Genomic DNA, 270,542 nt, shown 5'->3' on the forward strand with positions numbered 1-270,542 from the left:
TTAAAATACCAGCCTCTACTATCCATCAGTTATGGAAAACTAGCAGAAAGTACTGTGTAATGAGTTGATATGCATTGTATTTTGTTTCTACAAGGTTCTCCTAACATTTGAGATTTTCAGAAATTTTCTCTAGATCATATCATAATTGCTAAAACTTTCCGCCAGGCTATTGGAAAAACTGGTTGTACTTTTGCTGCTTTGAACAGCAAATGAGTGTGTTCTTGTCCATTTGATTTTGTTTCATTTTCTATGTCTCATTGGGAAGACTGAGTTCTGCAATTGAGGATTGTCAGGAGCTTTGGGTGGTGACAACATCATGAGTGGTGGTCACTCCAAAAGCAGGCTCTGCAAAGGCTGTATGGGGCTCCTTGGGAGTGTCAGTGTAGTCCTGTGAAGAGGGAATTGCAAGCTGCTGCACAGGCTTTGAAACAAGGAGAATAGACTAAGGGGTCACAAATCCTCTGAGATGCCTCAGAGTGGCATTTACTACTGGGGACAACTAAGGAAAATTACTTGCAAGTCAGTCTTTGTGGTGTGAGTCTTAATACCAGCTGGCTTTTTCTCTGTGCTAGAAAGAAGCAAGTATTTTCTTGTGGAGGCCTTAAGCTATTCTCAGCATTTCTAAATGCTTCCCTTCCTTAACCACGTAGGTGTATAAACAGGTGCTTGCTTGGTCTCTCCCATCATAGCAGATATTTAAGATTCAGGAATCACCACATCTCTTTTTTAGTGTAATGTCCTCTGTGCTGCTCATACATAATTTATAGAATATTGAATTGTAGAACCATACAATCGTTAGGGTTGGAGAAGACCCTCAGGATCATTGAGTCCAACTGTTAGCTTAGCCCTGCCATGTTCACTGCTAAACCATGTCCTCAGATGCCACATTTAGACATTCTTTGAACACTTCCAGGATAGTGACTCCACCCTGGGCAGCCCATTCCAGTGCCTGACCCTTCCAGTGAAGAATTTTTCCTGATATAAACTCCCCTGGGAAAATGGCACTTGAGGTTCTTTCCTCTTGTCCTATCACTTGGGACCTGGGAGAAGAGACCAACCTACACCTTGCTACAAAGTCCTTTCAGGTTTCTGCAGAGAGCAATAAGATCTCCCCTGAGCCTCCTTTTCTCCAGGCTGAACTCCCCAGCCACTCCTCATCAGACTTGTGCTCCAGCCCTTCTCCTTCCTTGCCTGTCCCTTCTGAAGAGTTTATAGACACCCCTTGCAGCACATCAGTTGTGTGAGTCATCCCACCAATCTGAAGAGGTTCTTCCATTTGGGATCAGTACTTGCCCTTCTGACCTACTGAAAGAGAGTACTGGGCCTTTCTGTGAATGGACCTCAGAAATTACCACACACCTTCCCCCTCAGAAATCAATGCACAAAATCCATTCTGAATTCCAAGTTAACCCCTGTGGTGGAATTCTGGTTGACTTGATTGTGGAGGCAACAGTCCACTACAAACCTTACTTCTGCTGCTGCTGTAAGCAATCCAGGGTGAAGTTCTGCCGTGTGTGGTCAACAAATTCTGCATCTGAACAATGCAAAACAGCTGAGGGAATGTGCTGACACAGGATTTCTTACCAGCTAGGTACTCCATGCAGTTCTACAAAACATGTACAGGAAAAACAGGAAAATCCAGTCAGAGAAAAGGCTGGGAAAGAATTTGGGATTTCTTAGCTCAAGGCATGAACAAAGATTACAATAGAGCAATAGTAGAAACTATTGCTATGGGCAAGGACACGTTCCAAAGAGTTTCTGGATATCTGCAATGATCCCAAGGAGGCCTGGAGACAGACCATGGGGCAAGGACATAGGCTGCTGGACTGCACCAGTGTCAACCTCCTTCCCATCATGTATTCTTCAGAGGCAGCTGCACCTGGATCTACCAGCCTGATCTGGAGATGAGGAAGACTGATGGAAAGCAAAGGACAGCAAACGAGCACTGATCCTAAGTAACATTTTCAAGAGAAGGAATGAGAGCTGTGCATGGCTGTGGATGAGCTCAAACAAATCTCCCCAAAAGACAGAATCTGGAGCAAGAGATACTGAAGGGACCTGGAAAGACTGGGAGAAAGTTCTGGTTAGGAAACCACTGTGAAAAAAGTCTCTGGAGAGCATAAGGATATTCAAAGCAGCAGAGAAATAGAAAAGGGGCAGAGCCATCTCCTTTGAGATGGTACTTGAAGGGGGAAGGAAAGCCAAGGAGAGGTGAATTGAGGCAGAGCAAACACTGCAAGTTGCTGATAAAGGCAGCCTCTGGAAATGCAGAGGCCTGCTAGGAGGACAGCTTTCTGCTCCTCAGCACCGTGGGCTTCTTCATCTGCTTACCCAACTGTCTCCTCCTAGTTGAGAAAATTATGGAAAATTCAGATGGAAAGGACCGTGGAGCTATCCTTCCATGCTGAATGCATCCTTCCTGAAGGCAGGAGAATCCACATGCCCCCCCACCCCAAGCTGCTCCCAGCCCTCCACCTTGCAGTCCTGGGGCAGGGGCTGCCTTTGGGGCAAGACAGGACTGCTGCGTCTGGCACAGGAGCTGCTGCAGGCTGGTGGCATAACAAGGCTTGTAGCCCCAGAGCAGGGTGCATGAGATGACCTCAGGACTCCATGCATTTGCCAGGAAGAGGTCCCAGGGCTTCTCCCGCAGGATCTCAGTACATGCATAAGCATAGGATTGGCAGAAGCTCTGGCTCAGTGCTGCCTTGATGGGCGGCCCCTGATGTGGGGAGATCCCGAGGGACTCTCCACTGACATCCTGCAGTAACAACCTCCTGGAAAATCTGGAGATGAGATCTTCATGTTTCCCTCACTATCCAGGAAAATGTTTTCCAGGTTTAAGCCTCTACAGAGAAGAGGGCAGCATGTGCTGTGAGCAGGCAGGGGCAGATGGAAGATGTGGGGCAGGGAAGATCAGGAGTCAAGGAAAGGGCTGTGAGTAGATGAGGGGCCAGGGCGGGTAGAAGAGATTGGACTGGCAAGCACTGGTGTGGAGAGAGATTAGATAAGGGTGCAGTGGAGGCAAAGAAAGGCTTCCAGGAAGTCCTTCACTACCTGGGCTGGGGAACATGATTCCCCAGGCACCTGCTCTGGGATGCTCCCCGAGGGGGCCGGAGGAGATAAAAGCTGTCTCCATGCCTTGGTTCAGCGGGATGAGCCCTTCGGGATCCGTGGACGCAGGGGCTTGGCATGGGACAGCCCTGCCCCCCGCTGGCTCCCCTCTGCCTTGCACCCGCAGCCCCTTTGCCCACCGCTGCTCCCCCAACCCTTGTCCGTCCCCCACAAAGTGCCCACCACGGCTGCCATCCTCCTGAAGCTCCCAAAAGCTCCCTGCCCCTCGCCTCACAGTGTTCCCAATGCCCAGGACTCCTCCAAGCACTCCTTGCTCCTTTGAACCTAAAAAAGCCCCTGCCCCATTGAGCCATCGAGCAGCACTGCTGCCCGTGAAGCTCCCTGAAAGGGAGCTTCCCAAAGGGTGCTCCCGCTTCCCCCATAGCCCCTGATGCCCTGGGGACCCTCAGGTGCCCCCCTTGCCCTGTGGAACTTCATAATGCTCAGGGGCTCCTCTTGCTGCCCCCTGACAATTCCACCTTCTCACCCTGCCTGCATCCAGTGGGGCAGGAATTTCCCGAGGTTTTCCTCCAGTGCCTTCCTTTCGGAGATGACCTTGGTGGCCACCTTGTGGCACACAGTGTTAGACAGAAGTTAGGCCCTAACACCAGTCACTTGACACTGGGACAAGTCAGGGGCCAAAATCAAGTTTGGTGAAGCTGAGCTCCTCCAGGACCAAGGAAAGCCAATCCAGAATTCCATGTGACAGCTTATGACAAGGAATGGTGATAGCTACGAACTCTTCAAGCAAGTGGCTTTTACTTGCTCACACTGGCACAGTTCCCTGCTCACAAGCACCCAGATGGTTGTGCTGGTGCTGTGGCCAGGGTCACTTGTGCATGACACAGAGGAAGGACAACAGAAACCAGGACCTTGCTCTGCTCCTGGGGATCCTGTGGAGTGCCAATGGCTGTCAGGTCAATGAAGATGATAAGCATGCTCACAATAAGCACTGATCTTTCACAACACTCTTAGGGAATTTTTTTCCCCACGTGCCATGCCAAGTTAGTTAACCCAATGACTGAAAAGACTGCGCTCCTGCTGAAGCACCTTTGACACCGCCCACTCCCCTGCTTCTCTCCCTACTCCCGTGTCACATTCCACGAGATTCTTACCACTGGCTTGGCTAAAGTAAATGGGAGCTCTTGCATCTCTGGCAACAGGCCAGCAGACACCACCTTAAGGACAATGACAGTAAGGATTGACCTTAGACCTTCTAGATATGAGCCCTAACGAGGTGGCCCTTTGCCAGCAGGTCCTGCTTAGGTCCATGAATTCAAGGGCAGCTTGCTACCTGCTGGTTGCTTTTGCCTCACCTTGACCACCAGCTTGAAGGTGACACATGCAGGCTGTTGGATGTCATCCTCCCACTGTGAGGACACAGGACCACCTGCCAGTGAGCTGGTCGGGCTGCCCCATGCAAGCAAGGAAGTGTCCTGACCCCATGTCCCAGGAACAGCTTTCTCCAGCAGCCACAAAGCTCTACCTGTGCTGGGCCTCGCAGTGCTCACACGCACATTTCCATTCACCCTTGGATCCACCAGGCTCATTGACCCCCTTATTCCCAGCGGCAGCCTCCCCCAAGCCGTGTATCGGAGCACTAACAAGCACCCGCCCCGCAGAGGTGGGGTGCGGACCCTGGGGCCAACAGCTCAGGCTGCTGGGGCTCCTCCTCCTCGAGCGCTGCAGAGGAGACCCAGGCAGGACAAGGAGCCCAGTCACTCTTCCTCCCGCTCTGCAGGAGCCACCTGCACGCAGCGAGGCCCCGAGAGCCGTGGGCAGGCCCTGCCGCGTCCGAGGAGACCCGCACGCCCCGAGCCCCTCCCGCGGGAAGGAGCCGGAGCCGATCCCGAACCCGCGCCCGGGCCGCTGCCCCGGAAGAGCCGCTCTCCTCCAGCCCCGCCCCCAGGGGCGTGCCCGGCGCCCGCGCGCCCTTTGGCCAATCAGAAAAATCGGCCGCCCTGCGTCAGCGGCACGCGGCGGCGGCGGAGGCTGTTGCTAGGCAGGCCGGCGCGCCTGGCCCAATGGGAGCGGGGCGCTGCGGCCGGGCCCGGGCGCAGGAGGCGGCGGCGGCGGCGGCGGGCGCGGAGCGGTTGGGGGCCGGCGCTCACCATGCCCTACAAGCTGAAGAAGGAGAAGGTGCGGCCCTGGGGGCGGCGGCGGCGCCGGGGGAGCTCCCGCGCGCGGCGCGGCGACCGACGGCTCGCTCCCGCCGCCCCTCCCCGGCGCGGCCTTCCCTCGGCTCAGCCCTCGGGCGGGGGCGCGCGCGGGGCTGTGGCCGGCAGGGGGCGGGGGCGCGGGCGCGCGCCCGCGGCGGGCGGGTCGGGTGGCGCAGGAGGGCGACGGGGGCGCGCGCGGGCCCGGGGGAGGCGGGCGGGGAGGGCGGGAGGGTGCGAGGGGAGGCCGGCGGTGCCTCCGTGCGAGCCCGGCCCGGCCCGGCCCGCCCTGCGCGCTCCGCCGGCCGCGGGGATGCTCCCGGTGGGGGAGGTACGGCCGCACCCGCGTCCTGGTCCCGCTGCTCCCTCCGCCGGCGGGGTGAGGGCCCGGATCCGCTTTTGCCGCCGCCCGGGGCGGCCGGGCCGGCGCTGTGGATGCCCTGGCACCGCGTATCTCCGATGGGGCCGCGCCCCGGGGAAGGGCTGGGTGGGCACGGGGCCCTGTCACCCGCAGGTGCCTCGCCGCGGTCAGCCTGCGGTGACCGGGACGGGAGGTGCCAGCATCGCTCCTGGGCTTGGGTCCGTGGCCTCGCCCTGGGCGTTAGCTGCCGGGGGAGCCATTCAGGGTGCCCTTCTCAGGGAAAATGGGCTGGGAGTGGATGTCCGGAGCGGGGCGTGCTGCAGGAGTGGTCTGTGGCAGCACACACCTGAACTCTGCAGAGAGATGCTAAAATTCTGAACAAGGTAAAGTTTTCTCTGAATGTGTTCTCATCCTTTCAGGAGTCTCCAAAGTCTACCAAAAGCACCACAAAGCCTGGCAGCAGCAGCAGCAGTAGCGGGAAGGATGGTGGGGCAGAGAATTCAGAAGAGGTAAGGCTTTCACATTGGGTACAGCAGTGTGCATGTACAACTCACCTTTGGGGAGGACTTAAATCTTTCATTTTAGCTACTTCAAGCTGTTCCACCAGATAACACATGTCACCAGGATCTTAAGAAGTCAGAGAAGAAAAATTGGCCCAAAGGGAACAATGACTATGGATGAGACTGGATGAGTCTCATACCCTACAGACCTGCAAAAAGACATTTGGCATGAAGCTAAGGGCAAGTGCTGCTCACAGAGGTGGGCAGGGCATGGCAAAGTTGGCTGCAGAAAGGGACAAGCTATGATTATCAACGAGGTGGAAGCCTGACAGATGGGAGCAGCTTCCGTGCTCCTGTCAGAGCAAAGCGCAAGAAACTCTGTTGTCACTTTGTGTCAGAGTGGGAGAGTAGTGAGAAGCAATAGGAGAAGATCTGTTCTTCTGAGGCGTTTTCTGGAGGAGTGAGATTAGGAAGTAATGGATAGGAGCACCTGAAAGAATAAACTGCTAGAGATTAAGTGGTTCTCCTTTGGTATAACAGTCTTGTTGCTGAACACAGCATTCCTCACAAGAAGGCACGGTCTGTATTCCCAGATGTGCAGTCTCACTCTCAGTTTTGATGTTGCCAAGGTAGATACATTAGAATGGCCTCAGCAGAATATTATAGTATGATAAGCCATCCTTAGAATTAGTGCAAATTTGTGTTCAGTGGAACTTTTCTGGTAGTCCTGAGTTCGTCTGGCACTCAGACAGTGGTTGTGGAATTTGAGAATTGGCTCAGAAGAATGTTGTATGCATGTCTGAGGAAGCATGTATGTATGTGTGGTTTATTTTTTTTTAATACTGCAGTTTGGCAAACAAGCTGTGCCACTTCTACATCCATAGAAGCCTGTGTGCTTCTTTGTCTGGAACACGTTGCGCTTGTAATTTGGAGGGTTGGGCATGGGAGACGTGTAGGGCTAATGAAGACTAGGAAGAAATGTGTAGTTCAGTGGCACGGTTGTAGTCAATGTTATTTTAGAGTCTACTCCAAAGCACAGATCTGCATTGCAGAGCCTCAGAAGATAACCCTTTTACGAGCCACTCAGTTTTGTGCTCATGCCTAACCTGCCATGTGGCCAGCAAGGAATCAGTGTCTAACTCTGTGTGCCTTGGAGCAGGCAGCAGTTTTGTAGATCCTCCATCCTGGCCTTTGCCTCTGTCCATTTTATTGTGTGCATACAGCTGAAAACAGCTTGGTGGAGAGCTGTCTGTGGGCTCCAAGGAAGTGAGAGAACTCCTGCATTGGCATTATGGGGTCAGACTTACCTTTTATTTATGTGGCACTCTTTGCTGAGTTCACAGCTCTGGAAAGATGTAGGAAAGCCTGGGTCTTGCAATGGGTAGCCAACAAAGCAGGTCACTCTGATGTGCCCCTCCAAATCAGCAGTGGGCTGTGGCACTGCTCTCCTGGTTACAAGTGGTGCAGTAAGAAGGGAAGAATGTCACAGGCTACAAGCTTTCTTCTGTGACCTGAAATGGCATGTAATGTTTGCCTGGGTGCAGAAGAAACTTAGACGTGATGTGTCTAAACTTCCCTCACACAAAACATACCCAGCCACTTCCTCATACTCCAGACAAAATCCAGCCCTCTTTTAAGATGGAAAGCTGGGTCTCCTTTGATCATAAGAACAGAGAGCAGAGCAGAAAGGAGACACCTCTGCAGTGTGTACTTCCACAGGTCTCTTCTTCCTTTCTCTGTTGAGTCTGCAGTGAAGTTTGTTCCCTTTTGGTGCTTTTCTATCTCTGGAGTACTCTGCTGCAGAATGGAAGAGAGCTCTTTGCTTGATAAGAAGAAATGTATACCAGTTTGAATGCGATTTTCTTGCTCTTCAGGAAACACAGAAAGGTATTTTGACTTTCACATTGTGTGAGGAATTAGGTAATGTGTGCTGGGAGCAAAACTCCTTCCTTGTGTCAGAAGCAAGAGGTGGTTTGACTTGTGAAACGCTGGGAGTGGTATTGTCTGGTGGGGTTGATGTGCTGAGCCCAACCTGGATACCTTTGCTGCCATTGTGAGAGTTTCATGCCCTGTGAATTCCCCTGTGGAGTTACAGTTGGTTGGTTGCCTGCCTGTTCTAGGGTGGAAATTGGGTGCACTAAAGAGATCTATCCTTTTTCTTCATATCTCAATAGATGCTTAATGGGCTTGCAGCAGGGGAGCAGCATTTGGGCAGCCCTCTTCCAGTATGTGCTTTCCTCTCTCACACTGTGCTCCATGGAGCAGGGGCAGGAATCAACTTTAATTTATCCTGGTATCAGAAAGTTGTGACTTGTTTTGCAGGCAACTTGTCTGGCTGGTGGGATGAGTAAAGCTTGTTGCAGAGCAGCTCTGTTTTGATGGATCTGGCCAAATGCAGTGGATGAGGAGCTCCTATGGGGATCTCTGTGGAGGGAGATGAAGAGGGTAGGAGTCAGTCCAGAACCCCCTAAGCAAAGTGCTTTGCTCTCTGCAGCGAAGGAGCTTTTAGGGGAGCTGATCTTGAAAAGCAGGCACATCCACAAGGGAAGGCAAGTGTTGGATTTCCTCTTAAGTACAGGGGTACTGCAGCGCTCTTTTAGTTTTACTCCAAGATGAGCATCCATCTGATGTGAACAGCCAGCAGAGCTTGGCCAACCCCTGGCTTTGAGGGGCAGTTTGCTTAGGAAGAGGCAAGGAACAGTGGAGTAAAACATGAGAGCAGGGAGTGGGAAATGAAAGGTGTGTTTAGTTCAGTCCCCCTGGAACATGGTGAATATATGAATGCAGAGAATTTCTGTGTAAGCTGTTTAAGGAAAAAAGAGAAATAATGTCAGAGACCAAGGCAGCGTTGAATGAGAGGATGAGAAAGAGTTACTCCTCCTGGCCAGAAAGACTGGGAGAGGCAGCTGGGTGGGGAAGAGAGTTAATGACCTGGAAGTGGGAGCAGGCATTAGCAGCAGTAAAGAGGGGAGCTGCTCTGCATCCTCAAGGGCAGCTTGGAGCCTTGCTGATGAGATTTGCAGCTCTGGGAGAGGGTGCACCTTTTCAGTGAGCTGCTGTATTTTCATGTTTTGCACATGTCTCCATGGGGCTTGTTACTGCAGTACCTGGAGTTCATTATTCAGAGACAGGCATTACAGTGCATTCATGTTACTTCTGAGGCATAGAGCCTGATTTTAATAGGGTAGCTGTGTAACAGCAGACAAAGAGAGCAGGTACTGACTTGAGGGATGGGAAGGGAAGAGTCATCTGAGGAGGAGGAGCTGAGAGCAGATCTGGGCTGGGAAGCTTAGCAAGCAGGGGATGCTCAAGGGACCAGTGAGGCAGAAAGGGCTTCCTGAGTGGCGATGCACCCAGCTGCAGTAGGAGTGCCTGCAGAGGTGAGGTCATGCACGGGTAGGGGAGTGCAGGAGAAGCTAGCACAGCTCAGGATGGCTGGGGGAAGAGGATCTCTGTTCTCTGGGGTGAAGAGGAATGGCACAGAGCAAGCTCAGGGCCTGGGGCTCATTGACTTGTGCAGGCAAGTTCCTAACAAGGAGGAGAGGTGGTGGGAAGCACTGGGGAGGAAGTGCTCTGGAGCCAGGGAGCCTGTGTGCTCGGTTTCATTTGGGGCCAGCCCGTCCTGTTGGCACAAGGAGCTGCTCCACTGCAGTGGGGAAAGTGGGGCTGCCCCTCTGTGCTTGGTCAAACACCTTTGTGCTATTCTCTGGTCACTTCAGCACGTGCAGTAACAGCCACAGCAAACAGTGTTCCCCAAGCTATTGGCTTTGCCATGGTGTGTGAGCCCTGCTTGTCAGGAGGGGGCTGAGCCTGCTCAGATGGAGGGGTGCCTGCAGCCATCGAGCAGTTGGCTGGTGTTGGTGTCAGGGAAAGAGGCTGTGCATGGAGAAAAAAGCTTTCAGGTTCAGTAGTCTGCTGTGTTTTCAGGGATGGAAACTTCAGAGAAGAAAGTGTTAGGAAACTTAAAATAAGCCTCTTCTGATTCATGTGGCCAAGGTAGGAGGTGTTGAAGGCAGCAGGACAACAGGCCTGCCACAGGAAGTACCTTCTGAAAGCAGGGATTCAACTTGATACCAGAAAGTGCCTGTACAAGCAGTCCATCATAAACTCTCTGGGCACTGCAGCATATGAGTATATCTGACCTCCCCAGCCATCAGTTTTTGTCTAGCAGTCTTGGTTGTGTGACTTTTGCATGTGCATGACTGTTTCTTAAATAGCTGGCAGCTGAACCTGAAGCTATGTTTTGTCTCTCTTTGTGCAAGATGTTGAAGACTGTAGACTGTCGAAGCCTAGTGGCAAGGACTTTTCCAGCCCCCTGATGCAGCCTGTTCACATGCAGTAAACGTGCCATGCTCTGAGCATTTGCCCGTGGTGTTTCTGGATGGGTGAGGAGTGCACAAGCGTGTCCCATCAGCTCAGAGGGCCCATGTGTCCTGCTTCCTTCAGTGTTACCTGGAAGGCCACCAGTTTCTCTTTGTACCATCTTTTCTCTATGGTGGCTCAGCATTCAGATTTTTCCCTTCTTTCCTGTGGAAGGAGAATGATGCAGACCCAAGGACTCCCAAAGGCATCTGGACAACAAGGCTCACTTGCCTTGATACCAAGTATTCAGAATTAACTTCTCAGTCTTGGAAGCTGGCCAGCAAGGCTTTGTCCTGACTTAACTGAGCAGAGACCACTGTTTAGTATAAGTTGCCTCCAGTTTGTAGTCTGGGCCTGCTTTATTTGGCAGACACTGCTGTTTTTATCACAAGCTCATCTGGCTCCCTCCTCTCATCATGGGACAACGCTGCTCTGTGAAGGGAATCAAAACAAATGTAAACTGTAGAGAGTTCAAATCTTGTTGTCTCCCCCCACCTTGGCTTGGAGCTGAGGTTGAAACAGAACCACTCAGGATTTCCTTCAAACAGAGTCAGACCAGAACCAAAATCTTTCTGATTTCTCATTCAAAGTAATGACTTGACAAAAAAAAATGATGTTTTGTGTTGGGCCCTGTTTTCCCTGTTTTTCTTTGCACTTGCTCTATAGATCCCAATCGGTAGAGCACCATCTCCCTGTAGACAGCTTCTCCTGTTCCTTACCCTGCTGCCTTCCCACATGCTGCAGGTGCAGTAACTCTTGCTCTTGCACTGCTGTGCTGTGCTGCACCTCTTTGGAAACCAGTTCAGGGAAAGGACTGTGCAGAGTAGCTGCATCTCAGCTGGTCCTCACAGGAAGAGATTGGCCATCGGGAGGATGGAGAGCTCTGCTGAGCTCCTGCACTCCCTCAAAACGCTGCTGGTTGGTGTTCTGGTGAGGTGTGCATTTGTACCACTGTGCTCTATGTGGCAGCTGGGAATTATGGGGAAAGAAGGGGGTGATGTCCAAGGATTTCACTCACCTCTGCTGCCCATCCATTGTGCTATTCTTGTTGTATCCTAAACAGATTTATCCTGCAGCTCCTTGGCTTCATGTACCAACAGGAAGGAGGTGGCTCACGCAGCACAGCCAGGGTAGGCTGGGTGCTGTCTCCAGCTAATCCCTCTGCTTCCTGGCAGGATGTTGCCCTCTTTTGTGCTGAGTTTTCCATAGGTCTGGTCAGTGTGAAATTAAAGGATCAGTTATTGAGTCATTATGATCCAATTGGGACTTGAATGAGCAGAGCTTCAGCAAGGTTGGAAGAGAGCTGAGCTGAGCAAATACTGGCTTGAGTTTCTGGTCACATGCTAAACATGAGAAAGTGCCTCTGTTAGTGCAGTGTAACAAGAGTGCAGTGGGAGAGGAGAATGCAGGCAGAGAGTTTGTGTGGCTAGAAGGGGTGATGTGGGAAAAGCCCATCTACAGAAGTCCAGACAGCAGTGAGGCAGAGATGGAGAGAGCAGCCAGGATGCATTGGGAGAGCCCACAGCCTGGGACCTAAGGTTGCATATGTTTGTATGTATGGTCCATGCGGTTTGTAGATTAGATGCTCCTGGACCACAAATGCAGCAATGATTTTAGTAGTCTTCACTATTGCCTTTCCAAGGCCATTATGTCTGCTCTGTACTACACACTGCCTTTGTTTTTCCCAGGTGATTCCCTGCACAAGGACAAAGAAGCAAATTGCTGGTTTCTAAGCTTGCTTGTTGTGTTTTGTACATAGTGCTGCAATCAGAGACAGCAGCATGCTGAGATTTCTGTTTGGACCACAGAAAGTTCTTATTGCTGCTGCATGTAACGTGTTACAAGATGTGACTTCACTTTCCATATCCATGGCACTCACTGTGCTGAGAGGCTCTGGTGTCTTTGTGGTACCTCACAGACATGAGTAAAACTGATGTTTGCTTTGCAGATATGCAACAAATGCAACCAACAGCTGTAGAGCTGGCAGGAACACGTGAGATGCACTCAACTGCAAGTGCAACAGTGAAGAACCTGCCCAGTTTCTTCATTCCAAGAAAATGCTGATGTTCTCTCCTTATGAGGTTTGTAGGTAAAGCTTCTGAGTTGTTTTACTCTCTTCTCCCCCATCAGGCCCAGCAGCCGCAGCAGCAGCCGCAGCAGCAGCCGCAGCAGCAGCCACAGCAGCAGCAGCCGCAACAGCAGCCAACTTCAAATAAGCGGCCCAGTAACAGCGCTCCCCCCCCAACCCAGCTGAATAAAATCAAGTACTCAGGGGGACCCCAGATTGTGAAGAAGGAGCGCCGGCACAGCTCTTCCCGTTTCAATCTGAGCAAAAACCGGGAACTGCAAAAACTCCCAGCCCTTAAAGGTAAAGAGGCAGTGGGGTGGGAGCTGTATGACAAGCTGCAGTTTCTCCAGGCAGAGTGTGGTGGTGTTAGGGCTCTTCCCAAAGCAACCAAGTGTCCAGCTAGTTTTATGGGCAGCAAGGATGGTTCTGGGAAAGGTGCTCGGCTTGTTAGCAGGTAGAGAATTGATGGATGGCCTAAAATAATCAGAGTATTCTCAATGCAAACTTCATACTTACCTTCCTATTTGAGCTATTTAAACCCTTATGCTCTATGTACTGAGGGTTGCCTCAGATTCTTCAGCAGGTTGTGCAGGAAGGCGGTGAAGTGCAGAGACCTTGGTGCAGATTGTCCTTGGTTCCTACATCCATCCATTCCTGGGGAAGGACCAGGCCTTCTCCTCATTGTGTTTCCATTGCAAATTATGATAGCGGAATTGAACCTGTCCACGTTAGGGGAGCTTGGTATTAGCACTTAGTGTACATTATGTTGCAATTAAACATGAGTGTGGGCAAGGAGAAAGCATTTTCAGCAGTGACTGGGCCAGAGCCATTGCTGAGGTTGCTCACGGACACAGACAAGCTTTTGAGGAAGGGCACCTGCCTTGCAGCTCAGTAGCATTCTGCTAAGTTTGTGTCATTGGCCAAGGCAGTGTGTAGTTTCCAGTTGTATCAGAAAGAGAATCTGTTAATGTACAGCTCCTGCAACCCTGGCCCCTCTCTTCTGCCCTATTCTCTGGGAGGAGGGTCAGGCTACAGTGTGTGCTGCCCAGCTCCCTTTGTGTCTCTGTGGTGCAGGACGTGGCTGTCACTGGTCTGTGATGGGAGCTGGTTGAGTTCCTTTTTCCGTGTACTCTGTACAGGGAGGAAAGAGATCAGTGCTTATCAGGTTAGAAACTGCTACCATGTTTGAAATCCACTCATGGGATAGTTGCTTCAGAGGCCCTGCAGTCTCTCTGGCTCCTTTGTCCCATGTCCATTGCAGGGATAACACTGCCTCTCCCTCTTCACCACCAACAATTCAAGGGGAATGTGACGGGGGAGGGGGAAACCACAGGGAGCAAACCACAGTGATACCTGGGGAAACCAGGAGGATGTTCTGCCTGGCTCCAAGGACAGATGTCCCTGCTTTCTCTGACAGATGCTCCTCCACACGAACGAGAAGAGCTTTTCATCCAGAAGCTGCGGCAGTGCTGTGTTCTTTTTGACTTCATCTCTGACCCCCTCAGTGACCTGAAGTTCAAGGAGGTGAAGCGAGCAGGTCTCAATGAGATGGTGGAATACATCACACACAACCGTGATGTCGTCACCGAGGCCATCTATCCTGAAGCTGTTATCATGGTAGGGCATGGAGCCAGTGTTTGTGTGGCTTGTGTGCCAAAGAAATAGGGAAGTGTGGGAGGAGGAGGGGATAGGGATTTGTCAGAGAGGAGTGTGACCCCAGTCCTACCCGTTCCTTGTCTACCCACCTCCAGAAAGAGAAGTGTGTGTAGAGGTGGTGGTAGTGACAGTGCCTGCTGTGGGGAGAGGTGGAAGCTCTTGTCTCCGGCAGAGATGGCACTTGGGGAAGGAAGTCCTGTGCAGACTGTAACCCTACAGCCTGCAGGAAGGGATCAGTGTGTGGGCACAGCTGTGACAAATCACAATGTGTTGCACTGCAGTGAAGGATTTGCTATGTGGAGGACCATCATGAGGTGTCAGAATGTCATTCATGCACTCTGTCACTCACTTCAGTTTTCAGTGAACCTCTTCCGGACACTCCCACCATCGTCCAATCCCACAGGAGCAGAGTTTGACCCTGAAGAAGATGAGCCTACATTAGAGGCTGCCTGGCCACACCTTCAGGTGAGGAGGGGTGGGGAATATAGGTCTGGTGAATTTATCTCCAGGAAGTCGAGAGTCCATGTGGAGCTGGAGCCTGCCAGCCCTGCCACTGCTGCTTCACCAGCCTGCGAGGGTTCCTGCGGAAAGACCAGGCCTGCCACCCAGGGGTCAGAGGTGGCTCTTAGGCAGTGCAGGAAGCAAGGGTGTCCTGGGAACTGGCTGATGCCTGTGTGCAACATTCACTTGCAGATGGCCTTAAGACAGACTGGGTGAAAAGGGTTAGGAAAGTGACAGTGAGCATGGTTTAGCAGAGCTCAGCAGTACAAGTCAGGAGGAAAGCTCCAGGCACTTGCACAGGGATGTGTTGTCAAGCAGACAAAGGCAGAAAACGGGGCAGGTACTGCAGAATGAAGCAGAAAATACAGAGAAGAAATAAGGTGTCATTCTGCAGCACTGGTTAATCACTTCTCACTGCTGCAGTTGACATAGGCATGCGAGTGTTGATAGAAACACCGTGTCCTCAGCACCAGAGTGCTATGAATGCTAGGCAGCATTTGTTTCTAAGAATTGAGTCAGCAGCCAGCATGGATTTGTGGCAACTGAATGCTGAGCTTTTTGTTCAGCACCTCAGGTTTTTTTTACTGCTGTCCTTGGCAGGTAGGCCCTACCTGTGGGTGCACGGTCCTATCATTCCTTCAATCCCAAAGTCAGGCCTTTCAAATGCATCAATCTTGTTTGGCCTAGTGGCCCCTCAGAACCACTAGGTGGGATGGATGAGAGTGGACTCATCCCTCTCAGAGAACAGCAGGACCAGAAGTTGATGTTTCAGCACTGACAGCCTTCTTAAAGCAAGCTGCCCTTTGTTTTCCAAGTGGGACACAGCATGCAGTTCTCCTGGCCTGGTGAGGCCAAGCCAACCTTGAGTCAGTACCCAGGAGGCAGAGGACACTGCATGTTTCCTGGGGTCCGTTTCATTTCTCTGCTCTTCTGTTGTTCCTTGGCGTGTCTCAAGGGCATCCAGTGAGTCTGAGCCTTTGCCATCTCTGGAGGTTTCTGTTCTCTGTAGAGATATGTGCTGAAGATGTGAGAAGAGTTTCCCAGGCCTATTGTCTTAATCTGAGTAGGTGGGTATTATCTTTGGAGGGACCTGAGGTGATGAGGTCTCATGCAGATTTGGATAGTTACGTGCCACCAGAGACCCCTGCCCATTAAAGCAAGGGCAGCTGAGTTGATCTGGGTAAGGAAACACTGGGGTTTTTGCTCCTGTTCAGGCTTCCCAGCCTTTCCCTGAATCCTTAAGGAGAAGGAAAACATAAAATCTGAAGTAAACACTGGTGAGAGGACAGGGGGATTTCTAAGTAATCTCTCCTTTTTCCCCCACAGCTGGTGTATGAGTTCTTCCTCAGGTTCCTGGAATCACCTGACTTTCAACCAAATGTAGCCAAGAAATACATTGACCAGAAGTTTGTGCTCTCTGTAAGTAATTGCTGCCCCTGCCACTGTGCACCACCTTTGTGAAGGACATGCAGCAGATTTTGGTGCTTGATGATGTGACTTCTCTGTATTTGTTTTGAATGAGCAGACAGAATTTTCTGTGCAGGGCAAGACTGCGTGCGAGCTGTAGTCACTGGAACTCGTAACTCATTGTATAGGTGGAGAGGGGCACAGGGGCCTTGCAGGGGAAATCTGGGGATATGCAGCTTTGTAGAAAGTGCAGGCCATTACTGTGTTTCTGAAGGTGAGAGAAGTGATGATGGTTCCAGCTTGTGACTAGGAGGTCACGTGTTTCAGGGAAATGACCACTGTGCTCAGGGTGCTGAAGGCATCACTTGACTGAAAGAGCTGTTTTTGCCAAGCATGAGCAGTGCCTGGTGTTGGTGGTAGCTTTGCTCAGACAGGCAGTATGCAGGCACTGACTGAATTTCTCTCCTCACAGCTGCTGGATCTCTTTGACAGTGAAGACCCCAGAGAACGAGACTTCCTAAAGACTATTCTGCACAGGATCTATGGGAAGTTCTTGGGTCTGAGAGCATATGTGAGGAGGCAGATCAATAACATATTTTACAGGTGAGGTCTTTCTTAGTACCATTTAGACTCCCTGTCTCCAGCATTTTTCCTTCATCTTGCTTATCAAACTGTATCCAGCATTTGGCAATGACCTCTCATCCTTCTCTTTAGGTTTATCTATGAAACAGAACACCACAATGGGATTGCAGAGCTACTGGAGATCCTGGGAAGGTAAGGCCACTTTTGCAAGTCCCAGAGGACCCATAATGAGTGAGGCCTCCCAGCCCAGTGTGCTGTGTGAACAGGCAGTGCCTTCCTTCAGCAGTCCTTGCAGGAGGCACCTCTTCCAGAGAATCTCAGTCTGACAGAGCATAAACTAAAGTACTCTCCAGCCTGCTGATAAATACAGTGGTAGCCTTCTCCTCCCCAGATCTATCTCCTGTTCTTTTGAGTTTGAGTCCAGTCACACTTGCTATCTTGCCTCAGCAGGCAGTAAAAGAGAAGAGCTCCTCACAGCTCTGAGAAGCCTTAGCAATGGGCAGCCTTCTCCTGGGTTTCAGCTTCCCTTCTGTTTGTGGCCTTGTTATTCTGCCACCCTCCTCTTTTGTAAAGCAAAATACTCAAGCAATGAGCTGCTTCAGTGCTGGCCTTCCCCAGAGGTTGTGCCTAAGTGTGTGTGGGCTCAGCCTGGCACAGGACAGAGCAGAGTCCAGGCTCCATCAGAGGCTTTTCCCTGTGGTGTCTGCCAAGAACACTCTCGCTGAGCACGTTGTGCAGGCTGGGCTGCAGCAACCATGCTTTTGGGGGATGCTTCCTCAAGGGGCTGGTGAGAGCTAGTATGTGTTGTGAGGTGAGAGACACTGTATTTCTCCTGGGTAAAAACTTTAACAAGATTCTTGTTTCTTCTCAGCATAATCAATGGATTTGCTTTGCCTCTGAAGGAAGAGCACAAGATGTTTCTCATCAGAGTCTTGTTACCACTGCACAAAGTGAAGTCTCTCAGTGTGTACCATCCACAGGTGAGAAGTGCTTCAAGTTCCCAGGGCAGATTGGGATTTTGCAAAAGCTTATAGCTATTATAAGCTCTATATATTTATATTAGTTTCTAAGCTAATTGTTTATAGCTATTCACCAGGCCACATTACTGCATTTTACAGAGTTCTTGCTGTGAGGTGTTCTGGGCTCTGCACTAGTCCCATACTGTAGTGGTTGTCCTATTCTTGTGGTGTCTGGGCCTGTGCCACTGGATGATAGGAGGGTATCCTGACATTTCCCCCTGTCGTAATGCTGTGGCTTGCTTTGTCTTTCTGTGCTGGAAGCTTGTGAAATATTGGGGGCCTGCTGAAATCAGAGAGGGAAATTTCCTAGCTGCAGTCATCAGCTTGTGCATGTGGTGTATCAGCTGTTAGTCACCACTGAGATATGTGGAGAAGTTGGTGTGCTAGTCTGCTAGATTGGTTTAGAGATTAATTTCTTCCAATTTTGAGTACATAACAGAAGACTAAAGAAGATCACAACTTGGGATAGGAAGTGAAAAAATATGGGTACTCAGTAGAGATGTCTGTTCTCTCAGCCCTGTTTCTATGGGGCAGGGCTTAGTGTCAGTCAGGTTTGTTCCTCCCCATTGCGTGCAGCTGTGCTTGCATCTGAATGTATCGGCTGTGGACTGCTCTGGGTGACTGAAGTTTTATCCTTTAAATTGCACAAATGTCCCGAGCTCAGGCCCTGCCTGCTTGGTCTTAAAGCCTTCACTTGCCATCAGAAAACTGGATTTGTTTAGAGCTGCAACATAATGGGCATGATGTTACTTCCAGTCTAGTGGATGGGGCACTTTAATCTCAGGTACACTTGAGGAAGCTCTAATCTTGCCATGTGTTTTTCCTGCAGCTGGCGTACTGTGTTGTACAGTTCTTGGAGAAAGACAGCAGCTTGACAGAGCCAGTGAGTAACCTTGCTTCACTTCTGTGTGATAGTCAAGTCCCAAAACGCTTCACAGCTTCCTTAGAACAGCCTTTTTTCACCCTTTCTGTAAAGAGGCTGGGAATCAGTGGTATTGTTTACTGGGTTTGCCTGGCTCCCTGTGGACAGAAGGGGCTGTACTGCTCATGTGCAAGCCTTTAGCATGCTCTCCTGGAAGCTTCAGGAAGGTGGACTGTAGTCTTCCTTTGTGCTTCAGATCTTGGTGTAGCAGAAGGAACAGGATACCAAGCTGTTCTTCCAGGGCAGAGCTTCTGGCTAATGAGAGGTGCTGCAGAGACAAAATACATGACCATCTGGTAGAACCAGAGCTTGTGGGAGCCTTGAAATAGTAAGAGTCCCCTCCACACTGCTGGAGTTGGCTGCAGAATTGTAGGGATGAGGTTAGGAACCTGGGACACGAGGTCTTAAGCGTGCTGCTGTTCCTTCATGAAAGTATTCTCCTTCCAGCCTTAGCATCAGTTTGCTACCTTCATAGAGATAAGTCACATTGTAGACACATTTGCCTTCAGGATATAGTGCTGGGGAACAGCAGATTCTAAGATGTGAGCAGTGTCGATGGAGACCTCACATATTTTAGTTACTGGCTGCACGGACCTGCGGTGTTAACCAGGCTAAGTGCCAGCTTGGCAGAGGGTGCAAGAAGGAGACAAGTGTTTCTCCACCCACTGCAGGCCAGGAAATGTCTTCTACAGAGCTGAGCTTCACAGGCTCAAAACAGCAGATGGGCAGAGAACACATACTTCTGTCACTGTAGCAGGGAGCACCAAAAGTGTGAGTGTTTTAATGAGTAATGCTGGCTGAGGTCGTTCTGTTCTCTGGCTGAAATGTGTGTGCTCATGGTGAGCCTGCCTGTGCTGGGTAGAAGCTGGTCAGCTGTTGTCAGCATTCTGGCTCCACAGCTCTGACATCAGCAGTGCTGAAGCAGACCTCCTAGTTTTCCTTTAAATATGGGTCCTCCATTTCCTTTGTTCCCAAAAGCCTGCTCTGAAACAAGCTGCATAAAGTAGCTTCCTGGTAATGTTGAGTGCTTCCTGTGGCGGACATCCAGTCCAACAGCCTCCTGCCAAAGCACCTCCTAGGGTGAGGGAGAAGAAAGAAATAGAAATCTGTCAATATTTCCAGGATTCACTTTGCATTATCTTATTCAGATAATAAAGCTCCACAGCTCATCACTGTTTCCTGGATAACAGTTTAGTGGCCCCTGGATTACAGACCCAGGTCTGGTTTGGTGCTTGTAGAAAGCAGTGGAATGACCCAATTTCATTACCTTCAGTGGGTGTTGTGTCTCAACCAGACATACCAAGGCCATATTGCCACACCTTGTGTTCTGTTGAAGCACCTTGCTTGTGAAGGTTTTGAATAGACCCCCAAGATGACTGGTGTTACTGAAGTGTGGAAGAATTACAGGGTTTGTGCATCAGCAAGAGTCTGAATGCACCGGGACATGTTACCAGCAGTGCTGGAAGGAGGCCAGATTACTCCCTGGGTCCACACTTGCCTCAAATGGGCCTTCCAGCAGCTTGCTCAGCAAGGCTTGACGTGGTAGCTCTTGCCTTAACAGCAGTCTGAAAGACTGCCAGGTGAGCAAGGCCTCAGATGTGCTCAGTATTAGCAAACACAGACTCCACACACCTCACACCACCTTAGTTGTAGGTGAAATTGCTTCTGAGTCACTGAAGCTAACTCTTACCTGAATGGCAGACATGAGTAATGACAAACACGGGGATAATGAACTGCTGGCTTCTCAAGCCTTGAGTTGGCAGAAACATAATGCTCAGATATCTCTAATCCTGCTGTTGCATTGCCCACTACTGTCCCTCTGCTGCTCTGAACTTCCTCTCAAGTGCTGGCTTTAGGATCAGGTAGATGAAATACAGAGGTTTGAAAGGGCAGCCCCTATGGCCAGCTGTGTGTAACTCTAGTGTCCACAGAGTAAACATTTCTTCTTCCAACAGAGTGAAGATCTGCAGCATCTTGAATCCTGCCTTTGCAGTGTCTAGAAGCAGATGGGTAGGACAGGAAGCAGTATTAAAAATTAATAAATGAAATCTAGTGAGATATAGCCCTTCTCTATCTTGTAAGCAGGATTTTACTCAGCCAGAAGTTGCATCTGTGTTGTGGTATTTAATTATAACTATTAGATGTCAACTCCATAAACTTGTCTGCTCCATTCTGGAGTCTGTTTGGACTTCAAGTCTCCATAAAGTCTTGCAAGAATGAGTTCCATGATCCAGCTGCTTCTATGTAAAGTAAAATTTCCTTTCTTTGTCCCAAACCCATCCGTTGCATTATTTTTTCGGTGCTCCCCAGTATTCAAGCTCTGTAGTCTTTTGAATAATAACTCTGCAGAGACCTTCTCCATAGCATTTCCAATTTTATTAGTTGATCTTCCATGGTTACTTTGCACTGTCTGCCAGCTGCTGTCCAGTCCAGTTTCACCCTTCTGTGTTAAGCTGTGTTTGGGGATATAAAGTGATTCTAAGCTTTGTGCTTGTAATATGAAATCATAGCAGCCTAGGTAGAGCTGTTGCCATGAGTGTAACTTGGCAGAGTTTGGGCTTTTGTCTTCTTTCTTCCCTGGTCACCCACCCTGGCTTTCTGAGAAAATCTGTTGCGTTACTTCCTCCCCTCTGCTGTTGTGACTAGACACTTAAAAATGTATTTTGCAGCTGGTGTTAACTTTGAGCTTCTAACACTGTCTCTGTACTCTTCCCACTCAGGTGATTGTGGGCTTGCTGAAGTTCTGGCCAAAAACTCACAGTCCCAAAGAGGTGATGTTTTTAAATGAGCTGGAGGAGATCCTGGACGTGATTGAGCCATCAGAGTTTGTGAAAGTTATGGAGCCCTTGTTCAGGCAGTTGGCCAAATGTGTTTCCAGCCCACACTTCCAGGTAAATTACAGCTCAGGGAGGGGATAGAGCATTGACTTGTGATCCACTTGGCATGTGAGGGTAACACTTCAGTTTTTGGGCTTGTACTTGGCACGTGGAGGTGTGACCAGGGTGAGTATTGGGGTGACATGTGGTGGGAAGCAGTGAGAATCGTCACCACAACCACAGGGTGAGCTCATCCAAAGAGAAAACAGAGTGGATCAGCACAGCCTCTTCTGCTGCTCTGTGCTGTTCAGCACCAGGTATTGCAGCAGGCTGGGGCTGGAGCACAGGTGCTTTGCCACCTCCTGTTTTGGCTAGCAAGGACAGAGGAGATCCATCCAGGGTCACCCTGTTGAAGTAAAACCAAACACTCTGCAGTGTTGGAGGGAGGCCAACCAAAGAGACTGTGCAGGAAAGGTCCTTTGTTTTATTCTGGCATAGGTAGTAAAGAGTGATGTATACTGGAGAAGTGCTGGAGTCTGCTTCTTCCTTGTTTTCACTGAAGGGAAACTGGTTGTAGTAGCTAGCTAATATAATCTCTGTGGATGGTAGTCTTAAGGATTAAAATGTACAGGGTGGTAGGACCTGCTAGTAGCTCCTAGCAAGTGTTCTTGCCTCACTGTTTTAGAGTGCCCAGGAAGAAGACAGCTTGCTGGGGAAACACATGGTTGACCCAGGTATAGGTGGAGTGTTAAAGAAGAAGTGACACAGCCATCTCCCAAGTGAGAGTGACTGCACAGTGAGGCAGGCTGGCTTCAGTCCATCTTTTAGTATAGAGAGGTACAAAGTCGTGTGTTTACAAGCCAAAAATAAGGTCAGTCTAGGTCACACATGTATGTAAAAAATCAGTTTCCTTTAAAGGACTAGAGGAGCATGATGGAAACCAGCTGGACATGGATTACTGGTGTGGTGATGGGAACCAAAGGACTAATGTGACCTTTGGGTGTGGAGGGAACTACCAGAGGGAGCTAAGGAGCTTGAATAAAGTAGGGTAAAGGCTGGAGGAGACACATCCTGTACTTGATAGCAGCCCTCATCAGCTGCCAAACTCTGAAGAACAATACGGAGAAACCCGGAGAAGCTGCAAACACTTTACAGCCTAAGAAAATTAATTCCAAAGGTGTCCCATATGGTCAGGCTGAACAGTCTACAGCTTGTCTGAAGAGCAAAATTAGGAATCGACTTCTTGGTGAGTCTGAGCACCTTGGTGGGAATGAGTTTCCTCTGAGTGGATTGTGTGTTAATCTAGCAGAAAAAGGCTTAACCAGATCTTGAAAACCAAAAGCTAGGTAAGCGAAAACAAAGTGAGTTTCATTTCATTTACTTGTGTGGAACAATATGTTAAGGGGATATAGCAAATTCTGCACTACCTGAAATATAAAACTGAGTCTCTTTTCCTAGGTTTTTAAGCCATTCTCAAGCCAGCACTAAATGCAGAAATTAGCCTGCATTATCTGTCACTGTGTGCAAACCTCTTAGACTTGTTTGTCTTGTTAGAGCAGGATGGCTGCCCCAAGATTTTCCATATTTTCACCCTTACTAAATCAAGGGCTTGAATTGTGGGACTGGTGACTGAAGCATGATTCAAAGCCCTGAGAGACTCTGTTGTGGGAAAGCCAGGGAGGAATGGAACTTCAGAGAGGACAGTCTGAGGAAAGGCTTGGAGCTAATCTGAATTGGGACCTGGAGTAGATGACATTACTGTTGTCAAGTGCTGTGTAAAGGGTGTTGGAGTCATCCCTATACTGACAGTAGGCTTGTCCATTCAAGACCATGGGGTTTTTCTCAGAAAAGTGTGAAGTGTCTAGCAGAGGCTAAGGCAAAGAAGGCTGGGCAGGAGGGATGAATGGCCTCATAGAAGTTCATGAAGGTCACCCCTGTGCTATGGGGAAGCATGTGGGCTCCTTGGCTGGGTGGTGGCTTCCTTGTGCACCACAGGTGTTACGGGAAGGAGCCTCTTCAAGGATGGCTTTCTCTCCTGCTGCAGGTGGCAGAGCGAGCGCTGTACTATTGGAACAATGAATATATCATGAGCCTGATCAGCGATAATGCAGCCAAAATCCTCCCAATCATGTTTCCAGCACTCTACAAGAACTCCAAGAGTCACTGGAACAAGTAGGTCTTCCCCCATGCTCTGACACTTGCTGGATTTTTTGACCCACTGGCAATCTTGAAGCACGCTGCTGCAGTGCAACAATGCGTGGTGCTTGGTGGCACCAGTTGCTGAGACGGGGGTTGGTGGTGGTATCAGGGTGTATCATGGAAAAGGGAGATTTCCTCAACCCTCGGAGTTTAATTTGTCTATCAGCACCCCAGGAGCACCAAGACCCTCGTGCCCAACCAGTCTGCCAGTGTCCCATTAAGGGGACCCTTCACTGAACAGTCCTACTGGGTCAGTTCAACTGACTTATTCAGGGAAGTATGCCAACGGCATAAGAGACACCTCTCAGCAGGTCTTCGAGTTTATTTGATTATGTTCCCTGCTGCTGGTGACTGCCAGTGTCTGGGAAGGACTCACACTGACAGTTTGTGGAATAACACTCCTTATTTACAGAAAACTGTGACAGGTTAAGGTTCGAGGACTGCCAGTCATAGTATCTGACTGCAAAAATGTATTCAGAGCAATTCACAGAGAAGCTCTAATTCCCAGTAGAAGTATCCAATGTGTACGGAGTGTTTCTTACCCATGGGGGAAGAAGATGGGTTCAGCCTGTTCAGTGATCCCAGTAGTTAGGATGGAGTCTTCCCTAGCTTACCCCTATTCTCAGTTTACTTTTATGCTATGTCTTTATGTTTAGGTGGAGCTTGAGTGACTCTTAGTCATACATGCCTTTATTACTGATTGGTGTAACATTCTCTCAACTTTGCTCTCAGAGGTGCAGTCAATAAACTACAGAGTGCATGCCCCATGAGGGGTGGTCATACCCTGGGGTGGGTGACTTTGGAAAGGGGATGTGTGTTAATACAATTGTGTTACAACGAACCACATTTATCGGAGGAGGGTGATTTCGCCACAGTTCCTGGCTCAGCCACCAGACTCCTCCTATCTCCCTCGGCTGACAGGCCCTGTGCAGTTTATCAGCTGCAAAGCTCCATCGAGTTCCCCTCCCTGCCACGACTTCAAGGGAACTTGGCCGTGGTGTTTCCACTCTGCTCCACCCTCCATTCCATCCCACTCTGCAGGGGCTCTGGCTGCAGGCTGTGTGTGTGGGGAACCATCCTGGAGGAGGCTTTGAGCATGCCAGCAGCATTCCATCCAGGGACCAGCAGCTGCATTTTACCCTACAATTCCTGTACTGTTACTGTTTCTGTTTGGAGGTGAATGTAACTTCTCAGTGTCCTCTAGTTTTACCCCCAGCCATCTCTCCACAGCATGGAAAAGGGCCACAGCAGACCAGAGTGGCTTGCTTCTGCAAGGGTTGAGGCACTTGCAATTGCCAGCCTTGGGGCCATTGAGTCTACACAGAGTTTGATACCTGCCTGACAGTAATGTTGTCAGTCTCTCAGAAGTGTGCAGTAGATGTTCCATCTGACTTCTGGCTCCTTGTTAACTAATGTCCCACCCTTATGTTCTCCGTGACCAGAGAACTTGGCTAATGCAGTGCCCAACTCCTTGAGTACAGGAAAAACAGAGAAAGCAGAACTAACTGGGCAGCTGTCCATGTCAAATATTGTCCCCTGTGTCTGATTCCTAGATACTTCTTTGTTTTATGGTTCTCTTATCAACTTCCTTCCTTCTGACTTCTTCTCCATTTAATTCCTTACCTGGTTAATTCAAATTTAATTAATTTAATTGAACACACTTCCTTTAATGAATTAGCTAAAAATTAATTCTAGGGAGACTGGACAAGTCCAGAGCTCAGAAAAGGACTTTATGTTCTTGTCTGAAACCCCTCACCAGTTCTGTGTCCTTACAGCAGCCAAGATTCATGATTCTGCTGTTTCTGTCTTTCCTGGTCTGCTGCCCAGTGGTATCACAGAAGAAGTCCTGAAAGTGTTTTCCTCTTATTTCTGCTTGTCTTTGTTTTGGCAATAGCCACATCTTCTCAGGGCAGGTTGAGTACCTCAGATTCTCCTCTTCCTTCCCATAGTTCATCTACCTGGTCAGACAGCCTGCTTAAGTCCAGCAGGGTTGCCTCTCTCTTCCATAGTCCATTTGTAGAGCTGGTAGAGACACAGAGCTTAGTCTGCTGAGTCTCATCTTTTGCCTGTGGGTCAGGTATTTCAGAGACAGCTTCAACACTTGTTTTTATTCCCCAGGAGATTCTTTGTCCCAAAGGGGACTCACACGCAGTGCAACCTGTCCATAAATCACTGGCACAGAGTCGACTTGTCTTTTGTGATATTCTGTGTGCTGGTTTCCATCTCTTTGGGGCTGCTGCCTGTCTGTGTTTTGGGCAGCTCAGCAATAAAGCTCATGACCAAATACTGGCAGCTCAAAAAAGTCGTTGTGTATATGTGGTGTGAACAGTGGGAGGCACTAAAGCCCCCTTGAAAACAGCCCTGAACAGGCCCCTAGCATCCCCTAGCATCCTTCATTTTCCACTTCTATCTACAAGAAATGAACACATGAATGTGTAGTTTTGCACTCATTAATCTGACCACAGGAGACCTGTCCCAGGGTCTTTTCTTTCTTCTCCATCTGTTTCTCCCTGTTGTATAGTTCCTGCTCTGTTTGTTGAAGGGGTTTTGCCTTGGTAAGAGCTGGGATTGTGTGAGAATATTTTGTCACATCACCATAGAATGAGTTGCTGCTGCTGTCACCTTTTGTCTGTGCTGTTGGTGCCAACTTGGGTCTAAAACCTGCCCACCGTGACTTGTCCTCCTTTCCTCATTTCTTTGCAGGACAATTCATGGGCTGATCTACAATGCACTGAAGCTCTTCATGGAGATGAACCAAAAGCTTTTTGATGACTGCACACAGCAATACAAGGCAGAGAAGCAGAAGTGAGTAAGAGGTTTTTGCCAAGTAACTCGAGCTCATCCTAAAGTCTCCTTGGGGTACAGTAACAGATGGTAGATGCCAATAGGCAGAAGGGAAATGGAAAGGTGGTAAGTAATTCTGTCAAAAAGTAGGCTTCCTTAGCCATAGCTATGAGTAGGGATGAGGTGTGCCCTGATAAAAACCCTTTCAGTCCTGCTGAAGCAGGTAGCCTAGAAAAGAGTGACTGAGTTTGCTGAGTCATGAGGAAACAGATTGCCATGTAGAGGATACTGAGCTTTGCTCTGTCTTGGAAATATTTACCAGTTCATAAATGTTGTAGTGATGTCAGTAGAATCCTATTGCTTTAGAAAGAGTGAAGAGTTTTGCAGTGGGCGTAATGCATCTTTCATGCCACAGGATGCTTTCAATTTTCCAGTGATAAAGATGGAATAATTCCTGCAATTTCAAAGAGCGAATGGTGGGGATAAAATCTGAGCTCAGCAAGTACCTGTGCCATGATGCTGTAAAGAGGAAAGAACTCCACTTTTTCTGCTGCCTTGTGCTGATTTTGGTGCTTCTATGGCTTGCCTTGGTGAGCTGAGTCTAAGCTAGTAGGAAAGCTACTAGCTAGCCAGTAAGCTAGAAGGAAACTTCTTTTTTTTTTTTTTTGGTCTATTTTCTGCTGACTTAGTGACATAAAATAGTGCTCCTCATTCCTGGATGAGCCAGGGCTGCCGGGGAGAGCAGAGCTAATCCTTGCTGGGAGCGGGGAACTCTGGGGTACATTCTGTTGTTTTGTGGAGAAGAAGTAAATAACTTGATAATAAGTAATAAGTTGATACATGAATGAGAACAGATGGGTAACCTGCTTATGGAGAAATTAAGGTTTTTTTAGGATCTGAAATGGGAGCAAGCAAGATTTCTTTTTTTCCCATTCTAGGGCGTTTGTGAAGCCCACAAATATCTTCACATGTATTTTAAGTCACAGTGACAGCACATTTCCTACAAGATCTACCTAGTGTTTCCATCAGGAGCTTTCTCTCCCTGTTTAGCTGCTGACCTGCTGAAGATGACTCTTCCCAGCACTGGTGTGTGACTGATGGAGAATTGTTCTGAAAAAGCTCAACAAAACAGCTCAGAGCTGTTCAATAAAAGGATGGGTAGTGCTGCAGTTTTCTGCTCTGTTCTGCCTCTGTGCCTAATTAGGCTTCAGAAAACCTTGTGCTGTGAACTAGAAAACAGCATGTATGGGAAGGATTGCAAACAAACTCAGCAAATAGGAAATGGGGCAAAGGAGAGAGCTTGTACTGTTAGGCTGCAGCCAGATGTTGAGAGGCTTGAGTATGGCTTAGCCTGATTTTTAATTAGTTAACATGCCTACAAGTGACATGCCAGCTCAGGCCTGTCACTGCTGCACCCCCAGCTGTGCAGCCACAGCCAGGGTGGTCATGAGGGACAGACTCTGCAGGGACATGTGGCAAGGCTGTCTCTCTGCTGTTCAGTGCAAATGGACTGACTGCACCTTTCTCATCTCCCCAGACATCTTGAAACTGTTTGGTTTATCAGAATCGTTTAGAAAAGCAGTGAGAAAGTTGGGGCAGATAGTGTCTTGTCCTGAATGGGTTATTCATTTGGGGCATTTTGGGGTTGGTTTGTTGGAGGTTTTTTTGTGACCCAGTGTTTTCTGGTGGAGTAATCTGCTGCTTGAAACCTTGGCAGCTTCATTCTCATTCTTGGCCTACATGACTTTCAAGAGTGTGATGTGATTACAGAGTATAAGAACTTCCTTAATATGGATAGATAGGGCACTGGAAAGACCAGTAGCTGGGATGAAAGTCATGTAGTTAAAATAATAGAAATAAAGCAGAGATTTTGGTGCAGATGTTCAAAATGTAGAAGAGAATAACAAGGGATGGTGAGTGCTCATCTCTGTTTGCAAGGAACATTCACTGTCCTGGGATTTATAAGTGGCCCTGCTGAATGGTCACTTCAGATGTGTGCCAAAATTTGTGCCAAGTTCAAGAGCTGTGCCTGGGGTGTTTGGGCAGCTCTTTGGTGTGTTATGGTTAGAGAGAGAAGGAACAGTGGGCAGCAGAACCCCAGCTCTATTGGACATGACAGTTTGTCCCTCTGCATCTGTGGGGCACCAGGAGAATGTGTGTTTGAAGTCCAGACTGGTTTCATGGCTTTACCCCAGAAACCAGACACTCTGCTCTACTCCTGGAAGCACAAAGCCAGGGCAGAAGTACCTGTGCAGCCCACTGTTGCCAGCCTGTGCTCTGAGGTGAGCGAGGAGCATGTCTGCCTACCCTCTGCTAGTTGCAGTGTGTCCCCTCTTCTTGCTTTATCTCACCTGTAGATTTAGAATTAGATGGAATTAGGGGTCTCCGAATGACAGGGCAGCTCTTCCCCTTGCCTGCACTTCTCTGCTGTCTCTTGCTTTTGTCATCCTGTGAATGAAAGCTGCGCTTTCCCCAGCAGTTCACACTTGGTCTTGCTCTCTCTCTCTGCAGGGGAAGGTTCAGGATGAAGGAACGAGAAGAAATGTGGCAGAAAATAGAGGAGCTGGCTCGGCTGAACCCCCAGGTGAGTGACAACAGGACCTAGGATGAATGAGGCAAGAGTGTGCTGGGGGTCTTGACCTGCTTCCTCAGCCCACAAGAGCAGGCTTTAGCACTTAATCTCAGTCCTGCAGGCACTGCTGCAGCAGTGGTCTGTCTCTCCCAAAAAACAATGTCCTGGGTCCTGGGAATGTTGGCAGTGTTTTATCATCCTGTCCCTCTGTAGAACTGACCTCTAAATACTGCCTTACAGAGAGCATGTACGTGTTTATGGACCATGCTCTCAACTGCAGCTGCACATGCAGCATGCCATGAATCAGAGGGCACAGGGGACGAGAGGATACTCCTTCCCTGCCTGTGTCCCTGCTGCTGCCGCCTTTGCGGGGGCCAGAGAGGGCAGCTGGAAGAACTGTGCCATGCTGTGTTAGCGTGCTGGGGGAGAAGACTTGGTGTTGGATGGAGTGCTGACTCTGGAGCTGTCTGTGTTGTCTGCAGTACCCCATGTATTATGCACCTCTACCCTTGCCTTCTGTGTGCTGTATGGAAACGGAGACCCCGACTGCAGAGGACATACAGCTACTGAAGAAAACAGTGGAGACTGAGGCTGTGCAGGTACGTAGGTGACTCAAGTCCTTCACAGTTGCTCCCAGTCCAGCCAGAACATCAGCATAGCCAGAAATGGCTCTTTCCAGATGTTCTGAAGGTAAATGCCACTACTCTCATCCCTGATCATTAAGAGATCAACCTGTAGTCTGAAGAGTGGAGTTTATCTAACCTTCTCACTCTGGAAAAAGTACCAGTGTGACTTTCTTGTGTCCTTTTGGTCTGTGTGTGGCTCTCAGCCTGTTCTGGAGCATGCTGCAGTGCCACCCAGCATATCCTAGAGCAATTGGAGTCAGAGGCTGAAGGCATGAAGGGGTTTGCTACTGATTCCTGACTCCTTTGATTTGTTTGTAGATGCTGAAAGACATTAAGAAGGACAAAGTCTTGCTGCGCCGGAAATCTGAGCTTCCACAGGATGTCTACACTATAAAAGCCTTGGAGGCCCACAAGAGAGCAGAAGAGTTTCTCACCTCAAGCCAGGAGGCTCTCTGACGGGCTCAGGAGCTGGCCCAGGAAGCTCTGCCCCATCCCTTTCCTCCAGGGGTCATGGAAATGCACTCAGTTCTCATGTATAAGTAAGGAATGAACATGGTGAGCTGTGCCTGTCCTCCACTCCATCTGCATACCTCCAGGGTAGATCTGGTTTTATGTTATTAACTTGTATCTCACCACTGTCGTGTCCTCCTGCTTCTTCTCCGTCCTCCTGCTTTTCCACCTTGGCTGTGCGGGCATGAAGGGAGCCCGCCTCACCTCTGCTTGTATCAGTCCAGGCAGGACTCACTTCACTGTGAGCTGCCACCTGATTCTTACTCTGCCAGGAGTAAGAGACTGCCATGCGTGGCTCGGTGTGCTGCTCCAAACTCCAAGTGCCCATCTCCGCCACACCTGCCCCTGTGCTGCCTGTGCAGCTGATCCCTGACATGGTCAGAGGCCAGGCTGAGCTTGGGGCAGAAGCAGTTTGTGAAGGCTCTGCTGCCTCTCCACCCTGCCTTAGGGTGCAGCTCCACAGCTGAAGGGTCTTATGTACAGCGGAGGAAATGTTTACTTCCACCTTTCTTTTGCTACAAGCCCGTTGTTCTGTTCCCCTGTCACTGGAGTGGGGGTTCAGTGCTTTGCCACCCCCAGTAAAGCTGGGTGCAAGCACTACATACTATTGCAGTCCTCCCTTTAGAGCATCCTTAGAAGCTCTCTTGTGAGAAAGTGAATTCCTTCTGCTGTTTGTGTTGGTCCGTGCTGACTCATCTCCTTCCCGATGTCTCGGGTTAATTGTGGGCCCAGAATTAACTTCCCGCTTTGTAGCCGATGTCAGCCACTGACTTCTACTTTCTTCCTCTACCTGCTCAATTAAAATATTCCTGCAGCTCTCCCTTTGTCTCTGTATCCCATCCTTAGCTCTTCAGAGCCAGGGTTTCTAGGAAGCTTGTGCTGCTAGTCATTTCCACAAGCTAGTGGAAGCAATGGATACACCTTGTGGGGCGTGGCTGAGTGTTCAGTTGTCTCCTCATTATTATCAATGGCTAAGCACTACTGCTGAACTGCTCCTGTGGGTGCTCTGAGCACAGTCCACCTCTCCTGTGATGTTGGCATCCGCTGTGGCCCGAGGCCCTCGTTACTTATCACATGGTGCATCAGGGACTCGTGCTAACTTAGCATTTAGAGACACTTGCTGATAGCTTGTGCAGCACTTGGGTGCTACTGTGATCCAGCTTTCACCCCCGTTGTTTGTGGTGCAGATTTAGTGCCAGGCCAAGGTGCCACCACAGAGGCTGGTTTGTCATAGGGAAGGGAGTCCTTGCTTCCTACCTGCTGCACCTGCTTTCTTGGCACATAAGCTGAAGTGGGTTTGCAGTAGTGCAGGGAGCTTATGGGGTTGGTGCTAGCCTGACATTGCTTTGCAGCAGCATGGGATGTTGTAGAAGGTTCTGCTGTATCTGCTTGTCCTCACCAGTAAACCATTCCCAGGTCAGAGGATCACCCCCTCTAATCTTTCTGCTGGTGTGCAGCACATCTTTCCTCCAACCCCAAAGAGGCTGTTTTGACCTGTGTATCCTGCATCCCTGCCCCATGTAGCTCTCTCCAGGCTCAGCCCTCACCAGGAATGCCACCATCTCTTGGGAGGAGCTGGCGAGCGCATGTGTGAGATCCCCCCAGTCACGCAGGACCCCACCTCCCCTCCGCCTCGTGCAACGGGCCAGTTCATCAGGAGACTTCAGAAACACCTCAGGGAGGTTATTGCTTATTTTGAACATTAGTCTGAGCTCATGATCAGCTGCCAATAAATTACCTCACACCTGGCACAGCATGTGGACATGCACCGGGTGGTGCCGAAGGCGCCAGAGCAGTGCAGCGGAAAGAGGGCTGCCAGGCTCAGGCTGGGCAGGAGGCTCCTTCCTGTTTCAGTACAGGCTCTCCAACCGGCTGCGTAGCATTGTGCTCTAAGCCAAGACCTCATTTTTAGATTGCTGCAGCATGGTGTGCCCTCACTTGAGCCTGCTTGCTGCTGAGCAGTGGCTGCCTTTCGCTGCTGTGGGCTGCTCTGCCTGTGGAGGGAACAGAATCTTGTGGTGTGCAGAGGCTGGCACTGTCCTGCAGATGATCCGTCTCTGCTGGCAGCCCCTGACCCTGGCCAGAGGAATGGTGCTGGGGTTGTGCTGTGTGCAGGGGCAGGATTGTAACACATGATTACGTGCTGTACAGCTTTGATGTTCCCATAGCTTTTTGTGTCTTGTTTTGGGTCAGGGAACTTAGGCTTAGTACCTTAACATCATCCTTTGTTTGCTGCCTATTCATTCCAGTGTCCTGGACACCTCAGAAGGGGACCATGTGAGACAGGGGGGAGTGTGCTCACCCTCTCACCACATGTACTGCTCAAAGGCAGACCTGTGTCTGCCACGCTACAGCTGCCCCTTGCTCAGTACTTGGTTTTTAGCATTAGTGCTGCTCATTTCTGCCTACGCCTTTCCCCACGTCAGCCAAATGGACAGAACTGGAGCTGCCTCTTCCACTCCACCTGGCTTGCTCCTCCCGAGGGAAAAAGCAAAACTACTGCATTCACACCCTGGACACAAGTATTAAGCTGCTTACAGTTCATATGTACATATGGTGTACTTTATTTTCAGTAGAGCATTACATAGTATGAAAGTGTTGGATTTTGTACAGATGTCCCTGTATGTACAGAACTAAATAAAACCAATCTCTTGGAATGACACATCTTGCTCCACCTCTTGTATTCCAACACACAGGCCCTATCCTGACAGGAGGGGCCCTAGCCTGGAGAGTGACATCTCTGGTACTGTCAGCATGGGGACAAGTCCAGTGTTTGTCCTGAGGGAATCTGGGCAAAGCCAGCCAAGCCCCATCGCCCCACATGCATGGAAACTAATCTACCTTCTCAGAGGTAGAGGAAGCCAACACCGGGTCATCACATTGACTTACGCACCAGCCAGAACCAAGAAAAAGGAGGGGGAAGGAAAATCAGACAATGTCAGTGGGACAAACGGGAAGGTTGATACTGGCAAGTCCTGTCAGCACCTGGCTCGGAGGCAGTGGGTGCTTCCAGGGTGGAGGGAGGGCTGGGGTTTGCAGCCTCTGTGCTGCAGCTTAGCCCTCAATTCCACTGAGGCCGGGGGCCGCCGAGGCTCTGCCGGGCCTGCAGCGTGCGCTGCACCACGTCCTTCCACTGCTCCTCCGAGATCTGGCTGGCCCAGGCAGGGATGCCCAGGGTGGGCAGCTTCACGCTGGCCATCGTCCTCTTCACCAGCTCCACATGCTCTGGGAACAGAGAGGCCGTGAGACCGCGGCAGAGCCCCGGGAGGGTGCTGCCGGAGACGCGGTTACCTGCATCCATGGGGATGGAGCTGTGGCTGCTCTGAGCCGTGGCGCCTTCCGCTGCCTCCTCCTCATTCTCCTCCTCGCTGTCCACCGGCGGGTCGGGCAGGTGCAGCCTCAGCATCTGCGGAGAAAGGCGGGCAGCGGGGGTCGGGGCCGCGGGCGCCCATAACCCCGGCCCGGCGGGAGGCGCTGGGCGGTACCTGCAGCCTCTCCTGCAGGCCGGGGCCCGCGTCGCCCAGGCCCTGCTCCGGTTCCTGGCTCAGCGGCTGATACAAGTACCCGCCGCCTTCCTCCTCTTCCTCCTCCTCCTCCTCCTCATCGCCGCTCCACCCCGCCGCGCCGTCAGGGCCCTCCGGCGGCCCGGGCTCCCGGGGACATACGCGCTCGGGGCCCATGCTCCGCACCACCGCCATGCACCGGGCGCGGCGCCGAGGAGGTGCCGCCGCCGCCGCCCGGAACCGCCGCGGCCGCCGCGGGGCACTGTGGGTGTTGTAGTCCCGAAGCGGGACCCGGGCGCGGCTGGCGCTGCCGCCGGCACGCGCCGCCGGTGCCATCGAGTGTCGCCATCGAGTGTCGCCATCTCGGTCTGGGCCGGGGCTGGAGCAGCGCGCCGGGGCCGGGCCCGAGCGGGGCGGGGAACTCAGGGAGCCGCCCCTGAGGAGGGCCGGGGCCCGGCACCCGCGGAAGGGCCTGTCGGGGCCGCGCCGCTCCGGCGCGAGGGGCGCCCGCGGAGCCGGGCGGGGCCGCGCCGCACTACAAGTCCCAGGGAGCGGCGGGAGCTCCTGTCGGAGCGAGGCTGTCGGAGCTCCTTGTACGGGTACAGGTACGGGGCTGGGGCCGCGGGGGAGGGGGGAGCCGGCCGGGCCATGCCGTGGCTGGGGAAGGGTGAGGCCGGGAGGCACCGCCGAGCCCCTCCGTGAGGGCCGGGGGCGCGGGGCCGCCGCCCTGCCCGGGTGCCCTCGGCCGGGCCCGCGGGTGGGGGCGCGGGGCGGCACAGAGGGGCTTGGGCGAGGAGGGGCGGCCAACGGTGCTGGAGCGTGTCCAGAGTTGGGCAAAGGAGCTGCTGAAGGGTCCAGAGTGTAAGTCCTATGAGGAGCAGCTGAGAGAGCTGGGGGTGTTCAGCGTGGAGAAAGGAAAGCTCAGGGGAGACCTTATCGCTCTCTACAACTGCCTGGAGGGAGATTGTTGCCAGGTAGGGGTCAGTCTCTTCTCCCAGGTAACAACTGACAGACAGGTCAAGAGGAAATGGCTTCAAGCTGCACCAGGGAAGGCTTAGATTGGATATTAGGAAAAAATTCTTCACGAAGAGGGTAGTCAGGCATTGGAACAGGCTCCCAGGGAAATGGTAGAATCACCATGCCTGGAAGTGTTAAAAAAACCTGTAGATGTGGTGCTTTCAGGACACGGGTTGTTGGTGGGCCTGGCAGTGTTGGCTTAATGGCTGGACTCAGCGATATTGGTGGTCTTCTCCATCCTTAAAGGATTCTGTGACCCCACGCATCCCTATCCTCCCCTGACAGGTCTGTGTCAGGGAGGCTGCCCTCTTGATCCTTGCCCTGCCATGACCTCTGCTGCACCTTCTCTCTCCATCCTTGTGGGCTCGTGTGGTTTCAGACCATTTATTGTCCCACCCAGTCGTGGCCAGTGTGGGGCTGCATGCCTGGTCCTCCCCAGCCCCATGTGCCAGGCAGAGGGAAGGCTGGCACCTGTGAGCCTGCCCTGTGTGTGGCCAAGCCCAGCAGATCACTCTGCCTGGGGATCGGTGTCAGTGCAACAGAGGGGCAGAGGAAAAAACTGATGTAAAGCAAGAAATGCCCCACTGGCTGTCAGCTCGGCTTTCCTGAGCCTGCTTCCTCCCAGGGACTGCCCTTGGCGTGGCAGAAACAGCTTCACAGGCTGAGACAAATTCCTGGTGGGGAAGAGGGGGTCAAGCAGTATCTCTGAAGCTTGGGCACGCTCCGTAGAGAAGGTGGGGTTTGGGAGGCAAGGTGAAGAATAGAACCCAGCTCAGGAGGTGCAGAATGTCAGCTAGGCTTTAGGCAAAAGTAAGCCAGCAGTGGGCAAAATATCTGGTGGAAAATAAGGAGATGGCGAGGCTGGCTGCAGGGGGGGGCAGTGGGATAAATTTGTGCCTGAGTGGTGTGGTCTGTGATTCCCATGGCTAACAGGAGCTTCCAGAGCAGGCTCGGTTCACGAGCTCAAGGGCTGTTCTAGCACCGTCTAGTTTACCGGGGCTGGAATTGCATTGTGAGTGTCGGAGCTGTTGAATGTGCAAGCTTGCAGTTTCACACTACCTTAGCACAAATACTCCAAGCATTAGATAAATGTCAAGCACAAGTGAAGAAAGCGGGTTGTTCTCATGTTATCTCTAACAGTATGTTGGATGTGCTTGAAATAGAACTGTCTGTATGGACTGCTGTGAACTGGCTGGGCTATTTTAAGAGTTACTAAACCTTGTGGCTGGTGTCTTTTGGGAGACGGGACGGAGGCAGCCACACGGTAGGGTTTGCTCTCTGGAGCAGCTTTGCAGGGTAGGCTGCTCTTCTTGGGCGCTGCTGTAATTCTGGGGGTGACAGAACGAGTCCTTGAAAATCCAGGCCACTTGCTGCTGGGTTTCTCCACCTTGCTTTGGGAATTGGATGCAGCAGGGCTAATCTGAGCAGCTTTTGGAAATGGCTCTAGGTTTCCTTTTGTGTCCATAAAGGAGGGAGAGAGCCCAGGGAACTCCCTTTGAGTAAAGAAGTGGATCCAAGGTGTTGCCAGCATGATTTTTGCTTTTATATTTCCTTCAGATATATTTGTAGCTTGGCAGCTTATTATTGTATTTGTAGCCTAGCTCCAGTACTTTTCCTTATTCTACCCAATAGGCTGAAAGACAGAATACGTTCCAAAAGGTTCCAGGCTGGGGGTCCAAGGCTCCTATCCTATCTTGCTTCTTCATGGCAACCAAGGTTGAGACCAGCTCTTTGAGACATATTTTTATAAATGAAGTTTAGTTCCCATCTGAGGGGGGAAGATTTAGAAGGGGCTTAAACTGGGGAGGAATTACTTCACCACTTATGTCTCTAACTGGTGATTTTGGTCAGTTATGCTACTTTGCTAAACTTATAAAACTGTATTCACCCCATTGGGGGGTGGGCATTTTGTGGACATTTTCCTTATCTGCCTCTGGAAGCCTCCAATAAAGACCAGCCTTTATATTACCTCCTATACTAATATTATCTCAAAAGTGTGTTGTTTTGTTTTTAGGTTCTTTAAGGCATCAAAGGATATATGGGTTTGTTTTAAGATTATTGCCTGGATACTGTACTTGGAGATGCTCAGTAGCTTTCTATCTTGAACGAAGTATTTTCATAACTAATTGTAGGATTGAAAATAGTAAATATAAAGCCAATAGAACAAACAGGTGAAAAATCTGACTAAAACCTAGCATTACTGGCTTGGGGTTTTATTGTTGTTTTGGGGGTTTTTTTTCTATCTATGCCACTGTGCTCAAGTCACCACAACAGTTCTGGAAGATATGCTAGTGAGAGATTATTGAGTGATATTTTTGTTGATCTCAGATGTCTATATGCTGTATTGTTAGGCTCTTGTTAAGTGTAAGCTGGAGCAGTGGGGATGAAAGTTGTTTCAGGCATTAAGTGCATCTTCAGGCAACAGCACAAGCAGAGATACAGAAGTGCTGTCTGTAGGTGCTGTATTCGAAGAATGCAGAGCTGAATTTAATCTGATTGTTCCCTGGCTTAGCAGTGAATTGCTCCAGGTGCTTTGTGGCAGACGAACGACTCACTGCTGTGCTCACTTAATCTCCAGCATCAGCAGCATCAGGTACTTCAAGAGTAAGTGAAGCATATCCTGATTTTTAGAAATGTTCTTATTCCTGGCATTCCTGGTTAATGACAGGATGTACCAGGGTTTCAAAATTTCTCTTCATCCTCTGTGCTTTACTATATCTCTTGGTAGATCATGGCAGACAGGGAAGTAGGGAGTTGTGAAGATTGCATGGTTGGAAGTAAGAGTTCTGTTAGTTTTTGGAGAGAGAAGCGAGGAGCTAACATGAGTCAGTGGAAGCAAGCAGTGGCTTGAACAGGAGCTGTGATTCCATGATTCTGTGTGTCACATCCTGCAGTGCTCTCCTAGTTCTCTAATACAATTTGCCTCTGTCTTACCAATATTTTTGTGTTTTATAGCCTACATCACTGTTGTGGGTGTCCTAAATGAGAAACCACAGAATGTATTTTGCATAATCTAATATTGTACAGTTGGGGGAAATTGTTAGTAAATTGTTTCTTATCAGTTTTGCCGTTTTTCTCTCTCCTTGGCTGTGTCCTGTGTGATCTTTAAAGAAATCTAAGGCGTAGCTTAATGTCAAGTGCACTTCTCCTACTAAGAAATCCTCATAGGAATGAGGTTGAAAAGTAGTTTATTTATGTCCTCATTTATACAACATAAATTGTCATTGGAAATCAAACTTGAAATGGAACTTAACAGTGTCCATAGGCGTAGAACAGAAAATAGGATTTTCTCAAAATATGTGTCTAACTCATATTTGCAGATAGTGCACAGAGGGAGCTTGGAGGAGGAAAAAGCTTTGGGATAGAAGACTGGTCTAAAGAAACGATTGTAAATAAGGCAGGAGAGGAGAATCTGGAGCTGGGCACAGAAAGCATGGGGAGGAGTAGGGGAGGCATCCTGGGGAGACAGGGCTGTGCAGGGAGGAGAGGAGACCAGGCCTGTGTGTGGCTGAGAAGGGGCAAAACAAATGCTTGGTGATGGCAGGCAGATGTGGTAGTTTCAGGGTAGGCTTGTGGCAGAAGAGGAAGATGGGAGTTTGCATGGGTGCTTTCATTACAGTGTAGAGAAGAGCACTTGGGTTTGGGAAAACCCTGACAGCTTATTAAATCCTGTGTTTTCCCATGGCTTTTAAAATATGACCCTATAAAGATTACTTCACACTTCGGGTCATTCTCTCTTCATGCAGTGTTCAGATGAGTGTTTGCTTTTCTTGGCTCTGAGGAGGGGCAGCAGGAGGCTGTGCTGGCAGAGCTCTGTGTTTGCTCTAAAGGGGTATCCCCGGACAGAGCCAAGGCGAAGCACAGCCTACTTCCATCCCATTGCCCTCGCCACCACTCCACACCTGCCAGTCACCTGGGAAGCACTCATTTGGGGAAAAACTTTCCCAGTAATTGTAGGAAACAACATTTCAACATTGTTGCTTCAACCTCTACATCCTTCTTGCAGTGCCAGGAGTTGGCCCTGGAGCTGCTGGTTCTCGGTGGACCAGGTTAATCTCTTGGGATGAGCTGCCTTCTGACCGGAATGGCGGAACTGCTGGGGAAGGTTAGCCAGCTCCTGCGGCGGTGACAGGACCAGCGTCCTTGCACCTGGCTCAAGTGAGCTGCCAAGGGTGAGGAAGAGTTTTCCAAGTCTTTTCAACAAGAAAGGCCGGGGCCTTGGTACAATGCCTGTCTGCCATGCCAAGCAGCTGTGCTCTTCTACCTCAGGAGGAACCAAGCAGAGAACTTGGAAATAAGATTCATCCTCTTGGTTCTCTTGGATTGGGCTCAGTCTGAAGGGTGTTGAAAATACTGATGCTGGTGGTAAAGACCAGTTAAGCTCCTTGAGGAGTCTTTTACAGAATCACTTAAGCGAGAAGAGATTATGAGGAAAACATTGGTTAGATTTTTCAGGAATAACTTGTGACTGAGGCAGGAAACAGATTTAGATATGCGAAGTCTTCAAAATAGCTTGGAAGGTGGCTTTGGTGGGTTCCATGGAAACTCATCTGTTCTGTAGCTTTGCAGAGGACTTACACAAGAGTGCTGCCTGGCTTAAAAAAAAAATAGCTTCTTAAGAAAAAACCCTCAAACCTGCTAGATTTGAAATTGAAGCATGGCCTGTAAAAGATGGGGGGTGTTCCTGGGCCCTTCTGGAGCACCCCTGCTGGAGCAAATCTTGCTGTGACTTTCTGGGTTGCTGACTGCTGTTTGGGTTAGGGTGGTTGCTGCAGGAACAAGCAGATTTGCAGGAGGAACTCCTGTTATAATAAGGCTGCAGGATGGTCTCTGTTTGGGTTTTGCACGTGTCCTGTCGCTGTAACTTTCACATACAGAGCATGAAAACAACTCAAAAAAGAAATAACTTTAAAAAGACGCTATTCAAATTTTAATGACATTTGGGAGTTCTGGAATGAGATGACTGGTTACTGAATGGTTTTGAACTGTCTATGGAGGCAGTGGATGAAGCTGGAAGCCTAAGCTCTGCTTCATGCCAGGAGCTCCCTGTTGGTGACATCTCTTACTCTTCGTGCAGGAGGGGATAAAACAGGAGTGTGTGGGTGGACTGGGCACTGGGGTGGTCAGGCTGCTGATGGGCCTGGTTGTGAGCGGTGATTCCATTTGACTGAAGGGCTGGGGGTGGCCAACTGGAGCAGAGCAGCATGGCACTGCCCCTCTTGCTGCCCTCCAGCTACTTCAGAAACCTGAAACAGGAGGGAAGTCCTCCTTGCCAAAACTCAGTACTTCCCAAAAAGAAAAGGGACAGAGTGTAGGAGTTTTATGTGTAGGAATTTAGTCCTTGTTCAAAGGCATCCCCGAATTTCTTTGGATTCTGCAAATGCTAAAACTGATTGTGGGGTGGGAGCATGCTGACTGAATCTTTCAGTAACCTAGAACCAAGAAATAAAAGAAGACAAATTTATTTACGCTGTCTGAAACGCTGACATCTCTTCTAAAGGCTGTTTTTCAGCTGGGAGCAAACTGTTAAAAATCAAACTGACCTGCTGTTTCAGAAGCATCCAGGCAGGACTGTGCTCTAGATGCTTAGATCCAAAGGAGAATCTCTGCAAGAATGAGCTGTGGTGACTTTTCTAAGATATGATCTAAGCCATCTGTTTGAGGAAAGAAGAATATCAGTTGCTTAACAAGCTATGATGCTACGGAATTTTCATAGTTATGCTTGGATTTGCTGTGGGAGGAAAAGACCTTTTCTTAGCATTAGCAAAGAGCTTTCTACCTAGATTAGGGGGTTTCTGCTCTCTTATGGCTAATTAAATTGAACCCTAGTGCTCAAATCAGTGAGTCCAAATGCTAATGTTGTTACCCACCCCCATAATGGCAAGTTGGTTACTTTATGTAGGGGTGGTTCTTTGGAGGTTTTTTGTTGGGTATTTTGTTTTAATATTTTGCTCTGCTGTTTCTCAGAACTGATCCAAAGAGCACGCTCTTCCCTCTGGGTCTGTTCTTTTCACCTTCACCGCTGGCTCTCGCTGTGTGTTTTCATTCATGCACACAAATGGTTGTGACATGTACACGATACGTTCGTGCCTTTGTGGCCAGGGCACGGCCGGGTGCTCGACCTCGGCTGCCTTCGCCTAAGGCCTTTGGCTGGGGCTGCCTGTGCAGCTGCCCTGAGGGGTTTTGTATTCAAGGGCATCTCTGCTCGCTCCTCTGAGCCCTGCCCTGTGTCCCCTTCCCAAGAGGAATGTTTCCAATTGGGAGGCAGCTGAATGAGGATACAGCAAGGTAACCTTTGTAGCTGGCATTCAAGGAAGGTAGGAAGACCTGCAAGATGGATCATGTTTTTTCGGCATTGTGTCTGTGTTGCAGAGCCAGGTGACATTGCGGTGGCCTCGGAAGCATGTGGCTGTGGCACTGGGGGCCCTGAAGACCACCTGGCTTGCAGGGAGGAATGCTACGGTGGGCAGTGCACTTGGAAGGTGGGCCACGGAGGGTGAACCACGCGGCCGTGGCTGTCGGGCACAAGGTCTATTCCTTTGGGGGGTACTGCTCTGGAGAGGACTATGAGACGCTGCGGCAGATCGACGTCCACGTTTTCAACGCAGGTAAACACGTCCTTGTGGGGCACAAAGCACTTGGCTTGCTGGGCTCAGTTACTGCTTTTCTTGCCTGCTGCTGCCTGACATGTGATACCCTGTAACGTGCTGTCCGACTCTTTAATTTCCAGAAAAAGTTATCAGAGTAGATGGGAGCCTCTTTCTTTGTGCAGCCTTGCATTTTCAGCTTCAGGGGCAGGACACAGAGTGGCTGTAGTTCATCAGACTGCTAGGGTAAGGACTCACTGAAGTAGGCACATAGCCAATGACTTGGTTTGTCCTTGTTCTCTGGGAACACTAACTCAACCAGGTGCAAAGAGGTGATATCGAGCTGGCTCAGGTCCCCCCCTTCAGTTTGCAGCATGTCCATGCTCACTGCCCATAGCATGGAAGGAGTAGGCTGGGAGCCAGGGCACTCAGTTGACTCCAGGTGTAGACATCTGAGCTGTTTCCCTATGGGGGCATCTGACAACTGTTGCAGCATGGAGTCAGTAGGGGCATGTGGCTAGGAGGGACGCCTTCCCATTTTGGTAACAACTGTCATGAAGATTCACAACATAGCTTAGAAAAGCATCTGCAACTGGAGCCATTTGTGTAGGGTAGCCAGTACCTGTCATGAGACTGAGTTGGAGCCATGGTTGTGCTGGCAGAGGCTGTATTTCTTGATTGAGTGCTCTTTGAACTAAAGAGGTTACTGAGCTGGTCCATGAAGTATTTCCTTGTAATTAGGCAGGTGGTTGAAAAACTGCACAGATGCTTGGGTGGGTCCAGTGAAAAAGAGCCAGCAATAGAGAACCAATGACCAGTTTTGGAGACCAGGCAGCGTGCTGAATGCTCTGCTAACACCCACAGGTAGATGAACCTGGTTTGTCTGTAAGATGCAGTGAATTCACTCCTTTAAGGCTGATATGCAGCAGGGATAAAAGCATTGGTTACAGAGGGCTGCCTAGGTGACGTGCTCCCAGTGTGGAGGAGGTTGTAGCTCAGGGTCCTGTGAACACTGACATTCACCTCTGTCCAGAGGGACTGGACCTTCACACTCAACACAGCTGAATGTTGTAGAACGTGCCAAGTAGAGCACCACTCTTCTGGGGAAGTATAATGACTGTGCCCAAAGGAATGCTCTTGTGTTGTCTTTCGTTCTTGCCACTCCCAAATATTAAAGTGTCAGAATGCTGCAGCCACCACATGGGAAGTGACAGTGGCTTCTCAAGCCCTTGCTCAGCTAGCATTGTCAGGTGCCAGTGCTAAAGCCAAGATACCAGATTTTGAATGATCTCTTTTCAGTCTTCCAAAGATGAAGACTGTGTTTTAGGTAGGAAGCATCCAGTCTAGCTTGACTTTAGCATTGGATGTGCTTCCTCAGTGCCCTTTCTGCCTGTGGGGTAGGTGCTCACCTTTTGAGATGCCTGACTTTTCCCTTTTCCTAGGTTAGTATTTCAGAGGAACTGCAGACTGTTTTTTGCTATATTTTATATCAGCCCCATGTAGAAAACAAACCTGGAGGCTGTATGTGAGGCAGAGGGAGGGTGACTGGTCCAGTTATGTAATGGGTGGGTAATGCTTGCTGCGGCTCTTGCACTGTCATTAAACCCTGTAATACCTATTGACTCTTCTGGCTGCTGCTGGACGTGACACACAGGCTGCCAGGAAGGGGAACCTGTAATCACAAGGAACTCCTATTAGTAATACAAGGTTAGCAGAGAGAACTTGAGTACAGATGGGGGTAAAGGAGACAGAGAGCCACCTCATCTATAGCTTGAAAAACAAAACAAAAGCAAACAAAGCTCCTATAAAGCTGCTGGGTTGCTTTACTTAAACTGTGCTTCTGCAAGTCCAAGTGATGCCTTCAGGTGTTCCCTTGCATGTTACTGCAGTGAATTATTCCTGTACTGCCCATTCTTCCAGCTTTGAATATCCTCAGCAATCTCTCTAGCTTGAAGTAGTGTCTGCATTCTTGGTCGCCTCGGTACTTTTTCTTTTCTCTTTCCCTATTTTTTTGTTTGTGTGCTGTATCTTCACTCACGGTCTAGGATGAGCCAGAGTGGAAACTTTTTCAGTGAATTGTTGTAGAACAGAGCCTGTTTTTGTCCTCTGGGCCTCCAGAGGACTTCCTTCTGTATTTCTTAACTAGCTTCTACGCGGGGTCAGACACAGCTTTCTCTTGTTTAGTCGACTGCTTCTGCACCTTGTCACGGGGTAAAAAGCACCGCGCAGGATGGGTTATGAACTGTGAGCAATTTAGCAGGCTTAGCATTTGACATGGGCTCAAACTTGTGTTTCCAGTGTCTCTGCGCTGGATCAAGTTGCCTCCAGTGTGGACAAACAGCCGAGACCACGTGAGGGAGGTGCCCTACATGAGGTATGGGCACTCAGCAGTGCTCATCGACGACACCGTCTACATTTGGGGTGGTCGCAACGACACAGAGGGAGCCTGCAATGTTCTCTATGCTTTTGATGTCAGTAAGTTCCAGCTTCTCACTCTTCCTTGTCACAACTGTTCTTGATCAGACCTTCTCTCTACCCCCCACCTCTGCTCCCCAATTTGTTTTCTTGTCCCTCAGTGACAGTCTGGAGGAAACTGTGTCACTGTGTTTCAGCAGTTATAGAAGTGGAGCAGGGTGGCCATTGTGTCTGCATGTTTGAAACTCTGTAAAAGCCTTTGAACAGAGATTGCTGATCTTGTCTAATAATCAAAATGGTTTTAATTTTTCTATCAGCTTTGTATGCTCTCTCTGATAGTAACTACAACTGAAGTGTTCTCTCTGTGTGATGTAGTATTCCTTAATTGTGGCTGAAGGTTGAAGCAAGAAGGGGCTGGGCTCTTGAGGATTGTGGTTCCTCTCCAGTGTGGTCCTTCTTTCTGAAACTATGAAAGAGAGTGAGGAAAAAGCACAGAAGTAGTCAGGGACAGGATGGCAAAATCAAGGAAGAGATGAGTCAAGTTAGATAAACCTGAAATATAAACTCCTTGAGCCTTTTGGTTGGCTTCTTCATAGCACTGCTGGAGCACCTCTGGAGAAAAGGCACCATCAGGAGCTGCATGGACACAAGTGTCAGGAAAGAAAAGGAGTATATCTGGATTCTGGAGGCAAGTCCATCTAAATACTGGCCAGTAACTGTATTGCTGGACTTGCAAGGAAACCGCTTGCTCTGGTGCTTGGTCAGGGTGTCTCTTCTTTATTAGGAAATATCTTACAGCTTGGGGTGTAGGGTTTCCCCCTTCCTTCCCCTGACACATGAGAAGCCACTAGTAAGCCTCTGCTTACACAGAGGCATTGTAGTGGGACCTGCCTAGTCTCCCTGGCAGCTCCAGCACTCCAGCATTAAGTGAAAATTAACAGAAAGTCCTGCTCCAAACCCTCTGCAGCTGTCTGTACACACAGGCCTGCCATTCCTGGAAAGTAAGGCTGCCAGTCGCAGTCCCGTGTCTGCAGTGTAAGTTCCACTGTAGGAGTCACGTGAGGCAAAATAAAGTCCTGTCTGAGTGCAGTTTTGTCCCTGGGGTGCTGAGCTGATCCCAAATTGAGGTATTTTCCATCTCTAATTTATGTTGCACTTGGGTGAGCTGTTGCTGATACAGTGTGACTGAGTTTGGAAGGAGCTCCAGGAAGAAAAGGAACCCGATAGCCCTGAGCTGTCTCTCACTAGAGGCTCCCCAGGGATTCTGCTGACCTTGCAAGAGCCTTTGTGTGGTGCCAGATGGAGCATAGGGGGACAGTTGTGTCCGCAGGCCAAGTTCAGAGAAGTCATCCTCATGCTTTGGCTCCAGTGTTACGACTTTCTGAAATAAGGACTGCTTTTGGCAGCCAGCAGCAGTCAGGGAGGGTGGGGGAATGTCTCCTCCAGCCTTGAGGCTTATCTGTGCCTCTGTGAGCTCTTGGGGCAGGTGCCTGCTTGTGCTTGGCAGTGAGTCGCTGGCTTGGCTCTGTGTTGCCCTGGCATGGAGAACAGCTCTGGCTAGATTTTAAGTCATCTTCTAAATCAAGCCAACCCATGGAGTGTGCAGGCTAAGGGGCTGAATCTGGCTGGTGCAGGCTCACAGGGAGCACTGTGAAGGGTGGAAAGTGAGGAAGAGGGGATGAGAATGTAACAAGTGGAGCAGATAAGGGAGAGCTGCACTGCAGAGATGGGGATGTGCAAGACAGTTAAGGAGAGCTTGTGGTTAAGTGACTTCTATCTGGGTTTGAGAGCTGTTTTTCCTCAGTCACGCTCAGTTACTGAGCATCTCCACACCATGAGATCAGTTGAGCCACGTAGCATTATTGCTTCATTGTAATAGAAACTGTGAATGCAGAGTTGATAAGTGACTCACAAGTACACTTTGCAAGAGATTCAGTAAAAATAACCTTGCTCAAGCAGTGCTGTACTACTCACACTTAAAATGTGAGCTCTTTGGTCAGGCAGTCGGTGGCTGTGCCCAGAGGCTAAGACTTCCTATCACTGTGTCCCTCTGTGGAGGCTCAGGCAGGTAGCCTTGCCCAAAGAAGCTTGCAGCCTCTCTGGCAGAGCAGGTGCTGTGTGAGAAAGAGAGAATGATTTCTGCCTTAGAAATTAAGAACAGCAGTAATAGAGCTATCCCACCCCAACACCTACTGCGTTTTCTCAGCATTGCCTCTTGTTTTGTTTCAGACACGCACAAGTGGTTCACGCCGAAGGTGTCTGGAATGGTCCCAGGGGCAAGAGATGGGCACTCAGCTTGTGTCCTGGCAAAGAGCATGTTTATCTTTGGAGGCTATGAACAGCTGGTGAGTAGTCTCTGTAACTGTTAATTGGTGAAAGAGGGTGTTGATACCCAGGACACTGATAGAGGCAGGACATGGGGGCGTATTTGTATTCATAGTCACTGTCATTTTGTAACTTAGGAAAGTTATGGCATTAGTACCCAGGCTATGCTAATTGTTTTGTGGAGAAGATGGTTGGAAAAGTAAGTCCAAAAAAGTGGTGGATTTTATTTTAACTTTCACAAAACATATTTACCATAAAGATGTAAAAATATAAATTTTTTTTATATAATTTTTTTCTGGCTCATTTCTCAGCCAAATGCAGATAAATAAATACACAACATTTTTAATAAGTATATATTAATCTACATTTATTTTAATTTGGCTCAGAAATGAGCCAGAAAATGAGGTTTTGTTCTAGTCTGGTGCATGTTCCCTGTAGTCTCTACCTGCTCTGACATCTTCCTGATCCATTTCAGCAAACACTTGGTTGCCTTCCCATTAAGAATACCTTGAGCCAAAGTTCATCCTGCAATAGCTGTCAGTGTGCCTAATGCTCTTTTGAGCAAATACTTATGATCTCATCTTAAGAAGTGAGTAAATATAATTTCAGCCTATCACCAAGCTCCAGAAAAGCTGTGCAAAGTCACGTCTGCTTGTTTGGAAGAAAGCTGGGGCTCTGTTACAGCAGTCTGGGTTATTCCCTCTTTTCTGAGGACAATAGTATGCCAAATCCATGATATTGTTTACAGCACCAGGAGCAGTTCAGATGTGTCTTGTTTTTAAACAAGACCAAATAAACCTCTGGCTGTCTTGCTGCTCTCTACCTCGCCTGGAAGAGCAGGAGTCCACAGTGTCTGTGGGAATGCAATCTCTTCCAGGCAGCCAGCTGCAGATGGGTTATGTGGGACCTCAGAACCTGGAGTGTATTTGCTCCTGGATGTTTCCCAGAAGTAATCTTAGCTTCTGCATATCGTCAGGTGGCCTTAGCAAAGCCAGGAGCCAGTTTGACTGTCCTGCTAATGCCTCTTTCTTCTCCTGCTACATGGAGAGGAGGCAGCTCCTGCCATGAATGTATTGTGTGCAGGACAGTCTTTGGGGGAGGAACTGAGCACCAAATAAATGGGAAAGCTTCAGGAAGAGATAGGACACCTTTGAGAAGAAACAGGCTTTTCCTTCCTCTTGTTAAGTGATAAGTGCTGCCTGAGCAAGCACCTTGTCTTTTAGGAAGTAGACCCCCAAAGGGATGCTCCAGGTCTGTAGGGCAGCATCCTTGCTGGGGCTGGATGAGACCAGGCTTCTCAGTCCCTTTGTGACCAAGCTGCTTGTCTGTCTTCCAGGCTGACTGCTTTTCAAATGATATCCATAAATTGGACACCACAAACATGACGTGGACCTTAATCTCTGCCAAGGTCAGTGTCTGCTTTGCGCTCTGGTTTGTGGAGGAAGTTTTGTATCTGCTATTCTCTGGGGTAGCTGCCCACACTTGTCTCACAGCTTCTGGCTGGTGTGGCTGGGATCTGCAGGATGGGAAGTTCTCCAGGAGAAGGCGGACACCCAACCTCCCCATCAAGATGTGTTATTTCTCTGGGTAATCTGCATTCTTTCTTTTGTCTTTGTGTTTTACTCTGTCCTTCAGGGTACCCCAGCTCGCTGGAGAGACTTTCATTCAGCTACCATCATTGGAACAAAGATGTACGTGTTTGGTGGCAGAGCTGATCGTTTTGGGCCGTTTCACTCCAACAATGAGATCTACTGTAACCGCATTAAAGTGTTTGATACAGAAACCAACTCCTGGCTGGACTCCCCTCCCACTCCCGTGCTCCCGGAGGGCCGGCGGAGCCATTCAGCCTGTGAGTGTGGGTCTGCTGAGGGTGGAGGATGGTGGAAGGAAATTTCTGCCTGCCTTAGAAGGGATGTCTGCTCTGCTGGGTGGGGCTGTGGGTTAGCAAGGGGTGCACAAAGCCCAATTTCTGTGGAAAGCTGCTGCCCACCGAAAAGCCTTGGCACACCACGCTGCACATGAAGGTGATGTAAGCAGAGGTGGACAACCAGCACCACTTTGCTTTATGTTTGATGTTGGGTCGGGGAGCTGCTGGATGGCCCTCTGATGTCTGTGCTTACTCCCTACAGTCAGCTACAACGGTGAACTATATGTATTTGGTGGCTACAATGCACGCCTGAACAGACACTTCCATGACCTCTGGAAATTCAATCCAGGTATTTATGCTTTTAACTTGATGCAGTGATAGTGCTCCACGCCCTCAGGCATGTGAGTGCTCAGAGGAACATAGTATCCAAGGAGTACTGCTTGGGGGGCATGGCTCTTGGCTCCTCTGACAGCAACTTGCTACCCTGCCTCCTCGGGATGTTTCCAAATCTCAGTTAGAAAGTGGAAAAAGAGGTATTGCTGAAAGACATATTTAATTGGAAAAACTTTGTCTTGTTCTTAAATATGCAATACTCTCTTTGGCAGAAGAGGATATATGGAGAAGCAATGGGGTTAGAGTAGGGAGAGACTACAGCTGGGGAAACCATTCAACTTGAACTGCAGGATCACCACCTCTTGGTACCAGCTCAAACTGTGCAGCAGAAGGGGTGGTTCTTCAGCTGGTACCCTGAATATCAGTCAGCTGTGAGCTGTTTTGGGGTCCTCAGGCACATTTCACTGTCTAGACTAATTTTGTTTGCTAATTGCTTTTCATGCTGAAGTTACCTGAGAGCAGCCAACCTGCTGCTCCCCAAGCTGATCTGTGAGCTGGTGTCAGAGCTCCTGCACGTTTCAATCCTGTGCTTTGTCGCCCCCCAGCATCCTTGCCACAGAGAGCAGCAAGAACAAAGGCTGCTGTCTCCACCTTGTTCAGGTCTCCATGCCCTCCTCCCGCAGCCAAGCTGTCCCAGCAGCTGATGCACCTCTGCCAGGGTGCTCTGCGACCACAGTCTGCCAGCAGATGGAGCTGGTTCCTGGATCTCCTTCCTCCAGATCCCGACCGCAGCAGGTTCTGGGGAAGGGAGGCTGCCTGCCTGCTCCTGCAGCTCTGCCCTGTGCCGCTCCCTGTGATGTCAGACCCGCTGCCATGGCAGTCCGTGGGTCCTGGTGCTCAGGCTTTACAAGTGAAAGGCCTTGATGGGGCTTTGAGCAACCTGGTTTAGTGCAAGGTGTCCCTGCCCATGGCGGGGGTTGTAACAAGATGGTCTTTAAGGTCCCCCCAACCCAAACCATTCTATGAAATGACCCACAAATCCTGTCTCAGCAGGCAGAGCTCCAGGACTGTGACCAGCCTCTAAGTGGCACTTCAGTAACAACCTCCTAGAAATGCATCATTTAGCCACTGGTGAGGAGGTCGGGGGCAGGGTGGATATTGGCTAGTTGGTGTCTGTGAGGTAGTGGGCCTCTGGTTTTCCTGTGATCTGTTTAAATTCATAACCTGCTTATAGCTGGTCTTGGCCAGGCTCTTGTGACAAGCTGGTGCACTCTTTTCCTCCCCTTAGTTTCTCTTTCTTGGAGGAAGATTGAACCCAAGGGGAAAGGGCCATGTCCTCGCCGCCGGCAGTGCTGCTGCAGAGTGGGGGACAAAATCATCCTCTTTGGAGGTACCAGGTGAGTTGTATGAAGTGGCTCCTTGAGAGGCTTTGCCACTCCCTTCAGCACAGTGTCCCTTCACTCTCTGTCCCACGCTGTATCAGATGGACTTCAGAGGCACATGGCAAGTGTCAGTCTATCTGACAAGTGTAAGTAATCATGTACACCAGGGCTCCTCTGAAAAAGGCCATGGAAGAGACTGAAGGTGTCATGTAGGCTTGTAAAGCATCTGGTGACAAGCCATCTCGTACATGTAGAGACAGAAGGGTGTAACAGGCTGCTCAGGAGGGGTTGTGCAGTGCTCAAGCTTTCTGTGAAAGAGGTGGTGGGGATGAGGGAGGAGATCCTGCTGTCAGGAGGACACGTATCTCAGTCTGCTGTGCCAGAGCAGACCTCAGACTGACTTATCTTCACCTACGTGCTGCCCTGCTTCTCCCACCAGAGCTTTCTCCCATTGGCAAGTGTGGGTTCTGCTGCCAAGCTGCAGTGGGATGTCAGCTCAGCTGGGAGCTGTTTGAGGAGCCTACACACATGACAAGACAATGTTGCCTTCTGTGCCAGTGTTCCTTAGCAATATTTCCATTCACAACTGGGACCTGGTGTTAGGGATTTAGCTGTCAAAACACTGGGAGTGATACTGCCAGGGTGCGGGGCAGCTGGATGTGGCCAAGAGTCTTAACAGCTGCTAAAAGAAAGGAAGTGGCCTATCACCAGGACACACTCTATGCTATCTGGAGTGACAAATTGCAGCTCGGGAGCACAGTCCAGCTTGCAGAGACATCTTAAATGCTTTCAGCTCTCTACATGGTTTAGAAAGCTTTGGGGCTCTCCGTGGGATCCTGCTAGTGGCTTTTTGGGGATGCTTCTGAAGCCAGCTTGGGGCAGTGGACCAAGCAGGACAGATTCTGCTGATGGCTTGACCATACCAGTGTGTCATGGGGTAAAGTGCCTTCAGGTTCCAGGAGTTCAGGGGGCGTGTGCTTAGCTGTAGGACAGCTGTGTGGCTGTGAGGGAGTGCTTTGTGCAGGTGAGGTATCCAGAGGTGCTAAGTTTGTCCAGTCTCCTCTAATGATACTGGGTGGTGCTCAGTACAGCAGAAGGCTTGGTAGGGCTTTATGGGAGTTTTGGGTGGTCCCAGATGCTGTGCTCTGTAGATTTGTGTTACAGCAGCAGCTGAACTCTGATGTTAAGCCGTGGCACTCCTGGGAAATGCTAGCAAACCACAACAAATTTGACACCAGCTTTTTGGAGTTTGGTCCACTCTTGCCAGGCAATGCAGCAGTGCCTTGTCTTCTCCACTGAACCACTTCAGAATTCAGCTTGTTTCTTAAGTCAGGCTCGACGCCAATACGGGCACGTTCATCAGCACTAGTGTGGGCTAGGAAGAGCTGCTGGCAGCCAGGAATGCAGCCTGCTTGAACTGGAGGGAGGGTCTTGCAGGCTGGGGAAGTGGGAGGTGGGGGTGGGCCCGTGCTCGCTTCCTGTAACAGTTATCAGGTGTATTCTGGAGCTGCCTGGCGAGATAAGAAGTTTTCCAGGAAGTCGTTGTAATGGAGAACTCCCAGTGGTCTGCCTCCTGACCTGTGCTGCCCTGGCTGGGAAGGGGGAGGGGACACACAGCACGGGCTATCCAGCCGGGATTCTCAAGAGGATGAGCCGGCAGGCTCAGCTTTCTAGGGAGCGGCACTGGGGGATGGGCAGGCAAAACCCCTTTGTGTCCTGCCCACCCTTCCAGGATTCACACATCCTGTAGACTGCTGAAGAGGCACTTCTGCAGGCTGCTTGCTCCTGTGGCATCCAAAAGCTTTGTTTCTTTGCTAGTCCTGCCCAGAGCCTGGTCTTTTTGCCCCAGCTCTGGTTCCTCACTGTGGCCAGGAGCAATCCATCACTTGTGTCCTGTTTAAGGCACCAGGAAGCTTGGTGTTCCCATGGCACAGTTATGGCCCTGGTCTGGTTTCCCCCCAATTCCCACCAGTAATTCAGTGTGCAGAGACCATCCACAAGGAAGAAGGAGGGGGAGAAGGAATGCTATAAAACAGTTCTGGCTGAAGAGATGCTGATTCAGATTTGGCTTCAGACTGTGTTTTCCCTGACAAGGCTTAGAAATCCTGGCTCTGGTGAGGGAACAGAGGCTGTCACTGAATGCAGGGTGAGTTGTTTTGCAGCTGGAATGAGCAGTTTTGCTGGGCTCTGGCTGGCAAAGGCATGCCCTGCACCCTGCTGCCTGGGGGCTGCCTGATCTTGAACTCCAGGCTCACCCTGCTACTTGCCTTTTGGTGATTAAAACCGCAGACATGGTGCCTGCTGGCTTTCCTTTGATAGATAACGGATGGTCTGGGGTTTCCTGTGACGTGGATGTGAGATTAGATTGTGGTGTTGTAAGCACACGAGGTGAAATTAAAGGGGCTCTTGCCTGTATCCGGGCAGATGAGTCCCATCAGCAACAGGTCTTCTCTGCCAGCAGTGAGCTGTGCTCTGCAGTTTGGCCTGGGGTTGTGGGGACCTGGGGGGGCAGGCACTGCCTGATGTTCCATGAGGTGTGAAGCTTAGTGGCTCATAGGTGGGGAAACAAGTGACACTGGGGCGAGGAGTCACTGCATGAGGTCGGTCCCAGCTAAGAGGTGAGGGTACACTAAATTGGTTTGTCACAAACCAAAGCAGGACATAAAACACCTTTCCTTTCTTTCAAATTCTCCAAACGACCATCAGCCATGGGAGTGCCTTCCCCTGTTTCAGCACAGGCTGATCTCTCTGTGCAAGGAGATGTAGTGTCCAGTCTCTCAGGTGCTTTGGTTGTTCCATCAAGACCATTGTGGCAGGAAACCATAGGTGAGACTGTTCCCTAGAAATCCCTGATGTTGTAGTTCCTCATTAGCATTCCAGGACCAACATCAGATGGGAGTATCAGCAAATTGGAATTGGATTAAAATGACTGCTGCACTGCTCAGTGCTCAGTTACAGTCTTCTGAAATGCTGTCCCCATTTTGGCAGAACCACTCCAGCTGTGGCTGGAGTCCAGAGTGATTCCTGAGTTGGGCTGAGAAATGTCTGTGCTTGCCCTGTCATGCAGATGTTTTCTAGCTGCTTTCTCTACACTCCTCTTACAGCATCTCAGTGGCCAAGCTGAAATAATTGCAGTAGATCTTAACTACATGAGAACAGGAGTGATGGACAGGTCAGGTGAGGGGGAGGCTCATGGCTGGAATCATCATGGTCATCCATGAAAAGGAGGCAGATCCCTCATGCCCAGCAGAGGAAATGATGTGGGTTTCTGCTCCCTGGCTCTGTGCAGCTCTGCCTACTCTGCAAGGAGCTGGGAGAGTGATGACTTTGGGTGCTGCTTGGGGCATCAGAGGGGCAGGAGGGATCACAGGGCCCTTGCATGGGACAGACAGACCAGGAACATTCCTGGACTTGCTCAGCCGAGCTGGTGTATAACAATTTTGGCACTGACTGACACACTGTGCTTGGTTTCTGCAGTCCATCTCCAGAGGAGGGAATGGGTGATGAATTCGACCTGATGGATCACTCAGATCTCTACATCCTCGACTTCAGTACGTGAGCACTTCCTGCCCACCCTGTACCTCTTGCCACAAGGTGCCCTGTGAGCAGGCCCTGCTGTGAAGCACCCTACTGTGCCCTACATGGCTCCAGGTGCCATGTCCCAGAGCCAGACAGCTGTGTCTGACCAGTGTGCTTGGCCTAAGGCAGAGCAGCCAGAGGTGCAAACATGCTTCATGCACTCCTGCATGCAGACCTCTGTGGGAGCACAGAAGCCACCCCAGCCTGTCCCTGGTGTGCACTCTGCCTTGTCCCTCAGATAAGGCTCTGCCCTGTTTTCCTGTGGCACTGATTGCATGATGCTGGAGCCTCCATGGTGTCCAGTCAAGGCCTGCTGTAGCTGAATTGCCTTCTTTTCACAGGCCCCAGTCTGAAGACGCTGTGTAAGCTAGCAGTGATTCAGTACAGCCTGGACCAGTCCTGCCTTCCCCACGATATCAGGTATGCTGTGCCTTGCTGGCAGGTCACTCTCTGGGTGCTCCCTGACCTTGAGGTGCTCCAGCCTTGGCACTGTGCACCTCTGAGGCGGGCTGGGCTGGAGACTATAGCTGAGGCTGACTTGAAGCAAAGCTGCTCCAGCCCTGGGAACAGTGTTTGTGCTTTCTCTCAGTGTATCCTCTTGGTGTGTTACAGATGGGAGCTCTCGGCCATGACAACAAACAGCACCATCAGCCGCCCCATTGTCTCCAACCAGGGCTGAAGACAACTCGTCCTTCTTCCACCCTGCCCTCACCCCTCCACATACTGACCTCTTGCTCCACTGCCTGCATGAATTTTTAGCCCTTTCAAGCAAGGAATGTGTGAGCTCGGTTTGTCTTGCCCTAGCTAGGCCTGCCTCTGACCTTGACACGCTTTGGGCAGCACAAGTGGACAGGCAGAGCTGGCCACTGGGGGAAAAAACTGTCTGGCCCCAGCAGCACAGCTGTGACCCCTCTCCTTGCTGGTGGCTCTAGAGCTTCCTTCCCTTTGCCTGTGGAACTGCAGCTGTGCTGTCCGGTCCCCAGCCACTTTCCAAGGGCCTGAATCAACTCTTACCACCAGCCATGGCCCTGGGGTTGACGTCAGGGTCAACCTGAACTGTTCCTGCATTGCCTCAAGAGAGCAGGAACCTCTACACCTGCTCCTGCCAGCCCTGACAGCTTCCTGGCACTAAATGGCAGGCCCCACGTCCAAGCTGAGCCCAGTGTGGGGATCTGGGCCCAGCTGGACACTGCCCAGCTCCCATTGTAAAACAGCAACACGGGGGAGTTTTATAAATGGTGAGGCAGACGTGGTTTCTGTGTGTCCTAGCAGATGAACTGGGGGAGAAAAGGCGTGAGAGGGGTCAGAGTGAACCAGATGCCTTCCCCTGAAGCTGCAGGCCACTAGTGGCTTGTGGCAGCAGCAGGCAGTGGCTGATGTGAGCCACAGCCCTACCTGGGGTGGGGAAGGGATGCTGGGCCCCTCAGCAGCACTGCCCTGGGGTACCTGCCTGCTGCCCAGAGTTATGCTGTCCTGCAAGAGGACAGAAGGAAAATGGTGTATGTCTCCTGGGCTGTGCTGGTTCAGGTAGGTGGGTGCTCTGTAGCTTCCTGCTTCAGGGGTGGAGGTGGAGGGATGCCTGGGACAGCCTTCCTGGGTGGCACAGAGGACTGTGCTCAAGCCCCTTCCCACCAATGTGAGGCGTCTGATGTGGAGCTCTCGTGGCAACTGTAGTGGGGCTAATGCAGAGAAAGCTAGGGAAGCACTCAGGGTGTTTCCTGGGATGTAAAGTCACAGAGATGGTGGTAGCTGCCTGCCAGGAATGGGTTGGCAGAGGGCCCAGGCTGTCTCCCCTGCCCTGAGGGCTGGCACACAGCCAGGGTCAAGTGCTCAGCCAGCAGCACAAGGTTGCAGAGGTGCCTGGGCTCCTCAGCCTGCAGGAGGTGGCCAATGCAAGCACAATGGAGCAGTCTGGAGTGGCCTGAGAGCAGTGAAAACCCTGTGGCAAGAGAACAGAAGGCACCACAATTGCGACAAGAGCTGGTTCTTCACACGCTGGCAGCACCTCACCGTGATAGGTGCTGAGCATCATTGGCCTGGAGGGAAACAGGGTGTGCTGTGACAGCACATTTGGCTGAGGGAGAGCAGCCCCAGCCTGGGCTCGTCCTTTGTGGTCCTTGGCACCCACAGGTTACCCACAAGGACTTAGGTGAACATCTACCCTGTGTTGTCCAGCAGCTCTAACTCCCCTCCTCAATCAGCTGCCTTGGCCACAGGTGCGCTCTCAGTCTGTGAAATAAATGGTGGCGTTTTTTTGCTGTGCACTGAAGCACCAAGCTTACTCTCCTTGCAGGGTGCCAGGCACTAGGAAACACCTCCTGAGCACCAGAGTCCCTGGGCTGGGTCGTGCGGTGCTGAGCACAGAGGCTCCCCAATTCTCTCAATTCTGTCCATGAATGGCTGTCACTGGGAAGAATCACAATCTCTGGGGCATCGAGTGGACACAATAGGCCCCAGAAAGGCTCAGCACTCCCTGCCAGCTGCCTCTGGAGAGCAAACCTTTGGCAGGGAGAAGTCTTCTCTGGGAAGAAAATAAGGGGCTCATCAGCGAGAGGGGTCACTGATACCTCACTCCTCTTCAAGGGGCTCTCTTGGGTTCACGGGTGCTGTGGCCCTAACCTGCCTCTGCCAGGCTTGGGCATGGGACACTGCTCACCACCTTGGTCCAGGTGTCTCCAGTGCATTTTCTTGGCTTATCAGCTCCTTCTCCCAGCACCCAGCCCAGTCATCAGTGATGCTGGAGAGCACAGCTCCCAGGCAGGCAGACTAGACACAGGATGTTCTGCTGGGCTGGCAGGAGCTGGGCAGATGTGTGCCCCACAGGGGATCCCCCTGCTGTCTTTGTCACTGCCCCCTCCTGAGCGGCAGGTTTGCTTTAAAGACCCTGGCTTCCTTTTATTACTTCCCCTCTCAAATTGCAGCTGGCTGCAAGGGCTATTTTTAGCAGCCTGCCTTCTAAAAATAGCCCCGAGCTGTTTGGAGTTGCGTCACAAGAGGTAACTCTCTCCGTGAGTGGCTTGGCCTCTGCACTCCAGGAGGGTACAAAAGGAGGCCAGGAGCAGCAGGGTCAGCAGGTTCAGCCACAGCCAGAGGCGAAGGAGGCAGCGTTTCCCTGCCAGCTTCAGGCCATCCCAGTCCCGGCAGCATGACCATCTTCTGCAGCCACTGCCACCGGCCCCTGCAGGCGGAGATGAGCTGCCTGCCCAGGAGGGCCAAGCAGGCACCCAGCGCCTCGAGGCCGTTCAGGTGAGCTCCCTCCTGCCCTCCCTCAGGGCTGGGATGGCCTCCCAGAACCCCGGGACAGCTGGTGTAGGATCTAATGGCCCTTGCAAGATGCTGACACCAGCCTGGGACAGCGGGATTGCCAGCTGGTGCATGGGGAGGAGGTGCAGGAATTTGGAGGGGCAGAGGTATTTTAGGTGGTTTAAGAGGAAAGGCATATTGCACTCTGCTGGGGTGCACATTCCAGGTCTGGATGCAGTTTCCATCCTTGGGTTTGGTGGGGAGGTTGTGTCACATGGGCTCCCTACCAAAGCACATGTCAGTGTCCAACCTGGTGCCCAGCAGGAGAGGCAACAGCCATAGCAGCGGCGTGTGCCCCTGGGCAGGCCTGAGCACCTCTGCCTGTGCCCACAAGGTTTGCTCTCCTAGAGGCAGCAGCTGGCACGGGTGCTGAGCATCTCCATTCCATATCCCTGAGCTTGCAATTCTTCCCACAGTGACAGGCAGGGAATGCAGTCCCTTTCCCTCCCTGGACACGTGTCCCAGATGGCTGGCTGGCTTTGCAGGTCAACCAAGAGTGCCTCCAAGGCTCGCCGAGACCAGATCAATGCGGAGCTGCAGGCGCTGCGCTCCCTGCTGCCCATCTCCGCAGAGGAGAAGGAGCGGCTCTCCTACCTCCACACCATGGCCCTGGTGTGCCTCCGGCTGCGGGGGGCTCAGCTGTTCCCTCCAGGTACCCTCAGCACTGCTGTACTCCACGCTGGCTTGGCTCTGTGTGGGGCACTGCTCCTGCCCCATCCAAGACAGCACTTCACCCTCCTCCCCACGCAGGCTTGGCTCCTCCTGCGGGTCCGGCCCTCGGCACAGAACTACTCTCCCTGCTCCCGGGATTTCTGCTTGTGCTCTCAGCCGACAACAAGCTGGTCTACATCTCAGAGAACGTGGCTCAGGTGCTGGGCCTCTCCGTGGTAAGGCCTGCTCACTGAGCATTTGCAGTCACTGTCCCCATACCCATCCTGGTGCCTTTATTGCATGCACAGTACGCTGCCCCAGCAGATGCTGGGCTGTGGCTCCAGCAGGCTCTGCCCCCACGGTGCCAGCCAGGGCCCACTGAGAGGGGCACAGTCTCTGAGGGCAGCCCCCTCTTTATCAGGTGGAGCTGCTTGCCCAAGGGGACACGGTCTTTGACATCCTGGATGGGCGAGTGGGAGAGGATGTGCACAAGAAGCTCCTCCTTGCCCAGGAGGAGCCTGGCAGGGGTAAGGGAGGCCTCAGCTGGCATCTCATGGATCTTGCCACCCTGCTCTGGCCTTTGGCTGTGATTAGAGAGCCAGGGCCAGCCCTGCTGGGAGCAGAGTGAGGGAGCCCCTGACCCTCTGAACGGTGTGTTTCCCTGCAGAAGTCACTTTTGTCAGCGAGATGCGTACATCCAAGGCCTTCCGGCTGCAGCATGGGGGGAATCGGGTCGTGGCAGTGTGTGGGCGCTTTGTGGCCCTGCGCTGGCCACCGTCCCCCTCCACCACAGCCTTCCTGGCCCTCTGCACACCCGTTGTGCAGTCGCCCACAGATGGCGAAGCTGCTTCCCAGGATGACATATTCCAGAGCATGCATCTCCTGGACATGACGTTTATTGATGTCACGGAGAGGTGAGGGCTGCCTGCGTGCACCACAGCTCCAGCTGTACATCTCAGGCAGCAAGAATCATTTCTCTTCACCAAGCCTGTGTATGGGATGCAGGCTAGACCCTGCATGAGCACTGAGACTCTCACAAACACTTCCCAAACCTCTTCCCTCATTTACAACTCATTTCTGTACCTCTGCTGTTTCATTCTTCGTCATGCAGCAGCTGCTCCTTGCTGACACAGTGCAGGCTCTGTACAACACTCAGTCCCCACTCCCCTTGTCTTTCCCAGTGTCACCTACCACCTCGGCTACCACAGGGAGGAGCTGGTCGGTCAGTCGTGGTACAGCCTCCTGCACCCTGAGGATGCTGACTTGGCAGCTGCCCAGCACAGGGCCGTGGGTGAGTGTCAGGCCTGGGAACATGCGTGCTGTCCCCTGGCTCCCTGGTCTGGTTATGCCTGAAACGTGGCTATCCAGGACAGCAGCGACAAAGCGAATTCAGTCCTCCTTGTTGTGACTCCCTGCTCCAAAAAGGATGAGGCAGGGAAGTGGTTACACACCCCATACACTGTCTACAAGGTCACAGGCAGTTTCTAACCTGGAGGTGGGCATCCTGCTTTGCCACAGTATACAGAGGAGAGGCAAGCCCATTTGAGCCCCATGTCTTTGCGAGGGCAGGACTGCTGCGGACTTGACTCTGCTCTGTGTGGCTTCTGTCCCGCTGGGGCCAGACTAGTGACCGACGGCAGAGCTCATCGGGGCAGCCTGCGGGCTGTACAGGCAGCCTGGGGCCGTGCCCTACTGCCGGCTCACGCTGTCTCTTCCCTCGCCCGCAGCGCTGGGAGCCGGGGCTGGGCCCGCAGCAGGGACCGCCGTGCTGCGAGTGCTGCGCAAGGACCGCGCCTGGACCTGGCTGCGCGTGTGGGCGCGGCGGGACGGCGGCTGCATCACCTGCACCTGCCGCTGCCTCAGGTGAGCGGGGTCCCGGGGAGGGGCGGCGGCTGCATCACCTGCACCTGCCGCTGCCTCAGGTGAGCGGGGTCCCGGGGAGGGGCGGCGGCTGCATCACCTGCACCTGCCGCTGCCTCAGGTGAGCGGGGTCCCGGGGAGGGGCGGCGGCTGCATCACCTGCACCTGCCGCTGCCTCAGGTGAGCGGGGTCCCGGGGAGGGGCGGCGGCTGCATCACCTGCACCTGCCGCTGCCTCAGGTGAGCGCGGCCCCCAGGCTGTCCCTGACCCCGTGTCCGCCGCAGGGAGGAGGAGGCGGCCCACCTGCGCGCCCGGCAGCCCCGCGCCGCCGCCCCGCCCGCGGGCCGGGACCTCGGGCGCCTGGCCGAGCAGCTCCGCGCCCTGGCCGACAGCCTCTCGCCGCCCGCGCCGCGCCGCTGGCCCCGTCCCGAGGAAACCGAGGACGATGCCTCTGTCTGCCTTGGGAACTCTCTGCTGGACCCTCCCCAGTTCCTTCGCTTTCCTTTTGAACAGAAAATAGGATGCAACATTCCAAGTGTGCTCTCACAGGTGTCAAGTCTACAGAGATGCTGACATCGCTTGGTCTGCTGGCTGTACCTTTCCTAATGCAGGCCACTATGAGTATCCCCATCTCCTTTCAGCCTCTTGGTCACTTCTAACAGCTGCAGCTGATCCGGTTGGAGGCAGTGGCAAACCCTCCTTTTATACACTTATTACTCGTATTAGAAACTTTGTCTAGGCTGAGATAAATTCAGCATCAGGACGGCTCAGTCTAGCAGTGCAGAGGGATCCAGATATTGCACATAAACACTTATTGACTGCTTAGATGGGTATCGCTAGGGTCTTTGCGTACGTCACCCATACCTCAGAAAGGAACGCTTTTTGCCTAAAAAAAAAAAAGGAAAAAAAAAAAAAAAAAAGGACGACAATAAAGGCCGCTCCCCCACGTGACCGCCTCTGCCTGCGCGTGCTGCTTCCGGTTCCGCCGGTGCCGCTCCGGGGCCGCGGGGGCGATGGGGCCGCGCCGGGAGCCGCCGGGACGGGGCCGGGGCCGGGGCCGGGGCCGGGGCCGGGGCCGGGGACGAGCCGCCGCTTCCACAGACAGCGAGGAGGAGGCGGCCGCGGAGCAGCCGCTCGGGAGGCTGGAGGCGGTGGAGGAGGGCTCTGGCGACAGCGACAGCAGCGACGACGGCGGGAGCGTGGCTGGGGCTGGCGGGAAAGGTGAGGGGGGCCCGGCGGGAGCGACTCCGGGACAGGCGGCGGCCTCAGCCCGGGGCACGGTCGGGGCGTCCCGGATGCCCGGTTAGGGGGAAACGAGCTGCCGCACGGCTCGGTGCCCTCTGGTACTCCAGCTCCTGCACCCCTCCCTCGCCTGCCCGGCTGAGCAGCTCGGGATCACCAGCAGGGTTTGCGCTGGAGCTGGGTGAGAGGGCCCTGCAACAAACACGTGTAGGGGCCTCTTTTCTCCCGTCTCCTTCCCAGTGCGTGAAAACACAGACCCATAAAATGGTTTGGGTTGGAAGGGACCTTAAAGATCACCCAGTTCCACCCGCCCTGCCGTGGGCGGGGACACACCTCGCACCAGGCCGGGTTGCTGTGGAAGATGTCACACATCTCGGGGACAATTCTCTGTGGCAGTTCAGATGTGCAGGAGCTCGAGAGGCCCTCCCAGGACAGGAGAGTGGAAGAAGCAGGCGATGCGTGGCTGTGGGCACAACGTGGGCTGAGGTTCAGGCGGGGGGTTGGTGGTTCTCATCCACAGCAGTGGACGCAGTTTGGTTTCCTCATCTCAGAACGATCCAGGTGAGAATGAAAACCTTACGAAAAATACGGCAAAAGTCCGTGAAGGAAATTGCGAGGGAGCGGACACTGGTGTCAAATACAGGGCACAACACAGCGTGTCACAGTTGTGAGGAGTCACTGGCTGCCTTGTGAAAGGGTCTCCAGGGTGTGGGGCCGTGGGGGAGGCACATCTCTAGACGTGAGCTTTTGGCAGTGGGATTCTCTGGTGGGCAAGGTGCCCCACCATCTGGTGTAGGCATTTTGTTTTCCTCTGGTGAGGAAATGGTGAGCAAAGCTCAGAGGGAGGATCACCGACAGGCACTCTTTCCTTCCCACAGCTGGATGGGAACAGGAGCAGCAGTTTTGCTTTTGCCATCTGTCAGGGCCCTCTGTGATCTTGTTTCTGGAGCAGCAGGAGTTCTGTTAGAGTCCAGCACTGATTTTGTCTCAGCAGGGAACGACTGGGCAGATATCAGGTATTTCGTTAGGCCATCTGTTCTTGCATCCTGGACACTCTGATGTGCTCTGCACATTGTACAGCTCCCTACAGGTTGAGCTGAGGAAGGCATAAGGTGTCCATGTGTCACAGGAGTCTGTGGGAGGAGAGCAAACACGAGGAGGCTGTGCTTGTGAGTAGGAAATGCCCCTGTTATCAGCAGGTAAAAGTAGCTTATCAAGAGGTGCAAAAAGGAGGAAACAATCCACAAAATAATGGATGAAGGGGAAAAATGGCAGGAGGGAAAATTAAATGGACTACAGAGGCAGGACAGAAAAGGTAAGTTATATTCTAAGGGGAAAAAAGGAAAGAAAAAAATAGGGAAGTTAAGTCCTCGAGAAAGAATGCAAGGAACAAGGAAAATAAGCTAATCCTGCCTTTTTAACCAGAACCTTTTCACACACACAGTTGACAAATCTGCTGCCCAGCAGTGAATGCCTGCTGGGACCATTCACTTCTGCCCCAAAACAGGCTTCTTTTTTTATAGTGATGTCCAGTGATGTTTTTATCACTGTGAGTGGTTAATTCAATCTCCTACAAATAGACAGTAGGATGTATTTTGTGGACTGATACTACTGTGTGGAAATCATTTTCTCCATTAGGTTTCAGGTAGTCAGGTTTGGTCTCCTGTACCAGTATTGAGATACTTTATCAGTGGAAACTCTGCACTCTGCATGCCTTTGCTTTGCCTGATTTATACCAAACCTCCTTTTAATCCTTTGCTAAATGGTGCATCTTTTTATGTGATGTCTCTGTCTCATTTTCATTGACATCCTGTAAGCCTTTGCTATTTAAACAGTATTGTTTTGGACTTGCAGCCAAATGGAATATTGGAGTGCAAGTGACGGTGCCTTGTCTTCATCAAGTGCCAAGAGTATCTTCCACATCGTTATTCCTTTCCTTTAATGCTTTCTTTGTCCTTTTGACTGTCCTTGTTCAGAATTCGGATGGGAGGGGTGTTTAGGGGAAGCAGTGCAATGAAATCATGCTGTATTCACATTTCCTTTGTCCCCTGTGCAGCAGACTGGATAGTCACTGTTCCCAGATCCCACCTCAGAGCACTAATGACCATCATCAGAGCAGCGTTCCTGAGCATTCAGAACAAGCAAAAAGAAAACGTTTATTGAGGCAGCTCTTGGCTGTGCCCATTATGTTTTCTGGATGATGGGAGTAGTTTCTGAAGCAGAAAGTCTTGGTTATTGCCAGGATGAGAGTGCCTGGGATGAGTCCGTGCTCTGAGCCAATGTGACTGACCTCATGTTGCTTCCTGAATTTGGCAAAGCACACACAAACCTTACTCAGGGGGCAGTGTATCCTGTTTATGTGGCAAGGCTTTGGGAGTGAGTGGGCTACAAGAGCAGCTTGAGGGACACCTGGCATCCAGCCAAGGTATCACAGACAGGCTGTGATTGTCCCTGCTGGGCCACAGTTGGGGTGTCTTGTATTGCAAAGGCTCAGAAAGACCATGTGCCTGTCACTGCTCAGAGGTGCTGGGCAGGCAACCACCACCTAAGTCAGTTTGTCAAAGCTTTCCCTTCCACAAGGGACTCAGTGCAAACCCCTTCTTGCCCTTAAAAGAGAGCGGAATGAGCATATCCAAGTGCTGACTTGAAGAAATGCTTTCAGTTGTTGGTTCTGAACACCTAGAGGTATAAATCTAGGATGAAGAATAGTATGATGATAATAATTTTGCATTCTGGTTATAAGAAATGTTAAAGGTTACTGACACTAAGGGATATTAAGGAAAGGTTAAAGTGGGAAAGTCAGGACTGAGAGGTGACCCCTCAGAGTTTGCAATGCCCACTGTAGAACTCGTACTGCTCTTTGTACTGGTCTTGTGTGTGCTGTTGAGTGGAGAGAGAAGCAAAGACACTGGGAAGAGGGGAAGGCTGCTCTACTCCAGTGGTAAAGACTGAAGTGATTGATGGGAGAGGAATTGAAGGCTGAGGGATGCACTGGTTCCTTTCTGCCACGCAGTTGTACAGGGATGGCACTGCTATGCTCGTGTCACTGTCTCAAGCTCTGAGACATCCCTCTTGGTGGAGTTTGGGGGTGAGAAGTGCCTTGAGAAGCTGCTGAGTTCAGGTGTGCCCTGTGCTCTCTTCCAGATCAATCTGATATGTCTTTTGAAGAACTCCTGCGGGTGCAGAGTGAGGCAAGAACGAGAGTGAGCAAGAAGGTGCCTGGTGGGAAGAAAACTGCGAAGCCTACCAAAGCTACAGTGAAGCAGCAACAAGGCAAAAAGGGGTAAAGAGGCTCTTTTGTGATCAGAAAAATGTGAATGTGTGCTCTCTGCACTCCAGAAATTACACTGGGAGCCTCTCACAGCAATGGTGTTGCCTTGGAGCTGGCATAGATCTCCTTTAGTACACTAGACAATAATGCCTGTCACTATAGTGTTTCATTTGGGAATGGTCTGGTGCTGTTTTCAGAGCTCTTAATATCCTGTCCTCCTCAAATCCCCAGCAGCCACCTGTCACTTGATAGTTAAATTGGCACTCAATACCTTTATATCCTCTATATTAAGGCACTTGTAACCCTTGGCATGATGTGCCTCTCAGGCTCTGTGATAGTGTCTACTGTGACCTGAAATAGTTGCCCTGCTGGTTCCTAAACCCCTTCCAGCTTATCAGTATCTTCTGCCTGGCTCTCACTGGCTGGAGTTACAGTCACAGACAATTGTTCTGGAATTCCATTCATCCTTCTGCTGCTGTCTCATCTGTGGCTTGTCTGTGGTCAGTTTCCTTTTTTTCCCTCTCCACAGTACTCACCATCACAGACTTTTTCCTGTATTCAACACACCAAAAGCTATCACACCTTTTTACAGTTCTCCACAGGCCCCCACTGGTAAGAGCAGTACCCTTACCCTTTATTTGTAGTATTTAGCTAGTTTTCAGTCCTCAGAGTGGCATCCAAGTGATTTGAATGGCTTTCCTCTGTTACACTGGCACTCCCTAACTCATTTCTGAATCTCTGCTCAATACACAAGCAGAGAACACAAAAACCATTTCTCCTGCCATAAAGAGTTGGTTAGGATGATGTTTCTGCTTTACTTTTTACCCAAGACTCTGGGGGATTTTGTGTAGTGCAACATCTTCTCACAGTGTCTCTATTTCTGCCACAGAGTTTGCATAATTCTGCTTTTGTTTAATTCCTCTGATCCTTTAAGTGATGTATTGCTGTAAATCCCACATGCTTTTTCTCTCATGTTTTTGTTACGGAAGTGAGCTTCTTAAAGAAAGGGCTTCAGGAAGATCCCTTGGCACTGAGCTGGCTTCAGCAGTGCTGTATAAAGCTGACTCCAGGGCACTGTGCAGGCTTGTAGCCACATCAGCAGATGTGAGAATACACTGAACGCTGCCCTAAGAGGGATTTGGAAAACCTGTGCCTGTGGGGTTGTGTTCTGGCCCAGTGTCACCGGTGGCTGGCTGTGGTGCTCTCAGCAGGTGGTTCACAGGTTTCTCACGTTTCTGGTAACTTGCCTGAGGTACTGACCAGTCACAGGATGCAGCACCCAAGTAATACTGGGGAGAGTAATACCCTGTTGTCCCACCTTATCCTGGCCCCCCTGTGTGCCTGAAACATCAAGCTGTGAAGGCCTGTGTTGCAAGGAGAACTTGTTCCTTTAATTGGTTGTCACTGTGATCCTCATGGTCCTGATTCATTGTGGAGTCCCTCTCAGGATATGTGCCATCTGCTGTGCAGCCTGTTCTCCTGGGGGCTGGTTCTTTCCTTACTGGTGTTAAACTGGGCTTTCTTGCTGAGCCTGGCCATAGTGGAATTGGCCTCTCTTTGTGACTACCAGGCCAGTGCAGAAATTCCCAGCTGTGACACCCATGAGTGCTGAGGGAGCTGGCAGATGTTATTGCTCAGCTGCTCTCCCTATCTTTGAAATCCACCTGAATACAAGTAAAAATTTCCTTAGTGTGAGGGTGACTGAGCACTGGAACAGGCTCACCAGTGAGGTTGTGAAGTCTCCTTCTCTGGAGATACTCAAAACCCACCTGGGTGCAATCCTGTGCAACCTGCTCTAGGTAACCCTGCTTTAGGAAAGGTTCCTTCCACCCCCAGCCATTCTGTGACTCCATGAGAGGAATAATCAGTACAGCACATTTATTGATGCAGGTGGTAGGTTTTCACTTGAGACAGTGGAGTTGTTTCAGGTTCTGTGTGGGCTGTTTTAACCACACATTGATACATCTGGTTCTTGTAGCCTTCTGTGGCTCTTGACTGAGTCACCTCTTTGCTTTCTCTAGGTATCATGGTGAGGATTGAGTTGGGAGAGTCTGTTGTGCAGTAATCTTCCTCTGAGGGTCCAAATAACCTCCCAGCATATTAGCCTGGGCCTCATTCTGATGTCTGCTCCTCTTAAATATACTTTTCTCATTTTCAGGCCACTGGAGATGTCTGCCAAGAAGCCTGTACCTTTCCTGCGACAAGTCGTCCCTGTTAGGAAGAAGGTGAGTGCTGCCCCTCCCCAGTTCATGACTTCCCTGAGCGCTGCTGACAGGGCACACACTTGGGAATGGGGCTACTGCAGATGGCCCAGGCTACTTCTGGAGAACAGGGCTGGACCACTGCCGAGTGCAGACAGTGACAGCGTTTCCCTGGGGAGAACAGTGGGTGGGTGCAGGAGCAGGTGCAGGTTAACTTGAGAGTTTGTGACCCAGGCCTTCCTAGAAGGCGCAGTGACTGCCACCAATGACAGTTTCACTGCAAACCATGGTCACTGTTCAGTACTAATCCTGGGACTCCAGATGTCCATCTACTTTCCATCTGAATGTAACTTTTCACTTACCGTTGCTGGATCATGTGAATATGGAAATTTCCACAGTTAGAGACTTCTTTTTGTCTCTCCCTTTTTGCATGACCTGACCCAGTTAATCTGTGAAAATCTAGATAGGTTTGAGCTCCCAAATCCATCACCTTGACAACACATATTCAGCCAGCTCTTGGTCTGGGAGTTGCAGGAGTTTGGAGGCAGCACTCCTGCTGCTGTTCCTGGATATTCCTGGGTGGCAGACTTGCATGTGGAGATGTCTGTTGCATGGGAAACTGGATGCAGGCATGACTTTGGGGATGCCACCTTGACCGTCGTACTTGATCTTTGCCAACTGGAGATGTTTCAGTGGTGGGAACATAACATTGCTGGGGAAAACAGTGGCTGATCCATGAAAGGAGAGCAAGCAGGCTGACACTGACTACAGCTCTTGCCTTTGCCTTCCCTGCTGTCAGGTCCAGAGAGACCCTCGATTTGATGACCTGTCTGGAGAATATAAGCCGGAAATATTTATGAAGACTTACAGCTTCTTGGACAGCATCAAGAAGCAGGAGAAGGAGGTGATGCTCTGTGCCCATCCTTGCCTGGAAGAACCTTGCTTGGCAGGGGCTACTTCTTCAAAGGTTTTTCACAGTGGAGGTGATAGGCAGGCAGTCATGCAGCTTTCTGCTCTCTTCTTCAGATGGTTCAGAAGCAGCTGAAGAAATGCCGGAACATGGAACAGAAGGAGAAACTTCAGCGGCTCCTGAACCGTATGGTGAGTTCAGTGCAGCATCTCCTCTCTGTGAGGCACTGGGAGAGAGGATGTGTGACCTGAGGTCTGCCTTGATGCTGACACAGGCCACCCTTTTTGTACAGACACAGCAGGAACAGGCACAGAAAAAACAGCAGAAGTTGAGAGAGAGGGAGCTGACTTTGAAAAGACAACAGAGGGAATTGGCCAAGCAGGGAAAGAAACCCTTCTTCCTAAAGAAATGTAAGTACTTGGTGTGAGCATGCTGCAGGAAGATCCAGAGGGAGTACTGCTGGCAGGAATTCAAGCACTGGAAGCAAAGTGTCCATACTATTCCACAGAGCTGTGGGGGGGATTGTTCTAGTGCTGGTACTCAAGGGACAAGCTAAGCCTGGACCAGGGAGGGAGAGGTGAGGAGGGGCTGCTCTGTAGAGATGTTTTGGGCTTCAGTATAAAACTTGACTTTACAGCTGAGAAGCGGAAATTGGAACTAGCTGAGAAGTATGCAGAGCTGAAGAGGAGTGGAAAGCTGGAGAGCTTCCTGAACAAGAAGAGGAAGAGGAATGCCATCAAAGACAAGCGCCATCTGCCCTCACAGAAGAACCTGTGACTGTTGGACAGTCCTGCTGTTGTCTGGCATTTGGGACTCATTCTGCCTTGGCCAGGCCTGGGAGATGGTTATCCCAATTCCCAGGATCTGCCTTCCACTGCACAGTGGTGCTGTAAGGCAGCAGAGCAGAGGCTGAGCTGAAGGAAATAGTGGGGTTTTTGTAGCTGAAGTACCTTCTTTGCTTGTGGTTTAGGTCATGCCTGGGTGGTGTGTTTTGCAGATGCTGATGGTGATGACAGCTGTCTTTGCCCTTGCACCTGCTCATTTCTAACTCTAGCAAGGAAAGCCTGAGTCGTGCCCTGCACTGCTGGCTCTACTCCAGATCTTTTCAGATTTCCACTGAGGCAGAAAAGGATGTGGGACAATGCCTGCTCAGAGCAGCAACCCTGACTTCAGATCAGGTTGCCCAGAGCTGCTTCGGTGGGGTCTGGTAATGTCCAAGGACAGATGCCCTCGCCTCTCTTGGCCTCTGCCCTACTGCTTCAGGTTCTCAAGACGGAACTTTTTGTCCCCTCATCCAGGAAACCTTCCTGGTGTTAGTGCACAATCACTGTCTTGTTCTCAGTAAAGTGCCTGGCTCTGTCTTCTCAGCAGCTTTGTCACAGCTCTGGGGGGTGGGTGGGAAAGGGGTGCTGTAAGGTCTCCCCAAAACCTCCTCTTCCTAAGGGTGAATAAATCCTGTTCCCTCAGCCTTTCCTAGCAGTGCTCTCGCCGCTGACAGCTTTCCCATACCCAACTGGAGTCAGCCCAGACAACCAACAGCTGTCTTTTTGTGGCCCAGCATGGGTCAGTGTCTGGATGTAGTCTCACAAGAGATGAGTAAGGGTGAGAGGACCACTCTGCTCCACATGGGCTGCTCCTGGTGATGCAGATCTAGGTGTGGCTGGCCTTCCTCATACATGGGGCATGCTGTGACTGCTCAGGTATTGCTGTTTGGGATCTCTCCTTCAGAGCAGCTTGGTTTCTCAGGGTCATCTCCACAGCGTTATTAATACTTCTAGGAAACTGATCCTGTATGAAATAAAGTACCTGTTATCCTCTATTCCCACTGTTAGTGCTGTTACAGTCAAAAGTGTTTGAACTCAGAGGAGTCAATGCCTCTCTCCAATATGTTTGAACACCAGCCCTCTTGCTTCTCCTTGCTCCGTTTGCCCATGTCTGCTGTGGCTGTGCTGACAAGGGGATGGCCCAGGTGACCCCAGTGTGACAGGTCAGGGTGTGCTGGGAGAGTGCCTGGCCACAGCTGTGCTGTGTGGGTGGCCACAGGTGTTTAGGGCCTGGGGACAGGCCTTGCTGGGAGCAAAACGTGGAACAAGGAGCAGGTCAGCCGGCCTGAGGGTGTTGCTGAAGCACCTGCCTCCACTGAAGTTCCTGTGGATGATGCAAGTCCTGCTCTGGTGACAAGTCGCAGTGGAACTGGGGGAAGGCAGTAGATATGGGATGTGCCAGCCTGTTGAGACCTGCTGCCAGGGCCTTGCTGAGGGATCCCATGGCACTCCTCAGCATCCCTGAGTCCACGTATCCCCAGCCCCTGCTGCTTGTAGGTCTGGTGCAGCAGGTGGCAAGGCTGGTGCACCCCCAAAGTGGTCGTGCTTTCCCCTCCTGCCCCTCTGGAGCTAAAGGTCTTCCTGCTGAGGCCAGTGCCTGTGTGCAGCAAGGACATCGTCACTGGGATGTCACCTGCTTCTGCTCAGCACGGTGGCAGTGAGCCCGGGGCCTGTGTGCCTGCCAGCTCCTGGGCCCAGCACCCTGCAGCAGGGCAAGCCCTGGGGCATTGCCCAGCTCAGCCAGGGGTGAGGTGACACTGGGTATTGGGCAGGCAGCAGCACGGCAGCACCAGCTCCAAGGGAAGGAGATGCTTCCAACATCTCCTGAGAGCTTCCTACTGCTGGAGAGCTGCTCTTGCCAGTAGCCTCCCAGCCTCAAGCAGTTGGCTTATTTTCCTTGTTTCTAAGGCGATTTGGGCAGACCTGCACTGGTGTCCCTCCGAGTGGAGTGTGGGGACTTGCTGTGGGTGTCCCTGGGCATGACTGGTCCCAGTTGATGTGACTGCACTGGTTGCACAGGCGGTGGTGGCTGACAAAGCTGCCAACACACACCCTGCCAGTGACACCCTCGGAGCCCACCAGACTCTCACAGGACCTGTGGACCAGGAGGAATGGCTCCAGACCCAGTGGCCTGGGATGCTCTCCCCAGAGCCTAGAGGCTCACTGAGTGAGCCTCTCCACACACTCTGCAGCTGGACACCCAATCACACAAGGGACAGGCTCCCACAGGAGCTGCTGCTGGCAGGGACACAGACATAGAAAGGCTGCAGGGCTCAGGTCTTTTATTGCAAAGAGGGAGATACAAAAAAGGACAGTCACCCCTTTTTGGGTCCCCCCAGGCCTGCAGCTGGCTGAGAGGGGTGACAGCAGGGGGAGGCCCAGGCCTTGCTCCCCCTGCATGGGGACCTCGGCTCACACAGTGGGGAGCAGGCTGCTTGCCAAGGACCACACTGGAGCCAGGGCCAACCACAACAGCAGAGTGGGTGACCCGCTGTGTCCCCGTGTGGCACCCTGGCTGGCCAGAGAGCAGTGCTGTACGGGGAGCACTGGCAGAGAGCCTGGCACAGGGTAGGGCTGCCTGGCCTCACCCAGACACAACTCACAGCAGGCGACCCTGGCTTCCTCCTCTGCTCTGCTGGTTTACCAGGTGGGGTGCTGAGGTTCCAAACTGCTCTGCAGCCTTACAGAGACTGCTGTGGGGGCCCTCGCCATGCGCCTCTCGGGGCCCTGAGCAGCTTTGCCCAGGGAAGGAGGGAGCAGGGCTGTTGCCCTCTGTCCAGGCAGGGAGCTCAGCGGCCTGCCCCGGGTTTGTAGGTACGGCCAGGCATGGGGATGCCCAGGCTGTAGCTCCTGCTGGCTCGTCACGTGTTGTCCTGGGCCAGCTCCTCGGGGCAGGCAGGTTGGTCCCGGGCCTTGCGCAGCCCCGTGGGCGGCTGGGCTGGAGCGCTGTGCTGTGGGTCCGGCCCCGGGGGCGTGTGGTGCTGGTGCCGCTGGTACTGCACAAACATACAGACCTTCATCCCAATGGCCAGCATGTTCTTGCCCATGAAGATGCTGGAGACCCGGGCATCCCTGAAGAAGACCATGTTGCTGCCTCGGATGAAGATGGTGGTGATGTTGACGGTGAGCATGCTCAGCATGGGGTACAGCATCATCCGGTGCGGCACGATGCTGATCCCCTGCATGCTGATCTCGCACAGGGACACGCACGGCAGGACCAGGAGCAAGATGTAGCAGTAGAAGAACATGATGCCCTCAGCCCAGAGCGGCAGCCCCTTCTTCTGAGGCTCCCAGAGGTTGGCCTGGATGTCCAGCACATCCAGCATGTCCACAATGACCCAGAAAAGGCGGTTGCGGAGATCTTCCTTCTTCTTGAATGTTCTGACGTACTCCATGTGCTCTGTGGCCACCAACAACACGTAGAGAGCTGGGATGCAGATGGAGAGCAGCAAGGTCAACGCTTTGCGGGCTATGAGATCCAAGCTTTTCCGGTCAGCTTTATAATTCTGGTATACAAAGTAGACTTTGATCTCCAGAACGAAGACATACAGGAACCAGAGGATCATGGCATATCCTCGCTTAGCTGTCTTTACCTCTGCCCCAACCCAGATAGCCACATAGCGGAGGACCAGCAGGAAGCATATGTCACCCACTGCCACCATGACACAGATGCCCAGCTTCCTGGAGCCCTGGCTCTGCTCCACCAGGTAGGCATCCATGAGGACGAGGCTGGTCATGATGAGCACAGTGGAGAGGCACACATGGGGCTTGCTGACAGGTGGTGGGGGAACCATCCTGCACAGAGGAACAGGCAGGGTCATCAGGGAGTTGCTGAGATTTCCTATCCCCACCCTTGGGCCCCCTTCTGCCGCCCTCTCCTCAACAGCTGTGGATGGCTGAAAGAAGGGGGGAGCCATTCATAGATTTCTCCCATCCTATGTGCCTGGTTTGTTGCAAACCTGCAGATTTCTGGCCAAAGAGCTCCTCAGGCTGACCAGGCCATCCTGGTGGCATGTGCTGGCTGAAACCCAGCTCCTAGGAAGCACATGGTGGGGCAGGCTGGACACTTCAAGCACTTGGGAGCCTACTGTCTCTTCTGGTAGCTCATCACACTGACTAGCCTCTGCCACCACAAAGGCATGTGCCTTATTTTCCATGGGATTTCCCAGCCAGTGGTACTGCTTGTATTTTCCCCCCACTAGGCACGTAAGACCAGACTTACGTGTTTAAGCCAAGCAGGCCCTTAATTGCTATGATCCAGGACCACTCTTTTTAGTCTCTTTATTTTCATGCACAGCACAAGAGGAAGCCTGGCTTTTTCAGCCTGGCTGTAATGTGGGGTGGCAGGGAAAAAATTGGCCCAATATTCGGTTTCCTTCAGGTTCACACTCCCCAAGAGCTTTGCCTAGAGCTATTTGCCCATGCCCACCCTGCCCCAACACCATAAACTGAAAGCAAGGAAAAGCAGCACGAGCCCACCCACAGCTCCAGGACACAAGGAGCTCTGCAACCGGCCCTGAATTTCTGTGGGATGCTCAGCTTTCCTGGGCTGGGGCAGAGCAAAGCACTGTCCCCAAAAGCACCCTGCCTGCCTTGGACCAGGGCTGTCAGACTCCCTCCCCCTGACCAAGCACAGCTGCAGGCAGCTGCCTTCGCAGGCAAAGAGGGAGGACAGAGCCGGGGCCTCGCCAGGCACAACTTGGCAGCTGCTCTGGAGGGGAGCCAGCCCCCCGGATGAAATGGAGGATGAAACTGGGCTGATGACTGTGTGGCACAGCGCTGCACGAAGGCTGCCCACGCAGAGCCCGCCTCTGCCACGCCTGGGCTGTGCGGGGGCCCTGGGACACCATCCTGGTCATCCAGGGGGCAGCGTGCAGCTGGCACTTGACCACGGAGCAAGTGCTTGGGAGCAGGATGGATGCCACACAGTTAATGGTCACCCTCGCACATGGATGCTCCTGAGGCTGAAATTGATGGCACAGGGCCCTGGGCACAAGCTACCTGAACTCCTGCTTTTTGGCTGAGGGAGCAGGCGTCCGGCGCAGTCGTGCATCCCTGGGCCCAGCAGCATCCTGGCACGTTGCGGGAGGCAGCGAAGCCTGAACCTGTCAGACACAGGTGCCTCTCAGGGGGAGGGATCAGAGGCTGGTGGGCATGGGGGAGCCCGTGGATGTGGCACATCTGGAGCACGCCACACGGCCGGGGGCTCACCCGCCTGGCCCCCCACGGCCTGGCCGAGCCTCCGCGGGGGCTGGGGGTCCCCCCGGCTCAGCGCGGCCCCGCCGGACGGACGCCCGTCCCGGGGCCCGAGCGGGGCCGCCCCGCCGCGCTCTGTCCCCGGGGAGCGCCGGGGCACCCCCGGCCCCGCCCGTCCGAGCCCCCTGCCCACATCGGCCGGGCCTTGCCGGGACAGGCGCTGCCCGCCGGCCGCGGGGGCCCGGCCTGCCGCCCCCCCCCCCGGGTCCCGCTTACCTCGGGCGGCTCCCCGGGGCGCAGGGCGGCGGCGGCGGCCCCGGGCCCGGCGCGGCATCGCCCGGCGCGGCCCGGCGGCGGCGGCGCTCCTGCGGCGGCGGCGTTCGGCCCCTCCCGGCGGGCGGCGGGCGGGGACTGCGGCGGCCCCCGCCTCACCCGCGGGCCCGGCGCCGCCTGCCGCTCCGCCGGTCCCGGTCCCTCCGCCCTGCCCCGGCCAGACCCAGACCCCGCAGGGCCGCAGCCGAGCAGAGGCCCCCGAAGAACCTGTAGCACCCTTGGAAGCCTGGGCTGACAAGGATGTCCGCCCTCCAGGAGGGACTGGGCCCGGGATCTCTCCTTGCTGGGTGGAGAAGGCAGGGGAACCTATGCACCTCCATGCCCTGACACCCAGCTGTGCCGGTCGGCAGCGTGCTGGAGAGCCCCAGCTCCATCTGGGCTTGGCACCACCAGGGGCTTGTGTGCAGATAAAGCAGGCCAGGGAAGGCAAAAGGTTTCCCTTACCCTGGTGGACATACCTCTCTGCAACTGCTCTTCTATCAGCCTGAGCAGCTTATTGCATTTAACTCCGAACTTTGCTCTGATGAGTGATCTAGGTCTTAGCTACACAGTGAAGGTTTTTCAGTGTATTTCCTCTCTGAGTTTGAAATGCTCATTGTAGATATATGTATTTTGGAAGACAGGGAAGCTCTAAGATCTCTGGAGACGGGCTAATAGCAAAACCAGGCATAGACCTGAGAGCAAGGACAAGTGCAAGTGACAGAATGCCAGCGGAATCGCAGCCCTCCTTGCATCCAGCTGCTGGCAGAGTGGCTGTAGGTCCCTGTTGGATCCAATGCCCTGGGGCATCTTGGCTGGCACCAGGAACATAAAAATCCCACCTCTGTTGTCCCTGGCAAATGGAGACACTGGACTAGCATCCAGGTTTAGCTCACATGTCCCACGGTGAGTGTGGACTCATTGATGCAGGCAGGTGACAGTCCTGTGTGAAGGGAGCAGAACTCTGGGTTAGACAGGTGCAACAAGGTAAGGAGTTTGGCTGTGGGAGCGTTCTCCTAACCCAGGAATAAACAGCAATCCCCAGAAGGGCTGAAAGGGCAGGGAAAAAAAGCAGCCAAAGCAACCTGCCTCCAAAAATGAAAGGAGACCTTGCAACTCAGGTGGAGAGCAATGTGAGGCACAAGAGGGCAAGCTGACACTGCAAAAACCTACTTCTTTCCTCTGGGACTCAGAAGCACTGGCTCTCACGTGCTATCCGAGCAGTCTCTTACAGGATGCAGGGAGGAGTAAAGGGTCTCTGTCCATGGAGGCACCCAGGGAGGGGACACCACAGAGGTACCCACGCGACAGAGGTGGGAAAGGGGTGCTGGAGGAAACGACCGAGCAATTCAGCTAAAGACAAGATGATTCATCTATGAGCTGGAATCATAAAACCCCTGAGACTCCACTAGAGACTAGGACAGGAGGTGACAACATTTGTGTGGGAAGCACTAAAGAGCTGCTTTAACAAGGCACATAAGGAGCCAGAGCAAGAACAGATACTTACATGCTTCTCTGAAACATGATGCTGGAACCAGGGTGCCAGAATAGGTATGTGGATGCATCTGTATCATGGAAAAAATGGAAGGAAACCAGAGAGGGTACACCAGGGTTCCCAGGCACATAGCTGCTCTCTGGCTGCTGCTGGCTCCAGACCTGGGTGGAAAAGCGTCTTCAGCTTAGCCCTGTTCTGCCTGTGACAGCTGCAACCCCACCACTGGCACCGAAAAGTCCCTTTGGAGAGTGACAGCAATGCACTCAAAGGCTGTTAGGAGAGAGATGGAGACATCCATCAGTCATGTTAACATCCTCAAAGGGGAACCGTGGGAAGCAGAGAAAGTTTGTCAGCAAGGAACAGCAAGCAGTGGCTGTAATGAGGAAAGGCTGGCAGTGGCCTGGGGACTGTGCTGAGAGCTTCAACTGCTCCAAAAGAGCTTTGTGGCCCCCACAGCCTGGCCACAGAGTGTGAGAAGTGGTTGGAACTGATGGACATCCCTCAGGAAGGCAACTAAAAAAAACCAAAACAACAAACTGGGAACATTTTCTGAGTGAAGAGTTTTTTAACATCACAAAAATGCCTAACGGGAGGTGACATCAGAATGGAGAAGCAAGACATTGGGTATGACAAGCAGGGAAACAAGGAATGAATATATGGAGTCAATGGAAGGAACCATTTGTCAAAAATACAGAACGGAGGGAATAGAGCTAAGCAATGGTGACAATGTTGTTTGGGGTGCAAGCTGGCCCTCTGAGAAGATGGTGTCTATTGAAAAACCTTCGCTTCAAACACAGGTACATGCGGCATCACGCACCTCGATGGGACAGAGAGTAGGTGTCGCTCTGCTGGAAGCAACTCACAGGAGGAATGAAAGGACCATCAGGGGAAAGCAGTACATTAAGGGGCACTTGTTGCAAAGCTGTGGCAGGGCACAAGCTGGACCACTGGGATGTACCTAGAAGGGAACAGAGTAGCTGCTAATGTCACTAACATATGCAGGCCTGGCAGCCTGGGCCCCAAAGGATTTTGAAAATTGAGGGGTTTAGCATTGAATCTGGAGCACACAAATCCTGGAGATCTTGCAAGGCAGGAGGCCACCCCAGCCCACCACGAGGCCAAGTACATGAGTGGCAGCAGCCCAGGTACCAGTGATGTGGCACTGTCCCCAGGGTCTGGAGACTGGGCTGGATGTGAGGCCAGCCTGGGCCTGGTGCCTGAGACCAGGACACCTTTCCCACCCCTCTGGGCTGGGGCTGCAGGTTGTGGTGATGAGGGAGAAAACATGGCTGTGCCAGAAAAGGTGCTCTCACAGCTAAAATCATGACAGCTTCAGAGGGATGTCTGTACTGAAGGGAAATGCTCTACTCCAGAGCAGCTGGCGTGTCTTGCTGCACCTCAGCCTTGTTTGGGGGACAAAGGCTAAGACAACACATGGCTCTTCCAGGAACAGTGTGGTTGAGAAAAGTGCTGGCCCAAAGGGATCAGGTGTCCTGCAGGGGCTTGACCAACATATAGGGACACACTGTGGTACCTTGTCTGCCCAGGACAAAGATGCTGGCTGCTGTGAGGTCTCTAAACAGTGTTGAAGTGCTGGGGAGGAGCTCATGGGCATGGTCCATTTGGGCAGCAGTGACACATAAAAGAAAATAAGTAAGAGGCTTTTCTGAAGGCACTTTTCAAATTGGTTTCCTGGATGCTGAAGAGCAAGGGTTCCTTGGACACTTTCCCTGATGTCCTCAAGGATCATATCCACAACAAAGCAAACCTCAGCTGGTGGCTGGCACCAAGAAAGGTCTCAGCATAAGAGGAGTTGGGAAAGCAGCTGAATGTGATGACCACTCTCTGTTTAAGCTGGAAGGTAACCAGGCTCTGGGACTTACAGTGAACAACACAGAAAAATTTTGACCCCAAAGAACGGGAAAAGCCACCATGTGTGGAAGAGCACAGCTGTGGGTAGCTCATGCTGTAGGCACGAAGTCAATATAACATGAAAGCAGGAAAAAACGAAGAGTGGGCTGTGCAGCCAACCTCCCAAATAAACAAAGCACATTGAAACAGCCTGAGAACAAATGCATAAATTCATCCATAAAAAAGCCAGAAGGCCAAAACCCACAAGTGAGCTGCAAGAAGTATTTGAAGGGAACTGGCTGGAGGGAAAGAGGCGGAGAAATCCACCTCAATCCCACTGAACATCCTTCCAGGGGAAACGCAGCAAAAAAGAGGAACCTCATCAGCCAGAAACTGCAAGTGGCAGCTGTGGTGGGCAAGGACCATTTATGACCTGGGGACCATGCCCTGAGCTCCAACAGCTCTGAAAAAGCATCAGAGATTGTAAACCATGACACAGCCACAGGGCAGAGCAGAGGTGGCTGGAAGTGACAGGCATCTTTCAGGAAGGTGGGGGAAAGGCAGCCCAGGGGAGCAGCAGGACTGCCAGCCCTTGGGAAGTGCCTGGAAGGCAGTCACTTCAGCAGGCTGCCCTGGGCTCAGCAGAGAGGTGCCTCTGGTCTCCTGGAAGTGAGAGAACATCACTTAAAACCTGGAGCACTCAATGCTGTTAAAGTACCACACAAATAGCCAGGAGTGGTGACTCAGACTAGAAATAAAATGGATGAAAGCAAACAGCTGTAGAGGGACTGGAATGGGTTTTCTCAGGATAAATCAAGACCCTAGATCTAGCAAGGTCCTCTGGAGCAGGCAGCTGCTTTTGGGGAAGGGCAATGGTGATACCCAGCTGAGGTCAAACAACGATGGGTGAAAATACTGAGATAAGGCCATGACCATTGTGTGACTCTCTCCCGCTGCAAAACCAAGGTTTCCACATTCATTAGCAGAATGCTATGAAAATGCAGCTCATCCTTGGTCCAGCTGGTCTTCCACAAAGGCCTCTGCTACAATCCCCTAGAAAGTGTTATTTGAGAACCAAGGCTGTCAAGGGTGAAAGCAAATGTCCTCTTGTGCATTAATGACTTACTTAAAGGAAAGCAAATGTATTAAAGCAGTAATCAAACTGTCTTGTGAGCAAGTCAGGAGGTCTGGGCAACTCTGTGCCATTTGTCAGATGCAGAAATGGGCTAGGAAGGTGGGCAGGAAACATGAAGTAAAAGTTTGATGATGGTTCAAATTATCCATCTAGTCAAACTGGAATCTGATGTGAATTACCAGCATGTTACTGAGCAACCTGAACCTCAACAGCAGAGGAAAGGTAGAAGTAACAAACACAAGTAAAAAGAAGAGGTGCAAGGGACAGACTACAAACTATACATCAGTATTCAGGAAGGTGCCCCTGAAACGTTCACTGGAAATGTTTTGAAAACACCAGTGCTGTACTCAAGATTGACAGTAGAAACCGTGGATGCTTTAGGCTGCTCCACAAGATTATGCTGCTGCCGCTTCTCCAGGTCTAATTCCTCCACTGGCATGAGCCACATTGTACAGTCTGCCTGGAATAACACTGCATCCATGGAAAACTCTGTCACTGCTAAATACATTGAGGAGCACAGGACCCTGCAGAAGCTGCTGGCTTTTCTTCATTTTCTGGTTTGCCCATTATTGACTTGGCTGTTACTTTCAGATAGTTTTCAATGAGGAGCACTGCAGCTCTCGGTCCATCTCTGCCTCTTTTCAGGAGCCCTAAACCAGTACCACCCTGCTCTGATGATTTGATTTCTCTGAGGTCCAATTTTTTCAAGAGGCAGAGCCATTTCAGACAGATACTCTGCTAAGGCCCTGCTGGAGGCCAGGTCCAGGAGGGGAACCTTCATGCTTGCTGCCAGAGCAGAGTGCACTTGTCTGGCTGCAGTGTCACAGCCTTGCCCCCAGCTCTGTCCCTAGGGATGCTCTGCCCTGCACAGGCTTTATAATCTGCGATGCTTTCTCAGCTGTTGAAGCTCAGGGCATGGTCTCCAGGTCACAAATGGCTTTTGCCCATCAAAGCCTCCACTTGCAGTTTCTGGCTAATGATGTTCTTCCTTTTGCTGGATTCCCTGGAGACCTTCAGTGGGAGTGAAGGGGATTTCTGTCTCTCTCCCTGCAGCGTGCTTGGAGTTCCCAGATGTTTCGAGGAAAGAGTCAGTCAGAGGTCTCGGCTTCCTTTTGGCTTTAACCCGCCGTGCCGCCGGTCCAGCTGCTCTGTTACCCCTTAGGCCCATCCGCTGCCCGGCTGCTCGCCCCGCTGAGGGCACCCTCTCCTCGCGGCGGTCCGCGGCTCGCCATCGCCCCACCCCCGGCACAGCAGCTCGTGCAGGGCCGAGGACGGACGGACGGACGGACGGACCAGCCCCGCCTGCGGGGCGCGCGCCCGACCGCGCCCCTGAGCACGCTCCCGCGGGCCGGGACCGATGCGCTTTAAAGGGAGCGACACCGCGCCCTCCTCCCCCCGCCCAGCCGGGGCAGCGGCGCTGCTCCCATTGGCTGGCCCCGCCCCGCCGGCCTCTCCGATTGGGCCCCGGCCGCCCCGCACGCGCCTCCCGCTCGGCTCCGATTGGCTGCTCGCCATTAGCCGCGGTCCTCGCCCTTTTCCCCGGCTCCGGTTGGTTTGTACCCGCGCCCCAGCCGCGCTCTGATTGGTCACGGGCCGCGAGGGAGCGGGCGCCCGCGCGCGCGCGCGCCGGGGTGGAGGCCGTCGCTGAGGCGAGGGGCTCGCGCCGCCCCCCAACGGCGGCGGGGTGGCGGCGATGGCGGCGGCGGCGGGGGCGGGCGGCGCGCTGGGCTCGGGCCCCGCCGCGGGGCCTCCGGCGGCGGCCGGCGGGGCCGTGGCGTCGGCGGCCGCGATGGCGGTGGGCGGCCCGGTGCCGGTACCAGTGCCCATGAACCTCTTCGCCACGTGGGAGATCGACCGCTCGGCGCCGAGCTGCGTGCCCAGGTGAGCCGCCCCGCCGCGGGGGCTGTGCCGAGCCCGGGCGCGACCGGGGCCGGGGAGGAGGCGGCTCCCGCAGCATCCTTGCCCCGCCGGGCCGCGCTCCTCGGTGGCGGGGAGGCCCGGCCCCAGGCAGGGGCTGATGCGCAGCGAGCCCCGGCCGCCGCCGTGTCACCGCTGCGCTTGCGGCGGGAGCGGCCCCGGGGACCGTCGGGGCAGGGGGGGACGAGCGTTGGAGCGCGGCTGCGGTGCCTCCATGTTGCAGCCTCTGGCGAGTGTGTGCCGCGATGGCCAGGGATCGCAGAACGGGGTGTATCATCGTGGCCGGGCTTTGGAAAGCTGTCTCTTCTCCCCCGAAGTGAACGGTGATGGCCCTACAGCCGCTTCCCCGAAGGCAGGCAGTGGCCACCAGGCATCCGTGGGTCTGTGTCACCTACACTTCAGACCGTAGGGAACAACAGGAAGGATTCACTGTGCTGCCAGCTGAACTCAGAGTTGTATCTCTGGCAGAGCTGGGAGACAAGCTGATTGGTGTAGATGTCATCGCTGTCTGTATGGTTAAAAGTATGGTCCAGGCTAGATGTGCTTGTGAACACCTCTCTTGGAGCCAGGAGGTGCCTGATGTGTTACCGAAGTCGGTGTCTTTTGGCCCACTGATCTTACCAGGTTCTGATCAGGTCTTCTCATGAGTTACAGGGCAGATTCAGGAAGTCACCCTGGTTCCTTGCATCTCTGGGCGGTGGTGTGTTGTCTGCAATGATGTATTCAAGTGTTTCACAAAAAGTAGAGATGTAAAATTCAAGAGGGGGGAAAAATAAATGTTCCTGTAGGGCAGCAGGATACCAGCCTTTGTGAAAGGGCTTTGCTAGATGGATATGTTTGTAGGGAGAAACTCAGTGACTGAGTGGCCAGATGGGCTGGAGTAGAAACGTTCCAAAATACTCCAAGCTACTAGAGAAAGCCTCCATGATTGTGGTGCCCAAGGGACCACTAGCTGCTGGACTAGGCAGGCAGCGAATGTGAAGGAGTTTGCAACGCGTCTGCTAAAAGCCTGTGCACCTTTTGATGACACATGCTGAGGCTGTTGTGTGGAGCAGGAAGCAAGTGATCATTTCATAGCTTTATAGTGACTTGAGGTGTTGTTCATTTGTGGGCAGGTTACTCCCGAGCTGGAATTTGGAGAGCAGGACAGAATTACCAGGTTGACTTCCTGTAGGAAAAATTTGCATATGCAGAGCACAGAACTTAGTGATGGGGAAGGATGTGCATGTACATAGGCTTCACAAATGGAAGTGCTTCAGGAGCTGGGGAGAGGAGAACTGCTTTGGGCAAACCATGCACAGAATGACTGAGAATAGTGAGACCGAGTGTAGAAGAGTGTAGCAGTGGGTTACATGGGTGCCAGGATGCCAGCGGATGAGAAGTGATGTGTAATCATTCTGAAAGTTGTTTGTAGAACTGGTTTTTGGCCCAGTGAGTCCTGTGTCTTTTCACAAGGACAGTTTCCATTAGCATTGTGTAGATGCTTCTTCTAGTGCACGAGCTTCTTTGTGTGCTGATAGCCCGGGGGGCAGGCATCTGACACAGCTGCTTTCAGGAAACTTCTGTAAAATTCATCTGAAATTTAGTCTCTGGAATATCTTCAAACACAGCATCTGCTAAGATGGGAAGAAGCTAATGATTCTTCCTTCAGATAAAGATTCTTCCTTCAGAGGCTGTGACTCTAACATGATGTGCTGTCATGTCTGTGGCTCTAACATGATGTGCTGTCGTGTCTGTAGAGTCAGCAGCTCTGGAGAAGTCCTGCCAGTGGTCACAGTCCACAGTGACCAGTGTGGGACTGGTGCTTCTGTGTTTTCCAGTCTTCAGTTAGCCCAAGCTTTCGTGAGTGAGTGGGTCACAGGTGGGCACCTGTCAGGCAGGTGTTTTAGTTCAGTGAAACTAGTAGTGGTGGCAAAGTAATTTGCATTCAAGGGCAATAATGCTTCTCCCTTGGGCTTCTCTGTCTCTTATGCATGTGTAGTCTTAATTTTTTCATACTTATGCCTATCTGGAGAAAGGAGAACTTTGCACTGGTTTTAATGCTATAGAACATGATTTCTTTTTCTAGAGTCTCTATTGCAAGTCTTGGCTGTCCCTGTGCTCCTTCTTAGGTGTTTCATTTTCTGCAGATGCAGCTCTGGCTGCTGCAGGAGGGGGACTGGGCTGGATCAACCTTTGTGGGGTTGCTCTATGCTCAGCTGTTAATGCAGGACAGTTAGGAAGTTTTCCAGGCCTTCAGGATACCTGAGGGAGTTTGGGCCAGAAAAAATGGGCACTGGGAAGTATAAGCTCCAGTGTATGGAATGGTTCAGTAGTATGACTGTAAGACTTTTGATGGCTTGTAGAAGGAGCTTGGCTTTCTAAGCTCAACTGTTGCCTGTAATGGAAGGTTTTTTCCCAGCTGAATCAGGCATGTGCCACTGAAGTAAGTCCACATTTATTTTTGGAAATTGCCTTGGTCTCTGAATGGAGGTATCATGCCTCTTGCTGGGGTCTTTCTCTTTTCAGGGCCAAGTTGATAGAGATCTGTGACCTCTTGATGACCTTCCTATGAACTGACTGAGCATAGCCTAGACCCAGCTGCCTTTGGCTTAAGTGGCTCCCAGGGGAGGCAGAGCTGAATTTTATGGGCAGTGGGCTATTATGCAGAGAGGCAGAAGGAAGTAAACACCTGGAAACTAAACAAAATGCTCTTTGCATCTTCAGTGGGGCTGCCCGTTGGCTCAGAATGATTGGGTTCCCATCACAGTGCCTTAGCAGGAAAGCAAGCCTGATTGATTCATGCTGCAGGGTGTGAAGCATGCTTTGGCTAAAATAGTCCATCAATTAGCCTTCTACTCATAGTTATCTTAGTAGAAGTCTTTATAGCAGTGTTCTGAGGTGGGAATGTCTTTATTGAGATGCCTTGCAAATAAGTCCCCTTAGGGGTAGTAGCAGGTTTTCACTGTGTACAGACTGCAAGAAACGAACTAGAGCTTTGCCAAGGTAAAATGTCCGTCTGCATCAAGGTAACGTCTTACTGTGTTTTCATTGTTTTGTGTGTTGGTCAGGCAGTACGTTTGAAAAAAATGTGTCAAAGGCCTTTGTGCAAACATGCTTGAGGTCTTGTTATTTCCACGTAGTGGTATTTTCCACCTCTTTTAATAGGACTGCTCTTTTTATTTTTTTCTTTTAACATCTGAGCATCCATAAATGCAAGTTCTTAATTAGGAAACAAGATAAGATTGTGTGATTGTGTTCACTTTTTCCATGACACAGCTACTGTGTTTAGTGTTATGTGGATGTTGTTTCAGTGATAAGTGGCCATATTTCTAGTTAGAGGTGAGAGGTACAAGTTGTGTTTTGGCTGCTGCGTCGGTATTGCTGAGGTCCGGCTGCAAAGACCGATTCTACCTGAACAGATTATGCTGTGAATGGCACTGCAAGGATTCAAATACATTTCATTTCATCCACAATACCTTGTATCTCAGGACAATGCATGAGGAAACATTCCAAGTCGTGCTGCCACCCACACAGTGTGCTCGAACACAGTGTCTCCTGCTTATGGTAGTTAGAAAAGCATTGATTGAGGGAAATGCATGTGTTTTGGGCTCACTTTGTGAGACTGTGTACTTGTACCTTCAGGACATTACATTCCAGAAGGTGCTCTGAATTCTCTATCATTATAACTTGCAAACTTTTGTTTTGGGAAGTTATAGCCTAATGAATGTCGTCTTGAAATGAGAGCAGTTGTTGCAAGTACAACTGGAAATATCCCAAAAGTGCCAGCTAGGGTGATCCTTTGAAGTTCTGTGAGGTGATTGCTCTTGTCTCTGCAACCCAATTTTCCTGTTTGGGCAGACAGTGTCCATTACCTGACAACTCATGGAGAGTAGGTTAACACTTTATTTGTGCAGGTGTGGTTGCATGCTTTCCATTGCCTGAGGTCCAGGAATCCTTTCAGTGACAGTTCCTACCATGTGGTGTGAAGGAACGTGCTCTCCTCTGGCACAGCTACATGAAGAGGCTGCTGTGGGCTCAGGAGTCTGTTTACTCTCAGCACAGAGCATTGCTTGTCTTTTCCTGCAACCCTTAAGTGTTTCGTGGCAATGAAGAGCCTCTGAACTGGGTGTTCCTTTAAGAAATGCTTATTCCAGCTGGAATAATATGTATTTATCTGCCTGAGATGTTCTTGAGTGGTTTCCTGGGTAAATCAGACATTTTCATGGTAAACTTCCAGCCTCAGCAAAATCTGTTCTGTTTGGATAAGCTACAGAGTTGCACCTCTGGGAGTGTTAAGTGATTCCAGATTGTTCCTTGAAAAGACGCTGTGGTGCCGTGACAAACCGGTGTAGCTTCAGACCCAGAGTGCTTGGGAGAGGCCACAGTTTCTTGTAGGGAAACAGTCTCTTGTAACTGGTGATATGCTGTGTTTGAATTATGATTTCCTTTTAGTCCTATATAGAAAGCAAAATGTTCTAAACAGCCATCAAATTGCTTATTATTCTTAATATTGTGGGCTTGGCTACAGTCCTGCAGCATAATATGTCTCATATGTTGTCCACTATCTGTAGCTCTCCGTGTCAGTGGAGAATGTTTGGGATTTCTTCTCTGGTAGTGTTTTGTTTTCCTTCTGTGCATACAATAATTGAGCAGAACTCAGGACAAATGTGCCCTGCTAATATGATTGATGGGGGGTGTGCTCCTTGCAAAATGTTAGTAGTGACTCCCTGAGGGTTTAATTTTATTTGAAGGACCTGTCATGCTGCACCCTAGCCTTGATTTCCGGTGCTTCTTTCATTAGCCAGGCTGTGTTGCAACAGTTCTCTGATGACTTATCAAAAATGTTGCATTCTTCTTACTCTGCTAGTACACCATGAGTGCACATTCCACTTCCTCTGGTGTCCTCAGTCACTTGTGGCTGATCATTAGCAGTCATGTAGTTTGTGTACAATGCACCCTTCTCTGGGATCAAGATCCCCAGACCTTTATTCTGTCAAAAGAATAATTTGCTGAGCAGCAGCAGCTTATGAGATTCCCCTAGCGACCCATTCTTTGGTTAAATCTCTGCTGATGCTTTTGTGTAATTGTTTGCAACGTGAAATGATTCTAGATTGAAAGCTGTGTCTCCTGTCAACTTTAAAAGTTGTTTCCAAAAAAGAGCCAGAGGTAAAAAACATACTGCATTTTATAGCATGCTGGGTGAGCATAAGGACAGAGCTATTTTCCAAGTACCTTGTGTTATTATCTGCTGCAAGCTTTCAGCATCCCAGCTGATGGGGAAGCTGTGCTTCTGTTTTGGTTTGTTTTGGGTGTTTTTAACTACATCAAAGCTGGTTACTGTTTTGGGAAACAAGAAGCGAGAGTGTCTTACTCCTCTGTGTGGGATGTGGCAGCAGGAACCTGTCTCTGCTTCTAGGAAGCAGACAGCTGAAGTGATACGGCTCTTGTAGCTAGAAGTCTCTTAGATAAATGAGGCTTTGTTTGGATACTTCAATATACTCATTACAGTGGACTGGGAGGAGAAATGCAATATTTCAGGTGCCTGAACACATTGGAGCTGTGGTTACAGAGACCACTCCCTGCTCTGCAGTGTGATTCAGCCTCAGTGCACACAGCCCAAAATTGCACTGGCATTTTCTGTTGGCCTGTTGCACTGCCCTCTCCTTTGTAGTGCTGCCCACTGCCATCTCTCATGCTCTGTTTCTCTGTATCATGCTCTAACTCAGTGAGCGGTTCTGTTTAGTAAATTAGAACTCTCACTGTCCTTTGTTCTGTTCTCCTTATTTACCTACTCATGCTGATTTTTAAACTTCCACTTCTTATAATGTTTCTTATTCTTCAGTGCAAACATATGTTAAGTAGCATGAGATCCAAAGCCAGTGCAGGTGGGACCGTCTCCTGGACAAAAAAATGTCCAGGTTCCATGCCCAGATATGTATTTTTAACTGTTTTTCTGCATATGTGATAAATAAATGCTCACCAGTATAGGCAGTTCAGAATGACAGCAGAACTCATGTCTTTAGTTCCATTTTCCAAAACTGAAAACCACTAACAATTAGGTGTTGGACTGTTGCAATAGTAGCAGGGTTAGAATAAGAGTAACTCCCTGGTAAAGGATTCTGCTACTCTTTTCCTGTTCTTTAGTACCTTTTCTCTAGTGGGGAGAAGATCCTGTTCATGCAAAGCCTGTCATCGATTCTTCTGCTGTTTCATTTTCAGTAACAATTCAGGTAGTGTCTCTGAATCCATATTATTTAGATAAGTATCACTTAGATTTACATTATTTATATACTTTTAGAAGAGCTCCTGTGTATTTAGCATTTCCCTCTGTGTTCCTTCAGCTGTCTTCTAGTAGTCTATTTTCTGCCTTACCAATACATTCACTTTTTTCTCGTTGCTTCTTTCCCTCAAAAGTCCTGCACATGCCTGCTGACACTTTTGACACTGTTCTCACGATTTTTTCCTTGGTTCTGTGTTGACTTGCATACCTGTAATTGAGCAATCTTTCAATCAGAGTCTTTATTTTTCCCTTCTCAAAGTAGTTTGATTTTTTCCTCATAATTTAAAGACTATTCCTTGTGAAGCTGTAACGACCACATCTTGTTCTTGTTTGGCTTGTATTTTTCAGTTGAACTATGTTCTTGACCTGCTTGGGTTGTTTTTTAATGGCTTTTGCATTTTTTCACTGTTAATGAATATCAGCTTTTTTCATCTTCTAGACTTTCTGAACTTTGTTTTATGTGCATCCCTGAAATACAGTCCCATAAGTCAACATTTCTTTCAGTTCTCTCATACCTTATGCTCAAGGCTGCTTGTTCCAGGTATTCCTTCCTTTCCTGTGTGCTCCTTTGTCAGAAGCAGACTCTGGATGTCCCATTTGGATTTCATGTGCTGTGTGTATGAATAATTTATTAATTTTTTTCCTTGATGTTTGTCAAGTCCCTTGATATTTCAAGCTTTTCTTCCCTGCCTCTTATGTTCCTTAACCTCCAGTCAGACAAAAGGACAACATTCCCATTGCTCTGCATTTGCACTGTGTTCATCTCATCTGTTTCTTGCTGAAATGTTAATATTATTTGGAGGTGATTTTATCGGTTCCCATACTGATTTGTGAAAGTATGGACAAGTCATCCTTGTTTCAGGCTCCTGCTCCACCCACAAGGATCTGAGCAGAGAACTGCATTGTACAGGCACCGGTTATTAACAGCTTGTGTTGATAAAAAGCCTAAACACGAATTGGCCAGCTTTGGTAAGAATCATTCTTTTGAGTGAAGAGTCTTAACTGTGCAACTCTTTAGAATTAAACTTTTTTAAATGTTATTTTTTCTTAATTTTATGAAGAAGCCTCAAAAATGGATGCCCATGCTGGTTTGACACTGTCTCTTTCATGGGCTTGTATCACTTCACTCCCTGCCCTGTACCGTTGTCCCAGGTGTAACTTAACACGGTACAAGTTCCCGAGCCTGCAGGGATTCAGATCTAAGGTGCTTGCCAGCTCAAGATAAAAGCAGAGGAAGTGGACGGGATGACAGTCTTGTGTCTGTGCTACTTCAGGAGTAGCAAGCTGTAATGAAATGTGAACTCTACATTAAGCATAAGTAGGAAAATTGTTGACTGTGCTTTAGGGAAGCTGCTGTATGGCACATGATTGCTTTTTGTCAGTGTGTGTGTAGATCCTTACCAGGACAGTCTGGATAATGGAAGGAGTTGGTGTGTTTCAGTGACCTAACCCTGACCTCATTTCACCACTTTTCCCAGCTTAGCTGCGTTGGCACAGCAGACTTGGAGGTGTATCCCAGCAAGCTCTCCCAGGTGATGAGTGTGAGAATGTGGTCTGTTCTGCATCCCCCTTAGCACTTTCTCACTTGGTTCAAAGGTACTTGTCACCGTGTCTTAAGCACTTGTGCTTTCCTTTCTGCAGAAAAGGCTGCAAGTGGTGTTTTTGTAATCACCGCTTTGTGGTGGTTACTTCATTAACACATTTTATTTTAGCCTGGAGACAGTGAGTGGGCCGCTTAGCAACAGGTACCTGACAGGCTGCTCCAGCTGAAGAGGCTCGAGCAGGTGCGGTGCATTTGCACCTTGCCATGCCATTGACTGCTGCTCTCCGCTAAACTGGCACTGCAGCGTCTTTTGTTAAAGCAGCCCTGACTTTGGGGACAGCTGGTGCAGCAATTCTGCTGCATATGGAGACAGAAAATTTCAAAATCTGTTACATTTGTGAAGAAAGCTCCGTGACATTAGCCATACTATTGCTGGTGCCTAATTTCAGCATGGCTAAAACGAGAGTAGATCAGTGTGCTGCTGCAGACTTTTTTCCTGTATGTCCTGAGGTGGCTTTTGGGTAGACCCTCTGTGAACAGCTGGAAGTTTTAACACAGTGATTTTAAGTAAAGCAATGACCAGGTACAGATGGGATGTTTCCCAAGTAATGTAATTACTCTTGCCTAGAAAAAATAATTTTAAAAGTTCACTGCAGCATTTTACCACTGCCTTGTGGACTGTTTAGTAAGCTCTTTTTAAGATTTCTAGGGAGGCTGTTACACATCAGCAATTAATTTGGTCATGTGCTTTTTGTTAAACAAATAAAAGTTTGAAAATATTGTTTGAAAATAAAGCAGAACGATGACCTCGTGGTTTGGACACTGAAGTGATGCTTAGATTCAGATCCAGGATCTGAAGTTGCTTGCTCTTTTTCTAGTTGAAATAGCCCTTTCCCTCCCTGAAGCCACAGCTATGACTCAAGTTCCTGATTGCCCTACTTTGTTCACAGCTGTTTCCATGCTGCAGTGTTGCCTTTTCCTTGCGTGTGATAGGGTGACTGTGGAGAGAAGCCACCTGAGAGCAAGGTCACTAACAGAGTTTGCCTTGCTGTCTAGTCTGCCAGATGGGAATCCCCTGGGAACTGGTGGAGTCCAGACTAAGGTTTGGGGAGCAGTGTGTGGAAATTATTTGGACTTTCTGCTGAGGCTTTAAGGGCTCTTTGTGCTGAGAAAAGACCTTGCTCCTCATCGAGGCAGTGAATATCTGCATGGCTTGCAGTGGAACATGAGAGAGGCTGATGGCTGCGTGACTGGGTAACATGCTGTGCCCAGACAGGCTGTTTGGGCAGATCCTAATGCTTCCTCAGGAGATGCTTCTTGACAGTGTCCTTATCTGGAATTCAGCTTGTGTGACAGGATGCGCCAGGAGGCTATGGCAGAGTCTCACATCCTGTTGTGGTAGATACTACATGATGTGCTGCAATGAAATGTTGCTTGTTTTGTAGGGGTTTTACTCCATGGTTTGGATAAACATGAGTGAGGGGGAAGCAGAGGTGAAGCGATTCATCCAACAATTAAAAAGTGGCAGTAACAGATTAAATCTTGTGTTTCTGCCTGAATCCAGATCTGAACTCTAAATTGCTTCATTCTAAGAGCAATAAAGTCTTGCTGCAGCAGGGCCCAGGAAATGTAGTTATGTCACTGCAAGTCTCCTGTGCACATGGTGGGGCAACAGTTGTTTGGTATGATTTGTCCTCAGTTAATTTTCCTTTTTATTTTTTGTCACTCCTTCCCAAATATTTGGATATTGTGAGCAGCACAGCCAATGAGTTGTAGGTTCACACAGGAAGCTGCTTAAAGAGAGTACACAATGTCTGTCCAGCTCCCTCAACTTCTGATCTGTTTGCCCAGTTTTGTACTGTCCTGTCAAGGGCAACTGCTGCAAAGAACCGTATTTCATAAAAATCAGTGGTTAAAGGGAGCTTGGAGGTCCTGTTGGGTCCCCTGTGATGAAGAACTTGGCAGTCTTCCGGTCCACTATTTGCTGGCTGGGTGTGCTGTGAAGGTAACTGTGTTGGGTTGACCCTGAGTTGATGGACAGTCTTTAAGACCAATTACGCTTCTCACAATTTACATATTTAAACCGCACGGAAAGGCGGGACTTCCCCTTTGGTCGGCGCTCGCCTGCTGGAAGGTGGGGGGGCTCCGAGCCTCCCGGCCCCGCTGGGCCGGGCCGGGCCCACTGCCCCTTTCCCCCTTTCCCATCGCTGCGGCACGGACCCTGGGTCACTGAGGGGGACTGTCCCAGAGCCGCAGGCAGCTAAAACCAGCCATGGACTGCTCACAGCTAAACCCATCCAGCGCGGCTTCTGGGGACAGGCGGGTCCCTCTCCTCTCCATGCGGAGCCGGCGGGAGCCGGCAGAGCCTCCTGTCTGCAGCCAGCACACTCCGTGCTGAACTGAAGAGGACACCACGCAGCCAGCAGCACAGAGGGAGCGAGGCTTTCCCCACCGTAAAGCCCGAACAAGAACACCCTTCAACATGGTGGCGTCAGAGTCAGAGAGAAAGCGAAGTGAGTCACGTGGGACGGAGCTGAGCATGGCGACAGGAGAAAAGAGGGCGGTGCCGCGATTCTGGCGCGCAGCTTAAAAGAAACCTTCTTGCATGCCGTGGTAAGAAACTGTAATACCACAAACTGTTTGTCTCTTTAATCCATTTGAAGAACATGGGGGGGGGGGGTGGAGAATCAACGTGTGCCTATGAAGTTTGTGAAGAGTGCCTATGCCAGGCTATATAGAAGCAGTGAGAGGCTGTTAGAGACTTGTGGCGAAGAAAAGCCTCTGTGTGCAGGCCAAAATAACTTATCCTTAAAAAGATGAATAACCCCATGTGATGGCCCATGTTCTGTAGTGTGAAAGAACTGTGAAATTCTTCATGGGAGAGATGTCTACACATAGCAGACTGTTTGTTTCCGGGCGGGTCTGCTATTGGTGGCAGTTTGGGAACCACGTGCAACTGAAGGAAAACCCTTTTTTCCTTAAGCATAAGAGAGAGACTTTTCAAGAACTGCAACACTGACTAACATCCCATGTTCTGTTATCCCTTGTGTGAGCTGGATAAAAGGAGAGAAGTGCTGGAAAGAGGGGGGGAATTTACTTTAATTTTGTTTTGTTTTCTCTTTACTTTTAATTCTGTTAGTAATAAAGCTCTTTCATTGTACTGCAGCTGTTTAAGGTTTGTGGCCTGCTTTGCTTTTCTCCTAATTCTTATCTCACAGAAGGAAAATAAGTAAATAATGAATATTTTGAATCAAAACCACTACATTTAATTGGTGTTTCCGCCCGGTTTCAAACTCAACCCGCTACATTTATGGTGGAGAATGCGGGCAATTAATGAGTGCTGTGAGATGAAGACTAATTAGGAGAAAATAATAAGCAAAGCAAGTAGAAAGTTATAAAATTAAGTAGAATAATAGAAGAAATTTGCTTTGTAGTAGTGGTAAAAATTCTAGGGGTGGAGGTTTATGTAATTTGTTTTCTTTTAGCTCTGGTTTTGCTATTTTAAGTAACTTTTGGATATGTAAATTTTAAGAAGCGAGGGGTGGAATGTGTTGGGTTGACCCTGAGTTGATGGACAGTCTTTAAGACCAATTACGCTTCTCACAATTTACATATTTAAACCGCACGGAAAGGCGGGACTTCCCCTTTGGTCGGCGCTCGCCTGCTGGAAGGTGGGGGGGCTCCGAGCCTCCCGGCCCCGCTGGGCCGGGCCGGGCCCACTGCCCCTTTCCCCCTTTCCCATCGCTGCGGCACGGACCCTGGGTCACTGAGGGGGACTGTCCCAGAGCCGCAGGCAGCTAAAACCAGCCATGGACTGCTCACAGCTAAACCCATCCAGCGCGGCTTCTGGGGACAGGCGGGTCCCTCTCCTCTCCATGCGGAGCCGGCGGGAGCCGGCAGAGCCTCCTGTCTGCAGCCAGCACACTCCGTGCTGAACTGAAGAGGACACCACGCAGCCAGCAGCACAGAGGGAGCGAGGCTTTCCCCACCGTAAAGCCCGAACAAGAACACCCTTCAACATGGTGGCGTCAGAGTCAGAGAGAAAGCGAAGTGAGTCACGTGGGACGGAGCTGAGCATGGCGACAGGAGAAAAGAGGGCGGTGCCGCGATTCTGGCGCGCAGCTTAAAAGAAACCTTCTTGCATGCCGTGGTAAGAAACTGTAATACCACAAACTGTTTGTCTCTTTAATCCATTTGAAGAACATGGGGGGGGGGGTGGAGAATCAACGTGTGCCTATGAAGTTTGTGAAGAGTGCCTATGCCAGGCTATATAGAAGCAGTGAGAGGCTGTTAGAGACTTGTGGCGAAGAAAAGCCTCTGTGTGCAGGCCAAAATAACTTATCCTTAAAAAGATGAATAACCCCATGTGATGGCCCATGTTCTGTAGTGTGAAAGAACTGTGAAATTCTTCATGGGAGAGATGTCTACACATAGCAGACTGTTTGTTTCCGGGCGGGTCTGCTATTGGTGGCAGTTTGGGAACCACGTGCAACTGAAGGAAAACCCTTTTTTCCTTAAGCATAAGAGAGAGACTTTTCAAGAACTGCAACACTGACTAACATCCCATGTTCTGTTATCCCTTGTGTGAGCTGGATAAAAGGAGAGAAGTGCTGGAAAGAGGGGGGGAATTTACTTTAATTTTGTTTTGTTTTCTCTTTACTTTTAATTCTGTTAGTAATAAAGCTCTTTCATTGTACTGCAGCTGTTTAAGGTTTGTGGCCTGCTTTGCTTTTCTCCTAATTCTTATCTCACAGAAGGAAAATAAGTAAATAATGAATATTTTGAATCAAAACCACTACATTTAATTGGTGTTTCCGCCCGGTTTCAAACTCAACCCGCTACAGTAACTGAACCAGGGTTTGCTGTCTTTTTCTAGTGGGGTGCTATTGAGAATCAGGAGGGGAAAAGGCAGCCTGGAAAAAGCCGATATAAGTGCAGGAAAGGAGGTGGGAGAGAACGATACATTTTCAGGCTAAGCCGTTTCAGCTGTGTTCTCTTCAGTGGTGCATCTGTTCAGGTTTGTGGTGTGAAAGGATGCAGGGTTGAGAGATTGGTTTCAAGGAGTCTGTTTCATTCATGGTTTGTGCAGCAAGATGCAGTTGCTCCCTGCATAGGTAAATGTGCCTTTAAACCGATGACTAGGAGGCAAAATTAACAACCCTAAACACCCCTCTTAAACAGTTGGAGTAGGAATGGTTTAACAGCCACCCACTTGCCTTGTAACTTCTGCCTAATGGCAGCCCAGCCAAGAGGAGGGAAAGGAAATCTCTTAACCTGATTATTGTTGGTGGCTACAGGAAGCAATCTGGTTACAGCAATACTTTGATCCTGACACTGTTGGATCCCACTTTGAAGAGAGAAATCTTGGTTTCATACCCTTGCAGGCAGGGATGTGGTGTCTGTAAAGAAAATCATTGAACCTCCCCTTGCCTTGGCCTGAAGAAACTGTGGTGAGGCTCCACACTGTGCACTTGGAATTTGTCCAAGGAACATGAGAACAATTGGCCCCAAAATTTGAGTCCTGTCTATCTGTCTAGGTAAGGAATTACTTCCTTCATAGATCTAAGTGTCTTTTGGGGGAAGCTTGAAGCTTTTAGCAGATGCTGATAGTTCTGTGCTCGTGAGAAGAGGAATCTTGAAAAGCATTTTCCAAAGGCCACTTCTGCCACTGCAGCCATGGTTATTTCTCCTCTGGGTAGCTGGTAGAGCTGTGAGATTAGGGAAGAAACCAGGCTGTAGACTGTGGCAGCTTGTGCCTGTGACAAGGGAATGGTGTTCTTTGGGTGAGATGCAGAAATGCAAAATGGTTGGTGATGGGCTGGCAGAAGTGGTCAACATCCCAGCTAAACACAGCTGTGAACAGAAGGCAGGACAGGTATTGGCCCCCAGAAGATTCTTTTCTCTTGAGGCACTTGTCTTGTGTGCAGACCTGACTGTAGCAGCAAACACTCCTGTTGACATGAATTATGAATAGGTTTCAGATCCCAAGTGACAAAAGATTAATAACTTTGCTTAATTACAGCCTAATTTTTTTCTAATACTATGAGAGTAAATGACTTTTCAAGGAGACCTGACTCTGAGATGTGTAGGATATCAGAACTCTCTTTGGGAAGAAAGCAAAATTAAATAGATCAAGGTTTAAAATCCAGGCAAAATTTGTGTGAGAGAAGCTCCATGGTGTCTGCCTTCAGAGTAGGTGCATTTTCAGGCCAGACAAACTTTCCATTGAGGTTAGAAGTGTTCAGTGTAGATCTGTCCCAGGGTAGTTTCAGCCTCAGCTGTCCAGGTCTGTGGAGCATCTTCCTTGTGACATCACAATGCTCCAAAGGAGATTATGAAAAGGAAGTGTAGAGTTCTGTGGTGTTTTGCCAGCACTAATTTTACACTTTATGGTATAAGTAAAGCATGTGAAGTTTCAGAATTCAGTTCCTGTTATCCAGAACAAACATTTGCTGCTGATAATTCTCTAGAAGGATCCCTGAGTTGTTGACAGTGCAGGTGAATTCATGTGATATGGCTTCTCTGTCTAAGGGCAGACAGCAACATGGGGGACTTTTTCAGAAGCAACAGGTAGAACAACAAATGCTAAAAAGAGGAATCTCCTAGAAAGAAGGAAGGAAGACAGAAGAGGAAAAAAAAGAGAGAGAGAAGAGAACATAGAAGGAAAGAAGGAAAGAAAGAGAAAGAAAGAAAGAAAGAAAGAAAAGAGATTGGTGACAGCATGAGGATTTTTAGAAGTACCTTTTGAGTGTCCTGGCTCTTACTTGTTGACTATGGGAAATGAAGCCATTGAAGGGGAAATAACTTGGTTCTTTCTGGGGCTGAGAGAGATAATCTCAGGCTGCCTGAAAGAAGACTTTTGAACAACTTCTTCTTCCCTTATTTTGCAGTAGGAAATCTCCCCACAAAATAAGTGGTGTATGTTCTGTAGAGCATCTGTTGCTCTTTGGGCATGTAACTGAAATACCTGGGCATGTGCACACCCTCCCCACTGCCCACCTGAAAGACAAAAACTGGACTTCAGTGACAAGTTATCACCCTTGCAAAGGACACTTTGGAAATGTGTGCACTGCAAAAGGCTTTTGAATTTGAGCTGTGGTGGTGTGACTGTTAGTCGTTCCTGCTTCCCCCTGTACCTGTGGACTCTTTTTGGAGTGCCAGCTCCGTGTGCAACCTGTAGGATGCTCGTGGGGTTGCAAGTGACAGTTGCTGCTTCTGAATGGTACTTGGTGAAGAGGTGGTGATGGAGATAAAAGCACATGTCTGCAGAATGCCTGGCTCCACCAACGTGCTTGTCCTGGACATTATATCTGCACTGGGCTCTGCCTCTTGCTCATCATCCCCCCTTCTCCTGGGACAGAAGTGCTCAGCCTTTTCGAAAAGCAATAAATCCACTTAAAGCAAACGAGTTGCAGGCTGGTGTTGTCCATGTCTCTGTTTCAGGTCCATGGAGAGGGGACAAAAATGGAGGAGAATTTCTGTTCTCCTGTGCTGTTGAACTGGAAGACATTTTGCAACTGCGTCATTAATTGCGTAATTGTGTGACAACTGTAAACACAGTAGGAACTCAAGCCTTTTGTGCTATTTCCTTATTATCTCCCTACTTCTCCCAGTTCTCAAGTTTTTCACTATATCCTACAACATGTAGATTATATAAAGGACAGGAGAGGCTGAGTGAAAGTCAGCCATGTTTTGCACTTGCTGATTTTCTTCCCTTTACATTTTCGGGTCTTGTATTACCTTGAGATTTCCCATATTTCAGCTGTGATAGAAATATTTGTAAGGGTTAAGCCTTAATGTTTAGGATTAGATAAAAGCGGTGTTGAGGGAAGGAGTCTGTTTTATGTTGGTGGCATTGGTTTTGTGCATGGTGAGCCTGCAATGTTTGGGAGGAGAAGTAGCTCCTGAACAAACTGCTCATGGACTAGGTCTGCTAATGACAGATGGTTTGAGGTGGCAACCGCCTGGTAGTGAAATGACCAGGCCAGTGAAACAAGATAGCAGAGAGAGTTTTCAGGCTTGGAAAATTGTAAGAGGTTGCGTACAACTGATTAAAAAAAGCTTCTCAGTCTTGTACTATGTTGCAGTTGAAGCTGCCAAAGTGCAGCCATTGCCAGTCTCAGATCCCCCCCCCCACTTTGGTTTTGACACATTGTTATAAGATGTATGGACTGAAACACCATGATTTGGTTTTTGTGCTGAGTTTCACCACACCCTTTCACTGTCATTAAATTTCCCCAATGGAAGATAAACTTAGAGCAAATTCATTTAAGCCGAATGCTTTCTTTCCTCTTATTTACACCAGCTTTGCCTTGAGAAGTGAATCTGATAAGCTCTCTTGCAGTTATATATGCAGGTATACAACAAATAGGTCCTGAATATGATTTATTTTTTTCTTCTCTAAGGTAAGGCCTTGAGATATTAGGAACTAGGAAAAAATCCTGCTCTTCGATGTGGACACCCCTGAGAACAAAAGTGTTTAGAGTTCCCTAGGACCCACAGTGGTATTTCTTCCTTCCTCATCTTTCTTCCCTGCCCCTGCAGAATTTGGCATGTGCTTTCTGTTGCAGTGATGGTAGGAGGTTTCCTGTAAAGCTTTGTGATTATTAAAGGCAGGCTTCGTTTTCTTTTTACTTTGCCTGCAGAGATTGTGCTTTGGAGGATTGTCATCCTCTGAATAGCAAGGCTAGCAGCTTTCTTCTCCTTAAGAATAAAGATCTAATTTTGAAGATATATGTAGATTTCACACTGAAGGAAGATGTCTAATAAAATAAGGAATTTTCTGTCAGGACAAGCTGTGTGTTTCTCTGTGGCTGCAGCTACTCGATGAAATGGATGAGATGCTCCTAAAGCATGTGCCTTAGAATCAGATCTGTCTGTATGCTGTGAATTACTGGGCTACATCCCAGATGTAAAATCCTGCCCTTAACTCCGGACAATTCCCGAGGCCACAGCTCCAGAGTGTAACAGAACTGAGAAAGCTGAACTGTGAGGTGTATGGTTGAGTGCCCCCCCACTCCCCTCCCCATCCTTTCGGATGCATTTCAGGCTATTTCTCAATGGCTGTTGGCAGACTTCCAGCCTCTTGCTGCCTTGCTCTATCATCTGCAGTGTGAGTAGTTTAGTAACACATGAGAGCTACAGCAAGCATGAAGTGGTGTGGCTGCGTTGTGTGAAATACTCTGCTGTGCCCTGGGAGTTCAGATGGAAAGCCTGCCTGGAAGTGGCATTTAGGGTTCCTGGTTAGCATGAATTTGAGTGCAAATCCACGGCTATCTCCCAGCAGCTGACATCCCCAGCAAGGGATAAGTTGGTAGTAGTTGTTTTCTCTCTTCCAACTTAGTTTTCTCACCAGTCCAAAGGAGAATGGAGTAATGTGGCATGGATGCTGAGAAGCTGCTCCTTTGTAGAAGAGCATTGCCTTTTTGGGACTCTCTGGAGGTAGCAGCTATCACGGGGCAAAAAGAGGGTGTGATGAAAGTCCAAACACGGCTGCTGGAAGGATGCTATGTTTTTGATTTCTTCAGCCATGGTAGCTGACTTCCTTCTTCTCTTCTGTGGATCTGGTTTAGTATGTTTTTGGGTGAGAGGAGACAATCTACCAGCTTTCCAGTATTTTCTAAGGCAGTTGTCAGTCAGTGGGTAGGTGGGCAGAAATGCCAGCTTTCCAGGCAGTGGAAAAGGGGATGAACATCCAGGCTGGGGATGAACACCCCTCATCTTTACTCTGAGCTGCCAGGAGGTATCTTACAGTGCAGCTGTCCTCCCTCCTTTTTTCCAGAAGAGATGGGAAGGAGCATGCAGACTATCTGTGAAGTATCTACTAGAGTTATTATCTCCCATTCTTTGCTTCTGGAGGGCTAGGTAATTATAAATTTTATTTATTAGAAAAGAAAAAAAACAAGTTTTCTCAAGCCACTTCCTCTCAGTTGATTCTTCTCTGGGCATATGGAGAAGAGAAAAGCTATTTGCACCCCTTCTGGAAGTTGCCTGAGATTTTGGCTGACTGTGGTGTGGAGCAAATCCTACAGATGCTCTGATGCCTCTTTGTAAGATTGTTGGCTCACATGCTTTGGGTGTTAGGGGAGTGTGTTAAGATATTTACAGTTCAAATATCATCTAATATCTGAGGCGCTTTTTCAGCTGTGTTGCCTTTTTTATTCTGTGGACATACATCACGAAAAGGGGGGTAAATTTCAGAGATGGCTTGACACCAGCCCAAGTTTTGTTGCTCACTGATAAAAGATGGACCATTTCTCTGCGGGTTTTTGGTGTGTTGCCATTTCCTCTTTGCCTGAGCAAATATGTTGTTTGTGTATGCTCGACAGGAGGTTAGGCCAGACAGACCCAAAGGTCTTATGGCCCTCCTAATCTTAAAAAAATATGGAAAAAAACCCAATGGGAAGTCTTACATGCTGAGGTTTAGAGGCTTACTTATTAGATCCTGACACTGACTGGTTTTCTCAAAAGTATCTTTTCAAGTATCAACTTGTTGGGTTTTTTCCCCAAAGAGTGTAATTTGTATGGCACCTTTCATGGGCTGCAGTGCAGGTAGCTAGGATGCATGACCCAAAGCTGTTGTGTGAGCTCTCAACACAGCACAGCCAACGTTGTCAGTAGAAATCTGTGCAGCAGGTTGCAGGATTCAACACAGGACAAAATACATGAAATAAAACTACTCAAAGCCAACAATAGTGTCTTCAGGAAGCTGCATTAGAACTATGATGTGCTGAGGGAGAGAAAGGTGATAGGCACCCCAAAGTGGCTAATTGCTGTTGTCTTATCTTAACTGGAAGCCTCCCTGAGTGGCACGCCTTTCTGCCGGGGTGCTGGGTGATATGTATGGTAGGCATTACAAGTGCTTCCTGTGGGTGATTCATGCATTGATTGGGTTGTTTCGAAAGAAGGTGGGAGAGCTTTATTTCTTTCTCAGGCCCAGTTCCAGATCCTCTCTGCGTACTCTCGGCAGGGACACGTGGGATGACACAAATTGGCAGGCCAGCCTCACAGCTTTGGACTGGCACTAGTTCCAGCATATGCCTGATTATGTGGCAAGCTAGCTCAGTGCTGGCCTGGAAGGAAACAACTCATTGTTTTCTAGGCTCATTCTTTGCTGGATTAACAGGTTGAGTCAATGTGTCATGTGCTCAAACACAGTGGTGCTGGGAACAGCATTGGCTTCTGGTGCTGGGGATTGGTTCTCCACCTTCTCTGCTTGCACACTCTGAGAGGGATTGTCAGTGTTTCCAAAGAACTGGAGTGTTCCTTGACTTTTGTGAGCATCTCTGACAAGGGCCTGAAAATGAGCCTGGCAGGGAACTGGCCAGGTTCCTGTGGGACCCCTGGGACTGCCTGGTTATGGGCAGTAAGGTCACCCCAGATATCTGTCTGCTCCATGTGCCCTTTGTGTGCTCTCTGATGGGCACAGCCTGTAACATAAGGTCCATAAAATGGAGCCATGCCGTTTTGTCCCTGGGAGGAAGGAAAAGGTCATTCTGACTTAGTGTAAACAGATTAAACCCTCCTCTTTATTTCTTCAAATGTATTTTTTTTCCTTTGTGACTAGGTAGCCCTCTTTACATTTTGTTTTGTGCTGTTTCAATTAACAGTGATTTACATGGATAACTGAGTAGAATAAGGTATTTCTCACTGAGTGCCAGTTCTAATGGGGATGTTATCAGGTGTTCTCTTCCCTGGCACATTTTCCAGGTGGCTCCTTAAAGAAGATTCTCTGCAGAGATGGAAATATGTCTTTAACTGAAAGAAAGGATCTTCCAAAAGCACCGTGAAGTTGCACTGAAGCATAGGGATTCCCAAGGACATTGCTGCAGTGTGTGCATGTGTAAGAAACCATCCTTTCTCATAGTGTTGAAGCTGTTAGAGAATTTCCTGTGTGCAGAGGTGTTTTAAGCTGGAATTGCCATGGTGGATCTGGGGCTCCAAGTAAACATCATTCAGCGAGTGGCAGGGATATTCGCAGGGCTTTGAAAGCTTGTGCTAGAAACAATTTCATCAGCAGTGCAGCTCTCAGTCAGGGGGCTCTGCTGGACAGATTATCAGCAGCGCTCAGATACCAGCTTTATCAAAAACAGTGCAAACTGAAGAAACAAGTGCCAGAAGCAGCTAACAAATACCCCCACAGTCTTTGTTCTATGATTGAAGTCTTCCCTTTAGGCCCTTCTTTTTGCAGGGGAGTAACTGACCTTGAGTCTGAAACCCAGTGCTTCAGTGTCTGTGAGCAGCTCTTCTTTGAGCAGATAATACAAGTGTGTGGGAGACTGGCTCAGCCTGCCTTTTGAGGAGTAAGCAGCATTAATCTGGGGAGGTGGGGGGCTGGTTCATACACAGGGTGTGTGCACAGAGCCTGTTCATGGAGACCCAGGGACAGGTACCCTGTGCTTTATGTAGCCACCAAACCTGGAAGCAGAGGTGGCTGTTACTGGTGCAGGAGCTTTTCGTAGTCATGTGCCTGATCTCTGTCTTAAGAGTCACCTGTATCTTCTGGAATTTTCCTTCATATTTCATAGCTGTTCACATTGCTGGGTTAAATCTCTTTTCTTGCAGGAAGAGTTAAGCCATAGATCTTATGTTTTCTCTGTCAATGAAACGTGTGCACGTTTGGGGTTTATTATGTTTCACCTGTATTCAGTTGCAGAGTTTTGGCATCCCACAACATCACCAAAAGTGAGGCTGGACTTGCTGTCAAATCAGGATATTCCAGAGGGAGGCAAAAACCACACTGACAGAAATGCAAGTGGTAGATTAATCTCTTGTTTCAGGTTATCTCTATAATTATTGGAACAATTTGATCTTTCTCCGTGGTGGTTACAAGCAGTAAGAGGGGCTGACAAGAGCAATTGCATTAAGCCTACTCACCCTGGCTAATGCTGTGAGCCAGAGGGATGGCAGTATTGTCTGACTGAGGCTTAAGCCAGTTGTTTAGTATCAGGTACTTGAGTTCAGGTTTTGAGAGAGGATATAAATGAGAAGAAAGGGAAAATACCCAGTTTTATTTCTGTGATTTTGGAAAATGCTGGAAGGCTGCTCTGAATTACTGTCAGCCTTTTTTAAAGTAGTTCTGAGGATTACTCACTCCAGTAGGTCTACTTTTATGTTTTTGTTGCCTGTTGTGTTGAAGCAACAGGCTACTTTTTAACAGAGAACAATCTGTGCTGCACACCACACGTGTGCTGCACTGAAACTCACGTGTGTAGATCTCCAACATGTCGTTCCTTCAAATGGAAAAACTTGGAGGATCAATCACAATGGCAGTTCAGTGATCTGCCTTACAGTACTGTCACAGCTTGGCTTTGCTGGATGCTGAGCCTGCACCGGACGTGCCAGCTGTTCTGGTGTACCTTGGAGATCTTCCATTCATAAGATTGAGCTGGGCTGATCTTACTTAGGCTTGCAATCCCCTTGCCAGAAAACGGGATAACTGGCTGTCATCCAGGTGCTAAAAGGTCTTTGCTGTCAGAATTTTCTGAGTATGGTGGTCTCCGGTGACATGGATTTGTGGAGTTGCTGTGGCAACCTGCATAGGTTTCCTCAAGCTCCTGCCTGGTTTCTGGTTTCCAAATTAGCTTCTTTATTTATCCCACTTTGGAGAAGAGAGAGTGGGGGCTGGGCCTTGGGGCAGTTTGCCTGCTGGACAAGCAAAGCAGCCTCTGAAGAGGTGGGCGCAGGGAGCACCATGGCTGGAGCATAGTGCTTGCCTGCCTTCCCTCCAGCTGGGCACATGAACGAGAGCTTCTGCCTCTCTGCAGCCTCCCTGTTGTCTTTGCTTGCGTGTTCCTGCTATAGTTGTAGTTTAAAAGTAGTTAAAGTTGTTGTGTCCTGGCCCCATTGCATTAGGTGAGACTGATTTGAAAACCCTATGCTGTTTTCATTTAGATGAAAAAATATTGATAACTTAAGCAGAAACATGGCTATTAAAACAGCACTTGATTCAAGGGAGGTCATTCCTCTGAAGTTTGTTTGAGTGGAACCTAGATCAAACAGGGCCTTGAGCAAAGCCCTTGGAAGGCAGAATTTTTCAAGCTTTCGAGGTAACTTAGGGTCTGATGCTTCCTAGCTGGGAGTCCATCCCACTCCCTGGAACGTGCAGCCTGTGCAGAACTGTCCCTTTCAATCCAGTGAGCTCAGTGTGCAGCACTGTTGGCTCCACATACTCATAAATTTTCTTCTTGAAGCTCCACACCTTCTCATGAGGATGCCTACAAGGTCGTGGGTGGCTGTGTCTTTGGGTGTGAAAGTGTGAAAGGGGAAAAAAAGAAGCTTCCTGTTTTATGTGTCTAGCTTTTAACAGGTAAGCAGCCTAATTAATTAAATGCTATACACAGCTCTAATATAGGAAAATTAAGTGTTGGAGAGGGATAAAATTATCTTTTTTTTTCTTTTAAATCATATTTTAAACACATCCTTATTATTATCATGCATCATGGGTTATTATATGCATATCTTGATTTAAATTTTCTCATCTTCTCCCCAGGATCTGACCACCCATCCCAGCATAATAGTCTTGTTTTTCATATTTCTTGTGAGGTGCCCAGCACTATTGTGTACTTAGTGTTCAGGGCAGGCTAAACATGCAGTGTTCATCAAAAGCTGTTCTGGTTTTTATTTTTCAGTCCAACAGGTCCTGCAAAACTTTTATATTAAAATATAAAGTATGTATTTTTCTCCTATTTATGTGAAGTTTAGTAGCAAGTGAGGAGAAAAAGATAAGCTTAGCGAAATGCTACTTGGAGTTCTATGACAGCAACAGCTGCTTATATTTTGGGCTTTATATGCACTTGGATCATGATCATAAGAGTTTAGAGTTGGAGGTTCTGGACTGTGGACAGCAGGAGGGCCTTTATATTGTCCAAGTCATGTGGTTCACTTTAAGTAACTTTTGACTTAACTTTACACAGCCTTGAGCCTGAGATGTTCTGAGTATTGTATGTCTGTGATAAAAATAACAGAAGAGCAAATATGTGCTCAGGACTGGGATTGTTGCAGAGCTGATAGTGATCTCAGAAACCACAGGAGTGTCATGTTACTCAGTTCCTAGATGGAGATGCCTTGAGATGCCTGTGTGAAATACTCCAGGGCATTATGAACCTGGAGCCTGGATGCTGCAGAGACCATACATGGATAGAGAAGAGGTGTTTATTGAATGGTAACACAAGTTCTGATCTTCAGCCTGGGCCCAGGACTGTGCATGTTAGTGTCTGTACAGTTAACTCACTGTGAAGAGGGAGAGTGTAGGGGAGCTCTGGTACCTTTGAATTGGGTTTGCAGCCCACCTTGGGTCTCTTGGCTATACCACAAACACACCTGAGTATCCATTCTCAAACTCCTTTGGAGGTGTTGAGAAATGTAGTAGATGAAGGGAGATTGGGAGTGATGCAGGGGGCACAGAACTGCTTTTGCTTGTTTCTGCTTTTGCTCTTTGAGGCTCATCTTAAATATTTGTATTACATCTCATTGCATTCTGTGCCTTACTTGCCAAGACTGGTTGCCTTAGTCACCAGGGCTGTGGTAACTAGGACAACAAGATTAAGCAGGCAAATGTAGAAATAATGGTAATAACTTTCTCAACTCTTCCTGTAATTGGCTTGTATGAACAAATATCGTGCATGTGGGTGACTTGTGTCAGCAGTCTGTTCTCCCTTTCTGCCTGACACATCCTGAAATCCTACTGGTAGCACTACCCTAACTGAGCTGTGGTGGTGCCCTCCTGCAACTGGAAATAAGCCTGTCAGGGCCATGTGAATGTTGCTGTCCACCTCCTTCCTGCAGCGTGGCAGCCTGTGCTGGAGCAGAGTGCAAGGGACACTAAAGGCCAGCTCTCAGGGCCAGCACTTGTGTGCTCATAAGCTTGATGGCAGATTCTGAGTGGGAAGTGTCAGACCAGTGTGTCTGCTGGGATGGGGAGGCTGCCTTACAGTGCTGGGAGCAACTGGTGGCTTCCATGAAGTCACTTTCTTCCACAGATGTTGTCCTCTCCTGGAATAGTTATTTACACGTTGATTTGTTTGCTTGCTGTCAGACTGGGGAGGGTCTGGGAGACAGTGATTGGTGTCCTGTCTCTTATTCCTCAGGGTACTGTTGGCACTACGAGTATAGTTGGAGGTCAGCTTTTGATGCAATTGCGCTTTGCTTTGAGAGCAGGCTGTTTCTATCCCACCAGGTAAACCCAAATCCTGACTTGGGACAATGAAGTTGTATCTCCCACCCACCTTGGAAACATGTTGTTCCTGGAGGCTCCCACTGAGCTGCACCTTGCTGTGTCTGTGCCTTGTGTCTGCCCTTTCTGCAGTAACAAACCAGGGCTGTGTTCTCTCCTCTAGAAAGCTCCCAGCTCTATGAATTTGTGATAGCAAGGCACTTGCCTAGTATTCCTCACTTGCTCTGTGCATTGTTTTCCTTCTCCCTGCTTGTTTTCTCTTAGCTGAATGTGATAGGGAGCCGAAGTGAGCACAGTCAAGGGATTCCCTGGATGCCTCTTCTTTGTGAGAACCCAGTGCAAGCTTAATAGGCCGTTTTGAACACTCTTGACAATCTCTGATTGATCTTTCATGTGGGGGAGGAGTAAGGCGGTTGCATCCAAGGAATTGTGCCAACAAAAGACCCTGTGCTTTGGTACCTGCCTTCCCTGGGGAACAGCTTCCTCTGCCTCTTCTCCATATGTGATTATCCTGAGGAGGGCTCTCACCTCTCCTTTGAACTGGCAGCCTGTTTATAGCTGCAAGCAGCATTTCTGTTAAGGAACTGTCAGATATTTCGGAACTAAGTTTTTGCTTCGAGTGGTACCGTTTTGGTATGTCCAGATCCTGGGCCTCTAGTTAAGTTTTCTTCTCTGATGTTGCTATCGCTTGACTTTTGTCCTCTTAAATTTGGCTGGAATTTCATAGTCACTTGCAGACTTATTTCTTGCCCTTACTAACCACTGTTAGAGTTGGATTCAAAGCTAGCCCCTCATGGCTGTTTTAAAAACTTTTCAGTATTATTCTGGGCTGGAACTAGCTTTTATTTCTTTTATAGGCTTGCTTTACAGTTTGATCAGTGAACCAAAAAAGCCACGTTTTTTTCTCTTCTGCTTCAGTTGGCTGGTGCAGAGCTTCCTGTGTGCTAGTCTCAAGGTAGTATGTGCACTGACAAATGTTTTTCTAAAAGCCTGTGTACAAGAGCTGAGGACAACACATTACAGAAATGCTTAACGACCTCCTGTATAAAATTCAGAGTACTTAAAGAGAATAAAAGGATGATGCATTTGAACATATACAGGACATCATATGCCCAGGTAATGGGCATAGAGGAGTGCCTCTGTTGCACCGAGTGGTCTTGTGTGCACCTATTGTGCAGGAAATCCTTCGCTTCAGCCAAAGATCTCTGTGGGTTGGTGGGAAGGATTGTGTGATAAATTACCTCTCCCTCCATTTCCTGAGTTCTTCAGTGGGCATTCTGGTGCTTCAGTGAGCACAATAAAACTGTGCTTTAAAGAGACAAAGTGGTTGGTAGGGTGATGAACTTTTAAAGTATGTTACAAATTCAGATTTTCTTAGCCAGGGTGTCTTTGGATGGCTGCCTATGCCCGGTGTGGCTGTAATACAGGATGTGGTGAGGACACACACCAGGTTATTCATGGACCCTTTTGCTAGGTGGAATGTGTGCTGTGATAGCTCCTGGCTCTGTTTGCAGCTTGCTGAGAAGGTGAATGGGCACAGTGATCCTTGGAAAGAGTGTCCTATTCCACTGGGACAGTGTCTGGAAGTGAGCAGTTGCAGGTGCCTGGAGTGTCATCTGTTCAGTCTGTGTGCGGCTCGCTGGGGCCCCCAAGGGCCCTGCCAGCCTGTCAGTAAGTGTCTGACACTGCTGAGCCCAAGCCGCAGCACCTTGGAGAGTAGGGACAGTCTGCTGGACAGCCTGGCAGCCTGCTGGGAAATCTTGTGGTGCCAGTGAGCAGCAGTGACTGTGGACAGCAGTAGCCTGCCTGCTTTGCCTGCTGAGGGCCCTGAGGGGAAACTGCCTCTGCTGTGGAGCACTGAAGCCCAGGCTGCTCCCTGGACACATTTATTTTTGCAGCATAGCTGGTTCATGCTTTTTGATGCCTGCTCCCAGAGAGCCTGATGTTACAGGGTCAGTGGACCTGGACAAAAAGCAGGTTCTATTGCTGGGATTTTCAGGTAAATACCATGGTATTCCTGAGCTAGGGAATTTAGTGGGAGCCACAGCAATGTGTACTGCCTTCTCACTTTCCACACCGGATGCATGGTTTGTGTGGCATCCCTGCCTCAGAAAAGCATGCATAGTTGGTAGAAACAGCCCAGAAGCTTTGTATTGCAGTAGTGTTTCAAGATGGATGTCTCTGCCCAGAGGGGCTGTTTTGAAGCTGACCAGTGAGAAGCTGTGCACACTGGAGTGTTTGCAGGTACCTCTATGCTAAAAGGAAAGCTGCTCTGAAGCACCAGGTAAGCTGCAGCTCCTTGCTATGGGGTGTGGGATAGCTCTGGCATGTCTGTGTTAGTGACAGGTTGGATTAACCAATAGTGTCTTTCTAAGACAGATCTCAGGTTTTTCACTCCATCCTCTGATCTTGTTTTCGTCACTGAATGCACAGACTGATGGCTCTTCCATGATTTTAACAACTGCCCTTTCATAGCTTCCCCACTTTTCAGACAAGGGTTTGATGTGTGTGGTCTGTACAGCGGCCTCACTGCACTGTGGTCTAGATCAGTGGCTTAAGAGACCTGTGCAACAGAGGGGTTTATAAACCTGTTGAGAAACAACTCTGCTGGGCAGAGCTCTATGTTGAATTCTGTCTGGAGAGGGGAGACTTGCTAGGAAGGGGAGGCAGGAATAGCCCTGCCAATGCTGATAGGCAGTGCTCATCCTGTTAGGGAGTTTGAGGTGCTGGGTAGGTTTGGCATGACAGTAGCAGCTGCTCTTTTCTCCTCCAGTGGGACTAACCACATTAGCAGGAATGTCCCCTGAGATCAGGGTAGGATGGATGTATATCTTGTGTGCGATCTGGTCTCCAGGCTGGCAAAACATGTGGGAGCTCTCAGTCCGCAGCAGGGAGGATCAGGAGGAAGCGGTCCTCGAGTCAGGAGGTGGCATTTAGGTTATATATTGATGTTGGCCATCTCTCTCTCTGCTGCCTACAGTGTCCCACGCTTTTCCTAGACACAAGTCCACAACACAAGCAGGTAATAGGCCAGAGTGGTCCACTTCTTTCTGAGGCTGCCTGTATGACTGAGTCTGAAACTGTGTAGCTGTCTATAGCTGTGGAGCCTGTAAAGGAGAGCTGTGCTTAAAGAAATCCTTCTGGGAACAGGAAGGTAGCATTTTATAATATAGGCTTATCTTTGATTTGCTTCCGCTATTGTGTTTGAATTGGTCTGAGAAAGGACCATTTGTCTTGTTTAGAAATGATTTGCTTGCAGAGATGCTGGCACACACTTGTCCATGTGAGGAGGCACATCCAAACATCAGAGGATGGTTCAGCAGGCTCTAGAAGGAGAGCACGTGTATTCTGGAGCTGTTGGCTGCAGGCCTAACCAAAGGGAATCCCAGAGATCTTTGCTGGTTTGAGGGTGTCACTGCTGTCCATGCTTTGTGGGAATACTGGAGCAAAGGGAATAGTCCTATATGGCCTTGGCCAAACATTTGTATGAGAGGTGTTTTTCTGTTGCAGCCAGGCTTGCTCTGCCCTGTTTTGGGATGTCATGACCTCTGCATCGGTGCCCTCCTGCTTGGAACAACCTCACTATGCCATGGGCAGCAAACAAGCAGAGGGATCTCAATGTTAGTCATTCTTTCACTGGAAATACAGTGTTATGAGTAGTTCAAATCTTCGGTGTGCACTGCTAGTATTGTAACATTTTGGCAGCACAAAAGTAGCCGAAAGCCTGTAGTAGATGTTTGGAAAGAGAAGTGCTCTGCACCCTGAGCACAGCACTGCTGCTGGTCCATCTGCCACTCCTCGTGTGACTCCCTGGGTGTGGGCCTGGTGTACGCTCAGTGATGCATGTTGGCTGATCTCCTTTAACAAGCATGTTTCTAAAGCATAACCTGTTATAACCTTCCTGTGAAGGAAACAGTGGGTGGTCCAGGAGCAGTTTTGGCAGCAGTTTGGCTACACATGTCACACACGAGTTTTGAAAACCCTGAGGAGGAGGATTTTGTACATCTTGTTAAGTATTTAGAAATATTTTTATATTCTCTTAGATAAATCCAACAAATCTCTTCTGTAATGCTGAATGAGCCTTAGGTCTTCCAGACAAAATCAGTGAATCCAGTACCCGTCTGCACTTTCCTCCCTTACACCTGGCTGCTTTCACACTGGTAGCAAGCAGCTCTGATGGCTGTTACTGGTGATCACTAGTAGCTACTGCTGCTGGCTGAGACATGCATAGTGTTGATGTCCTTGTCCTTTCTCTGAGCCTCCTTATCTCATTAGTGCACCTGACCCAGCCTGGAATGCCTCCTATGCCTTGTCCTGGCTGTTGTGTCTCTTTGGGACATGACCTGCCCTGTTCCTGTGGCTCTGTTGAGAGCGGCTGTGTGCTGTCTCAGTGGTATTGCAGTACTATGAAATACATCTCTGAGCACAAAGGAGTGCTATGAGCTTGTGGTGGAAGAGAAGATGGTTCCTGGGAGGCCTCTGGGTGGCAGTCAGAGCCCCTGGGCAGAGCTGTGTGTGGTACCTGCGGCGGGTGGGAAAGCTGCTTCAGAGTGTTTAATAGAGCAACTGGGTGCTGACCAAACCAGAGGTCCTCTGCCCAGAGAATAAAGAGTTAGGCACTCTTCCAGGGGCTGACTGGAGCAGGGCATGCCTGATAAATGTGCATACACAGTGAGATGGTGACGTTTGGTGCAGTTAAGAATGGCCTGCCCAGTCAGATGAGAACAGCAGGGGCTGATGGTGTGGGTTTTCCCTTCCGTGGGGATAGGAAAATGAAAAAAAATGAGGTGCTCCAATTCAGTATAGTGGTGCTGAGGTCCCATTTAATGTACTGCACTGGCCTCTTTTCAGTGACTGCAGTCTGTCTTGAATGGCCGTTCCAGGGGGGAAATGCTAACCAGGACACAAGGCTGTGAGGAAAACTCGAGGCAGCTGCAAGCAGCCAGCCACCAAGACAAGGAAAGGTAGATCCATCTACTTGCAGGACACGTTTTCTTCCCATTTGCCTCCTGACTGAGGATGAATTGCTTGATGATACCTTGCTCTTGGTAATGTATACCCTACTGATACTGTTGTTCTTTGCCCTCCCCAGCATGACTTTGCCTATCCTCCTCCCCTGTAGTGCAGCCAGATTGCTGCTGTGAGGACAAGAAACCCCTTCCTTTGCTGTTAAAACCCTCAGAGATAAAAGGAAGGAGAGTGTCGTCTGGTCCTCTGGGATGTCTGAGCATTGGCCTTGGGTTTGGTCTGTCTAGAGGCACTTGGAAGGTGATGGGATGATAAGAGGGGAGGAATAGTCATGTGGGAAAACAGGCTGGATTTCTTGAGGCAGGCAGAGCCATAAGCTGTGAAATGCTTCACAGGAAATGAAGGGACATAACAACCTGGGGAGGTTTTGTCTTCTGACCTTCATGCTTTAGGATTTCCTTTGTGAATGTCACTTGGGAATTGGGATAAATCAAACATACTGCGATTTGCAGTAACAGAACCCTGCTCTGGATCCAGCAGCAGGGCAGACTTGCTACTGGTAGCAAGCTGCTGTCAGCCAGGATGCAGATGAGCCAAAATGCCTCTCTTATGGCAAGGAGAGGAATGCTGGTCAGCACCAGGGCTGTTGTGCTGCACGCCACCTTGTGTAGCTTGGCTGAGGGACCTGAGAAACAGCAGGTATTTGGTGGCTCTGGCCCTAGCTCTTTCCTTGGTGACCCCAGGACGGTGCTGTCATGGATTTTGTTCTTTCCATCCTACTGTGTTGCACCTCTTCGGTGCAGCTTCCTTTACTTGCCCTTCCCAGGCTGCAGCAGTTGCCGTGGCTGGAGGGCAGAGTGGCAGGAGGGTGCTAGCAAGCCCTGAGTCCTCTGTCTCTCTTTCCCTTGGGGAAAAGCTCTCAAAGCAGGCTGATGTTGGCTTTCATCCCAATCCATCTGTAATTGGCCCACCTACCTGTCCTGATGCCTGATCTGCAGAGCCTGATGAACCTGCTGCTGTCCCAGTTCATTGCTCCTGTTTGCTGGCAACAGGGACTTCCAAAAAGTGGAGTAGGTCTCTCGTCCCCTCGGCGTGCATCGGTGGTGTCTCATGCAAACACACCAATGCAAGCACACCACTTGGGGCTCAGGGAGGATCTTGCCTTCAGAAAGCTGTGGCGCATTTCGGGTGGCGTCTCATTGCTGGCACACCCAGTGTGCTCTTCCCTTGACACCTGCTTTGGCCGCTATCAGAGGTGAGCTCTGTGGATGGACACCCCTCTGACCAGAGAGAGTAAGTCTGCTTTTACAAGCTGCTCCATGAGACCAGCCAGTATGCAGGGCGTCCCGGTGTCCCGGGTTTGTGGTCCTGGCCGGCTGCCTTCTGCCCTCTAGCGGGAACACGTGTCGGGAATAGATGCTGCTCCAGCGGTTGGCTGGGAACGTCCCGTAGCTTGTGAGACCCATGAAAATTATGACATCTCTCCAGAAGCCCAGTCTCAGAGTTTAATATCACCTTGAAGGGAAACCTGAGCTGTCAAAGTCAGGAAAAATTTTGAAGAGCAGCTAAACTGACACTGTTGAAGGCTTAGTCCATGTCTGTGCATCCAATAAGGGTGGTAGTGCTGACACGGATGCACAGAGGGCCAGTGCTGGGAAAGGTGGATGTGTTCTAACATTAGGTGACCTGGGAGCTACAGGAAAACTCTGGCTGCTGCCACTTGGAGAAATCAGTATAAATGCCCAGGGAAACAGTCTTGTCCGGAGACTGAGCTGCCACCCATGAGTGGTTGGTAAGCCAAGCACTGAACAGCCCAGGATGTCAGCAGAAAAAAACATACCACCTCCTCTACTGTGCATATATGTGTTTTCATCCTGTTTTCCTTCTCTTTCTATGAGCCTTAGGAACTGTACCTCTGTTTTTTATTTCCCTGACATCAGGGGCTTTAGAGATGTGTAGCATTCACTGAAACACTGGCCTTGCAAATGCAACAATAAGGCTGTTGAGGAACACACCTGGTGCAGGTAGCTGGGTGTGCAGCTGCAGTGCGAGCTGCAGGTTGTGCCCTGGATGGTAGGAAGTGTCTTGGGGCCCCAGGGCAGGAGCCATGAACTAGCAGTGACCTGTTGCCTGACAAAGGGCACTGTCATCTGAGACACTGGGTGGCCACCTCACCCAGAGACTCAGTAGAACCAAAATAAACAAGCAGAAGACCAGATATCACCATTGGACCAAGAGGCAGGTGTAAGGGGCACAAAGAGGACAAGAGAAAGAGGCACATAGACTGCAAAGGTGCAAAAGCCCAGGGATTCCTTTGCTGACCCCATGGACACCAGCTCAAGCCTTTGTGGTGTGTTTGCACCATGATTAAACTACTTGAGGAACCAGATGTTTGGGACTCTGCTGTGGGAAACCTGGGGTTGAGCTGCTGAGGGAAACTCATCTGATGGTGAGTGTGGTGTGTGGTGGGAGCCAAGCTGGGCACCTGGGGGTTCACTGGAGCTGCCCACTGCAAAGGGGCTTTGGTCCCAGCAGTGAAAGTCTTGGGTGGTAAGAGTGTGACTGCCACAGTGGTCCTGAATGGTCAGACAAGAGAAATTCCCCAGCAGTTTAGTGACCTAGATGGGACCCTAGGCCACTACCTTTGGAGCCTCACTTCTTCAAACATCTGAGTGATCAATTGCCGGCACCATTTGAGTTCACTTGGATCTTTGGAGCAGGGGAGAGACAAAGGGTGAGCGTTAAAATTGAGCAGATTCAGTGTTAATTGTTACAGTAAATTTGAGTTTCTCTGTTGGTGCAGCATTTTGTTCCAATTTTGTGAAATTACTGTGGTGAGTTTGAGCCCCTCCCAGTATTGGGGAAGGTTCAGGTCCCTTCTCTGGTGCAGCTTTCTTACATGTGCACAGCCTGGTCAGGGAATGGCACACGTAGAATGGGTTGGAGTCCCTCATAAAGCACAGGAGGGTTCAAGCACACATAGAAGGAGATTTGGAAAAGGTCCTCCTAAAACACTGGAAGGGGGGATTTTACATTATAAAAGGCCCCTTTTAGCATGTAAAATGGGGTTTCAAATCCCTCTTAGTGTTTCAAACAATGGGAAATAAATTCAGCATGGAAAAGGGAATACCTTTGGCTGAGGTTGTGCAAAATTGGGAGAATATGGCCAGTACAGCAGAGTTATCGACTGAGAGTGCAGTAGTGCTGTGCCAAGAGGCTTGCCCAGGTATAACCTGGAATGGCAGCTCAGCAGAATGATTGCCATCACAAGGAACCTTTGACCAACACAAATTCACTTTCCTGCTGCAGTGTCTGGATGATGAATTGCCAGGTCATGTGGATTACTGGCCTGGCATGTTGGAACAGTGTCAGTGAGAGCATTTCATGGGCTTGACCCTTAACTTGGGCATAAGGACTGGCTTGGAGGCTGGGGCACAGAGTGGGGGTGGGCAGTGACTCTGGATGCACACTGGGCTTTTCTCCTGGCTTATTCCAGCTGCAGTGGGCACCACACCAAGAGCAGATTCTCCAGATGTTGCGCATCAGCTGAAACACTGCTTTATTATTTGTATGGGATTTGTGGACTAGTACTTGCTTATAATAATGTTTATATATACTTTTGAAAAAATTTCTAAAAGCACGTTTTTATACATTTACAGTTACATAGGTAAGAGGGTGGTAAACATACAGATAATATTTGAAGACTTCCTCCAGAATGAAGAGGACTGTTGTAGTTGCTCTCGAGAAGATTTGATTAGTTCTGTTTGTTCATGGACGGCATCACCTATGACTCAGTTTACTGGCACAGAGCAGCAGAAAACCTTTTTGCTTTTCAAAACAATGTTAGTTATTTTAACTTGGGGAACACTTTCATTTTCTTCAAGGAGGAAGAAGCTATGCAAAGAGTACTGCCCAAGCAGGAAATTGTTGCATAATGCTTTATAGTACCCCTTCAGTGAAAAGGAAAGCAAAAACTACCTTTTGTTATTGAAAAGAAAAAAAAGAGTAGATAAGAAAATGCTGTAATATGTTCTCTTGCTGTGATCTCCAGGAGGTAGAGGATTATGTCCATTGAATCTGCAGAGAATTTTGACACTTACTACACTGCAATAATGACATAAAATTGAGTGAATTGGTTCTTGGATAATACATACATGATTTGTTATTAACAAATAGTGATAAGAATGCTTGTAAAATAAACCCTATACATCTATGTAGTGTTCTGGCAAAAAATGGGGACACAATGCAGCTCTGGTCAGACTTCAGCTGCATCAAAGTTAAAATGTTTAGGATTTATTTTGAGGAAGGGATAGTGAATGATAGACCCAGGAAGAATAGAGGCCATAATTAAGCTCCCATGTCTGGTTACAAAAAAGCAGATATGAGGATTTTTCAGAATTGCAGGATTTCATCGGCTGTGGTTTCCTGGGTTAGGAGAATTGACTGAGCCTCTGATGGAGACAACCAATAATGAAAAGGTAGAACTTGTTGCATGGGGCCCAGAGAGGGAACAAGCTTTTAAAGCAATAAAATGGTGCCTGCTCCTTCTCTTGGGCTCCCAGATTATACAAACTTCAGTCTGTATGTACATGAAGTAAAGTTAGTGGAGTGATAATGCAGAAATTGTGACTGTACCACAAACCGGTTGCATATTATTCCATTCAACTCGATTCAGTTGCATTGGGAAGACTAGCCTGCAGTAAATCACTGGCAGCAGCAGCAACAATATTGGAGAAAGCTGCCTCTTTATGCTGGGACATCCCATAACAGTCCATGTTCCATATGCCCTGGAAATACTGTAGAGACTGTGCAACCCAAGCAGTATTGCCACAAGGGGCACACAGGAATGAGCTGAGCCTCCTAATGACGGATAATGTTATCTTAAGGGGATGTGACACCTTGAATTCAGCAGGTCTCACACCTCTGCCTGATGATCTGAAGTGCCACTTTGAATAGTGTGTTCAGTTTTTGGGCCCCTGAGTACACAAACGACATTGAGGTGCTGGAGCGTGTCCAGAGTTGGGCAACAAAGTTGGTGAAGGGTCTAGAGCATAAGTTTATGAGGAGTGGTTGGGGGTGCTGGGGCTGTTTGGCTTGGAGAAAAGGAGACTGGGGGTGACCTTGTTGCTCTCTACAGCTCCCTGAAAGGAGGTTGTAGTGAAGCAGGGGTTGGTCTGTTTTCCCAGATAACAAGTGACAGGACAAGAGGAAACAGCCTCAGGTTGCACTAGTGTAGGTTTCGATTGGATATTAAGAAAAAGTTCTTCACTGAAAGGGTGAAGAAGTGATGAAATCAAGTGGTGGAATCACCATCCCTGGAAGTGTTCAGAAAACAAGTGGATGAGGCACTTGTGTACATGGCTTACAAGTTTAGTGGTGAGCATGGTGGTGCTTTGTTAATGGTTGGATGTGATGATCTCAGAGGCCTTTTCCAACCTTAACAATTCGATAATTCTCTGATGGAGAACATCACCTGTGTGATGCATATTTCAAATAAACCACAGACTGGTTTAACTGACATTCTCTTATATTACCCAAATCTAGTTCTTTTTGCACATGTTTTGTCCTCCTACCTGCAAGGATAGCTATGGACTAGGTATGCTGTGCTGAGCCAGGTAAAAGTAATAGGAGCAGAACCACTCTAGCAAGGATAAGTGCACAGGGAGCAGAATTAGTAGCCTTGGCACGTGCAGCACCCCCAGCAAGAGGAGAAATGAATTAACATTTCTATGGACTCGTGGTGTTTTTGGGGTGTGTCATGCTGCAGGAACGTTATGGAAAGAATGGGGATTCTTCATATCAGCAAGAAAGAGTATCTATTCCTTGAAGAAGAAATACGCAATTTGTTAGAATTAATGCAGTTTTCTGTGGTCCTGAACGGTCAGACAGGAAATCTTCCTTAAAAATAAGCCACTGTGTGTCCTCTGTGACCTCTTGATTGGATGCTTTTGCAAACAACCGCTGGAGGCAGTGCTTTGCTGCTGGCACTGAATTTCACAAAATGCATGTTATAAGAGCTTTCCTTTTTAAGATAACTACAGGCCAGCTCGGTGAAAGCGTTATAAGTGTTTCAATCAGACTTCAGAGCAAAAGCTCCAAATTTGTCATTTAGTGAGGGAAAGAAGGCAACATGTTTTATGATAATACCAGGGAACAGTGAGTACCTCTCGCCAGTAAACGACCAGTGGTGGAGTGTAGGAGTACGGAGGTTCCAGGAGGCTGTCAGACTGCCCTGTTGGAGCTCATTTTCCTTACTGCTGTCAGTCATTGCTGCTATCAGAGAGTTACACAATCGTATTTACCACAACTTGGTATAGTGGAGGTCCCTGCAGTAGTTCCATAGCTCGAGAGCAGTTGCTACTTGTTCTGTTCAATTATAGGAGTAGGTAAATCCAGATTCATAATTTGTCTACCAAAAAGTGATTTGCAGGGATCGCACTGTGATTGGTTCTGGACAAAACCATGGGGTAGTTGCTGTGGGATTTGGCTGAAATGTTCAGAGCGGCATCTGATCACTGTGGATCAATCCTGTCCTGTGGATATCTGCAGAGATTAGTGTGAGACCCTCTGCTGCCCTGTACTGGCACTGAACACTCAGCACTGATGTAAATCTGGGTGATGCAGGGCTTGGTTAAATAACAGAATCAAAAGAGGATCATCAGGGACAGCCAAGCTGCTTAAAGATTGTGTGCTCTTGTGCTGCAAGTACATTCAGACTCTAGAACACGCATGTTAATCCCTGTGGGAAGGGTCGTGGTATTTTAGAAAGCACTGTTTTGAGAAGGGTTGGAGCTGCAGGGTGCAAGCTATACCTTTGAGCATCTTACATCTTTGAGTGCTGCAGGGGAGGCCGAGAAGAGGGTGGAAGGGGGGAACCACCTTCTGGCACATGGTGTGGGAAGAACCAGGGGCAGACTACAGTGTCTCTCACTGTGTAAAATAGATCTTGAAAGCTGGAGAGGGATAGAAAGAGAAGAAGCTTTGGAGTGCTTTATCAGAGATGAAAGAGCTGCCCAAGTGGGCAGAGCTGACCAGTACGCATTCATTCTTCCCCAAGAAAAAATACCAGGTACTGCCTCTGAGAGGAGGAGCATGAAGAGCTAATGAGTGAATTAGTTTGGATAAGGAGTGTGTTTCTACAGGGAGAACAACTGCCAGGTAGAATTATAACCTTTCAATGTAATTATAACCTTTCAATATCCTCCAGTTAAGACTGAATATCGTTATGTAAGTTTTAATCTTTAAGGGGTAACTTTTCCATGCAGGTAACTATCATGTAGTGCTGTAAGGAAAATTTTGAGTAGATGTACTGTCCTTGTCTTACATGTTCAAGCTTCATTTCTCTTCATGGCTTGTCTAGGGACAGTCAAAATCAGCACTGGTTAGTGGTGGTGTTAGCTAAGCTTAGCCTCTTTGCAAGGTTTCCTTTAGTACATCTGATGTCGTTGCTGTACCCCGTTTTCTGGTGAGCACTCAGTCCCCCCCTCCCTGCCTGCGAGGTGCCTCGTTGTCTTTGGCTGTGCTCCCTGCAGCTCGCCCCTAACCATGCCTAAGTATTTCGGGGAGGAAGAAACCTGCCCCAGGTGATAAGGTTTCTCCCTTCCTACAAACAGAGGCTCAGAGGGGAAGGGTGGACAGAGATGGGACCACTTACTGTAGTGCTGGGGTGCACAGAGTACGAGAGCTTAGCGTCCGTAGCCCTGGGTTTTGGCTAAAAGAACGCAGCCATCTGGCAAACAAGTGTGCAGAGCTTCCCTGCACACCCAGCTTCCTGACTTCTGGTCTCCACTAGGAGAGACCAGAACATGAAGGGCAGAGCAGCAGGGTTGTAGTCACAGTCCAGGAAACCTTCTGCACAAGCTACAATTATTTTAGAAGGGAGGACAGGGACATGGTAGGAGGGGGGTGCTTGCTAAGCCCTAAACCTGTCCTGCAGTTTGCCTCTGTCCTTCCCTTTTCACTATCATTCCATCTCTGGGATTGTTCTACACTGCTGCTGTACATCAGCATAGCAAGAGCAGGTTTTTTCCTTGAAACAGAAATAAAGCAGGCCTTCAGAGAGCACAGTGTGTCAGACAGAAGCATATTTGGTGGTAGCCAAATCTGTTCTCCAGGAAGGGTGGCCTGAACCTTAGTTCCAGCATGCTGATATCCACAGAAGCCCTGGGAACTAGAGTCTGCAGCAATGCAGCCGTGGAGCACAGAGGGTACCTTGCAAAACATCAGCGTGCTCTTACTGCTGGTTAAGCCAGGTCTGGCTTTGCTCCCTGACACAGTTCGTTGCAAGTAGTGTCCATGAGAGTCCTGCTGCAGGCTCCCAGGCAGGAGATCGGAGTGGCTGGCTGTCTCACAGGCACTGACTAATCCTTCAAGCAGCAAAAGTAGCTCTTCTCACTTAACCTCAGGATCCCTCCTAGCTTTTTTCTGGAAGTGCCACTTACCATGCTGAGTCCCCAGGATTTGAGATTGTCAGGGTGGCTGAAGCTGTATGAAGCCTCCTGGGGGGCTGCTTCCTGAGTCAGCTCTGTGTGCTACCGTGCAAGAGAAGAGCTGAGTTGTGATGTTTGCATGGAACATTTGCCTTAACTAAGTCCAGGATAAGAGTGGATTTAAGTGCTTTGGTTTATAAATAAATAGTACTGTGGCCAAGGATTTAAGCAGAGCTGGCAACAGCCCTGCTTGGGAAGGGATCTCTTTACCACATGGCCTGCTGTTGGACTTCCTGTTGCATGCTAATCCCTTAAGCCTGCTTTAGCTCTGTTAATTTTCCTTCTTTCCTTTTTTCCCCAATGGGCCGTCTCCGTGGCGCGTGAATGCCAGCGTTCCTAGGCCAAGCTTGTGCCTGCGACTGGGCCAAGCATCCAGGCTGCCTTCCGAGCACCGGGTACCATGTGGCAGGGCCTCAGGGATGGTGGTGCCTGAATGTGTCCCATTCTCTCTGTCTTACAGGCTCTGCAGTCTGCGCTTGAAGAAACTCACAGTGCTGAAAGAGCTGGACAAAGAGCTGAGCTCTGTGCTTATCGCTGTGAAGATTCAGGTAGGCTCCTCTCCTTGCTGCTGCCTGATGGCAGCAAGCCAAGCCCATCCTTGTGCCCTCTGTGAAGTGCTGGTCTGCATGTCCCTTGCCTAGTGCCAACCAACCCCTCTGTCTCGGTTAGCATGCTTAGGGAAATTTTGGCTCTCAGGCAGGTGGGAATGATGCCCCAGGGACAGCAGCAAGCTACCTGGTGCTGGCTTGTATCAGGAATTAATTTAGTCAGACACTGGGACAGAATGTGTCATGCCTCCCTGCCAGCCTCAGCCAAGGCCCTCCTCTCAAACTGCTGTTCCTTACCCTTTAAGAGAGGGTCAGTGCTGGATGATTTCTGGCAGTGCCTTCCATCCAGATCACTCCCTGGGGAGTGAAGGGTGGGAAGGGAAGGGTGCAAGGGATCAGTGTCTCTGTGCATAATGTTCTGCTGACATTTGTGCCTTGTTTGATCTCACAGCTGCCTCTACTATCCCTTCCCTTTCTCTCTGCATCTCTGGTAGTCCTGGTGCCTCTACTCTGAACCAGGCAGAGGGGAGGGGAGATGATCTTTGTCACCAAGGGGACAGGGAATTTGCCACCATCCTGATACGTGTGATCCCTCTCTGCACCTGGTGGTGGAGAGATGGGTTCCTGGCGGTGCAGGCACATCCTTTCCACCTGCCAAAGGACAGTGTGGAAGCAAAATGCATCTTGAGTATACTGTCCTGGCTACAGCTTCCCTGACCCAGCTGGGGTGCTGGTGTCCTTCCTTCGTTCTTGTCAGCTGGCACGAAAGCAGCTGATCCTGTTGAAAGCACCGTGGGTCAGGAGCTCAGCAGCTTTGTGCTCCCACAGACCTCTTTGTGCCGCACACATTAGGATCTAAATCCTGGATTAATGCTGGAAGCTGCAGTATTAGTGGAGCTCTGAGAGCTGGGGTTTGCCTTCATGGCAGACCTGATTCACTTGCACAGAAGAAACCGAAAGCAAAATGTGTGAAACATGGGGCAGGGAGTGAGGACAGTAGGAGGAGGCTGTGGTCCACACACTATTGGTCAGTGTCCCACTTTGCCAGCCTTTCCATCACTGTGTGTAAGGTGTCATTCAGGAGAGCTGAAAGCACTGGGACCCCTGAGACCTGTGTCCCTTTGGTGCAGGCTTTAGCAAGGAAACAAGGTGAGCAGCACAGAGCTGCCTGGCTGGCCCTTGGAAATGTGGAAGCAATCAAGGCTGGACCACAGCTGACAGCAACATGGGACTGGGGGGCTGGCAGCCAGCTGGGGGCTGTGGGTCATACTTGACTGGGAGGTGGTCCCTCACTTCTCCCCTGCACAGTCAGCCCAAGCTGTCTGTGCTTCTCTGCACTGGGGAACCTTGGGTTCCTGTGCACACCCACTTATGCTGGGGCTGATGTGCTGAGCGTGCACGGCCTCAGCTACAGCCCTCACACGCTGCAAATGTGGGACTGTGGAGGAGACTGCACAGTGGGACTCCAGCTCTTTCAAACAGAGCACCCCCACCCCACCACAGGCCAGTCTTGCACCCTGATGGCAGAAGAAATTAATAGGTCCCAGCAGTTTAAAACCACAGGGGCTCCTCACTGCAGGGCTCCTTTTCCTGCCAGGGAATGGAGGCTAAATTCAGGGACTTAATTTAAATATGGTCACTTCCTCTCTGCATGGCAATGTAGCTGTGGCTGCATGCTGGTGTAGGCTCCCTGCAAAGCTGAAGAAAACTGAAGGAGAATGCTTTTGGCCACATTACCCCGTGGCTCAGCACTCCTTGTGGGAGTGGGTTGAGTTTGTGTGCCTCCCCTTCCACCTTCCTGACCAGCTGCCTTGGCAGGATTTGGGACTGCTGGAAGGCAGATGGAGGCTGTAGGCAGCTTCAGCACAGTGTGCCTACAGAGTGGCCTCAGATGGATCCATTCCTCCTGCTCCTCTCCTAGGTAACAGATGAGTCACACTAGTAAGAAACTGTTTGAAGGCTTTCCAGTGAGCATTCCATCTTTTGGATGGAAACAGCTGATGCATATAATTTATAAAAGACCTGCAAATTCCCAAGGGGGCAGCTGGCAACTAGAGGAAAGGAGAGCTATATTTTCTCTCATTTCAGTAGTAGTTCGGTTAGGGTCAGGGAGTTCCTGCTCTGAAGTTTGCATGGAAACAAAGCTCTGACCCTGCCTGAATGGGGCTGGCACCCAGACAATAGCTCCAGTACTGGAGACAGTCTGCTCAAAAAATGTACGTGACCCAAAGGACAGCGTAAGGCTGTCCAGAACACCTGATCTTCTCACAGTGCCCTTCTGGTCCTAAGAGACAGCTTCCAAGTGTGCCATGTGCTGTTACCTGCTCCTTTATCTGAAAATACCACCGTTAAAGGACTAAGGGAACTTTCTATGTTTATAGAACTTACCCATTTCCCAGAGGTGATTTGAATATATAATGTTCCATGGATTTGAGTGAGCTAAAGCCTGAACTACTGTGAAAAAGGGGATGTCTCTCATTCACTTGAGTAGTTTTCAAACCTTTATCCCTCGTTATTTGTTTTAACAGACTGGAGGCGTCATAGAGATTTCCTTTTGTGTGTTGTTCAGTGTGGCACTGAGAGATTCGGATGTGCTGGCTCAGCTCCATAAAGCTGCAGATACCTGCCTTGGTATCGCAACTGATTATGGCACGAAGGGAAACACAGTGTTCCCTCTTGGCAGAGAGTGTGTAGTTCACAAACACCCTGTCTTGAGCCATGAATAGAGGAAACAATCAAAGAAAGAAAGAAGAAAACAAACCCCAGCACTCCCAGAACTTTTAGCTCCTGTGACAGGTGCTGTGGATGCAGATCTTCCTGCATCTGTTTGCAGGATGCAGCTGGTGACTCAGGTTCAAAGTTTGGTACTACTGTAGAGAGATGATATTGGCAGTCGCTACGTAGCAGACAAGAATGTGTGCTACAAAATAGGCCAGGCTAAAAAGGTCATTTGCCTCTGCCAGGCCTGCCCGCTGCCCCAGCCCTGCTCCTTGAAGGAGCTTGGGTTTTTTTGGTCTTTCTTACTATGCAGAGTTGTCTTGGGGTGACTTTATGATGTGTATCCCCTATCGCTGCTCTATGCTCAGGCATGAATCCTGTGCCTTTCTGTGTCTTTAAAACTGGGTGTGAGAGAAAGAAAAAAAAAAAAAGCCAGACGAACTTTTCAAAGCAGTTTGTGCTCCAAGGTCACTCTATCTGCTCTGCGTGCTTCTGTGGCACCAAGAGCGGAGGAAGCCCCCTTTTCCTGCTTTTCGGCCACCTTTTGGCTCTGTTTCTCTGGAGAGAGACAGAGAGTTAAACTTTTTTTTTCCTGGGACTTTGGTTTTTTTCTTCTTCTCTTCTGGAACTGTTTGGCAACACCAGAACATACCCGGGAGACCTTACATCTCTGGCCTGGAGGGGCCTATGCCGAAAACCCAGCTCTGAAGAGGAGAGAGAGACACCACACCCACAGAAAGGACTCTAAAATCTTCCCAGGTTTCTCTCCACAGCGAGAGGTTTTATTATTTAGCGTTGTTCTTTTGTTTTGTCCCCCATGCCTGTGTGCACACTGTGTTTGTCAAATAAATAGGTTTTTTTCCTTTCACTTTCCTCCGAGGAAAAGGGGTTTTTTTTTCCCCGAACCTGGTGGGGGAGGGGCAGGTGAAATCTGCCTTCTATCAGAGGACGTTCATTTTGGACATTCCTCCAAATTTGTCTCAAACCGGGACAAGAATTTTCTCTTTATGCCTCACTCATGCTTTGTTTCTTATCTCTTTGTAACCACTTGTATTTTACACTCCTGCCTGAGCAGTCCTAGCTAAACCCTAAATTTGTTTAGTATATTAATGGGCTGTTCTCTCCCAAAATGCACCTTCAGCTTGAATTTTGGTTAGTGCTTTGCTGTCTGCCTAGTCCAGTACTTATATTAGTTCTCTCTCCTTTTCCACGGGTGGTATGCTGTTCTAACCTCAACCCTCTTATAAACCAGACCAATCAGGACAGATTTATACCTGAAATTTGGGATTGTATCTTGCAAACCAGACCTGGGCATTGCATGCTTGTGTATTGTAGTGAAAGCTCCTGTGTGTTTTCAGCTCTTAGGTAGAAAAAGATCTGTGACCACCACTCGTCCCTACTGCTTTTCTGTGTCTTTTTCTCAATCTCCGCACCTTTCCCTTCCTTGACACTCTTTGTCATCTGTGATTTTCACTGTAGCAGTCTGATATTAAGTTTTTCTGTAGTAGTCATAGGGGTACTCAACTGTTCTGCAGAGAAATTGGTCTTGCCTGGCATTACTCAAATTGCAGAACAGCTGAGCTACATCAGGTGCTCAGTGCCTTGTCCAATTGAGGTTTGAATTTCTCAAAGGATGGAGGATCCTCAGTATTTCTATGTCCTTGTCCTTGCACTGTGATAATGAAGCAGCCTTTGTCCCAGTCCTTGCAATGCCACATGGATGTGCACTGGCATTTCACTGAGGGGTTGGATTCACCTAGGATTGAGGCTGGGCATGTAACTTCCATAGTGGTAAATGACTGTAAGGCACAGGACAGCAATGTTTATGAAACCTTCACTTCTGGGACACACCACCCAGGGTATCCTCACCTTTTCTTTGCCATAACTCCTTCCACAGAAATAGCATCTTCAAGAAGAGTAATTGCAGTTCTATCTGTGTTTTGATGAAAGAATGAATCTTTGGTGGACAGTCTCTCTGCAACAGAGAAAATGGTGAATGTGCTAAAGTAAATGGTCACTGTCATTGTGACTGCCTATCATCTGTTATCAGAGAAGAGTTCAGGAAGGGTCAGTGCATTCTTGGCCAGGAAGGCTTCACAGATGGTGAAGGGGATGAGCTCCACCTCCTCTCTTCCGTTTTAGGAAGACCTTTTGCAGGAAAGCCTTGCTTCTGGCACGGTCTCTGGGAACAGCATCACAGACAGCTTTTGGGAGGATCTGTGGGTTGTGCCACCCTGCAGCCAGGAGAAGCCTGGTGCATGCAGACAGCATTTTTGTGCCCCCAAGTCATTCAGTGTCTCTGTCAGAAACCAAGACATAGAGGTAGTAGAGACAGGGCAGAAGTAAAGGAAAGAGCTGGAGTGGGAACATGATTAGAGTGCCTCTCTTACTGCCGTTCTGGTAAAAACCATCTCTGTATGTGGAGAGATAAAGACTGTTGCCTGAGGAAAAGACTAGGAGAGTTTTCTGAGACACAAGCTAAGCAAGCAGTGGGACCCCTGTTCTCCTGGACATCCTGCCTTGGTCCCAGCAGAGCCATCCTGCCAGCTGTGCTTAGACAGGAATCTGCACTGAATCTGTCTGCTTGGGGACAGAGATGTCACTGTAGCCTGTCCCTTTCCTAGCCAGGCAGTGTGTTTCCTTCCCCCTGCATGGCTCCCTCTGGCTCCAGGAGTGTCCCTCCACAGCATGGAACTGGCACTCCAGGTGCAGAGAGCCAGATTAAACAGCGTAGGCTTGTGAAGAGCAAGTGCTCCCTGGCAGGTGGGCAAGGAGAAGAGGCCTCTATCAGCTCAGGGAATACTGCAGGCTTTTGCAAAGTGTTGGTAGGTGTGTGAAGGGTGGCTCTGCAAGGTGGCACAGAACCAGAGTCAAGGCATTCTCTCTTCCCTTATGGGCTGTGAACACCACTGAGTTGTGTGTGTGATGCAGTGGAGTCTGGTCGAGCTCAGTGTGTGTGTCTGCCAATCTTCTTGTAGGGTTCAAAGCGGGTCCTGAGGTCAAATGAATACGTCCTCCCGCCTGGGGGCCTGATGGAGACCGAGCTGGAGCTGACCTTCTCACTGCAGGTACTTGGTGTTGCCTGGTCCCCTGGGCTCCCTTGCCTGGCATTTTTCAGCAAGCACAACCTTGGGGCTAAGTGTGAAAGGCCCAGCCTCTGTGGAGGGCCCTCCTGTGGTTGCCCATGCCCAGATCGTAGCAGAACAGTTTCCTGCTGCTGGCCAGCTGCTCCATTGCTCCAGGGATTGTTTTGCTGGGCATTGGGATTTGGAGGATGATGGATAGGCGCAGGTGGCCTTTGAGGGGCACCTCAAAGCTCAGCAGGTCAGATCCTGCTGTACATCAGCACTGAGGAAGAGTTTTCTACCTGTGTGTCATGCTGAGCCCTGCCCTCATGCTGCCATCTTCTGTGCGCTTCCCTTCCCCAGTACCCACACTTCCTCAAGAGAGATGGCAACAAACTACAGATCATGCTGCAGCGGAGGAAGAGATACAAGAACCGCACCATCCTGGGCTACAAGACCCTGGCAGTGGGAATCATTAACATGGCTGAGGTATAGGGTGCTGGGAACAAGAGGGGAGTCCCACATTGCCTTCCTGTGCCAGCACTGGGCAGGGAACCGGGCTGGCAGGCAGGGTCTCATTGCTGTGACTGTTCTGGCTTGTTGACTGGCTATGATATTGAGGGGGTGGGCTGCCAGCTGCCATTGAGTCAATGTCAATGTGCCCTATCAGGGAGCTTGTCTGTCTGTCTAGGTCATGCAGCACCCAACAGATGGCGGGCAACTCCTGGGCCTCCACAGCAACATGAAGGATGTGAACATTCGAGTGGCTGAAATCAGCATCTACTCTTTGTCCAGTCAACCCATTGACCATGAGGATGGCAGCGTCCCATCAGGTCCTAAAATCAAAGCCTCAGGTATGTTTAGTGCTCAGACCTGCAGGCAAATGTTTGAGGCACGGATAACGACGGAGTGTGTCCCCCAGTGCTGCCAGCAATGCCAGTCCTGTCACTGGAGCCATGACAGGCATCATGCTTAGCTGGGGCATTTGCACTGTCTGCTTTCAGATCGCTCCCCAGACATTGATAACTACTCTGAAGAAGAGGATGACAGCTTCTCCTCAGAGCAGGAAGCCAGTGATGATGCTGTGCAGGGCCAGGTAAGGGAGGCCTGGCAAGATGCCTTGTGTCCTGGTCCTGTTTCTGGGGCAAGAGTTAGGAGTTGAGGTTCTTGATCACCCTGAGCCCTCTCATCCCCTTGTAAATATTTGGCATTGTTTCATAGGGCTGAGAGCCATAACACCTGACAGCAAAAAGAACTGTGGGCTGCTGTCAAGTCCATGGAGAGGCAAGGGACTTTGGAGAGCCATAGATCTTACCCATCTTTGGAGCTGTGTGGTCTGCAGCAGAAAACCCCTGCTGAGCCCGCTCCATCTTGCACCATGATTTTCTCCCTTCTCCCTGTGATAACAGGTCAGAGACTCCTCACTGTCTGAGAGAGAACAGGGATTTTAGGAAGAAGTACCGTCTAGGTCTGAAAATGGTCAGAGGTGGCAGACCCATCCCAGCCCTGTGATGAGCTGTGTCACTGCTGTTTGCTGTTCTCTTGTTGTGGTGCCTGTACTTGGGGCCACAAAAAGCCTTGTGGGAGTGTGCTGATAAAGCACAGGGACAAAACTATGCTCAAGGCTGTTATAATCTGAGAGTAACTGAGGTTCTTCTGAATAGATCCCTTGGGGCAGATTAGAGTGCAACAACACTGGATGACCAGTGTTTATAAATATATATCTATATGGCAGGTTTGTTTCAGAACAAGTTGGTTGCAGTGCAAAGGAGGTATGTAGCCATTTTGGTTATTATTACCTATAGTAATACAACAGTATAAAAGTATAAAGATACCACTTAAGAAAATATGTAAGAAAAAGAAAGAGAGGTAAAGAAAGGATAAGAGTAGATAGTGGAGAGGAAAGATATCACCACCTGTGGATTTAGACTTGATTGTTGTTTGGTCAAATTGATGGTCACAGTCTTGAGGGGGGAAACCCCTGAAACAGAGAGTTCAATGGTTAATATACATTCAGGTTTAGGTGGGAATGCCCAAGTACCTCCCCTGGAGGGGGGGAGTTCTACGCTGTCTGATGTAACACTGTCAATTAGGTGCAGTCCTCTGGTGAAAGGCCTCAGAAATTAGTCTGGGGGTGCTTGGGGGAGGGGGGCGGTCTTTGATAGTTTGGCACCTTCTAAGACATGAGAACTCTCTCTCACTTCAGTGTAGTTGAGCCAGTTATGCCCTATCAGAAGGGATGAATACCCTCAGGCCTAAGGGGGGTGGATGGGGGAGGAAGTTTTACACCTGAGCCAGTTGTGTAAGGGCGGATATCGGCCTGATGAAAAGCATTATCCCACTCAGCAGGATCTGCTTCTTGTGGTCTCTTCCTTTATCTGGCTCAAAACCCAGCTTGTTGCTAAACTAAGGTTGGTTTGTCGTGGTCAACCTCTGGTGATGCATGCTCACCCTTCTGCACCTAGGCTGTCCTTAGGCAGATCAGAGGCTTCTCCACCACACATCCAAAAATTCTCCTCTTCCCCTTCAGTTTGCTGGGCCTCAGCAAAGCACCTGCTGCTTTTGCAAATCGCCATTTGTTCAAGTCATTAACCATTAACATTTCAGTCTCTCACAAGAGTCCTCCGGATTACCTGTCCCATCATGCTGGGTTAATACATCGGGGCCCATGTCCCTGGGAGTTGTGCATATTGTTAAGGCTGATCCCTGGAAAAAATGGTGTTTTATGATTCATGTGCTGCACTCTCTGAGCCAGCTCTGGAGAGGGGAGAGCAGGAGAACAACACATGGGAGGAGGCTGTGTCTCCTCTTAATCCTGCTGGTAGATTCTTCTCTGAAGGGGCCTGGGGACAGAAGTGCTGGGAAAGAAGGTCTGAAGAGGGACAGTGCTAAGGAGAGAGAAGGAGGTCCATAGGCAGAGGTAGCAGAAATGAGAAACAAGACTTTGGGAGCAAAGTGGATCAAAGCTTTTCAAAATGGAGGGCAAATGGGTCAGGGGAACTTTTAGGACGTGCTGCTCCCTGAACTTAGTTGTTCTGATGTGCTGTGACTTTTTGCCTGCAGGATCTGTTTGATGAAGAGGATGACTTGAGGAAAACCAAGAAGGCCAGGAGGAAAATGATCCGAACCACATCAATGACCAGAGTAACATCAGCATTTACAACACGATCAAAGGGATGGAAGGGATTCACTTTCTCCCCTCCCTGAAGGCAGTGAGGGGTGTTGGGAAGGGAGCATGCTGGCACTGATGCAGAGCAGGGGAGAGAGCCCTTGGCTCTGAGAAGGAGCAAAACTCTTGCCATTAATGAGCTAGCTTGTTGCTCAGAGCTGTATCCCAGTTCATGGTCTGTACTGTGTTCAGCCTGGCTTTGTATCAGTGGTGATCTGTGTGCAACACAGTTTTGACTTCCTGCTGTGACACGGTCTCTTTCCTTTCTTGAGGAAGGGGAAGGTAGCCACAAGGAAAGGTGAACTATTAGCAGCTCCTCTGCATGTCTGCAGAAGGCAGGAGCTGCTCTGCCAGACTCTTGCTCTCCAAAGTTCTCATCCCTGTTGACTTCAGCCCTTCAGATCCCTGGCCACTTTCTCCCTGAGTTTGTTCTCCAACTTTTCTTGCTTGAAGGCAGTATTGCTCAACCAGATGATCTGGGGAGAAAAACGATTTAAATGAAGTGCTATTCTAGCCTGTAGCAGAGAAAGTATGAGTCCTTGCATCCTCCCTCATGCCCAGACAGTGGCTTCTTGTGGAGTACAGATAGCCCAAGTCTACAGCAAATTTAAAAAAAGAGAGAGAGAGCAATCATAGCTGACCTTGGACCTCTGGACAGCATGTTAGAGAGAATAACCTGTATGTTAATCAGCTTGGAACATTGTTAGATAGTTTTGCTGATCTTTTTTTTCTTCCTTTCTTCTGTTTTAGCAACCAAACTTCAAGCAGAAATTTGTGGCTTTGCTGAAGAGGTTCAAAGTGACAGAAGAGGTAAGAAACAGGAAATCTGCCCCATCTGGCAATGTCTCCTGCAGATGTGTAGGTGTCAGAGTGCAGATTCCCACTCATTGGGAGCACAAGGCTCATGAGCTCAGAGATGTGCCAAAGATGGTGTGAGACATGGCAGAGACTAGGATGTGGCTTTTCCAAAGCCGCCTGCCTCAAGAAGGCAGCTCTGAGCCTTGTGCTCAAATCAAAAAGCACCTTCCTGTTAGGGAGAGGTGCCCAGGAAAGAAGAGTGCTGTCACTCACTGGCTCTGTGCCAGCAGCTGGCATTGGAGGGGCAATCTTACTTGGGTCAGTTAGACTGACTGCAGGCTAACATCAGCCTGTGGATGGCTTGTCTTGGCTGACAGCCCAGGCTACGTGTGCAGCATAGCCAGTGAAGGTTCTCCCAGGTGTCTGAGCTGCCAGTAGGTGTGATGGGTGTCTGAGACTCCTTTGGATGTCATGCTCATGGCACTCTCCTTTGGCCCAATGTCAACATCACTGGATTCTTCCACTGCCTGGATTTGCCTCCCCAAGGTGGGAGCAGTGCCATGGTGTGCCTCATGACTGAAAGGCAGCTTGTACATGCCTGTTCTGGGATACAGGTAACTCCATATCTCTTCACTGCTGTCTGGGCTTGGTCCCGTAGGTCCTGGACTCTGACCCTGTAGACCAGACCCAGGAGGTGGAAGAAGACCTGGGCTTGCTCTATGACAGCCTGGAAGAGTGCAACAACAGTGACAGCGGCCCAGAGATGGAGGACAATGAGAGTGTGCACAGCACACCCAAGCCCACCCTGAGGTAAGGGTTGCAGCGAGTCCCTGGCCAACAGCACAGCTTATGGGACCTGGAGAAATGCTCTCCAACACCTTTCTTGTTGCTTGGGCTAATGCAGGCATTGTCTTGCATCCACTCCCATTGCCATCTTCTATTGGCACCACTGGCTCCTCACTCAAAACTGCCCATTAAATCTGGCTTCCTTCACATTTAGTCTCATTTTTCTCTCAGCCTGACACTGCCATTTTTCTGACACTGATCTGCTGGAAGAGTTCTATTTGATCTAAGCTCCAGCTGCTCCCAGCTCTTTCTGCCAACAGTCCTGGTGTTCTCTGGGCTCTCCACACTGAAGCATGCCTGTCTTTTGAGCACTTTGTGACTGCTTGGACCAGTCCTTGTGAGATGTGCATGCTGTGTTCCCACCCTCTGTGGAAATGTGACTAGCAACCATCAGCGCTGTTCCTCACCCCATTCCCCAGGCACTGGTGACTTACTCTGCCAAGAGCTGCTGACCTAGCACAGGGGTCTCCAGTGGATCGTGCAGGGAAACCAGGCTTTGCTCCCATGTGATCTGTGCTCACCTGGCCTCTCTGCTCATATGCTTTTGTGCTGTCTTTTTGTGGAAAAGTTGTCTTTTATTGTCTTTCTACTTGACTGCATCATATGCACTGGGTCTCTTGTAGTCAAGCCAAGCTCACTTTGCATTGTTGTTTCTATAGTTTTTATGTATATAGAATCATAGAATGGCCTGGGTTGGAAGGGATCTGAAAGATCATCTAGTGCCAACGCCCCTGCCATGTAAAAATACATACATGTATGTATATATATATACACATGTATGTATGTGTATATATATATACATATATATATATATATTATATATAAAATATGATCTGGAGTAGTTGGTATCCGCACTGAAGGTACTTAGCAGGAGTAGCAGGCATGGCTTGCCACAGGCAAACTGTTTGAAATTAAATCTGCTGGGTTCTGGAACCCATGGGCCACTTGGGAAAAAACAGGAACATGATAGAAGTCATGTTTTCCACAAACCCACAAGTCATTGTGAAGGAGACAGCAGGCACATGGGCAAGCTGCTTAAGTGATCTGCTTGGACTCCAAAAGGAGTTTCACATGGTCTCTCATCAGCAGAGACAGAGGTGCTGTGGGAGAAAAAGGAAGGTCTTTCTGTGGTCAGACAGTGGTTTATGTGTATAAACTATGTGAAACTGTAAGAAAAGTCTATTGAGAGTATTTAAATGTAAGACCCCCACCCTGGTTCTGCAAGTGCCTGCTTGCAAACATCTGGTCACTGAACAGCATTCCAGAGTGAGTGCTGGTTTGTGCTGGTACCTGCCATTACAGTCTTCCTGGGGTGTTTGGTGCTGTTTCTGGAAGGAAAGCCTATTGGGCTCTGAGCTGTTCTTCATCCTGTTCACAAAGTGTCCCTGCCTTGGTTTGGTCTCTGGTGCCTCAGTTTCTGGCAGTGCTGAGTCTGTATCCCCTGAATTCACAAGGGAATACTTCACAAAGTTCTGGGACTCTATTCTTTCTGAGCAGATGTAGAAGCCACCTGCCAAGGTGTTTCATGTAGTCTTTGTGGTTCCAAAGTGCTGTGTAGCCTTCTCAGGGGGTAAATTACAGCCCAGCCTGTAAATCTGAGGTGATCCTCACGTTGGATTTCTTGCCATAGACAGACTTGCTAGACACTTTGAAGGTCTCTCTGGTGTGTAGTCCTTAATGGTGAGAAGTGGCTGGTGCCCTCATTTGGGCCAGTGGTGCTGGGAGCTGATCCCTTTGATCAGCCAGGGAAGCCATGGGACATCAGTTTGCTCCTGCACTGGGGCAGAACTGGAGCTGGAACTGAGGCTGTTAGGTAGGACCTCAAGTCAGACCTGTTGATTGAAGGTCAAAGGTGAAGGAGCAAATGTCTTCATAGGTGACTGGGAAATGGGTGGGATAAGGGAGGCTAAATTCATTTAGAACAGAAGGCGGCTGTGCAGAAGGGCTGGGCTTTACCTAAATCTCAGTGTGCCGAGACGTGGGCTCAATCATGCCTGTAGGAGGAGAGCCTTTAAATTGCAGAGGAGCTCTGTGCTTAATGTGATGTCCTTGAGGGATGAAACCTTCTGAATTGCAAGTGACAGAGGGCGCAAACAAACACAGCTTTCATGGGGAAGGGTGAGACAGGCCAGTTTAAATGGAGTGTTGAAAGGCATAGGAAGTATAATACAGTCTAGACACATCCGATGTCTAAGAAAAAGGAGGGAATGAAGATAAATCTTTGTGGTGCTAGTGACGCCAAGGGTATGTCACATTCTGGTGAGATTTCTTGGGACAGTATAGAGGAGTATGGAAGAGATGCTGATTGAGGGGTGAACTATTAGAAAGCCTACATGTTTTTCTGGTTTGACTCTTAAGTTATTAATACAGTCTGTATGGATTGAAATTGGGAAAAGGCAGGTGTAGAGTAATGACTGTACAGGGTGGTGATAATGTCTGTGATTTTGTAGCGGAGAATGGAGGGGTAGAGAGAGAAGAGATATGTTAGTAAAAGGAGACATAATTTATACCAGTGTGGCCTGTAGAAAATGTCCCACCAGGGCACTATTGTGACTCTAAACCTGAAGCGTTGGTAAACGAACATGGTGTGAAGCAACTGGTCACAGAGCCAGTGAGGGAAAAATCAAGCCTTGACTTTTCCCAACCAGTGTATAAACACTGCTGCTGAAGAGCTGCTCTGTGTGGGAACCATCGTTTATTTACAGAGATGGAATGTCCTTTTAGGAGCGGTAAAACCTAACAAACACTGTTGTGCCTGGCAGTACAGCGTGCTGTATACGAATGAGGAAGCATGCTAAAAGAAAAATAAAAGGAGCAGGCAGGATGTTCAGAGGTGTGGAGGTATTCTGCAGGTATATCCTGATGAGAAAAGTAGAAAACAGTGGCAAAAATGATAGAGTCCTAACAGAAGAACTTTTCTGTATCTTATGCCTCAGTGGCCATCCCTGGAAACCTGCAACCTCCTAGCCCTATCTGCACACTAGGCACATCAGGAGAAACATTTCCTGGGAGTTAATGAGCACATGCACACAGCTTAGAGGGAATCTAGCTCAGATCTCCTGCAGGGAACTCACACACTGCAGGTGGATTCTGGTTGCTGTAAAGGTCCTCGGAAAACTAGCGAGATCCAGTGATACACCCTGCTTGTTTCCTAAAGACTGGTCTTTGAGCAGCCCACAGGCTGTGAAAGGGATCCTTGGCAAATAAATAATGTGTGGAAAAAGGGTAAGCAAAGGTAGAAGCTCACACTGTAGTGGCAGAGATTGTCCTGGCTTCCCCAAGAGAGTTCCTGTGTGAACTACAGTGACTTGAAAACAGGACCTTGGAGCTGCACTATGCAGCTCTACCAAAACGTCAGCTCAGAGACCGAAAAATTGGCAAATTTAAGTGCTGCGCTACCTGAGGTGTGGTTCTGTGTGCAATACTGAGATCTTCAGAGCCTTGGGAAAGGGGAAGGTAGAAAGAGAAGGTGAATGCTGCAGTTGGAAGTGTGCAGCAGCAGCAGGCAGAGGCAAGGAGTCATCCCTGGAAAAAGGGAAATAGAAGGGAAGGCAGCAGAAATCTGTGGAAACTGTTATGGTGCAGAGGAGGCAGAGAGGTTCAGAGGCACACTGGAGTTGTGGTGTTGACAGAGACCATATATCAGTGAAATGGGGCAAGGTGGCAGCTCCTCACCTCCACTGCGGGGGTAGGGGATCACCTGAGGCAGAAAGCACCAGGAGACCCTGCCTCCAGCTCCCCAGGGTCACAGGGGCACTGCTGACAGGTCTGCTCCTCAGCTGTGCATCGCCCAGACTCTTGGCTGTCTGGCCCTGTGTCCCGCTGAGGACCTCTCCACAGAGCTCTGTGCTTGGGACAGGTCGGTGGGGGTGTGCTGGGATCATGGTGACTTTGTTCCTCTCTTATTCCTGCCTTTTTCTCTCCCGTCTGTCTGTCTGTCCGTCCGTTCGTCTGTCTGTTTCTCTGCAGGCGTTTCTTTGAGGGAGTCTCTCATTCTGGTTCCCAGACTGAGATCGGCAGTCTGCACAGCCAGAAAGGGCAGGATCAAGAGTCGGGCAGCCCTGTGAGTTACACCACCACACCACCTCTTGCCCCTGTCCCTCCCCAGCTAGCCCAGCACCCCCACAGTGCCCGCGCTCTGAGACCACAGCTCCTGGCAGCACCTGCCTGGGACTGCTCCTTTCCTTCTTTCCTCCTCTTTTTCCCAGCACAGGCAGACAGGTAGCAGTGGGGGGCATCCTCTGGGGCCGGTCCCAGGGGGATGCCTGACTCCCCTGTGGGAGCATATGTTCTGTGAGGCCAGGTGTGGGTCGCTGGCATCTGCCCTGCACAAAGTGCTCCATCCTGCTCTGACCCCACTCCCTGTCCCCCAGGGCGAGGCAGACAAGCGGAAGCCAGGAGCACAGCGACCACAGGAAGAGCCAGGAGCGGAGGTCCCTGCAGTGGTGAGTCCAGGCTATGGGATGTGGAGCTCTCTCAAACCCCACCTTGCTTTCTGGAGTACCAGGGGTGCCCACCAGGTTGGGAGCAGGGCTGGGAAGACAAGTAAGTTGTGCTGGAGAGCAGCAAGAGTTGAAGGAGTGTTAGGGTCTGCAGGAGGTGCAGCCCAGCCCTCCCAAGGCCCTGCAGCCTTGGCTCTCCAGGAGGGCCACCAGGAGTCTCTTGAGGATGGGCACCCATGGGTGCAGGGCTGCTCCCCATAGGAGCCAGGAGAGCAGTGTGTGTGAAGTGACTGTGTGTGACCCGCAGGAGCTGGCGGTAGAGGAGCCGTGTTCCCGGCTGGCCCCTGCAGAGGCTGCCATGAGGGAGGGCAGCGTGGACAGACTGGCCCAGCTGGGCCCTGGGACCAAAGCCGAGCTCCCCAGTGCTGTATCCCCCAGGTAAGGCAGGTCTGTGCCCCCTGCCAGGGCTGAGCAAGCTCACACTGGCTCCCTGAACTGAGTGGAGGTTGTTGGAGATGAGATTTCCTCAACAGTTTTACCTCTCCTGCTTCTCCCTCACAGCAAGGCAGAGAGCAAGCAGTTGTGGCGTCCCCGCAGCACCTCTGTGAAGGACCGGCAGAGCTCAAAGGGACAGGGTGGCCGTGCCAGCAGCCTGGACAGTGAGAGCTCTCCAGACTCATGGCATAGCACCCAGGTGAGGCCCTTGGGAGCCATCCCATCTGGAGGCTTCTTACTCGAGAGCTCTGCCAGGTCTTCAGCCGTGGGCAGAGTGTCCCAGGCGGCTGACTGGGGTTAACCTTTGCGGTGATGCTGTCACAGGTGCCTCGAAAGTCTGTTTACGATCAGCTGAACCAGATCCTGGTCTCAGACGAGCAGCTCCCCGAGAGCATCGTGCTGGTGAATGTTGCTGAGTGGCAGGGGCAGGTGAGTAGGTGTGATGGGAGCTGGATGCATAGGGGCAGCTATAACCAGGGTGGATTCTCCCAGTTATAGCAGGGTGTCCTAGGGAAACTGGCACCAGCTGTGCCCTCCTCTCCCCCATTGTGGCCCTTCCTTCAGGGAGAAGATGCATTTACGTGGTGCTGAGCCACATACACAAGAGTCAGGTGTGTCTCCTCCATCACACAGCATCACTGCGTCCTCAAAACATGGACGTTCTGATCAGTCCCAGAAAGGCTGGCTAGCAGACTGTGCCTTAGGCCCTCACTGCTTGGTCCTGGCTCCCAGGAAGCCACCTTTGCTGGATTCCCTGGCAAAGAGCTCCCTTCCTCTGTGGGCACCAGGCCCTGGGAAGCAGCAGAGGTATTTCCCACTGAGAGATGGAAGAGTGTCACCTGCCTCTCCCAGGGAGCATTAACTACATCATCAGAGCAGGGCAGGGTGTGAGGACAGGCCCAGCCCCTGACAAACACCTGCCTCCCCCATACCTGAAGCTCTAAAGCTAAAGCTTTTGACTGCTAAAGGTGAGCAGGAAAATGTACATGTGTGCAAACATGCAGTTAGATAAAACACCTGTGAGGCCCCTTCAGGATCCTGCAGCTACATCTGCCATCCAGAAACGGTGCTGGAAAATTTTGTGGCAGAAGAAAGGGCTTCTCAGTGAGAAGTGGAGTCTTGACTCAGGCTGTGCATTCTTGGCTTGTTCCACTTGTCCTGGATAGGGAAAAAAAGGTCAATGCCCACTCCCAGAACCAGCCCCCTTGTCTGGCTTGACTGCCTATTTTACCACTGTTGAGCTGCATGCAGACACCTGAAGAGACAGAAGGATTTTGGAATGCCACAGTGGGAGAGAGCAAGAGGAGGGAATGAGCAGAGGCAGACTGAGCCTAGAGCTGAGTCCTGCTGTGGGATGGCAGGATTTATTCTCTGGACCAAACTGCTTATCTCAAGGAACACAGCCTGGTTCTTGGGACAGTTTTGCCCTTGCCATGGCAAGGGTGGTGACTGCTGTGCTCAAAGGCGAGAGCAGGGGGCTGGCTGGCCCCTAGAGCAGAGCTGGGAGGAGCGGGGGATGCTCAGGATGTAGCTGTGAGTGACCTGATGGTTTCCTCCTCCCTGTATGGCATGGGTGGGGACACATGTCCCAGCTCTAACCCCGGGGGCATGGGACCCAGGGCAGGCATGGGCTGGTGCTGGCCAGCACAGCCATGCCTCCAGGGTGCCTTAACTTGAGCTCTCTGCATTGGCAGTACGTGAGTGAGCAGCTCCAGGCGCACAAGCAGTTGGTTGTATCCACCTGCTCCGTGGCGGACATCCAGGCAGCCTTCAACACCACTGTCTCCCGCATCCAGCGATAGTGAGTACAGCTTGGGCTCAGCCTGTTGGCATCATATGGGTTCAGAGAAGGGCTGGGTATGGCCCTGGCTCTCCAGGGCTCATTTGGACCCTTTGGGGTTGTGGACACTACTATAGAAACAGGTGTAGACCCGGGGGAAAGTGGGGGGGTCCCAGTACTGCTTTTGCCCATGGCAGTGCACACCAAGCTGGATATTCTCAGCGATGGGTTCTTGTCAGCTGGCCTGGCAGGGCATGTCCCCTGGCCCACCTGCTGAGCACATCCCTTACGGTCTCCTTTCCTCTCCCTTTGGCAGCTGTAACTGTAACTCCCATATGCCTCCCCCGGTGAAGGTGGTGGTGGCAGGGGACCAGAGCTACCTGAGCGTTGTCCTCCGTTTCTTTGTGGAACAACTGGCCAGCAAGACACCCGACTGGCTCAACTACCTTCGCTTCCTGCTTGTGCCGCTGGGTGAGAGTCACCAGGAGCCCAGTCCCAGGGCTGTCCTCTCCCACCTCCCCAGATTCCCCTGCCTGAAGCCAACACTGCCCTTCTTCCCTGCAGGCTCTCACCCTCTTGCCAAGTACCTGGCCTCAGTGGATAACAAATACAGCACTCTCTTCCTGGACACAGCGTGGCGGGAGCTGTTCAGCAGGGCTGAGCCACCCACCGCAGGTGAGGAGTGGGGGCCAGCTGGTGTCAGCAGTGCCCTGAGGGGGAGCCCAGCTGCCATCGAGGTCCTCATGGCTCTTTTTGTCCCCAGACACTGTGGACATAGCAGGCCGTGTTGCCCAGTTCATCGCTGGAGCCAGCCTCTCTCACCAGCTCCCCATCTCCGAGGCCATGCTGACCTACAAGCAGAAGAGGTGAGTGTGGCCCCAGGGCTCCTGTCCTCCTCCATGCAGGCCCGGTCTGGGACCTGCCCAGGACAGGGATGCGGGACACAGGGAACAAGTGAGTGAGGCCCTGCATTCCACTGACGAGCAGCATGGTGCTGAGGGAGCTGGGGTCCCCCAGTGAGAGGCCTGCAGCACCATTCCCTGCCACCTCCTGGTGTGCTTGGCCCCTCCAGTAGCTGTGACTGTGACAGCCCCAATGGTGGGGACCAGCTGCCAGGGCTGGGATGGGCTGGGCGGGGCTGCAAGCTGGTACTGTGCTGCCCGGGGGTTGATGCTCGTGTTCCAGCCGCACTCTCACCTCTCCCTTCTCTTGGTTTCTGGCACCCAAGGAAGAGAAGTCTCTATTTTGATTTTTATATCAGGTATTGGCTTGTGCTTGCTGTGCCGCTGCCTGGCCTCTCCCTGCCTTTCCCCATGTGCCTCCATCCCTCTTGCTGTGCAGAGGAGCCATGACCCCACAGTGGGGCAGGGCTGCCCTCCCGCATGCAAGCCCTTTCCCAGCACTGGAGGGGACAACTCCTTGCCTCCTTGTGTAGTGTGCCCTGTGCTGCCATGTTGGGGACAGGGGGTCTCAGGGAGGGAGGGCAGAGGAGATGGTCCTAGTGGATGTGAGTCAGCATTGACCCCTGTGAGGGCACAAGGTTAGCAGTCACATAGGAATTGATGCTCAGCACACCCAGACCCTGACCAGCCTCTCTTCGTTCTGCAGCCCTGACGAGGACTCCTGCCAGAAGTTTGTCCCCTTTGTGGGGGTAAGTGTGTTGAGGGGCCAGCAGATGTTGAGGGGAGAGGTGCAGTGCACAGTCCTGCTGATGCTGGGTATCCTCTGGTTTGTCTGTCCTTGCAGGTGGTAAAGGTGGGCCTAGTGGAGCAGTCTTTCAGTGCCTCCGGTGAGTCCCCCAGCTCTCTTCTCTACTGTGGGAGGCCCTTGTTGGTGTCCCCCAACCCCTCAAACCCACACTTCTCCTCCCCAGTGGACTCGGATGATGCTACAGTCTGCACCCCCTCCCTGCTGAGCTCAGCACCAGCCTCCAGTGCAGCTGTTCCCTATGGCAAGGAGACCGTGAGCACCCCACCACCCTCTCCGTCCGTCAGCAGCGGCCTCTCGGGTGCTGGGTAAGAAAACAAGGCCCCCTCAGCCTGAGGCAGCGGGGGAGAGAAGCAAGGGCAGCACCTGTGTGCTGCATGTGCTGCCCATCTTGCCCAGGTCTCTGAGCCCTGGTGTGGAGGTGATGGGCCTGCAGGTGGACTACTGGACAACACAAGGGCTGGACAGGAAGAAGGAGGGTGACAAGCGAGAGACGGGTATCAAGAACACACTCAAGAGCAACTTCCGCTCACTCCAGGTCAGCCGCATCCCCAGCACAGGGGAACTGGTGCCCCCCAGCACCATGGCCATGACCGTGGTCACCAAGGAGAAAAACAAGAAAGGTAACCAAGCCCACTCTGGGGTGCTCTCTGGCTCTGGGGCCAAAGTTCTTTGCAAAAAGGGTGGGGGGGAGCCTGCAGGAGGGCAGGGCTGAGACGTGACCCAGCAGGGGTCAGTCAATGCACTGGGGCAGGGGCTCCCATTCAGGTCCAGGCAGGGACATCCTAACATTGGTCCTGTCTGGTCTTGGTCCCAGTGATGTTCCTGAGCAAGAAACCAAAAGAAAAGGACTTGGAACCCAAAAGCCAAGTCATTGAAGGGATCACACGCCTCATCTGCACAGCCAAGCACCAGAACACCATGTTGCGAGGTGAGGGCAAGTACCAGCCCCTTGGGGCTGTAGCGGAGCAGACCAGGCAGCACAGGCTGGCTGTGGTAGGGCTGTACCTCACTGCACCCTCTCCTCTCAGTCTCCATAGATGGGGTGGAGTGGAACGATGTGAAGTTTTTCCAGCTGGCAGCACAGTGGCCAACACACGTCAAGTACCTCCCTGTGGGCATCTTCGGCTACTCGAAGAGTGTGTGAGACATTGGGGCATCCCTGGAATGGAGCTGCAGTGGGTTGCAGGAGGAGACAGGGAGATGGACATGCTCTTGTCCCCATCTTCTGCAGACCAGTCCCTTCCTGCTCCGTTGGGGGGGGGGGTGATATTACACCTGCACCCTGTGGGCCAAGAGCCGTGAAGGTGAGGCCAGTGAGACTGGGTCCATGCACCCTCCAACACCAGCCAGGACACCATGCCATCTGCCTCCTGTGACCCCCAACAGCAGCCTGCGACAAGGGTTGGCACCAGCCAGCAGGGCCCCAGGAAGGGCTCTGGGCCCCGCTCTCCACAGATGCACCTGCCAAGCCAGCCCTGTAGCCAGCCAGGGCCCCAGCTGGCCTGGACCCAGGCAGGTTCCCCAGTGCTGCAGCCAGCCAGATTGCTCTGTGCAGGGGGCAGGTGCTGAGCAGGGCCCACCACCCCTCTACCACCCTTGCCAGCCCCACTGCCAGCCTTGCACTGCTGTGCTGGCCCTGCCCTCTGCAGCACAGCCTCAGCAGCTTTTCCAGTCCCCATGCAACCCTGCTGCTGAGGCTGTCCTCTTCGTCACCCCATCCTTTCCCAACCAGCCCTACCCCATGGTGCTGCCAGCTGGAGGTGTGGGATGAGGGCACCTGAGTTTTTTTTTTTACAAGATTCTATTTTTTTTAAATTTATTGTATGGTTACTTTTCGGGATTAATTTTAATAAATTAATGCTGTTACCATTATGGCAGGGTATGTGTGTGTGTGTGTGTGTGTGTGCCCCCATGTCTGAGGGCATTACTGAGCACAGCTGGGAAAGAACAAGTTTGGGCAGGGTGCAGCTACTACCACCACTCCAGCAAGCATGACTGTCAGGGCTGTCTGAGCACAGCAACCACGGGTATGGCCTGGCCATGCTCCCAGCCATGGACCAGCTGAGCTCCCCAACAGACTCCAAGCTGGGACTGGGTGGAGCTTGGCTCATTTATTTAAATAAAACTCACGCATGTTCAGGAAGAGACAGACTGGATTCAGCCTGAGTCTTCCTAGCCAGGTCCTCATCTACCTGAACGTGGAAAAAGTCTGTCTCCTTTCAGCAGAGGCCAGGCTTGCTGCTGTCTTGATCTCTACAGTCTGGAAGGCAACCTGTGGCTGTACCTGAGAAGTGGGGAGTGTTGTGGATTCAGCAGAGATGTATTCCAAGACATGAGGCCTCCCCTCCTGGCGCCGGAGATAGCCCTGGTTCAACAGGTGCAGGATGCAGGACAGCACGTCCACGCTGTGGCAGCAGAAGCTCAGGAACTGCACCCCCGGCCCCAGCTCGCCCTTCTGGCAGGCATCGATCACCTACAGCAGCAAGGGAGCCCCACTGCAGTGGCTGCAGCCCCCACGCAGCCCCTGGGCCCCCTCTGCTCCACCCCGTACCCTGAACACCAGGTTGTCGATGTGCAGCTGCTTCTCCACCTTGAGGATGCGGGTGATGAGGCAGCACAGGACGTTCCTCTTCCTCTCCAGGGCGCTCACCTCAGCCCTCTCTGTCCGCAGGTACCTCTGCTGGGGCAGCAGCCTCAGCTGGCGGCCGGAGGCCTGGGCCAGGGCTGCCTGGTTCAGCCGCAGGGCACCTGGAGCCAGCACCCAAGCCAGGCTCAGCCAAGCCTCGGGCTGGGCCCTGAAGGAGCCCCGGGACACACGTGTGGCTGTGGGACCCAAGCTGGGCCTCCTGCTGCTGCCTGCACCGCTGGCCACCCCAGCCCTGTCCCCCACGTGTGGCCCCAAGCCCCAGCCACGCACACAGCCCCTGGCCCCGCCCCAAGCCCACACACAGACCCGAGACCCAACCACCCACGCTGACCCACATGGGCCCCGTGCATGGCCCCGAGCCCCACCCCACGCATCACCCCCAGCCCCACACCGGCCTCAGGCCCCGGCCTGGCACACAGACCCGTGCCCCCGGCAGCAACACACGGACCCAGCCCCCTCGCTGGCCCTACGAACTCTTGCACCCCTAAGCCCAGCACCCCCTCGGGGTTCAGACCAGCCCCTCCCCCGGGTGCCCCAGCCCCGCACTCACCCCCCGGAGCGCAGCTCCCCTCCAGGACGCCCTGGCCGTGGGTCAGCGGGGTCAGCGCGTGGTGCACCAGGTCAGCAGGGAGCCCCGTAGCCTGCAGCAGGGCCTCCACAGCCACCTCCTGCAGCACGGGGTGGGAGGGCAATGGCCAAGAGCCACTGGCCACAGGCCTGGCCTAACCATGGGGTCCTGTGCCCCCAACACTGCTGGAGACCCCAGCAGAAGGGAAGGGAGGACACGGCCCTGCCATGCTCCGGCCTCCATTGCCTCCCTCGCCCCACGGTGGCCCCAGCTCCTACCTGGGCGCTGTTGAAGCACAGCAGGATGTACATCTGCAGCGTGGACACATGCAGAACGCAGTCTCCAAACTGCAGCTCGGCGTGGCCCAGCCACGTCCACTGCAGCCGACGGGGCTTCGTGCACTCCCAGCCCAGCTGGCTCTGGCCTGCCAGGGACAGTGTCAGCGCCAGTGACCAGCCCTGCCAGCCACTCAGCCCACCCCAGCGCGCCACCACTCGTGGCTGAGCTGCCCTGGAGGGTCTGGGCACTCTCCTGGCCGCAGCACTCACTCTGCCGGCAGAAGTCAGCAAACTCAGCCAGGGGGGAGCTCAGCACCGCCGGGAAAAACCTCCCAGGGTTCTCCATGTAGCAGAGCGGGGACACAGGCCAGCAGCGCGGGGACAGGGCCAGCACCTTCACCTCCGGCACATCTGCCACCGAGGCCGTTCCCAGCACCTGGGCACGGGGACACAAGGGCGGCTCGGGTCAGGATCCAGGATTCTCCAGCAGCCTCCGGCCTCCCCACGCCACCATCCCTCTCACCTCGTCCAGGCCTGTGTCCAGCTCCAGCAGCCGCTTATCCTGCTCCTGCAGCTGGAAGAGGCAGAACTGCCGCTGGAGCTCCTCCGACTCGGCCAAGTTGCTCAGCATGTCTTGGGGAAAGCGGCTGGGGAAGCACAGCCCGATCTGCTCCACGATGCCTCCTTCCAGCCACGACGGCCCTTGCGTCAGGAGCCGGTCCCCCAGGTAGTGCCTGCCACGGCCACCAGCTTCCGTCAGGGCTGGGCCCGAGCCCTGTGGCCATCAGCCGCCCGCCAGGAGACAGCCACAGCTCCAAGCCCGGCCTCACCCCACGGCACATGGGCCTGGCAGCACGCTCGGCTCCCCTCCCTGTCCCCAGCAGGGAATGTGCCTCCGCACACTGGCAGCACCCACGGGCCCTCCACGCTCCATGACCCCGTAAAAGCAAAGCGGGAGCGCCACTGCCGCGCCAGGCCGGGCTCCCCCAGCACACCAGGCCACGCTGCACCAGGCCCCTGGTTCCGGGGAGACACGGCAGCCTCACCTGTAGAAGTGCTCAAAGGTGTGGGCAAGCTCCAGGCCGCTGAAGACGACAAAGGGCTCCAGGAACTGCTGCAGCCGCTCCAGAGGCCCCGTGCTGCCCGCGGCCCTGCGCAGCTCCTGGATCTGCACGTCAAGGTAGCGAGCAAACTGCTCGCTCACCTGCGAGGGACAGGGCTGGCTGCAGACAGGGCTCACCAGGTGCCCACAGGGCCGGGCTGGGGCAATGTCCCTGAGGGGAGCAGCTGGGACACTCTGGCGCTCCCGGGCAGGGCCCCAGGGTGCCCAGGCACCAGCCCAGGGCAGGACTGTGCCGGGGCCGGGCCCACGCTGGGACGAGCACCACGCACCTGAGCTGGCCACCATCCAGGGTGCCAGGGCAGGGCTCTGTGGCTCGGGAGAACAGGACACCACCCACCCCGAGCTCGCCCCAGCGCCACGGGTCAGGGCAGCTCCCCAGCTATGCCCAGGGCCAAGGCAGCGGGGCCGCGCTCCCTCGACTCACGTGCAGGGCAGTCAGGAAGGAGAGCTGCAGCAAAGCCCCTGCAAAGCCCTGGCCCAGGGCCAGCACGAAGGCGGCCTGCTGCCCAAAGAGCTCCTCCGTGGCCCCGCGCAGGCGCTGGTACAGCCGGCAGTAGCGCTCCGCAAGGTCCGGCGCCTGCCCCGCCGCCTCCAGGAACCGCTGCACCTGTGGGAGCAGCGCCAGGGCTGAGCCCGCAGCAGGACGTGCCCCTCGCACTGTCCCCAGCCCTGCCCTGCCCTGCCAACACCAACTGCCTGGGTCCCAGCCAGGGCCAGCTCGGGGCCCTGGTGCTGCTGTGGGGCTGCCAAGGCGGGAGCGCGGCTCCGAGGGCTGGGCAGGGGCTGTGGGGGCACAAGGGAGGCACAGCAGCAGCCCAGCAGGACAGAAAGCCCAACGCTGGACCTGTCTCCTGGCCCGCAGCATCAGCCTGGGCACAGGGCCTGGCTCACACCCGAGCCACGCCAGGGCGGCAAGCGCAGCACGGCTGTCCCCACATCGCTCCAGGCTCTGTGGAGGCCAGCTACAGCCCTGTGCCCTCCCCACGCTCCCAGGGCACTTCCAGACCCCACTCCCTGCTCCAACCACCCAGGGCAGGTCCCACGCCCCCCCAGTCAGCCCTCCAAGCTCTACCTGCTGCTGCACCACGCCACGCCAGCACTGCGAGATTCCCCACAGACCTCTCGGCTTCTCCACCACTGCCTTTGCAGTCCTGGCCAGCACCTCCTTGTTCTTCCCCTCCTTCCCACCTGCCAAGGGTCAACCTCAGGCTCAGCATGGCTCCGTGGGCAGGCCCCGCACACTGACCGGCCACAGCAGGGCTGAGGGGACGCTGGGGAGGCGCGGCCACTGCTGGGGCGTGACCGCAAGCCTTCCCTGGCTCAGGAGCCTCCTGTGCCACAGGACGCTGCCCAGAGGAGCCTCACAGCCACAGCCTGGTGCTCCGGAGCACCGCCTGCCCAGCTCCACAGAGGGCAGCCCCTGGCTCACCAGCTGCTCTGCTCTCCTCTGGCTCGGCGCCGCCGGGGTCCACGTGCACCAGGAGCTGGGTCAGGCGCCGCACGCAGGAGCCAAAGGTAGCCCTGCGCCCCGTGGCACGGCGGGGCAGCTCCACGCTCTCCAGGTACTCGCTCAGCAGCCAGCCCAGAGGACTGACACCATCAGGGCCTGCGGGGCCAACCAGACTCAGAGCCAGGCGCCTCTGCCTGGCGCACGGCACGGATGGGTCCCGGAGAGCGCAGGGTACCTGGGCTGGTGATGCTCTGCACCAAGGGGTTCACCAGGGCCTCCCAGAACGTCCTGCCCAGTGCCCGGGCTGCCTCATCGTCAGGAAGGAAGCGGCTGGCAAAGCCCTGCTCGTGCTGCAGCGCCCCGTTCAGTCTGCAACAGCGACCGGGCGGCACACGGTGCCGGGGCTGGAGAACTCCCACGGGAAAGCAGAGCACACTCGTGGCTCCCTGCTCTGCCCCTTGCCAAGGCACGACGGCTCGGTGGCCCCGCTCGCCCCCAGCAGCCAGGGAGGGCCCCTCACTGTCTCTGGGACCTGCCCCCAATGGCCCTCGGGGCCCTCACAGCCGCTGCCAAACGGGGCTGTGCAGTGCCTGTGGCCACGAGATCCTGCTGTGCCCGGCCGACCTCTGCCACATCAGGATGTGCCGGCCCCTGTGGGGGACCAGCATCCCCCTCTGGGGGGTTAGCCCAGCTTAAACCCAGGGGACCCCAAGGCGGCCCTGGCCCTCCAGAACCACTGGTGGCCAGGAAGGAGCAAGGGCCCCTCCCGTCCAGGTGGCACACCCAGCTGCTCCTTTCCTAGCCCCGCTGTCCCCTCACAGGCTGCCAGCCACGTCCCCTGGGGCCCTGGGACACCAGGGACGCGACGGCACAGCCAGGACACAACTCACCTGCCAAAGAGCTGCAGCAGCCGCCCCCGGTCTCGGCAGATCTCCTGGCTCCAGGCATGAGCCCGAGCAGTGCAGGAGAGGAACGTCCGCCGGCACAGCTGCTCCTTGAAGATGGGCCACAAAGTGGGCTTGGGACCCAGCACCTCGATGCCACGCACACGTGTGTCAATGCCACCCTGCGGGAGAGCGGGACCCTCAGCTCCTCGGACGTGGCCCCGACGCCCCACGCTGCCCGCTCCCGGGCCCAGCCCCTGCTCCCCTACCTGCTGGCACCGCTTCACCCGGATCTGGATGATGGGCCAGAAGCGGGTCATGTTCTCCAGCAGGATCACTCTGCTGTCCGAGGGCAGGATGGTCACCTGCAGGGAGGCACTGAGCCCTCAGCACGACCGCCAGCCTGCAAGCGGCTCCCGCAGCGCAGCTCCTGCCATTCCCACCTCCCCGAGGGCACCAGGGCCACACCTCCACGGGGCACAGCAAGGACCGGCCCGCCTCTCCCACGGCGACTCACCGCATTGAGCTCCGTCCTGATGGTGGCAGGGCTGTCCCCGCCCAGCACCACGACCCGCGATGGCATATAGCTGGAGTCCTCGCTGGCCACCAGCATGCTCAGCTCCCTGCAGCACAGCAAACACGGGGCTGTCCCCACCTCCCTGCCCTGGCCCCTGACAGCACCACGCCCTGCCGGCCATGTCCCGTTGCCCCCAGCACGGGGCCACTGTGGCAGGGCTGGCACAGATCCACAAAGCCCTCCCGGCCCAGCCCCACCTGATCACCACCCCACACTGCATGTGCACAGTGATGAAGTGGGAGCCGGTGCTGCCGTTCGACTCCCAGTAGGTCCTGGGGTTCCTGTCCGTGAGCTTGCTGGCCTGGTGCGAGTTGGAAGAGACCTGCACCTTCTCCCAACACTTGTCCTCCTTCACCTCCATGCTGGAGCCTGTGGGCAGAGCACGTGCAGCTTCCAGCCACCAAGCCAGCTCCTGGGGCCAGCTCCCACTGCCCGCACTCACCTCGGCACAGGTTGTGCAGGAAGACGTCGAAGAAGGGGATGCTGATGGGCTGGTGGCTCCGGCGGTGCTCCTCAATCTGTCCCAGGACCAGCTGTGGGATGGCAAAAGGCTCTTACCAGGGGCCCCAGGTCCTTCTCCCCTCACCCCACGCAGGGCTGCGGCAGGCAGAGAGCACAAGGCCGTCCCTCAGTGCCGGGGACAGCCTGAGGGCCCCCAGACCCAGAGCCCCAGCGCGGCCGTGCCTCCCCAGGCCCACCTGGATGCAGCCGGCCAAGATGCTGCTCGTCAGCTTCTTGTAGAGGCTGGCGAACTTCTCACACTCCGTCACCAGCTCGAGCAGGGCCGGCGCCAGCGACGGGACCGTGCTGTGCTTTTCCAGGGCTTTGCTCAGAGCCTCGTGGGTGCCCACGTGGCACATCACCACCACGCAGTCCTTGCTGGCGCTGCCCAGGCGGTGCAGGAAGCCAACAACCTCCTGCAGCACCTGCTGAGACGCAGCCGTGAGCAGCCGGGGCACCGCTGGCAACTCCCTGGGCCCTCCCAGCAGCCGGAGCTGCAGCTCCATTCCCCTCATCCCAACCCCACCAGCGCTCGCCAGAGCCTGGCCAGGCACGGCCAGACTGGGCATTTGGCCACCAGGACACGGACACGGCCAGGACAGCCGCTCCCACCTCTCCCAGTGCCTCGGACACAAGGCCAGGCTGCCACCAGGACACGGACACGGCCAGGACAGCCGCTCCCACCTCTCCCAGTGCCTCGGACACAAGGCCAGGCTGCCACCAGGACATGGACACGGCCAGGACAGCCGCTCCCAGCTCTCCCAGCACAGCCACCCCTGCCTGCCGGCAGTCCCGGGGCCCCCTCACCTCCCAGCTGCTGCTGTGGGTGCTCAGGCAGGACACACAGGGCTCCACACACTCATGCCAGGGCAGCACATCCTCCTGATAACTGTCCAGGAACTTGTTCAGGATCCTGAGTGACACAGGGGGCCTGCTCAGGCCGGGGCACAGGGACAGCAATGCTCCAGGCAGCCCTGCTTCCCTGCCCCACCCGGAAGGCATCTCTCAAGGACTGGCAACCAAGGCTGCCCTGGCACCTTGCGCACCCCACCAGCACCCAGGCACGTCCTCCACTGCCCCTGCGTGTCCCCGCCCCCGCACACGCTGCTCTGTCCCCACACGGCCCTGCGCCCCAGGACAGCCCAATCAGCACCTGCCTACGTGCTGGGGTGAGCCCGCCGCCAGGGAAGAACACCCCCACCACCACCCACAAACATGCACTGGGTCTTCCCAACACGACCACCAGCACTCACACACCTGCTGTGGGGGTCCCAGAGCCCCCCCAACCCTTCTGCACCCACCTGAGGATGCTCAGGCTCACAGCCTTCTCTGTCCCCAGCAGCTCCAAGCTGCGCAGCAACAGCCTGAAGCAGCTGTGGTCCTGCAGCAGCTGAGCCACCTGGCCAGCGGGAGCAGGGCCTTCGCTGCAGAGCTGCCGCTCCAGGGCCACCACCACCTCCTTGGACAAGACGCCGTCCTCCAGGCCACCCAGGAGCATCTGCACGCCCTTCGGGTCCAACGGGACCTCTCTGCCTGCCGTGACAAGGACACGTGAGCCCAGCCCGGGCGCTCACTCCAGCGGCAGCAGCCCCTCAGGGCGCTCTGCCCTGCCAGGCCAGGCGGTACCTGCTGCCTGCGGGCCCAGGGGCAGCCGGTGCTCGGCCAGGCGATTGATGGCGCTGAGGGCCAGCACGGCCTGCGGGCAGCCGCCGCTCTGCCCGTCCCTCCAGCAGCTCTGCAGCACCTCCAGGAGACCGCAGCTCGCCAGCTGCTCCGCCAGGCCCCGGTGCCCATCCATCAGCATGTTCACCACCAGCAGGCCGTTCTGCACCCCTGAGGAGCCCCTGCAGGGACACAGCCGTGCCACTCTCCTCCCCCAGCCACACAGCCTCCCCTGCACCCGCAAGCCACCTGCCCGCCCTGCCCGTCCTTCCCCCTGCACATTCCCCCCAACCTCAGCCGCTCTCCACACTCCGCCCCTACCCCGGCACCCTCTGCATGGTGCTCAGGGCAGCAGGGATGGCGCTCAGCAGGCTGGCAGAGCCCTCGCTGGAGGCAGAGCCGATGCTGGCAAAGATCTCCCGCATCATCTGTGCGTCGCCGTGGTTCCAGGGCAAGGGCTTCTCACCGGCACCTCCCGGCTCAGCGTCCGCAGCTCCCACCAGCACCTTCAGGGCCTGCGAGGACAACAGCAGGGCAGCGGCACCTCCAGCACGGCCGGGGCGGCCCTGCCCGCCCCCCGGCACCCCCGGCACTCACCGCCAGGCCGGCCTGCTGCACCAGGCCGGAGCAGCCGTGCTGCTGCATGCAGGCCAGCACGGCCCGCACGCCGCCCTCCGTGGCAAAGGGCACGCGCCGCTCGTACCGGGCCAGCAGCACGGCCAGCAGCCGCAGCGTCACCGCCACCAGCGCCTTCTCTGCCGCCTCCGTGCTCAGCAGCTCCACGGCCACCCGCACCAGCTTCTCCCTGCGTGCGACACCACACCTCAGCCGGGGCTCCTGCCACTGCCAGCGCCTCGGGCCCTGCCAGCCACCTCCTTCCTGCCCGCGCTGCGGCTGGGACGCCCCGCCGATGAGCCTGCCTGCGACAAAGGGTCACAAAATCCACCTCTCCTCTTGCGCCTACCCGCCTGCACACTGCCACTGCCACCTCCCGCACTCCCAGCTCAGCACTGGCCCCCACCCTGCCCACAGGGCCCTCCCCAGGCAGCACGAGGGCTGTGCAGCACCCCAGGGCTCACCCAGCGCTCCCGATGGTGCCCAGCCCGCCCTGGGCTGTGCCGACTTGCTGCTCCGACTTGGACTCCTCCTCCAGCATCTTCAGGATGTGCTTGAGCCCAGCTAAGCGCAGCCCCACCGCCGAGCTGCGGCTCTGGATCACGTCCACCACGGCTGCAACGCTGGCCAGCGAGCCGCTCTCGCTCACCCCCTCGGAGCTGCCCAGCACTGCCCGGAGGGACGGAGGCGTCAGGGCAGCAGCGACGCTCCAGCAGCTCCCGGGGTGCCACGCGCCCGCAGACCCAGCACCCGCAGGCCCCCCCACTTCAGGCAACCGCTGGCTGCACGGCCCCCCATGCCCTGCCCAGAGCCTTCCCCCGTGGAGGCAGCAGTGCCGCTTCCAGCACCGCGCCTGTGCCCCAGCGCCTAGCAGGACATTACCCTGGCTCTGCTCCTCCGTCACCTCTGGCAAGAACAGCCCTTCCCTCTCAAAGAGCTCGCTGAACAGCTGGGAATCCGACTTCACTGCCACGCTGCGCGCCTGGGGCGGCCCTGCGGCTGCAGAAAGCTCTTCCTCCGCCGCCTTGGCCATCGTGCCTTTGGGGCCGGTGCTCCTGCAGCCGTCGCCCTCGGAGCACACTGCGCTGCTCCCTCCACCATCCTGCTCTGCCCCCCTGCCGAGGAAGTGTCTGCCGTAGACACGGGAGCCGCGCAGGTCACGCAGAGAGCTGCCCTGGCACCGCTTCTCCAGGACCTGCAGCACTTTCTGGGCCAGCTCCGCAGGCACTGACAGCTGCATCAGGGCTTCTTCATCCACCTCCGACAGCCACACCGATGGATGGGGACAAGTTAACCTCGGGCTCGCCACAGACCCCGCGCCCCTTGGGGCAGCCACTGCCGGGACGGACAGAAAGGCTGCACCGACAGAGGTGCCCAGGGCCGCTCCCCGCTGCCACCCTCCCCGCCTGTCCCCAGCCCAACTCCCACCAGCCCACACCTCCCACCCGTGCTCAACACCCAACTGCAACCGGCAGAATGACCCCACGGCCTCGCCTCGCCTGCCCAAACCTCGCTGGACAGTCACTCTTCCACTCAGGGGACGCTGTGTGTCCTCTCATCTCCACTCACTGCTCTGCTGGGCCCAGCTCCTCACGCTTTCACCATCCCAGCTCACCCTCCCATTTCTGTCCCTTTCAGGCTGCCCCTGCACAGCTCACACTTGCCATCTCCTCTGGGCCTGCTCCCTTCCCTAATGTTCCCCTTGCTCCTCCCTCCCATTTCCCTGCTGCAGCCACCGGCCCCTACCTGCTCTCCCTGGTGCTGCTGGATGAGACAGGTGATCTCTTTCTGCTCCTGTGCCTCCAGCTTCCTCACAAAGAACAGCAGCTCCCACCACTCGGCACGGCTCAGTGCCTCTGCAGCCTTAGGCAGCCGCTGACCCAGGTAAGGCAGGGAGTACAGCCCCCCCAAGGGCTTGCACAGGAATGGCTGTGGAACTGCAGGAGAGCAGAGGAGGGACACTGTCAGCTCGGACAATTCCCCCATCCTCTGCTGCACATTCTGCATTCCCCAAGGAAAGGGCTATTGCTAGGCAGAAGAGGTCCCCACCGTACCATAGCTTGCTGGGGGAAAGGGAGGTGACAGGATGGCAGTGGTAGAGTTGGAACATGCTTGAAGGAGACCAACAGGCTGCTCACCTGCTCTCAGTCTGTGGTTTCGTGTCAGGGTGTTCACCTTCTCCTGGCCCTCAAGCTCCTTGTGCTCCGAAGGGCCAATGATCTCCACCATGTGCCAGTGAACCCAGTACGTACAGCCCAGAGCTTGCCAGTACACCTGAGGAGGAGAGCCCAAGAGACACCCAGCTGGGGGAAGGCAAGCCCAGCCCCACTATGCAAGGCTGCACAAGAGAGCAGACAGGCCCCTCGGCAGCGCCTGCTCCCCCAGCAGGGATACCTGCACCGGGGGCATGCCATCATTGCTGCGGCGGAAGTCGCCCTCGTCGCCGGCGGTGACCTGCTCGTAGTCCTCGAGCATGCGCACCCTCATGCCGCTCACCAGCGTGGCCTGCACGTACTCCACGTAGCTGCTGCGGCTCGGGAAGGCCGAGCGCGTCTTGAAGGTCACGGGCTCCTTTGCTGGGGATGTGGGAGCTGCTTCGACAGCAGTGCTGGCTGGAGTCTTGTGCTGGAAGATGGAGCGGGCAGGGCAAGGCTGCAGCTCCCGTTGGGCCAGCGGCTCTGCCCTGTGGCTGTGGCTCCAGCCCATCACGTGCACCAGCTCCGAGATGAGGTTTGCCATGGCCATGCTGAACTCAAACTCCTGCTTCACACGGCTCCTCTCCTCAGAGACAGGGCTGGGCACAGCACAGCCCTGCTGCTCCTCTCCCTGCTCCACGCCACCGCTCAGCTTGTCCAGGAGAGAAGTCACACACAGGTAGCGCTTCACCAGGACAAACAGCTGCTTCCCAGGGATCTGCAACAAGCACAGCTGTCACACTCAGCCTGCAGAGCACCTCCAGCCCCCAGCTCCCTCTGAGCCACCAGCTCATTCCCAGGCAGGCTCCCCTGAGAGCTCCGGACCAGCTGGCAGCAGCAGAGACCTCTCAGCCCACCCTCCCCTCCCTGCTCACGGACAGGGCTCTCCAGGTGCCTCTGCACCGCCCCCAGCCTCACCCCAGGCCCAGGTCCTGCCCCGGCTCTCCCAACAGCCAGTCCTGCTCACCTGCCCACCTCCAACTACCCTCTTGTCCCGGACAAGGGCGCCAGCCCTGGCCCCCACTCCCACCCCTCCTGGCCCCTCGTGCCCCGCAGGCCAGGGCTGGTGGCGGGGTCTGTCCCCACCTGCGGGAGGTGAATCCCCTCGAAGGACATGCAGTGCTCTGCAGAGGACGTGATCTCAGCAAACAGCTCCAGCAAGGTGCAGCGACTGTCAAAGTCCACGTGCTGCTCAATGCCATCCTGCCGGCTCAGGGACAGCAGGACATAGGCCCGGCTCCCTGCAACAACAACAAAAACTCTTCAGGCCCCTTAAAGACAACCCTCACCCCACCCTCCCTGCGAGAGGCAGAGCCACAGGGTAGGAACAGCTTTGCCGCTCAGTGTCACCTGATCCATGTTCTGCCCCTTCATCTGGACTGGCAACACTTTGCTCCACAGTGTGTTTTTTCTACCCCTAACGCTGCAAGATTCTCACAAAGCAGCAACCCCAAATAACTGACTCCAGAACAGGGTCCCAGGGAAGAAAAGAAGTCAAGTTTTAACCTGAATCAGCCCTTCATCTGCCCCACTTCAGAGCTGCATGAACTCAGGCACTAGGACAGGGAAAGCCAGATCTCCTGTGGGATACACCACAACCAGCAACCTTCCAGGTGCACCCAAGTCTCATCAAGCACTTCCAAGCCATGGCAGCTCCCCTTAAATGAAAGAACTGGGTGAGGACCAGGCTCTACCCACCAAGGCTGTGTCAAGCCCTTTGGCACCGGTATTCATTGCAAGGGTATGTGGAAAGAGACTGTCTGTTCCTCTAAGTGCATCCAGTCAAGGACCTTTTCACTGCAAAGAGTCAAAGTAAGAAGGAAGCCATAAACAAGAACATAAAGAATCACAAACCTGACTGACAAATGCTAATGGATGCAGTGAGGAGAAACAAATCTGGTCAGTCACTACAATTAGTAAGGACATCTGGGTGTGAGAATGATTATTTTTCAGTAGGTTTATCTGATTAATTGGAATTGGCAAGGAAGACAAAAGCGGGTGCAGAGAAAGGGATATAAAAGGCGCCAGTCATGTTCAAACCACAGCTGGTCAGTGTGTTTGTCTGGCAGCCCTGTACCTGATTGACACAGTCTGTCCTACTTTCTTACTAAATCTTTACTAACTCTCTCTCTACCCCTGTGTGCGTGTACTGCAAAGACCGAGTGCCAGCTGCCGGTGAGACCTGCACGAGTGGCATTTGGTGCCACAAACTGGAGCCTTACTGGGGCTGTGGGAGCCCTGTGGAGTCTGCAAGTGGAGCAAGTGACAAGCTGGAGGTGCCATCAGAGAGATCAAAATCATGGATTTGAGGCTGGAATGCCAGCTATCGGGAAGACTGGTGTACAGCTGACCCAGTACAAATTACTCAGTTCTGGTCAGGGGTGTAGGTGTCCCTGGCCTGAGGTGCCAGCTCCTGGGGCAAGTGCCAGGGACTCAGTGCTATTGCCTGGAGTAGGTAGGATCCTCGGTCACCAGCCACTGGAGAGAGAACAGTGTGAGTTTTGAAGAACAGCTGCTGGAAGGGAGGCAAGTGAGGACTTCAGCACCAGCAGCTGAAGCAGGACTGCAGTGCCTGGTGCCAGGGGAAAGGGTGAGTGTCTGCATCTTTCCCAACCCTGCTGTGCATGGGGTGTGCATGTAACTCGTTAGCAAAACTTCATGCTGGATTAGCAAGAAGGAGGTCCTGAGTCCAGACCAAGGTATGAGGTGGGTGGTGGTTGGTGCTAGAAGTCCCAAGGGATGTGTGAATGTGGACTGTGGAACAAGAATGGTACAGGTTTACTAGCAAGCATCAGGCTTGACAAACTGAGGAGCAGGAGGACCTCTGAGACTGGTAGAGGGGCTTGGATCCAGGCACAGGTGCAGGACAGAGGGGCCATGCTGGTACCCAAGGGATCCATGTGTGTGTACTTGTGAACCTGGAAAGTGCAGTGTGTGCTGGCAGGAGTGACCTTCTGTCTCTGCTGGACAAGGAGCAGGAGGGGACGTGGCTGGCTGTGCTTGTGTTTATGTGAGTGCCATAAGTGTGTCAGAGTCCTGCGTGTGTCTGTGCTCCAGGGTGGGCACTCAGCTTTGCTACTGGTTGAACCTGCAAATGGGAAAGTGGCAGCTGCATCTCTCAGCTTGAGAAACTCCAGATTCCCCGGGCTGGGCTCCAGTGGTGGAGCAGGAGAGGTGCTGGGGCTGCTAGAGGAGACAGCCACCTCTAACATTCCTTAACACTCCCAGCAGTTAATCAGCATCCCAGCTCAGAAACCTGGCAGGGGAAAAAGTTTCTAACTCCCAGAGCAGTCCAGACAACTACAACCAAGGAAGCTTGGAAGATCCAGACTGATTCTTCCCCTTTTGCCAGCAAGCCCCGAGACATGCTGCTTCCCAGGCATCTCACCCCTCCCAAAGGCCTGGCACCCCTCAGCTGCCCAGCAACACCTCCTCAGAGGCACCGAGCAGGAGCAGCCCCCACCTGCATCATGTGAAGCCAGAGCCCGCAGCATCTGGCCAGCGCTGCGGCGGATCCACTTCTCCTTGTGGCCCAGCATCGCCATCAGCAGCTCCAGGGCTCCCGTCTCCCTGAAGGCGCCCGCCAGAGAGCCGATGCTGGCGTAGGCGCCCAGCACGTGCACCGTGCTCAGGATGGAGCACTGGGGCGTCCTGGCTTCGGCCACCTGGCGCCCAGCTCGCTGCACCAGGCTCCTGACATCGGCCTTCATCTCCAGCAGCGAGGCTTCGTCCAGCGGCACATCCGCGGCCAACGGCCCGGGCGCCTTCTCCTCTCTCGGCCGCGGCCCTTCCGGCCTCCTCCGGCCCAGCAGCGCCGGGCAGCTGGCGCAGACCTCTTCTGCAGACATCCACATGGAGATGTGCTCTGCCTTGCTCTCTGCAGAGGAGGCACTGCTGCCTCCCGCTGCTTTCTCTGCCGAGCTAACGACGCTCCACTGCACCAGGTATTCCGGGCGGCCGTCGTGGCCTCGCCGCTGCCGGAGCAGCTCCTCTGGGTAGGCCTGCAGTTTGGGCCCCAGCTGCACAAGCAGGGTGCCACTGTGCTTCTCATTCACCATGGCAGCAGATGGGTCTGCAGAGATAGAGGGGAAGCAGGAACTGGGGAGAGGTGGCTGAGGCGTGCTATGGCTAGAGATCTGTGTTCCTGTGTGTCACAGTGCTGGTGACATGGCAATGCAACCACTAAAACGTGCTTTTGTACTGGCTGCACTCGAGGACAGGGCTGTCAACACAGTAAATATGAGATATGGCTCACTTTTCTCCTTGGAAAACTGCATATATGTAGTAACACTATTACAGGGCAAACCACAGTGATTTCTGGACTGTCAAACAGGCTGTGGGCATGGCAGGAATACGGACAGCAGTGCCCGGGAAGGGCAGCTTTCCCCAGGAAGCTCACCTATGACACCTGGCTGCGTGCTGATGGACCTACCCGAGCCAGGTGGAGCCCGCATGCTGGATCAGGGGGCCAGTGCAAGTCTGCGCTGGAGGGCTCTGCTGCACATCACCCAGGCGGGACTGGGAGCACGGTGAGGAACAGGCCTGTGCCCGGGGCACGCACGCTGAAGGCAGGCGGCACGGCACTGCCATCCCCGGGGAGAGCTCTCGTGCGCACCGGCCGCGCCAGCGGCAGCCTCAAAGCTCCTTCCAGGCGCGGGCCAAGCGACAGCTCGCCGCGCACGGAGCAGCGCCTGACCCGGCCCGGTTCGGCTGCCGCACCCCTTCCCCGGCCGGCCGGGGGCCGCGACCGAGGCCTCCCCTAAACGGCCCGGGCCCGTCCCGGGCCAGCTCCGCTCGGGCGCTCGCCGGCCGCGCCGGGCCGTGCCCAGCCCGCCGCCCTCCCTCCGCCGCGGGGCCGCGCCGGGGCTTCCGCGTTACCTCCGGCACCGCTCCCGCGCCGCTCCGGCCGCGGGCGCCTGCGCAGACCCCGCCCGACGGCGGCCGTGAGGGCTGGGCCTGAGCGGCGGCACCTCGGAGCTCGGACGGGCGCGGCGGGACCGGGGCAGCGCGGGGCGCTGCATGAGGGAGCACAGTGCGGCACTGAGGGACGGGGCAGGCGGCGAGGGAAGGGCGCAGCAGCGGCCGGCGGCAGAAGTGGGGCCAGGGAGCAGTGAGGCGCTACGGGGGTGGGAGGCGCTGAGGTCCGTGATTGCCAGCTTCCCAGTCAGCTTGGCTGGAAGCCCCCTTCCCGTCCGCTTGCCTTCACTGCTCCACAAGTCGAGGGTGAGAGAAGAGCCCGGGTGTCCTACAGCTAGGTTTGACACGATTGTGCAAATTGACCACACCAAGTCACCCACCAACGTCAAACTCAAGCCAAGGCAGTCCACAGCCCCACAGTCATCTCTCCTGGCAACCCCAACCCTGAACTGTGTTCAGGGACCGAACACAGCTGAACTTGACTTGTGGGAAAGTGAGGAAAGTACCCCAAGGCCCTTGCATAAAAAGCATCAGTAATGTGACAGCAGTGGCATGAAAAACGCTTTATTGGCTCCGGGCATCACTCCACTGCTTTGACCTGTGGCAGGTTGACGTAGCTCTTCATGGGTGGGAGAGGCTTGATCTTGCGCCCGGCCCAGCCACCCTTGCGGTGCCACAAGCCCGTGTGTGGGCGCTTGCCCAGCCAGCGGTTCCGGCCTGCCTTCCCGATCACCCGCTTGTTGTGATCCACGTTGGACACGCGGCCCACCGTGGCCACACAGGTCTCCAGCACCTAGGGGACAGAGAAGAGCTGCAGCCCTCCCTGGGGACACACAGTTGCGTGCCCAGGGAGTCGAGCCAGGAACAGCGGAGTTCCTTTACCTGCATATGCCTTTTGGAGGGCAGCTGCACGATGGCTGTCCCATTCACTTTCCTCAGCAGCACCCCACAAGTACCTGCAGCAGGCAAGAGAGGAGGCAGCTGCCTTGAGCAGCAGGACGAAGTATCCCACCCTGTGGCAAGCACATCCCCATGCTGGTAACTCCCCAAAGCCCCCCACTGTTGTAGTAAATGCAGCACTTCTTTCTGAAGACAGGACCTTGAGGAATCAACAGGGCAGAGCTGCCCCTGCTTCTGTGCAGGGATGTGCTGCACTCTAACATGGGGAGAAAGTTCCCTGCCACTGGCCACCCAGAGCAGTGCCCCCCTGCCCTCCTCTCCATCTGTGCTCAGCCAAACCCCTACAAACAGTGGGTTCCCTGTGTGGGGACACACCAGCTGCCCGGATGTACTGTGCTCCCTTCCCAGGGTGGCTCTCCAGGTTGCAGATCAGCGTGCCGACAGGAAGAGCCCCCAGCGGGTATGCGTCCCCTTCCTTGGCTGACACTGGAAGACAGAAGCTGACAAGTTGGGCAAGGAGCAGCCGACGAGCCCTTGGCAAGACCGGCACAGCTGCCCCTGACCCTGGCGTGCACCTGCCATCCTGCCAATGTGAGGCGAGTTCGTGATGCTGTCCCCCGGCTGCATGTTCTCCGTGGCAATGATCCAGCGCTTGCGGTTGCCGCCGGCCACCAGGGCGATGTCAGCCGACCTGCACGGAGAACGCGCGGCGGGTGAGCAGGGGGCCACGGCTGGCGCGACTGCCCGGGCCCGGGGCTGAGCCCGCAGCCCGCACTCGCCTGCAAGGGTCGTATCGGACGTTGACGACCTTCTCGGTGAAGGGCTCCGGCGGGGCCCCCTCCTCGTAGCGCAGGCGCTGGAAGTCGATCATGCGGTACCGCCGCTTGTGTCCCCCACCGATCCCCCGCACGCGGATGCGGCCTGCCGGACACGGGAGCGGCTGCAGGTGGGACCCCCCGCGTCCAGCCGGCCCCGGCAGCCCGCCCACCCTCCCGCCCACCCACCTGTGTGGTCGCGGCCGCCCGTCTTCTTCATGCCCACGGGCCGCACGGTGTACTTGGCCCGGCACTTCCACAGCGGGTCGGTGGTACAGCGCGGCGCCGAGCCGCCCAGCCCGCGGCAGGCGGCAGGCGCCGACATCGGCCCCGGCAGCCAGGGCTGGGGGCCGGGCGGCAGCGCCGGGGGCCGGGCCCGGCGGGAGCCCGCCGACAGCAGGAGCGCCCCGAAGGCGCGGCAGAGCCCCAGCGCCGCCATGGCCGCGGGAAGGGGCGGGGCCGCCGCACGGGGCCCGGGCTGGGGCCGCCGGCAGGTGGCGCGCGCCCGCCGGTGCGGCGGAGGCGGCGGCCATCTTGGATTTAAAGGGGCTGCGCCGCTGAGAGGGCGGGTGGTGCCTGCCGTGGGTCTCGCCCCGCCCCCGCCGGGACCGGGACAGCGACCGGGACGGCCATCGAGGTATCGCGCCGAGCAGGTTGGACGGGCGGAGTTACGGGGGCTCGGTCGCTCCTCTTGGCGGCCCTGGTGGGGGGAGGACACGCAGAGCCCGGCGGCGCAGGCCAGAGCGGGGGCGGCCTTCCCGGGGCGACGCTCCCCCGCCGGCCGCGGGGAGGTGGGACCCCCGCGGGGAGCTGGGGAGATCCCTGGAGTGGGGCTGGGGCTGGCGGGGCTCGGGGACCGTGGCAGGGCGCCCTGGCCGCCGGGGCAGCGGAACGAGCGGGGGCGAGGGCAGCGTTGGGGCCGTGCCCGCCGTGCCCGGGTTCGGCGGGCCGCGGTAACGCTGCGGGTCGGCGCGGTCGGCGCTAAGGGTGCCGCCGGCTCTGCGGACTTTGGAGCCGGCGAGGCGCGCCCTGCGAGATCAGCCCCCTCCAGCCCCGGGGGAGCCCTGCTGGTGCCCGCTCTGCTCGGGAAGCTCCGGGTACGCAGGCTCGGTGCTCCTGGCCTCCCCGCGGGCAGGGCCGACTGCCACGCAGGGACGGCCGGCGGAGGCCGGGAGTCCTCGAGGGAGGAGCGGAATGTGTATATGGCAACCGTGGGTCAGCCCTAAGTCCCGGCCGTGGCTGTTTCCAGGGTACCGTGGGCACAGACTGCGGGATTCACTGCTCTGTAATTAGTCTGTGTCTTCGTTGCCCGGAATGGCTTTCACTGTAACACAAATAGTGTATGTTTGCAGTCCTGCTGTGTAACTTATGTGACATGTAACCGTGCCATAGCTGTATGTACCCCACAGCCAGCCAGGTTTGCCCTCCAGAACTGGGGAACGGAGGACAGCAAGGTGCTTTAGGAAGCAAATATGTGTTGTGGGATGAAGCAAGAGAGAACCTGCATGTCAACATGGCTGGGCTGTTCCTCCTGGGACACCTGGGGGAACCTGTGGGGAGGGACAGGAGCACCAGTGCAGTACTGGTTCAGGTTCAGGGAGATGTAGGTAGCTGGGGACATTGTAGGGAGCACCATGCCAGTTGTGTATTACCGGGGATAGGATGGCTGTAGCAACAATCCAGGCTGGATCCTGTGTCATTGTCTTCTCTCTGAGCAGAGCAGCCAGAGACTGAACAAATGCTTCCCAGCGGTGCCCGGCCCAGCCCCGCACTGCACAGTGCGGACAGGGCTCCAGCCTTCCCAGATCTCCTGTATCTGGCCATTGCTGTAGGCGCAGCGATAGCAACCACGCAGCTGGAGGGTTCTCTGCAGCTACACCAGCTTGGCTTTAGGGGCTGGGATGGGGTCAGCAGTGGGGACACAGGCGAGGGTAGTACCAAACAGGATGTAAAACCTTCCACCACAGGATGGAGGGTGGGATGGAACAGGGCTTTGGCGGGCTGAGCAGGAGCCCGATGGTGGCCAGTGCTCCTTGGGCAGCATTTGGCGGCACCGCGGGGGCTCGGCCCCGCTCCTGGGCGCTCGCGTGGATCCCTGAGGAGGGAGCTGTGAGCTTGGCGTGCGTGGCGCTTTCTGCGCTCCCGGGAGAGCGTCTGACCGTCCTGTTCCCGGAGCCTGTCCGCATCCCTCCCCTCCCCCTGCCGCAGTGTGGTTGGCTGCCGAGCGCCGGGTGCCTGCGCCGCCGCTCGCTCCCAGGGCAGCGCGGCAGACGGAGCCGCGCAGCGCCGCGGCCGCCGCTCCTCCGCCGCCTCCGCGAGCACCGGCGCTGGACAAGCCGCTGCAGGCAGCCAGGTACCGCTGCTCTGCGGCGTGGGGCGGGGGACATTCCCATCCGGTGACTGAGGCGGGCAGGGTGCCCAGCCATCCTGGAACAAAGGACCGCTTTGATGCGCAGTTTCGGGCAGAGCTGATGAAAACTTTTCTTTCCTTGTGAAGCTTTCACTTAGCCAGGTGGGCACAGAATTTGTCTGTGGTGGTTCTGAGGGGTGAAGGGATCTTTCTGGCTTGTTTGTTTCAAGGATACGCAGCGGGCGTGCCTCCTGCTGCCAGACAAAGCCGGAGAAACGATGACGGAGGCAGGTCATACAGCACTGGCTCTCAAAGAGCCTTGTTTCGCCCCAAACCCTCTTTCCATTAATTAACGGCTTCCTAAGCTGTTCCGAAGTGGAGGTGCACCCTACCGAAGGTGGTGGGCTGGGGGAATCGCTGGTAAGCTTCTGTGAAGGAGACGATGCGCCTGGGAGGAGGTGTCTGAAGAAGAGCTGGGGGATGGTGTTGCGGTAGAATGCTCTGGCCAGGCAGCCGGGAGAAATCTGCACAATGGTTGGGAGGCAGCAGCACATTACCAGAAGCCGCAGGCTTCCCTGCGTCTTGCCTAGCTGGTATCTGGCATTCTGCTGCAGTTCGATGCTCGGGTCTCCTCTAGTGCCCTTGGTCTCCTCTCTGCCACCTTGGAGATGTGGAAAACACCCACCCCTGCCTGTGCTTGTGGGGAAAGAGGGTGGTGTTCAGCACACATCAGGTCAAAGATCTGGCCAGCTCAGACACAGGGTAAATAAACATGGCTGTGCTTTGCTGTAATTGGCAGAAGGAGCAGGAAGCATGTGTTCTCTCATCTGCTGTTTTGGAGGAATGTCCAGGTTGAAACAACAACATTAACCCCAAATACCAAAATGGCTCTTGGGGCACAAAGGACACGTGGCAAGATTCTGACCTTGGCAGAGTTGCTGGATAAATGCTTCATTTCCTGGGAAAGAGCCATGGAGCTCCTCAAAGAGCTCTAGCCAGACAGGGGAGCCAGAGATAAACCAGATCCTTTGCTTGTTACGCAGGTAGAGGTTTGTCCCTGTGACTTTGCCTGCCTTGCTGTGGTTTACAAAACCTGTTTGCTTCTGGAAATAGTAGCGCAGTCTTGCAGCCTGCAGTCAGCTGCTCTTTGGGGGTGCTCCAGGTACACCACAGAGGGAGTGTGGGCACACCAGAGCCCATCAGGGCACACAGAATGGCTCCAGAGCTCCTGCTGGTCCCATCTGCATCCTGCTTATCTCCCATACTGCTCAGGCACATCCAGTGCATAGCCCTCACATTAGACAGATGCCTGCAAAGGCACTGGCTCCTGGGAATTACTCTGCCTGCTTTAATACTGCTTCATGCTGTCAGGGCAAGGTAATGGCTCTCACTCTGTTTTTTATAGTGCAAGACTCCCAATCAGATTCTGAAGCTGGGAAGAGATGCTTGCCCTGGCTCCATTCCAGCTGCTTAGCTCTTGTCTCCACTAGCCTGGAAACATGTTTTAATGGTGTTTTGCTGTAGTCCCAGGCGCAGCAGATGCAGAATGGATTTAGTGAGCTGCTGCAGACATGAACAAGTTTAAAAACAAGGTCTTATCAGCTGATCTCGAGGTGCCAGCATAAGCTTGCTGGTGGGAGTGGTGATGACTGCTGTTCTCATTCCAATGGCCTGCTGGAAGGTGCAGGTTTTCCCAGCCAGCTGGGGTTGTAAACAATATGATGTACAATCAGAACAAAATGGTTTTCTGCTAATGGCAAAAATCGGTGCTATTTGTTTGGTTGGTTTTGCTGTTGTTGGCTGTTTTGTTGGGGTTTTTTTTACCCCTTGTTGCTTCCAATGTCTGTATTCTTTGGTAGTAACGAGTGGACTGAGACCTTTCTGGTCTTGAAAGGAATGAATGATCTGATGCAAAGCCAACCAGATTACCTGCACTGTCTTCCTCGGAGTACATATCCATATTGGAATTGGATCATGCTTTGATAATACAGGAGTTGCTTGCTCTGGTCAATCAGAACAAACACCAGTACCTTTTGTCTTGTCTGTTTCCAGCTGTGGGCTGGAAGGTGGGAGGGGGATGGGAAGCTCCCGTGTTCTTTCTGTAATGGTTTGAACATGAGTCACTGTGGCCAAGTCCTTGTAAAGCCACCTTATCACCACCTTGCCCTGGGTTTCAGGGAAGGGTATGTGATGTCATGTGTTTTATTAGAGATTATAGGTGGTAGGGAGCTAAAGCTTCTGGGACAGAGAGGAGTGTTAGGAGGCTCCCTTCACGGTCTTTCCCTTCAGCTCCGGTCTCCTTGTGGGAGAGAGCTTCTGCTTGAGCTGCAAATCTAGTTCCTTAGTCCTTGTCCCCTGGGCCTCTTGCAGCCTGCTGGTTAGGACAGACATTCCCAACACAAGCCTTCCAGTATCTAGAAAAAAACCCCAGAGCTTCACAGTCAGCTAGAGCTGGCATGTGTCAGCTGCTGAAAGAAGCAATCCTGGCCTTGATCCCTGGACAGCCCTCCCTATCCCCTGGACAGGGATCAAGGCACATCAACAGCGCAGTCAGCTTGTACTGTGTTATACACGACTCTGAAGATTGGGGAAACTGGTTGGGCAAAGTCTTTCTGGGCTTGGAGACCGCCTTCAAAGCCATGTGAGGAGGTGCCTGGATGCCAAGGAGAGTCCTGGTTTTGGGGCATAGGAGAATGAGTGAGACAACTTCTTGCCTTCACTGCATGCTGTGTTGCTGCAGGTGGATTGCTTTGGGACAGAGGGACTGTCCCTGCGGGACCCTGCTGGAAGGAAGCAGGCACTGCATTCCCTTTCTCTGGGCCTCGGGTCATTTTCTGGTGCTGTGGTGCCTCGCTCCTTTTGTCCTGAGGAGGTGTTCACTAAAGGCAAACGCATTGACTTTACCTAGGAATTCAGATGAAGACTTTTTTTTCTTATCATTCTTTTTTTCCTCCCACAAGAGGATGGCTAAGTCATGGTCCAGGGGTCTGAAGAGTTTGTGGGATCTCCGTTTTGGGAGATGGTCCTTTAGCTAGACACAGATACCTGATCAGGTACCTGCTTTGAGTGAGGGAATGGGCCAAAGACCTCAAAGCATTCATTCCAAGTAATACTCTTCAAGTAGTACTCAAGCCAGACTCTTATTGAGGGGAAAGTTATAACACAACAATGCCTCTGTAGTACTTGAAGTCATCTGTGTGTTGGTTTAACTCTCTAGGCTGTCTGCAGTGCAAAAAAGGTCTGGGCTGGAGGCTGACATTGGGAAAGAATTTTGGACAGGAGATGGGACTCTAGGTGTCCCCTTTTTTGGCAATAGGGTGTAGAAACTTGTTGAGACAACTGGTGGCAGAGAATGTAATGGACATTAGAGTTTGAGTGACGTCTTTTGACTTTACAATTGCAGCTCAGGGATATGCTGGGTATGAGGTCCCAGGATGGTGACTCCTGCTTGATGTCCTCTTTGTGTGTTCTTCGTGGCTCTAAGGGAGCGCACAGGTATTTCTGGCAATGGTAACAAGCACCACAGAGCACCATTCCAGCTCTGGGCCTCACATGAACCTCAGCATTTCTTGTTTTGCCCATATTAGAGCAGCTCTGGAAATACCAACTTGGATGTGGAGCTCAGCAGCACCGGTTTGTCCCTTTTCTGTGGTTCTGCTCCAGGTGGCCTGGGGTGGTAACTCTGAGCGCAGTGGCTCTTCTAGCAGTGGTGTGTCAGTGTGCAGGTGTTCCTGGCAGTGTCGATGTGTCCGGGCTGTGCAGTGGAAGCCTCAGAGGCTCTGCACAGCTGACTATAATCTCCTACAATCTGTTTGCTTTCTGACACTAATATCAAAATAAGAAAATTGGTGCTCATGACACAGCCTCTTTGATAGCTGCAACTTTGTCACTCTGTTTGCTTTTTACTGCTTTTATTTTATTTTTCAGCATCCAGAGTATTAGGTGTTGGTTTTGTTGCAGTGTCCCTTAGGAGTGGAGACTCACTGTCTTATTTGCAGTGTCACTTCTAGCTTCATTGGACGTCAACCAGTCATTCCTGAGACCCTTTGTTGTTCAACAGTAATGAGCTGGCAGAGGTCCAAAGAAAAGCAAACAAACAAAACAAAAAACCCTTTCTGCTTTTATCAAGTCATTTTGCTTCCCAAATGTATAACCTTGCTGTTTCTCCAGGTAGCAAAAGCATGTCTCACAGGAGGAGACTGGGATAATTATGGTGAAGCAAGACAAAGCCCTGTGTTTCCATTTCTAGATGCTGCCACTGGTATCGATCTCTCAAATGTGGTCACTTGTTCTTGCTGTGGGTCAGACTTACTCTTTTCCACAGGAAGCTTTTTTCTAGAACCCAACTGTCTTCAACTACCTTACATCACTTATATCCTTAGATCACCTTCTCCTACAGAAGAATTTGCTGCTGAAAATGTGTTTCAGTTCTTTACAGAAAGTGCTGGCAGACCATCTGCAGTTTGAAGGACGCTGCAGTTATTGTCTTGTGCAAGTTGGGACGGTACCTTGTGTCTCACATGGGTCCAGGGACATGCAGAGAGGCAGTGAACTGAATTTGTTGAGTTGTTTGTAGACCTGAAATCTCTGTCCTGCTGTAGTTGACTCCTGATTTCCCCGGTGCCTTTCCTCCCCCATCCCCATAGCCTTCTAGCATTAGGCATCATAACCTAAGCTTTAAGATGCATTTGGACTCATTTAATCTGGCATCCTTGTACATGTTGTGGGTTGAAGATAGAAGCAGTGAAGCTTCCAGCTCTTTCCTCTTAAAGGTCTCGCATATGGGAGCAGTTTGAGAGGCAGAAGAATGAGCTGCTGAAATTGCTGATGCTTAGTGATTTCGCGGTTATGCACTTGAATGCAGGAGGAAGGTTTTTGCCTGGCAGGATGTAGTTGCTGATGGATTCCCAGCTGATTGCTGCAGCTGCCACAAAGCTCAGTGCACGCATGTTCCTTCCCTGTCCTCCAAGCAGGAGCAGAAGAGGGGAGATGAGATGGGTGTTGTCGGAAAGCTGGGTTATTCTAGCAGCTCACTGTAAATAGGGAGGACGTGCCAACTAGAGCGGAAACGTGCGAGTGGAGACCTGGGCTGGGACACCTGCAGGTCCATGAGCACTGCAGCAGGATAAGCTGGGTACAAGGCTCTCCATCTCTCAAGGAGCTAGGTGGAAAAGCATTCTTTCTTCCTGTTCCAGTCTGAGCCCCACCCTGCAAAAGGCAAACCATGATGTGTCCCTTCATCTCTGCAGAAAACCTCTGAGTGTTTTCTGCCTGGATAAAGGACACTCAGTGCACCTTGCTGAATGTAAAGGAGTAGGTAAGAGTCCCTATACAGCAGCCTCAGCCTGCCCGACCTTGGTGTTTGCTGCCATAGCAAGTGTTTCCTCTCTGGAGAGCTGAGCACCGAGTGTAGACCTGTCAGGGGAGAGCTAAAATAAGGCAGTTTGGGGGAAAATTCCTGCTTTGGAAGGATAAGTCAGCTCCTACCAAGGTTTGTTGCTTTTCTTTGCTGTACAAGAGGTACCAGCATTCAAATGACTTCTCTGCAGTCTCCTGTTTGTTTTCTTGTTGAGCAGTTGTGTGTTGTTCTTAGGTTTTGCACCCTCTGTCCAGCCTGGACAATCCTCTGTCCACAGTTGAACGTGGAAACGTGTTGGTACCTAGCAGAGCTATGCTTCCAGGATGTCACCCTAGGGGAGAAAGGCCAATTATGTTGGTATATGTAAGGTTACAGATGTTTGCACAGCCAGTGAGAGAAGAAAAGCCTCTATTGGTATTCCTTGAAGGACCTGAGGATGTAGTTGCAGGTAGGATGAGTCTTATATGCTGTGGATCAGGATGTTTTGATTTATTTTTCCTTCTCAGTCTGAAATCTTTGCAGTTTCAAAAAGCAAGCTGATTGTGAGGACTGTGAAATGCGTGAATGTTTTCTGCTGGAGGGGCTGAAGAAGGAGTGTTGCTGTAGTAGAGGTGCTGGTGGTTTAACACAGCAGTTTCACAGTTGAGGAGTAGTTCTGTGTACAGTGGAATTAATGAGGCTGATTTTCTATGGATCTGGGTCTTGTCTGTCTGACTCTGTTACCTAGCAAGGTGTGAGCTCTGGTGGCTTTTTATCCTGTGATATGTTCCTCTTCCCAGTATGTTTGTATTGCACATTTTAAAGATGGCAGCAAGATCTCTGCAGGGACATAAGTGATGCTGCCATGAAAACTGTCAGCACTTCACAACTGGCCCAGTACCCACAGGGACTTGTACAGCTCAGCTGTGTGAGTTTTAGAGCAGAGTTCTAGTTTTTTGTATGTTGGGTATGAGGCCATTCCTGGGTGTGTTCTTGTGTCACAAGCATTGCCTATGGGCCAGAGAACTCCCACTTGCCTGTTTCCCTGTTTGCAAGTGAGTCTGGGGCTATGTTTCCTTACAAGTTGAAACCAGTGATGGGGCCATTTAACCCTTTAGCAGTTATTATTACCTCGGGTTCTGTGGAAGAGGTAAGTGCCTGCTGAGCCTTCCTGGGAAGCTGTCTGGACATCTTTCAGAGCATGAGAGTGCTTGGCCAGATGAGGCAGCACTAACACCCTTTGGGCTGCCAACCTCTTTTCTCTAGGGCTGGGAGTTGTTGCACGTTTCTTCCTGAGTTGTGCTCACCTGCAGAAGTCTGCCTTAGGCAAGGCTTCCCTTATTGCTTTAGCACTTCATCCCACTCCAGGTGTGGAAAAGGTGGGAAAAAGAATAACAGGGGAACTGTTGACCAGAACGTTTAGCTGCCAGTTTCTGGAGAATGAGTTTGGAAGATAGGATATGAGTGGAAACCAACTCTCGAGACAAATTTTTCCTTTTGAAACAGTAGTCTATGTCCTCTGTCTTGCCCTTAATGAGGTTTTTCATGCTATTCTTATCATATGGTCTTCTCTGAAGCAAACTGGCATAAGTCATGGTCCAGATGAGACTATTTTGGTATAAAATACCCAATGTGCAGGGTTAACTGCATGTGGAGCATGACAGATACCCAAAAGTGAAGGATACAGTGAAGTGTGAGTCAGAATTGGTGCTGATGCTCAATCATGAAGTGAATGTGAAGTCAGCATTGTGACTTTGGGGGAGGATGACTCAGTTCTTGTTCAGAAGTGTGAACAGAAACCCAGTCTTCAAAAGACATGAGGTGTTTCTGCCCTGCTGAGGGTTCGGTAAGGTCTCTGCTGTGTGTCGAGGGTTTGCTCCCCTTCCTGAGGGATGGATGTACATCATTGGAACAGAAACCAAAGGAGGGTTGAGAGGAGAGTTCAGGCCTGTAAAATGACTGGAGGAAGAGTGAGGCTAAAGAGGAGGAGATGAGTGGCTTTAATAATGAGATGTGTGTACTTAAAGCAGCTGTCCCAGTGCTGTTTGTCATCTTCACTCTAAGTGCTGCAGTGAGGAGGAAGCTGGGCCTCTCAATTGCTTGGGGCCCATTGCCCAGTAGCTCCCTGGCAGCTGGACTGTGGGATCACCTTGGGCAGAGTGCACAGGTGAGGAGGAGCCCTGCCAGAAAGGGGAGCTCTGCTCTCTCTGTTCCTGCAGCTGGGGCAGTATTTCTGTTCTCTCAGTAAACCAGGCACAAGGCAGCTGCTGAACTAAGAGCTCAAACCATGCAGAGATGGGTCCCGCAGGAGGTCAAAGGCAGATCTGATGGCAGCAATTCCCTCACCTCCTCCTGTGTAGATTCTGGGCAGCTTGCCAGCTTCCTGGCAGCAGGGCCCTGGGCACTCAGGTTGCAGAGGCCTCTGCCAGCTCCAGGAAGCAAGGAGGTGCTGCTGGGCAGGTGCTGCTTGTGCAGGGCATAGCAGGGGGCTGGTTTTGGGGTGACCTGATAACAAGGGGGGAGGTGGCTTTACTGTTGAGTAGTGTGAGGAGGCTGCTGGGGTGGCCCAGCTGGAGGAAGAGGCTGGGACTCTGCTAGATGAGTGAGTCATGGAGCAGCCAGGGTCTTGCTGTAAGGGGTCTTGCCTTCCTCGTGTGTCTCTCAACCTCTGGCCTGTTGTGTTTCTCTAGCTCCTGGACTTTGTATGCAGGGGTCTTGCAGCCACACTGACATTGTGGGTTGTAGCACGTGGTGTCCCTGTGCAAAGGCAGTAACTGGGTACTTTCCCATTGTATGTCTGGGGGGAACCGGACATGGAAGGAGTACGGAGTCCTTAGGCCATCCAGAGGAGTCCTTGGGCTGGCAGCAGGGTGAATGAAGATGGAGAAGTTGGTGTTTCAAGTTGCACCTCCACAAGGATTATCTTAGTGTGACTGTAGCAGTTGGTGTATGTGAGCTTCCCCAGTCAGGCAGTGGTGTGGTGTGTCCTGCTGGTGGCATGTCCCTTAGTGCCACAATGGCAGTTCTGTGCTGAGGCTGCAATCCTCAGGATGTACTCTTCTGGTCAGGCAGTATTTTGGCACAGTGATGCCACTGATGCCTCCCTGTCTGAGACACTCTTCCAGGAGATTTTCCTTTGAGGAAGCAGAAAGCTTTCAGCTGGCATCCCTCCACTTTGTGTTCCCTTTCTTCTGCAGGTGTTGAACTCTGACAGCCTCTCTGCATCAGTGGTTTGTGGGCAGAAGGTGTATAGATTGAAGCCCCAGCTGCCAACCACAAATCTCTGCTCTTAAATGGAAGCTAAATTAGTCTTCCCCCTGCTGGGAGTGTGGGGGTGTTGGAGGTCAGCACTGGTTGTAGCCTTTTTGTCTCCTGTCCACGTGGGCCACCTGCGCTGGTTGCCAGCACTCCCGGCCACAAAAGCAGAGGCATGTGCCCTGACAGCTGCCTGCTGCCAAAAGGAAAGGGGAAGATGAAGGAGAAGGGCTTAGAGTAGGCAATCAGTTAAATGCTGTCTCTGACTGCTTGAAGGAGGTTGTGATACTTGTGTCTGGTTGTGACTCTCTGAAACAGCCCTGGGGCACTCAGGTTTTCTCTTGGTCTCTGTGCAGGCCTGCAGGAGTAGGACTATGTCCACCATGGTGTACCCAAGGGAGGAGAAACTGGACAAGCTGAGCCAAGAGGAGATAATTTCCAACACCAAGCTGGTAATGCAAGGGCTGGAAGCACTCAAGAATGAACACAACTCCATCCTGCACAGCTTGCTGGAGACCATCAAGTGCCTGAAGAAGGATGAAGAAGCCAATCTCGTGCATGAGAAATCCAACCTGCTCCGCAAGTCAGTGGAGATGATAGAACTGGGGCTTGGAGAAGCTCAGGTGAGAGTGGTCGGTGATCCCCTAGGTGTTATCTGGGATTGGCAGAGGAAGGGTGGGCATGTGGCCATTTCCCATAAGCTGCAGGAATGGGAAGGGGCTAAGTGTAGGTGGCTAGCATGGGACCCTCAGCATGTGTGTGAGGGAGAGACAAGAGTGTGGTTGTTACTGACTGAGACTCTTAACAAGGTGATGATGGCCTTGTCCAACCATCTGAATGCCGTGGAGTCAGAGAAGCAGAAGCTGCGTGCTCAGGTGCGGAGACTGTGCCAGGAGAACCAGTGGCTGCGTGATGAGCTTGCCAACACCCAGCAGAAGCTGCAGCGTAGTGAACAGACCGTGGCTCAGCTGGAGGAGGAGAAGAAACACCTTGAGTTCATGAACCAGCTGAAGAAGTATGATGAGGATGTCTCGCCTTCGGTATGCCCCAGTCCTTTTGATCAGCTGCTTTTGTGGGTCCGGGAGGTTGGATTGGGAGAACTGCCTGGGTGTGATAACATTGTCCTGGATTTTGCCCCTTCCCAGCTACCGTGCACAGCAATGCCTGTAATAAAGGGGGCCTGCATGGGGCAGAGTCTCTGGATTTTGTTCTGTGCGGGGAGATGGTGGCAGAGACAGCAGGAGAAATTGAGTGTGTTGGTGGGCTGAAGAAGAGCTGAGAGTTTGGCAACTGACTCAGCCCAGGCTGCTGCTGCTGTCTCTGCTGAGAACCAACAGTATTTGTGATTCTCATCCTCTCAGGAGGAGAAGGAGGGTGACTCCACCAAGGACTCTCTGGATGACCTATTCCCAAATGAGGAGGAGGAGCATGGTCCTGGATGTAAGTGTTTGCTCATGTATGGGTGCTGCTGTCTCTGTTCAAGCCTGCTGGGCCAACTGTGCCATGTTTATTTCTGTGCCCACAGTGCCCCACCAGCACAGCAGTGCCGTGGCAGCTGCCCAGCAGGGAGGTTATGAGATTCCCGCACGCTTGCGCACCCTCCACAACCTTGTCATCCAGTACGCCTCGCAGGGACGCTATGAGGTGGCTGTGCCGCTCTGCAAGCAGGCACTCGAGGACCTAGAGAAGACATCAGGCCATGATCATCCTGATGTGGCTACCATGCTCAACATTCTAGCACTAGTGTACAGGTGAGCATGGTGGGGAGGGCAGGACTGGGCCAGGACAGGTTTCTGCACCTCTGGCTTCCCTTTACAGCACATCCTGGGGCTCCCCCAGCTGCCAGTGGTTTGCCTTTCAGAAAAGTTTTGGCCTAGATGGGGTATTTGGTTTGCCAAACTCCCAGATATAACTAGGGACTAAGTAAAGCAGGGAGGAATGGAGAAATGAAAGGTCTGTGAGGGCTGGATCTGTGTGGAAGGAGGACTATCCATAGTTCTGTCTGCTGTGGGCTCTGGTGTCCAAATCCCAAATAACTGCTTGACTTTGCCCTGCAGGGATCAGAATAAATACAAAGAAGCAGCACACCTCTTGAATGATGCTCTTTCCATCCGTGAGAAGACTCTAGGCAAAGACCACCCAGCGGTGAGTGTCTCCCTCCTCTTCCAGTCACTTCTTCACTTTTGGGTGCTGCTGGGGCACTGTTCCAGCAGTTTTACTGCTCCAGTGTTTCCTGCTGGCTGGTTCAGTATGGCCTGTAAGGAGTTGGCTTCTCTTGGATCCTGTGATATAGGCAGGGCAGGATCTGTCTCCTGTCTCTGGACCTCCTTCTCTTGAGAAGCAGCAGTACTGCAGGCATGGAGGAAATGGGACAGTCACTGTTACTGCTGCTTGCACCCCTTGTTTGGTCCTGCTGGAATTTGCTTTGTTTCATGCAGAAACATGTTTCATTCTGTCTCTGTAGGTGGCAGCGACTTTGAACAATTTGGCTGTTCTCTATGGCAAGAGAGGGAAGTACAAAGAAGCAGAGCCACTGTGTAAGCGGGCCCTGGAGATCCGTGAGAAGGTACGAGTCTTCCACACTTTCTCCTCTCAGCTCTCCCTGTGGGCTTTCTCCCATTACCTCAGTGCACATGGGAAATCCAGGGCCTATCTAGTCTCTTCAGCTGCTGATTCTGCCACCGTCTTTCCTGTCTCTCCAGTGTTTGCAGCCCTAGAGAGGCCTGCCAGGAGGGGGAAGCTGGAATTTCTCCTCTTTGCCTCTCCAGTCCTTGGCTTTTATCTGACACAGTAGACACTGTAGTCCCCCCAGCACATGCCTAACTCCAGGAGTCCGCTGCAGTCTTTGTGCCTTCTCTTCTTTTGTTCACCCAGGTTCTAGGCAAAGACCATCCTGATGTGGCCAAGCAGCTGAACAATCTAGCCCTGTTGTGCCAGAACCAGGGCAAGTATGATGAGGTGGAGTACTATTACTGCCGGGCCCTGGAGATCTACGAGAGCTGCCTGGGTCCTGATGACCCCAATGTGGCCAAGACCAAGAACAACCTGGTGAGGCCCTGGGGAGAGGCTGTGTAGTGTTGGGGAGGGGTGCTGTGGAAGAGGTGAGCATTGCATTATAGCTTAGACACAGAGCCATAGCAGCAAGATGTGGGCAGAGTTAATCTGTTTCCCAGTGGGACTGGAGCTGTTTTGTTTTGGTTGCAGGCTTCCTGTTACCTGAAGCAAGGCAAATACAAAGATGCAGAGGTGCTGTATAAGGATATCCTTACCCGTGCTCATGTGAAGGAGTTTGGCTCTGTGGATGGTTTGTACAGCAGAAGCCCTTGGGGCTGGGGAGGGGTTTCCTGTCTCTCAGCCTAGATTTGTCTGGTTCTGGTGTTGCCCACACTGAGGGATGGGATGCCTTGCAGGGCCCCTGCTTTGGGCAGCCCTTGAGATGCTGCCATTCCAGTGTCTTATGCTGTTCCCTCTCCTCTCAGAAGTCTCAACCCAGTCTTTATAGGGTTGGGAATAGTAAATGGCACAGTCATTCCCAGGCATAGGCTGAAGTTTCTCCTGTGCACCTGGCACATGTGCTTCCACTGGGAGGACTTGTTCTTTCCTTCCCCTGTCCTGCCCTTGCAGTGTTGGTTGCCTTTCTTGGGACTCGGGATGAGGGAGCAGGGCGGAGGATCTGGAAGTGTTGTCACCTCCCTCTGATGAGGTGCTAGCTCTGGGGACAGGGTACTGAGCTGTACAGGAGGCAAACAACAGCATGGGGTGGTGAATGGACCTGTTTTGCATTCTTCCCCACACAGATGAGCACAAGCCAATCTGGATGCATGCAGAGGAGAGAGAGGAGATGAGCAAGGTGAGTCTGATCCCAGGGGGTTTGATCTTCTCTTATCACAGCCTATCTCTTATCTCCTCCTTCCTGGAGAAGCTGCAGTCTGAAGAGCTCCCAAGTCCCGGAGGTGTCTGGAAAGCAGGGATACAGCACTGCTGCTCCCTGGGGCAGCAGGGAGGGAAGGCCCTTCATAGAGCAGGGTGTTTTTCCTTGAGCAGGGCTGTTCAGTCTCTCGGCCATGGCTGCATGCTCTCTCTGGTTTAGTGATTGATCCCTCTTGGGCATGCAGATGATGGAAGATGGAAGATGGCAGATGGCAGAGGGTTGTGCTGCAAGGCCTTGGCACTCCGTTCCGAAGAGCTGCCAGTACCCAGAGCATAAGTGGCTTCTGAAGCAGCTCTAAGGCTGTCTAGGGAAAAATGGAGGTCAAGAAGAAACTGCTGCTGTCACCTCTCTTAGGAAATGGAGCCATGTCTGAAAAAGATGTCTGCACGGGGCAGGCCCTAGCTGGCCTCTGAAAGAGGATAGAAATGGACTGTGCTTGCCTTGGGCTAGGCTGAAAGGCAAAGCTACTGCTGCTCCTGTAGCACAGGCCCTGCTCTGTGGGCAGTCAATAAATGCAGCAGAGTTGTGTCTTTGCTTTTGCCACGTCTGAGGCCCCATCTGCTTTTTGGCAACTGGTTGAAGCAGCAGAATGAAGGGTTCTGATCTAGTCCTCTACCTGCAGTGGGACTCTCCTTTTCTTTTGCCCTCAGAGCAGGCCCCAACCCTACAGAGTTCAGGCAGCAGTCTGGCAGGCTTGACTTAGGGACTGATGAGTCCCATCCTGTCAGCCCTGAAAGCAGGGCACTGGCACGTGCTTCCCACCGGCATCCTGTGCCTTCCCATTGAGCTGCTCTGTGTGGCTCCCAGTGCAGAGCACTGCTCAGCTTTACACTGTTCTGGCTGCTGTACTGGGAAGGCTCTGCTGTAAAGAATCTGCACTTGCTGCAACACCATCCTGGAGAAATCCAAGTTGGAGTAGAGACCAGGCTCCTCTTGCCCCCTCTGGGATTGAGACTCTTCTGATCATATCTTTGGAGAATTTAGGGGTCAAATGTAGATAGCTGTAGTAGGGAGCTGTGCTCCAGATAATGCAAACTCTGCCATGGGGCAAGAGAGCATGCTCAGGGGCCCACAGCTGGAGTAAGATTCACTTTACATGTGCGTCTTAGGCAAGGGCTAAGCCTCTTTCCCTGACTCTGGGGCTCCCGTCCCCAAGGCAGCTGTGCCTGTGCCCCACAGCAAAGCAGGGTTGGCATTCCTGTCCAGGCAGCAGTAGTCACAAACCTGCTTGTACTGCTCGCCCAGGAGCTGAGGCTGATGTACTCTGCCTTGTGCTGTTTCCTTATCCTCTGTTAAAGTATATGAAATTCCTCTGAGAGAGCTTCGCTGCTTTTGTCCCTTGCCCCTTGCCCCTCTTTCCTGACAGCAGAGAGAGGCCAGCTCATGCTGGCCTTGGGCAGGGCCTTGGGCACAGCTGGCAGCCCTGGCCTTCAAGGTTTTATCTGCCCCAGAGGATTTGACACCTTTCCTATCAGGTTCAGAAACCCTTTAGGGCTGCCTCTACACAAGCTTCAGAGGTGTATTGAGTCCTGAACTTCCCTGTCCCTGGTGCCTGCCCAGGCTGTGTAGGCTCTAGTGTGAAGAAAACCACATGTGCCTGTGGCACAGGGAGACTCAGGCATGTGGGATAAAGAGCGGAGAAGTGCTGTGGGACTGAGTAAGAAAAATGGTCCCCATGGAGACAGTTTCTTCTGGGCTAGAGGGGAGCTCATGCTGTGAAGCAGCGGCTCCCTGCACCTGCTTGATGCCACAGTCCCACGGACCCTGGGCTAGCAGCTACTGCCCTGCAGTGTGGGTTGTCCAGATCGTCCTCCTTGAGCATCAAGCTCTGCCTGCTGTGCTGTTGCTCTGGCCAGCAGCCTGTTTGCAGCTGACTGGGACAGGGCCAGCCAGCTAGCTTTGGGGTGCAAAGGGGACTTTGGGGTGGGGAGGGCACAGCTAACTGGGCTAAGCTGCTGTGGGGCAAGCCTGACCTTGTAGGCCAAAGGCTGGGATGCAGCTGGCTGATTCCTTTGCTAGTCCTGGCTGAGGGATTTAGTGCCCGTGGTGACTGGCATACCTGTGGAGTTTTGTCTCCCTTTTGCATGTTGGTTGGGGTGTCATGCCCTTCATTATGCCATGAGAGTGGGCTGTGTTGTTCCTGCTGCCTTTGGTACTGTGGAAGGGGGTAAGGAGGTGGGATTATGCTTCTTCCTGGAACTAAGATATCACTTTTGCTTGTGGCCCAAATATGTTGCCTACCAGGAACCTGCTGGGCTTCATCACTGCATTTGCGTATTGTGTTTCCAATGGTTGGGCTGGTGCAGGGGTGCAGCCTGGGGTCTGACCCTGGCATCCAGTGGGAGAGCACAGCCCAGAGAAGGGCAGTAGGTATGGGACTAAGCTCTCATCTCTCCTCACCCTGCAGAGCAAGCACAGAGACAGCACTCCCTATGCTGAGTATGGTGGCTGGTACAAGGCCTGTAAGGTTAGCAGGTAAGAGCTGGTTTGTGGGCAGCTGTGGACTCCGGAGGGGTGACCCCAGGGCTCCTGCTCACCTTCCCTCTGTTACCTCAGCCCAACTGTGAACACCACTCTGAGGAACCTGGGTGCGCTATACCGGCGCCAGGGCAAGCTGGAGGCAGCCGAGACCTTGGAGGAGTGCGCAGTTCGCTCCCGGCGACAGGTAACCCCAGAGGGACCTTCCCTGGTATTGGGGGCACTGCAGGGCTTGGGGTGGTGGGTTATGGCACTGCCTTTGGTTGGGGTGTGGTGAGGGACTCTCCTGGACCTCTCTGATGTTCTTGGTTTACATTCCCATGACAGCAGAGGGCCTTGGTGGTTGGGGTTGCATTTGTGCAGAGGTGCACACGTGTGTAGGTGTGTAGGGTGGTGCATGTGTGCATGGATGGAGCAGATGTCCATGTGTGGATGTGTGGGGAAGGCATGGCTCACTGAGTGCAGAAATACTGCAGCTGGGTTAAGGCAGGTTACTGGGCTTTGTCAGCTGCTGGGGAGACCTACACTTACTGGGAACTTTTTTCTCCAGAGGCAGACCTAGAATTTCTTAGAGTATCTCTTGCCTTAAACTCCTCTCAATCCTCAAATAATAAAGCAGGAGCTATAAGCACCTAGCACAAAGACTGAAGGACAGCCAAATCCTCCACACTTCAAAATGTGGTGGAAAAAAGCTGTCAGGGGTAGCATGCCCTTGTTCCACAGGGTTGGTTATGCCCTTGTGGGGACTCATTGAGCTGGGAGTTCATACAGAGACTACTAAGTGCAGGATGGCATTTGGCTCCATCCTGGTTGTGCTGGGCAGTTTTGGCTATGTTGGGGCAGTGGCCAAGAGAGGGAACAGGAACCAAGCACAGTGATGGTCCAGTGGATCTCTAGAGGGAAGGAACACAGACAAAACACGGTTCTTCCTTATCCTTTCCTGCTTGCAGGGCATTGACCCGATCAACCAGACAAAGGTGGTGGAGATCCTGAAGGAGGGGGATGGCACAGAGAGACGTCGGAGCCTGGGAGGCAGCGTCAAGTACGAGAATGCCACAGACGGTAGCGAGGAAGTGAGTATGGGCGTGGAATGGAGCGGGGTAAGTACAAGACACCATCAAGAATGGCCTCAGCCGGCTGCCAGAGGAAAGGGACAGCCTGGCTGAGGGCTGTCCCCGCGTGGCCTGTCGTGGCATCCTTGTCTGCCTCCATTCATTCCCTGCACTTTTCCTTCCCCCTTCTGGGCATGAGCCAGCCAGCCCACAAAGGTGCGTGTCTGGGTCTGGCTTCTGGTGTACAGAACAGATATTCCCAGCTGAGGGTTCCTGCTTCCGGGGGAGCTGCCAGGCCCTGGCAGTGCACAGCATGAGCTGGTCCTGGTCTGCCCTTAATCTTAGGCTTGTAACCATATTAACATCTCTCCCTGCTGCTCCCCTCTGGAGGCCCTGGCTGAGAGCATCAGCCCCATCTCGGACTCCCCCAGCCTGTGAGAGCCATTTGGCTGGCTGTCCTGCACTGTGCCACTGACAATGCTGAGCCTGGGGAGGGTTGTGTGTGTGTGTGATATGCCTGGTGTGTCTGTGACTGACTGACTGACTGCAGGGCACAGGAATAGTCTGTAGTCAGCATCTTTGCTGTCCCCCTCTCCTGGTCTCATGCCCTCGGCAGGCTCTGGCCAAGCAGAGGTGATAAAAGGCAGGTCTTTTTGGCAAGCTGGGCTAACCAGTGAAGGCAGTAGAATGGTGTTAGCTGAGGCACAGGCAGGGCAACCTGAACCTGTCTAGGCTTGCTCTGAGGCTGAGGGTGACTTTGGTCACTAGCTCTGAGTTTGGAGAAAGGTGGTGATCCAGGTCTGGAACAGGTGCCTTTTGTCTCCTGCAAGCAGGAGGATGGGGAAGAGGCAACAAGTGAGCATGGTGCTGGTGGGTGCTTGGCTCAAGGGCTGCTAGAGCTGTTAATGCTACATTCCTTCTGCAAACTCTGACTGAGAGCATAGAGTAGCTGGGGTTGTTGCAGCCTGGCACAGGCAAGACACTGAGCACACAGAGTCCTTTGCTGCCCCCTCACATTTGCTGTCACTAACCCTTTCCCCACCTGGCTCTGCTCTATCCCCACCTGCATGAGCTCCCTCCCTTCCTCTTTTTCCTTCCCTGTTGCCATGACAGCCCTTCAGCACCCAAAGCCTGAAGCCTGCTGGCTCTCTTGATTGTGGATTGTACACAGGAGGTGGCTGAAGGGGATCTGGAGAACGGACCTCCAAGTGGACCCAGCAGCTTTGCCAGATGCAAGGCTGTCCTTTGCCCCAGGTCTTGGCATTAGGACCAAAGAGGGTCTTAGCTCTGGCAAGGCACCAACTCTGGGCCCCTGCACTCACCATTAGTAAGGGGGCTAGACAAGCACAGAGGGAGGGCTGCAGGTTTGGATTAGAATCACCTGGTCCCTGTGCTGGCTGGTGTCTCTGCAGCTCCTCCTGACTGTGCTTGGTGTTGGGTGATCTCTTTGCATTGGTGATGGTCTGGGAGACCTTCCTGATACTTTCTGAGCTGATCATCCTAAGGCAAGTAGGCAGTGCCACCCTCTCCCACAGCCAGTCCCAGACAAGTCCCTGCTCATATGACCCTTCCCCAGGGGTCTTAGCAGAGCTTCCCTGCCCCAGACAGCTGTAAATAGAGGATTTGAGGGCTAGCCCAGCACCCTGGGGGACACAGCTGCTGCCACATGACTCCTTTTCCAGCCTGCTGCACACATAGCCAGTCTTCTCTCTGAGCCAGCAGCCCTGCACTGTACTGAAGCTCCCTGCAAAAGAAGGCTGAGGCAGCTCCCGCTGCTCCTGTCTGTCATGGCGTGTTGTTTTCTGTGTTGGTCCAGAGACCTCTGATGTGCTGCCTTAAAGCAGCCTCTGCTGCCCTCCCTTAGCTGTCCTCTGCTGCAGGCAGGGCTGTGGGAGCCCCCAGGGTGCCCTGTGCCCATAGGCAGCTCTGGAGCACCCCAGGGCCTGGAGCAGCTGCTTGCTGCCCAGGTAACTGGGATGTGAGAAGAGGGGCATGGCATCAGCTCCGTGGTGCAGAGGCCTTGGCAGGTACCCAAGGCCCAGGAGCAGGGAGCCCTTGGAGCAGGAGACCCAGGCTGTTCCTCCCTGAGCTAAGCTGTTCCTGACAGCCCACTAAGCCCACTAGCAAAGAAGTGAGGCCGCAGTTTCAGCCTCACAGGACTCTCTCCCTGCCCAGATGTGGCCTGTGGTCTCTGCATGCAGCCTGGGCCTTGTCCCACCTGCTCCCTAGGTGACCTGCAACCTCACAGCCTTGTAAATTGTGTCTTTCTCCTCTCTGTGCACTAGGCTTAAATGCCTCCCGAGACTCCCTCTTTCCCCTCCACCGCAGTCACCTGGATGTTTGTGTTGTATCTTCCGACTTTTCCTCCACACCATCCCTCCTTCCTCGGCAAGAACTCCACGCCAGTCCCCCAACCCTCCTGGCGCGCGAGGGCACCGTGACGCCTGCAGAGGAGTGCCTGGCCACATGGCCCAGCTCCAGTCCCGTGGCCAGCAAGAGCAGGAAGAATCTGCGAGGAGCTGCCAGCTCCCCCAGGCCAGGGTGACGGGCCACTGTCCCCTTGCATGCCCCCACCCCTGGCCTGCCCTTGCACATCCCTGGGGCCCAGGCCTGTGGGGGATTGTCTTCACTCCAGGCTTGCCGGCTCCATTGTCACTAGACATCCTCAGCCCTCCTAGCTTGTTCCCTCCATCTCTACAAAGGCACGAAGATGGAGGGCTGTTATGGGACAGGGAGGCCTGGCCTAGGCAGGGCTGTCATGTGCCCAGTTGCTTTCTTCGCTGTAGGCTTAGCTGATATTAGTGCCTTGTAGCAAACCTGTGCTGGTCCCCAGTGAGATGGGCTCTCCCTGCAGCACAGGGCAGTCCCCATCTTGCTGCCCTCCTCCCTGCTGAGCTGTGTAACCCAGGAGCATTGTGTGGGTCTCTCTGCAGAGACACGGGAGTGTAGGGCAGCCCATAGAGCTACTGTACACCCATGGTGAGGTGAGGGGGCAACAGCCAAGGACTGTGTACAGGAACAGGGACTGGCCATCACAAGCATGTTTGGCAGCAACCTCCTGACTGGATGCTATAGCCAGGCTCCTCATCTGGCATTAAGGGGTGAATCAGCCCCCCCATTGCTACAGGGCTCTTAGGTGTGGCTGGTGGGAGAAGTAGGGGCGAAGTTGTTTGCTGTTCCTTGAAAGCAGAGAAGGGGTAGGAAGAAAAGAGAACTTTTTTGCAAGGGCCAGACCCCAGACTATTAGAAGTGGCTGAGATGGGGAAGGGACTGGACTGGAGCAGAGTGGTTGGGAGAAAAAGAAGATGCAAAGACGGACGTGAAGAAGCAAAGAGCTAGGGCTGGAGGTGCTCTGAGCATGTGGGAGCAGATGGGATGGCTGGAGGGAGGTTGCTTCGGGGGAAGGGGTTGGATTGCTCACAGGTCCTTGGGGCTGACTGCAGTCTGGCTGTCCCTAGCCAAGTGGGTGGGAGATCTGTAACCCTGTTACTGACAGGATCACAGTGCTGACCCTGAGGAGGTGTGGAGGTGGCTCAGCGCCTCTGATGGCTTCAGGCCTTCACAGGGTCTGGTGCTGTTAGTCGTTACTGGGATACGGAATGTGTCCGAGGGCCAGACTCCACTGTCTTGGGTCTCACACCCTTGGGTGCACACCCTCACCCCACCTCCGGTAGGAAGTGAACCTCCCAGTCCTCCTGTCTGGGAAGAAAGCTGGGGGGGCTGCAGGCAGCAGGATAGAGCCCAGGGGCCAGCACAGGACTCCTCCTTATTTATTTAGCTAGATCCTTACTTTCATGCTAGTCATCTGGCAGGTTGTGATAGTAAATGTGCTTCTGTCTGTCTGGGCCTGGCTTTCCTGTGGTGGTGCAGAGGCCTTGGGGTATATGCATGCTGCTCCCCTGGGAGCTTGTGCTTACTGAAAGGACCGTGGGGCATGGAGCCCAGGGCTGAATGCTCCAGGGCTGTACCTTCCCTGCATCTCTGTCCCAGTGCTGCTCCATGCTTCTGGAGAGTGGTGAGTTCCCAGTGCAGGGTGTGTTTGGACCTCAGGGCCACCTGCCCCTGTGCTTTGCCATGTCCTGGACCTGGTGCTGTAACAACCATACCTCTAATTAAAGGTAGACTGACCCAAATCGCTGCCCTGTGCTTCTTTCCATGCTCTGTAGGCCAGCGTCGGTCAGCCCCAGGGTGGTGGGTGCAAATGCTGCTGGAGCAGGTGTGGGGGTGCTTGGTGTCTGTCTGTGTGTGTACAGGGGCAGGTGCTGCCCCCAGGGCACCCCTCCCAGGTTGAGCATTGGAGATGAAAGACCCAGCTCCACTGTGCTTTTTTCCCTGTCCCCCAAACTGGAGTTGCTGCTAACCTCAGCTCAGTAACCATGTGTGGCAGGGCTGCCCTGGGGCATCTGAGCTTGGACCTTCCCCAACAGGCATTTCTATTTATCCAAAGAAATACCCCATTGTGTCCCTCAGTGCTGAGCTCCACACACTGCCAAATCCTGCCCAAGTCCTCTGCCTCCATGCGTTAGGCAGGGTGGGAGCATGCAGGGGAGAGGAGCTCAGTGGTGGAGCTGCTTTTTTTTTTTTGAATGCTCTCATCCTGGTGGGTGCAATGGGGTGGGGGCTCTGCGGCAAACCAAACCCATAAATGTTCTGAGTTAAAAATAACCTGTCAGAAAAGGGAGTGGGGGGAGAAGAGAGGCTATTTTTAACCCAGCATGCAGCAGCATTTGGTTCTGGTGTTGGTCTGCAGTCAGTCTGCATCACTGCAGCTGGGAAAATGTGGCTCCATCCTCCAGCCCTGATACAAGAGCATACTTCCTGGCCTGATCCTGCTGCCCTTGTACCATGGTCCTGCTCCCCTGTCCCAGCTGTGTTCCCTCTTCCACCCCTGGCTTGTGTGCCCTGGGAAAAGCAATAGTGCCTGGCATAGCAGTACCCTGCAGGGAGAGTGGTGACTTGGCGGGGACGCAAAAGACACCTCCCCACCTTTGCTAATGCTACGCACTGATGTTGAGCTCATCCAAAACCTGCCCGGAATGCCTCGTGCAGGAATCGAATTGTTTACTTTGCTGCTTTGGGTGCCCTCTGCATTTCTGGTGAGTGGGTCCCTTTGCAGCAGCAACACATGGCTCTCAACTTGGAAAACTCTCATCCCAATGAGAAAGTGAAGAGGTTCAAGAAGGGATGAGATGAATACCAGGAGAAAGGTTTGCTGGTAGGAAAAGTCCTGGTCAGCTGTTAGAGAGCAGTCTAGGGGTGGATCAACTTTGGGTAATCAGAGCAGAGAACCACTGGAAAAGCCTTGCCCAGGGCCACAGTCTGTAGTGGTCAGCACAAGGGGGTGACTGGCCTAAGGCACAGACCATGCCCACCTGCAGAGCTGCTTGGACAATGCTTGGACAGTAATTGCTGGTGCTAGCCTGAGCCACAAGGCATTTTGGTCATTAGGAGCGCTTCAAAGGGGCTCCCTCCCATCTTCCTGAGGAGTAAAGGGCTTTTGCCATCACTTTACCTTGATTTCTTCTGCCCCAATGTTCCAAGGGCCATTCGAAGCAGAGGCAGGGAAGACTGCTGTTATCAGGCCATTAGAGCAAAAGTAATTCCACATCAGCAGTGGTGTCACAACCTTATGTAACAAGCAGGCCAAGCCACAGGGAAAGAGCTTAGTGCCATGCTGACACAGTGGCATGGTGTGGTGTCATGCTGGCATCCTGTGCCTTGCATGCATGTGGAGCTAAGTGCAGGAGGTGGGCTAGAGCCTGTCAAGGGCTGAGAGCGCCTCGCTGAGTACTGGGGGCTTTTGGAGGCATGTGGGAGGAAACAGGCTGGAGAACAAGATTTCAGGCTGGAGCTGCCTGAGTTGCTCCAAAGGCTCAAAGCTAATTGTCTTGGGGGTGTTAGAGGTGGGACAAGGCTGTGTGTGCATTGTGAAATGGTGGTGTGTGGTGTGAGTGAGCCTGCAGGACCAGGGTGTGCATCGGTATGAGTGCTGGACAGAGAGGAGGAACAGTGATGGTGTGGTGAAGAAGGGCAGGGGGAGGGGGAGGATGAGGATGGTCTCTGGCCAGCAGCAACTGAGGAGAAAGTCCCAGCCGCATGTCCTGACCTGACAAAAGTATCCCTAATCTTGGGACTTCCATCAGGGCTTGTTGTCTTTCTGGCCACTGGGACCTCCTTGGCAGTTGCCGCCTGAGCTGTTCTAGGTGATGGAGCTGTGTCGTGTTCGAGCAGGACTGTGTGAGTGCCAGTGCCATTTGTGCTGGTGGCCTGGGGCAAGTCAGCAGCCTGTGTGGGTGTTGAGCTTGCACAGGGCAGGAGGGAGTATCAGTTTGGATGAGCCAGACAATAGTGGCAGGGGGCCCTGACTGTATGGCCATCACGTCCTGTAGAGAACCGGGTGAGGGGAAGCCATGTAGCGAGCAGTAAGCCTGCTTTGGGCCAGGGCTAAATCCTCAGTGCAAGTGGGCAAGAGGATGTTTGGAGCCAGTTCCAGCCACTCATCAGCAGCATGCCAGAGCCCGATCAGCGCCACTCAGCCATCACCCTGGCTTGTGTCTCTGTGTCCAGGATGGCAGTGGCACTCTCCAGCGCAGCAGCTCCCTGGGAAAAATCCGGGATGTGATACGGAGGAGCAGTGAGATGTTGGTCAAGAAACTGCAGGGCAATGGTCCTCTGGAGCCCAGGAACACCAGGTACGTGTGAGGGTCAGGCTGCGTACAGGGCAGGTGGGGGCCCTGCCACCTTGTGTGTCTGGGTCTGACTGCAGCATGATCACATCTGCTCTCCTCTGCTTTCTTGTAGCATGAAACGAGCTGCATCCTTAAATTACCTGCACAAGTCTAGCGATGCTTCATTTGAGGTAAGCACATTGTGAGTGGTGGGGCTGGTACAGGAATGCATGTGAGGCTGGGGGCTGTGTGGCCAGCGGTGCAGGGGGTGAGGGGCATAATAGTAGGTCCCGGGTGCAGTGCTGAGAACCCCTGAGCTTGTAGCCCCTCATCTGAGGTCAGAGCTCCAAATCTAAAGGTGTTGCTTCCAAGTACCCACCTCCCTCCCTGCAAAGCTCACACAGATTGGGAGTAAAGGCAGCAACTACTGTGTGTGACAGCAGCCCCAGGGCTGTCCTGGCTTGCAAGGCAAGGGGGTGCAGGAGTTGGGGTAGCAGCTTTGGGGCACGGGGGTCGATTGCAGGTACCTCATGGGCACTGTATTTTTTCCAGGGCACCCAAGGCCTCCGTGCGGAGAGCAGAGGCTTGAGCGCCAGCAGCATGGACCTGTCCTCCCACAGCTCCCTGCTCTCCTCCAACTGAGCTGGCGGCTCTGCTGCTGGGCACCCTGGCTTCGCGCTGCACGGGGCAGCGCCCGGCACCTCCCCACACCACCTACTCCGTTCTCCCCGTCACCGGTTCTCGTGCCACCGTCCGCCTGCCCAGCCCGGCCTCCCCCGGGGGTCCCTAGCTAGTTCGGGCACCGCAGCCCGCCCGCATGCTCCTCTGCTGCTCACCGGGGCCCGCAGCTCTGGTGGCCGGCATGCTCGGTACCAGTCACACACGCTCGCCAGGTAGAATCGCCAGCCCGGGGAGGAGGGTCGTCCCCGGGCCGGGGCAGCGGCGGGAGTGCCCCATGCCCCCGGGACGCCGGTCCCCCGCCGGATGATCGCTGTACTTTATTAAATAAAACCGACCCTAGAAGCGACCGCGGCTCGGCCTGAGGGGAATGGGGCGGGGGGGGCTGAGGGAGGGCGCCGCCTGCCGGGGGGACAGCGGCGGCACGCTCCGCGCGGTCCGCCAGGGCGCCAGGGGGCGCTCTCCGCCGCGCTGGGCCGCTCCGGGGCGGTCCCCGTCCCGTTCCCGGCGGACGCGATGGCGCGGATCACGCTGGAGGACCTGGAGCGGCTGGGCGACGAGCCCGCGGCCGCCGCCGGGGACGGCAGCGACAGCGAGGACGACCAGGAGGAGCAGGGACGGCTGTTCGCCCACTGGGAGGCCGTGGCCAGCACGCACCGAGTGAGCCTGCCCCGAGGTGAGCGCCGGGGCTGACGGCACGGACCCGGACTCCTTCTGCGCTGCGGCCGGGGCGAGCCTCGTCTCTCGTGTGCTTTGCCTTGCAGACATGGCAGGCCCGATCGCCCAGATGGCCCGGCACAGCCAGGCTCGCGAGCCCGTGCCGTACGTCTCCCTCTCGCAGCACGGGAAGGTGAGGCCTGACCCTCTCCGCACTCCCGGCTTCTCGCCTGCTGCCCGCCCGTGGTGAGGCTGCCTCGGGTGTTGCCGCCAGCCCGGCGAGTGGGAAGAGCCTCTCCCCGGCAGGGAAGGTGCCTCGTGTCGGCGTGCGCACACCAGCCTCGCCGGGGTTCCTGCAGCGCCGCAGCCGGCATGGCACCTCTGGATCGGTGCAGTATTCTGCCGCTCCTGCACCTCCTCCTGTGTAGAGTAGTGGCAATGCTCAGCTTCCCGGGCTTTATTTTAAAAGTGGACAAGTCGTGCTGCTTACTCTGGTCTTCTGACTTCCAGCTGCCTCCTTTACCGGCCTATTCTCTTGCTGGGGTGGGCACATCTTAAGAAAGTGAACTTTCAGTTCAGAGCCTGCTCGCTGCCGTTCTCCAAACACCTTGTTGCATAGCTCGAAGTCCTGCTGGCTTTGCGTTTGTGCTGGTTATGTTGGCTGGTTGAGCAGGAGATTTCAGCTGGCGCAAGATAAAGATGTGTCTGTGGGGAACACAGGGCCTGTGACCCTGGCTGTCAGATGTGTTGTTATTTGCCACAACCTCCAACCCAAACATGGTGTCTTCTGCCTGAATATATTCCCTTCGTGCTGGCTACGTTGCACACTTACTCTCATCTCTTGCACGTAAGGGTGCTTCTGTGCTTTGAGAAATAACTGCTTGCCAGACTGGTTCTTGTGTCTCTGCAGGCCTAGTTGGGCTTTCTACCAAGAAGACATCTGTCAATTGTCCTCTATATGAGAAGTGATTAGCCAATTTCTTCTGGGCTGAGGTCCAACACTCCCTGTAAAACATGTCTGAGCATGTGCGTTGCGCAGCTCTGAACTGGGGCTTCACCACACTCCCTCTTTCCTTGTTCTGGGTCCCAGGGACTTAATCTGGCCTTTTCTCCACCTGTGTCAGTCCCAGGCAGGAATGGAGCCCCAAGACTTTGTGGAAACTGACAATCTTTTGTTTTCGTTGGCATCCTGTCTGTGCCTGAGGAGGATTCTTGGAGTGTGAGTGAGAAGAGCCGCTGCCTGACATCAGTGCTGAGGGAACTTTGGAGCTGGGGCTCTTAGGGACACGTTGCCAGGTTCAGGCAGATCACTAGTATTTGGTTGCTTCTCCTGAGCTGTCAGTGCTACAAGCCCTCATCCTCTTGGAGACAAGTGAATTATTATGCCACCTACAGCACTGTCAGCACTCAGCCCCCAGCTCAGTCAGGGTTCAGTTCCCCAGCTCACATTGCAGGGATCTGTTGCCACTGCGTCTCTGTGAAGCACCTTCCATATTTCTCTTGGCCAAGTGTCACCCAGAGTGGTGGTGCTTAGTATGAGGATCAGGCTGGCACAACCAGACTTCCTGGGCTAACTGGTTTATTGCAGGTGGTATGGCAGATGAGAGTTGCAAACAGAGTAGAGGGGTTGGTGGTTTCCTTGCTTGGAAAATGCTCTTGCTCTGCTCTGCTTTGCTTGGTGGGACAATGACAGACATGGCCCCAGCTAGAGTGTGAATGCCTAGTGTTTTGGGGCACTCTTCTTACTGGCATCCCACTGATGCACACAAGTGGGCCTGGTGCCTTCCTTCTGCCTTTGGTTTGGCTTTCAAGGTAGACACCTGATTTGGGTGGAGACACAACGAGGCTGCACCCAGCGTTGAGTCTTGTCACAGCTTCCTGTCTCCATCACTGCCAGCACAGCTGTGGAAGAGAGAAGTTTGGGAAGATGCCCTGAGCTCTTTGGAACAAGGTTGTCTCATGAGCAATTTGATCTGAGTGAAGAACAAGCTGAGAGTGGGAAGATAGGTGCTGGTTAAAACTTCCCAGCCCCTGTTTATATGTTACCTGTGGTCACAAACGTGCCATGAGCTGAGCTATGAACATACCCAGATGCAATTTCCCCACTTCCCTTGCCCCCGTTCTGTGTCAGGTTTGTCCAAAATACTGGACATTCTGTGTTGGAAGTAGAGATTTTGACCCATCCCACAAAATTCCACAGCTGGGTTCATGTCTCTTCTTCCTCCTGTCACTACTTGGTTTGGGAGAAGGATCTAAGGAGTTTTAATCCAGTCTTCACAACTCTTCTGGGTGCTAGAGCTCTTCTCCCACATTTTCCCTTCTACTGGGCAGGAATGTTTATGTTATCCTCTGTGCACGCAGTGTTCCAGGGAAAAGGCACTGCACCTGAGAACAACATCAACCTTACTGGAGGCCTTTGGGTGCCTGGAATCAGGAACATCCTTGTGAGTAGGCTGGACAGAGACCTAAGAGGAACTGAAAGTCCTCTGCCCCTTGCTGAGGATGTGCTGCATTCCTTGGGCATGCCAGGAGCCTCCAGACCCCCTTGCACCTTGTCCCTTGTCTGTGCCTCTCTTTTTGCTGACTTCTGCTGACTTTTGCCCAGTGCTCATAAGTATCCTTGTGTGAGGTGTGTGTGATGCCAGCTCCCCTTACCTTCCTTGTCCTGCTCTGCCAACCACTGCCTAGCAGGGGCTCTCCTTTTGGCAGGCTCGTGTCTCCCTGCTTCTTGCCTGTCAGTGTTGGTTTCCCACCCAGCTGCTGCAGGGTTGTCGGTGTGCTTGACTCTGACTTGGCTTGTCTGTGGCCTGTTTCAGTGCGACGAAGTGGCCTACGAGGAGCGGCGGTACCCAGCTGGGAAGTGGGCCTGTGTCACCATGGGGGAGCCCCTGTATGAGCAGAGCATCTCCATGAGCTTCATGAAGCTCATGCGCTACATCTGCAAGGAGAACTCTGTAGGTGTGTGCAGGCAGGGGCTGGAGGGGCTGGCAGGCTGCACAGAGGGAGGGCTTTGCCACTGTCCATCTGGAGTGGGGAGGAGGGCTGCTGCTGCTGCTAACACACCTGTCTCACTGCCTGCCTGCCTCTTTCCAGGTTGCCATCTGGGCATGACAATCCCAGTGCTCAACGAAATCCATCTGACCAAGGAGGGGACCAAGCTGGAACGTGAGGTCCTAACTGCCTATTATCTCCCAGGAGAGTTCCAGCAAAACCCCCCTGTTCCCATGGACCCCGAAATCCACATCACTGAGAGGGCACCGCTCCGGGTTATAACCAGGTGACCCCAGCACCAGAGATGTTTTCTCAGCTCAGCAGAGATGTATAAACTCCCTGCATGGCTGCTGTGGTTCCTTGGGCAGAGGGATGGGAGCTCTGGCTGTCGGAATGTGCTGGCTCTGTTGGTTATGCTGCTCCCTTTGCTGCAGGGTTTTCTATGGGATGACCACTGAGGAGACAATTCTGCGGGAGATCAGTCACTTCTGGGAGCTCTTGGGCTCCACAGACTCGGTGCTGCAGGAAACGTACATCGTGGCTTCTTACGAAAACCCCAGCATCCCTCAGCGCCGCAATGAGATCTGGTTCATCTGCCGGGCAGAGTGAGTCCCCTCTGTCACCGCAAGCCAGCGCGCGACTGGACCCGGTGTAGATGGCAGTTCTGACCCAAAGGAGACGGAGCACTTCCCAACCCGCTACTCACCCACACAATGAGAGACCAAGAGACTGCAGGGTGGGTTTCCAGCCTGCCCTGCAAGGGTCCTGCCAGGGGAAATCCTGCCTAGTCTGCACTTCACCTGCCCCCACAGCTGAGGCTGGAGCTGGTACCACGGACAATCTCTAGAGCAAGCTCTTGATGGGAAGCACGTGGTGGGGGCTCATTAAGGCAGTAACCGTGTGGGCTTGTGCAGTGTGCTGGCCTGACCTGCACTGGGCTTGCAGAGCTGTGCCAGGGAGGCTGGTGGTGGACAGCATCACAAGGTGATGGTGTCTAGAAGGCAAATGACTGTGTACAAGATGTGGGGCTCTGTGTGGCCTCTGGCCTGCTTCCTGTGAGAATGGCTGCCTGTCCTGAACAGAGCCACTGAAATGCTGCTACAGAGACAGTTGGGTTCAAAGGGGAAAAGGGCTTGAATCCTGAATGTTTCCTGCTAGGTTGGTTCTCTTTGGACTGTTGGGTGCCTCCCTGTCTGTCACTCACCATTCCTCAGCCAGGACTGGGGCGCTGGCAGCCTTTGTCCATCCGTTCTGGGTGCTCTTTTGCAGAGATGCTGGAGCTGAGAGGGGCAGGTCCAGAGAGCAGCAGCGGCGACACCACTGCGTGTTGTGTTGTGCATTGATCAGTGAGTTTCACATCCATGAATACTGTCATGCTTTCCTGGGGGAAGCTGGCAGTGCCAGCAGTAAATAAACCCAGCTCAAACCACTGCAGCTACAGAACACTGATGGTGGGGGTGGGGTGGGGGGCCCGGGTTGGCTTGGGAAGAGCCTTGCTGTCTCCTTCCTGGAGATGCTCCAGGCTGCAAAGCTGTGGCTAATTAGAAGGGCTCTAATCAGCCCAGGTTACAGCTTCCTGTTCAGCTAAGCACAGCCTCTGCGTTACTGCATAGGCTGCTTCCATTGCTGCTCCAAGAACTGTGGGCACACTCCCCTGCAGGTAAGGTGGTTTTCTGTTGGATGGGATCTGCCTAATTTTTCCCTGGTGCAGAAGGTGGATACTGTGGCTGTACTCCACGTGGACACCTGATCTTTGGGGGTGAGAATTCAAATGCAACTGCATGTCATGCTGGTTGGCTGCAGGAACTCGTGCCCTCCTGCAGGGACATGCTTAACATGTGGAGAGACTTGACTGCTTCTGACCCAGTTCCCACTGAGTTTTCTCGTGCTGTATGCCTTGCCACCTGCTGCTGTTGCTCAAAACTCCAGCTCAGGCCCTTTGGCCCTACACTGCAGCTGGGGGGTAGGAATGGCAGGAAGGCCTGGCCAGCTCTCTGGTCTCACTGCCCAGCAGCACAGGTGGCTGCTTGCCACTCCTTTCTCCAGTCAGATGCTGCTCACTGTCCTCTCCAGGCTGGCTTGCCCTCTGGCTGTGGGGAGCCTGGATGCCCAGCCTGTGGCTGTGGGGAGAGTGGGGCTGAGCACGATACACCCTTCTCTGCAAGGGAACTTGAGGCAGAGTCTGGGTAAGCACAGCAAGGGCTGACAGAAGTTTCCTGGCTATCTTGTGATACAGTTCTTGTTCGTGGGGCACTAAAGGCAATATGGACCTAGGAGAGGCAGCCTGCAGCACTGAGGGCTGATGTGGCAAGTGCTCCTCAGAGAAGTCATTATACCTGGATCAGCAGTGCTTAGCTCACTTTCTCTCCTCAGGAAAGAAGCAATTCCCTGAAGCTGGGATCAGGTGGCTCAGAATCGGTAGGATAGCATAGTCTGCTAGTGTGTGGGGGACAGAGACCCTTTCTCTTGCTATACATCAGCTGTTTTGCTTACCCTAAGCTTTCAGGTGGAAATAAAACTTCCTGTCTAGAGGGTGTTGAATAGGCTACCACTTCCTCTGAGGCTGCTTGGTCCCCAACCAAAACCAGAACAGCTTTTGGTGGCAGGAGGTGGTGGCTTTCCTATGAGAGGGGACTGGTCTGTGGTTACTGGCAAAGTTCCACAGCCACGTGCCCTGGGGAAGCAGCTCTGTGGTCTCCCAGGAGGTGGCAATGGTGGGGGCTTCTGGTGCAGCACCAGGCTGGCACCGCCACGCAGGGCAGCAAGCACACTCCAATCCTGTGCCACAGGTTTTGCTGAGTAAAGGCTCCAGCATCCTCTGTGGTTTCCTCATGCTGTATGCCATGCTCAGGGCCATGTCTGATGGCGAGTCTTTCACACAGTACCAAAACCAGTATTTTGGAGGCTCAACAAACCGGCTGGAAAGCTGGTGTTCAGAGTGACAACTGCCAGAGCCGGTGGTGCAGGGCTGCAGCAGGTTCCACCAGAGGCATTGGGTCGGGCAGAGAGGCTCCAGTCTGGGCCATGCAGATGGTCAGACCAGCTCTTACTGCTGTGTCTTGTGTCCTGCAGAGGAGCAGCAAAGGAGCAGACAGCGTGCTGTGCATTGGGACTGTTGTGTCCAGCCCTCTGCCCGTAGCAGGGTGCGAAGCTCCTGGCTCCTCGCTGCCCCGGTGCCTTCACAGGGATTCTCACAGCGGTACAGAGCGGGAGCTTCTGCCATCAGTTTAACAAACAGCCCGGCTACAAGGAGCCCCTGGGCGGGAGGGGAGCTCCGTCGCCTCCTCGCTGCTCGGGGCACCCCGGAGGCGCTGGCGGGAGCAGGAGGGGTACGCAGGGGCTCCCGGCGCAACCCTCCCCGCCCCCCGTGCCGGCGGGGCTCTGCGGGGGATGGCGCCAGCGAGCCGTGAGCATCGAGCGCGGCGGCGGAGGCACGGGGGGCCGAGCCGGGCGCTGCCCGGGGGACCCCACTCCTCCCGACCCCGCCCGGTTTCCGGTGGCCGCCCCTCCTCCGGAACCCCTCCCGGCGGCGGCGGGCGGGGCGGCGGCGGCGGCATGGCTGGGGTCCGGCGGGCGCGCTGACCGGCGCGGAGGATGGCGGCGGTGCGGAGGATGGCGGCGGTGCGGGCACTGCTGGTGCTGGGTGAGTGCGGGCCGGGACAGCCACCCCAGCCTCCCCCGCCCCGGGCATGTGGGTCCTGCCGGCGGAGCTTCGCGCCTCCCCTCCCGTCCGTGGCTGGGCCGCACTGGGGCCGGCGGGCGGGGGTCCACGGCCGGCCCCGGGGGTGAAGGTGGTGCGGCCGTGTCCGGGGCCGAGCCTCCGGTGGTCCGCGCCCCCCCGGGTTCCCGTGAGCCCGGCGGCGATGGGGCCCGCTCGTGCCGCCGGACTCGGGCGCGGAGCGGGGGCTGTGTGAGGCCCCATCTGGTGCCCCCGGGGGCGGCCGCGCCCCCGCCCCGCGCAGCCCCGCTGTGCTGCGGGAGCCGCCGGGGCGCCTCGCCCGGCTCTCCTTCCTCGGCGTGCGCCGGCTCGCCCTGCCCGCCCGCCCGCTCCGAAGGGGGAGCGTCGTGCCGAAATCCACAGGGATGCAAATACACCAGACATTGGCTGTCTGAGAGACGGCGAACAGGCGCCCCCGGAGCAGCGCGCTCCGGGGAGGGCTCCCGGACATCCCTTGAACGGGGCTTGGCTCCGACCCGCGCCCCTCCGGTTCCGTGGGCAGGGTTGACACCGGGAAGGCTGCGCGGAGCAGCGGGTGGTTTTCCTATGAATTCTGGTCAGATCAGAACCCGGAGAAAAAACAGTGGGCACGCGTTCGCACTCGTGGATATTGACCACCGGCCGCTGAGGGGTTTTTTTTTTTTTGTCCCTTGCTGAGCGCATCTGGATGAGCCCTGTGCCCCGCCCCCCGTGCCACCCTCCCTGCCCGCTCCGAGCTCTGCGGCCCCTTGATTTTCCTGGCTGCTGCTTTTTAGTGTCCAGCTGCAGTGTCCTTCCCTCGCTCTGCTCCGTGGTGTTTCTCCCTACCGACCTAGCACCATTTTGCTTGTCTGAGGAGCCCAAGGTCTTGGCTGCGCATGAGAGCCGCAGGAGCTGTGAGCTGTCTTCCAGCCTGGCTTTGAAGGGTCCCACGGCTGCCCTATGCCACATCACCTCGTTTCTTCACTTAGGAACCTTGCAGAGAGGGAGGGTCCTATATTTTGCCAGTAGCTGTTTGCAGTCCCTTGTGTCTCACCGTGCACAGTTGCCAAGTTTGCTTTGCAGTTTCTGCTGTAAAATCAAGAGCAATCTTAGTTTAGCACCTGGGTAGAATACTGCCTCTGAGGGAAAGATATCTATAGCGCTGCTGCCCGTCCATATCTGGAGCCGTGACTGAGCCCTGCTGCCAGGCGGCAAGTATTGTCCAATTTACAGCTGATAAGCACGAAAAGCAGCACTTACTTAGCTGATTAGCGCCGTGATTGCTGCTCGCCTTGGCAGCCTTCTGGGAAGGCCGTTTCTGGAGGGGGAGTGCATGCTTAGCTTGGACTCTGGTTTGAAGGCATAGGGCCCTTTGGACTTGCCACAGCATTCACTAACGTGCCAGCAGGCCACCACTGGCACCTGGGATGTGCAGACCTGCCTGTGAGGGCTGTCTGTCGCCTTTTCTGCCACTCTGTAGTTGCTGGAGTTTCTGTGCTGCTCCAATCACATATATTCCTCCTTATTTCTCCTGCTGAGCAGGACCACATCGTACAGCATTGGGGGGAACATGCAGCTGTCCTGCTCACAGACACTGTAAAAAATTTCGGGTGCCATCAATGTAGCCAAAATGTGCAGTTTGATGTCTAGGTTTTATGGGCTAGTGGTAAGTTTTGTGGGCTGCAGGGCATTGTTTCTCTTTGCCTGTGGATGCTGTTTGGAAAGAGCACTGGAGAAAGACCTGGGAGGTGTGGAGTATCCATGGCTCACAGGTCCTTTGCCATGTATGTGTTCCAGAAGTGCTCGGTGCCTGGTCCCTCTTCCTCCACTTCCATTGTTCAGCGAAGCCGTGATCTTTCTGGAAGTGGCACTGCAGCATGCCAGATGTGCGCTGACTTCTGCTGGAACATGTGATTGAAATGCTAGCAGAGGAAATATTTGCTGAGTCAACTTTCCTTTAAAGCAAAAAAAAAAAAAACCCAAAAACCCAAAAGGTCTATTTTATTCTGGAAATGCCTCCATGTCCTGTGTTGAGCTGTGTGTTTCTGTATGGCAGTGCTTTTCTTGTGCTTGCTAGCAAGCTTGGTCTTAAAGAAGAAAATTTCTGAAAACAGGAATGATCTGATCCCCCTTGGGACTTGGCTGTGTTCAGACAGTGCTCTGGGCAGGCTGGAACCTCGATGTGGCAGGAGCTTCAAAGGCATGGCAACTCCATAGTTGTGGCCATGGGCGCTTCTTTGTCTGCACAGTGGGGTCCTGAACCGCTGGGAACTGGCACTGATCAGGGCGTTGTCGCATTTAAAGATCCCTTAAAGATGTGCTCTGAGCTCTTAATTGACCTGGAGTGAGGCCATCTTCTAAAGGCAGATGGGCAGATGTTTAAACTGCAACAAGCACCTGCATTTAGTTGCATGCTGGGTGATGAATGTTCTTGCTGATAGGAGCACTTCCTCCCAGTCTGCTGAATCTCTGAGTGGATGGCGGCTCACATCTCCTAATTGCTCAGATGGGTTGGTCTTGCCTTGTTTGGCCAAAAGCTGGTCCGTGCTGCATCCAAGCAGACTGGCATGTGTGTCGTGGGAAGGCAGGATGCACTTTCTCTAAAGGCCATGGAGCCCAAGGGGAATGGAGGGGAGAAGGTAAGAAAGGGGGAGGAAGAGAAGAGCCTGGCCTTGGGGCAATGGACAAGAACACAGGGGCCAGTTTGGCTGTAAGTGATAAGGCACTTCAAAAAGATCTGAAGGCTGTGAGGCCTGGTTACAGGTATTTACTGGAGGATTTTTACACTAATGTTTTTCTTGCCTTCATTTCAATTCATCTGCTATTTAAGTTGCAAAGATCAAAGCTGTATTCCAGCAAGCACACGTGGACTAAAGTAAATAGCAGGACTTAGTACACCTCTTCCCAGTGAATAAACACTCTTTCCTCTCTGAACATTTTCAAGCATACCTCTCAGGCCTGGAATGCAAAATATTTCACATTAGCAGTGGGTGTTTCCACTGCTTTCGATATTTGGGAACTTGGAACAAATGCTTATTTAGAAGTGGACAGACTCGGGTACAAACATGCTCTTTGTGAAGGCAGTTGCTGCTGTGGTGTTTGGAGGGAAATTCCCTTGAGATTGGAGGACATGTAATTGTTTGTCCAGACCCCAAGGAAGAGTTCTCATTCTCCTAACATGAGCATTGGTCTCATGGGCTGGGACAGGAAGCTCTTTGGAGGCCTGGAGGGCAGTGAGACGAACAAGATGCTTGGCAGATGCACAGGAACATTCTTCTTGATGAGGTTTAAGTTGCACAAGGTGTTAGCTTTGGGTTTGGTGGGGTTTGCAGAGGCTGTGAACCAGCACAGTGGATTTTGCTGTGTAAGGGAAAGAGGCAGCCCCACCTTTGGCATGGCAGTACCTGCTGGAGAAGGCTGAGCATTTCCAAGGTGTGAGAAGGGCAACTGTGGTGTCTTTTACCTTTGTAAGAGAGCAACTGCGTCTTTGGGAAGAGAGATGGAGAAATGATAATTTGACAGTTGGTAACCTGTTGTTTCCTGGGCTCAGTGTGTGTTTCAGCATGGCAGAGGTGTCAAGGTGGGTGGCCTGATTCCATGCCTTGCTCCTTGCCTGGAGGATATTGGGAGGTGGCATCCAAGAGCTACTTGTAAATGCTTTTAGTCTGTTGGAAGAGCAGATGTTGTATTGCACGAGGGGTTAAAGGGCTGTGCTGTGCCCGTAGCATACCTTGCGTGCTGCCTTGCCTGAAAGAAGTAGTCGTGCTGCTGGACACAGAAGGATTTGTTCTCTGACGCAGACCTGATGAGGAAGCGGGAGGGATGCTGCAGGTTTTCAGGCTTTTCATGTGGCTGCTGCTAGAGCAGCGGGCATTCCCTGGGCTTTGTCATGGTTTGGAGGCTCTGCACATGATTCATGTCTTGTTCCTGATGTCCTTGTGAGCTTTCAGCAGCCCAGAAATGTTGGGCTGTGGTTTTTAGGGAGGTTGTTCAGAGGGAGTTGCAAGTAAGGTGAGGGGCACTTGGGTTTTTCAGGAACTTTTTTGCTCGCTTCCTGATGCCAACACTGTTGAACCACAGCATATGGAAGCAAGCAAATGGATTTTTGATTCTGGAGGATGTGGCCTGTTCAGAGTCCTGCACTTCTACCTCCTTCATCCTACCAGACGCTGTCAGGATCTTCTCTACTGGTTGTGTTGGCTACCAGCTCTCTCCTTTGCCTTGCCTATCACAGTGGCTGCTTTCCTGCGCTGTTGTTGGGTGTTATGGGAAGGAGCAGTGTCAGGTCACCTCTGAAGTCACATAGGACCAGCAAATCCACCTTTGCAATGCAGTGGGAGCTGTTGTTTTTGCCATTTGGTTTAGAGTGGACAGCTGGTGTGCCTAAAAAAGGACCAGACTGAAGGAAGGATCATCTTTGTGGAGAAGACCATCTCCTGTTTCACTCTTCCTGTGCCTTCTGCATATATCACTGTGCAGGCAGTAGGAAGGAAAAGAGGCTTGCAAGGCGTGTCTTTGTATGGGTGTAAGTTGGTTTGGGAAGTAGACCAGGGTCTTGCTTTGCAGGAGGCACACAGGTGTGTGTAGTCTCGGGGAATGAAGCACTGGAAGAACAGTTGTTTGGGGTCTCTTCTGGAAACAGGTGAAGGAGAAGGGCGAAGGCTGGTTGTAGTGAAACTCCTGTGGGCTCTTGAGGTTGGAGGCATATTCAGTGTTTTAAGCAGCTGCAGCTCTCCAGGTCCAGGCTGTGGATCCAGGTGCTGCTTGAATAGAGGTTGAATGGGTTTGTCCAGCGCTTCCTATTGCCTCTGCCTTCTCTGGCACGTTGCAACACAGTGAGGATGAGCCCATGCCACCCAGTCAAAGCAAGGACTCAATTTCTGGTCATTCCTTTGTTCCAGGGAAATACTTCACAGTAAGCACTGTTCTGTGTTTACCTGTGTCTCCTTTTAATCTGTGCAGCTCTTGCTGAGTAGCTGTGGAAGATCTTCAAGCCAAAACACAAGTGGTCTTTGTTTCAAAGCATCAATTTGTGTTGGCAGCCAGGTCTGCAGTGCATGTGCTTTTCATTGACTGCTGCTTCGGCTCCATTTCTCATTCCTGCCAGCTCTTTTTTAAACTTCATACAGAAATGTTTTTCCTGAGCTTAAAAGGCTGACCTGTACAGTGCTCCTAGTCTTAACTTAAGCCTTACCTTTTTCGGGGAAGTAGTCTCTGTCTGGTCACAGAATAGACTGCTTACCTCTGCTTTGAGAGATAACTAATACACACTGTCTGATCGGCAGAGAGAGGCAAGTGGGGGACTTCAGAGTGGTTTGCAAGTTTCTGAAAGCCTGGTCTGTGTGCCTGGGATGAGGAGTTTTAGTGTGCCTGCCCAGCCCTGACTTTTCCCAAGCTTGCTTGTCTTAGCAGTTTGGGAAAGTTGATGGGTGGGTGCTATTTTGATACCCTTTGCAGATTGTTACAGCCTGGGGCTGCTCCTTTTATTTGATCAGCTTTCAAAAATCCATCCTCTATTCTCTGATTTTGACCTCCTGAAATTGTTCTGCAAGGGCTTCTCTTGAAAATGCATTCTAATCCTTAAAAATTTTAAGTGCCATCCAGGCAAGGCCCATGCTGTAATTAAAACATTTCTGCTGGTAGTGAATGAATGAATGAATGCCAAGGTGTTCAGGTGCCCCAGAGAGCAGAATGAAAACCATCCAGGTCCAACTGCAGAATTCAGGATGGAACAGTGAGGAACACTCGTGAACTCCTGTCTCCCTGCACAGGGGGTGCACATAGGTTATGTGTCAGGAGAGGGGGCATGGCTGGTTTTACCTGATGATTCCTCCTGTGAGGTGGTGCTTGCCAGTGGGATACCAATGGCCTGTCTTCTCCCTATCAAATTAGGCTCTGACTCGAATGGAGCGGGCAGGAATTTTGGCATCTGTGAACTGGAGTGTGCACAGGGCCCCTGAGCGTGCATGAATTGAATCCACGGCTGTCAGGTGGTCTGCACCTCTGTGAGGCTGGGATGTCTTGGATTGATGGTCGTATTGTGCAGGATGATGAATGAGGAAAACTGATACAAGCAGATTCCTGTCTGGAGGGTGGTGTGACACATTTGATTTCAGGGCATGAACCTTCCCTCTCTGGAAAACAAGATGTTGCATGCTGGGAGAAAGCAATGATGTAGGGTTGCTGTCTGTGCTGGGACCTGGTGCAGAAAGGGGCTGGGGTTTAAGTGAGTGAGGATTACAAGTTTCTTTGTATTTCAGCCCCTGGTTGACCTGTGTTCAGTTCCTAGGTGACTTTTGTCCTCTAAGACGGCAGTATCTGAGAGCGCTGTGCACTCAGACCTCGGTGCTAATGATGGATGTTTGCAGCTCTAAGATGACAGGCTTTATAACTTTTCCTCTCCTGTGATGCTGTTGTGAAATGAGGTTTGTCCCAGCAGCAGGATTTTACACTTTGATGCAGTTCAGGCCACCCTGAAGAGCAGCCAAGACTGCACCCTCGCTGCTGTCGATTTGGGCAGACTGGCAGGTTGGCTCTGCCCTCTGTCACCCCAGAAGAAAGCCAGACAGGGCTGTCCCCAGAGCCATGGCATGTGGAGGCCACGTCCCATTCTGGCTGCAGAGGGGAGGCTCGTGTGCCTCTGGGCAGCTTTCTGTGAGTGATGCTGGCACAAGATAGTCACGGTATTGCTTAAGACCAGCTATAAACGCTCTCCTCCTTGCAGTTGCTCATTGGCTTCTTTGGGAGCACAAAGGCTTCCTTTGATTCCAACCATACAGTGGCTGTCCAAATGGTTAAGGGCAGGACAAGCTGTGGCTTGCAAGTGCCTTTATTGCTCTCCACTGCAGCGTGCTTTGGTGTGTGTCCTGGCTCTGCCTGGGGCAGCCCATCACTCCTGTGGCACGGAGCTGCTCCATGCTGCTGGCTCTGTTGAAGTCACTGGCAGTGCCTGGGTCGCTGGGAAGCTTTCATGGGAGAAAAGATCATTAATTTTGTCTTTCCCAGCAAGGACAAGACCAGAGAGAATAAAGCCAGACAGTCTTGTAGGGTGCCACAAAGGGCAGTGCATCTGGTTTTCCTTAACCATTCATGGGAGCGTAGATGGGCTTATGCTGCTGAGGTCAAGTCATGCAGTCGCCTTTGCAGTGGGACCAACACCAAAAGTCTCCTTCAGCAGTTGAAAGAATTGTGCAAATTGTCTTGGACCAAAAAAACCCAAAGCTTCTCATGAGTTACCTGATGTTCTTTGTTCCTATCCATCCATACTGCTTGCTGTAAACACCATGAGCCTGGCACACATCTGAGCACCTGGCAGGTGCTATGGGAGTGGCCAGTTCCTGGGCTGAGACTTCTTCTGTAGCAGTGAGATCTTGTTGTGTGATCATTCTTTCCTCCAGCTAGGTTGGAGCAGTTCTTTATCCACCATATTCCAAGCAAGAGCTGAGCGACAAAGGCAACACATCTGATTTTTTCTTTTCCTCTGTTAACTCTTGATGGCTCTCCCTGCATGTTGTGTGTGTACTTGCAGCCTTCAGATGTGTAAGTGGAGGAGCTACTTGCTGGCCCTCACCAGCACTGACCCTCCTGCTCCAGTCCTGCCTGTGTCTTGCTGCCTTTTTCTGGCTCAAATACAGCTGTTCCTTTTCCAGCTGTGCCTCCTATCTCCACCTCTTCCTGATTCCTCTTCTGTAGCTAGACCTGCCACAGCATGCCACACACCCCCTTCTCAGACTTTGCTGTTGCTTGGTTTCTCTCCAGTGCCTGCCTCTGGGCACTGCTGCTTTCCCAGGTGTGGCTATGGCTTCCTTCTGCCATCATGAGCTTGCCTTTGTCTCCTTGAGCCAGGCCTCCAGTTCACAGCAGGTGGTGAGAAATCAGAGCAGAGCTGGGGCTGGGCTGCTGAGATGTTCAGGTGGTTCTTGGAAATCATGAGGCTTTCTGCATAAGGATTCTTCTGCTCAGCTAAAGGATAGTCTCAAAGCCATGTGGCCTGAAGCAGAAAGCATTAATCTGAATGGTTAACATTTTGGCAAGGAAATAACAAAGACTGTCATACTGGGCATCCTTCACCATCATGTTTTGTTTCTGTGGCCTTGCTGGGATTTGGCCCTGCCTGTCATTGGCTGGAGATGCATTCCTGCAGACAAAGGCCTGCCGTGGGTTTGATGAAGCAGTCCATTATACCTGGGTTGCTGAGTGGCCACACTGAGCAGCCAGGCAGCTGCAGGTATCTCAGCACAGCTTCTTGCTCTCCAGGACCTGGATGTTGAGTGTCTGTTGCCACTGTTTGTGTGCTTCCTTGGCATTTGGTTGCTTAGGACGTCCAGGTACTCTCTGCACTGGTGGCTTTGTGGCTGTCCAGTAAGAACAGATACATTTCCAGATACATTGGAAATCAGCTTTTCTGCTGCAATGGGGAAAAACACTTACTTTTCAAGGAGATCTGGTTAGTATGAATTTCTGTCTCAGTGAGTCTGTTATAGCCGAGCTTTTCTTTAATTTGATGCTGGGGCTTAGCATTAGATTTATCTGTAGCAAACATTCCGCCTAGTTATCGATTTGTAAAATATTCCAGAAAGTGCCCTGCTGCATCTTCTTCCCACTCAGTGACTTTTTTCCATTTTTAGCTGAGGTAATGTAGGAAAGTCTCATAGAGAAGCTACCTCTTAATTAATATTGCATGAGCAGAAGAAAATATTAGCTTCTCCATCTGTTCTCCTATTTTTGTGGTTTTTAATATAGATTCATAAATGGCTTTAATGAAGATAAACAAGGAACTGTTCTTTTCTGTGCCCTCTTTGCTTTCAGAGGTGATACTGCAGGCCCAGCCTCCCTGGTGATGTTTCTTCCAGGAGGTAGGTCCTGGACAACAGCGCTTCCCTGCACAGTCGTAAATGATGATTGTGAAATGGGGCTGATCTTCAGCTTTCTAGCAATTAAAAGAGGAGGATCTAGGAGAAATCTGCAGACCTGTAGGACATAGCTGGAGACAGATATGGGGATGGTGCTTTGTAACCAAAAAGAAGCCAGTGCCACACAGATGGAAAATGGATGTACAGTGCACAGCAGGCAGTGTTCATGAGCGAGTGTTCCTGAAACGCTCAGGAGGGTTGGCACAGAAATCCCAAGAACCCAGCAGGGCAACCAGTCCATCCTCCTCAAGCTTCAGAGGCAGCCAGAGGTCAAAACCCAGGAGTCCAGAGCCCGTATAAATAGAAGGGGCACTGATGCAGCTGATGGAGTGAGGCCTATTTCCTCAGTGCTTTTTTGCAGCAATTTTTAGTTTGCACCACTGTGGTGGCTGCTAGGAGAAGTGAGTGCCTCTCCTGGGAGCTTCTTTCCTTCCTGTGGGAGGGGAGCAAGCAGGTTAAACCTTCAGTAAACCAAGTGGTGAAGCAGGATGCTCCAGAGACTCACCTCGAGTGAGACCCACAATGCAGCTGTGCTCTGTGGGGAGCCCAGCAGTAGGATTGCCCCCGATCTAGTGTTGTGTTGTGGCATTTCCCAGTCTCCATGACTTCTCCTTGTTCCTGGGAAGGCGGAGTGGCTGGGTGCATGCTTGTGGGTGGGCTATACAGAGGCAGCAGCAGGAAGGAGTGCACAACTGAATGCCTGCAGCAGTTGCCAGAGCATGGATGTCGTTTTCAGGACCATGGCACTGGATGAACCATTTCTCCCATGAGCTGTAAGCTGTCTGGAGAGCTTGGCCAGCTGGATCTTCATGGCAAATCCATCTGAGTCTCTACAGGCATATAACTAAGGGAAACTTAGCTGTAAATATACTGACATGACCTGGAGAGAGATTTTAAAATATTTATCCTAGAGCAGAGCTTGGGATATAAATAAGCTCCCTGTCTGTTTCCCTGCACGCAAGGCTCAGAAGTGCAGCTGTCCCTTTGTCCCCAGCTCTCAGAGTCCTCTTTGGGACCAGCAAGTTGTTTATGGGTGGGCTTGAAGTCCATAGAGATGGTGTAAACATACAGCTGTCAGCAAAACGGAGAGGGTATTTGCAGTAGTGTAGATGTGAATTTTTGACTGCAGCTTCTGTCCCCTCATTACCCCTACAGCTGCTGGCCCTGCTCTGTTGCTCTCGGGGTGTTTGTGGAGTTTGTGGGTGAGCCATATCTTGGGTAAGGTTGTAACCCTCACACTTGGCCCCCTGAGCAAGCATGATTTGCAAGATGTCCAGACCAAGCATATCCAAAGGAAAGCACAGGTTTGGGTGGTTCTGGGGAGGTTTTCTTCCTTCCAGTGGGTTTGGTGGCAGCATGCAGAGAAGCAGCTCACTCAAGCACTTTCAATGGCAAATAGGCTTCATTTTCCAACAAACGCTCCTGGGAGGGCAAGAAGGGCTTGCTGGCAGGAGTGCCCCATGCCCAGTGCAGCCTTGGTGACCTCGCTGCACGGAGAGGAGCTGGCTCTGAGCAGCAGCTTTGTCTTCGATGGCGCATTGCTGAAGCAGCGGGCTTTGCTTGCAGGCCTCGTGTGCACACTGCTCCTCCTTGCACTGCTTCCCTTGCCCTGGCCTCTTCCCACCCCCACCCCCACGCCCTTTTGTCTTTACATCCTGAGCTTCCATTCTCTGGAGCGGCTGGCTGGGGCTCCTATTTGCTGAAGGGAAGTGCCAGACAGTTTTATGGAGCTTCTTCTGTTTTTTCCTGTCATCTGGAACGGTGTTTCGGCTGGAACAGGAAAAACGTGGAGCCCTGGCCAGCAGCTCCATCCACACACACAGTGCTGTTATGGGGGAATCCCTCTTGGCTGGGCTTGGGATGGCAGGAACAACATCAGACTTTGGCCCTCAGCCTGAGCACAAGGAGGTGAAGGTGGGTTGGCAAGTACTGGTGTGATACCTGGACGTGCTGGCCCCAGCTGCCATGGGATGATCTCTGAGCCGCACAGACCCTGTGGGTGCAGCAATGCAGCCTCGCTGCCACTGGGCCTTGCTCCAGCCCCGGGGCAAGGAACACTGAGCCAGCTCTGTCACAGCTCTTCCCTGCTGGCAGGACCTGCCTGCCTGCTCAACACCGCCTGGGCTGTCCTCTGCCACCAGAGGAGTTTTGCTTAGTAAAGGCCTTTGCATTCTCACATGGCCCATGCTTAAATTGTGGGGGAAGCATCATTCCTCAAGGCCACTGCATGGGAAGCATGTGTCTCAGCCTGGTTCCACTTGGCATCTGTCTACCGTGTTTCCTTTAGTGGGAGAAAAGCGCAGTACCTCTGCTGTGCTGGCCAGAGAGCTTTGCCTTCAGATCACTGTGTCTCCTGTCAGCAGCAAACATCAGGTGTTTATGAGGAAAGCAGGGAATTGCTCAAGGGCTCAGAGCAAGCCTGGGAGTTGGCTGGCAAGACTGGTGCGTGCAGCAAGTCTGTCAGTGGTGCTGAGTCGCCCTTGAACCATTTGTGTTTCTCACTGGAGCTTGGCAGTGCAGCTGGCAATGTCTGCTCAGGAGCCTTTGGCTGATGCCTCATTAAAGATGGTTTCATTGAGACAGCAGGATTCCCATCTCCTGTGCTGGGCTTGAGGCCTCCTATCTCACTTGTTCCTCTGTCTCTGTTTATCTGCTACAAAGATGTTGTCCTGGGAGTCCCATGGCCACCGCTGCCTGTGGTGTCCAGCAGGCAGCTATGGGCCCACTTGCTCAGCCAAAGCAAGCTTCCTTCTCCACAGGCCAGGGGCCAAGTGGTGCTGCCAGCACGCAGCTGTGCGCTGAGCATTTGGGCAGGAGAAGCGGTGATCTGGCTGCTAACTCTGCCCTCTTCCTCTCTCAGCTCCATGACTGCAGCACTGCACTCATGGCTTGGGCTGGTTCTCCGGGCTGGCTGCTCAGAAAGGGGATCTGGGCTTCTCTTAGGGGCCTGAGACCACACAGTGACCCAAAAGAATAGCATCCTTTCCCTGGTGCAGTGTCCTCCAGAGATGCCCACGTGCCCTCTTGCAGCGGGTGCCAGGAGCACGGGCACAGCAGAGCATGGCTTGGAGCACTGTCAATGTGCTCCCAAGGCAGACAGGCAACTCCTGCAGCTCCAAGGCCAGTTGTTCTGGTTCAGCAGCCCCAGCAGTTTCAGGGAGTCAAGGAGCTTGGCTACCTTGGGGAGTTCCCTCTCCTGCTCCAGCTTTTTCCTGTTTGAACGAGGTGCTGAGATGTTGGGAGAAACTGTGGGGCAAAACTCAGCTCGCAGTTCAGCCCAGACAAATTCTCCATAAAGACCACTAGCAAATCCCACAGCCTCGGGGACAAACTGAGCAACGCGGTGTCTGCCCCACCAGATCAGGTCAGCCTGCAGTGGGGTGTTGGTTAACAGCAGCCCTGCTTGGCTTGGGAATGAGCAGGAACCTCCCAAAATACTCCCATTGCTCTGTGGCTGCAGCGTAGCACCCCTGTTTGCTGTTCTTACCTCACTTCCCACCCAGCTGCCCCTGCCTGCAGAGGGTATCATCACATCCTGCTGCTTTGGTTTGGCTGCTGCCTGGCTTTGGGCACACAGGAGGGCAGGGTCTCTGCTCACTGCTGGTGTAAAGGTGAAGGCAGGGAGCTCCTTTGGCAGAGTTAGGAAATTGAGCTTGGGATGGTCTTGGGAGGAGCAAGCCTTTGGGATGTGTGGCTGGGGAGGGGACTGGGATTTGCAGGGTCTGGGCGGGGCGAGTAGGATGGGCAGCATGAGGAACAGAGGCAGGGAAGCCTCCAGCTAGTTTGAACCGGGCGAGCGAGTGTGGTCAGTGATGGGATAGCCTGGCTATCCTGACGTGCTGGCAGCTGTCAAGAGTCTGCAGCTGGTTTCCTGGGCTCCCTGTCCTTGTGCTGAGCCTTTTTGTCAGTTCTAATGGCCTTTTCTCCTGCAGCAGATGTGTGAGCAGTACCTGCCTGCCTTGGGATGGAGCTGTGTGCAGCAGAGGCTGCCCTGCTGTGTGTGGCAGTGAGCTCTTCCCAGGCCCAGCTGTACCCCAGCACGGCACTGCCAGCACTGCCTTAGCCTCTGCTCAAGCAATTGATTCACAGTGTTCAAACCCGTGTGGCTTTCTTCTGGTTTCTTGTGATAATTGCTCAGAAACTGGGCTTGGCCATTCCCAAGTATGGGATCCTGGGCCTGGAAGGGCAGGGATACCCCACAGCTTGCAGCCTCTGAACAGTAATGGGAATTGTGCTAAGTGGTTGCCGCTTTTTCCCCTTTTCCTTTTTTACTTTGTTTTTTCCCATTCTTAAGCTTGGTTTGAAGGGCAGAATTGGCTTCTCAGTATTTCCTTGGTTGTGCTCCACGCAGAAAGCAGTGGAGAGAGGTGCTGTGGGGCACCTGGAGAGAGCTCAGTGGTGGTGTGCAGGTATCATGTCTCTTGCAAATCTGGAGTGAACTGCCACAAAAGGCAGAGGTTCAGTGGTCACCTGAGCAAACTCACACTCTCACTGGTGGATCCAGGCATGTGATACAGCCACAGGGGCAAAGAGATGATATTTTCCCAAGTTCCCAATCATCTTGATCCACCCCAGTATGACCTGGAGCTCCTAGGTGCTGGTCCAGTTCCTCCTGGCTCAGGAAGCCAAAGCCACTCTAGCAGAGCATTTCTTGGAAATGCTGCTTTGTGCCCACAATTGCTTTCCTGGGTGCAGAATGAGTTTTTGTTTTTGCTTTAACTGGAACGGGAAAAGATGTTGTTTTGAAAACCTTATATGATGAGTGCCCAAAGACTTTCCAGATGTTGGGCTGCTCGCGGTGTTCAGAGCTCCTTGCCTGAATCAAACCATTTCCATCTGGACTGGTGGTTTATTGCAGCTCTGCCCATCTGAGAGGCTTTCTCGACTGGAACCTCTTGCATGGAGGAACATGCTGGCTGGAAATAATTTGGGGATGCAAATATTTCTGGGTGTTTGACTTGGCTGCCGTTCCGGCGGTATCTGCTAAGCAGTGGAAGAGGCTGTGTGTGGAGCAGGCATGCTCCCAGCAGCTGCTTTCTGTGGCTGTAGGGGCCAGCCCAGGAGGCAGGGGGTAGCTCATGTTACTGAGCATTCATGATTTTCCTTGCTTGCTTCTATGGCTTCAGCTGGCGCAAGGAGGGGAGGAAAAGCTGACCCATGTGTTGCTCCCGGTTCTGGCATGCCAAAAATCTGCTTTTATATGAGCATGTTCATAATGAACTGTGCCAGGAAACACATGGCTTGCTCGAGACATGAATGGGAGGTCTGTATGGGGCCCTGTGCTCACTGAGAGCCTCACAGGGACAAAGAGCAGATGCCGCCGTGCACTGCTTGCTCTGTGGCAGTCTGCGTCCTGTGGGCTGCGGTGGATGGGGAGCAGAAGATGGGATCAAGGGGTACAAAGTGCTTGGCTGGTCCAGTGGTGGCAGAGAGGACAGGACAGGAGGCCAGGTGAGTGGTTTTACTTCCTGCTGCTCTTTGTGGCTCTCCTGGTCTGGAGGGGGCTGGCTTGCTGCTCTAGAGATGTAGCTGTTTGCAGTGAAGGCTGGGTTGGAAGGAGCCCAGGAACTGCAGGCAAGCAAAGTGCTGCTAATAGCTTAGGATGACAATTGTGGATGGGGATGAGAGAGAACAGGAGAGATAGATGAAGCCCATTGGGTCCCAGGTATCATGTGGACAGAGGGGCTGTGCAAGCTGTGCCTGGCTGCAGCAGGAAGAAAAGGCTGTCAGGGGAGAGTTGCAGTCCTGAGCATTAGCAGCACTTCAGTGTTGCTCCCTTGCAGGAAGTGCTGCCAAGTCTGCATGGGCTGAGCTGCCAGTGAGCAGTGCACACCCAGCACATGAGGAGTTAAACCTGCCTGCAGGCAGTGGAGCCTTGTTCTGACAGAGGGCTCAGCGAGTCCTCTGGACCAGCAAGCTCAGGATGCTCTAGCTCAGTGATTTCATTGCCCAGCCTTTGGAAGCAAGCCAGGGCTTGAACGCAGAGTTTGCTGCTCTTTGATCCAAGAGTGGCTCAAAGCAAAGCCTAAGCACTGGAGTCATTCCCGAGGACTTGGCAACTGAAGGAATTGCTGCCTGCAGACAATGGTGTTTAAGTTGCTCCTAAAGACAAGACCTGTTCGATAACGCTTTCTGGGAGCATGTTACTGAAACATGTGAGAGGCCATAACACCATCCTTGCTGTGCCTTTTGTGGCCTTGGGATGGAGCACAGGTCATGGTCTTTTCTGAAAATGTGCCTATGTTTGCCTTTGACAGCACACTTCTGCTGTGTCTTTCTCAGAGAACACAGTGATAAATCAGTCCTGTGTTTGGGACATAGGACCTGAGTGTGAGCTTCTGTCTCTTCTGCTCTTTTCCTGCAGGGGCTGTCTTTCTTGTGGCCCTTAGCTCTGCCCCTGGGCTTGCAGGGAGCCAAGTCATCCTCCAAGCTGTGGTTCTGGTTTGTTGGTTTTGCTTGGGGTTAGCAGCAGCTAAAGATGCTGCTGAGGGATGCAGTGGCAGCTTCAAAGCAATGCTCTGCCTTGCCTTGTTACAGGTTTACAGAGCTGTGGCACTGCAATACGAGTGAGTGCATTAGCTCACCCAAATCCTCCTTTTCCTTAGTGGTTTCTCATCAAAGAGCAATAGCCTTTGCAGAGGCTTTGTTTCTTTGGTGGTCTGAGCAATGGCAGGGGCAGAAGCATAAAGGTCACAGTGTGGATATGGTGGGGTGGTGATGCGTTGGGAATGGATTCCAAGGGGTCTAAAAGCTGTCGCTGCCACCTTGCTTTGCTGAGGTTTGTTAACTAGCTGACATATCCAGAGTTGGTAGCTGAGTTAAAAAGTGGTGAAAAGGTCTCTTAAACCTGGTCTTTCAGTCTGAGTCTGAAGTGCTGCAGGCTGGGGATAGATTGAGGCTACTCCTGCTGTTCACCTCAGGTTAGTGGTGGGGCCTAGGGTATCTCTGGCCAGGTCACCCTTCTCTCTCCCAGCTGTATCCCTGGACTCCATTCTGCACGAAAGTGCGTTGTGTGTGATTGCTGCAAGGTGCCCAGGACCTTCCCTTAGGGAACTGCTGTGCTCCACAGGTGCTGCAAAGGGCCCTGCAGGTTTGGGGAGCCAGGGGGAGCAGGCTTCCCACCTGTGTCCTGCAGCAGTGCCTTCCCAGGGAACATGGCATCTTTGCTAACTATTAATGAAGATGGACAGGGAACAAATGTTTAGCAGTGTGTTACCAAGCTCTCTGTCTCATTAGGTGCTGAGCTGGTGGTGCAAATACATTCAGCTCCCACCTCAGGTCTGAGACTTGCACGCTTGTTGTACAGCCCCAGGAAGAGCTGGCTCCACAGTGGAGCTGGGACAGCTGTGAGCTCCTTGCTCTGACATGGGAGAATGTGACGTCCACTCTGCTTTCAGAGGCCAGACAGATGCTGGCCAGCCATGTCCTCTGCCAGAACAGCTGGCTGGGCCAGTTTTTGCAGCTGGCTGCTCCCATTGCATCCTGGTACTTCTGGGTCTTAGTTTTGTTTGTTTCCTCTAAGCCAGGTGTCCCCCTCCATAGCTGAGGCAGGGCTGAGGCCTCCTGCTGGCAGGGGAGAAGAGGAAGAGGATGGTTCCCTTTTGGGGAGAAAGGATGGATGCCATTTGGGTGCTCTGGGCTTTGCTGTCCTGGGCACTGGAGATGAATTGCAGATCCTCTAAACTGCTGTTCCAGGTGCAGAGCATTAAAGGAATTGCCTTGCACATCTGGCTGAGCTGACCCAGGGTGGATTTTGCTGAAGTGCTCCTGGAAGCAAGTCTGCAGAATAACGCTCCTGGGGCCTGGCTGGAGAGTGGGGCTGGGCTAGAAGCTGCAGAAGCACCGCAATGCTGGGCTTGCTTTCCAAACCAGGAAACCTTATACTTGCACAAAGCCCTCTCCCAAATCCCATTCCCATGCTTTTAGTTCCTTGTTTGGTTGCAAGCAGTTTTGGGATTACTCATATCCTGTGGTGTCTTAGAGGTTGGTAAACTCTTGGGTACGAAGTGAAATAGATCCTTTCCTTTTCCCTTTCTGTCTTTTGACCAGAGCTCTTTTAGTTTGGAGGAGCTGGTGCCCAGGAGCTGTGCACTGGGCATGCCTGGATGTGGGCAGTTTGGGGTTGATGGGAGCATGGATCTCCCACAGGGCTGGGGATGTAGAGCATTGCATTGTGCTTCCAGCTGCCTTGCCTGTTGCTCCCCCAGCAGGGCTGTAGGTGAGAGAGGTGACTGTGGACTCAGCAGGAATCTGAGGCTGTGCAGCAGCTGAAGGCTTTGTGGTTGAGGCTGCATTCCCAGGCGATGTCGTTAGGCAAGGAGACCATGATTTTTGGATTGTTTCAAGATGTAGGCAGCCTGGCCTGTCAGGCAGGGCAGGAGATGTGTTGCCTGGTCTCCCCAGCTTGCCCAGTTGCTCTGCAGTACCCAGATGGCCTTGGGCTACTGGAGTGTCCTCAGATGAGCCTGTGGGACTGGCACTGAGACATTAAAAAATGAATGGAAAACCCAGCTTGGGTCGAGGCCTGGCTTGTAATGTTGCCCCATGTCCTTGCAGCCTGGAAGATGACCATGGAGGTTTGGGCTTGGTGCCATGGCAGGGACTCACCAGGCAGCATCCCTGGTGCTCTCAGGCCTCTTGTATGGTGCAGAAGGTGGGGTACCTTCACTGCCAGGTGTGTCCAGGCTGTGCCAGGAGCACAGACCCCCTTGATGGCTGCAGCCCTAAATATAGCCTTAGAGAGGGCTGGTCTCCCAAGGATGAGTCCTGACACCCCATACACTTTCTGGCTTTCACCAAAAGCCCAGCACCCCTTGAAGGTCTGCAGTCCATGAGGTTGGAGCCTGTTGCCCAGATATGTCCATGGCACAGAATGGGGGGACAGTGTCCAGCCTCAGAGGGGGAGCATTGAGACACAGGGCTGGGCAGTTTGCTGCCAACTCCTTCCCCCAGAGCCCTACAATGTCTCTCTGTTTAGGGTATACCAAACCTGGTGCTTCTCAGGTGGGAAAAAGATGTGAGATCCCCCCAAAATTCCAGCCCCAGTTTCCCTATGCTAGCCCCCAGTTCTGCCATGGCTCCCCCAGATCCTTATTACTCTTTTGGTGCATTTTCTTACAGCTCTGGCTGATGAAAGGAGCAACACTGATGTATTTCACTCTTTTAGCTCTGGAGAGTGGTCCCAAAGACATTCCCAGCCCATGCTGAGTCTGCTGCCACATCACTGTATTAATGCTGTGGCAGCCTTCGAGGTGCTTGGCTACCATGGGGCTGGGTCTCCTTTACCAGAGGTGTGGAGTCCTTTGCTTCCTGGCGATCCCATAGGATTGAAAACTTAGTCTGCAGAGCTCCAGACAGCAGTGGCTGACTTCATAGGGTTGCTCACAAGTCTGCCCTGGATGTGGCTTTGTCAATTTTGTCACCCTGAAATGTTCTGCATGTGCTCAGGCTGGAGTCCGGCAGTGGCTGAATCCTGTGGATATCCCAAGACAAAAAAGGGAATTGAGATACACTTGTTAGAAACTAGGACTGGTAATGCAGATGGTGTCACTGGTTTTCCTGGATAGCTACTATTTGCCTCCTTAAATATATGAAATGAGTTTTGAGCAGGGGGTATCGCTGCCTGAAGGGTGCTGTGTTCCTGCACTCAGATCTTTGCCGTAGGAATGATCTCAGAGCCAGGATGGGATCTGAGCCTGCTCTTCTCCCCATCCTTGTGCACCCTACAAGTGCATGTCCCCTCCCTGCAGATGATTTGCTTTGTGGTGTGTGGGAATGATACCCTGAGGACCTGTAGGTACCAGTTCGACTTCCCTACACAATTCACTTAACCTTTATCTATTACCTCAACAGGGGGATTTTGCATTTCAATTAAGCATCCTTTGGGTAGCATACCACTGGGTGTTTTCAAGTGTGCTGCATTTCTAACATGTTTGTCCAGTCTGGCTGAAGCTTTCCTGAAAAGCTTTCTGTAGCCACAGTTGAGACGGTTTCAGGCCAGAAACATGTGTGGAGGGTTTCTTTTACTCCCAGCCCGGGGTGGCCTGTGTCACATGCATATGCAGAGGCCGGGTGTTGGCCAGCACGCACATTTGGGACTGCTCCATGCTGGCATTGGCTTTGCAGGACCAGCTGTGTTGCTGGGGGAGAGCTCTGCACTGACTCAGTCTTGCTAAGGCTGATGTGGTGTTGCTGGATGGTTTTTGGGGTGACTCTCACTAAGGGAAAAGAGTCATTTTGCTTTGTTCAGCAGCTCCCAGCAGTGTGTCCCAGCCGTGTGTCCCAGCCCAGATGAGCTCATGAAACCACAGAAGAAGCATGCTGTGGGAAGGTGTCCAGTCTGAGCTGGGGTTGCCTTTGCTCTCTCCTCTGGGGCAGCCTCCAGTGGCTGAGCCACACATGGCCATGGCTCTGCCACACAGGAGAGCTGGGAAGTCCTCCAGCTGCTGAGTGGAACAAACAGAGTCATTTTCCTTCTTTATTCAGCACAGGTGGAGATTGTTGGCTTTATACAGGTTTTACCCAAACTCCAGCATAATGGCATCCCACACAGTAGCCCTCTCCTTAGACAGCTTCCTTGAGCCTTTGTCCCAAAAGCCCAGGAGGTGGAGGGGGGATGCATGGACCCTGCTGACTGCAGCCCTTTCCTGGGCCAGGGTTGTACAGCTGTAAGCAGCAAGTGCAGCAGTTCCCGCCTCCGAATGCTGGGCTCTGCTGCTCTGGGTTGAAGTACTGTGAAAAGCTGTGTCCAGCTCTGGGCTTCTGATGTCTTCCATCCCAAAACTATCTAGACCACATCTAGCTGCTACTGGTCTTTCCTTGCAGCCCAAACCTGATACCTGGTTGGGACAATGGTTTCCAGTATGTGTAGCCAATTCACCAGTGGCACCTTGGATGCTACTGTCAGAACAAAACACAAGTTTATGGCTCTTGCTGCACTTTAACGTTTATTTATCCCAGTTTGCCTTGACACCTGTTCTCATGAGATGTTCTGATTTGAAATGGTTGTGTCCATTTCCCCAGCATGGAAAACAACAACATAAATAGTTCCTCCTGTTTCACCAGGGAGCTGGATCCCAGTGTTTCCTGACACTTGGTAAAATCCCTGCTTCCCATGTGGGACTTGTGCCAAGCCTTCATCATGTCCTCTGTCCACAGAGCCATGTCCTCCTGCCTGAACATGGAGGATGGTGAAGCAGCAGGATGCATGTGATGAGGCAGCTAGAGCTGTCAGATGGTCAGTGCTGAGTAAAGTGCAGTTGTGCTGTGAGTGACGGGGTGACAGCAGCTCTGCTGCTCTTTGGTGCTGTATTGGTAATGCCGATGATTTAACGCTAGAATCACATGTAATTGAAAATACAATATCTTAATACCCTAATGGTCTACACCTTTGGAGAGAGTTGCCTCATCACAAACTCCAGCACGAGCATGACCAGTAGGCTGAAGCTCCCAAGAGCAGAACAAATCCATCTACTTCATGAGTTTTCTTTATGCACCCTGCCACCTTGCACGTGCTTTGTACCATACAGGTATGGTTTGATGGACATATGGCTGGTGTCCTGAGGCATGTCTGGAGAAAATAACAGACCTGTCTCCTGTAGGTTCAAACCTGAGTGGATTTGACTGTTCTGTTCCCCTTTCCTCCTGCCTGTCTGACCCAGCAGCCTGTTCTGGCATGAGCTCAGCTCCTGATGCTCTGGAGCTTTTAGGCTGTTGAGCACATGGCTGTATTTGAGTGAGGCTGGGTGGTTGCTGCCTTGCTGAGTGCTCTCAGTGAGACAGATCTGATGTGACTCATATTCCTGCACGTTGTATCACCTTGAGGCATGTGTTCATCTCATGTTCATGAGACAGCTGTCACAGACTGATGGATAGTTCCTACCTTTAGGGGATGGAACTGGCCATGGAAACTTCACTGGACATGCTGACCCTTGGAGCACAGCATGTTGATGGGACCCAGGAAAATGGGACTTTGGTCACGGTCAGCAGCTCTGTTACCCAGGCCACAGGGGGTCAGTCTGTGGCTACTCCTGGTGACCTTAAGTTCTGTGGGTGCAGTTGACAAGTGATGTCAACCCAAGAGCTGTGGGACTTCACCTGGCTGAGGGCAGTCGTTAGGGGATGTTGCCTGCACACCAAAGTCAATGGCTTGATGGGATGCTGAAGGTGGAAAGCCAGGCTGCAGCGATGTCCACATCCTAGACCCTGCGGAATGTTGTTGTGCACTGCTGTTCTGTGACCTCCCAACTCCTTGCTGCCTCCTTCCCAATGGCTTTTCGGGGATGACTGAAAATTAGAATTGTACCCACAGTCACACCTTGCAAGGGCTGCAGGCAGAAAAGACCTCTGGGCTCTGGACTACAGTTTGGTGTGTCCTAGTGTCTTTGGGAAGAGGCTTCTGTGGTTTTCCCAGTGGGAGGACTTTGTTGCTCTCTCTGGCTGGACTATGGGGAAAGGTTTTTAGCAGATACAGGCCGAGGTGCTCCTGCTCCTCGATGTGTTTGGAGCTGGGGGGTTGGAGCCTCATCCTGTATGAGTACCTGTGTCTGTGCCGTGCTGTTGCTGTGAGTGGGGGAGCTCGGACCAGCCCTGCTGGAAGTGTGTGGCTGACACCAGAGTGCCCGTGAGCAGCTTTGCTTGGCCCCTGCACTTTGTAGCAAGCTCCAAAGGCTTTCCAGCATGGGAAGGGCTCTTGTGGCTTTCTGGAATTTGGTGGTCTTCAAAACATCTGTTTTGGAAAAGGCTTTCTTACCCCTAGCTCTGACTGACTGAGATGTGTTGTCAAACTGTATCCCTTCACCAGGCTTTTATGCAAAGGAGGATGTGGCTGAGTGTCCAAAGAGGAGCTGCCTTTCCTTCAGCTGGGCTTGGATCCTGTTCATGTAACTTGTCCAGGCGGCCACTTTCTGAGGCTGTTTCTCTTGCAGTGATGAGAACACGCTGGTTTTGACCACATTCTTGTTCATCTTCACTCTAAGATGCTCGAAATCTGGCTGGCTTGGCTCCTCTCCCTGCAGAGCATGGTGCTGGGAACACAGTCCAAGAGCCATCGTCATGTGCTGAATTGCTCTTTGTCTGCTCCCCTTGCTTTTGCAGCTGGTAACCGGAGCAGAGCGCCTGCACGGCTGGCTGTGGGCAGGCGGCAGCCAGATTTGGGAATGTGCGAGCGCGGTCCCTCAGCAGCCATGCCAGGCACTGCCTAGGGAAGCACTGGCTGCTCTGTCCCCAGGACCCCCAGCTCTTGGGTGGGCCTTAGTGTGTCAAGCAGGGCTCTTTGGGGTTTCCATCGCTGTAGAGCGATCCTTCCAGCCCCTCAGGCCACTACCAGACCCTGAGGACAGCTATTGCAATTTGTCATTTCCGCTTCTACTTGTGAGTGGGCTGAGTCACCACACAAGTTTGTGGTGTCCCTGTTGCATCCTCTTGTGCTGTGTTTATTCACACAGACAATCCCTGTTCCACACCAGTGTTTCTCTGGGTAATTTCTGGGGATGTGGAGGTGAGGCAGAGACATAGTCTCAAGGAGAGGGACTTTGAGGAAAACCTAGAAACAGCCTATGGGTATTTCTGATCAGGGGCAATCTTGATGCAAGGCCAGAAGTTAGGACGCATCCCAAAAAACAGGACAAGAAGACCTCAAAGAAACATCTGAACTGCCCAGGAAGCTGCTTGCTCTCCAGGGTTTTGGTGACTGACTTCCTGGCTCATACACTGCAAGACACCTCTCTGTTCAGGCTGGAAGTGTGACACTCAGTAGTGGGTCAGGGGAGCTCCCTCTTAATGTCCCTGGCCCCAGGGAGCAGAGGGCTCTCTTGGCTGTGGCAAGCTCAGGTATCCCTGTTCCAGTGATTGCTGTGGACAGGCTTAAAGCAGCTGTGCTGGCATCCCAGCATAGATCTGTTAAAACTCTGAATTAGTTTTGACAGATGTGATTTGGGATATGTTTCTCCTCACATGGCTCTGAGTGTCTGGAGACCCTTGAGAACGACATGTGCTTACCTGATCTGTTCTCCTTCCCTTGCTCTAAACATGCCCTCCCTTTTCTGTCCTGCAGCCGTGGGGACTCAGGCAAGCATCCTTTTCACGAAAGAGCCGTACTCCCAGGATGCCCTGCACGGCCGCAGCGCCATCCTCCGCTGTGAGGTGAAGGAGCCGGCGGACGTGGAGTTCGAGTGGCTGCAGAACGGGCTTCCCGTTCAGGACACGGAGCAGCGCTTCAAGGAAGGCAGCAACCTCCAGTTTGCTGCCGTGGATCGGCACCGGGATGCCGGGGTCTTCCAGTGCCTGGCGAGGAACGTGCTCACCGGGGAGGAGGCGCGCACGGCCAACGCGTCTTTCAACATCAAGTGTGAGCATGGGGTGAAGGCAGCCAGGCACAGGCTGCAGCCTGGTGCTGCCCACTGTGCACAGGGAAAGCACCCTCTTGGGAGGGCCCGAGGCTGGAAACAGTTTTTCCAGGCTGTCTGCCAATGCTTGTGTGGGTCAGACAGGGATCGGACAGCTTGGACTGCTCAAGTAGGATCCCTCTCCATCTACCATGTCCATCATGCCCTGTAGACCTCTTGTGTCTTCTGGTGTCCCCAAGGCTGTCAGAGATGCTTTCTCCTGCTGCTTTTCCCGTTTGTGCTGCATTACTGCAGCAAGTGTGTCCTGGGCACTGCAGGTCCTTTCAGAACTCACCTTATCCCTCAGAGAACAGCTGCACAGGGCAAAGTGGGATCTCTGCAGTGTGGGTGTCCTTACTCCACGCTGGCTTGAGGGCATATGTATCTCTAAGCATGCTTGTGCCCTTGCTGCCTCCTCTGGTTATCGGGGAGTCCAGTAACCACCACGTAGGCTCTGTAGGTTTGGAGAGCCAGCTGTGTTGGTATTCTTTGGTCCCACAGGGATCGAGACAGGCAGTGTGGTTCTGAAGCAGCCGGCCAACGTAGCTGAGATCCAGCCCTCCTCCACAGTGGTGCTGCGGTGTCACATCGATGGCCACCCACGGTAAGGGTTGCCTCCTGAGGAGTGGACCCTGCCAGGGGCCCCTGCACCTTGGCTGTGTGGTCTTTCTCTCTCTCTCTATCCCTCTCCCTCTCCCCCGCCACCTTTTTCTTTCTCCTCCTGCCCCACCTCCCCTCCTCTCTCCTGCAAGAATTCAGTAGAGTCAGGGAAGGCGAAAGGCAGGATTGAGCCTGTGGCTGAGCACCGTGGGAGAAGGCAAACGGCTTCCCCAGAGCCGCGTAGCGAGGAGCACAGTAAGGATGGGCTGTCACAGTCCAGTTGCTGAGCTGCTTGGTGTGCTGCAGTCACTCTCCGTCGCTTCCCAGTTGTGTCCCGTCCACTTGGCTGCATGTCTCATGGCTTCGTGTCTGTGTCGGGGCCAGCAGCGGGGACGGAGAGCCAGGGAAATGGGCCATCTCTGGGCTGTCTCCTCCGCACACCAGCTCTCGGGGCAGCCCTGACGGTGCCGTGCCGCCGGTCACCTGCTTGCCCCTGTCTTGCAGTCCCACGTGGCAGTGGTTTCGGGATGGCAGCCCCCTCCCGGAGGGCCGCAGCACCTACTTTGTCAGCAACAAGGAGCGGACACTGACCCTGCAGAGCGCCAGCCCCGATGACAACGGGCTCTACTACTGCTGCGCCCGCAGTGCCGTCGGCTTCGTCTGCAGCCAGAACAACTTCACACTCAATGTCATCGGTGAGTCGTGTCCCAGCTGTTCCACTGCCCTGCTCACAGCCTCCTCTCTGCTGCAGGACAGGAGCCAGGCTGCAGGGGAACTGCAGGCTAGTGGGACTTTCCTCTGTGCAGAGCCTCTGGCCAGACTCAGACCTGACAAATCCTGGCCAGGTTGGAACCCAGCCCTGTCTGCAGGTGTTAATTTGCCCCTGTGTCCTTCTGGAGCAGATTTATGCTGTCTTCTCTTATAATGGTGCACCCTGGATGCTGTAGGTGCTTCTGGTTTTGCTAATATCAGTGCCGTGTGGGTAGATGCCCTGTTGGCCTTTGGAGGCAAGACCCAAGGAGGGCAGGAATTGTTGACATTAGAGGGGTATTTGGAACTGGACAAGGGAATTTGCAGTCCAGTGACAGCTTTGATCTGTTTGCTAGGGCCTTTCTGGGAGCAAGTTCCTCTCTCACCCTCCTGTGATCTCTGCCGTTGCAGATGAGAGCTTTCCTCAGGCAGTGATTGCCCCACAGGACCTCATCGTGACCAAGAATGAAGAGGCCATGTTCGACTGCCAGTTTGCAGCTGTGCCTCCTCCTACACAGGAATGGCTCTTTGAAGACAACCCCATCACCAACAGATCCAAGTAATAGGGACCCCGGTGATGTGGGCAGGGCTGGGAGGAGAGGGGCACTGTGTTCCAGAAGAGAGAGGTCAAACCCTGTCTGTACATGAGGGCAAGCATGCAACATCAGAGTGGCCATGGGGATCGGTTTCTCAGCTTGGCTGGGTTAGGTTTAGCAGGGACTTGGTCCCTGTGCATGGCATTTATCTGAACAGGACTCAGGGACGAGTTTGTCCTCACATGAGTCTGTGGGGCTGTCAGTTCTAGATGCCCATGCGTGATGGCCCCACAGTTAGGGATGTCTCTCAGCCCCAGATGTGGTGATTCTATGGAGCCAGGGAAGCTCAAGCTCCTGACACCCACTTGGGGCAATTCACAGTCAGGGATGTGTCCCAGTACCTGATGCCAGCACGCGGTGATTCCCAGACTGGGGAACACATCCCAGCCCCCAACATCTGCACAGCAGTCACTGGGCCTGTGGCTCTCTTGTTCTTCCATGTAAAAGTGCATGGTGATCCCCAGAGCCAGGAGTGTTTCTGAGCCCCAGACAGCCTAAGCATGGGCAGTCTGAAGAGCAGGGACAGTGATCCCGCAGCCGGGATGTGTCTCCGCCAGACTCTGGAAGGCAGGCAGTGCCATCTGGGTGCCAGCTGCCCTCGGCCTGGCAGCCCCCGGGCGCCACCTTGTGTCCCCTGCCCCTTCTCGTGGCTCCATGTGCTCTCAGAACTGGCTCATGCTTGGTGATGCATTTTTTGGTGGGAGCCAGCTCTTCACCAAGAGTAAGACTTGTATGAGCTCATTTCCTCCATGAAGAATGTGTCCCAACCATCTCCTTGTTTATGTGTGCTGGGAAGCTGTGGCTTGGCACCCTCGTGGTTTCGCGGGCTCATGCAGGACATTTCAGCGCTGTGGCTCTGGCCCATGTCCTGCAGAGATGCCCACTGAGCCCTTCCTCTCCCCACGTGCCCAGGACCACCGTGTTTGCCAATGGCTCCCTGCTGATCACCCAGGTGAGGGCTCGCAGCACCGGTGTCTATAAGTGCGTTGGCCGTGGGCAGAGGGGGAAAACTCTGGTGCTGAAGGCAACTCTGCGGCTGGCAGGTGAGGTCCTGGGGCTGGTGACAGGGTGGGCGGTGGGTCCCAGAGTTCCAGTGTCACTCTGGAGCTCTGTGATGATACAGCAGTGGGTCAGTACATGAAATGATTCATCCTTGCTGCCTGGATGAGGGGAGCAAACAGAGTTTGTGTGCTCTCTCCTTTAAATGGTGCCTCCCATGTGAATGATGGTGCTGGTGGGTTGGCTATACACGTTCCTACCCTCTTTGAGCCCTGTTGTCTCTTGCTTCTCTCAGAGATCGAAGACATGGCACCCTTCTCCCCGAAGGTGTTGATAGCAAACCAGGGGCATCGCGTGTTCTGCACTGCCCCGCAGGGCATACCCACACCCCAAGTCTGGTGGGAGAGAAACCAGGAACGAGTTCCCACTGCTGGCCGGGTGTACCAAGAGGCTGAGCAGCTCATTTTCACCAGTATCACCGAGATGGATGCAGGGATCTACACGTGCCATGCTGCCAACAAGGCTGGAGAGAAGAAACAGGAGCTGAGCATCACTGTGGCTAGTAGGAAACTTTCTGAAAAGGGTGGGAGCAGAAGAGGGGCTGGATAGGGGGTTGGGGTGAGCTGGGCAGCATTGCTCATCACCTCACTGATACAGAGAGGTGCCTCTCATGGCTGGCTGCACACTACCTGCGTGTTCTGCACTGCTGCTGGCCAGAGGGGTGGTGAGTGGCCCTTTGTAACCCCTTGCCTTCGTGCCCAGCGGTACCCAAATGGGTGGAGATGCCCAAGGACAGCCAGCTGGAGGAGAGCAAGCCAGGATACCTGCACTGCCTCAGCAAGGCCTCCCTGAAACCCACTGTCACCTGGTACCGCAACGGCGTCTCCATTTCTGAGGTGAGGCAACAAGGCAAGTCCCTGCCCCTCATGGGCACTTCTGCTGGGCACCTGCTCTGCTGCTGCTGTTTCTCACCTTGTTCCTAGGCCCAGTATCCCTGTCACCCCCACTTTAGCCACATTCCTGGCATTAGCTCCGTCCTACTGATGTGTGGGTGCACAGTTAGCTGTCTCTTGCCACTTGAGTGGCAATCAGCCCTGTGCTTTTGGGGCAGTGGCAGGAGAAAGGTCCCTGCAGCCTCTCTCAGTTCTTCATGTGGGTCTCAGCAGGGATGCGTTTATCTGAAGCGTGGCGTGGCATGTGGAGTGTCAGCAATGCCACAAGTGAGGGCTAATCCCAGGGCTGCTGACAGTGTCATTTCTGCCCTGTTCCTTCCCCTGCTCCGGGCAGGACTCGCGGTTTGAGATCTCGGAGAACGGGACGCTGCGCATCAACAACGTGGAGGTGTACGATGGGACCATGTACAAGTGTGTGAGCAGCACCCCGGCAGGCAGCATCGAGGGATACGCGCGGGTGCACGTGCTGGGTATGCTGACAGTGCCTCACGCTCTGCTCTTGTGGGTGCAGGGGTGATACCTCCAGCTCCAGGGTCTCCTGTGGCTGAGGGGGAGCCTAAACATCACCTCTGTCTGCTGCAGAGAAGCTGAAGTTCACCCCACCGCCTCAGCCGCTGCAGTGCATGGAGTTTGATAAGGAGGTCACAGTGTCCTGCTCAGCCACGGGCCGGGAAAAACCCACCATCCAGTGGACCAAGACAGGTCAGGGGGATTTGGTTGTGATACGCCTGCTCCTTACCTGGGGCACTAGGGACTCTGCATTGTCCCACCTCCAGCGTGGGTGAAGCAGCAGTGTGGCCCAGTGTGGCACTGCACGACGGCTGCATCCGTCCTCTTGTGACCCGCAGATGGGAGCAGCCTGCCATCCCACGTGAGCCACAATGCCGGCATCCTGTCCTTCCACAAGGTGAGCAGGAGCGACTCGGGGAACTACACGTGCATCGCCTCCAACAGGCCGCAGGGCGAGATCCGTGCCACTGTGCAGCTCGTGGTAGCAGGTGAGGGTGTTTCCTGCTGTGCTGGGTTTGCCTGGGTGGCACCTGGCGTGCCCCTGCAGAGAAAGCAATGTCTGGCCTGGCCCCGAGCTGTGTCCCATGGCACTTGAGTGTCCAGTTTGTCAGTGCTTTGTATACAGCCTGAGAGGGCACGTGCCGCTGTGCCAGTGCTGGCTGTGCTCCCTTGTGGGAGCTTAGCACCATTCCCAGGAGCTGACAGCGTCTGTGTTGGCCTCTCTGCCTTCAGTTTACGTCACCTTCAAGCTAGAGCCAGAGCCCACGACGGTGTACCAGGGCCACACGGCCATGTTCCAGTGCCAGGCAGAGGGGGATCCCGTACCGCACATCCAGTGGAAAGGGAAGGACAAGATTTTGGATCCCGGCAAGCTCCTGCCCAGGTAAACAGCCTCCATTCCAAGCTGACGTGTGGCACAGCTGGACATTCCCAAGCCTGCCCAGTACAAGGGTGTCAGTGGTGCAGTCCTGGTTCCCAGCTTGGTGGGCACATAATTGACTCCACGTGCCAGGACCTGGACTCCCCTAGTCCCAGCTTTTCTATTTCTGCTACAGCCTGCCAAGCTGTGATTGAGCTGCAGTCATGTGTTTTTAAGCTTTGCACAGCCTGAGATGGAAGCTGGTGGCAGTGGGCATATGGGGCTGAAGCATCCTGGGGAGATGGAAGCTGGTGGCAGTGGGGATATGGGGCTGAAGCATCCTGGGGAGATGGAAGCTGATGGCAGCAGGGACATGGGGCTGAGGCATCCTGGGGAGATGGAAGCAGGTGGCAGTGGGGATATGGGGCTGAAGCATCCTGGGGAGATGGAAGCTGATGGCAGCAGGGACATGGGGCTGAGGCATCCTGGGGAGATGGAAGCTGGTGGCAGTGGGGATATGGGGCTGAGGCATCCTGGGGAGGTGGGGCTGCAGGTGCCCCAAGCCTGCCTCTGTGCTCTGGTGTTTGCAAAGAGCTCTGTGTGTGTGGTTGGCAGGATTCAGATCATGCCCAATGGCTCCTTGGTGATCTACGACGTCACCACCGAGGACTCTGGAAAATACACTTGCATCGCTGGCAACAGCTGCAACATCAAGCACCGTGAAGCCTTCCTGTATGTTGTTGGTAAGGAAGGTGCCCAGTGTCGGGACATGATCTCCTGGAATCCCTGGCAATTCTAGGTCCTGCTTCTGGTGCTGGCCATGCCTGCCAGGTAGTCAAAGTAGCATCCCCACTGGAATGCAGCACAGTGTGCTGTGGGATGTGCCCAGCGTGCTGTGGCTGGGTGAGGAGGTGGCCACAGCAGTGGGTAGGGGGTTGGGGCTTTTCACATCCCTCCAGCACATTCCTGAGCAGGATTTGGGAAATCCCTCTGCACCCCCATGTTGTTGGATGCTCTCTGCCCCACAGACAAGCCAGCAGCAGAAGAGGATGAGGGACCTGGCAACCACACACCCTACAAGATGATCCAGACCATTGGGCTCTCAGTGGGGGCAGCTGTTGCCTACATTATTATCGTGCTGGGGCTGATGTTCTACTGCAAGAAGCGGAGAAAAGCCAAGAGGCTGAAGAAGCACCCAGAGGGCGAGGAGCCTGAAATGGAGTGTCTGAACGGTGAGGCCGGTACGCCTGACAGTGGGGGCTTCACTGCTGGCCCCCTGTCCCTGTGCTGGAGGGGCTGAGGGACAGGGAGCTCCCAGGGGATGGGGACAGCTCCTAACCCATGGTCTCTCGCTCCTGTTTTTGGCTGGTGGCAGAGACCTGCTGCCAGGTGAGAAATAGGCAAGTTAGTGTGAAACCTGAACCCCAGCCTCACACTGAGGCCATCTCTGTCTGCTGAGTTATGTATCACTCCTGCAGCCAGTACCTGCATGTGGGATCACATGTGGGATCCCTTCCTGGGGGAGGGAAGGATCCCTGTTGCAATGCAGTGAAATAGTAGTACTCTGCTGGCCTCTTCAATTCACAGTTCAGCAGCTCCTGGTGCTGGAGGGAAGATGTTTCCCTGAACTCACTCTGTTATTTCCACTGGGGACTTGTCAGTGGTGGGGTGCAGTTGAGTTTGCTGTCCCTAATTCCCTGGATCTCCCCATACATACTCCCCATAAATGCAGGTGTTCCCCCTTCCAGTTCTCCAGCACACAGCCATGTCCTGATCATGTGAAGTTGCTTTGAGGGCCTGGCAAAACATAACTGCTGGGTTTGCCTCCTGGTTTTCTCTTTGCATTGGCACTTTGAACAGAGCCAAACTTCCAGAAGACAAGTCTGGCTGTGAGGAACCTCCTAGGAGCAGGGTTTGCCGGAGCATCTCTGCAGCTTTGTGCTCTGCATCTGTCACCACTGTGAGCTCTTTCTGTGGACAAGTCACAGGTAGCTCACCTGTACCAGCAGGCTCTGGCCAGCATCCTCTTCCTGGGAAAGGATTTCCTTTGATCTTTTTTGAGGTGGTCTCAGATTTTTATCTTGGCCTGTCTTTATTACATTTCTCTTCTGCTAGAGTTTGCCTCTTCTTATTCTCTTCATTTGGAACCAGTTTAGCTGCCAGGTGCATCCTCACTCTTGCAGGCAGACCCAGCTTGCCAGATATCTACACTCCTTTTTGGTACTTCCATAGTCTCTCTGGAGAAGTGGTTTGTGTTTGCTATCAGCTCTGGTGGAGTTGTTCCATTCACCACAGTCTTCAAAGATCTGACTCTCTGCCTCTTTTTGATGTGGTTCCTCGTTAGCTGGGTGACTCAAAGTATTTCAGCACCTACCTCAGTACCTACAAGTGCTGCCTGGCCCAGCTGACTTTTCCAGTGTCCTCAGAGTCCAGACAGATTTGACCTCCCCATGGACCTGCAGTGGATCTTTCCTACGGATTTCCTATAGATCAGTGCACTCCTAACCATCCAGTTACCTTCCAAGGTCACGTCATTGGTGTGCCACATCCTCTATAATGAGAGCTTGCCCTCAGTATCCCTGTCTGACTGTGCTGCTTTTTTTTTTGGTGAATACAGATACAGCATTTGGGGAGGTTCATGGCTATGGGGACTGATTTCTGTGCTGATGTCTCTAGGGCAGCATGGCTGTGTCTGTTTCTCCAGGAGATGCTCAGGTGTTGCAGGCAGGTGGGCAAAGTAGGCAGCTTCTTTACACTTGGTTCCCCTTTGCTGCAGCTGGATACATAATGAAGCTTCCTGTCCTTTTTTTGTTATCAACTGACTTGTCCAAGCTCTGTGAAACATGGGAATGTCTGTTCTCAAAAGTGTCTCTTGTTGCTGCCTGCTGGTGCTGTCTCTCAGTGGCAGCACACTCACTCTGCAGCCTTCAGGATTTTTTTGGCACGGTTGCAGTGGTCGTCTTGTGTTATCCTCTTGGCTTCAAGCTTGTAGTCTTGAGACACGATTAGTCATGAGCACAGACAGCACAGGGTCAGACAGTCCTGCTGATAATGAGTGTAAAAGCAAGGAGAGGGTAAGGAGCATCCAGCTTTGATTTATAGGATAAGTGGTGTTTTTTCGCTTTTGTCTTTGCAAATCTTACTCCACCGTGTGAGAGTAGACAGCTGTCAGTAGCTGTGGCTCTGAAGTCAGCATATCTCAGTGTTCCCAGCTCCAGTCCTACCTGTGACAAAGCCATGGTCCCTGTCACGGTGGCCAGACCTGCTCAGGATGTGCTGGTACCTGTCTTGCACAGGTGCACTGTAAGCAGGCATGCACACACACTGCAATACAACAACCTGTGATGGAAACTACAGGCAGTGGGAATCCTGCTGGGTTAAGTCTTAATTTTATGGTTTCCTTTTGTGTGGCTGTTTGCCTAGTGGTTGTAGCAGGAGCAGCTGAAATGGAGTGTGCACAGTAGTACAGAGTGATGCTGCAGGTGTGGGAGCGACCCTCGCTCAGGGTTGTGCCCTGCTTTAAATTCCAACTCCTGCCTTCATCTTATGGAAGGTACTGCTTCCTAGTAACCAGGTCTGATCCAAGCAATAAATGCCTTCAGAATCAAGGTTTGCCATCTATGCAGTCGTTTCCCTACAAGCTGCCTGTAAAATGCAGGCTTTTGTACTTTCTCAAGGCAATCATGTTTTGTCCTGTTGTGTGGCTTGTGTTTGTGCAAGGGAAATTGCTAGTGAAGTTCCTGTGCAGAAAGCTTGCTGGGGTTGATTGCAAGGACAATGCTTCCTAGCACTGCTTTAACCCAGACAGTTAAAATCCAGGCTGGTCTGGTCTTACAGGTTCAACATTTCCAAGGACATCAGCATTGCTGGCTTGCTGGGAAGGGAGTAAGGACGAGGGACATCAGACTGCAGCAGCTGATGCCAGATAGACTTGAGAGGCTCTTGGGCATCAAGAGATTGTGGTTATAGCGAGCAGTGTCCATCTGCTCCATCTCTGCCTCACCCATCCCATCTCCTGCTGCCGTCCTGTGGAGTTGTGTCAATGATAGTTTGAATGTAGCCACTGCTCAGGGATGACTGAGTGGCCTGGGATGGACAAGGCCAGATGGGGCTGGCTGACTCTGGGACCAAAGCCATTGCTTAGCATCTGATTTCAAGGGTGGCTGCAGAGCTGCCAGAGATGGGGCAAAAACTGAGGCCAGGCCACTCTGCTGCCTGGGGCTGGACATCAAGCTGGAGTGCTTGGAGTGTCAGAGCCCCAGAAGGGGCTGAGCCTCAGGATAACTTTCACTGTGCGGCCTGGCAGGATGCTGAAGCTATTTGTGCTTCCCTTGCAGGCGGTGCTTTGCTGCAAAATGGGCAGATGACAGCAGAGATTCAGGAAGAAGTGGCCTTGACCAACCTGGGCAGCAGCTCCGGGGCCAGCAAGCGCCACAGTGCTGCCGACAAGATGCACTTCCCACGTTCCAACCTGCAGACAATCACAACTCTGGGTATGCTGGGCCACCCTGGCCTTGACCCCACTCCAGCAGGAAACCTGTGGCTGAAACCCCAGCCTGTCCTAGCCAGAAAAGGGGATGTGCTGGGTACAGAGGGCCCTGCAGCCCCTGGCCTGCCTAGCACACCTGCTGTCCTAATGCATGGCGCCTTCCCGCCTGCTTCTCTATGCTTCCAGGCAGGGGGGAGTTCGGTGAAGTGTTCCTGGCCAAGGCCAAAGGTGCAGAGGATGGTGAGGGTGAAGCTCTGGTGCTGGTGAAGAGCCTGCAGACGAGGGATGAGCAGCTGCAGCTGGACTTCCGGCGGGAGGCAGAGATGTTTGGGAAGCTGAACCATACCAACGTGGTGCGGCTGCTGGGGCTGTGCCGTGAGGCAGAGCCACACTACATGGTCCTGGAGTACGTGGACCTGGTAAGGGCCCTGCCAGCAGCACCTGCAGTAAAGCAGGGACATGACAGCAGTGGGTGTGGGGCCTGCAAGTGTGACAACAGGCTGGCAGTGCAGGGCAGTCAAGGTGTAGGGAGACCAGGCTGAGCTTACTGCTGTTCCCAACCTCTGGAGGAGTCTCAAGGGGAATGGGAGTCTCCTGGAAGACCTGGAAGTGGCTTTGTCCTCTGTATCCTCCTGATTTCTGGTTTATGTCCTGGACTCAGCTACATAACCTAAGTTGTGGGACTCTGTGCTACAGAGTGACTGTGAATGCTAAGGGCTATGGGGAGTCTGGAGTTTGTAGGAGAGAAATCAATTTGGGGCATGAAAAACCTGGAGATTTCAGGCTTGTTTGCCCTAATCTTAGTCAGTTGAGGCCCAGAAACAAGGTACTGACTTGCCCTACAAGGCAGGGACCAGGAGGACAGGCAGGAACCATGGACAAGGAGATGAGGATCTATGGGTCTGCCACATCCAGGCACTGCAGGGACCAATGAGACTTGTCAGTCAGTATGTAGAGGTGCTGAGTCTGAGTTGCTGTCTGTCTCCCAGGGGGACCTGAAGCAGTTTCTGAGAATCTCCAAGAGCAAAGATGAGTCTCTGAAGCCACAGCCACTCACTACCAAACATAAGGTGACCGTGCAGCTTTGGAAGTGCTGTGGGGCTGGGCGACCCTAAGGAGGGCAGCCAGTGCTGACATCTCTCTGGGGTCAGGTGTCTCTCTGCACACAGGTGGCCCTGGGCATGGAGCACCTCTCCAACGGCAGGTTCGTGCACCGGGACTTGGCAGCCAGGAACTGCCTGGTCAGTGCCCAGCGGCAGGTCAAGGTCTCATCCCTGAGCCTCAGCAAGGACGTGTACAACAGGTCAGGGGGCCTGACGTGGGAATGGGAGGGGATGAAATGGCACCAGTCTCATTGCCTGCCTGTCCTGCCCGCAGCGAGTACTACCATTTCCGCCAGGCCTGGATCCCACTGCGCTGGATGCCACCTGAGGCTGTGCTAGAAGATGAGTTCTCTACTAAGTCAGATGTGTGGTCCTTTGGGGTGCTCATGTGGGAGGTCTTCACACATGGGGAGATGCCCTACACTCCACTGGCAGATGATGAGGTCCTAGCAGGTATGTGGAGTACCTCGTGCTGTCCTTGCAATTGTAGCCTACTTGCTTTTTGTTGGTAAAGGGGGCCAGACAGGCTGTGTGACAGTGCTGGTCTGGCTGGGGACGATGTCCCAGCTTGCATGGAGAACTGCTGCCCTCCTTGCACCCCCCAGAGCAGATCACACCCCTTCCCAATGGCCCTTTGGACTTTTCTTTCATGCCAGGTCTGCAGTCAGGAAAGACGAAGCTCCCGCACCCCGAGGGCTGCCCTTCCCGCCTGGCCAAGCTGATGCAGCGCTGCTGGGCTCCCAGCCCTAAGGACCGGCCTTCCTTCAGTGAGCTCGCCACCACCCTTGGGGACAGCCCAGCTGACAGCAAAGCCTGAGCCCCCAGCCCTTGCTGGTGAAGGATGTGGTGGCGTGGACAGGGGTCTGTATGTGCCTGGGGAGCCCCTGGCACTCCCACAGCCCCTTGCTGAGCCCGACCCCGATGCGCCAGCGAGCAGCTCAGCATCAGCAGCTGCTGGACTCAAAGCACAAGCCAGTGTACCCCAGCCCCACCCCCTCCCCCGTGGGTCCCAAAAGACAGCCCTTGCTGCCTCCTGCCCCCTGCCTGCTCAGCCCAGTGCCCTTAGGCTGCTGGTGTGGATGGAGCGCAGCTCCCTCTCCCACGGCGAGAGCTTGGGCGTCCCTGCTCGCCACATCCACCTCTGCCGGCCTGGCCCGGCTCTCTCTCCGTCCGTCTGTGCTAGGCATGCCTGCCTTCCCCTTCCCCATGGGGAGAGGCCAGCCAACAGGAGCACAAAGTGCCTGGCATATGAAGGAACTCACTACCTTTCCCAATTACCCTGTGCCTTTTTTTGTACTTACGACTCTGGGCAGAGCCCCCTGTCTCCCTCTTCCAGAGCGCTGACTCTTCCCTACCATAGTATTTCTGTTACTGGAATGCAGCCTAGAGTGGGTTAGTTTGTTTGCTTGAGTGGAGGGTACTGCAGCCAAGAAGGGTTGGGTTTTGTTGGGTTTTTATGTGCTGCTCTCAATAAAGAAGGCGCCTTTTTTTTTGTTTTTTTTGTCTTTGTAAAACACTGCTGTCAGATAGTGGTTTTCCTCCACATGGCTCCTGGGAAGGGTTTGGGGCTGGTTCCTCAGGCATCTCTCTGCTGTGTTTAACCCCTTTGCCCCCTTCTCAGGTGAATCTGAGATGCTGTTCCCAGCCTCGTGTGCCCTGAGGGAGTACTTTGCCTCAGCACTTGCTGTCTCTCTGGGCAGTCATGGGTTGCTCTCCAGGAGGGACTTGTCTCAAGAGAAAATGTCCCTTTCAGACTCCAAGCAAACAACCACTCCTGGATGTGCTGATGGGCTCCCCCCACTTCAGGTACTAATTGGGTTTGTGCACCCACCTCTGTGGCCTGGGGCAGCTTTGCAGCCCGCACTGGGTCGTGGTTTTGTACAGGAGATTTCAGCTGCTGCTTCTTGCAGGATGGAGGAGCTGGCAGGGCCAGGTCTGGATGGGGACACTGGGGGATATCCTGCTGTCACATGTGGCCTGCAGCCCTCTCCTCTGTGCCAGTGGCCCAGAACAATGGCAGGGTCCTGGCAGTCTTGGGAGAGGAAAGGTGTGCACCTGATGTACGTGAAGCCCCAACCTCACAGCAGGAACATGAGCCAAGCCAGCATGGGCTTGTCCCTTGGAGCCAGAGCGGGTTTGGCCAAGCTGCAGCCCAGCAGTTTCACTTGGCTGCACAGGAGTGTGCTGGGGGGTTATATAGACTGATCTGAGCTTTTCCAGGAGGCCTGCTGGGGCTGAGCTGGAGGCAGTGGGCATAAGCTGCACAAGGGACATTCATACTGGGTATTAGGGGGAATGTTTCCCCTCATGGGTAATAAAGGTCTGAGTTCCAGGGAAGCTGTGGCATCTCCATCATCATCAGAGATACTCAGTCCTGGGCCAGACAAGTCCTGAACTACCCAGTGTAGTTGGCTCTGCTTTAATCAGGGATGGACCAGAAATGTCCAGGATCCCCTTCCCGCCTCTGCTACCCAGAGAGGTTACGGAGATGCTGGAGGGGGAAAAGTGCTCATTTCTTGAAATATGCTAGCTGGCTCTGAGCTCAGATTTGGTCCAGGCTTGGGAACTGGGTGCCAGGAAGTTTGCTGGCAGTTACTGAAGGTGTTTGTCCCTTTTCCAACACTTGTGTCTTGCAGCTGGGAGCTATGGACCCTTCCCCAAGCCAAGGCCTCTTGGCAAGCTAAGCTGTGGCAGTGGCTGGGTGTTGGGCCCCTCTCTAGAGGGGGACAGCCAGCTCTAGTTCACTAGACCTGGTGCTCCTTGGCGTAGTGGGCTTGGCAGCAGGTGCCTGCCACCCTGATCCCTGGCTGCTTCCATGACCAGAGGGCCTGGCCACAGCCTGGGGCTGGTGGCACTGTGTATGCTGGGAAGACCTGTTAGGGGCAGAGGTACCAGGATGGGCCTTTCCTTCTCCCTCTTGCAGCCCCGTGTCTCTCTTGTTGCTCCCCCAGTCCCTCCCAGTGTGTGTGCAACCCTTCTGAAGTATGTGAGTGTTGTGGCACTGCTGCCACAACAAGTTGCTCTCCAACTTGCAAGTGACCTGTCCCTTACATTTGCTGTTGCTTGATGTCCTTTTGTTCCACTTCTCCCATCCATTCCATTCCTGTGGACTTTCCTGTCTGCTGTCCTTCCTTTCAGGCAGGAACGCTGTACTCTGTGGGCCGATTCCTGCAGCCAAGCCGCTTGTGGTGGCCTGGTCAAGCAGAATCTCAGTGATGCCATGGCTAAAGATTGGAGATGCCAAGGATTTCGGGAGTAACATCCTTGTTCTGCCAGCTCTGTGCATGCAGGCATCTCGTGTATAGCATGGCTGCAGTGAGCTGGTTCTGTGAGCAGCATCAGGATTGGGTGCTCTGCTTTATCCCAGCACATCCTGGAGGCTCCACTGCTTGCTTGCCATGCAGTCAAGACCTGGTGACTACAGGGAAGCACCCAAATGGAAAATCACCAAAGCTAGGACAAACTCCAGACCCAAGGAGTACAGAATGACAAGGGTTGGGATTGTGTATTTTTGGGAGTGATGTCATGAAAAAGTTCTGTATCATTGGGGATGGGACAGATGTTGGCCAAAGTAATTGGAAACAGCAAGCTGAGCAAATACAGTCCTAGCTAAATGTGGTGGAGCAGAGCAGGGAATCGGAGCCCCTACAGGAGAATGAGAGCACTTGGGCAGTTGACAGAGCTGGGATCCAAGTGCCTCAGCCCAAAGTGAAAGAACACCTTACAGAAGACACTGTGTGGTATCCAGGGCCAGAGAGAACAGCATGGCTCCATCAGAGCACAGGTCCACCTAGTGAGCCACCAGCTGTGGCCAAAATGGAACATTTACTGAACAGTCTTAAGAGAACAGCAAGCGGATGTGTGTTAGTCCCAAATAGAACACCCTAAAGCATAAAGACCTCCAAATGGGGCATTTCCAGCAGTCCTTGATGTTTTCTCTTGCCCTTAAGTTATCCAAATTCCCCCTGCACCGCTGCATCCTTGAGCACTCGTGGTCGATGACTGCACAGATCTGTGCAGCTTGAGGAAGGGCTCTGATTCCCTCTGCTGCCCTGTGGCTCTTCTGCAGCTGTGTCAGGCACTTGCGTGGAAACTAATGGGCCTTAATTGTCCTAAGCAGCCTCACCTGGGACTTCCCCACGCTCTTGAGCTGCATTTAAGCTCAAGCATGTGCTTTCAGGTTTGTTTTAAGCAAAACTGTAGGTGTTTGTGTTCTGGCCTTGCCTCTAGCCCTGTCTTCTAGGCATATATTGTAGCCTTATTATCCAGTCACGATTTTCGCTCACGACTATCTCACGACAAAGTGGATGCTGGATTTAGTCCATGGTTTGCTGTGTGGATGGTCCCTGATACCAACACCTGTCTCTGCTCTGCTCAGGTACTGTGTGTTTATGAGGATGTGGGCTCACCCCTCAGGGACCAGCCCCATTCCTGCAGCTGCCTGTTGACCAAAAAAAAGCACATTAAGAAAGGCAATAACCTAGTTTTATATGTGCAACAGTACCTCTGTTCTAGTTGTTACTGCTCATAGAAGAGATCTGGCTGTTAAAAAAAGAGCAGCTAACTGTGTTGAGCAGCTGGAGTATCAGTAGTAGGAAGATCAGGGGCAGGATGGAAACCATCGCAACCCCAGCAGCCAGCTGCAATATGGATGAAGAGCTGGAAGAGGATGAAGAAGCTCTTGTTGCAATGGCCTAGAGGAGGATTGAAAAGGGGATGTGGAGGGCTGGGGCGATGCTGGGAGCAGGGTCCACACTGCAGTGGAGCTGTCAGGCAGCTTGTCTGGAGGGAACTTTGGGGGTAATCGGGTAAGAGGCTTTTAGGGTGTAGTGTCAAGTGCTGTGCCCTAAAGCCGTGTAAGAACAAGGCGAGAAATTGGAATTTTATGACACAGAGGTTGTAAATGAGAATATCCCTGAAGGCTGAAAACTTGCTTTTAAGCTGCTTTCAGTTGTCAGTGGCTGCTGGTTTGGTTAAGGAAGGGCCTGCTGGTAACTTGTGTCCTGTGGGTGATGAAGGCTTGGGGACAGGGCTTGGCTCTCCAGCATGGGTCTGACTGCCTTGGTGAGAGATTGGCATCCCAGGAAGCTGGGGCAGGCTGGAGCTCTGGTCCCATTCGGAGCACAGGCAGTACAAGCGTCTCGGAAAGCATCCCCAGGATAAGGCTTGGGAAGGAAAGGACTGCAGGAGAAGGGATGAGCTAGTCCAGAACAAGCCAGGTCTCACCTCTTGCCTGTGTAGATGTTCTTGTAGCTTGGGAAGCAAAAGGCCTTGCAATTGGAAAGCCCAGGGAAGAGAAGGAGGAAAGGAGTGTGTAGCTGTCCCGTGGGCAAGAGAAAGCCAAATCCGGGTACCTGCAGTGATTGCACACTTGTGCTAAGCAAGCAGACCAGCCTGGCTCTGGCTATCATATCCATGTGCTCATTGTTCCCAGCCTAACCAGTGCCTCCAGCCATGCAGAGGGTCTTGCTGACCCTTTCCCAGCCTGGCAGGACAAGGCGAGGCCTCAGTCTCACCTGTGCCAGGTGTAGTTTGTGCTCAGCTTGAAGGGAGGGTGGCCAGGGCATGTGATGGGAGGCATGTGAGTTCCAGCAGCCCTGCTGGGAGCTATAAATGGCATGTGTGCTCACTGGAGGAGCATGGCTGGCGGGAGGAGGGGGAGGCAGTGGTGGCACTGAGAGGGGTGTTCGGGTTTGCAGTTACTCCCTTGCTCTGTAGGAGGTTGGCGCTGGGCTGTGGGGGACAGCTGTGAGGGCTGGTGGTGAGCGTGCGTGTCCTCTGAGTGATGAGGCAGATATGGAAAGGGTTTGTGCAAGCGGCAGAGCCCTCCATGGGGTGCCCAGGACACAAAATGGGGCTGTGGCAGGACTGCTGCTGCCAGAGGTGAGGTCTTGCCCTGGGTTGCAGCTCCTGTTTGTAGGACAGGGTGCAGGAGAGCCCTTTTCTCAACTAAGGATTCTCTGTCCTCACAGCTTTGAGCTTGGGGCTGTGCTGTCCCTCCTGCACCTTTGCTGACCCAAGTGCAGTATGCCTTACACACAGTTGTGTGGGCTGTCCCTCTGCCGTGGAGGTGCTGGGTCACACCTGCACAGGTGATGTGACCTGTGCCAAGTGCTTGGAGCCATCTGATGTGCAGAGCCATCGTGGCCATGAGCCGGGGTCTGACCAGCCCCTTCCCACCTGTACAAGTGCTGTGTCCCACCCAGGGATGGCCGTGGTACAGAACCACCTCCTCTCCTCCTCTGGTGAGGGGTGGTTCCTATTAAATGGGAACTCTTTTCCTTCTGGGTAGAGAGCAGCCTGTGCTTCAGCAATGTGTTTTGTGGACGTACCTGCTCAGTTCCGTGCCCTGCACACCCCCGAGCACCCACGTGGCCCCCAGACCCTCTGGGTGCCTCTGCAGCCGCCAGAGACAAATGGACGGCACGTTGTCCCTTGCAGGCTGTGACAACAGCCGGGGTGCAAAGTTGCCTGGAGCAACAGCTGGTGGCAGCGCTGGGAGCCAGGCGGGGTGGCGCGGAGCCCCTCCTGGCTCGACCCCGAGGATGGCGAGGCAGGGAGTCTTGGAGCCACGTGGTGTGTCCCCTACGAGGACCCGCGTGCCTGGAGCTGGCGGTGGGAAGGGAGGCCGAGGCAGGGCTGGCAACGGGGGTGCCCCAGCACTCATTCGCCGCCCCCGGTGCCTCCCCGCCCCGCCGCAGCCCCCGGGCCGAGCGCCCCGCGCCCCGCGCCGGCCGCGCTGTCCCTTTAAGAGCCGCCCTGCGTGTTTCAACCCGGGAGTGACGCGAGCGCATGCAAATCAAACGCCAACTGGCGGCCAATGGGCGCCGGCGCTCGACGGCCGCCAGCCAATGGGGTGGCGCCTCCCGACGGGGCGCCGTCTCGCCCCATATAAGGAGCGCCTTCGCCATAAAAGGCAACATTGTATCGCTTTATATGGGGGCGGCGCGGCGCGGCGGGGGCGGCGGCGGAGCGGGGCCGTGAGCGCGGAGCGCGGCGGGGACATGGCGGGGCCGGCCTGACCCGGCCCGACCCGACCCGCGCTCGCCGCCGCAATGTTGCCGAGCCAGGCCGGGGCCGGGAACGGCGCCGCCGCCGCGCTGGCCCGCGGCTCGGGGCTGGGCCGGTCGCCGGTGCCGCGTGGGGCGAACGGCGGCGGGGCGGCGGCGGGGGCGCCCGGGGGCCGCCTGGAGCGGGAGGCGCTGTACAGCGGCAGCGAGGGCGACTCGGAGTCGGCCGAGGAGGAGGAGCTGGGCGGCGAGCGGCGCGGCGTGAAGCGTGGCCTGGCCGAGGCGGCGGCGGCGGCGGCGGCGGCGGGGCCCGCGGCGGGAGCGGCGGCGGCGGCCGCCTACAGCGGCGGCGGGGGCGGCGGGGCCGTGAGCGGCGCCAAGCCCGGGAAGAAGACGCGGGGCCGGGTGAAGATCAAGATGGAGTTCATCGACAACAAGCTGCGGCGCTACACCACCTTTAGCAAGAGGAAGACCGGCATCATGAAGAAGGTGCGGCCCCGCGACTCCGGCCGGTGCGGGGGGGCGGCCTGGCCCGGGCGGGGATGTCGGCCGGTACCCACCTGTCCGTGGGAGTCCCGGACCGGTCCGAGCGCGGAGCAGGCCGGCGGGCCGTGTCCGGAAACGGCGGCGCCTTCCCCGTCCCGCGGGCGGGACCAGGGGGGGCGGCCCCGGCACCAACCCCTTCCGGGGGGCTGCGCGGGAGCCCCCGGCGGAGCTGCGGGCAGGGAGCTGGGCGGCCGGGAGCGGGAGCCCCCGGGGCCGGGGGAAGTCGGTGTGCTTGGCGGTCCCCAGGCGTGTGATGTGCCCGGGGAGGCCCGTCCCGGTGCGGCGTTCAGCCCCTGGCCGGAGCTGACCGGCGCCCTCGGGCCCCTCGCTGTGAGCCGCCACAAAAACACCGAGTGTTGGGTGGCACAGCTGGACTGCCCTGCCCTATCAAGGGCCTGGTAGGACTGTCTGCTTCGGCCACGGGAGCGACCAACGCCACGTCTCGGCCGGTTCAGAGTGCAATCCGTGTTTCCTGGTGTGCAAAGACGGATTAGAAATTTGGGGGATTATGGATGCTGCTGGCTGATCTGCATCCCTGGTGCTGCTCATAGCATCTTCTGAACAACTGGGTAGTGCTGCATCCCAGCTCAGCTCGGCATCGTGCACCCTAGGAAGGTGGGAATGGGTGTGGGGTGCTGCTGGGCACATCCTGGATGTACGGGACCACGGGACATAGAATGAGGCCATCCTGTCTATAGGAGTTTGTGTGAGACTACTGAGTGTGCAGTGATGGCATATGAAGAGTCACTTCCTGGTCCACAGGTATTCTTAACCTGGGGCATGGTGGCCTTGCTGCAGGGGTGCTTGGGTGCAGCTGTGCTCAGAACTCTGGAGCCTGAGAGGGAAATCTGGGTCGGAGCCTGGAAGGGGTGTTGGTGAGGGGAATGAGGTAGTAGAGACATGTGCCAAGTAACATCACTGAGACGTGAGGTGAGGGAGGCATCCAGACATGTCTGGAGAAGCCAGTGGGATTTCCAGAACGGAGATAATCCCGTGTTCCCATGTTCTCAGACTACTGTGCTGAGGGGACCACTCTACTCCTGGCCTTTTGGCAGGCACATCCCCTAAGGGTGTGCTAAAGGGGATGGGAGCACACCATGGGACAGTTCAACCTGTAGGGAGGGAGCTAGTCTTGGGTTGGTTTTAGGAGCTGAAGCTGGTGTGAAAAGAAGGAAAGCCATTCTGGGAGCGTGGGGACATGCAGGGATGCTTGTCCTGCAGTGTGTGTTGTCCCTGTCACCTGTGACTCCCTATTCTTCCCTTGTCCTGCTGGCAGGCCTATGAGCTCTCCACGCTGACTGGCACTCAAGTCCTGCTGTTGGTGGCCAGCGAGACAGGCCATGTGTACACGTTCGCCACACGGAAGCTGCAGCCCATGATCACCAGTGAGACGGGGAAGGCGTTGATCCAAACATGCCTCAATTCCCCAGACTCGCCCCCACGCTCGGACCCCACCACTGACCAGCGCATGAGTGCCACTGGTTTTGAGGAGACAGACCTCACCTACCAGGTGTCTGAATCAGACAGCAGCGGGGAGACCAAGGTAATGTTCCTGGGCACCCAGGGAGGTGTGGGCTGTGCTGGGAGCCCTGATCATCCCCAGCCCTCTTTAAATAGCAGCGTGGGGAGCTTGAGCATGAGTCCCCTTTTGCTGCGACTGCAGTGAGCTTGTGTCATGTCATCTCAGGTCTGGCTGGCTCCTTGGCTGATGGTAGCGGTGATTGAAAGGGGGAGGGAAGCGGGTGGCAGGTATCCTGGTCCTGGCCCTTGCAGCGTGGCTTCCCACTGGCCCAGCCCACCCCCCTGGCCAGCTTTCAGCACTGTTATCTCTCCCCAGGCGTCTCCATGCTCTCACACTCATTGATAAAAATTTGATTCTGCCTCCATGGCCTTATAAGGCCTGGTTTCCCTCGCCAGAGTCCCTGGCAGGGCCCCTCACATTCCTTATAAGCTGCAGCTGTCTCTTGCTTTGGTGCTGTTTTGGAAGGGGGCAGGGAGGACATGGGGAATGGAAACATTTGGCTGGACAGACCACTTCTGCTCCCTGCCTGTTGTCCCTGCAGACGCTGGCCCTTGCCTGCCCGTGTTACTTGTGGCCTTTTGCCCAGGGTGGCCTGGCTGTGGGTGCAGAGTTGGGCAGAGCCAGCTTTTCTGCTGGAAGGGCCCCGTCTTGTCCCTGCACTCCCTGGCGCTGTTCCTCAAAGCTGTGTCCCATATCCCTGCTGCTTCCTTTGCAGGCTGGTGCTCAGATCCACAGGTGCTTGGAGATGGGAGGCAGGGAGGTTTGTGGTGCAAGGCTGGGATGACATACTGAATTTGGGGCTCTGCCACAGCTTCCCAGGCCTGTGTGCAGTTCCGCTGGGTGCTGGGAATTAGAGCGGCCCTGCTCTACCTGTGCTTGTGTTGTGGGTACCGGGCTTGCTACAAAAGTGTACAACAGCTCTGGTCACGGTGCTGCTGGGTACACTCTATTCTTCAATGTCCACTTCCCCACATCTGTGCAGTGCTGCACCGAGCAAAAGCTTATTGCTGCTGAGCCCTGAGAAACATCAGCAGCCCCAGAGATCCCTGCAGGCAGAGGAGCTGTGGTGGGCCAACGTGTGGTTGGAGTCCCTGTGCTGGAGCCCAGGAGAGTCCCCAGGAATGGTTCCTGCTGATGGGACCCCAGCACCAGTCCTGGCTGTCCCAGTCTGGCATGTCTTCCCTAGGTGCCACTGGTTGCTAGTGTGAGCTGTGCTAGCCCTATGCAGTAGGCAAAGAAGCCTTCTAACAGCAGCAGTCTCTCCTTTGTGCAGCCTGTGTTTGTAAGGACTTGTGCCTCCTGGGCTTCTCCTGGATGAAAAGGCAAGTCCTGTGGGCATTTTGTAATGAGACAAATTACCTGTCCCTGGTATGAGACTTGTCCACATCATATCCCTTTGTACTCTTCCCGGAAGTACTGCTAGTTGGCCCCAAGGGAACTGTGCCCTCGGGATGCAGTTGATCTGCAGAGGCCTTCTTAACACAACTTCTCTTTTCTCACTATCTGATGCAACCTTGAAAGCTCCATCCCAGTGCTAGTGCTTAGTGTGGGGTGCCTTGTGGCCACAGCCAGCATTTGACATGAGGCTGGAGGAGCCCTATGGCCCTGTCTCCTTCTTGACATTCTGACTAAATCCACCCCTGGCCAGCTGAGACTTCTTGTCGTGGCAAGCCCTGGGGCTGGGGACAGGGGCTGTCCTGTTGTGCCTTCTGCAGGCCTGGAAGCCTGGTTGGTGCTCGAGCAGAGACCAGCTCAATTCAGATAGACCAAGAAGTCTTCTGAGGAGTGGGTGGTGCACAGGGGTGGGTTTCAGGTGCCTCACTATCAGGAGATTCAGTGCCTGGACTATCAGGTCCAGCCATATGGGATGCTCCAAAAGACTCCCTGGCCTTCCTGTGTGAACTCTGCTTCCCAGATCTCTGTATGGACAAAGCCTGCTTGTGTCCAGTGCTGCAGTGGAGTGGGAAGACAGTGCGGCCAGGCTGTCACCTGCAGTCAGCACCCTGCTGGTTATTCCTCCGTGCTACACCATCAGCAGCTCTGAAATCCTCCTGCTGTGCTGGACCCAAACTCCCTGCTGTGGTGCTGGGATTGGGACATGATGATACCTCTCTCATCTTTTGCAGGCCCCAAATGACACTGCCTGTGTGCAGTCACCTGCATGTGCTTGTGTGGGAAAGGATATTTTGGAGGGAGCTCAGGGGCTCTGGATTGGGGTGAGAGCATGGGAGTAGCCCTGATCTGGTCATCTTTCTGGAGTGGGAGAATGTGGGACTTTCTGCCACATCTGGAATGCAGGCCAGGTGTTGGAGACCAGATTGGGATTCCTATATACCTCCAAGGCCTGTTGTCATGCTACACCTGCGTAATTAATTCTGTCTAGGGGACCGTGCTGAACAGCATCACGTCAGGCAGTCCCTAAAAGCTGTGGAGTGGGATCATTTCTGTCCCCAAGACCCTACTGTGGTCCAGGATGGGCATCAGCTGGCCTGGTCTGTGCCCTGTGGCTTATGCTGCAAAGCAGTGGTCTGGGTCTGGGCAGACACCTGCTGCACACTCCTTCCACAGACACTGCTCTGCACACTGAGGTTTGCACTGAGCTGTGGTGGGGAATGGATATGCAGCTGGATCAGGAAGGGAAGGGCTTTCAGGGCTGCTGTCTGCCTCAGGGTTTGTCCGTGGCCCCTTAGGTAATGTCTGCTGAAGTGACCCATGACTTGCCTTATGCATGTAGTCTGGGCTTTGCAGGGTGCCCAGGGCATTGCTGAGGCATATCAGACAGTCATGAGGAGATGGCAATGGGTGTCCAATCTCAAGTTTCTCCCAGCTCTCTTTCTGTATTGGGAGCTGTTGCTGCAGCCCAAGAGAAACACAATAAAGATGGGAGGAATCCGAGTCTCGCCTGTGTCAGAATAGGGAGGGCAGAGATGGGATGTGCATGATTCAAGTTTGTTGTCACAGCATCTTTCCCAAGCACCTTTGCTTTATACTGAGGTTTGTCCTTGTGCTTCTAGGAACTTTCTAGGATGCTTTCTCCAGGCCTGGGAGTATGGAGTATGACTGGGTGCTAAGTGCCCTGGCTGCTTTGGGCTGTATCTCACGGGTATGCTGCTTTAGGGCTGTAGCTGGGGATGAGGAACCCTGGCTTTTCCAACTGGGAACAGCACCTGTCCTGCCCAACTCTGCTCTGGCTCACTAGTGGGCTGGGGAGAGCTCTGCCCTGTCACCCACGTGGGGAGGGCACCCACAGCCTCCCATGTCCCATGTGGGATGGCAGGAGTTTGTGGTTGAGCTAATGGAAAGTGCCTCTGCTGGGCTTTGCTCTGTTATCACGTGCCTCTTCTAATTTGGACTTCAGGGACTTTGGTGCCAAGGCAGAGGGGTGTTGCTCTCCTCCCTCCCTGGGCCCTGGGGCACGACTGAGTGCCTGGGATTGGATCCCCCTGTCCAAAATGGGCTGCCTTCCCTTTTTTAGCTGTTCGTTGAGCTGTGAATTCCTTGCTCCTGGCAGCTTGACAAGCTGGGAACAAGGCTTAGCACGTGGGAGAGCTGGGCCCACCAGCTGCAGTGGGAGGGGTGGGAGTGTGGCAGCCTTAACTCTTCCCAGGCATGCTGGCAGCTGTGTCAGGGCATGGGGACAGCAGGTCACCTGTGGTCTGTGACATGGGTTCCTGTGAAGCAGCGCATTCTCAGTGCGTTCTTGGCCAGATGAGCAGGGCAGGAGAGGAGTCATGGGCACCCTGGGTATTCCAAAGGGGATTTTGGGGATGGAGGCACATTAGGTGAAGTGTGACTGCCAGAGGCAGCAGGAATCATGCTGGGCTTGGTTGGTTCCTGCAGATCCAAGGCACATCCAGCCACATGCTTTGTGGCTGTGGAAACTAGCATGTTACTGCAGCCTGGCACACACATTCCTCCCTTGTTCCCAGATCTGGGATGCCAGTCTCTCAGGCTAGTGTTGACCCAGCACAGAGCCCTTTTCCTGGTGCTCAGCTCCTCTTGGCAATGCTGTCCTTGGACAGGCACGGAGCTCTGACGCTCCTTGCAGGACTGTGCTGGCTGTAGTGAACACATGGGGTCCTTTGGAAGCATTTGCCTCATGCCCATCTCCTGGCAGTGGATTGGCAAATAGGTGCTTCCTACAGTCAGGTTCTCCTGGCCTCCGCTCCAGGAGAAGCGTGGAGGCATTCCCCAGGACCTGCCAAAGCTGCCATCAGGGCTGGGTTTGGGCCTCCCTGGTGTCCAGGTTTGCCTTTAGTCACCTCTCCCCTGTCACTTCCAGTGTACAGCTGCCTTTAAGACCCAGCTCTCAGCTTGTTCTTGGTCGTGTGTTTCCTGCCTTAAGGGAAGTGGTGTGTGTTCCTGACAGGAGACTGCATGCCTTTATGTTTGTCCCTGCAAGGGCTGCTTTTGCCTAGTGTGTGCCAAAAAGAGGCTATTCTCCTCTTAGACATTTTGGGGACTCCTGGGGAGGGGAAGGGTTGCTTTGTCCCCTGGTGTGTTGTGGGGAAGGCTCTCAGGGGACCTGTGTGGCCCTGGGCCTGCCTCCAAAGTTTATGCTGAGCTCCCTCCAGCTCTCCTCATGTTTGTACAAGCAACTCTTCTCTGCTCCCCTGGCTCTGCTCCATGTGCTGGCAGCAGGCTGTGGGGGGTATGGTTTGGCAAGGGGATGCAGCCTACGGAGCCTGGTTTGGTCTCATGGGCAGATGTCTCATGGGCTGGTCCAAGCTGTCACAATCTTTCCTTTTGCAGGATGCCCTGAAACCCGCGTTCACCGTCACCAACCTGCCGGGAACAACGTCCATCCAGACAGCCCCGACCACCTCGACCTCCATGCAGGTCAGCAGTGGCCCGTCATTCCCCATCACTAATTACCTGGCGCCAGTGTCTGCCAGCATCAGCCCCAATGCCGTCACCAGTGCCAACGGGACAGTGCTGAAGACTACTGGAGCCAGTGCAGTGACGTCTGGGGGCCTCATGCCGATACCCACTGGCTTCACCCTCATGTCAGGTCAGTGCCTTTAGGGACTGAGGACTGCATCCGTCCATCTTTGCACCTGGAGTCTGTTGCTGTTCTCTCCAGGGGAGAGGGGACCTAGTGGCAGAAGGGAAGCAGAGTGGTTGCTGCTGTAAGGTGAGCCTGGCTGTGATTCTGTGCTCAAACCCAGCCAGGCCAGTGGCTGGAGAAGGGTCATGTAGTGACTGGTTCTTTAGAGTGCTACCAGCTGGCCCTGCTGCTGGGAGGTGGCAGGGAGCTGAGCTGGAACCCCAGGGCAGCACCAAGAAGCCTGGAGGGAGTGAAAAGAGCTGGTGGTGACAAAGCCTTTCTTTCTCCCTCCTCTCGGCAGGTGCTTCCCTTTCTCCGGGGACCCCTACCATTCCTCTCACTCAGTTACAGCCGCACTCCCTGGCTCTTTCCAGCCAGCAGGGCCAGGTGGTCACGGGTACAGCTGGACAGCTGCAGCAGGCACAGCAGACAGTCTTCCACTTCCCTGCCAGAGCTGGAGGGCAGATTGTGTCGCTGACAGGTCAGCACTCGCTTCTCCTCCACTTGCTAGAGATGGGGGGATGGAGGTGTCTGTGGGGGTCCTGGGCCTGGCCACAGAGCTGACCCCTGAGGTGGGAGCACAGAGGAGGCAGAGCACAGGGAACCCTGGCTGTGGCTGCTGGGGAGAGATGGGAAGACAGGGCAGAAGATGCTTGACATAGGCAGGAGCAGCATCCTGGGGGATGCAGACCAAGAGAAGCAGCGGATTTTCAGTCTCATGCCCCAGGGCTTGGCCTGTGGCTAACAAATGGAGAGGAGACAGGTCCTTAGTGCAGCTGTGCTGAGGCTGAACTGTGCTGCTGGAAGTGGTGGAGGGATAGCACAGGGGCTCAGGTGCCCAGTGGTTGTTTATTGAGTGCTGGCTTTTGGCTCTGAGCAGCTGCCCTTGCTTCTGTGTTTGTGTCTGCAGTCAGCCACCGAACTACGGTGCAGAGGATAGGTTAGGGGAGACCCAGAATAGAGGAGTGGTGCTGCTGTGCTGCCTTGTGTGCATTGTCCTTTGTAGGAATTTCTTCTTGTTCTGAGTTAAGGCTCTCCAGGTGTTTGTTCTGGGGCTGGACATGTTCCTGGATGGAGTTTCAGAGTAGAGCTAGGCTCTCCTTTGCATCCATCATCTGAGTGACACAGTATTTCTTGTGTCCTGCCTGTTTGTGCCCAAGTCCATTACTCTGATAACTTCTGTGCTTTCTTGGAATGCTTAAGGCTCCTGGGGGCCCTGGAAGACATCAGGCTTCCATTCAAGGGCACTGGATTTCCCTTGTGATCTGGCGGAGCTAGGAGAATAACTGATGTGTGTCTCTGGGGTGTGATGTGTGGGGAAATGCCCAGTCTGAGCAAGGTGACCAGTGATTCTTGCTCTCTGGCATCCCTTCTGGAAGAGCTCTCTGGCTCTTCCCTCTGGAGGCAGGACTTCAGCCTTAGGAGAGCTTTCTGTGCCAAGCTCTGTTTCTGGATCTGAAGTACTTTGCAGGGAGTGGTCTGGGACAGAGGCTGTGTGGCCCCTGCAGCTCTGGGATGCACACCTTGAGACCAGGTGCTCTCTAATCCCTGTGTAGGGCACTTTACTGTCCTTAAGGTCACAGGTGGGGTGAGAGCTGCACCCTGAGTGCCCTGTGGAGGATGGAGCTGGGCTCCAGAGTGTGAAGGCAGCAGAGCCCAGCTGGTGTGGGCATTTGGGCTCTTGTGGTTCCACTCGGTGCAGTAAGGTGATGCTTGCAGGGCTGGCTAAGCCCTGGGGAGAGAAGGCTGGGCCCTCTCCTCCCAACATCTATTCTGTGTTTTGGTGGAGTCAGGAATGACAAGGAAGGTCCCGAATGTTCCTGAACCATGGCTGAGAGTTGGGCAAAAGCTGTTGTGGCCTTTTCTTCACTCTTGGAGCTTTGTAGGCCAGTTAAGCCCTTCTTGGCCCATGTGCCAGGAAGGAGCAGGTTTTGGTCTCTGGTTTCTGCCATGAACTGCTTTTGGGTAGCCTCCCCCAGTGCAGCACAGAGTGGTGCTGTGGAGCCGTGTGCAGCCAGAGAAGAACTGGGGGGCTTTCAAGTGGCCCAGAGCTCCTGTATCCCTGTGGAGCCACAGGCTCATGGGCTCCTCTCTCTCCCCAGGTGGTACCATGGCTCAGCAGGTTCCAGTCCAGGCAATCCAGGTGCACCAGGCACCGCAGCAAACGTCTCCCTCTAGTGACAGCAGCACTGACCTTACCCAGACCTCTTCCAGCGGAACAGGTATTGGTAACCACCTTCTGTCTGCCTTCCTAACCACTGCTGAAAACCACCCGCACCAGGAGGCCTCATGCCTGCTCCCTGCCCAGCTTCCTTCTTCAGGCTGACTTATCCAAGCCTTTCTGACAGCTTCCCCGGGTGTATTCATCCCTGTTGCCAGCTCCTGTGCTACACTGTATCTCAGTAGATGCTGCTGGGCCTAGGGCACCTTCTGAGGGATTTCAGAGCCTCTCCAGATACACTATCTGCTCTCACTTGCAGCATGGAGCTGGGAACTGGTTGCTCAGTTCTCAGGGGGTTTCTTAGTGAGCCAACATTGCCTCTAGCACAAGGCATTGGCTCACATCTGCTTGAGACTTTTACTGTCTATGCAGAAGACATCTCTTTGTCAGCAAAATCTGAGTTCAGATACCTGGATGCAGGCTGAATCTAGTTCAACAGCTGTGTTAAGGGCTCCTCACGGAAGCAAGATACAAGTTGAATTTAGTCCTGGGATGTTTGGCTCCTGTGTTTCCCTGTCCCTTCATACTCATGAAAGGAGAGGTTTGAGCTCTCCTGCTTGATCTCTGGGGCTTTTGCCCAAGAGCTTGGGAGACAAAGATGAGTATCTCCATGCACCGTGCTTCAGCACAGCATGGCTGGGGTAGAGGTGCTGAGCAGGCAGGTGAGCGTGGCAGGTTCCATTTGTGTGCTCACGTGTCGTCTGTCCTGGTGGCAGTGACCCTCCCAGCGACCATCATGACGTCGTCTGTGCCAACCACCGTGGGCGGCCACATGATGTACCCCAGCCCGCACGCGGTGATGTACGCGCCCACCTCCGGCCTCGCCGACGGCGGGCTCGCGGTGCTCAACGCTTTCCCACAGGCGCCCTCAGCGATGCAGGTGTCCCACGGCCAGGTCCAGGATCAGGGTAAGGCAGCTGTCCAGGTCACTGCTCCCTGAGAGTGCACTGACACCCAGGTTTTTCTCATCCCACGTGTATTTATGCTGTATGTTAATTGCAAAGGGTTTTCTTCGCAGCAGTCCTAGTGGCTCCACAAAGGCCTGGCAAGGGCGGTGCTCAGTGTGTGTTTTTAGGTCTTGCCATTCTCTTGTGCAAAGGATTGTATGAGCTGTTGATGGGTAAAATGGCTGAGGGTTTCTGGGATGGGCAGCATGTGGGGCAGGCAGCAGAGGGAGCCAGGAGGCTCTGGAGAGGATATGTGCTTGCATGAGGGGGCAAAGTAGCATGAAGCCACATGGACACGACTTGGATTGAGGCCTTGTGCTGGCTTCTCCCAGCACTTGGAAAACTAGTGCATGTGGCTTTCTTCTGGAATGTCTCCATGTGTGCAAATAGGCAGCTTGTCCTTAAGTAGCTCCATGGAGCTCAGAGAAAGGATCCATGGGGGAGCACTGCTTAAGGGACAGTGTCATTTGTGCTTCTCTCTGTGGCAGGTGGCGTCCCCCAGGTGTTCCTGACGGCCCCATCAGGCACGGTTCAGATCCCAGTCTCAGCTGTCCAGCTTCACCAGGTAGGCACAGAGTAGTACTTGTAGGTGTTCAGGGGTTGTTCTTGCTCTTCTTCTGCCTGCACATCCTTTGGGTGTCTGGGCAGACCTGTCTGGGTAGGATCAATCCTCAGGTCTGGGAAAGCGGTCTTGGGTGAGGGAGTCTTGTCCTCCTTGGACAGGTGCCCGGGAAGGACAGTGCCCCCCAGGCTGCTGGCACACAGGGTCTCAGGGTGTGCTGTCCCCCAGTGGTTCCTCCTCCCTTCTCTCTCTAGATGGCTGTCATCGGGCAGCAGAGCAGCAGTGGCAGCAGCCTGACGGAGCTGCAGGTGGTCAACTTGGACACCTCACACAGCGCCAAGAGTGACTGAGAGGCCTCTGCTGCCGGCCTTCTGTTTCTGGCTTGTCGTGCCAGTGTCGGGGCTGGCAGCAACTCCTTCTCGTACAGACTGCACCAGTTATTTATTGTTGCCTTTTCACGTTTCCTTCATCCACACATGCACACACACACACGCACTCACCCACCCCCACACACACAGGCATGCGCGTGGGGCTGCAGGACCCACCCGGGGTGGAGCCGTGCTGGGGCCATGCAGGGCTTGGGGCATTTGGATGCTGCAATAGCTGTGCTTGTCTCACGCCAGCCAAAGAAACTTGTCTCTTGAGGGGAGGATTGCTCTGCACTGTAAATAAATATTGCAGGCCATTCCCAGCTGGAGGCTCTGGCTCCTTCTGGGTGCTCTGAGTCACCTTGCCCATGAGTATTTACTCTGCGTGGGGCTCAGCTTAGACCCGGAGCCATCGTGCAGGTGCAGCTTGGAGCAGAGTGGGTTGTGGCTGTGCTGCTGGCCTCAGCAATGTGCCTTTGTGGGGGTGACAGGTCCTGGCCGCAGCAACTCACCCTGGGCTCCGGACAGGAGAGAGGGGCCAGCTTGCATGTGCATCTCTGGGCCTGCATGCCCTCTCCCCGGGGGGCTGGGCACAGCCGGTGGCACGTGGCCCTGTCCTCCTTGTATGCACTACAGTGAGCCCTCCACCCTCAGTGCCTCCTCGCTGGGCTGCCTGGCAGATTTTCAGCCTGACTGGCCCTGCCCCGGCGGCTGCCCTTGCACGGATGAGGTGGTCGGTAGATGCCCAGGAACACAAAGGTGCCCTGGAGAGCTCCTCAGGGGCCCTGTGCTCTGCTCAGCCCCACACTCTCAGCCCTCGCACTGCTTCTGGACTCCATACACCCAGGGGAACGTGGCTGGGTCTTTCCTACATCCCCCTGCAGCTCCAGCCAGCGCTTTCTAAATTTCTGTGTCTGATGCAAGGTGGAGAAACAACTCAAATGTCAAAGGGAAGAGCCCATGGGGCACTGAGCTGCTGGGCAGGTGGCAGGCTCTTCCTCTGAGCACCAGGGTGACCTGCAGGCCATCCTGGGCTGTGGGGGAGCAGCTGTGATGCCTGTACAGGCTCAGCTAGGCTGGGGGAGAAGGGCTGGGGCATGCTTGGTCCTGCATGGGAGTTGCTGTGAATGGCTCTGCTACCTAGCCCTGTCCCTGGAGGGAGAGTGAGCAAGTGAGAGAAGCTGCTGAATCCTTAGGGGAAGAAGCAGCTACTGTAACTTTTTTTTTTTTTTTTTAAGTTAAAGACAAAAGAAGCCTTGGAGAAAAAAAAAAAAAAGAAAAAAAAGAAAATTACTTTATTTTTCTAAGTGTTAAACTCAGTATTTATGTAATTCTTTAAGGAATAAAAGTTTGGCTCCTGTACAGTTTTAATGGGGTTTGTACCAGGGGGATGGGAGAGGGGTGGGTGGGCGGGCATGGAGGCAGGAAAGGGGCCTTGCTTTTGAGTTTGTATTGTAACCTTGGACATGTTCCCTCAGCATTAGCGTTTAAGCTGCACTCTCCATCCACCAGCATGTGCCAGGGATCAAGCTGAACCGAGTGGGATGCTTGTTTCCTACTTATCTGTAATGAGGACTTCATACCCACGATTTTGGGCTTAATGGGCAGAAGGCAAGTGAAGCAGTGGCTCGTCTCTGGAAGTGGGAAACCCATTTCTCAGAAGCAGGGAGTTTGCAGTGTGCCCAGGAGCCAGAGGTGGGCTGGGTTTTCTTACCACCACCCTGTTCCCTTCTGGTCCAGGGACCTACAGCTGTTGTGTCACTGCTCTTGGTGCAGAGCAGTGCTGCCTGTGACTGCCTAAGGGATATGGGCATCCCCACTCCTCCCTGTGGTGAGTGACCAGCAGTGGCTAATCCCTGTTCTCCCTGCTTGCTGTGCAGGCAGCATCTCCTGAACTCCTGGCTGACGATCTGGGCTGCAGTTCCCCTTCTACAGCCGTTCTGCAGCACACAGATGCGGACAGGTCCCCTCCAAGCTCCCAGCGCAAAGAATTCCCAGAAGGGTCTTTCAGCCCTTGATCTGTTAGCAGCCTGGGAAGGGCTTGTGGGGAGTGTGGTGGCCCATCTGGTGAGGGTGACATTGCATGCTGCCCCCCCATAGAATTCTTGCTCTAAGAGTGATGCAAACCCTGCAGCTCAGAGCATGTGGGAGTGCTGAGCCGTGTCCCGTGGCTTGGTGTAGGAAAACTGCTCAGTGATGCTTCCAAAACAATGTAGGTACTTAGGAGTTCATCCAGGGAGAAGCGTGGGGGTCAGAGTTTGTGTTGTCCTTTGCCCCAGCACATCAGTGTGGCCTGGCTTTGCTCTGCTTTGCTTCTGCTGGCACTGTGGAGCAGAGCTGTTGGGCCAGAATGGCAGGAGAGCCCCTGCTGCTACAGGGTGTCTGACTGTGTCCCCTCCCTGGCTCCCCAAAGGCAACTGCTGGTTAAACGCTAATGGTGTATTTTATTTAAGTGCAGACTTGTAAGAACACTTGTGTATCAGGGATGAAATGGCATTTATTGTGTGGTGACATTTTTAGTTCATTTTACTGGTTTGAGGGGTGTGTGTGCGCGTGTGTGTGTGTGTGTGTACGCATAAGTGTGTGTGGGATTATTTTTTTTTTCCCTCCAGTTTCCAGGGTTGTGTTTCTGGAAGGATGTGGAAGTAATCACAGTACTATGTACAGAGCTTTCTTTTGTATTAAAAAAAAATTTACTCTTTCAATAAATGTTATCATTTTGTGCACAGATTTGGGATCTTGACCATGCTTTGCGGGAGGCGATGACGCACACCTTAGGGCCAACAAATGGGGATCAGGGGCAGATTTCTGCACCTGCTTGTGTACTGAGGAGGATGGGGAGCTGTCTGAGCATGACATGGCAAAGAGGGGCTCTTTGCAAAAGTCTCCATCCCTACTGCCTCCTGCACAGGTTATTCCTGACCACCTGGACTTATCCTCTGGAGTCCCAGCTAATGTGTGGGCCAGAGAGGGCCAGTGCCTGACAGCAGGGCTGTGAGGGCTGTCCTTCCTGAAAGCTCTGGAACGATGTCCCTGGTGAGAGCAGGGCAGGGTGTCAGAAGAGAAGTGAAAACCAGGAATGAGGAGGAACGGGGAATTTTGAAAAAGAATTGTTCTAATTCATGGGTGTCAGTAGGGAGGAGCAATAGGGAGACAGTTAAATTCTGTGCAGAAAATTGCTGTGAGAAGATACGGTGATATTCAAAATATCTGGAGAGACATTACTTAAAGTCAGGCAGAGGCCTAGAAGCCAGATCAAGGACACATGGAGGCTCAGTAAAGTGTCTAAAGGTGTGAGTAAAACCGAAGGCAGAGGGGCTCATTACAATCACAAAAGGGCTGCTGGGGCCAGAGTATGCTAGCAAAAAATGCAACTGCTGGCCACTCGATAGCATCAGGTCCTGGAGCAGATGCCAGTATAGTGTGAGGAAAGCTTAGCACTGATAAAAGTGTGCAGTTTGGAGAAAATACCTCAGGAAGGGAAAAGATTGTACAGAAAGTGCTTAGGAGCAAAACACACCTGAAATGACTCCTCATTAGGAAGTGAGGTGCTTTCACTTTTACACCACAACCAGCCCCATGCCTACACAGGTGTAGCTTGTGGTTCAGCACCACAAACCCCCTTCCAGCACAAACAATCCCATGTCACTTGAGCACTGGGGGCTCTGTGTCACCATGGAGCAAGATACCACAGATACAATCTTTATTTTTAGGATAAATGGACCTACCAAGCACAGTGTTGCGACGATCAGAGCAAAGACATAAGCAGGCCACATGAACACCACAGAAAACCTCGTCACAAAAAAGAAGTCTTGGTAGTGAATGGGGAAGGAAAATGACCTATTAATTGAGAACACAGAGATTCCAAGAGCAATGGGATTCTGGAAAGAGAGCATCAATAGCATCAACAGAAATTTACATGTACTAATGGAGAAATCAAGCTCGGAAATACAAACATTTGCAGTCTACCATTGGTGCCACAGGTTTAGAGGATGGTCTCCACAAACTGATGCAGCACTGCACTGTTTCATCCAGCCTATAATTAATTGCAATTATGTTGTTTGGATTAACTGCTGATTGCTATTGTAAAACATGGAAATTATCTAATCCGTTGTATTAGTACTGAGGGTAGAAATTAGGTTGGGCACATACAAGTTGCTCCAGGATCAAATAAGAAAGCAAAGTCTCATCCAGTTAGCTGATGATTTTAATGTTTGTTTATAATTTAAAATAAGTAAGTGTTATCAGACTGATAGAAACCTGCACCTCAAGGAAAGGAAGTATGGGCAAAGGATAAGAATTTAGATTTTATGGTGTGGGCATTTCAGATCAGTGTGACACCAAAGCTGGAAAGGAACTGGAAATAGGCCAAACTTGTGTGCATCTGGCTTCAACTGGTTCTCCAGCAACACTGAGAACAGGGCAGTCTCAGAGCCCCAAAACTGCTGGGAGCCAGCACAGCTGTCACTGAAGCCAATTGGGTGGATGGAGGGTGGGTGCAGGGCTGGAACCACCCCAGGGCCATGGGCCTGACATTGCTGCACTGTAATTCTTGATTAATGGTGCATTTGCAGTAATAATATTAGCGCTGACATGACATGCTTTTAGCCTTCCTGCCACCCATCCTGCTACAGCCCTTGATGAAGACAATTAATCACCAGAGAAATGGTACCAACACACAGCACAACATTACCACGTTACCAAAAAGCAGCTCGCTCTAGCAGATGCACTCTTCAGCTCACAGCCTCCATTTGTTCTCGTTTCTAATATTAGCCAGGGGAATCAGAAGATATTCCAACCTTTCATGGTTTTCCACTGCTCACCACCGTTCCTGGTGTGCAGCCGCTGTGGGGGATCGGCAGCTTTGTGACCCATGGCCGCAGACAGGCCCCTGCGCTCTGGTGCCAGCTCAGGCCTGAAGCCTCTTTGGGAGCCGTGAGATGTCCTGAGGGACCCGTGTGGGGCAGCCAGCAGTGTCCTTGTGGCACATTCCCAATGGTATCCTGGGCTGCATTAGGAAGAGCATTGCCAGCCGGTTGAAGGAGGTGATCCTGCCCCTTTACCCAGCCCTGGTGAGGCACATCTGGAGTGCTGTGTCCAGTTCTGGGCTCCTCAGGACAAGAGAGACAAGGAGCTCCTGGAGAGGGTCCAGCAGAGGGTGGCAAACGATGAAGGGACTGGAGCCCCTCCCTTCTGAGGAAAGGCTGAGGGAGCTGGGCCTGTTCAGGCTGGAGAAGAGACACTGAGAGGGAACCTCATCCGTGTGTGTCAGTGTCTGCAGGGAGGGCTCAGAGGATGGACCAGGCTCTGCTCGGCGGTGCCGGGCAATGGGACAAGAGGCAGCGGGCAGGAACTGAGGCACGGGAAGTTCCACCTGACCATGAGGAAGAGGTTCCTCACTGAGCAGTGCCCGAGCACTGGGACAGATTGCCCAGAGAGGCTGTGGAGCCTCCCTCACTGGAGATGTTCAAGAACCATCTGGATGCAATCCTGGGCCATGTGCTCTGGGATGACTCTGCTTGAGCAGGGAGGTTGGACCAGATGACCCACGGCAGTCTCTTCCAACCTGACCTATCCTGGGATTCTGAGGGACGGCGGGGACACGGCGGGGACACGGCAGAACGCGGGCGCGGAACGCGCAGCTCCCGCCACTCCCGTGTCCCTCGCCGCTTGCCGTAGCGGACACGGAAGCGGTGTGCTGCTTCCGGTGCTTCCCGGTGGCGCCGGGGTCGCTCCGCGCCTCCGCCTGGGGCCGCTCCGGGGCCGTGGGCAGGGTCGGACCGGCGCCCGAAGGGCCGCTTCCTTCTTTCTGCGTCGGGGGTGAGTTGGCTCCCCGCGCACCAGGGCTGGGCCCTGCCGAGCCTTGCCCGGCTCGCCGCGGCTCCGGGGGCGGCGGGGCAGCGGGACAGCGGTGAGCGAAGGGCCCGGCATTGGGGCGCGGCTCGCCGGGGTGTCCGGGACGGCCCGGAGGAAAGCCCATGTGTTCCGCGGCGCCGGGACTGAGGCACGTCGGTGCGAGCTATCCTCTGTGTGTGTGCACTGTACAAGCTCATTTAAGGAAAACAATTCTTTGGCTTGTGGTGTTACAAAGCGCAGGAGAATAACTTGGTCTTTTTATTACAGAGAGTGCAAGAAGATTCCCATCTGGCTTGCTGCAAATTGCAAGGAAGGCAGCACAGTTGAAGGTAGGTATGAATTTCTTGGGGGTTCAGGCTGCTTCTCTCTGCACCTGGAAAATATTTTTAATGTGCTTGTCATAGTGTTTGATGGTTAGGATCGTCTTTGGTTAACCACGGATTAACTGTTTCTGTGGTATCTTCACTCCTTTTATGACAATGACTCGTGTTACCACCAGCTGAACAGCATCTTGCTTCACTGCTTCTCTTGCCAGTGTGTGCAAGTGGTAGGAGCATTTCCCACTGCCACCTGACTGAGCTCCTCTGAGATCCTTCCTATCAGCCTGATCTGGAATCCTTTGTGAACTCAGTCCGTGGTTTTGTCTGCAGCTGGCTTGCTGATTGCTGGCACTCAGTCTTGGACAGCAAACTATTTCCATGCTCCTCTTTGCATGGATGAAAGCAGAGAAGCACTGTGTCTTCTTTGTAGTCCCAAGATGCAGAACAATCAGGTAACAGAGAGTAGCACTCTTTTAATTCTGTGGAATCTGCCCATTGACAAAGCATTGTAAAGGCAAAGAATTCTGAGAAGAGGCCAAGGAGGAAATACTGAGAGACTTTCAGGTAGTGACCTGATTTGATGTGTATGAACTAGATTTGAGAAATTGCTCATTATTTTCTTCAGGGCCTGATGAGGTGAAGGTCCCCATGCACGGTGAGAGCACCGTGAGCTCTAGGCAAACTCACAGTCTAAACAACTACAAATGGTAAATAGCAAGAGGAAAGACAGAAGCGCAAAAGCACCAGCTTGTGAGGGTGATATGGGCAGTGGCAGGGTTGAGAACAGGACTCCAGACTCCTGTCATTATTTGCTGTAAGAGGGCTCATTTCACCTTGGTGTTTTTTGTTAGGTTTGGTTTTTTTGAGGAGAACCTCCTTCTGTGTGTGCAAGTTATGCTGGGAACAGGTTTTGTATATGAAAAACTGTCTTATTGTCTTGGGAGGAGAATGTTAGCCTCTGCAAAGTGGATTTTCCTTCAGAGCTTTATCCTGGCTGTAGGATCTCAGGATCAAAAGCTGTGCCTCAACCACTTCTACTGTCAGTGCTGGATCACGCTTTCCCCAGCACGCAGCTCAGAAATAAAAGCTTGACCGTGCTTCCCCTCTATCTCTGCAGACCCATCTGCTGCCATGGTGAATGAGAAGCACAGTGGCACCCTGCTTGTGCAGCTGGGGCCCAAACTGCAGGCCTACCCAGAGGAGCTGCTCCGGCAGCGGCGAGGCCACGACGGCCGCCCGGAATACCTGGTGCAGTGGAGCGTCGTTAGCTCGGCAGAGAAAGCAGCGGGAGGCAGCAGTGCCTCCTCTGCAGAGAGCAAGGCAGAGCACATCTCCATGTGGATGTCTGCAGAAGAGGTCTGCGCCAGCTGCCCGGCGCTGCTGGGCCGGAGGAGGCCGGAAGGGCCGCGGCCGAGAGAGGAGAAGGCGCCCGGGCCGTTGGCCGCGGATGTGCCGCTGGACGAAGCCTCGCTGCTGGAGATGAAGGCCGATGTCAGGAGCCTGGTGCAGCGAGCTGGGCGCCAGGTGGCCGAGGCCGGGACGCCCGAGTGCTCCATCCTGAGCACGGTGCACGTGCTGGGCGCCTACGCCAGCATCGGCTCTCTGGCGGGCGCCTTCAGGGAGACGGGAGCCCTGGAGCTGCTGATGGCGATGCTGGGCCACAAGGAGAAGCGGATCCGCCGCAGCGCTGGCCAGATGCTGCGGGCTCTGGCTTCACATGATGCAGGTGGGGGCTGCTCCTGCTCGGTGCCTCTGAGGAGGTGTTGCTGGGCAGCTGAGGGGTGCCAGGCCTTTGGGAGGGGTGAGATGCCTGGGAAGCAGCATGTCTCGGGGCTTGCTGGCAAAAGGGGAAGAATCAGTCTGGATCTTCCAAGCTTCCTTGGTTGTAGTTGTCTGGACTGCTCTTGGAGTTAGAAACTCTTTCCCCTGCCAGGTTTCTGAGCTGGGATGTTGATTAACTGTTTGGAGGACTTAGGCCAAGGAGATTGGCAGAGTGTTGGGGTGACTCTGCTGCATGCTGTCAGCTGGAAAGTCTCTGGCCTATTCATGGCAGGGAGCCTTTCCTCAGGCCCTGGATAGAGGCTAGTCCTCATTTAAGGGGAGCTGCCATGGCTTGGAAGTGCCTGATTAGGCTTAGATACACCTGGAAGGTTGCTGGTTGTGGTGTATCCCACAGGAGATCTGGCTTTCCCTGTCCTAGTGCCTGAGTTCATGCAGCTCTGAAGTGGGGCAGATGAAGGGCTGATTCAGGTTAAAACTTGACTTCTTTTCTTCCCTGGGACCCTGTTCTGGAGTCAGTTATTTGGGGTTGCTGCTTTGTGAGAATCTTGCAGCGTTAGGGGTAGAAAAAACACACTGTGGAGCAAAGTGTTGCCAGTCCAGATGAAGGGGCAGAACATGGATCAGGTGACACTGAGCGGCAAAGCTGTTCCTACCCTGTGGCTCTGCCTCTCGCAGGGAGGGTGGGGTGAGGGTTGTCTTTAAGGGGCCTGAAGAGTTTTTGTTGTTGTTGCAGGGAGCCGGGCCTATGTCCTGCTGTCCCTGAGCCGGCAGGATGGCATTGAGCAGCACATGGACTTTGACAGTCGCTGCACCTTGCTGGAGCTGTTTGCTGAGATCACGTCCTCTGCAGAGCACTGCATGTCCTTCGAGGGGATTCACCTCCCGCAGGTGGGGACAGACCCCGCCACCAGCCCTGGCCTGCGGGGCACGAGGGGCCAGGAGGGGTGGGAGTGGGGGCCAGGGCTGGCGCCCTTGTCCGGGACAAGAGGGTAGTTGGAGGTGGGCAGGTGAGCAGGACTGGCTGTTGGGAGAGCCGGGGCAGGACCTGGGCCTGGGGTGAGGCTGGGGGCGGTGCAGAGGCACCTGGAGAGCCCTGTCCGTGAGCAGGGAGGGGAGGGTGGGCTGAGAGGTCTCTGCTGCTGCCAGCTGGTCCGGAGCTCTCAGGGGAGCCTGCCTGGGAATGAGCTGGTGGCTCAGAGGGAGCTGGGGGCTGGAGGTGCTCTGCAGGCTGAGTGTGACAGCTGTGCTTGTTGCAGATCCCTGGGAAGCAGCTGTTTGTCCTGGTGAAGCGCTACCTGTGTGTGACTTCTCTCCTGGACAAGCTGAGCGGTGGCGTGGAGCAGGGAGAGGAGCAGCAGGGCTGTGCTGTGCCCAGCCCTGCCTCTGAGGAGAGGAGCCGTGTGAAGCAGGAGTTTGAGTTCAGCATGGCCATGGCAAACCTCATCTCGGAGCTGGTGCACGTGATGGGCTGGAGCCACAGCCACAGGGCAGAGCCGCTGGCCCAACGGGAGCTGCAGCCTCGCCCTGCCCGCTCCATCTTCCAGCACAAGACTCCAGCCAGCACTGCTGTCCAAAAGCCTGTGTTGTCTTCAAATCATGGTCCCCACACAAAGCAAGGCCGCACCTTCCTGACCGCATCAGACTTCGCAGACAGCAGTGACTATGTGGAGTACTTGCAGGCAAACCTGGTGCGTGGCATGCGGGTGCGCTTGCTGGAGGACTGTGGTGATGTTAGAGCTGGGGAGGAAGGCGAGTTTCTCCAGAGCACGAATAGCATGCACACAGTGCAGGTAGGTCATAGGGAGACTTGTTCTGGCTGGAATGGCAGTGGGAGTGACCAGGGTGACTGATGAATTCCTAATGATATCTTTATGTGCAGCAAGTTGGATGACAGGCATGCCATAATGTGTATCACCGTCTACATCTGTCCTAGGCAAAAACGCACCTTTCAGAGCTGGAGGGGTGGGTTGCTAGTCTGGTTTTCTATGGGTTGTGCTGCTGAGATTGCTTAGCCTCTAAAACAGGCTTTACTGAAAAGTCTGTCCCCATCTTTCTTACAAGCCCCTTCGAAGTATTGAAAGGTCACTGTAAGGTTTCCCTGGAGCCTTCTCTTCTCCAGGTTGAACAACCCCAACTCTCTCAGCGCTTCCTCATAGGAGAGGTGTTCCATCCCTCTTACTGTTTTTGTGGCCTTCCTTTGGATCTGCTCCAACAGGTCCATCCATGCCTTGTACTGAAGTCTTCAGAGATGGATGCAGTTCTCCAGGTGGGGTCTCACCAGAGCAGGGTAGAGGGGCAGAATCACCTCCCTTCACCTGCTGGCCCCACTGCTTCTGATGCAGCCCGGGATACGGTTGGCTCTTTGGTCTCTGAGTGCCCATTGCCAGGTCATGTCCAGCTTTTCATCCACCAGTTCTGCTAAGTCCTCCATAGGGCTGCTTTCAATCCCTTTGTTTTCCAGCCTGGATTGGTACTGGGGTTTGCCACAACCCAGGTGCAGGACCTTGCACTTGGCCTTGTTGAACCTCATGAGGTTCCCACTTCCCGAGTTCATCCAGGTCCCTCTGCATGCCATCCCGTCGTCCCTCAGACATGTCAACCACACTGCTCAGCTTGGTGTTGTCAGCAAATCTGCTGAGAGTGCAGTTGATCTCACTGTTGTCATTGATGAAGATATCAAGTGGTATTGGTCCCCATACAGACCTCTGAGGGACACCACTTGTCACTGATCTCCAGCTGGACACTGAGCTGTTGACCTCTGGATATGACCATTCAGCCAATTCCCCGTCAACTAAATAGTCCATCTATCGAATCTGTGTCTCTCCAGTTTGAAGAGAAGGATGTTGTGGGCCCAGCAGAGCAGTGGTGTCAAAGGCCTTACAGAAGTCCAGAAAGGTGACAGCCATAGCTCTTCCTTTGGCTACTGATGTAGTCACTCCATCGTAGATGGCCACTAGGTTGGCCTGGCAAGACTTGCCCCTGCTTTTATGGAATCACCTCCCTGTCTTCCATGTACCTCAGTTAAAAGGCTTTTCTAGTTCTGGGCCATGCATAGGTGATGTTTCATTTCAGCCCATCCCCCCCAGTTGAATAACTGCTTTGCATCTTATTTTTAAGTGGTTTATAAACCTCTTTTATTACCCACTCCATAAAGATAAATTGCAAAGGAAATGTATTTCCTACTGATTCTCTCTTTGTCCATATGCTTCTTTGTTTCTAATATTTGTGTTTTTCTAAAATTGTGATTTCTATTTCTTGTAAACTTGTACTTGCTTTTACTTTTAATGAACTGGGCAATTGGAAAGAGCACCAAGATCCTTTCATATTTTTCTCCTGTTGCCAGTGACATAAAATTCAAAAGGTTTTTGCTTCAATGTTGAGCTGAAGTGCACTGTTAGCTTCCATTCCCTTTGTCCTGTTGGTCCCTTGGGTTCCCTCTCTTGTCTGTTTTTCTGTTTGATTACGTTGAATGAATTTGCAGTTGCTCCATCCAGGCTTGTTTTCAGTAAGTTATTTGTAAGGCTCACACAACTGACAAAACCAGATCTGAATGGTAATTGGGCCAGTCCATCATGAGTCTGTCTCTTACCTCTGCTCATCTTTCCTTTGTTGCTCTGATTTCTGTTGCTTTCCTTGCCTTTCCAAAGAAAGAGTTCCACTGTTGTGTCTGGTCCTGTAGCCATATCTTTCCATGAATCCTTTGAGATGGCATTTGGTACATAACTATTTTAGGTCGGAGATACCCTGAAGACTATTGTGTTGTGTGTAGTTTAACTCAACTTCCTTCCATATAATGCATTCCAAAGTCTGTCAGCATCTCATCTCTTTAGCTGTCCAGCACGATGGCTTCATGGCAGCACTGGTGTGAGCCCAAAAGGGCTCAGTGAAGCAGGCAAACCATACGTTTTTCTGCTGTTTTTTAAAGTTACTGACATGTTGTACTTGCTGTTGCTGGGTTTTCTTTCTGCTCAGAAGGTTAAATGTAACACTGTGGTGTGGGAAACCATAAAAGAATCCTTTTGATTTTTGAGAGGCAACTTGGACAAAGCAGAAGAAGCAATTGCTGCTTTTGAAACATGCTTGTCAAGAGCCCAAAACCTGTTTGAGAGGGTTGATGCATGACCAAGGTTATAAAAGTGCCTTGAAATACTTTATATACAGCTCATCTGCCTTGAGGTAGTGTTGGTTATGTTCTTCCTTTGCTTTTCCCAAGGCACCTGCAGCTTGGCACTTTTGGAACAGGTGTGATTAACTGGAGATCTGTAGTGGTTGCAGGCAAAGTTGGTGGTTTTTTAAAAACCACCAGGGCAAGAAGTTAGTAAAGATGGTATGCCTCAAAACTAGACAATGTGTGTGCTGAAATCTGTACACAAATTGTGTGGTCTTCTACTTGAACAGTGCTTGCTGTCTCCAGGCATTTGGGAAATGGGAGGGCAAATGTAGCAAGAAGATGGAACAAGTGAGCAAATGTGATCATCTGGATCTGTTTCACCTGCAGGTTTTATGGCAGTCAACGGGTCGGATTTACTGGATGCGTTGGCACATATTGGAGATTATTGGCTTTGGGGACCAATGGGAAGATCCTGCTGCTCAGGAAAAGGAATACAATGTGAGAAAGAGCTTTAATCTAGACACAGGTGAGATTCTGCTGTGTGTGTATATCATCTCTTTCTTTCTGATTATCCTGTGGGATAGGAGCAGTGACCTTTATATGGCCAAGCACATACCAAGCAGCAGGCTGGGTTTAGAAAGCACTATTAGTTTGTGTGACCATGTAAAGCTAGTTAAGTAATTGCATGGCTTGTGATTGAATGAAGTGTTTCTGAACCCTAGACTTCTGTCAAGATGTATAATAAAAGTAATGATACAAAAGGCATAAAATTTGATATAAACTGCAATTGTCAGAACTGTGTGTTTGAATTAACTGAACAAGCTGCCAAAACATAGAATTTCTCTGAGATGAAGCTGTTTAGGGGCATGCAAATCTCCTTAAGTAAGTGATGAGGATTTTTAAAAGCATTAATGTAGCAACAATTTGTTTAACTTCATACTGTTAAGCTTTTAACAAGGTGTTAAAGTATTAAAGCACTGTTTTCATGAGACATCTGCAGGATCTCCTAGAATCCTTTAACATTGCCCTTGTACTGGGAGAAAATAAAAGGGAGAATCCAGACTGCAGATACCCCTTTCTTGTTCAGCATCTGACGTGATTCTGGCCAGGGAAACCGATTAAAGTAACTCTTTTATCACAGTTGTGATCTTCTAGGATATCTTTTGTGGAGAGTGGTTTGGATTCACCTGCTGCAAGAGAGAATGTAGATGAGATCAGTAGCTAATTGCACACTTTGAACATATTGCCAGTTGAAATGATGGCTTTAATGGCTTCTACCTCTTGTAGTTAAATACTTCATGTCACTGTGCAGTGTCGAACTTACTTAGACTTGTCCTTTTCTTGGTCTTTCTGATTTTGGGAGAAGCAGGAGCTCTGTTTCACTTCTGTGTATAACTCTTTCTTGGCATCATATTCCACATAGAAATTGAATTGAAATGTGGAGTGTGCAGCAGAGGATGGGGGAATTGTCCGAGCTGACAGTGTCCCTCCTCTGCTCTCCTGCAGTTCCACAGCCATTCCTGTGCAAGCCCTTGGGGGGGCTGTACTCCCTGCCTTACCTGGGTCAGCGGCTGCCTAAGGCTGCAGAGGCACTGAGCCGTGCCGAGTGGTGGGAGCTGCTGTTCTTTGTGAGGAAGCTGGAGGCACAGGAGCAGAAAGAGATCACCTGTCTCATCCAGCAGCACCAGGGAGAGCAGGTAGGGGCCGGTGGCTGCAGCAGGGAAATGGGAGGGAGGAGCAAGGGGAACATTAGGGAAGGGAGCAGGCCCAGAGGAGATGGCAAGTGTGAGCTGTGCAGGGGCAGCCTGAAAGGGACAGAAATGGGAGGGTGAGCTGGGATGGTGAAAGCGTGAGGAGCTGGGCCCAGCAGAGCAGTGAGTGGAGATGAGAGGACACACAGCGTCCCCTGAGTGGAAGAGTGACTGTCCAGCGAGGTTTGGGCAGGCGAGGCGAGGCCGTGGGGTCATTCTGCCGGTTGCAGTTGGGTGTTGAGCACGGGTGGGAGGTGTGGGCTGGTGGGAGTTGGGCTGGGGACAGGCGGGGAGGGTGGCAGCGGGGAGCGGCCCTGGGCACCTCTGTCGGTGCAGCCTTTCTGTCCGTCCCGGCAGTGGCCGCCCCAAGGGGCGCGGGGTCTGTGGCGAGCCCGAGGTTAACTTGTCCCCATCCATCGGTGTGGCTGTCGGAGGTGGATGAAGAAGCCCTGATGCAGCTGTCGGTGCCTGCGGAGCTGGCCCAGAAGGTGCTGCAGGTCCTGGAGAAGCGGTGCCAGGGCAGCTCTCTGCGTGACCTGCGCGGCTCCCGTGTCTACGGCAGACACTTCCTCGGCAGGGGGGCAGAGCAGGATGGTGGAGGGAGCAGCGCAGTGTGCTCCGAGGGCGACGGCTGCAGGAGCACCGGCCCCAAAGGCACGATGGCCAAGGCGGCGGAGGAAGAGCTTTCTGCAGCCGCAGGGCCGCCCCAGGCGCGCAGCGTGGCAGTGAAGTCGGATTCCCAGCTGTTCAGCGAGCTCTTTGAGAGGGAAGGGCTGTTCTTGCCAGAGGTGACGGAGGAGCAGAGCCAGGGTAATGTCCTGCTAGGCGCTGGGGCACAGGCGCGGTGCTGGAAGCGGCACTGCTGCCTCCACGGGGGAAGGCTCTGGGCAGGGCATGGGGGGCCGTGCAGCCAGCGGTTGCCTGAAGTGGGGGGGCCTGCGGGTGCTGGGTCTGCGGGCGCGTGGCACCCCGGGAGCTGCTGGAGCGTCGCTGCTGCCCTGACGCCTCCGTCCCTCCGGGCAGTGCTGGGCAGCTCCGAGGGGGTGAGCGAGAGCGGCTCGCTGGCCAGCGTTGCAGCCGTGGTGGACGTGATCCAGAGCCGCAGCTCGGCGGTGGGGCTGCGCTTAGCTGGGCTCAAGCACATCCTGAAGATGCTGGAGGAGGAGTCCAAGTCGGAGCAGCAAGTCGGCACAGCCCAGGGCGGGCTGGGCACCATCGGGAGCGCTGGGTGAGCCCTGGGGTGCTGCACAGCCCTCGTGCTGCCTGGGGAGGGCCCTGTGGGCAGGGTGGGGGCCAGTGCTGAGCTGGGAGTGCGGGAGGTGGCAGTGGCAGTGTGCAGGCGGGTAGGCGCAAGAGGAGAGGTGGATTTTGTGACCCTTTGTCGCAGGCAGGCTCATCGGCGGGGCGTCCCAGCCGCAGCGCGGGCAGGAAGGAGGTGGCTGGCAGGGCCCGAGGCGCTGGCAGTGGCAGGAGCCCCGGCTGAGGTGTGGTGTCGCACGCAGGGAGAAGCTGGTGCGGGTGGCCGTGGAGCTGCTGAGCACGGAGGCGGCAGAGAAGGCGCTGGTGGCGGTGACGCTGCGGCTGCTGGCCGTGCTGCTGGCCCGGTACGAGCAGCGCGTGCCCTTTGCCACGGAGGGCGGCGTGCGGGCCGTGCTGGCCTGCATGCAGCAGCACGGCTGCTCCGGCCTGGTGCAGCAGGCCGGCCTGGCGGTGAGTGCCGGGGGTGCCGGGGGGCGGGCAGGGCCGCCCCGGCCGTGCTGGAGGTGCCGCTGCCCTGCTGTTGTCCTCGCAGGCCCTGAAGGTGCTGGTGGGAGCTGCGGACGCTGAGCCGGGAGGTGCCGGTGGGAAGCCCTTGCCCTGGAACCACGGCGACGCACAGATGATGCGGGAGATCTTTGCCAGCATCGGCTCTGCCTCCAGCGAGGGCTCTGCCAGCCTGCTGAGCGCCATCCCTGCTGCCCTGAGCACCATGCAGAGGGTGCCGGGGTAGGGGCGGAGTGTGGAGAGCGGCTGAGGTTGGGGGGAATGTGCAGGGGGAAGGACGGGCAGGGCGGGCAGGTGGCTTGCGGGTGCAGGGGAGGCTGTGTGGCTGGGGGAGGAGAGTGGCACGGCTGTGTCCCTGCAGGGGCTCCTCAGGGGTGCAGAACGGCCTGCTGGTGGTGAACATGCTGATGGATGGGCACCGGGGCCTGGCGGAGCAGCTGGCGAGCTGCGGTCTCCTGGAGGTGCTGCAGAGCTGCTGGAGGGACGGGCAGAGCGGCGGCTGCCCGCAGGCCGTGCTGGCCCTCAGCGCCATCAATCGCCTGGCCGAGCACCGGCTGCCCCTGGGCCCGCAGGCAGCAGGTACCGCCTGGCCTGGCAGGGCAGAGCGCCCTGAGGGGCTGCTGCCGCTGGAGTGAGCGCCCGGGCTGGGCTCACGTGTCCTTGTCACGGCAGGCAGAGAGGTCCCGTTGGACCCGAAGGGCGTGCAGATGCTCCTGGGTGGCCTGGAGGACGGCGTCTTGTCCAAGGAGGTGGTGGTGGCCCTGGAGCGGCAGCTCTGCAGCGAAGGCCCTGCTCCCGCTGGCCAGGTGGCTCAGCTGCTGCAGGACCACAGCTGCTTCAGGCTGTTGCTGCGCAGCTTGGAGCTGCTGGGGACAGAGAAGGCTGTGAGCCTGAGCATCCTCAGGTGGGTGCAGAAGGGTTGGGGGGGCTCTGGGACCCCCACAGCAGGTGTGTGAGTGCTGGTGGTCGTGTTGGGAAGACCCAGTGCATGTTTGTGGGTGGTGGTGGGGGTGTTCTTCCCTGGCGGCGGGCTCACCCCAGCACGTAGGCAGGTGCTGATTGGGCTATCCTGGGGCGCAGGGCCGTGTGGGGACAGAGCAGCGTGTGCGGGGGCGGGGACACGCAGGGGCAGTGGAGGATGTGCCTGGGTGCTGGTGGGGTGCGCAAGGTGCCAGGGCAGCCTTGGTTGCCAGTCCTTGAGAGATGCCTTCCGGGTGGGGCAGGGAAGCAGGGCTGCCTGGAGCATTGCTGTCCCTGTGCCCCGGCCTGAGCAGGCCCCCTGTGTCACTCAGGATCCTGAACAAGTTCCTGGACAGTTATCAGGAGGATGTGCTGCCCTGGCATGAGTGTGTGGAGCCCTGTGTGTCCTGCCTGAGCACCCACAGCAGCAGCTGGGAGGTGAGGGGGCCCCGGGACTGCCGGCAGGCAGGGGTGGCTGTGCTGGGAGAGCTGGGAGCGGCTGTCCTGGCCGTGTCCATGTCCTGGTGGCAGCCTGGCCTTGTGTCCGAGGCACTGGGAGAGGTGGGAGCGGCTGTCCTGGCCGTGTCCGTGTCCTGGTGGCAGCCTGGCCTTGTGTCCGAGGCACTGGGAGAGGTGGGAGCGGCTGTCCTGGCCGTGTCCGTGTCCTGGTGGCCAAATGCCCAGTCTGGCCGTGCCTGGCCAGGCTCTGGCGAGCGCTGGTGGGGTTGGGATGAGGGGAATGGAGCTGCAGCTCCGGCTGCTGGGAGGGCCCAGGGAGTTGCCAGCGGTGCCCCGGCTGCTCACGGCTGCGTCTCAGCAGGTGCTGCAGGAGGTTGTTGGCTTCCTGCACCGCCTGGGCAGCGCCAGCAAGGACTGCGTGGTGGTGATGTGCCACGTGGGCACCCACGAGGCTCTGAGCAAAGCCCTGGAAAAGCACAGCACGGTCCCGTCGCTGGCGCCAGCCCTGCTCGAGCTGGTGACGGAGTGTGAGAAGTTCGCCAGCCTCTACAAGAAGCTGACGAGCAGCATCTTGGCCGGCTGCATCCAGGTGGGCCTGGGGAGGCACGGCCGCGCTGGGGCTCTGGGTCTGGGGGCCCTCAGGCTGTCCCCGGCACTGAGGGACGGCCTTGTGCTCTCTGCCTGCCGCAGCCCTGCGTGGGGTGAGGGGAGAAGGACCTGGGGCCCCTGGTAAGAGCCTTTTGCCATCCCACAGCTGGTCCTGGGACAGATTGAGGAGCACCGCCGGAGCCACCAGCCCATCAGCATCCCCTTCTTCGACGTCTTCCTGCACAACCTGTGCCGAGGTGAGTGCGGGCAGTGGGAGCTGGCCCCAGGAGCTGGCTTGGTGGCTGGAAGCTGCACGTGCTCTGCCCACAGGCTCCAGCATGGAGGTGAAGGAGGACAAGTGTTGGGAGAAGGTGCAGGTCTCTTCCAACTCGCACCAGGCCAGCAAGCTCACGGACAGGAACCCCAGGACCTACTGGGAGTCGAACGGCAGCACCGGCTCCCACTTCATCACTGTGCACATGCAGTGTGGGGTGGTGATCAGGTGGGGCTGGGCCGGGAGGGCTTTGTGGATCTGTGCCAGCCCTGCCACAGTGGCCCCGTGCTGGGGGCAGCGGGACATGGCCGGCAGGGCGTGGTGCTGTCAGGGGCCAGGGCAGGGAGGTGGGGACAGCCCCGTGTTTGCTGTGCTGCAGGGAGCTGAGCATGCTGGTGGCCAGCGAGGACTCCAGCTATATGCCATCGCGGGTCGTGGTGCTGGGCGGGGACAGCCCTGCCACCATCAGGACGGAGCTCAATGCGGTGAGTCGCCGTGAGAGAGGCGGGCCGGTCCTTGCTGTGCCCCGTGGAGGTGTGGCCCTGGTGCCCTCGGGGAGGTGGGAATGGCAGGAGCTGCGCTGCGGGAGCCGCTTGCAGGCTGGCGGTCGTGCTGAGGGCTCAGTGCCTCCCTGCAGGTGACCATCCTGCCCTCGGACAGCAGAGTGATCCTGCTGGAGAACATGACCCGCTTCTGGCCCATCATCCAGATCCGGGTGAAGCGGTGCCAGCAGGTAGGGGAGCAGGGGCTGGGCCCGGGAGCGGGCAGCGTGGGGCGTCGGGGCCACGTCCGAGGAGCTGAGGGTCCCGCTCTCCCGCAGGGTGGCATTGACACACGTGTGCGTGGCATCGAGGTGCTGGGTCCCAAGCCCACTTTGTGGCCCATCTTCAAGGAGCAGCTGTGCCGGCGGACGTTCCTCTCCTGCACTGCTCGGGCTCATGCCTGGAGCCAGGAGATCTGCCGAGACCGGGGGCGGCTGCTGCAGCTCTTTGGCAGGTGAGTTGTGTCCTGGCTGTGCCGTCGCGTCCCTGGTGTCCCAGGGCCCCAGGGGACGTGGCTGGCAGCCTGTGAGGGGACAGCGGGGCTAGGAAAGGAGCAGCTGGGTGTGCCACCTGGACGGGAGGGGCCCTTGCTCCTTCCTGGCCACCAGTGGTTCTGGAGGGCCAGGGCCGCCTGGGGGTCCCCTGGGTTTAAGCTGGGCTAACCCCCCAGAGGGGGATGCTGGTCCCCCACAGGGGCCGGCACATCCTGATGTGGCAGAGGTCGGCCGGGCACAGCAGGATCTCGTGGCCACAGGCACTGCACAGCCCCGTTTGGCAGCGGCTGTGAGGGCCCCGAGGGCCATTGGGGGCAGGTCCCAGAGACAGTGAGGGGCCCTCCCTGGCTGCTGGGGGCGAGCGGGGCCACCGAGCCGTCGTGCCTTGGCAAGGGGCAGAGCAGGGAGCCACGAGTGTGCTCTGCTTTCCCGTGGGAGTTCTCCAGCCCCGGCACCGTGTGCCGCCCGGTCGCTGTTGCAGACTGAACGGGGCGCTGCAGCACGAGCAGGGCTTTGCCAGCCGCTTCCTTCCTGACGATGAGGCAGCCCGGGCACTGGGCAGGACGTTCTGGGAGGCCCTGGTGAACCCCTTGGTGCAGAGCATCACCAGCCCAGGTACCCTGCGCTCTCCGGGACCCATCCGTGCCGTGCGCCAGGCAGAGGCGCCTGGCTCTGAGTCTGGTTGGCCCCGCAGGCCCTGATGGTGTCAGTCCTCTGGGCTGGCTGCTGAGCGAGTACCTGGAGAGCGTGGAGCTGCCCCGCCGTGCCACGGGGCGCAGGGCTACCTTTGGCTCCTGCGTGCGGCGCCTGACCCAGCTCCTGGTGCACGTGGACCCCGGCGGCGCCGAGCCAGAGGAGAGCAGAGCAGCTGGTGAGCCAGGGGCTGCCCTCTGTGGAGCTGGGCAGGCGGTGCTCCGGAGCACCAGGCTGTGGCTGTGAGGCTCCTCTGGGCAGCGTCCTGTGGCACAGGAGGCTCCTGAGCCAGGGAAGGCTTGCGGTCACGCCCCAGCAGTGGCCGCGCCTCCCCAGCGTCCCCTCAGCCCTGCTGTGGCCGGTCAGTGTGCGGGGCCTGCCCACGGAGCCATGCTGAGCCTGAGGTTGACCCTTGGCAGGTGGGAAGGAGGGGAAGAACAAGGAGGTGCTGGCCAGGACTGCAAAGGCAGTGGTGGAGAAGCCGAGAGGTCTGTGGGGAATCTCGCAGTGCTGGCGTGGCGTGGTGCAGCAGCAGGTAGAGCTTGGAGGGCTGACTGGGGGGGCGTGGGACCTGCCCTGGGTGGTTGGAGCAGGGAGTGGGGTCTGGAAGTGCCCTGGGAGCGTGGGGAGGGCACAGGGCTGTAGCTGGCCTCCACAGAGCCTGGAGCGATGTGGGGACAGCCGTGCTGCGCTTGCCGCCCTGGCGTGGCTCGGGTGTGAGCCAGGCCCTGTGCCCAGGCTGATGCTGCGGGCCAGGAGACAGGTCCAGCGTTGGGCTTTCTGTCCTGCTGGGCTGCTGCTGTGCCTCCCTTGTGCCCCCACAGCCCCTGCCCAGCCCTCGGAGCCGCGCTCCCGCCTTGGCAGCCCCACAGCAGCACCAGGGCCCCGAGCTGGCCCTGGCTGGGACCCAGGCAGTTGGTGTTGGCAGGGCAGGGCAGGGCTGGGGACAGTGCGAGGGGCACGTCCTGCTGCGGGCTCAGCCCTGGCGCTGCTCCCACAGGTGCAGCGGTTCCTGGAGGCGGCGGGGCAGGCGCCGGACCTTGCGGAGCGCTACTGCCGGCTGTACCAGCGCCTGCGCGGGGCCACGGAGGAGCTCTTTGGGCAGCAGGCCGCCTTCGTGCTGGCCCTGGGCCAGGGCTTTGCAGGGGCTTTGCTGCAGCTCTCCTTCCTGACTGCCCTGCACGTGAGTCGAGGGAGCGCGGCCCCGCTGCCTTGGCCCTGGGCATAGCTGGGGAGCTGCCCTGACCCGTGGCGCTGGGGCGAGCTCGGGGTGGGTGGTGTCCTGTTCTCCCGAGCCACAGAGCCCTGCCCTGGCACCCTGGATGGTGGCCAGCTCAGGTGCGTGGTGCTCGTCCCAGCGTGGGCCCGGCCCCGGCACAGTCCTGCCCTGGGCTGGTGCCTGGGCACCCTGGGGCCCTGCCCGGGAGCGCCAGAGTGTCCCAGCTGCTCTCCTCAGGGACATTGCCCCAGCCCGGCCCTGTGGGCACCTGGTGAGCCCTGTCTGCAGCCAGCCCTGTCCCTCGCAGGTGAGCGAGCAGTTTGCTCGCTACCTTGACGTGCAGATCCAGGAGCTGCGCAGGGCCGCGGGCAGCACGGGGCCTCTGGAGCGGCTGCAGCAGTTCCTGGAGCCCTTTGTCGTCTTCAGCGGCCTGGAGCTTGCCCACACCTTTGAGCACTTCTACAGGTGAGGCTGCCGTGTCTCCCCGGAACCAGGGACCTGGTGCAGCGTGGCCTGGTGTGCTGGGGGAGCCCGGCCTGGCGCGGCAGTGGCGCTCCCGCTTTGCTTTTACGGGGTCATGGAGCGTGGAGGGCCCGTGGGTGCTGCCGGTGTGCGGAGGCACATTCCCTGCTGGGGACAGGGAGGGGAGCCGAGCGTGCTGCCAGGCCCGTGTGCCGTGGGGTGAGGCCGGGCTTGGAGCTGTGGCTGTCTCCTGGCGGGCGGCTGATGGCCACAGGGCTCGGGCCCAGCCCTGACGGAAGCTGGTGGCCGTGGCAGGCACTACCTGGGGGACCGGCTCCTGACGCAAGGGCCGTCGTGGCTGGAAGGAGGCATCGTGGAGCAGATCGGGCTGTGCTTCCCCAGCCGCTTTCCCCAAGACATGCTGAGCAACTTGGCCGAGTCGGAGGAGCTCCAGCGGCAGTTCTGCCTCTTCCAGCTGCAGGAGCAGGATAAGCGGCTGCTGGAGCTGGACACAGGCCTGGACGAGGTGAGAGGGATGGTGGCGTGGGGAGGCCGGAGGCTGCCGGAGAATCCTGGATCCTGACCCGAGCCGCCCTTGTGTCCCCGTGCCCAGGTGCTGGGAACGGCCTCGGTGGCAGATGTGCCGGAGGTGAAGGTGCTGGCCCTGTCCCCGCGCTGCTGGCCTGTGTCCCCGCTCTGCTACATGGAGAACCCTGGGAGGTTTTTCCCGGCGGTGCTGAGCTCCCCCCTGGCTGAGTTTGCTGACTTCTGCCGGCAGAGTGAGTGCTGCGGCCAGGAGAGTGCCCAGACCCTCCAGGGCAGCTCAGCCACGAGTGGTGGCGCGCTGGGGTGGGCTGAGTGGCTGGCAGGGCTGGTCACTGGCGCTGACACTGTCCCTGGCAGGCCAGAGCCAGCTGGGCTGGGAGTGCACGAAGCCCCGTCGGCTGCAGTGGACGTGGCTGGGCCACGCCGAGCTGCAGTTTGGAGACTGCGTTCTGCACGTGTCCACGCTGCAGATGTACATCCTGCTGTGCTTCAACAGCGCCCAGGTAGGAGCTGGGGCCACCGTGGGGCGAGGGAGGCAATGGAGGCCGGAGCATGGCAGGGCCGTGTCCTCCCTTCCCTTCTGCTGGGGTCTCCAGCAGTGTTGGGGGCACAGGACCCCATGGTTAGGCCAGGCCTGTGGCCAGTGGCTCTTGGCCATTGCCCTCCCACCCCGTGCTGCAGGAGGTGGCTGTGGAGGCCCTGCTGCAGGCTACGGGGCTCCCTGCTGACCTGGTGCACCACGCGCTGACCCCGCTGACCCACGGCCAGGGCGTCCTGGAGGGGAGCTGCGCTCCGGGGGGTGAGTGCGGGGCTGGGGCACCCGGGGGAGGGGCTGGTCTGAACCCCGAGGGGGTGCTGGGCTTAGGGGTGCAAGAGTTCGTAGGGCCAGCGAGGGGGCTGGGTCCGTGTGTTGCTGCCGGGGGCACGGGTCTGTGTGCCAGGCCGGGGCCTGAGGCCGGTGTGGGGCTGGGGGTGATGCGTGGGGTGGGGCTCGGGGCCATGCACGGGGCCCATGTGGGTCAGCGTGGGTGGTTGGGTCTCGGGTCTGTGTGTGGGCTTGGGGCGGGGCCAGGGGCTGTGTGCGTGGCTGGGGCTTGGGGCCACACGTGGGGGACAGGGCTGGGGTGGCCAGCGGTGCAGGCAGCAGCAGGAGGCCCAGCTTGGGTCCCACAGCCACACGTGTGTCCCGGGGCTCCTTCAGGGCCCAGCCCGAGGCTTGGCTGAGCCTGGCTTGGGTGCTGGCTCCAGGTGCCCTGCGGCTGAACCAGGCAGCCCTGGCCCAGGCCTCCGGCCGCCAGCTGAGGCTGCTGCCCCAGCAGAGGTACCTGCGGACAGAGAGGGCTGAGGTGAGCGCCCTGGAGAGGAAGAGGAACGTCCTGTGCTGCCTCATCACCCGCATCCTCAAGGTGGAGAAGCAGCTGCACATCGACAACCTGGTGTTCAGGGTACGGGGTGGAGCAGAGGGGGCCCAGGGGCTGCGTGGGGGCTGCAGCCACTGCAGTGGGGCTCCCTTGCTGCTGTAGGTGATCGATGCCTGCCAGAAGGGCGAGCTGGGGCCGGGGGTGCAGTTCCTGAGCTTCTGCTGCCACAGCGTGGACGTGCTGTCCTGCATCCTGCACCTGTTGAACCAGGGCTATCTCCGGCGCCAGGAGGGGAGGCCTCATGTCTTGGAATACATCTCTGCTGAATCCACAACACCTCTTGGTGGCCAAGCACAGATGACTTTCCAGTGCAGGCCAGCACAGACATCTCTGGAGGAGGACAACAGAGACAGCCTGCATTGGTAGGGGTGCATGTCACCAGGTGTGGAGGGGTGTGCATCTCCACCCTGTGTGAACACAACACATTTCTCCATGTTAGGCTGAATCCTGGCACAGACAGGGCGGAAGAATATCTCATGGCAATGCTGCAGGTGCCAATGGGGCACACGCTCAGTCCAGAGGAGGCCAAGCTGCTCATGAACCAGACAGTACAGCAAGTCCAGGATACTCTGAGCATACCGGATGATGTTGCTCGGCACCTCCTCATGCACTGTAGGTGGAATGTGGATTTCCTGATCCAGTGCTATGTGGAGAACCGTGAGGCCCTGCTCATCTCCTCAGGGCTGCAAGTGCAGGATGTCCAGCCTCCCCCAAGCCCTGGAACCCACTGCCCAGTCTGTGTGAACCAGCTGTGTCCCACTGAGAAGCCACCAACCCTTTGCTGCATGCACTACTGCTGCAAGGTGAAGGTCCTGGGGTCTTTGGTTCCTGCTACTTGGCAGGGAATTGTTGCTGTCTACTTGGAACAGCTGTTCTTTATCTGAAGGTGTTATCAGGGGAATTTTAGAGCTTATACATTCTCTTTTCTCAGCTCACTTTTTTGTTGTGATCCTTCACCCCCTGATTTGTCTGTTCCCACTTTTGTGCTTTTGGATACTTACCCATGATTTGTGGGGTTTTGTGCACCCTCTGCTGGGTGGGAAGGGCTTCCAGGGTCCCACGGCCCTCTTTAGGTCTGATCTCTCCTCTTGTGCCCTGACAGCCCTGTTGGAGGGAGTATCTCATGACTCGCATTGAGCAGAACATGGTTGTCAATTGCACCTGTCCCATATCCGAGTGCCGTGCTCAGCCCACCACAGCCTTCATCTACTCCATCGTGTCCTCCGAGGAGATCATAGCCAAGGTGAAGCAGGGGGGGTGCTTGCTGGGTGTCCAAGCTCTCTTTCATTTTGGTCAGCACTATCAGATAATTTTGTTGCTGCTTTTTCCCTTCCTGTTACTAAGACTGGCAGCATGATAGTGGAGGCCAACCAGATTTCGTCTGTGTTCTCTGATTATGGTCAATACCAGCTCTTCAGGAAAGTATAACATCAACAAAGAGCAAAATGATATTTCCTCTAAATACGTCTCCAGCAAACATTTCAGGGACATCATTAGTTCAGGACTAGATGAGAGCCATGGTAGCAGCTCATGACAAGTATTCTCTAGTGATGTGCTGGAAGCAATTTAATAGTAATAATAATAATAATAATAATATTAAAATCTAGGCCAAATGAAAACATGAGCAATTTCATTTTACTGCTGCATCAGTGACCCTATGTCCTTTCTCTTCCATCAGTCTCTGGCTTTGAGCAGTTCAGGTTTTTGTGGGGATGGCAGGAATTAACCACATCAGACGTAATCTTCACTCCAAGTCTGTGTGAGTCTGCAGACATCTCTAAACCAAGCTTTCTGAGCTCTGCTTACCTTAGTCCTGGGTCATCAGGGGACAGCAGTAGCTGCTTGTTCTAAAGCAGAAACTGCTTTTTTTCTGTTCTTTCAGTTCGTAGGGCTGAGTGCCCTCCCCACCCAATGGCAGAGCTGTAGATGTCACATGACAGACTCTTTGTTAATTGCTGGGCAGAAGAGTCTCTTTTTCACTGCTCTGTTGTTTGACAGGTGTATTCTTTGTCCTGTTTTTTATAGGAAGTGTTTGGAGAATTAGTGCATATATCTGTACAATTAGTCCTTACTGCCTTTGCAATTCCCATAGTCACACCTGTCTGAAAGCAGGATTTAATAGCCTCTTGCTGTGACTGTTTTATAAAAGGAAATAAGTATTGCAGGTGGACATAAATAACAGCTAATTTTAACAAGTTGCCCTGATACTCTCATTGAAATGTTATGTTTTCCTTTTGATCAGTAAGTGGTATGGTGTGACTCTGCATGAGTGTTAATGTCTCGTGCAGAGTCACGCATACAGTCATAGAATATTTTGGGTTGCAATAATCTGTGGAGGTCTCTGATCCAACCCTGAGCACAAAATAACTAGATTACTGTATGAAGATCAAATCCTGAAATTCTATTTAAACATAAGAAAACTGGTTGTTGGCATTGGTTTTTTTTTTTTTTTTCAATAGTAAAGGCAATGAGATATGGGACCAGTTTGGGCAGAGAGGTTTGTGCTTGGGTATATTCAAAACCCAACTGGACATGGTCCTGAGCAGTCCTGCTTTAAGCTGGAGAGGTTGGACCAGTTTTTATTTCCAGAAATGCCTTGCAACCTCAGCAATTTGTGAAATTGAACAGCTTCCAGATTTGATGTGGGGAAGATAGAAAAATTTACATGAAGGGAATGAAAGGGTAAACTAACTGTGTGCTGTTTTGTTGTGAGCAGTTGTTTGATGAGATGCATAGCCCTGTGCACCAGACCCTGTTTGTAAGGCCTAACCATGCAGCTTCTCTGGCTTAAATCTCCTTCCTGGCTTCTCATTACAGTATGAAAAAGCCCTCCTCAGACGCTATGTTGAGTGTTGCTCCAACCTGACTTGGTGCACCAACCCTCAGGGCTGTGATCAGATCCTCCTTAAGGATGGACTTGGTTATGGAGCAGCCTGTTCCAAGTGCTCCTGGATATCCTGCTTCAACTGCAGCTTCCCAGAGGTGAGGCTGAGCTGGGTCACAGGCTGTACTGTTTTAGGTTTGGCACACACCTTTGTGCTTTTGTGTGGCTGACTGCCTGTCCCTCTTTCAGGCCCATTATCCTGCCAGCTGCAGCCACATGTCTCGGTGGGTAGATGATGATGGATACTATGAGGGAATGACAAGTGAAGCCCAAAGCAAACATCTGGCTAAGCTCATTTCAAAGCACTGCCCAAACTGCCAGGCTCAGATAGAGAAAAACGAGGGATGCCTGCAGTGAGTATACGTTTTTGTTCACTACTGTGTTTGTGACTGGGTGGCACATCCCTGGCTGTGGTGTAGGGCAGCCCTGGAAGGAACTGTCTGCAAGTGGCTGTTAGGACTGAGTTATTCCCGTTGTCCTTCTGCAGCATGACATGTGCAAAGTGTAATCATGGCTTCTGCTGGCGCTGCCTCAAGCCTTGGAGGCCAAATCACAAGGATTATTACAACTGTTCTGCTATGGTGAGTGGTTTGCTCTATCTCCTTGGTTCATGCTTGTGTTCAGAGGTCCCTACAGCCTCTCAGAGATGGTAAGGAGCTCCACTTGGGCCCTTTACTCTGGACTTTGTGCATTTGCCAGTAATACTGGCACTTCCAGATAGCCCTGGTACTTAAGGGAAAATGCTGCAGGTTCCTATACCTTTCCTTTCAGGTGAGTAAAGCAGCTTGGCAGGAGAAGCGTTTCCAGGATTACAACGAGAGGTGCACCTTCCATCACCACGCAAGGGTAAGGCCTCCTCCTTCCTTTGCAGATGCTGCCTCAGCCCAGGTGAGCAGAGCAGTTTCTGTTGTGTCAGTGTCTTCTCTGCTGAGAAGCAGGCTTCACATCCAGGTGGGCATGCCTGATCATTTTCCCCTGGCTCTGACATTAAGGAGTAGTCCGTGTCTGCTTTCTTCTATCAAGTCTGTTGTGGAAACCAGCACCTGACTTGTGGTGTTCAGGGGCTCAGAGTGATGCAGCAGTTGGAAGCAATGGTGACTGAAGGCTGAGCTCTGCTCAGAGCTGAGATGCTGTAAACTTTTGAAGTGATGGCACAGTAGAGAAGTCATAGTTGGATGCATTAAATGGTCGGCTGCTGCCTGCATCTCCTGGGATGGCACTTCAGAATGCTTAGCAATTATTTGTGTGGAAGTTGCTGTTTTTTCAGTCCTGTGGAGCTTGACACTGGCATGAACTTTTTGTTTCTTCTCCTTTGGCTATTGCAGGAATTTGCCGTAAGTCTGAGGAACAGCATTTCTTCCATCAGAGAGATGCCAAAAATTAGGAACTTGACCTTTGTTTTTGATGCCTGCAAAGTGCTAGAACAGGCACGGAAGGTAAGGCTGGATAATAGTCTTGCTGAGGTTTAGACTTCATTCTGTTGGTGTGTTTCATGTCTTTCTTAAAGTGAGAAGACACCAACCTTACGCTTCCTGAAACAAGGGGAGACAGAAAGCTTGAGGGGAGGGATAGCATCAGGACAGGGGAAGAGCTTATGTCTGCCCTTCCCTGCTTTCAGTCTGAGTTGAGCTGTTTGCAGTATTCCTTACAGTCAGGTCATAGGATTTGGAGCTTAGCTCAAGTTGACACTATGGAATCAACACAAAGTCTGTATTTCGGGTTTTCATTCACTGGGTTTGGTCCATTCCTATTAGAAATGCCCCAGTGAAGGTACTTACCTTTTGAAAGCTCTCCTGATGCTGTGTTACAGTTAAGAAGTTCCTCTTGATGCTCATGTTACGATTTTCTTTTCTTAACTTCGTTTCATGAACCATGGATATTTTGGAAGCATGGAGTTACCTGCTGCATGTCCTGGTAGCCACATTAGAAAGGGTTTGTAGTGCAGCCACTGGGTGTGTGCAGTAAACCTGTGACACCTTCGGCCTGCAATGCCTGCTCTGTCCTGAAACATAGGCAGGAGGTGGGAATTGTCTTTGCAGGAGGTGGGAATTTTCTTTGCAGTACTGACTTTACCTGTACACCTTGGTTTTGCAGGTAGGCTTGATTTTGAGAGAGGCATGTGGGACAAGGGTGCCTGACCCTATTTTGTCTTCTCAGTGTAGTAGCCCATGTGTTTTCTGGGGTACATATCACTGTTGCTTGTTGCTGCTGCTGCTCCTGAATTTTCTGGCCCATTTCTTTGAATGGAAACAGTGATCTCATTTCCTGCTGGGTGCCTACATGGCTTTAGGGGTCATTCATTCATAACTGGAGTTTTCCACTTGTTGAAATGTCTTTGTTGTGGGCTCTTGGTGCTGTATAGCACCATGCCTGCTTCCCTTTGGGCTCCATCCTCTCAGCTCACTGCTGCTTTTGTTCAGCCTGGGCTGCCCAGCATTGCCTAGGTCCTGTGTGCTGGTCCTTTGCCTGCTGGTCAGTCACACTTGTCATGCATTTACAGTCTGTGTTCTTGTGATGGTTTGCAGGTGGGAACAATCAGTTGTTTTAGACTTCAGTATAAAATAATTGCACATTAATTTCCAGTCCTGCCAGTGGCTCTAGTTAGCCTGGCACTGCTGTCACTTGGCATAATGGGTCACTGGGCTATGGCCACAGACCAGAGGCCACTGACAATAATGACGTCTGGGAGGGTTTGGTGCTGCTCCCTTCTTGCCCACTCTGAAGCAGAAGGAGGGTGCTTAAGAACAAGATCTGTACTTTTCCAGGTGCTGGCCTACTCCTGTGTGTACAGCTACTATAACCAGGACACTGAGAGCATGGATATTGTGGAACAGCAGACTGAGAGCCTAGAGCTGCTCACTAACGCTCTGCAGATCCTTCTGGGTAAGTCCTACAGCATCTTTGAAGCAGTGACTAGCATTTCCAGCTGTATTCAAAGAGCAGCAGCTCTGTAGTGGGGCAGTAGCATATATACCATCACCCAGCTGGCCTCCCACTTCTCCCGGTCCTTTTTTGCCTTCTTGATGTCATTTCTGAGGAAGTCCACTGGAGCAGTTTGGCTGCCAGTGGAGTTTGATGCAGTAAAGAGCAACATGTTCTGTTCTGAAAGAGGGATGTATGTGCACAGGAGATCTAAGTAGCTATGGCTGGCTTCCTAATCAGAGCCAAGGGCTTGGTCTCTGCTCGAGAGTGTGGGATGCAGCATGTCTTTGTTGGCCTTGAATTGCAGAGGAAACCCTGCTGCAGTACCAGGACTTGGCCACTTCTCTTCAGCTCCTGAAAGCAGAGCACTTCCGTGCGGGTTTGGAGTTGGTGCGGCAGATCAAGGAGCGTCTCTTTGCAATTCTCTGGCACTCCACACAGGTGAAGGCCACATGCCTGTCTGTGGCTTGTCTTGCTCTGGTCTAATTTGATTGTGGGCAAACTAACGGGCTTGATCAGCTATGGGGATGGACTCAGGATTGCGTGTGTGCAGGGTAAGGGTTTGCAGGGCA

General features: G+C 53.4%; 14 protein-coding genes and 1 long non-coding RNA gene across 42 annotated transcripts in view; 10 read left to right on the forward strand and 5 right to left on the reverse strand.

Moving 5' to 3' along the window:
• Nucleotides 1–5,156: 5,156 nt before the first annotated feature.
• Nucleotides 5,157–32,814, forward strand: PPP2R5D (protein phosphatase 2 regulatory subunit B'delta). Of its 3 annotated transcripts, none has more exons than XM_048299228.1 (16): nt 5,157–5,250; nt 6,048–6,137; nt 12,621–12,858; nt 13,976–14,175; nt 14,569–14,679; nt 16,042–16,134; nt 16,595–16,725; nt 16,837–16,896; nt 17,576–17,684; nt 18,553–18,606; nt 21,366–21,536; nt 23,506–23,633; nt 26,364–26,465; nt 28,956–29,028; nt 29,499–29,615; nt 29,961–32,814. In XM_048299228.1, exons 1-16 carry the CDS (start codon nt 5,224–5,226, stop codon nt 30,096–30,098), a joined length of 1,842 nt encoding a protein of 613 aa, XP_048155185.1. In that variant the 5' UTR covers nt 5,157–5,223; the 3' UTR covers nt 30,099–32,814. The 3 variants fall into 3 exon arrangements, with proteins under 3 accessions (XP_048155185.1, XP_048155186.1, XP_048155184.1); XM_048299229.1 differs by lacking the exon at nt 5,157–5,250 and adding an exon at nt 5,526–5,598; XM_048299227.1 differs by lacking the exon at nt 5,157–5,250 and adding an exon at nt 5,566–5,646.
• On the reverse strand, nt 32,693–34,023 carry MEA1 (male-enhanced antigen 1). The gene is made up of 3 exons (XM_048299267.1): nt 33,638–34,023; nt 33,444–33,558; nt 32,693–33,377 (listed from the first exon to the last, which is right to left on the reverse strand). Exons 1-3 carry the CDS (start codon nt 33,989–33,991, stop codon nt 33,214–33,216), a joined length of 633 nt encoding a protein of 210 aa, XP_048155224.1. The 5' UTR covers nt 33,992–34,023; the 3' UTR covers nt 32,693–33,213.
• Nucleotides 34,024–34,106: 83 nt separating this feature from the next.
• Nucleotides 34,107–54,408, forward strand: KLHDC3 (kelch domain containing 3). Of its 2 annotated transcripts, none has more exons than XM_048299240.1 (11): nt 34,107–34,254; nt 41,045–41,280; nt 43,558–43,734; nt 45,904–46,019; nt 47,336–47,407; nt 47,635–47,848; nt 48,129–48,215; nt 49,488–49,596; nt 53,059–53,132; nt 53,502–53,580; nt 53,773–54,408. In XM_048299240.1, the coding sequence occupies exons 2-11, from the start codon at nt 41,127–41,129 to the stop codon at nt 53,837–53,839; spliced, it is 1,149 nt and encodes a 382-aa protein (XP_048155197.1). In that variant the 5' UTR covers nt 34,107–34,254; nt 41,045–41,126; the 3' UTR covers nt 53,840–54,408. The 2 variants fall into 2 exon arrangements, with proteins under 2 accessions (XP_048155197.1, XP_048155196.1); XM_048299239.1 differs by having other exon boundaries at nt 34,108–34,260.
• A 100-nt stretch (nt 54,409–54,508) lies between these two features.
• Nucleotides 54,509–60,281, forward strand: LOC125322374 (neuronal PAS domain-containing protein 4-like). The gene is made up of 9 exons (XM_048296029.1): nt 54,509–56,406; nt 56,949–57,115; nt 57,214–57,350; nt 57,536–57,641; nt 57,782–58,028; nt 58,296–58,405; nt 58,842–58,977; nt 59,259–59,509; nt 60,076–60,281. Exons 1-9 carry the CDS (start codon nt 56,306–56,308, stop codon nt 60,279–60,281), a joined length of 1,461 nt encoding a protein of 486 aa, XP_048151986.1. The 5' UTR covers nt 54,509–56,305.
• A 1,117-nt stretch (nt 60,282–61,398) lies between these two features.
• On the forward strand, nt 61,399–68,417 carry RRP36 (ribosomal RNA processing 36). Its single transcript, XM_048299266.1, has 7 exons — nt 61,399–61,531; nt 63,361–63,499; nt 65,646–65,712; nt 66,488–66,592; nt 66,715–66,789; nt 66,891–67,008; nt 67,236–68,417. The coding sequence occupies exons 1-7, from the start codon at nt 61,468–61,470 to the stop codon at nt 67,373–67,375; spliced, it is 708 nt and encodes a 235-aa protein (XP_048155223.1). The 5' UTR covers nt 61,399–61,467; the 3' UTR covers nt 67,376–68,417.
• Nucleotides 68,418–69,687: 1,270 nt separating this feature from the next.
• On the reverse strand, nt 69,688–72,932 carry LOC125323875 (transmembrane protein 121-like). 3 transcript variants are annotated; one of them, XM_048299244.1, is made up of 3 exons: nt 72,895–72,932; nt 72,424–72,527; nt 69,688–71,217 (listed from the first exon to the last, which is right to left on the reverse strand). In XM_048299244.1, the coding sequence occupies exon 3, from the start codon at nt 71,214–71,216 to the stop codon at nt 70,284–70,286; it is 933 nt and encodes a 310-aa protein (XP_048155201.1). In that variant the 5' UTR covers nt 71,217; nt 72,424–72,527; nt 72,895–72,932; the 3' UTR covers nt 69,688–70,283. The 3 variants fall into 3 exon arrangements, with proteins under 3 accessions (XP_048155201.1, XP_048155203.1, XP_048155202.1); XM_048299246.1 differs by lacking the exon at nt 72,424–72,527 and having other exon boundaries at nt 72,895–72,930; XM_048299245.1 differs by lacking the exon at nt 72,895–72,932 and having other exon boundaries at nt 72,421–72,618.
• A 599-nt stretch (nt 72,933–73,531) lies between these two features.
• LOC125323913 lies at nt 73,532–76,946 on the reverse strand. Its single transcript, XR_007202699.1, has 2 exons — nt 74,438–76,946; nt 73,532–73,873 (listed from the first exon to the last, which is right to left on the reverse strand). It is a non-coding gene; the product is annotated as an uncharacterized LOC125323913 (long non-coding RNA).
• Nucleotides 76,947–79,104: 2,158 nt separating this feature from the next.
• Nucleotides 79,105–137,911, forward strand: LOC125323863 (phosphofurin acidic cluster sorting protein 1-like). 4 transcript variants are annotated; one of them, XM_048299212.1, is made up of 25 exons: nt 79,105–79,292; nt 117,225–117,312; nt 123,009–123,098; nt 123,459–123,584; nt 123,787–123,949; nt 124,100–124,191; nt 126,159–126,239; nt 127,015–127,074; nt 127,721–127,872; nt 131,878–131,971; nt 132,282–132,353; nt 132,658–132,788; nt 132,912–133,044; nt 133,170–133,274; nt 134,540–134,646; nt 134,942–135,096; nt 135,190–135,300; nt 135,389–135,491; nt 135,854–135,886; nt 136,234–136,276; nt 136,372–136,414; nt 136,499–136,640; nt 136,732–136,955; nt 137,150–137,263; nt 137,364–137,911. In XM_048299212.1, exons 1-25 carry the CDS (start codon nt 79,105–79,107, stop codon nt 137,477–137,479), a joined length of 2,766 nt encoding a protein of 921 aa, XP_048155169.1. In that variant the 3' UTR covers nt 137,480–137,911. The 4 variants fall into 4 exon arrangements, with proteins under 4 accessions (XP_048155169.1, XP_048155171.1, XP_048155170.1 ...); XM_048299213.1 differs by lacking the exon at nt 79,105–79,292 and adding an exon at nt 108,183–108,271; XM_048299215.1 differs by lacking the exon at nt 79,105–79,292 and adding an exon at nt 108,312–108,355.
• A 520-nt stretch (nt 137,912–138,431) lies between these two features.
• LOC125323858 (cullin-9-like) lies at nt 138,432–153,763 on the reverse strand. 4 transcript variants are annotated; one of them, XM_048299202.1, is made up of 30 exons: nt 153,714–153,763; nt 152,299–152,907; nt 149,922–150,076; nt 149,035–149,553; nt 148,779–148,914; nt 148,387–148,577; nt 147,523–147,898; nt 147,105–147,309; nt 146,623–146,830; nt 146,347–146,540; nt 145,990–146,207; nt 145,665–145,896; nt 145,171–145,276; nt 144,561–144,791; nt 144,305–144,395; nt 144,060–144,231; nt 143,803–143,908; nt 143,555–143,650; nt 143,292–143,467; nt 142,637–142,770; nt 142,381–142,557; nt 142,024–142,139; nt 141,376–141,558; nt 140,875–141,032; nt 140,352–140,562; nt 140,099–140,264; nt 139,829–139,974; nt 139,533–139,650; nt 138,887–139,083; nt 138,432–138,808 (listed from the first exon to the last, which is right to left on the reverse strand). In XM_048299202.1, the coding sequence occupies exons 2-30, from the start codon at nt 152,891–152,893 to the stop codon at nt 138,524–138,526; spliced, it is 5,898 nt and encodes a 1,965-aa protein (XP_048155159.1). In that variant the 5' UTR covers nt 152,894–152,907; nt 153,714–153,763; the 3' UTR covers nt 138,432–138,523. The 4 variants fall into 4 exon arrangements, with proteins under 4 accessions (XP_048155159.1, XP_048155156.1, XP_048155157.1 ...); XM_048299199.1 differs by lacking the exon at nt 153,714–153,763 and adding an exon at nt 153,268–153,540; XM_048299200.1 differs by lacking the exon at nt 153,714–153,763 and adding an exon at nt 153,268–153,539 and having other exon boundaries at nt 144,561–144,788.
• A 537-nt stretch (nt 153,764–154,300) lies between these two features.
• Nucleotides 154,301–155,919, reverse strand: MRPL2 (mitochondrial ribosomal protein L2). The gene is made up of 6 exons (XM_048299247.1): nt 155,657–155,919; nt 155,432–155,573; nt 155,228–155,343; nt 155,028–155,138; nt 154,635–154,708; nt 154,301–154,545 (listed from the first exon to the last, which is right to left on the reverse strand). Exons 1-6 carry the CDS (start codon nt 155,904–155,906, stop codon nt 154,333–154,335), a joined length of 906 nt encoding a protein of 301 aa, XP_048155204.1. The 5' UTR covers nt 155,907–155,919; the 3' UTR covers nt 154,301–154,332.
• Nucleotides 155,920–156,013: 94 nt separating this feature from the next.
• On the forward strand, nt 156,014–181,566 carry KLC4 (kinesin light chain 4). 7 transcript variants are annotated; one of them, XM_048299219.1, is made up of 16 exons: nt 156,014–156,120; nt 166,767–167,033; nt 167,220–167,450; nt 167,772–167,850; nt 167,936–168,161; nt 168,468–168,555; nt 168,875–168,976; nt 169,285–169,458; nt 169,615–169,714; nt 170,208–170,260; nt 172,749–172,816; nt 172,898–173,006; nt 173,770–173,919; nt 180,439–180,563; nt 180,673–180,730; nt 181,092–181,566. In XM_048299219.1, exons 2-16 carry the CDS (start codon nt 166,785–166,787, stop codon nt 181,179–181,181), a joined length of 1,902 nt encoding a protein of 633 aa, XP_048155176.1. In that variant the 5' UTR covers nt 156,014–156,120; nt 166,767–166,784; the 3' UTR covers nt 181,182–181,566. The 7 variants fall into 7 exon arrangements, with proteins under 7 accessions (XP_048155176.1, XP_048155180.1, XP_048155182.1 ...); XM_048299223.1 differs by having other exon boundaries at nt 173,770–173,892; XM_048299222.1 differs by lacking the exon at nt 156,014–156,120 and adding an exon at nt 156,163–156,258.
• Nucleotides 181,567–181,674: 108 nt separating this feature from the next.
• Nucleotides 181,675–186,294, forward strand: LOC125323886 (heme-binding protein 1-like). 2 transcript variants are annotated; one of them, XM_048299264.1, is made up of 5 exons: nt 181,675–181,893; nt 181,982–182,067; nt 184,691–184,832; nt 184,968–185,151; nt 185,300–186,294. In XM_048299264.1, the coding sequence occupies exons 1-5, from the start codon at nt 181,734–181,736 to the stop codon at nt 185,472–185,474; spliced, it is 747 nt and encodes a 248-aa protein (XP_048155221.1). In that variant the 5' UTR covers nt 181,675–181,733; the 3' UTR covers nt 185,475–186,294. The 2 variants fall into 2 exon arrangements, with proteins under 2 accessions (XP_048155221.1, XP_048155222.1); XM_048299265.1 differs by lacking the exons at nt 181,675–181,893; nt 181,982–182,067 and adding an exon at nt 182,074–182,417.
• Nucleotides 186,295–188,400: 2,106 nt separating this feature from the next.
• On the forward strand, nt 188,401–224,193 carry PTK7 (protein tyrosine kinase 7 (inactive)). Of its 2 annotated transcripts, none has more exons than XM_048299208.1 (20): nt 188,401–188,508; nt 211,510–211,803; nt 212,342–212,444; nt 212,945–213,135; nt 213,602–213,749; nt 214,699–214,829; nt 215,081–215,347; nt 215,548–215,681; nt 216,073–216,208; nt 216,321–216,440; nt 216,587–216,736; nt 216,981–217,131; nt 217,723–217,850; nt 218,136–218,348; nt 221,445–221,600; nt 221,783–222,015; nt 222,586–222,666; nt 222,748–222,899; nt 222,974–223,152; nt 223,356–224,193. In XM_048299208.1, the coding sequence occupies exons 1-20, from the start codon at nt 188,460–188,462 to the stop codon at nt 223,514–223,516; spliced, it is 3,177 nt and encodes a 1,058-aa protein (XP_048155165.1). In that variant the 5' UTR covers nt 188,401–188,459; the 3' UTR covers nt 223,517–224,193. The 2 variants fall into 2 exon arrangements, with proteins under 2 accessions (XP_048155165.1, XP_048155166.1); XM_048299209.1 differs by having other exon boundaries at nt 218,136–218,339.
• A 5,479-nt stretch (nt 224,194–229,672) lies between these two features.
• SRF (serum response factor) lies at nt 229,673–245,029 on the forward strand. Of its 4 annotated transcripts, none has more exons than XM_048299230.1 (8): nt 229,673–230,198; nt 231,532–231,798; nt 236,530–236,788; nt 237,126–237,305; nt 238,927–239,046; nt 239,762–239,953; nt 240,481–240,557; nt 244,636–245,029. In XM_048299230.1, the coding sequence occupies exons 1-8, from the start codon at nt 229,755–229,757 to the stop codon at nt 244,759–244,761; spliced, it is 1,665 nt and encodes a 554-aa protein (XP_048155187.1). In that variant the 5' UTR covers nt 229,673–229,754; the 3' UTR covers nt 244,762–245,029. The 4 variants fall into 4 exon arrangements, with proteins under 4 accessions (XP_048155187.1, XP_048155188.1, XP_048155189.1 ...); XM_048299231.1 differs by lacking the exon at nt 244,636–245,029 and adding an exon at nt 240,809–242,284 and having other exon boundaries at nt 229,676–230,198; XM_048299232.1 differs by lacking the exon at nt 237,126–237,305 and having other exon boundaries at nt 229,678–230,198.
• Nucleotides 245,030–246,618: 1,589 nt separating this feature from the next.
• LOC125323857 (cullin-9-like) overlaps nt 246,619–270,542 on the forward strand; it is a 25,419-nt gene continuing 1,495 nt past the window's right edge. The window contains exons 1-40 of one of the 6 annotated variants that reach the window (XM_048299195.1): nt 246,619–246,742; nt 247,046–247,107; nt 248,216–248,824; nt 249,614–249,768; nt 250,137–250,670; nt 253,379–253,517; nt 254,498–254,688; nt 255,168–255,552; nt 255,766–255,970; nt 256,245–256,452; nt 256,535–256,728; nt 256,868–257,085; nt 257,179–257,410; nt 257,799–257,904; nt 258,284–258,514; nt 258,680–258,770; nt 258,844–259,015; nt 259,167–259,272; nt 259,425–259,520; nt 259,608–259,783; nt 260,305–260,438; nt 260,518–260,694; nt 260,936–261,051; nt 261,517–261,699; nt 262,043–262,200; nt 262,513–262,723; nt 262,811–262,976; nt 263,101–263,246; nt 263,425–263,542; nt 263,992–264,188; nt 264,267–264,526; nt 264,604–264,967; nt 265,267–265,407; nt 266,982–267,146; nt 267,238–267,401; nt 267,536–267,629; nt 267,820–267,894; nt 268,374–268,484; nt 269,814–269,931; nt 270,278–270,411. In XM_048299195.1, coding sequence (XP_048155152.1) covers nt 248,230–248,824; nt 249,614–249,768; nt 250,137–250,670; nt 253,379–253,517; nt 254,498–254,688; nt 255,168–255,552; nt 255,766–255,970; nt 256,245–256,452; nt 256,535–256,728; nt 256,868–257,085; nt 257,179–257,410; nt 257,799–257,904; nt 258,284–258,514; nt 258,680–258,770; nt 258,844–259,015; nt 259,167–259,272; nt 259,425–259,520; nt 259,608–259,783; nt 260,305–260,438; nt 260,518–260,694; nt 260,936–261,051; nt 261,517–261,699; nt 262,043–262,200; nt 262,513–262,723; nt 262,811–262,976; nt 263,101–263,246; nt 263,425–263,542; nt 263,992–264,188; nt 264,267–264,526; nt 264,604–264,967; nt 265,267–265,407; nt 266,982–267,146; nt 267,238–267,401; nt 267,536–267,629; nt 267,820–267,894; nt 268,374–268,484; nt 269,814–269,931; nt 270,278–270,411 — 7,266 coding nt within the window. In that variant the 5' untranslated portion in view covers nt 246,619–246,742; nt 247,046–247,107; nt 248,216–248,229. Of the gene's footprint in view, nt 246,743–247,045; nt 247,108–248,215; nt 248,825–249,613; nt 249,769–250,136; nt 250,671–253,378; nt 253,518–254,497; nt 254,689–255,167; nt 255,553–255,765; nt 255,971–256,244; nt 256,453–256,534; nt 256,729–256,867; nt 257,086–257,178; nt 257,411–257,798; nt 257,905–258,283; nt 258,515–258,679; nt 258,771–258,843; nt 259,016–259,166; nt 259,273–259,424; nt 259,521–259,607; nt 259,784–260,304; nt 260,439–260,517; nt 260,695–260,935; nt 261,052–261,516; nt 261,700–262,042; nt 262,201–262,512; nt 262,724–262,810; nt 262,977–263,100; nt 263,247–263,424; nt 263,543–263,991; nt 264,189–264,266; nt 264,527–264,603; nt 264,968–265,266; nt 265,408–266,981; nt 267,147–267,237; nt 267,402–267,535; nt 267,630–267,819; nt 267,895–268,373; nt 268,485–268,936; nt 269,932–270,277; nt 270,412–270,542 lie in introns of those variants that run through there. The other 5 variants (XM_048299193.1, XM_048299194.1, XM_048299198.1 and 2 more) reach the window with 5 other exon arrangements.

The sequence above is a fragment of the Corvus hawaiiensis genome, chromosome 3 (genome assembly GCF_020740725.1).
Source record: "Corvus hawaiiensis isolate bCorHaw1 chromosome 3, bCorHaw1.pri.cur, whole genome shotgun sequence".
In the NCBI taxonomy this organism is placed as follows: Eukaryota; Metazoa; Chordata; class Aves; order Passeriformes; family Corvidae; genus Corvus; species Corvus hawaiiensis.

Coding starts and splice junctions, on each gene's coding strand:
- PPP2R5D (XM_048299227.1), top strand. CDS start 5,581: ATGCTCCCGGTGGGGGAGGTACGGCCGCACCCGCGTCCTGGTCCCGCT. Junction 16,897..17,575: donor CTACTGGAGATCCTGGGAAG/GTAAGGCCACTT, acceptor GTTTCTTCTCAG/CATAATCAATGGATTTGCTT. Junction 17,685..18,552: donor TCAGTGTGTACCATCCACAG/GTGAGAAGTGCT, acceptor TTTTTCCTGCAG/CTGGCGTACTGTGTTGTACA.
- MEA1 (XM_048299267.1), bottom strand. CDS start 33,991: ATGGCACCGGCGGCGCGTGCCGGCGGCAGCGCCAGCCGCGCCCGGGTC. Junction 33,559..33,637: donor GCCTGCAGGAGAGGCTGCAG/GTACCGCCCAGC, acceptor CTTTCTCCGCAG/ATGCTGAGGCTGCACCTGCC. Junction 33,378..33,443: donor CTCCATCCCCATGGATGCAG/GTAACCGCGTCT, acceptor CTCTGTTCCCAG/AGCATGTGGAGCTGGTGAAG.
- KLHDC3 (XM_048299240.1), top strand. CDS start 41,127: ATGCTACGGTGGGCAGTGCACTTGGAAGGTGGGCCACGGAGGGTGAAC. Junction 41,281..43,557: donor CGTCCACGTTTTCAACGCAG/GTAAACACGTCC, acceptor TTGTGTTTCCAG/TGTCTCTGCGCTGGATCAAG. Junction 47,408..47,634: donor GGACCTTAATCTCTGCCAAG/GTCAGTGTCTGC, acceptor TCTGTCCTTCAG/GGTACCCCAGCTCGCTGGAG.
- LOC125322374 (XM_048296029.1), top strand. CDS start 56,306: ATGACCATCTTCTGCAGCCACTGCCACCGGCCCCTGCAGGCGGAGATG. Junction 57,116..57,213: donor GGCTCAGCTGTTCCCTCCAG/GTACCCTCAGCA, acceptor CTCCCCACGCAG/GCTTGGCTCCTCCTGCGGGT. Junction 57,351..57,535: donor AGGTGCTGGGCCTCTCCGTG/GTAAGGCCTGCT, acceptor CCTCTTTATCAG/GTGGAGCTGCTTGCCCAAGG.
- RRP36 (XM_048299266.1), top strand. CDS start 61,468: ATGGATGAAGGGGAAAAATGGCAGGAGGGAAAATTAAATGGACTACAG. Junction 63,500..65,645: donor CAGCAACAAGGCAAAAAGGG/GTAAAGAGGCTC, acceptor TCTCATTTTCAG/GCCACTGGAGATGTCTGCCA. Junction 66,790..66,890: donor AGCGGCTCCTGAACCGTATG/GTGAGTTCAGTG, acceptor CTTTTTGTACAG/ACACAGCAGGAACAGGCACA.
- LOC125323875 (XM_048299244.1), bottom strand. CDS start 71,216: ATGGTTCCCCCACCACCTGTCAGCAAGCCCCATGTGTGCCTCTCCACT.
- LOC125323863 (XM_048299212.1), top strand. CDS start 79,105: ATGGCGGCGGCGGCGGGGGCGGGCGGCGCGCTGGGCTCGGGCCCCGCC. Junction 132,789..132,911: donor CCCAGTGCTGTATCCCCCAG/GTAAGGCAGGTC, acceptor TCTCCCTCACAG/CAAGGCAGAGAGCAAGCAGT. Junction 136,277..136,371: donor AGTTTGTCCCCTTTGTGGGG/GTAAGTGTGTTG, acceptor CTGTCCTTGCAG/GTGGTAAAGGTGGGCCTAGT.
- LOC125323858 (XM_048299199.1), bottom strand. CDS start 153,289: ATGCGGGCTCCACCTGGCTCGG. Junction 144,792..145,170: donor CCCACAGCAGCAGCTGGGAG/GTGAGGGGGCCC, acceptor GCTGCGTCTCAG/CAGGTGCTGCAGGAGGTTGT. Junction 139,651..139,828: donor TGTGCTTCAACAGCGCCCAG/GTAGGAGCTGGG, acceptor CCCGTGCTGCAG/GAGGTGGCTGTGGAGGCCCT.
- MRPL2 (XM_048299247.1), bottom strand. CDS start 155,906: ATGGCGGCGCTGGGGCTCTGCCGCGCCTTCGGGGCGCTCCTGCTGTCG. Junction 155,344..155,431: donor GTCCGATACGACCCTTGCAG/GCGAGTGCGGGC, acceptor TTCTCCGTGCAG/GTCGGCTGACATCGCCCTGG. Junction 155,139..155,227: donor TCACATTGGCAGGATGGCAG/GTGCACGCCAGG, acceptor TCTGTCTTCCAG/TGTCAGCCAAGGAAGGGGAC.
- KLC4 (XM_048299219.1), top strand. CDS start 166,785: ATGTCCACCATGGTGTACCCAAGGGAGGAGAAACTGGACAAGCTGAGC. Junction 167,034..167,219: donor TGGGGCTTGGAGAAGCTCAG/GTGAGAGTGGTC, acceptor ACTCTTAACAAG/GTGATGATGGCCTTGTCCAA. Junction 167,851..167,935: donor GGAGGAGCATGGTCCTGGAT/GTAAGTGTTTGC, acceptor CTGTGCCCACAG/TGCCCCACCAGCACAGCAGT.
- LOC125323886 (XM_048299264.1), top strand. CDS start 181,734: ATGGCGCGGATCACGCTGGAGGACCTGGAGCGGCTGGGCGACGAGCCC. Junction 182,068..184,690: donor CCCTCTCGCAGCACGGGAAG/GTGAGGCCTGAC, acceptor GGCCTGTTTCAG/TGCGACGAAGTGGCCTACGA. Junction 185,152..185,299: donor CCGCTCCGGGTTATAACCAG/GTGACCCCAGCA, acceptor CCTTTGCTGCAG/GGTTTTCTATGGGATGACCA.
- PTK7 (XM_048299208.1), top strand. CDS start 188,460: ATGGCGGCGGTGCGGAGGATGGCGGCGGTGCGGGCACTGCTGGTGCTG. Junction 217,132..217,722: donor CCCGGCAAGCTCCTGCCCAG/GTAAACAGCCTC, acceptor TGTGGTTGGCAG/GATTCAGATCATGCCCAATG. Junction 221,601..221,782: donor GCAGACAATCACAACTCTGG/GTATGCTGGGCC, acceptor CTATGCTTCCAG/GCAGGGGGGAGTTCGGTGAA.
- SRF (XM_048299230.1), top strand. CDS start 229,755: ATGTTGCCGAGCCAGGCCGGGGCCGGGAACGGCGCCGCCGCCGCGCTG. Junction 236,789..237,125: donor TGGCTTCACCCTCATGTCAG/GTCAGTGCCTTT, acceptor TCCTCTCGGCAG/GTGCTTCCCTTTCTCCGGGG. Junction 239,047..239,761: donor GACCTCTTCCAGCGGAACAG/GTATTGGTAACC, acceptor TCCTGGTGGCAG/TGACCCTCCCAGCGACCATC.